General features: G+C 41.3%; 6 protein-coding genes, 1 long non-coding RNA gene and 1 other non-coding gene across 20 annotated transcripts; 4 read left to right on the top strand and 4 right to left on the bottom strand.

Moving 5' to 3' along the window:
* The first annotated feature begins 17,705 nt into the window (after positions 1 to 17,705).
* On the top strand, positions 17,706 to 17,778 carry TRNAT-UGU (transfer RNA threonine (anticodon UGU)). The gene has a single exon. It is a non-coding gene; the product is annotated as a tRNA-Thr (tRNA).
* A 1,101-nt stretch (positions 17,779 to 18,879) lies between these two features.
* HHIPL2 (HHIP like 2) lies at positions 18,880 to 32,683 on the bottom strand. Its single transcript, XM_085053962.1, is given in 8 exon segments — positions 18,880 to 19,491; positions 20,280 to 20,362; positions 22,750 to 22,831; positions 24,307 to 24,452; positions 24,796 to 24,922; positions 25,875 to 26,206; positions 27,178 to 27,830; positions 30,826 to 32,683. Coding segments are annotated over 8 exon segments (2,154 nt in total). The 5' UTR covers positions 31,216 to 32,683; the 3' UTR covers positions 18,880 to 19,150.
* Positions 32,684 to 33,225: 542 nt separating this feature from the next.
* TAF1A (TATA-box binding protein associated factor, RNA polymerase I subunit A) lies at positions 33,226 to 44,645 on the bottom strand. Its single transcript, XM_085054735.1, has 10 exons — positions 44,400 to 44,645; positions 42,740 to 42,909; positions 41,777 to 41,890; positions 40,586 to 40,784; positions 39,736 to 39,866; positions 38,716 to 38,874; positions 37,566 to 37,632; positions 35,968 to 36,088; positions 34,731 to 34,891; positions 33,226 to 33,564 (listed from the first exon to the last, which is right to left on the bottom strand). Exons 1-10 carry the CDS (start codon positions 44,536 to 44,538, stop codon positions 33,422 to 33,424), a joined length of 1,404 nt encoding a protein of 467 aa, XP_084910861.1. The 5' UTR covers positions 44,539 to 44,645; the 3' UTR covers positions 33,226 to 33,421.
* A 2,612-nt stretch (positions 44,646 to 47,257) lies between these two features.
* Positions 47,258 to 75,850, top strand: MIA3 (MIA SH3 domain ER export factor 3). 5 transcript variants are annotated; one of them, XM_085054734.1, is made up of 29 exons: positions 47,258 to 47,386; positions 48,890 to 49,023; positions 54,204 to 54,290; positions 55,897 to 58,831; positions 59,745 to 60,038; positions 61,698 to 61,759; positions 62,989 to 63,120; positions 64,334 to 64,355; positions 66,386 to 66,474; positions 66,625 to 66,702; positions 66,797 to 66,907; positions 67,767 to 67,838; positions 68,040 to 68,144; positions 68,906 to 69,028; positions 69,132 to 69,249; positions 69,944 to 69,999; positions 70,081 to 70,171; positions 70,282 to 70,420; positions 72,016 to 72,117; positions 72,216 to 72,276; positions 72,400 to 72,435; positions 72,527 to 72,594; positions 72,845 to 72,942; positions 73,051 to 73,182; positions 73,385 to 73,453; positions 73,580 to 73,656; positions 73,801 to 73,872; positions 74,490 to 74,646; positions 74,998 to 75,850. In XM_085054734.1, exons 2-29 carry the CDS (start codon positions 48,895 to 48,897, stop codon positions 75,255 to 75,257), a joined length of 5,775 nt encoding a protein of 1,924 aa, XP_084910860.1. In that variant the 5' UTR covers positions 47,258 to 47,386; positions 48,890 to 48,894; the 3' UTR covers positions 75,258 to 75,850. The 5 variants fall into 5 exon arrangements, with proteins under 5 accessions (XP_084910860.1, XP_084910856.1, XP_084910859.1 ...); XM_085054730.1 differs by lacking the exon at positions 47,258 to 47,386 and adding an exon at positions 48,014 to 48,209; XM_085054733.1 differs by lacking the exons at positions 47,258 to 47,386; positions 62,989 to 63,120 and adding an exon at positions 48,014 to 48,209.
* Positions 75,851 to 76,520: 670 nt separating this feature from the next.
* Positions 76,521 to 106,640, bottom strand: AIDA (axin interactor, dorsalization associated). Of its 3 annotated transcripts, XM_085054739.1 has the most exons (12): positions 106,403 to 106,640; positions 102,654 to 102,723; positions 95,600 to 95,653; positions 93,455 to 93,509; positions 88,720 to 88,782; positions 87,956 to 88,019; positions 87,399 to 87,505; positions 85,688 to 85,699; positions 82,880 to 83,002; positions 80,601 to 80,723; positions 80,028 to 80,145; positions 76,521 to 79,135 (listed from the first exon to the last, which is right to left on the bottom strand). In XM_085054739.1, the coding sequence occupies exons 1-12, from the start codon at positions 106,510 to 106,512 to the stop codon at positions 79,039 to 79,041; spliced, it is 996 nt and encodes a 331-aa protein (XP_084910865.1). In that variant the 5' UTR covers positions 106,513 to 106,640; the 3' UTR covers positions 76,521 to 79,038. The 3 variants fall into 3 exon arrangements, with proteins under 3 accessions (XP_084910865.1, XP_084910866.1, XP_084910867.1); XM_085054740.1 differs by lacking the exon at positions 88,720 to 88,782 and having other exon boundaries at positions 106,403 to 106,636; XM_085054741.1 differs by lacking the exons at positions 85,688 to 85,699; positions 88,720 to 88,782 and having other exon boundaries at positions 106,403 to 106,634.
* Positions 106,641 to 106,761: 121 nt separating this feature from the next.
* BROX (BRO1 domain and CAAX motif containing) lies at positions 106,762 to 124,442 on the top strand. Of its 3 annotated transcripts, none has more exons than XM_085054736.1 (13): positions 106,762 to 106,856; positions 108,833 to 108,963; positions 109,624 to 109,730; positions 111,266 to 111,362; positions 112,671 to 112,766; positions 113,415 to 113,487; positions 113,809 to 113,914; positions 114,484 to 114,573; positions 115,320 to 115,405; positions 116,742 to 116,823; positions 117,856 to 118,006; positions 119,434 to 119,593; positions 120,046 to 124,442. In XM_085054736.1, the coding sequence occupies exons 2-13, from the start codon at positions 108,863 to 108,865 to the stop codon at positions 120,130 to 120,132; spliced, it is 1,236 nt and encodes a 411-aa protein (XP_084910862.1). In that variant the 5' UTR covers positions 106,762 to 106,856; positions 108,833 to 108,862; the 3' UTR covers positions 120,133 to 124,442. The 3 variants fall into 3 exon arrangements, with proteins under 3 accessions (XP_084910862.1, XP_084910864.1, XP_084910863.1); XM_085054738.1 differs by lacking the exon at positions 106,762 to 106,856 and adding an exon at positions 107,265 to 107,543; XM_085054737.1 differs by lacking the exon at positions 106,762 to 106,856 and adding an exon at positions 107,266 to 107,449.
* A 6,900-nt stretch (positions 124,443 to 131,342) lies between these two features.
* On the bottom strand, positions 131,343 to 134,887 carry LOC146439186 (uncharacterized). Its single transcript, XR_014850695.1, has 2 exons — positions 134,804 to 134,887; positions 131,343 to 133,492 (listed from the first exon to the last, which is right to left on the bottom strand). It is a non-coding gene; the product is annotated as an uncharacterized LOC146439186 (long non-coding RNA).
* Positions 134,888 to 135,296: 409 nt separating this feature from the next.
* On the top strand, positions 135,297 to 221,836 carry DISP1 (dispatched RND transporter family member 1). 5 transcript variants are annotated; one of them, XM_085054725.1, is made up of 8 exons: positions 135,297 to 135,454; positions 189,497 to 190,033; positions 206,006 to 206,035; positions 209,564 to 209,687; positions 210,733 to 210,860; positions 211,273 to 211,370; positions 213,386 to 213,483; positions 218,181 to 221,836. In XM_085054725.1, the coding sequence occupies exons 1-8, from the start codon at positions 135,333 to 135,335 to the stop codon at positions 221,823 to 221,825; spliced, it is 4,782 nt and encodes a 1,593-aa protein (XP_084910851.1). In that variant the 5' UTR covers positions 135,297 to 135,332; the 3' UTR covers positions 221,826 to 221,836. The 5 variants fall into 5 exon arrangements, with proteins under 5 accessions (XP_084910851.1, XP_084910852.1, XP_084910853.1 ...); XM_085054726.1 differs by lacking the exon at positions 135,297 to 135,454 and adding an exon at positions 136,111 to 138,240; XM_085054727.1 differs by lacking the exon at positions 135,297 to 135,454 and adding an exon at positions 164,362 to 164,554.
* The last annotated feature ends 13,316 nt before the right edge of the window (positions 221,837 to 235,152 follow it).

The following is a 235,152-nucleotide window of genomic DNA, read 5'->3' as shown; positions in this document are numbered from 1 at the left end:
AATGAGAAGTTTTCAGCCTTCTAGCCCAGCAATAAGTCTATCTGCTAACTGTATTTATGCAACAAAATTATATTAAAAAAAAACTTAAAATGGAGAGACAGAGTAGCACAGTCCCTGCTGGAAAAACTGTTCCAAGCAGCACATAACCTGTATGCTATAGTGTTTATCTTGGAAAAGCAGTTTCACTGTGGAGAAGGCATGAACAATATGCAGCAGGAGAGACTTTTGGCCCACTGGGGAAGGTCTCTGCTAATTACCTGGGACAAAGGGAGGCACATCTTCATCATGATTGGGAAGGGGAAATCACATTTGGGTATGGACAACACACACCTCACTGAAGCAGTGAGGTTACTAAAATTAAAAATAAAAAAGTCCGGAGCATCAGCTCAGCTTGCAAGTTGCTCTCACAATCCATCAGGAAATCTAGGGAAACTTTGAGGAGCCTCTTCATGACACCCCTCAGCTGTGGGACTGCGAGAAATCAATTTTCACTCCCTTGTGCCTATGACACACAGCAGACAACCAGGCCTATGAAATGAGAGGGGTTCAGTGTTCTGCTGAACCAGGTTAGTGCTGATACTTCATGTTCAGGCAGGATGTTTTACTCAGAGACTCACATCACACCACATGAATATTAAATTCAAAACCCCTTTACATGCCTCTGTAATGGAAAATTCCTTTTATTGCACAGGCTTGGATGAAGGCAAGCCCAGTTATCAATAATTCACCCAAATAATGAAGCAATCTTAAGACCTGGAAGGAATGGTTCATGTGCCATTTTTCCATAAAAAATTGTCTCTTTTTGTGTTTCTCTGCAATTCAGAATGTTGGGGCTTTTTTAAGCAATGCCTGTTTTCTGTCAAAATACCCCATAAAATTATTGAATGCCAATTTTGTCAGCCAACCAAAATGCTAATTTTTTTTTAAGGAATTGGTCCATATAAACACAATCTTTGGCTGACTTTCCTGAAAACCTTTGAAGAGCCCACTTTGCTCTCCAGCTCATCCACTTGAAGAATGAGGTGGGAAGCTCAGCAGTGTATCCATTGCTTCTATCTCCAGCTTCCTACCACCGGTATTGCTACACTGGGATACACAGCAAGGTCTAAGTTATATGCTGGGCTAGACAAACTCATAAGAATTCATGTATAGTTGGAATTCCTCCACCCTGATTTTTGCCTCTATGGGACACAAACGAAACCTGCCCCCAACATATTAAAGTTTGGGTTCTGTAACACCAAAGCTTATAGACTCCAACCCTTGCAACACCCTAAAGAAATAATACAAACATTTCAGAGCACAGAGACACATTTTAGCCTTCAGACACTGTTCCTGCAATACAGCAGCAGCTACGGAGCATCACAGAGCCTGTATTTGTACAGTGCCACCATCTCTGTCCTTGGCACAGGGGCAAAGTCAGGGATAGGGGTGTGACTGAGGCATTCTGTGCTCCAGAAAGAAGAGCAGCTGGGTACAGCGTCTGCAAGAGCACCCACGGGGGCTGCTCTAATTTAAACTGGCCCCTGAGCAGCTTAGAAGCTGAGGAACAGAAGCAGAGATGCCTCAAGCCACTGTTGTACTCTCTTCCTGAGCTGCATCTTCTGAAGCGCAGCAGAAAATAACAGCAGATTGTAAGAGGGCCAGGAATGAAGCTGGGCAGAACAAAGCCTCCTCAGCTAACAGTGTCTTTTACCCAGATACCAAAAACCCTAAAATTGCACCCTGCTGCAAATCAGCTTTGCTGCTGCATCACCTAAGAGGAAGTGGGAACTGTCTCAGCTTCTGATCATGTTTATCCCAGCTCTGTAACACTGAGATCTGATCAGCTCCAGTACTGACTAACGTCATTTCACTTCCACAGCACTGCTTTGGAATTACCCACTGGAAACCAGGAGCAGTCAGCTCCTCTTAGCACACAGAGTTGATCAAAAATTGAGTTTTAATCTTGGAATCATCCCAGATAGAGCAATCCCTTCGAGGCTTTTCCTAATCAGAAGAAGAGGGTTGAACAGGTAACAAGCAAAGCACTCTGCTGTGTCATACAAGTAATGAATCTTACTCAAGCACAGAGCACTGATAGCAGACTGTGTCTGATGGATTACACTGTCTGTCAAAGAAACTGCTCTTCCCTAATTGTATATGCTCTCAGTAGGGACAGTTGAGAATGGGGGAAAGGGGAAGGAGAGGGGAGCAAAGGGGAGTTTAAAAAGCAATTCAACATTTGTCCCACAACATGATGAACACAGAAGCTGAAACAGAAAGCTGGGAAGTCTCTCATGATCCACATAAGCTATAAGGCAATCTCCTGGATGTTCAGTCCTGCTGGTGAAAGGCTTAGGCAAACCCAGAGAGGACAAAACTATTCTCTTCTGCCACTGCTGACTGCTTATATCTGATGGTAGGGCATAAGTTCTAGCTGAGCAGAGTTAATGTCTCATCTGGACTCACTCACTTTTTATCTGGAATTGGAAGGAATGGGATGGCCTCCAGATATGTTTCCAGACACAATTCAGGTTTGAGTCCATGGAATGTTCAGGGTTTTATTTCAAACCAAATCAGCTTCTCCTGTAAATTTAAAAGTGATTCTCTGGAGATACAGGTTTTCAGAGCCTTGTGTGATCCACAGCATTTCGGGGAAATACCAGATATTCTTGGACCTAATTACTGACAGATTCAAGTGCACAAATAGATCTCTGGCCTCCAAATCATTTTAAACAGAGAATCTTTGTTTATTGGCCAAAATCATCTCACAAACTAAGTCTGCAGTGGCTACAGTATGCAAATGAAAGCATTTCTCTAACCACTCTTGCCCTGCAGTAGGGACCACCCTGCTTCTCCTTGCCAGCTACAAAAGAGAATGAAAACCTAGTGCTGAGTTTTCACATGTGGAAAAGCAGCATCCTCAAAGCCCCTGAGCTGGCCAGCACAGGGCACACTGGCCACACAATGAGAGGGCATTAATAAGCTCCCCATTAAAAGAGGAGCTTCCCTGAGCCCACCATACTCCATGCATGCACACTTGGCCTGGGATACTCATCTCCTCTCAGGAATTCCTTAGCAAGTTATTTACAGGGTTTCCTCTCCTTCAGGGAAAGGGAGTGAGCACACAGGAGCCAGAAGGTGTGAAATCAGCACTAAAGGGGTTTTCGTGCAGCGGGCATAGTCCTCAGGAAAAGGCAGCTTCTCCTACATGACCTTATTTCTGTGTGGGTCCTTCCATTGCTGCTCTCAGAGTAACATATACCCTACCTCATGTGGGTGTTACAAGTGCATCAAAGTCTTCTAAGTGCTGTGTAATCAAGTAAACTAGTAAAAAACAACAAGAATTTGTTTTGAAACCAGACTGATTTCTGTATTTATAATAACAAATACAAAGAAACTAAAATAGCAATGCCAATTTTTATGATTTGGATTGTAGGGTAACTAGTCATTTTGCAAAGACAAGAAAGGCAAGAAAGCTGTATTTTAGCCTAATTAATCAAAATTAATGAGCCCCTAAAACCTGGCTTCTCTCAATCAGCACACTATCAGCAGTGACACTATAGTAGTCTTTCCTCCATCAAAGAGCAGCCCAGGGGCCAACTAATGACACTCCAATGTGAGTGTCTCCGAGTTTTTCCATAAAGTAAAGCTTGCCTAAATTTCCAGATCAGATGGTTGAACTGTGAGACAAACTGTCAGATGGCTCCAAAGTGTTTAATACAATTAAGGATATGCAATCTGGAAACGCCCTGGGCTCAGATAATTTGTCCAGATTTCTGTAAAGCTTTCAGAAACAAATCCACACAGAATCCTTCTGAAAAAGCATAATGATTTTTCAGCCAACAGCAAGGGAATCAGGGATTACAGGAAGCACACAGAAACCTTTGCTAATTGGTGCCTTCTCGTCCCTGTAATGGGCAGGACAGCAAAGGAGCAGAACATCATCTTGGGAATAACTTCACTGAAAGAGTTTTTAAGCATTTGAATGGGTTGCCAAGGGAAGTGGTGAAGTCACCATCCCTGGAGGTGTTCAAGAAACAACTGGATATGGCACTTAGTGCTGTAATCTAATTGACAAGGTGATGATTGGTCAAAGGTTGGACTTGATGATCTCAGAGGTCTTTTCCAACCTAAATGATTCTCTGATCAACAGTTGACAAACATCATGAAATAGAATCAGTTTCTCAATAGCAAACATTTTGTGCTCACAGTGCTTTTCATCAAAGCAAAGGAAACATTAATTCTCTCTATGTTCCTCAAAGACTGGCAATTTCACCACCTGCACAGATAGGGAAACTGAGGCATGTTGCTCCACAGCTCATCCCCATCCAGACAACCAGTGGGAGAACAGCACCTGCTTTGCCTTTTTACTCACCCTATTCTTCCTTTCTTTGGTTTCCATCTGCACCAGCATCAGCCTAAGGAAGCAGCTCCCAAACCCCTAATATTTTCACAAGCTCAGGAAGACAGCTTGCCTTTGACACCAGGAGAGACAGAGGACTCCCAGCTGAACAGGAAAAGTCCACATCTCCTGCTTCAGAGCAGCAGAGCTGAGTGGAGAGTGACTGTGAGCAGAATCACAGCAATACATGGCCCCAACTACCCTCTGTCAATCATTTTACCAACACATGTACTCCAGTAGCAAACATCCCACATGTGATAATTCTCACTTAAATATTTTGTCTACTGTGGAGTAAAGGGAGGGAGCTGCTGCCTAAAACATACACTCACTGGTGGAGGAAGAAAGGAAAAGGATGGTGGAGAGGCTGAGCTGTTGTAGCAGAAAGCTAAAAACAAGTACCCACAGGAGAATTCAAGATCTCCTGCTTCCAAGTGTGCTTTGCGATCTGTTAAAGGGCAATATGAAAATGACCACAACACCACAGTGGGTGGTGTAAATCCCAGAATCACAGAATTGCTAGTGCTGGAAGGCACCTCTGGAGATCATCTCAATCCAACACCCCTGCCAAAACAGGGTCACCTCACATCAAATCCACTCTAGGCAGGAATTCATCCTCTTTGATCTCCAAACAGAAATACATTAAGAGCTTGAGAGTGCTTAAAATAACTTGAGGTGCACCATATATAAGGCATATTACCTGTGTTTCCAAAACAAGCAGTGAAAACCCAAGACATTCAATTTAAAGAAACCTATGTTAGATCTGGAAAAAACCCCACATGTAATTGCATGGCTAGAACTAAAACCTGCAAGTGCCCAGAGTCGTGAGCTCTGATTCCATGACTACTTTAAGCCAACATAATCACCAGCTGTTTCCAAAAAAACAACTTTCCCACTTCACACTCCTGTCACCCCTTTCCATTCACACCAGCAACTGGGCTATGCATCAAGCTGTATTGGTTTATGAATGCCAGCAGCACTGAAGAAGCAGAAGTGGGAGTAAAATTCTGGAAGTAATTGTGGCATTGTCATCCCAAATTAAATTCATCTGCCTTTAAAAGACACATGTGACTTCTTTTCCTACCCCTCACACCAACCTTGCAGCCCACACATCTTACTCGTCCTGCCAAAATAGTGCATGCCTTCTCTCTAGGCTGAGCTTCACAGCCCATAACATTTCCTTTGGACCCTGCAGCTTGTGGAAGAGGAGGCTGTGTGGCCACACAAGTTCAATACTACTGCTAGTTCAATTCCTACTGCTCAGCAGCCAAATGGAAAAACACGTCACTGCACACATGAGAATTGAATTGAGACCTATTTATTGCACATGCCCAGATGAACAAATTAAGGCCTTACACATTATCTCCAGCTCCTGCTCCACCAACTCCTGGGTGTTTGTTTTCACATATTTCTTTTCTGCTTCAGGTATTCAGGTGTGATGTATCTATGCATACAGGGAATATTCTTTTCCACTGTGCAAGATTCCTTATGTAATTATTCCTGGTTAAATGGCCACACACTGCACTTGACAGCACACCTAAAAAAGCCAGTGCAAACCTGCTACTACATATTTGAGTATGTATAATAAAAGGAAACTGTGCCTGTAAAAACAGAGCAGGGAATCTGATGCTAGGGTACAATCAAAGAGCAAACAGGCTGCAAGAAGGTATTTCAGGGTGAAAGACCCCATCTACCTAACTTCCCAGAAGATCAGAATTTGGTCAATAAGTGTACCTTTAATGAAATAGGATCTCCAAAGCCTGCAAATGCTAGTCAAAGGCACCTTACAACCTTTAAAACCAGGGCTTTGGGGCATATCAAAACTAGAAAGATCACAAGCATTCCTGCCTTAAATATCTGGGTTTATCTGTCTCTCAGAAAGCTGGGAGGATAATAACACAACTTGGAGTGTTTGGGATGTTAGACTTGCTGCTGAATGGAGCAATTACCCTCCCTGCTGCACATGAGCCCAATCAATCAGTCACCAGTTGGAAACCCCTCCTGCTCAACACAAGTTACAAGCTGCCTCGTCCAAAGACTGGGGAGACTATGAGCTCCCTGCCACTTCCTAGAGCTCAAATTCACCACATCACTCAAGCTGGCAGATGCAGCACCAGACACAAGAACTGCAGGAGCCATATCAATTCAAAGCATTGCCATTCCCAGAAGACTTTTCTGTGCTTCTCCTTGAATCACTGATGCACTCAGCTGACAGGTTTAAGGGGGTGAGAAGTGACCTGCTATAACCTTATGCATGAGCAAGTGACTCCATACTTTAGAGCTGTCATGCAGTGTTAAATTCACAGCTTTCATGCAGATTATTTGTAAATTAGTTCTGTAGTTTCTGGAACTTTGTTTAGAGTTAGAAGGACAGTTGCACACAGCTTGGCAGGGTTTGAGACACAATTCTCTAATTTCTCCACTACATACTTGTAATCTTCTCACAAGACCTGTCTCACACATTGCTCATGAGCTCCCTGTGCTCCACATGTCAATATCTCACCCTGCATGTGATGTCTGACATAAAACCCAGTGCACAGCTCCAGGTTCACTCTCAACCTGATATATTCCCTCTCTCTGCAAGCTCATGAAAAACACTTTCCCTAGGCAGTTTCTTCAAATAAATTACTGTCTACAGATGCTTTGATAAACAGCCTGTATTATCAGAAGGATGTTATCTTTGAGGAAGCATAACTGGTAATTTTGAGATCTGGTCTCCTGGTACACTTCCATAATGTCTTCCTACTGCTATTATCCAGCTGAACTACTGATGAAAGTCAGATGACAAAGATGAATCGTAAAAGGCAAATAAAGTCTTCATGTATTATGCCATGGTTTTTTTTTCCAGACAGCAAAAAGCTGAGCTTCAATCTGTATGTGACCCAGTGGGTCAGTGATGGTGTACATTGTCAGCTGCCTGGCCCTGGCACAGAAAGGCAGGTGGGATTACACAGGGAAGAGACTGACTTGGGCTCTGGATGTATGGCATAGTGTGGGGCTTGGCAAACCACTTCATCCTGCCCTGAATCTGCAAGGTGTGACATTTTGGCTGACAAAGACATCTCCCTCATTTTGTTTTTTGAAAACAACTTTGGACAAATTATCAAATATGCAGTTTTATGTATGCCAAATCTGACAGTTTCAGATGATGTCTTTTCCTGCACAAAGACAATTTCAACCTCAGTGTGTAATTCAAATCTCATCATTTCATTGGACAGTTGCAGATTAGAGCCCTGAAAAGGTTTCACTTTCCTCCCACCACTTCTGAGGTGAAAATGAAAACCAGAGGGGAGCACTTGATGAAGATTTTGCTGATGGGATCACCTATAGCTTTCTCTGTTGGTACTGATCACAGCTTATAAATTCAGACATAAAGAATTATTTTCATTAAATAGCATCCCACAAACTAAATTATTTTTCCATCCAGCAGCAGCTATGACAGACAAAATGGATGTTAAGCATAAGCACTGTAGTTTGAAATGTAAGTACCTCAAAAGAATGTCCAGTTCTGAATTACATGGCTCAAATTGTCATTTGAAATCATTGGCTTAGATTGTCATAGGCTCAGACTGTCATCTAGCACAGATCAGAACAGCAGGGTATAAGGCAGGATCTGGGCTTTACAGGGCTTTACATGTCTACATGGGTACACAACTTGCTCCTAGAAGTAAGAAACTCCGTGTCCTTCACTTCTACTCTGACCTGCTATGCAACTCATGTAAATTGCTCATTCTCCATGAAGTACATCAACTGCATGTACCACAGCTCTGTCTCTAACACAGCGGAAGTCACAATCAGCCAGAAGAACTTTGTGATGTTGCCAAGAGGACAAAGTAGCTCCACCTGTGCCTGTCACAGGCACCCAGAAGGTAGGGTACACCCCAGGGACCTGCACAGCAGCCACTTGCACACAAGGAGATCATCCAAAGTCTGACAGCTACATGCAAGCATGACAAAGCAGTTAAGGAAGAAGCTTCCTCAAGGACAATGCATTGTTGCCTTCCATTGGTGAGCACTGATAACCATGAATCCAGGACTCCACACACCTGGAAGTGCCTATCAAGCACAAGCAAAACTGAAGAGGTGGGTGGGGAACACAAATGCTTGAAAACACTGCTCCCACCTCTGAGACTCTATTTGGGTACCCTATACCAGAAAAAACATCTACACGTTATTCCAGCCTGGCTGGGCCACAACACACTGATCCACAGGATGAATATCAGTCTCACTCCTGCTCCTTTACCAAGCTACACTTCAAAAGAACACAAGCTTCGATCTTCCTCCAGTTGCACCACTAGAGGGATGATAAAATAGGAACTGGGAAAATGAGGCTGGAGAAGGCATTGAGAGGAATAACCCTAGGTCAGAAGTATGAGATAAAGGTTTTCAGGCTCTGCCAAATATCTAAACAGTGCTGTGGTCAGGGCCCAAGGGCTCTGACATTTTCATCTACATAATCTTCAATTTTATTAGGCTGACGAGCTCTCAATTGTTTTTTCTCTTGGCAAAGGTGCATTTGTAAAAGAAGTAGCATTACAACTAAGCTGCAAAAAGCAGTTCCTCCCTGTTTTCCCCAAATATGCACAAAGGACATTCAATGCACACGGCAGCAGCCAACAGCTGCTGATGTTATCAATATTTTCTAATCTGTCTCCCAGCAGGTCAGGTGGAAAGAAGAGGTCTCTCTGGGGTTTCTTCAGCTGAAGTTTGATTGATCAGCTCTAGCTGAACCAAATTGTTCTTGTAAGTGCTTCTGTAAACAAACTAATTAGAAACCCCTACTGGACTGTATTTAGTTTATGCATTTAGCAGTGAAATCTGCACTAGCTAAATCAGGCTGGAACAAGAAAACCTACCTCTGGCACAGTATCTAGTGGAGAAGGCATGTTAGACTTCTTTTTGTTCACAGGTTTTTCTCTTTTCTCCCTAGCCCAGTGACCCCTTGTGACAAAGATTTATAGAACTAGCAGTCTAACGGGGGTCATTGCAGGGCAAGCAAGCGTAAAATGAAAATGGAAGAGGCAACTGGAGATTAGCTTAAACTGAGATTCATGTTGTGCAATTATCACAGTAAATTCAGGAGTTCAGAGGAGACAGCACTGTGCTATTACTTCTCACTAAGCACGTCAGAGTGATTTAGAAGTGACCACTGGTTCTGCTACAAACAACAGCTTAGTCTTAAAATTACCTTGACTTGCTACTTGCTGCTTTAAACATGAGCTGCAACGATGCACCTTTTGCTCTGCAAGTCTCAATTCTCATGAGGAAACACAGCAAGATATTTGTAAAAACATCCCTTTGCTGGGACTGCTGAGAAACATTCACTGGGGAAATAAAAAAGAGAAATGAACACCAAAGAACAGAAAGTCTCTTTGTATTGATTTACTCTCCAGTTCACGTTCTTAGGCACTGAATTAACCATCTTCCACATAAAATGATGTATTTATTACTATCTATTTTCCAGACATCCCACAACATATACTTAGAATTTTTTACAGAGAACTCTCAGCCCAAGGACATGTCTAAGGGGCTGGGTACCAGCAAAGCCACACTTCTTTGCCTTTCCTTCTCTAATTTGTGCACTAAAAATAATGTGAGTCTCTCAACTCTTATTTTGTAGATGTGTCCAAGGACTCCAAATGTTAAACATGTTTGTGAAGCATAGGAATGGTTTAAGACTGACTAGATGCATTCCACACTAGTGCAAAAGTATCTGGTGGACTGGAGATTAAACCAACGCTTCTGCATTGCTGCTGCTTCTTTTTCTATTCTCCAGAGGACTTCAGAAGTGTATGTATTTATTCTGGGGAGAATCCAAACAAGTTTCATTCACTTGTTCTATGAAACTTCAATAGCTGAGTCAGTCTTTAAAAACACATATTTTTTTGGTGTTTTTCTTTCATATGTACTTATTCATTTACCATAAATAGGAATGGATCACTTTCTGTTTACTTGAAGATGTGAACATTTCTTTTTTCCACAACTGTCTGAAAGAGAAATTTCTCACTCACAATCTCCTGGAGCATATTAATGGGCACTAGTGGCTTCAACCTTGAAGCAACTCTGCTTTAACTGTAAAACTAAATGCAAAGTGAATTAGTTGGGTTTTTTATAGAAAAGCAACAATCCACCACTGGCCTGATTTACTCCACTGCTGGAATTGCTTCCACCAAAAGAACATCCACAACTAAGCAGAAGGTAAGCGCAATTTTCAGTAAGTTTTTGCCCAGGGTTGCACCAGTAGAAAGGTCACCAGAGTTGGGTCCTCTGTGGGTAAGAATACTCGCATAATAGCAAAGTAGATCAGGATTAATTACCTAAATGAATTAAGGTGCTTAAGCTCCCTTCTTTACCCTATGGCAGGTTGAAGCATCCTTCAATGAAAGTTTAGTTAGGAGAAGGATTTTCAGGCATGTATAAGCTGTGAAAGAGACCTGTCATGTATGAAGAGCTGCTGATATTGATGCCCTACAGAGAGGCTCCCTTGGAGTTTGATTACAGCAGTCCAACGTTCCAATTTTGTGAATTAAACTCAAGAACAATTTATCCCCCCATGCAGATGGGATCTAATCACATCAGTCTCCTCCAAGATTCCCAGTGGTGCTTTTAACACTTTTAGACACATTAGATCATGGAGTCAGCTTGACAATTCTCCTTGAGGGGATTTGTCAAAGCCATCAGAGTGCAGACTGGATGCCAGTGTCAGAAGGATGTAGTATCACCTGCCTGAGTCTGCACTGCTTAGCCCAGAACTCAGTGATAGTTAGAAGTGACCTATGATGTAGTGAGCTAATTGAACAGAGGCAAACCTCTAACCAACATCACAAAGCTTAATCCAAATCCTCGAGATTCAAAACATTTTTAGTCATTCTCTTCCCATTCATTTTCAGTGCTGCATGATGTGTTACATTTGGGAAAGCCAAAGAAAACAGACAGTACCCTCAGGAAGGCTGCACCCTCAGAATTTCCAAACCAATGAAAACCAGGAAAAATGGCAAAAGAGACACAAACCCAATCACAAAGCTGAACTGTGGGTCCAAAGTTACCCAGAAGAAAGGATGTTGAAGGGTCTGCAGCCAGATTGGTCCTTCAGAAGCCAAGAAAGAACTTGGAAAAACTCAGTTACCACTTCGAAAACCTGTCAATACTTTGCCAGTCAGAGCAAACTCTGAAACAGTAACACTGCCTAAAGCTCAAGGAGCTGAGATCTTCCATGCTCAGTGGGCTGGCTAATGTGTCAGAAGAGGTGCTGATCACTTAAAAGCTGCCCTTCAAAACCTTTCTAAATGTGGCTCAGAAAAGCTTCACAGCAATGCATCTCATCCACAGAATCACTGACAGGCCTGTATGGAGATATGGCCTCCAAGTTCATCCATCTTAACCCTAAACACAGAAAAGGGAAGCTGTAAATTGCCATTCCCCTTTAGTGTCCAGGGGCCACCAGCCCTACCAGGGGGATTAAACACCTGGGCTCAGTCATTGCTCTGGCTGCCCATCCCAGGGTGGTGAGGGCAGCTCTCTGAATGCTAGCATGGCTCTTCCCAGGCACTTGAGGATATTCTGAACTAACTGCACAGGAGAATAACACACAGACACCTGTGTGACTCTAACCCACAAACTACTGTCTCCAGCAACAAACATATGGCAAAATCAGAAACAGAGCTGGGAACAAACCCATATTTTTAGCTCATTTTCTTTTTCCAGGAGTCAAAAATACAAATCACCCAGCTCCAGTGATCATGTCCAGCACTTAAGCAACAGTTGGCTTTTCACAGTTTATGTTTTATCTATTGTACATGCATCTCTCCTCCATCTACCTTAAGAGAGCTCCAGAATAAAAACCAGTTTGTTCCTTGATTAGCATAGGGATTGTCTGCCTTTGGGACTCAGATGTGTTTCACAGGAAAGGGAATGTGAACACTTGAGAAAGGTGCCTAATCGTTGTGACAGGTCTTTTATTTTGCCTTTCCCGGTAACTGAAACCCAAGCAGACCCACACATTTGTGTCTTGCTTGGGTGGCTGCATCCTCAGTGGAGCCAAGTATTCAAACCCTTGCAAACAGGCCATGGCTGAGACAACAGCTTCCCATCCACAGCAGTGCTGACCATGCTGGGAGACATTCCCATTTCCCTACCGCCCACTGAGCTGCAAAAGGAACTTAGTACCTATAGCTTTACAGCTCCTTGGAAAAAACCATCACAAAAAGGATTTTTTTGAGCCATCCTGTTGCTACATTTTTATCACATTACAGCCCACTTGAAATATCCCAAGTCTGTTTTAACACTGATATTAATAAAACTTTGCATTTATGCTACCAAAGAACATGTTACTATCCCTTTGGGAAGCTGTGAGGGAAGTGCTGAGCACCTATGGGAGCAGGGCACAGAGTTAAGTAGCAGAATCCATACTGGAGTAAGGATGGAGACACTGGATCTCCTGGTTCCTCTGCCTCACACATTCCTGAATCATCTGTTTTCAAAAAAAATTTTAAATCTTCCTTGGAAAATGTGATCAGTATGTTTTGAGCCTGGTTTTCTTTGGAAAGGGCATTCGTGTAACCACACTGGTTGCCAATCTCTCTCCCAAGTAACCTTCTAATCTGCTAACTGGCTTTAGACAAATCTGAGAGGATTTACAGCCTCAGAGATGGTCCTTACATTCCTGCACTTTTTGGAAACCAACAGTTGAGCAGAGACCCTCAGGCTGTCATCTCCAGAGAGAGAGAACACTGTTCTACACTTTGCCCAAGAGCACAAACATGTTTACATGTGTACATATATACACAGATATAAACACGTGTTTAGTGATAGACTGACCAGCACATGCACAGCTCTGGGTCAGCTACTTTCTGCTGACTTTTTTCCCCCCTTTAAATCTAAAAATGATGCATGTTTCTATTTTAAATACAGGAATTTTCTTTTTCTAGAACAAGAATAAAATATACTTTGCTTTTTCACTACTTGGCTGACTTATTTACATTTTTTTTTCTTTTATTTGATGAAAAGCTCCTTCCTATCAAACTTTCCAGATGCTTTTGCCTGTAATAGAGGCTTTGTCACCTCCACCACTGGGTGCAGTGTGGGAGCTCAGTACCAGTGGATATGGTGTGTGAAGCTGCTATAAAAAATAGCTTCAAATCTGGTTTGGATCAGAGAAATAACCCTAAAGCAAAGAAAATTTGATTACTCCTTTCTAGCTTCATGAAGAGCAAACCATAAAGCATTTGAAGACAATATCTCTTCTGCTTGGATCCCTTCCATTAAGAAAAAACATAACAGGGGAGAACAGTGAGGCAGAGACAAAACTGTTACTCTGGAATAAGACTTAGGAATTGTGATGCTTCTCCACAGAAAACCACTGATACTCAAATATGAGCAACAGACACCAGAACACCCATTACATGAGAAAATAGACATGCATGGATTCTGACTGTCTTTACATTTCCCCTGTGTGCTCTGTCACCTTTCCAAGGAACAAAAAGAACTGAATTTTCACAGAAACATCTCCTCTTCAAAACTGCACAAAAAATGTTGTTAAAAAGGCAGTATTTTTTTGCATGTAATAATGGATGTTTGTCCAAAAGAAGAGTATTGGGGCTACCAAACTAACTTTGAAAGGGCACCTACCTGTTGCATGTTTGAACTTCTTTCCCATGGAAAGCAGAGTTTCAGGAAGAGGAAGGGTGCAGACCAGGATCTCACATGCTACTTTGGAGTAGGGATGCAAGCAGTGCACAAGCTAAAACCTGGAAAGAGCCTTCACAGCAACTTCCCCAGCTTCTGTTGCAAATGATAATTATTAGTGGAAATATCACAGCAAGTTATTTCTTCTAATTTTTTAAGCTAGTTCTAGCTCATGTTTTGTATTCAGTGTTTCAAAGACAAGTGCATCATTCTGTGGAATGTGAAGAGCAATGATTTTCACAAGGACTGATTGGGTCAAAACTGCAAAAGCACTGGACATTTCCTGAGGTACATCTTAGTCAGGCAGGACTTGGAAAGCTCCATATTCAGAAGAGAAGGCAAGCCTCAACGGATTGTTGAGATCATTACATGCCTAAAATACACCAAGGACTGCCTCCAAAAGCCACCCAAAATCAGCAGGATGTATTCCCCCAATTATGATAACATTTTATTCAGAAAAAATCCTTGCATTTGCACAAGACAAAGTAATTCACCAGCACTTGCCAATTAAAATGAATTGCATTAAACTCAGACACCTTTAGGTTCCTACAGGTTCTTTAATGAAGAAAACCAACAGTGCTGCACCTATCAAACAACTAAAACCCACAGAAGGTCCCATTTCACACAAAGACTGAAGCTGTGCTGCAATTCCTCTCTCCCAGAGGTTAACAAGGAAAGGCAAGTGTGCCAGTTTTGCTGATCTGCACCACTGCTGAGACAATCCCAGGTGCACCAAGCTTCCCCTGGGACACAAGAGAGTCAGATGTGCAGAGGACAAAGGTGGGAAAGCTTGAAAATCTGTTAGGAGACACACCAGGTGTGCAGAGGAAACACTGGCTGCTATTTATTTCATACTATTGCAGCCCAAAGCTGCCTTGTGCAACAAAGAACCAAACCCTGTGAAACACCAGTGAAACTGAATCCAGCAGGGAACTGGGTGGCAAGCCAGGCAAAGGAGTTTGGAAAAGAGAATACAGTAGTCTAAGAGAATTTCCACGGATAATTCATTCTCCTGTTAGCATCTGAATGCAAGATATGGCAATAAGATCATGGAATATGCATGACATTAGCTCACTGTGCTTAATGAGATGGATATAAAATCACAGCAGCACAGATTATATCTGTGGGCTGACACCAGCTTTACACGTGGTTAAACACAAACTTGTCCTGGGAGGCTGTTTGGAACAGTCAGGGAGCTAATCACAAATAAATAAATTGGTTTTTAATGACAGCTTTGGTCTAGACTGAGCAAGACTACACCTTTTCTTACACTAACCACCCTATTTCCTAGGGTGATGCTCAGTCTTGGCCTAGAAAAGAAATTTTAGAGAGCCTAAACATGCATCTTTAGATGTCTAGCACACCTTTAAAGGTCAATTGTCCTACAGATCTTTCTTAAAAACCTGCGTGGTAAAAAGTCACTCTTTTCAGCATTTGAAGTGTGTTAAAAGTATTTCCCCAATCTTTTGATGCAGTCCTTAGGTTCCACCTAGTGGCTTTCAACAGCCATTGAACAGCAGACTAGGCAAGCATTTAATTGCCTAAATCCTTAATTTTCACATCTGTGTGGGTCTAGCTGCAGAAAGAATCATAGTCTGAAGAGGACGTGGCTCTGCAGTTTTGACCCAATCAACCCTTGTAAAAATCATTGTTTTTCACGTTACACAGGAATGATCTACTTGTCTTTGAACACTGGAAACAAAACATGAGCTAGAACTAGATAAAATAATCAGAAGAAATCCCTGCTGTGATATTTCCACTAACAATTACCATTTGTAACAGAAGCTGGGGAAGTTGCTGTGAAGGCTGCATTGACTCCCTTCATAGCCAGCTGAGGAACAGGCACCTCTAGACTATGACCCCACAGCCTTTTTGTAGAGGTTTGCCTTCAGGTGAGATGAATTACATCCCAGAAGTGTCTCATTTCCTCATTTTCACTACAAAGAGAAATCAGGGGGCTCACTGATAGCGTGGTACCACCATCACACCTCCTGAATCCCACCCAGGCTGTCTGACTGAGAAACACTCCATGACACAGCCCTTGAAGTGCAGCCCACCTTGCAGGGAGCTCTCAGCAGGCAGCAAAAGGCATCTGGAAGCAGGGCAATCACAACAGTTACAGATTTGCACCTCAGTTTAAAAGCCCAATAGTGGCAGGTAGCCATGTTATCACAGAAAACTTACTTCAATTCTGTTCTGTTCTCAGAATACATCTTACCCTGCTGCTCAGCTGTGTTAGACTGATGAAGGTAGGCTTGTCTTATAGCATGAAAAGTGTAAGGCAATTCTGCTCCTGACTACTTGAAGGTTATAAAACAAGCTATGCTTATACTTCAATTCCCTGAGCCATTAGCACAACACTCACCAGACATTTTAGCCCTCTTTGGAAGAGCTATACTCACTCTAAAGGGTCACTATCTTCAAAGGAAAGGGAAAAAAATGCATCCAAAGAAATGTGAAACTTTATGAATTTATCAGCTGCCACATTAGAGGTCAAAAGCAGATATTTCAAAGTAATTTTAGTATCTTACATAAACAACAAGACAGAGTTCACCAGAACTGATCTAGTTTGTCCACAGAGATCATATCCATTTAAAGAGAAAGTGAAAAAAACTAAAGGGGAAAAAAAAAAAAGAGGAAGTTGACCTAGTTCATGATTTGTGGAGTGCAGGATGGATGAAAGGTCTTTAGCTCCCTAATGCAGCTTTTTCTGTCTATTCTCATTTCAAGGAGCTTTACTTTTGGTCACATGCAGCTTGAGGCTTGCACCCAGCAAATCATGTCTGCTTTTCTAGAAGGCGATTCTGGCGTACAGCAGAGCTGCTCGGATTTATTACTGCACAGCGCTGTCTCTCCACTTCCTCCGCACAGCTCACCTTCTCACCTTCACCTCAGCTTTCATGGAGCATGTGACAGGCTGCTTCTTTCATGCCAAGAAAAGGAGAAAATCCTCAAATGCCTTCAAACTTCCTTGCTCAGTAAAAACCGAGAGAGAAATGAAGGCTCCACACTGCCTGCCTTCCTGTTGGGTTCATTCTCCAGTCAAACGAGACGTGTGGTTTATCTGCGAGAGTTAAACCAAGTTTTGTGCTACAGCGATTTCACAAAACCCGGGAAGAATTACAACACTGAGCTGATCATCATCAACTTAAATTTTCTCCCCACTCTGCGCTAAACCAGGTGTTGTGCAGCCTTACCTCCCAAAACCTGGACTGAGGCAGTGCTGCTCCTCCCTCACCGCCTGGTGGGGCACTGCTGGGAGGCCGGGAGAGCCGGGAATCACTGCTGGCAGCAAGCTCCCGCTCTGCCCCCCAAACTTTTCCCCACCAGGCAATCCCACGCTCACCGCGCGGCAGGTGCGGCCGGCCCCTCATGAGGGCGGGCAGGGCCGCCCGGCCCCTCCGGCACCGCCGCGGGTTGGCCGGGAGCTGCATTCCCTGCCTCGCCAAGGGCAGCTGTTCCCGTGGAGGACGCGGGGAGCTGCAGAGGCCCGGCTCAGCCCCGGGGAGCCGCAGGCGCTGTGCCCATAGACGGCTGAAGGTGCTGCCATGGGCACAGCCGCGGGAGCAGCGCCGGGACGCGGCGGGCAGCAGGCTCCGGAGAGGGCCAGGAGCCGTCGGCAGGGCTGGAACTGATAGGTGGCTCCATAGCTCAGTGGTTAGAGCACTGGTCTTGTAAACCAGGGGTCGCGAGTTCGATCCTCGCTGGGGCCTTCCGATTTTTTCCTGCTTTTTTCATTATTGTTTCTTCCCCCGACCAAGTTTCGGGGAGAGGGGGCAGCGGGGGTCGCTGCCTTTTGCATCACGGCACGGCGCCTCCAGAGGGCGGCGGTGGCAGACAAACGCAGCGTTAGAACTGCCAAATGACGTCTTGCGCTCAGCCGCAAGAGCAGCCTCGGCTCCGCTTCCCAAAGAAATAATTTCCCTGGATCTGAACATGCTGAGCGGTGTTTCGGCCCCGCTTCCACCGCGGGATGTGGAGCCACAGGATGGCTCCAGCCCCTGGCTCAGCTCTGACAGGGTGTTCTGGGGGAGGTGGCTTTGCTTCTGGTGCTTTGATTTTGTGTTTCAGATTTGCTGAACATTTCCAGCCCTTACTGGATCCTGTGGAACTTGCAGGTGATCCATACCTTGAAAAAATATTCATAGAATAAAGTGGGCTGGAAGGGACTTTAAGATCATCACATTCCAGCCCTGTGCTGTGGGCAGGGACACCTTCCACTATCCAGGTTGCTCAGAGCCTCATCCAACCTGCCCTTCAACCCTTCCAGGGAAGGGGCATCCACAGCTTCTCTGGGCAGCCTGTGCCAGAGCCTCACCGCCCTTACAGTGAAGAATTTCTTCCTCATATTTAATCTAAACCTCCCATGTGTCAGTTTGAAGCTATTCCCCCTTGTTCTGTCACTGCCTGACCTTGTTAGAGCTCCTTCTCCAGCTTTCCTGTGGGCCTCCTTCAGGGACTAGAAGGCTGCTGTAAGGTCTCCCTGGGGCCTTTTCCAGTCAGAACAACCCCAGTTGTCTCAGTCAGTCTTCAGAGAGATGCTTTAGCCTTCTGAGCATCTTAGTGGCCCTCCTTTAAAAATAGCTAGCTTCATTGACTGAAAAACAACTACCCTTGAAATACACTTCTCATTGCATTTCAGCTAAAGGACAAAAAAAAAAATAAAAACCCCAAAACAAACAAACAAACAAAAAAAAAAAACCAAAACCAAAAAAAACCCCAGGTGAGGTAATTGACATGTCTATTCCATATTCTTCAATAGAAGTCCTGAAATTTAGAGGCACTTGAATTTATTAGACAGTCATACACAGCTAAATCTTACCAGTCAATGTCCATCAGAGACTCTCACGAAGACTTATGTCAGAAAAGGACATCACAGCAGGATTTGCAAAGTCAATATTAGGAGGCTGATGCTGTTAAGGTTTAATAGAACATATGTAGAGACTGCTAATGCTGCCATTAATGAGCACACACCTGGAGCACTCCATAGCAAGTTAGCCAAATGCTCTTTTATTTGGTCAGTATTCCACACTTTTGTTTCACCATCTTATACATGACTTGCATTTTCTGGGACATCACTGAGCTTCAAAATCTGCTTCTCTCCAGTTTTCCCTTAGTCAGTGCTGCTTTCTTTGGAAGAACTTTCTTGGTTCTGGCTAGGTGGCAGCTCTTCTTTCTTGGCAGAGGTGGTGCTGGTGTTGTTCTGGTGTTATGTGCAACCTTCTTTCCCTTGTGAGGTTTAGCCTTTGCTTTGATTCTCTGTCTCCCTTTACCAGATGAAGCTGGTTTTGCTGTTGATAATTTTATTTTGGTAGATGGGGTCTTTTTTGCTCTCTTAGAAGAAACTCTTGGGGTGGCTGCAGTGAGGATAGATTTTTTTGGAGGTTTGGTTGTTGAAGGTTCATTTAGCAGCTCAAGGACAGTCTCTGAGGAAGGTAATTAACATAAAGCAGGGATGCTGAACTAAGGCAAAAGGCTAATTCAGAGATATGACTGATAGAAACCTTTATTAGAGCTACAGTCAAGAAAAAACAGCTGAAATTATGAAAGAAGAAATGCACACTATAAACCTCTCTTCTTCCATCAAAAGTCCCTTGGTTTTCTTGGAAATAAAATTATTAATTTTAGAAATTATGAATGTGTATTTAAGGAAAATTACCTCCAGACCTTTCCCACTTCTCTGGCAGACTTAACAATATGAATTTTTCGTAATACACTAATATCTGGAAATCCCAGACAAGATAACCTCAACTTGCCAAGCACCATTTCTACTCAAGATGTAACTCCTGCCCTAGCTGCATGGGACTTGAAGACAGAAGACAGCTAGGAAAAAGGGAGATTGACTCCACCCAGATGTACAGAGAAAGGATTATTTCATTCAAGGAGCTTGTCTCAGAGCCAGGGACAGGCCCTCAGAATTTCCCAGACCTCCTCCAATGCCTGCATTAAAGTCATCAGTTCCCTTGTGATGCCTATTTACACCGTTATTTGGCAAAACTTGGGAAAAAAAAATCTGAGACTGGGGTTAAGCAAAGGCATGGCATCAAGTAGACAGCAGAAGCACATATTAAATGTGATAACCAAACTTCAGGATTGCTCCTGCTCAGTGCTTTAGTTTTTAAGATTCCTAAAGATTTCAATCACAGGAAAGCTTAAGCCTGTAAGTTTATGTATATATTTTACTTTTCATTAAAATCAAAGCCTGGCAACTTACTTGCACGTGGAACAAATGGTATCTGCTTGCTCTTTGTTTTCACTGGAACAGGCTCGTGTTTACACTTCCCTGGTGGAGCTCTCCTTGGAAAACAGAAAGCCATATGCAGACGTCTGAGAGATTGTTAGGGAAGTTTATTTATTCCAAAGGCACACATAAATCCCCTGCTGTCATTTGCCTCTGGTGGAAGAGGCATGAAAGCACTTTAGACACCTGGAGTGCAACACAGGTGGAATTCAAAAGCCTGACACAGGGCTGGCAAGCCATAAAATCCCTGTCCCAACAACAGCTGGTGAATGTGACCTTCACTGGGATTTGCTTTGGGTACAACATAGTGCTGCAGCAAGAAGGGTGAGAAAGGAAAGGAACAGGCAAAGAGGGAGGGAGGCACAGCTGCAAAGCAATGTGTCTGTGTTCCTCTCCTGCTGTTCTCTGACAGCTTCCCACAAGACAAAAGCACCAAAAAAAACCCCAAACCCAAATACATTTTCCCTGAGGTAAAGATGTTGCACATTAAATGACAGGAAGAGAGGTACAAAGCAGCACAACATGCCTGTGTTTTCTGTTACCCACCGAGGGAACTGCTGTAGGATAAATAAGAACAGGTTCTTCCAATTTGGCGTGCTTGACAGCACCAAGCAAAGCAAAGCCTGGGCTTAAGGCATCACATTTTCTTGTGATTAGCATTCTCCTTCAGACAGTGGCAAGAGCCAAGTGCTTTCTCCATTCCATTTCAATTAAAAAAAAAAAAGGTTACTAAAACAGGGTTGTTGGTATATTTCTTGTGGGGATTTTTGGTGGGTTTCTGTGGGATTGTTTTCCCTCCATCTCTCTCTTACCGAATTTTAAAATTACATTCTAACTCGTTTTCTCTCTGCTCAGGACAGAAGGAATTTGGTGCCACCGTGCTGTCTCCAAGAGTACTGCTAGAGAGGCAAGCTGAAGTGGGGACAAAGCTGCCATCAGCTTTCCTGGCTGGCAGGTTCCTCAGGAGGTTTGAGTTGCCATCAGGCACATGGCAGTGGCCCTGGCAATGTTCTGAAAGCAGGAGTTTGTGTGGCCAGCTGTCCATGCCAGCGGGCAGGAGGCAGGGAATGCTGGATGGATTCGCTGGGACTGTGCCTGGCAGAGAAGCCAGATATCCCAGAGAGACAGAAAAGGAAGAATCCTATGAACAGCAGTAAAATGCAAAGGAGGAAGGTTCAGGGGGAGACCAGCATCACCCCCAGAACTGGAGGTCCAGGACTGTGCCCCCGAGCCTGCTCAGGCTCCAGAGGAGCTCTGCACACTCTGGGCACTCCTGCAAAGTGCAAACATATGAGGGCAGAGCTGGCACTGCCCCATCCGGGCTAAGGCAAACAAGGGCAACCGGAAAATGCAGGAATACATTCCTAAGAGCCGAGGGAATAAGTGCCTGGTCCTGCTCTAGAGCTGAGAGACACGAAGCTTCAAAAGCATACAGTCTTTGTGGCGCATTAAGGAGTGGCATAGAGACTGCAGAGATATTCTTTGAGAAATAGACTATGTTCAAGTTCTTGATGTTTATGCAAGCTCACAAATATATATATATATATATATATATTTTAGTTGAAATTACTACATTTTGATCAGCCACAGCTAATGTTCTTCCTGGCAGATGATAAGCTGTTAAAGGCAGAAGTCTCCTCAAGCAGTAAAATACAGAAGTTCTATTCCCATCACCCTGGTAGAGAGCTGGAGGTGACTATCTAGCTTTGGATTTAACTCCTCAAGAAAACAGAACTTGTTTTCTTCATTTTGCTAGTGTCCAAGGTCTCTGCAACAGCACAGACACATTTTTTACTGTATCTATTTTACAGTAATTTGAAACTCATTTAATGCTTTTTAGCAAGATCCGAAAGCTTGGGAGGGGAGAAAATTGCATAAGTGTGCTTGTTATTGTAAAAACAGACTTTAGCAGGGATAACTGCTTAATGGGGAAAAACATTTTGCTTGGAAAAACTCAGGTTCAGGCTGCAGTTATTATTTGAATACTGCATGAACCATCAGGTTTCACTCATCTTCGTTAAGAAAACTTAAACTCTGTAGTGCTATTTATTTATTTATATTGAAGTGCATCATAGATATTTGATGTAATGACTGTGAAGGATATGGATTGTCATTTTTAAAACATCACTGTGCTATACTTCATATATGTAAAGACAGAGACATTCTTTTAATCCTTAACTCTCCAAGATCTTCAAGGTATTTGAATTTTATTTCCTGTTTCTGTGTGCACAGATATGATGAGTGAGGAATAAATTCCCTCAAACTGATTACAGTTGCACCAGATGTACAGTGGGTGAATAAAACCCAAGGACTGGATGCAGATGTCAGTGATATTGTTTATCAGCAGTACTTGGCATTCTTTTACTGTGATAACTGGAGAGTGTATGGTGATTGTAGAAGAATTTGGCATGGAAATCCATCTTTAATTACAAACCTTAATTACAAAGAAGGGTCAATGAGCTTGTAGAGTGATCCATGTGGTGCATAGGCACTGGGATAAGAAGTAGATATAAAATACAGCTCACCTAAATGGAAGTGGAGAAAGAAAAGTGGTCTTAGATTCAAGTGCCCAAGCTGGATCCCAGTTTTCCATTTCCCTCTCTTTCCTGGCTCTTCACTAATTCATGGGGTCAGAAAATAAAACCCAATCAGTTGCCCCCTCAGCCATGCCTTATGGCCAGGAAATGGCTTTGTTCTCCCCCTGCTCTGTGCAGGTGAGCTCCCAGAGACACCAAGTGACCTCCTGGCTGCAGCAGGGTTCCACACAGAACCAGCAGCTCTCAGTCAGGCAGCGTGCTTCAGCAGCACCTTCATTACCTCACCTCTGGCTCTCCAAAAGGTTACTATCCTCTGTATAAATATGTCTTTTTAAAAATTTGTTTCTACCAAAGAAGCAGCCAGAAACTACAAATAGAGGGGAAGACCACACAAGAAATACATTTGGTGTCTTATAGTCGTACCAAAAAGAAAATAAATTCAACAAGAGTGACATTGGCTAATCCATGGGAGACAGAAGCTACTTATTTCTGTCCGGTAGCTGTGAAAGACAACTGCTCTCTGTGCCTTCCTTTCATCACCCACTAGAAAAATATCCAGGGAAATTAGAGTATCTTGCAAGAGGCAAAACTGTTGTTGTCTTTCAAAGTACATAACATCACCACATTGGCTTCTAAAAAGACCACCAGGAGAAGAGACATTTAACATTCACTCACTCTACATGTTGTTAGAACAGTTAAAAATTGTAAATATTTCACAACAAAGCCTAAATCTTCATGCAGCATTGACAGAATATGCTAGGCAGATGATTTAGGATTTTTTTCATGGCTAACAAATCTCTTTTCTGCTGAATGGTGAAGCATCAGAGCTCACTAAAGCAGACTCGTGTTCTCCAAAACTTGCAGCTGCTTTTTGTATTACATAGCTCTGTGTCAGGAGGCTGTAGAAAAGTGAACAGAGTGTGCATTGGTACTTCCACCCTGGTGAGAGATCTGGTCATTGTGACCTTAGTAGCATCCCACGTGCTGAGTCCTTTACACTACATTTTAAAATGAGTGGCTTTCCTGATCCCCAGATAAAGCCTTGGTCTATAATGCACAGTGTGAAGTGCTGTTGTTGTGAATAAGACTGAGGAATTCATACTAAGGAAGCAGAGAAATTCAGCTAAGCTCTAAGAACTGAAGCGAGGATGAGCTGGTATAATGAAAAACTGCATTGTTATGGCCTTTTGATTAATGAAACACCACAAAGAACCAAAACCAAAAGGAATGTTTCACATGTCTTCTGAGCTCTCCATCAAGCTGGTCTGTAATAGTCTCATAGGGCAGGAGACCTCCCAGAGCCACAGACCAACCCTACCTACTGTGCTGAGCCAGCCACAAACCTCTCTGCACTGCCTGCTCTCCAGGCACACCTCAGGAGCCACAGAATTTCCCACATTTTCCCTGCAGTAGAGAACTGACAGTACAGTTTTCAATGAGGATAAGGCCAGCATGATACCTACCTGCTTCATCCTCAGCAAATGAGATGATGAATTTGCTGTAGGAAGTGATCATTTCAGGGAAAGCACAAGCTGTTGTGCTGCCAATGCAGATATCCTGCTTCTTCCACTTATTTGTCTTCTCATCTTCCTGTAAAGCCATAAGTCAACTAGATGAAAAATAAAATGCTGTGTTTTATGTCTCCAGAATCAAAATTAGTTCCTGTCAAAATCATGTATTACTGAAACAAAAAAAAGTAGTGAAGACTGTGACTGTTGGCTGGCTTTTGGAGAAATAGACCTGAACAAAGGAAAACTAAGGATTCTGAAATGAAGGAAGTTTAGATTACAACAAAAATGTTGTTGTAATTGTCAAACACAGAACTTAGTCTATATCCAAGATTCTCATTTACTCCAGCCCAAAAGGTTTTGGAATGCTCTGATATATTTATTTACCCAGACAAGGCAAATGTGGGTACAAATTGGAGCTGCAGAGGAAACAATCAGTCTCACCCATTCATGAAATCACCAAAAATATAAAGGCCATTCAAGTTGGGTGATTCACATCCCCTGTAGACAAAACCTCCAGTGACTGACTTCCCAACACTGCAGCCATATGCAAATATTGGCAGAATGTCATCTGTTAAACACAGAGAAATAAAAAGTCAGAAAGTTTACTTCCAGAGAGCATCAAAAAGCAATTGCTCAATGATACTGACAGGTACAAAAATTACTAGAAGGACCAATACAGTTTAATAAAGTGCTTAGCAAAATTTCAGTGGTAATTCTGCAATTTACTCTAGGACAGAACAGACCCAGGGGCTTTAAGTGTCTCTCTGTGTAGTTGCTTATCAAGGCTTGGTTGTGATGAACCTCTGTAACACAGAGAACCAGGATGCTCTGCATCAAGGAAGCAATGAAGAGAGGTATCAGCCTGCAGGAAGTGTTATTTGATTTGTTTGTGAATGCACCAATCATTTTAACAGGGATCATCTTTACCAATTCCAGTACTTTTAGAGAAGGGAATAAGGTCAGAATTGCAAGTTAGCTCAACATCTTCATAGGCTCACTGACACAGCACAGAACATGAATGTGTGTGCTATCTCTGTTTTATATCATGAGACTTTTAAAATACAGACTGCCTCTGGCAGTGTTAAAATTGAATTCAGCCCTTTCTTATGTTGAATTATCAGATTCCACAGAATTTTATTATTGTCTTCACTTTTTCCCCTACATTAATATCAATAACACATACTCTGCACTTGTCTGCTCATCCAAGTGTTCCAGGAACATCTGCATGACCTTGAGATCAGGTGTCTTTGCCCAACAGCTTAAGAAGCATTATAATAATACTCAGTTCTTCTACCATGCTTTGCCAAGAGCTTTATAAAAACCACCAATTTCTCTTTTTTAAAGGCAGCAAGTGAGTTTTGTCCATCAAACACACAGTCAGACCCAGAGTACAGCTTTTAGGCATTCTGCTGCAGCTCCTTGTTCACTGGGAGATTTAGCTTCACTGGAAAAACAGTGCTATAGTCCACTAAATATACACACATGATAAAGCAATCTTCCATAAGAAAGTTCTTCCTTACCCAAGGAGGAATTGTGGCAAAGCTTTGTGTCGTAGCATTCAAATCCCTCCTTCGCTCTCCAGCCATAGTTCCCTCCTTTAACAATGAGGTCGATTTCCTCAAACCTGTTCTGTCCCACATCCCCACAGAATATCCTCCCTCTTCCCTTTTTTGTGACAGGGTCCCCTCTGTCCACTGCACAGCGCCACATATTCCTGACCCCATAGGCATAGACCTCTGGGCAGTCTTTGGGATCAGACACAAATGGATTATCAGGAGGGATGCAGTAAGGCTTTCCATCAGGGCTTCTGCCATCCATATCAATCCTCAACACTTTCCCCAACAAAGTACTCCTAAAGAGAAGGCAGAAAAAGAAACCTCAGCATGAGAGCCAGCTGAAAACACAAAAATTCTCTTCTCCTTCCCTGTTTTTAAAGGAAAAATTATCTGTCTAAAAGAAACATCTTTTTTTTGTTTTTTTTGTTTGGTGGTGTTTTGTTTTTTGTTTGGTTTTTTGGGTTGTTTTTTGTGTGTTGTGGGTGTTTGTTTGGTGGTTTGTGGGTTTTGTTGTGTGTTTTTTTTTTTGGGGGGGGGGTGTGGTTGTGTTGTTTTGTTTGTGGTGTTTTTTGTGGGGGTAGGGACATCTTCCACTAGACCAGACTGTGCAACACCCCATCTAAACTGCCCTTCATTACTGCCAGGGATGGGGCATCCACAGTGTCTCTGGGCAATCTGTGCCAGTGTCTCACCACTCTCTTCATAAGATCTAATCTAAACCATTTTCCCTTGTCCTGTCACTACATGCTCTTGGTTAATGGTCTCTATCTTTCTTGTAGGCTCCCTTCAAGTACTGGAAGGCTGCAGTTAGGTCACCCCAAAGCCTTCCCTTTTCCAGGCTGAATAATCCCACATCTCTCAGCCTTCCCTCACAGGAGAGGTTCTCCACCCCTCTGATTATCTTGGTGGCCTCCTCTGGACTCACTGCAATGGATCCATGTCTTTCCTGTGCTGAAGACCCCAGAGCTGGATGCAGCACTCCAGGTGGGATCTCCTGAAAGTGGAACAGAGGGGCAGAATCCCCTCCCTTCACCTGCTAGGCACAATTCTTTGGATACAGCCCAGGACATGTTTGGCTTTCTCAGCTGCAAGCACACATTGCTGGGTCATGTTCAGCCTCCCAGCCACCAGCAGCCCCAAAGTCTCTCTTGGCAGGGCTGCTCCCAATTGTTCGTCCCCCAGCCTGTGTTGATACTGGGGGTGGGACAAGCACAGAGCAAAATTATTTCTCATCATGGCACACAATAGCATTCAATATGAACTCTACCTTTCAGAACGTGGATCAGCTTTGTTGGCATCAGATGCCAAAACCTTCAATTCACTGATCCTGATCTTTTCCACTCGATTCTTATCCATGTATGAGTAATAGATATAAAACTTCCTGTTGTCCTTGTGCTTGGGGTGGAAAGCCATCCCCAGGAAGCCCCTCTCATCCCCCAGCCAGGGGGTAGCCAGCACTGTACTTTGAATATCCAGGAAGGGCTCCTCGAGCCGGCTGCCATCGGCTAGGAACACCCAGACGAGGCTGAGCTGCTCGGCTATGGAGGTGCAGTGCGTGTGGTCAGCAGCATGGACCATCAGCACCGGGTTCCTCAGGCCATTGGCAACCTCAGCCAGGCACAGCTGCATGCAGCCCCCGTGCTCCTCCAGCACAGAGCCCAGGCTGCTGCTCAGGGCTGAGTTCTGCAGCACCTTGGGGAAGCAGTAATCCTCATCCTGGAGCTGCAGGAGGTGGCAGAAGTGGGTCCTGTTCGTCTCACAGCACTCCTGGATGTGCTTGTCGCTGGTCAGCAGGTGGATGGCAGAGTAGCAGTGGAGGTGAAATTTGGAACAGGAGTCAAAACAAAGTCCTGGGAGGCTTCTTAGAGGGGTCTGAGGGTTTTCTGCATCACAGAGGTGTGCAGCATATGGAGAACATTCCTAGAAAGTAAAGGAAACAAAAGATGTGGCTGTGGACACTCATCCAGGAGAAGCCTAGACACCTTCAGGGCAGCAAATTGGTTAATAAAATAAAAAATTAGCAATGCAGAAAACATAAACAGTCAACTATGAAATGGAGCAGTAGAAAGCCACTCAGAATATGACCGAAATGGACTTAGAGATCAGTAGTAGTTTCTTTATCAAAGCACCATCAGCTGCACCTAAATTCTTCCCAACAGAAGTGCAAGAGTGGAGGCTGTGGATTCTCCACTCAGAAAGGTGGGATTGAGCAGTCTTGGAGGGAGGTGATCAGAGCAGGGTAACAGCCTGACAGAGCTCTGTCAATATCACAAGTGTCTATCCTTGAGAGGATAGACAAGGCTCATTTTCTCCCAGAGAAAAGATGAGGGTGTATGAGATAAAGGCAACAGGAGCCAGGTTTAAAAAAGGAGGTGAAACTCTGCTCTAAGAAACTGTAGGGGCTAAAGATGTACATTGGTTAAATATACAGGCTAAATTAATCTTTGGTCTGATACTGTGCAGCTCCAATCATGTTCCTGCACACACAATAATATTACTGAAGCAGGCTGTAGGTGAGATTTAAAATTGATCCAAATAAGTAAATACCATCTCATGCAATTCCTGTTGGTATCATTGACTCTATCTGTGATCATCAAGAAAAAAACTACTGCAGTAGTTGCATTTTCAAGTGTTACATATTGAAAACTATGTTCCTTCAAGTACCGTTAAGTTTTAGCTGTGTAAAATATAGGGTAAATTCTGAAAATCAAGCATTGTGTTTGAATTTGTACCTAAATTTAAACTCCTCATCTTGTGAACATTCTGGGCCAGAACTTCAATAAAAGGTTTCCATTAAAATCCCACTTCTATTTAAGGAGCACAAAGTTGCAGAAGTTAAAACAGAAGATTTACATTCTACAGAATCTACATTATACAGAAATAGTGTTTTACTGGTTTTCATGCCAGCAGCCCGAAACAATCTATCCAGACCTTTTATTGGGCACAGATGGAAGAAGGTAAGTACATACACAGTCCAGGAAAGAAGTACTACATTAGTAACTTTTCTGCCTCATTAAACAAGTTCACTTCATTAAACTGAATTAATTTTAAAAAATCTGGGCAGTTATACAAGGATTGAATTTTTTTTTTTTTTTTGGTGCAAGCAGCAGCCTTCCTAGAGTATTTAATTGAGGACTACAGACCCTGATTCCAAACTTCACAAGCAAGTTGTTCCCTTTGCTCACAGCAGGACCTGGGGACTTTTGGCCTACTAAGAGCAGGTATGACTTGAAAATAGTAAAGCCCTTTCAGCTTTTGGATGGTGTAGGAAGATTCTCACTTTTCATTGCTGCCATTTAGTTGCCAGAAAGGAGCATAGAATGACCTGGTTTCTGTTGCTTCCACATCACATCTCTAAGAAACCTCTCCCTCTTCCCAAATCAAAAGTCTCCAGCCTTACAAAGGGGAGCCAAGTCCCCAGGCCTGTCCTTGAAGTCTGATCCCAGTCCCGGTTGACAAAACCACACCTTTCTTTCCATGTTTAAGGTCTTCTCAGAATGAGGAAGGGCACCACCAGGCCCTGAGTGCCAACCACAAAAGTCAAAGCTTCAGCTGAGTGTCCTTGTCTTTTTGTTCCTTCAGTCCTCTTCTGAAGTGATTACTTCATTAACCCCTTTGAAAATATTTTTAATTTCTCTCACATAAGTAGGAACAGAGTCCAGCTCCTGGACCAACAGCCTGACATGGGCAAAAGAGAAAACCAACTCCCTCCAAAACAAGACATATTCTCACTGCCTCTGAGGTTCCTCAGTTCTGTTCTGCTAACAAGGTCTACATAAACTCCCAGGATTAGGTGGCCTTGCAGTCACTGTTGGTTGTCTGCTTTCACTTCACTCAAGCATGCAGGGAAATTAATCTCATCACTTTATAAAACCAACAAAGCAGAAATTGCTAAGATCACATTGATATTTCTGTTTTGTTAGTTTCTCTTAAGAGTGTGCATTCAGCAACCAAATCAGGCCTGGATTAAAACTGGTTTTAAAAGTATGATGCTTACCCTGCACTAGATCCCATCCTATGGCTTTCAATCAGCTTGTCAAAGAGCTCTGATGCTACTTTTTTCAGCCCTGGTAACCCACCCCAAGGAGAAGCCAGAATCTTGCCAGCATCCAAAAAAAGCATTTTGGTACACAGAAAACATTTTAGAGCTAAGGAAATATTAACTATGAGAGTTTTGTGTGTTTTTAGAAAGATTATGTGTGTCTTTTGGCTGCTTTGTGTTTTGGATGCAGTGAGCGCAGCTTGGCGTGACTAACAGTTACTAAAAAGGCAGGTGGGTTCTGCCCTCTAATTCCAGGGATTGCAGGAGAGTTCAGGCAGAAAAGAGCCTTTGGTCTTTCCTCCCTGCACACTTTCCACAAGCCAGGTGGGCAGTGGGAGACAGCACTGATGAAAACAGTGACTGCAGCCTCGGGACCTTGCAGCAGCTGTGTGAAACCACTGCCTGTGAAATTCTGTTCTACTTAGACAAGCACACCCTTTGGAGCATCCTCAGCAGGAACACAATCAAAACACATCCTCCATGCAGTCCAGAGATCCCTACACCCTGCCTGTAATTCCCATATCATTTGATTCTGCAGAATTTGTAATCCAGAACCTTGTAGCTGCAAGCAGAGGGTAAATACTGATCTGCAGTTCTCTCCTTCATTATGAAAAAATCATCACCCTCACTGGGCAACACTTTCATAAACCCTTATTGCTAGCAAATGTCACTATGTATTGCCGGATTCCAGTGATGCACCTCACACAAAGCACTTTGCAAAATGCCTGCTGAGGATTAGCTGCCATTTCCCTGTCAGCCCACCTTTCCCCTGCTCCCACACCTCCCTTCACAGCAGCACAGAGCTATCAGAACCACAACTGACCCCCAAACCAGCCCAGAGTGTAGGACACAGATATTATTTTTCTTCCCTACCTGACACAGGATATCTTTGATATATGTTCCACACAGTTTATGCCCCTGGGAATCAAGGTAATCCACGATGTCCCAGTATTTTGCTGCAATGCTGTTGTCTCTCTCCTGGTCACAGCAGCCAAAATTTCCATAGGCAGAGCAGAACTGCAAGCGCAAAGGGGGCTGGAAAGGTGGCCCATAATCCAGACACTGAGGATGTCCCAGCAGACTGCCTGTTAGGCACAGCAAGCAGAGGCAAAGACAGACATGTGGACAAGAAAAAGTAATTCCAGAGCTGCTGCTGCTGTTGCTCTTTCCAGCATGTGGCCAAGCATTCACTTCCTTCAATGTGGGTTTCCTGAGGTCAGATGTATAGAAGTCCTGGACTTCTTCGTAGCATGGTTCATTCATCTCTGTTTTATTAATTGCCAGCCCCAGAGCTCAGCATTCCCTGAGGTTTGCTTACATTCCCTCTTCCTTTCTCTCTCAAATTTACTACTAGGCAGCAGAGACATCCTCCAGGCTGCCTCTTCAATATTTCACACGTCACACAGCTGAACCCTCCCCTCTAGACATTTCTCATGCCCCTAGAAGCACTCACAAATCTAATCCCTACATCTTAGGTTAAATTGGCTGAGAAATCCATCACCCAGAAATATGAATAACAAAAACATGAGACGTGATACATATGCACAGAACTTGATAATGTCTCCCCTTTTACAAGGCACAAGTGAACCCTTTTCAATTGCTAACTACCATTTTTCTCAGCTTTTAAAATGCACCAAACTTGGGTCTAGTTTCATAAAGACTGAACAGTGGTCATAAAATACAACCAAGTTAAGGCAGCAATTAACCATAGGAAGAAGCAATTTCAGGACTATAAGTTTTACAGATACTGCTGTTACCCACAAATCCAGGTATACATTGAGGTTAAAATGAGGAGAAATTTAGAAAGAGTGAAGGAAAAAGGTTTGTTTAAAGGCACCAGGCACAACCACAAGTCAACTGATATTCTGTGGTAACCTTGTACTTAAAGCAATTGATTTTTGTGGGCTTGATCCCACTTGGCATAAAACTGATTTAGAATTAACGAGACCTTTGCCTATTTTCCCCTCAAGCAAATAATGCAGGAGCAAGCCCTTCACATCAGCTGGGGATGCAGGTGTTTGTACACATTGTACTCAGCCTGTGTTGGAGGATGACACTTCTCTAACTTCACTCTTCCATAAGCAGAACAAGATCACAGCCAAGTGGAAATGGAGCTATTTCTTTCATGTGTGATTAAAAAAAAAATCCTCTCAGAAGCTTTGCCCATAGAATGGGGAGGACAACTGAGAGGATACCAAACCTAGAACACAGAATTCAAAGCCAAAAACCATTCCAACACACTTTCAAAGTACCACACAGACTTGAAGACACAGTATGCTCTGAGTAATTTGCACAGAAATTTCACTCAGAACTTGTGATCTGCAGGTTTGTCTCAGGTGCAAGGACTGTGGTGTCAGCAAGTTTCTTGCAGGACATGCAAGGGCAAGGCTTGAGATAGTTACCCAAAACCTGTGACTGTGCTGTTCTTCTTGCTGACTGCAGCATGGTAGTTCCAGCACCTGGAGAGGACATGATCCACCACAGCAGTCCTGCTTCCAGAGGTCACAGGAGAAAGCTGGAAGCACAATGGATTAACAGATTTTTCAGACATCAAGTTTCTCACTCTCCTTACCTCCACCCCAATCTCTGATGCTTTATTTCACGTTTCTTCCTCAATGGAGGGTCTCAGCTGCTGCAAGGCACATGCATGTCCCACAGGAAGCTGAGGGGACAAAGGGAAATTGCATGGGAGCTCTCACCCAGTACCAGGGCATCCAACATTCAGCTTTTATACTACAAAGGATGCCAGGGTTGGGAATGATGAGTAATTACCTCTAACAAAACATAGTTACAGCACATATTTCACCTAATGTTCAAGACACATTGTCTTAAGGCACTTCTCACAAACCCATATGAACCCAGACCAAAATCCCAGATAAACACTGAGTTTTTAAAAGCATAGCTGTACTTATCCATAAGCTACTCTGCTACTAAAGACATCTTTATTTCAATCCCAGAAGGAGGTTCAAGCAGCTCATCCTCTAGAATTCTACAGATCTGGCACTGAAACAGAAGTAGTATTTGGAAACCATTTTGTTGTTGTTTGCAAGCAAACTGGGATTCTAGTTTGTAATAACACAACAACATTTGCTTTCCAAACACAGCAAAACTGCACATTTCAACTCATGGGCATGACTGCAAAAAAAAGTCTCTTCCAGGAGGAAGAGAAGTTCTCAGTATTTCTGTGCCTCTCCTCTTTCAAGATGTATTTCAAATCAACACTGTTTGCACTTCACACAAATATGAGAGTTACATTACAGAAATTCTTCAACATTATTAGTTGATTTATATTCATTTTATTATAAAAAAAAATACAAACCACAGCATTTTTACATAAATACACTAAAAAAAAAAAAAAGTCTAATACTGAGTCAATAGGGTGTGCCTAGAAGTTCTGGAGCAGCACCAACACAGAAGTCAGTTTACAAAGAGGAAAAAGTACACCAAGAACCTTAAGGACACTTTCTAATCAAGGTTGAACAGAGGAATCTGGAAGACCAGATATTCTCAGGTAGACAGGATTGTGCCTGTTCACAAACTTCTTCAGCATCCGAAACCTTTTCAGCTGAGCTTTGCAGCCTTGGTGTGATACATGTTTAAAGTACTTGCAGTCTAAGGAAAGAAAAAGAAACAGCACTAAGTTATACCATGACACAAACAAAACCAAAATGCTTTCATTGTTTAAATAATATGCAAATATCTAAGAAATTTTTCAGTAATTAAAGGTATTAAAATCCAAGACATGCACATTAGAGACGTAACTGCAGCATTCAACCATCTATACTAATTTAACACAGAAAACATTTTCCATGTATATAAATGTATGTTATCCTGCAAAATATTTCTCTTTGATTTCTGTTCTGCAAATAGATCAGAAAAAAAAATCATGAGTATGAAGAAGCATTGATATCATACATTTAACTTATTATGCTGGATAAGGAAAATAGAAGCTCACATTGACCCCAACAAGCACTGAAACTTCATTCAAGAAAATTAGAACTGGAATGATTTTATTAGCCATCTGGAAATAAAAGCTGGGAGATATCTAATCCTACTAAAAGGAAAAAAAAGAATTCCAAACAGCTTGCAATATGAGAAATTGTTATATGCAGTGCAGAAGATAAAGTTATAGAAAAGCTGACAATGAACAAGTTTTCTATCTACCTAAAGTCCAAACCAGTGTCTGAGCCATTGTCTCCATACCATATTCCCATTCTCAGTTTAGCAGCTGATTCTTGGCCTGATCCTCCACTTGGTTTTGGCAGCATTTCAAATAATGCTACTAAAGAGGTAATGATCTTCACCTTCTTACCAAACTGCTGATGGTTTTCATTCAAGACCCTCCCTCCTGCTTCCTGCATTACAACATCCCCATGGTCCTTAGTGACCAGCTGATCCCCAGTATTTGTTGAGACACTGCCTAGGCTGGCATCCAGCAAGCAAACTCCCTGCAGTCCTCACAGTATTCCCTCAGTGTTGTGCAGTTTTGAAGTTATGGTTTGAAGGTCAAACAAGACAAATAGTATTATGGCTGCTCAACAAGGCCAGATAAAACTGAATTTTAAAGCAGGATGAGACGAGTTATGCAAAATATGCCTCACTCTAAAATATCAAACCAATTTATCACCTTTCATGTTCAGCTCCAAAGACAAGAATCTTTTCTAGAAGAAAGAAACTGCATTTCTTCCAGGCAGCAGATCAGCTGCATTCCATGTCCTTAGGACTACAACTAGACATTATTTCTGTTCTATGTAGTGAAAAGAAAAAAGCATTTATACCCTTTCCCAGTAGGATTCCAGCCACCAGAGCTTTTTCATATGAAAGGCTTTTATTTTCCTGCCAATTCCTTTTTGCCAAGTAACGGCTAAAATGGAAGGCTGGCCACCAGTCCTTCCTGGAGTCCCACTCTTGCTTGATCCAGTCAAGATGCTTCTCAGAGCTGGAAAAAAAGTTAAACAAGTTACAGAAAAGGTTAAATTGTGATGGAAAGATTATTAGGAGACAGTAAATGTTATAATCAAGCTTGCTACAAGTCTCCTAAATTGCCAACATAGACACACTGACTTTATACCAAAACTAAAACACTAATATAAACGCTTCTATATAAAACTAATCATGTTTTTGAATCCCTGGCAACACTTGTGAAGCTGGAGGTGAACTCTAGCAGTCTTACTTAGCCTTGGCTATAACACAGCTCATGGTGTGAAATGAAGCAAGCCTTTGACTTGTGTGCCAGTTTGTCAATAGTAACATGGAAGTTTCTCCAAGTTTGTCAACAAATGAGTGGTATGAAGGGGTTGGTTTATCCTTAGGACATGTTTGTGTTACTCCAGGCATACTCAAAGACTAACTTATCCCAAACAGCTATTACTGTTATGCAATAGCAGCCTTAAACCAAGCATTTCAGAAACACAAACTCCTTCCAGTCCCTCAAGGGAACCTACAAGAAAGCTGGAGAGGGAGTTTTTAAAAGGGCAGGTAGAGAGAGGACAAGGAGGAACGGCATTAAACTGACAAAGGACAGGTTTAGATTAGATACTGGGAAGAAATTCTTCACTCTGATGGTGAGGCCCTGGGTCTGTTTTGCCCATGATGGTGTTTGGTGAGTTGTCTCTCCCTGTCCTCTCAACCCATGAAGCCTTTGTTATATTTTCTCTCCCCATCCAGTTTCAGAGGGGAGTGACAGATCAGCTTTGGTGGGTGCCTGGCATCCAGCTAGGGTCAGCCCACTACACTAGTCCAGTGGGAGGTGTCCCTGCCCACAGCAGGGGGAGTGGAACAAGACAGTCTTCAAGGTCACTTCCAACCCAAACTCTTCTAGGCTTCTATAAAATAACAGGGAAGTGAAACTCCCAAACAATGACCAAAATGCTGAGTATATTTCAAGAAACTCTGAAGTTGTGCATGAAAGGCAAAACTGAAGGTAGAGTTAGAATACAGAGGGTGAATTTGTCAATTGCCCAAAGGTGGAGACTTGACACATTTATTTCAGCACATTGCATCAGAGCTACTTACATTACAATTCGTTTCACCTGTCTTGCCAAACAGCTCCATGCTTTTGCATTTTCTTTCCAGCCAGCATAATCCAAGGCTGCAAAAATAACTTCTAGGCCCAGTCGACGTTTTTTCCTTTTCTCTGGAAAAAGATGAGGCTGATTAATGAATTACACAGATCAGGATGAACTCATTAGTAAGGCAAAAGTGAAATACAGTTCTCCATCCTGCCTCCCCAATGCTGCTACTGTCCCTATAACTGAGGGTGCCCCCAATGCCTTCTGCTGCTTCCAAGAGATAAAGTTAAGGAATACTTCCTGGCTCGAGAGGACAACTCACACCAGAATCACTCTGTCCCTAGTCAAACACTGCTGACTCAAGAGGCCCACACAGGACCACCCATTTATCTCACACTGCTGTGCTTACAATAGTTGCTGTTTCCAATGCTCACTAATCAGTGCTCTTCCCATGGGAAGGGAACAGGGCCTTTGGAACATTTCAAATTTAAAAAAAAAAAAATCACACCTGAGACTGAAATTACTAAAGCAGACATTTCACATCATTAGTTATGTATCACCAGAATTCTTAAAACACTTGACTTATGACAGCAGGTAAACAAAGGAAAAGTGACATTTTTTGGTATAAATTTCTTTCAAAACTCAGATTGTTCTGATTAGTTATGAAAAGTTGGCAAATGTGTCACACATGAACAGAAGAAGGGAGGTTTCACACAAAAGGTCTATTTTTCCCCCTCCCAAAGAAGAATCATAGAATGGTTTGAGTTGGAGAAGACTTTAAAGATCATCAAGTCCTAACTCCATGGGCAGGGACTCCTTTCCACTAGACCAGCTTGCTCAAAACCCCATCCAACCTGGCCTTGAACACTTCCAAGGATGGAGCATCCACAGCTTCTCTGGGCAACCTGTGCCAGGGCCTCACCACCCTGACAGTCAAGAATTTCTTCCCAAAATCTCTTCTAAACCTCCCCCTGTCAGTTTAAAGCCATTAACCCTCATCATATCAGAAGAGAGAACAATTTTTATTCATGGACATTCACCAATTGGTTGACCTGCTGGGACATTCCAAGCCACAAGAACACAGACAGCTTGGAATCCAATTGATCAGCATGGGAAAAAAAACAGTCTTCAAACTGGAAGACTTTTCTACCAGCTTGAAGATAATGCTCCCTTGAAGAGAAGGAAAACTGTGTTGTTTGATCAATAACAATAAATTAAAGAATACCCAAGTCCTCTAGCAACAAAAGAATAAATAAAACAGAGATCCCAAATATAGAATTAAGATCCTGGAATTCAGCGTAGAGTGCCTAAAAGAAAAAATTAAGTTATTTTTGAGATCCTGCTTGTGCCTTACAGGTTTGCTTTGACCAGCCTTTAAAATAAGAAAGGCATTTGTTCACACAAGTTTGTAAATGACTGCTCATACATTCAACTAAGAGGTTATGGTAATTGGAAAGTTGTAATTTGGGTTGGGTTTTGGGATTATTTCTTAAATAACAAAACTACTTTAAAAAGCAAAAAAAAGCAAAAAAAGGCTATAGGATAATCTAGAGTAATTTTCTGAAATTAGTATAAATGAAAAGAACAAAGGTAAAGACTTACTTGATTTTTGAAGCATAGTATTAAAATTGATCATTAGCTCATGAGAAGGAACAATATCATGCAAGATCTGAAAAATAATAGACAAAACTCAGATAGGTTATTTTAATATGAAAGCTTTTGAAGACTTCTATGTGACCAAGAAAAGCACAGGCTTCAGAGCTCTGGGTGCTTTTAGTTCAGAAAATTAAGCTATCTGGTACTTTGGTGCCTCGGTATCTCTAGGTCCATTTTTCCCATCTGTGACACCATGGATTAAATACCTTGATGGCTGCTGACAACCACTGCATGTGGCACATACAACCTTCTGAAGGAGCAGTCTAAATTCATATCCAGTGTCCCTTTTTTTGAAGGCAACATCATTTTCTCCCTAGGACAGTTCTAGCTCCCCTGTCCACTGCTCTGTGCATTGGATCAGTTTCTGGACTTATCAAACCACTTCTGTGATTTATCTCTGTCTTGTAAGAGACTCATGTCTGAAGCCACTGCTAAAATGCACTGAGGAGAATTTCATACAAACCTGCTACAGTTTCAAAGTCTAAATTTTACAAAGCTGTTTTAAAGCAGCACACACCTGCACTAACAAAAGCACATTAGTGCCATCAAGTGGCAAAAGACACTGCAAAACATGGTTTGCAAGCAGTACCAAGATCAGCTTCAGAGGGGGCAAGGAAAGCAGGAATTTAAAAGTTTAACCCAGCAAGGTCTTGTCTGCCAACAACCAGCAGACATTAACTTTTATTTTAGCTTTAATGCACAGCTCACTGAAAACAAGCAAATAAACTAATTGCTATACAGGATCAATATGTGAAAAGGCAGACATTTGATAATTTGTACTGTATTGTAAAGATCAAACTGCAAGAGCAATCAATACATGCTACATACAAGACTGCTGATACTGACTCCTGGAACCACGTAAATATGTTTTCTGAGCTTGCTTACTGACTCTAAGTGATATGATGTACCATTGTAAAGCAAAACAAGAACCGGAATTCAAGAACAGTAAAGGATTCTGCTGCCTCTCACTAGCCTCCCTCTAACCCTCTACTTCCCACGAAGAATACAATAGGATAGATAATACAGAGTTCAACCAAGCTGTCAGACCACCAGGCAACAAGAATGATACAGACTGTATATCCTAAGGGATACACACCTTCAGTGCAGATATGAGGGATTTCTTTGATTCCCCTTGCCTCTTGAGGAACTGATAGAGGTAGACATGAGCATTGGGGTTAGCAGGAAACTTGGAGTTGTAGGCATATTCATTTAACACTTGGCGGGCTTCATTGTGGTCTCCATAGAACTCCAACAACTGGAAGTTAAATCTCATTAGTTTGTCAGATAGAGGCAATCAAATTTACCACTAATTTTAGACTGCCACAGAGCCATCCAATAGCACAGTCTGTACCTAAGACTGCACTGTATTAGATAATGCTAATACCTGCCTATCTTCATTTTGCTGGCTATTCTCATCACAGAGACACAAAATTCACAGAGTGATGCTACTCTGGGAGAAAATGCCTTAACACTTACTTAATTGTCAAAGAATTACCAGCACTTGTTCACTAGAAAGAGATGCTGAAGGAGCCTTCTTTGTCATTAAAGACAGAACTTGGCAGATGCCAGCACCAAGGAAAATTCCCTAAGATGTGCTAAGAGAAATCAGAGCTTATCAGCATTTACAAAAAGCAAAAATCTTTAAAAACTCTTTAAAATTATTACTTCTTAATTACAAATCCTAAGCAGATATTTAAAAAACCCAAACCAAAACACAGAGGGCCTGCTTGTTTGGGATCTCTAACATTCAGTGTATCCAGAAAAAAACACTGCTCTGCCAAAAATCAGGGAAACTGTTTTTCAGCAAATTAAACTAAAGCAGCTATGCTCCAATTTCTGCAGCACAAAGCAAACAAAACATGTAAGCTGTTTGTCTGTTTCTTTTTCTTGACAATGCACAGATAAAAGTTCATTTTGTACTCTGTGCAGGCTCTGCAGCTCTACCAGGGGTACACTGTGCTCTATATCAAAGCCAGAGACACTCACATACAAATATGTTGCTTTTGAAATACTTGGTTTTCACTCACACACACAGAAAATAAGCTGCATATAGGCATCTTAATGAAAATTAGACAGGGAAACACAAAAGGAAGCCATCTGTAAAACATGCCCTTACATCCACATAGCATTTCACAAAGACATCCCAGACTCCAGGTATTTTAATGATCTCCTTCAAGTTCACTGCTGCCTTCCGAAAGTACCCGTGCATTTCCTGCTCAACAGCCAAGTCTGAAAATCCATCCTCACCTATCAAAACACAAAAGAAGGTCACAAAGTTATTAACTCTGCCAAGCAAAGGGATCTTGAAGTGCTGTACCTAAGGGATGATCACATTTTGCAAACCAAGGACTCCTGTCAAACGGCTTTTAAGAAAAGAGTCCTCAGTACTGAAACAAGAAATTTTCACTGCTCCTCATTCCAATTTATAATCAAACAATTTCAACTCATGGAGCACAATGAGTAGGGCTGCAAGGCGAGATGCTACCAGCATAAGGTCCATAATCCAAATTCAACACTTGGTTTTCACAGAAACAAGTAGAGATCCAGTGTAACTGATAACACACAGCCAGCAGGTATATATAGAACCAGCTGAGACACACACAGCAACTTACACATCTGTAAGGAAACTGAAATTCAAACACAAGTGTTGAGGGCTCTGCTATAACTCAAAATTCCAGCAGCAATCAAGCACTTGCACACCTAAATAAGCCACTGCTTTAAAGGAGTATATTCCTTTGATCTTTATTTTAGGTGATGCTGGCTGGGCATGGGGAGAAAGAGTTTCAGCATTGTATTTCAGGGCACTTCAGAAAGTGCTGTTTTGGCACCACCATCACACAATACAGAATTCTGTACCAGCCACACCATCAAATACTGCAGTCTAGTAAGGGAAAAGGTGTCATTGCAAACCATGGTGTCTGCACAAGCAACTTGAAGTCTACAGCTCAATTCAAAAAAACACTTACCATGCTCTAACAGGATGTTCTTCTGCTTAGACCAGCTATAGTAGTCCAAGAGTCCCCTGTAAGCCTGAATCAGTTTCATTTCTTTATCCTGAATGGCTGTTTGTTCTCCAAACCTCCAGCTTTCTGCCAGGGACAGGTTCTGGTAAGCCTCATCTATTTGTCCATTACAGAGGAGATGAAAGACATGCTCCAGGCAGACCTGCAACCCAAACATCGACCACAGCGTTTCACACTCAAATGGAGAGATTCTCAGCAACACAGCAAAGTTCTACTCACATGTGCAGAGAAAGAGGAGACTTACTGTCATGCATAAAAATATTGCAAGCCCATTTAGTGAAATATTTTAATTATTTGAGTTGTCTCAAAAATCTGCTTGTTTTTAACAAGTGCTGTACCTATTTCAGAAGATCTAGAAATGACCTGAGGAAACCCAACTGGACTGCATTTGCTGATTTTTCCTTTGGCTACCCAACTGCAGAGCACCTGAAGGAGAAATGTCACTATCATCCTACCATGTTAATTAAGCACTGGATAAAAGCCTAATCCTTCAGTTAGCTCCAGTAAACTCTTGTATGGAACTTCTTTTGAAGACCTTTAATAACAGAACAAAAGACAGAAGCACCATCCCAAGTAAGAAACAGCCAAGGAAGCCAAAACAGTATAGGTTTGAATGAGCCACCACAGGAAAAAAACCCCTACAACTGGGTGACACAGGTGTCAACAGCATACTGTTTTATAATCAGATTAGCTACTCAAAACGTGAGATAGTAACCAGACAAAATTTAAGTATAAATGCTTAGTTAGGAGCACAGTGATCAAATTAAAGACTGGAAATAAACCTTGGCAGGTAACTACCTGTATTAACATGTCATTGGGACATGCATGAAAATGAATTTGACTGTTTCAAATTAAAATTAAAAGCTTAATTAAAAAATGAATTAAAAAAGCAAATTAAAGGGCGTAAGCACTTCTAAAGACTGAGAACATGCATCTGTGATCAAATATACAGACTAAACGAGATAAGGTTAGGTACAACATAACCTTAAAGTACACGCAATTGGTAAGTCAAAGGTTGGGGGGGTTGACATTAATATCAGTGATATGTTTCAAAAGCGATATTCAGAAACTAATATTCAAGTAAGTGTTCAGGCAAATGTGAAAAATCATCAAGACTGCTTTAAGTACACTCACCTTCAAGTACCTTTTTACTCCTAAAGTTTTCATCTGTTCCATGAAATAATTGAACTCTTTCATGCTGCTATGGGAATGGTGCCACAAAATTTCTGTTCCTATTCTCCAAATCATCTATTAACAGGGAGAAAGAACATCAAAACCAACCTTAGTACAAAGATGGCAACAATCACCATGTATACTGTGTTACCAAACTTATAGTTACTATAGCACATGAAAAATGTACATTTGAATTGCAAATAAAAAAATACTATGAAATATTATCTGCTGCTATAGTAACCTACCTACTCATCTAGCAGGACTTTTAGTGTCATTCACTGGGTGGTTCAGAATTGCTCATTATAAATGCAGCACTCCAGAAATGTTTATGAAAACTGCACGCCGGAAGGTTCCTCTCCACTTCACTGAAAAATTATGCTCTCCTTTGATAAAACCCCACTAAGACACAAGGTATGCATAATTCTTTGAACTTAATAGCAAAGATTATTTCCAATTAGATGTAGCTCCCCATCTACATGCACTTGTTTTCAAGGTCTGCAACCTAGCCATGTTTAAGTACTCCATTTATTTAAAGGCTCTGATCCTTTTCCTTCCACCTGCTTCCCTCTCAACACCTGCAAGGAGTTTTGCGACTACTGGAAGAGCTGGCAACGACCTAAATAAGCCACTAACTTTCAAACAGGTTCTGACTGATGGCATGCCAGAACCAAACACATTTACTGCTTTTCCATTTTAGAAGACTACTTTGACTTTCTATAGATACACTGCTGATGGACTGAACTTTTACCAAGCCAAGTTTTCAAGTTTTCAACTGTTGTGTCAAGGATATATTTAAAAAAAAAAAAAAAAAAATCAAACCTTTGATTAGCTAGTTAAGACCGATGTTGGTCCTGAAGTATATAGATGCTGCTTGGAAGTATTTTATCAATTGCAAAAGAACCCAGACAAGGAACATGAGCTTACCTCTGAGGGACCAATGTGTTCTCTGGAATAGTCCTTCTCTAGTGACTCAACATAGCAGCTCAGGAACTCTGCAGCCCTTTTCCACTGCTTTTGTAGCAAGGCATCCTGAATGTAACTTAAACATGCTTCTTTGCTCTTCTTGAAGTTTAATTTGTGTTCATTGGAAGATGCTAAATAAATAAACAAAAAAAATAAAAACAAGTGAGCCCACAGCTGTCACAGCCCTTATTCAGATGGCAACATGCCCTCCATTTCAGTGTCTTTCTCATATAATATTTCTTGGACACTGCAGAAAGTGATTTTAAGCTCTGTGGTTTTGAAGATAAGCACACCTGTTAGTCCATAGGGAAGCAAGACTACGGAAAAAGCTGGAAATATGATATGAAATGGCATTTTCCACAAGCAGCACACAGCTGTGCTTGAAATTCTCATTCACTTGAAACAGTGAATAGCCAATTACTTCACACTACTGCCCTACTAGAATCAGGGAGCCATAGTGCTTTGATAATTTCACAGTACATTTTGTCACATTTTGGAGACCACTCTCTTCACTTACTAGTCATCATTGAAGTTTGTGACCCCACAGTGCTGCAGATTTGCATACACACAAACAAATGAGCCATTCCTGTATGAAAGGCTAAGCAATTCCCACAAATATAAACGCAGAGAATTATTCTCTTCTGAGTACAAGACTAGAAAGAAGCCACTTAGCCTTTTTACATCAATAGTGGTTCAACTTATATTGAAACCAGCACAAAACTGAAACTTCATTTCCATGAAGTCTGTTTAAAGCTCACAGCTGTATGACCCTACAATAGTGCTCATCCATAAAGAGCCTTCTAGAAGGCACATGAAGAGCTCACCAAGACATCCTCCACCTGGATACTGCAGGCAAAGGAAAAATTCCAACAATGGCTAAATTAGGTAATCACAGAATTGTTACAGTTGCAAGGGACCTCTGGAGATCATCCAGTCCAACCCCCTGCCAAGGCAGGGTCACCTGGAGCAGGTGACACAGAAACATGTCCAGGTGGGGTTTGAATGTCTCCAGAGAGGGACACTCCACAATCTCCCTGGGCAGCCTGTGCTAGTGCCCTGCCACCCTCAGTGTGAGGAAGGTCTACCTCACACTGAGGTGAAACTCTTGTGCTTTACTTTATGGCCATTGTGCCACTGAAAAGTCTGGCACCATCCCCTGGGCACCCACCTGTGAGATATTTGTATGCATTAATGAGATTCCCTCCCAATGTTTTCCCGACTAAACAGGTCCGGCTCCCTCAGCCTCTCCTCATAAGAGATGCTGCAGTCCCCAAATCATCCCTGGTGCCCTCGCTGGACTCTTTCCAGGGGCTCCATGTCTCTCTAATGCTGAGGAGCCCAGAACTGGGCGCAGCACTCCAGATGTGCCTCACCAGGACAGAATGGAGGGGGAGGATCACCTCCTCCGACCTGCTGCCAAAGCTCTTCCCGCTGATGCCATCGGCCTTCCTGCCCCAAAGGGCACACTGCCGGCTCATACAATAACTACGCTTATTTTTGAACGTCCTTCCCGGCGCTAGGAGACAACCTGGCGAATGGAAGCTGAAACTTTATGCCACCATTCCCAAAGCAGCAGGAAGGAGCTCACGAAGAGCACTCCCACTCGCGGCTCCGCCCTTACCCGGCAGCGGCGACAGGAAGGGCAGGTGCAGGGGCGGCTGCAGGGCTGCCTGAGCGGCGGGGCTCCTCCTCCTCCTCCTCTTCCCTACCACCGCCGCCACCGGCGCCTCCTCATCCTCCTCCTCCAGGAAGCTGTCCATGGCGCCGCGGGCAGCCGGGCTCCGAGCTCCCCTTGCACTGCGGGGGCTCAGCCGGGCAGCTGCCCCACCGTCCCCTCAGGCCGGCGCTTCCCGGCAGGAAGCGGAGGAGATCCCGGCAGGCGCCGCGCCCCGAGCAACGCCGGGCGGGACCGGCCGCTGCGCGTGCGCCGTGAGGGGAGAGAGAGCGCCGCGCTTCCCCGTGTCCCTCTGCTCCCTCTGTGGCAGTGGGGAGAGGAGGGGTGCCGGCCAGGGCTGAAGGGAGGGTGGCTGCCTGTGTGCAGCGCTCTGGGAGAGAACTGTTTCTTTCTCGATGTGGACTAATGCACTGGGTACTCTAAAAGTGAGTTAGTAAGGTCCTCTTGTCACCCTTCCGCATTAGCTGTATTGCTGCTTTTCTGTTCCTTTGTAACACATAATGTTCTGCAGAAGGAAAGGACACCGGATCAAAATCCTGTGCATCGCAGAGCAATAGTGTTGCCTGTACTCCTGCAGAGTGCATGGATTCTGGGAATCCCTCTGCCTCAGCCACAGCCTATGGTTTGTACAAATTTCTGCTGGGGCTTGTGTCTTTAAACCACTTTCGGCAATGAGTTTGCCCTGGACTGTTATGTGTGTAAAGTCCAGTTTTACGAGTAAGATTTCACAGAGTTTTTTTTAAGAAGTGCCCTGGCGTGGGAGGGTGAGTAAATAATAACATGGCTCAGATTAAAGGTTCGTGTGATGCACTGTCCTGTTTCAGCAGTGATCAGTAACAAGTGTCAGGGGAATAGTGCAAGGCAGAACAGTTGCTTGCGGTATCTAAACACTTAACCTCAGTATCATACCTTCATAGGACATTTAATAATTCTATGTGGGGAGAACAGAAGTCTCCCTTTTCATTTATTTATTTATTTGCTATTTATTCTTCCAATATATGACCAGCATTTCAGTTCATAAGTATTTTTTGTTATTAATGGATAATTAACTGACTTGACTGATGACAATAAACTGTTACATAGCACCACATCTTTAACAGTGCCATCTTCTTTGACTCCTTTATGATTTGTACCTTGTACGAGTACCTCATTGATTACTGGTGTTCCCCAAGTTTGAAGTCACTTCCTACAACACTTCTGATCTTCTGTTAGCTCAGTACTCTAATTTCAGAATCCAGTTTACCCCACTTTATTTGCAGAAGTTCTCATGTTTGCATAGAAGGACGTTTACTTTTGGCTTGTTATTTTTATTTTCCTATGTCAGACATAAGTGAGTGTTTCCTGATCCTTAGGTAAACTTAGCCAACTGATCTTGTTAATGGGTATCAGCTACTTTAGTAGATATTTTAGTGCAGAAGAGATAGGAGAGCTGCTTTCTAAGAGTAGATCTCTCATGTACAGCAGAACTTCACTCATAGATTAATACATGTTTCCAAGATTGGGGTTGAAGACTGGAAGGAAATTTTGCCTGAGAGACCTAAATAGAACTAAGTGAAATATTTTTTGTCACACACTGAAGAAAGCTGGGTATGGTAATAAGTGGGTACATTGTTACTCTGCAATACTTGAAATTGTAAGAAATGCTGGACCATTGCAGTGGTAAATTTATGTATATTTATCAACTGCAAGCTACTTGTTATTGCACAATAAAGGCAGTGATTTATACAAGAAGTATGTGATCTTGTTTTTTTCACATCTCCCTTTCTTGCCCTTGTCTTTACAACCACAGACACTATTACCTTTTATTTTGGTCTTTTAGTAAAGATAAGCCTGATAATTTTTCCTGATGGGAAGTAACCAAACAGCTCCTTCTTCATAAGAGATTTGATTTAATAATCTGGGCATTACACAACAGGAAATATTAATGTTGAGGGAAGAATGCTTATCTTTCACTTGTGCAGTTATCATAAAATGTGACTTGAATGTATTTACTTGCATATTGCAAATTATGACAAACTTCCAGATTTTCTGAGTTAGGCTTTCTTGGAGCTTTTTATCTGCCAATATCAGCGATGGCAAATAGGTATCACTTCATTTTTTAGGATGTGAAACACAAAAATATCAACAAAGTGGCAGGAGAGCTACAGCCACAATACTGCAAGTGGGCCTGAAGAACATATGTGGGCACTGGGTGAATGAATAATTGCATTCCTGTCGCACGTGGATGCTCAGGATGGACAGCACTGTAAGAAATGCCAGGGTATCCACGGTATGCTGTGCAAAGAGGTTGTTCCTACCTTGACTCTTTTTCATAGTGGGATTAAAACATTAAACTGCTCTAGGTGGGGGTTGAAAATGAAACACATATTTTTCAGAGATCATACAGCAATAACTAAGCCTGGATCTCAGGCCTTGTACAATGAGGCTGTGGAAATTGAGAGTCTGGAACAAAAATCAATAGGCATGAGGATGTAATAACACATGCAATTAGCAATAGTGATTGCTAACTCTTGAGATGTAGCATTTAAAAGGGCTCTTAAAAAGCTCTTTAAAAAACCCTTAGCTGCCTGGAGTTGTCCTTTGACAAGCACAAAAAAACCCAGAAAAGCAGAATCATTTGCCTTGACTATCAGTTTTGTGAGTGCCTATTCATTTTGGGAGCAGCTTCAGAATTGCTTTGGAAAGTGGAAAATACAAAAAAAATAGTAATTTGATTTACCAGCAAGAGGATTCTCTTATGTCACCTGTCCTTTCTTGGCTGTGTCTTTTGTTCTCTTCGTCCACTCAGGGTACTGTGTTGAACAAATAACATGGGTCTGAAACAGGGAAAAGAGAAGAAGTTTTTTTCATCTGCATTATGACTTCTGCTGCAACTTTGCCATTTTAGATCTCTAAGGCAATATAAAGGGGATGGATGTGAAGAAAAGGGAATGGTAAGTGCAGGCACACTGCAAAGTATGCCTGCTTCTTTCGGCTTGCAAATATTCAACAGCTAAAATGCACCAGCAGCAAGTGGAAGCTGCAGCTGCAGAAGGGCAAGGTTAGGCCTGTTGAGGAATCCTGCGCTTGGGGCTGCTCGGTGTGAAACCGAGAACTTTCCCCGGTGGGACCACGGGTGAGTGAACTCTTCCGCCCGCTGCACCGCAGGTGTAACCTCAGACTCTCGGCGGTCACCGGGGAAGTGGTGGCTGCTGCTCTCCAGCGGAGGCGAGAACTGCTCGGCGGGGCAGGAGGCAGAGCAGTTCGGATCTGTCGTGTCCTTACAGGGCTGCACCGACACCCTTTCTGCATGTGCTCTCGTTACTCCAGCGAGCCTCAGCTAGAGAAGGCCGCACAAATTAGGAGCAGGACCTTCCTTCTTTTCTGGCCTGCGGAGAAAGCAGCCGCACTCGTGCCCGGCGCACCGGCCGGAGGTGCCGCCCGCTCGGGACCGGGATCCCGCCGGCAGGCAGGGAGGGAGGGTCCGTTTGCTGCCCTCCTCCCGCCGCGGCGGCGGGGCCTGGCTCGTCCCTCCCCCGCCACATCGCCCTCCCGCCGGCGCTGCTGACGTGTCTGCTCCCTCCTTCCCCGCCCGGCTCCCTCCCTCGCCGGCGCCCGCCGACATGGCCGCAGCCGCGCCGCCGGACCCCCGGCTGCTGCTCGCCCTGCTGCTGCTGCTGCCGCCGCCGCCGCCGGGCCTGCGCTGCGCCGCCGCCGCACCCGACCTGGGCCGCCGCTTCGCCGAGCGCAAGCGCTGCGCCGACCTCGAGTGCAGCAGTGAGTGGGGGCGGCGGGCATGGCCCCGGCCAGGGGTTTGTGGGCGAAGATGCCTCCCTGAAGCGCTTCCCAAAGCCCCGTCCTTCCGCAGGCATTGGCACGGAAACTGGGGAGAATCGGGAAAACGGGAACGCGGCGCCCACGCGCGCCGCCCCTCTCTCCTCGGCCAAGTTTTCAGATCCCCGCAGCTCCGTGTTTGGTGGTTCTTTTTTTCACCCTGCGAAGCCCTCGTGTGACAAACCCGCTCTCTGGGTGTTCTCTGTGCGTGGGATAATTTCAGGGCCGATTCGCTGGGACACAGATGTCAACTTTGTGATTTAACATTAATAATTAGCTTCATAGCTCACCTCTGAAGTATAATTCTTCAGTGTTTTGTCAAACGCTTGTCTTGGTTGCTTGCTTTTTTTTTTCTTTTTTTGTTTTAGCTATAACCTGCTATTTATTTTATCTATTACTTGTTTTTTTGGGTTTTTTTTTAGCTATAACTTGCCTTTTTGTTTGTTTCATTATATCTGGAAGTCTCTTAGTTATACTTTCAGTTAAGTTCTTATCTCTTGACCCAGCCTGGAAAATAGCAAAGCGGTGCATGTGAGGAGGTCTTGTTTACTGCCAGTTAGCAAAGACACTTTCCATATAAATTATTTTTGAGTAATACTCTACTCTTTGTTTTCTTTGCACAGTGTTAATGTGCCGAGGGAAGGCCATGCGGGATTTTAAAGGCCCGGATTGTCGCTTTGTAAATTTTAAGAAGGGAGAAGCGGTGTACGTGTATTATAAACTAATAGGAGAATCAACTGAGCTTTGGGCTGGAAGTGTAAGTACTGTAAATCATTTCTTCTGCTTGCTCTTCCTGGCAATCTATTTTCCTTCCTTTTGCCTTGTAAGAGAATGCTTGGAGTTTTGAACATGGCTAAATGACATCGTGAATGCCATTTTGTCTTGAGGCCGGTGGGAAATGGGCTACAGTTTGATCCAGCCTGTGATCCTGCTTTTGATCCTGCTGTGAAAAATGGGCAACACTAATGTGTTGCTAAAAACTGTTAGAAAACTGCCTTTGTGTTGGAAACCTCCCATTGCAGCACTGTCAGCGTTGGTGGCCATGGGCCTGCTTGGAAGCTGAGCCTCCCTTCTCTCTTAGGGAGGCTTAAGCCTGTGCTTGTGTCTTCCCATGACGTGGTCTCATCCTTCACTCTGTAATCCTGCTAAAGATTGTTTCATGTGCATGTTTTAATTGCGTCTTTCTTCCTAAAATTCACCTGCCTTCTTCTTCTTTTTGTTTAAGCTGCATGCAGAGTTGAAGGAAAAACAAGTAGTAAAACTAGAAAGGATTAAGGTAGATTTGATTTCTAAAAGGTCTGTCTCTCTCAGCTGCACTGTAGCAACTTGCAGAGTAGTGGCCTTGTCTGAGTCAGCGTCCTTGGATGATCTGAGAGGCTTCTGGTAAAGGGGAAAGAACATCCCCAAAATTGCAGTTACTTTCTCGACTCTTATAAGTACCTTCTTTGCCTGACAGAGGCAGAACAGAGATACCGTGGAGGAAGAGCAGTTTTTGTGGGCTTCCCTTGAAAATGTTGGTAGTCCGAAGGTTGCTTAGACCTAGTCCATGTTGCTTCCTCCCCATGTTTCCCCTACATTCTTTCTAGTGTCCAAATCGTTTACTTCAACCTCCTTTCTTACTCTGTGGTCTTCTACAAAGGGTAGACAATTTTGACAGTGGTATAGGGTGCTTGAAGCCACACCTGGGTGTTGACTGTGGGACCGGTGGTTTAGTGAAAATCAGGGATGTATCGCTTTCTGTAACCACTTCAGGCTGGGCGTGGACAGCCAAGCTCTCAGTGGGAGCTGAATCCAATTAGAGCGATACAGAAGTAAGTAGAAAAACTGCAGCACGTGGTTAGAGAAGAGTTAATAATTGTATCATGCTGGTAATTCCCTTCTGACATGTACTGTACCATAAATAATCCGGGTAATTAGTTGGTACAGGTTTCCAGGGCTGCCAGTTCTCGAGATGCAGAGTAGCAGCGTGGGGCCAATTTTGCATCTTCTAACGAGGTATAATGTAGGCTGCAAGATCAGACAGCAGGTTAAGGTAATTGCTGAGTTAATATTCAGTTTAATTATTCACTGATAGGCAGCTCACGCAACAGTTAGGTGTGTCTCCAAGTTAAAAGGATGTTTGCTTTGAATATAACAAGTAAAAGCTGCAGTTGGCAGGTCTGAAAGAATTGCAAAGCTCCGTTTTATTTGTTGTTATTTTTCAACTGTGGTGCATGATTTTCAGTGCTGCCAGACTGATTCCCTTTGGTTGGTGGCTATAACCATTATTTCTTTTATCCCCAGTTTGATTGACTGCTGCTGCATTAATCATAACACTGCAACAACCAGTGTGGAAGCACTGGAGCAGGGTCAAAGGTGCCTGCCCTTGTATTTTGAGTAGGGCACTGGCACTGGCTCCTGGCCCTGACTCACAGATAGCACTGGGGTCTCTCTCCTGCAGCATGACTTCCCGTGTTAGATTTGGCTGGACAGCATGATTTCCCATGCCAGGTTTGGCTGGGCAGCTTGATTTATGCAGACCAGCCATGCCTGCTGTGTGAAGTCTTGGAGCAAGGGGGAAGCTGCTGCTTGCTAATTAAAATCAGGCTACCCAGTGAGGTTTGCCATCAAACGAATTCCAATGGAAGGCATGTTACCTTCTGCCACAGCCCTTTTGGGATCTCCTCTCATGACTTCATGTTCTTCATGGGCTTTGCATGCATAATTTGGTCCCATCCATCTACCCTACTGCTTTTTTCATTCCCCAAAGTCTTTTTTTTTGGAAAGGATTTATTAGGGCAGAATAGAAACTATGAAATCAAGAGCTAGCTGGAATTCTGATTGTCAGGTGTGGGCAGAGGTCAGGGGAATGTGTGTATGAGAAGCTTCAACCAATGCAACCTGGGGCTTATTTCAAACAAGTTGTAAATACAGATTCTAATTGCAGGATCAGTTTGGAGGAGCCATGACAAATACAATAGTATTTCTGACCTGAAGGGAGATGATCTGTTAGGAAAAGGAGCCTCTCACCAGGGCTGAAAAATTAGTAGCAGTTTGGTCTGGGCTGTATTTGCCTTTGCTTTTCTAATTCGCTCCACCCTTTTCAAGCTATTGTTGGTTGTTTTTTTTCTCTTTCACCCTGTGCCAGCAAACATGTTGTATTTTGACAAAATAGGTCCTTTATTATGTGATGCCAGTCTTGTATACTAAATTGCTTTCAGAGCACACACTATTCTCACTGGGTATTTTGCATGTGAAAAAATTCTGGAACCCAGCTGTGATATATGTTCTATACATTACATGGCCTGTAGTTTTTAGCAGAGCTGTCTAACCCTCAATAAAAAAGCAAAGCCAAATGCTTGGAAAATTCTCTATGACCATTATTTAATAGTCATTTTATGTTATGAATTTCTTGAATGCATCAGTTCCAGGAAAATGCTTGTGGGATTTTTTCACTCTCCTCCTATGCATTTCTCCTGCACTCTGCCCTCACTTTAGCAGGGTCCAGAACTCCAAAAGTACTTCAGATAATTCCAAGTAAAACCTGCTGCTTTTTCAGAAAACATTTTGTCAGAGACTCTTGAAGATGGTTATTTTATTTTTTGGCAAAGGGATGAGCTTAATATCTTTGTTTCAAGGTTGAGAAAACCGTTTATGGCCTCACATTAAAGAATTGGACTCAACTGCAGATTGTGGCTCTTTTGTGTGGTTATTTCGTTTTGTTTTCAAACCTTGTACATAGGTTAGTAAAAAGGAAGAAAGGATAGGTAAAATTCAGGGAAGACATAGTATTTCTGGAGGACCCAGAGGGTCAGGGCAGTACTGCGTTTTCTTAACACTGCCAGTATTCAGCAGGTGCAGACCAAACCAGCTCTTCTTTGCCCAGCGTTCTGCAGTTTTAGGTACCTGTGATGCCTGTGCTTTAGGAATGTGGGCTTTAGGATTTAAAGGATTTGAACATCCTCTTCCCCAGCTGTCTGTTTTCTGTTAGATGGTGTGAGGGTCTGGCTGCTGGGTCAGTGAATCTGCTGCAACTGCCTGTCACAGGTGGGCACCAGGGGTGCCACATGCTGTACACACAGCCACGTGTTTTGTCCATGCACAACATTTTAGCTGGGAAGAGAGCGGACAAGAAGGATGCACTTTTTTCTCCCTTATACACTTGGCATAGATAGTGCCTTTTCTCTGTCATGTCTGTAGAGAATGAATGTTTCCTTTATTTGCACAATGAGGCATTTTTTCCCCTTACAAGAGAGGACTTGTAAGGAGAGAAGCAGATGAAATTTTGGGCAGGCAGATCCCATATGGCTTATAAACCACGGAAGTGGCAAACTGGGTCACTGCAGAGGACTTGTATGGTCAGCAGCTTGGATGCAATAAAGGAGTTTGAACTTGTGATGCCTGATTATAATGATAATCACAGAGATTAGTCTGTAAGGAGACTACTTTGAAGCTTCATCTTTTGTTTTCAGAAAGATCATTAAAACTGGAGTAGAAGTTTGGAGAGAGAAACAAGCCAATTTACAATTAAACTGTAGTGTACCACACAAAGACAAGCTTTTGATTTGACTTGTCTCAATATTAAATTTCCCATTCCCATGGGAATTGGTAATTCCCAATAATAAACCTGCATACATGATCTGTTTTCAGTAAGAGAGCAAATGTGTTTACAGAAGTTGGGGTGGGAACAGTTTGGGGCTTTTTAATCTATATATGAGTAACTTCAGAGCTATCAACTATGGAAGGCAAGATTTGAATGAGAAATAGTTTAAAAAGGAAGTCCTGTAATGTATCAGTGCTTACTTCACTTGCATATAAAAGAAACACCCCAAAAATTATTAGTACATATTATTTACTAGATACTAATTTCCTTTATTTCTTTTTTTCTATAGCATTGTAAATCCAGAAAATGTCAGGCGAGGTTAACCCATTTCAGTGCTGTCAGTGTAACAATATATTTCTGTGTCTCTAATATCCCATAACTAGTTTCTTTTTTAATTTGAACTTTAGCTGAGTACTCTCCCCACACAAACTCTTCAAGAAAATTGGCAATTGTCATCTTCTTCCTGTAACAAATGATTGAGGAAATGACCAACGTGATTTTTTCCCCCCAGATATTTTGGTTGTCTAGGAACTACCTTTCTAGGTGTGTCCACCAGGCTCTAATTACCTGAATTATCTAATCAGTATAGTGATTGCATGCTATTAATATTGGCTTCTTGACAGCTGTTGTCAGAACTCTCAAGTGAGAGCATTACTCTGTGTAGATCTTATCTGGTGAGTGATAAAAGAGATTCTTGTCTTCCACTGTTTGCCTTGCCTTAGCACATTGAGAATCACCGTTCTGTGAGTGATTTTTGCTTGTGTCAGGCACTGAAGAGCAACAGTACATTTGCAGAGGGGGGGTATATTTTCCACACAGCTTTTAAAACTATTAGTACTTCGGGTACAATTTCGCATTTCCCTACAATCAGCTTAAAGAATTATTTTTTTTCATAAGTTACAAAGTGAGCGTATTTTGGACTATAATATTGTTCATGGATGTAAATCTTACTAGTTAAAGATCCTGTTCTGCCTGCTACTTGGGAAAATCCCTGAGGAGCATGTGGTGCCTCTGGTGCCTGCACAACAGCAGTTTAAGCACATGTGCCAGAAGGCTTGGCCTTCATTCCCAGCTCTCCTAATAATTTGTTACAAGTCAAGTTTTAAAACATGAACACTAAAACTTAAACCAACTTCACAAGGCTGTTGTGAAATGTAAGTATAAAACCTTAGTGAAAACTCTTGCATAAGCAAGGCATCACTGGTCTTCTTCCTTTATTCACTGTGTTAAACTACATTTAGAATACTTGAGGATCAGTTCAACGTATTTGCTGCTGGTGTCTGCAATTTTTGACATAGTCATATGATTTCGAAACCTTCTTTACTGCTTTTTGTCTGTTTGTGGTTTTTTTGCAGGTTGGAAGTGATTTTGGATATTTTCCAAAGGATTTACTTGAAATAAATCATAATTATTCCAATGAGGAGCTAGAATTACCAACAGATGTAAGTTTTACTTGTTGTTGTTATTTTGTTTTTTTTTTTTTTAATTGGGCTTCTCACTGCTTCTTCCCTCAGCATTCTGTAAAAGTCCTAAGGAGGAAAATATGAATATTAATGATTTTTAGTACCTTTTTGTTAGTAATCACATTTGTGCAGTGGTGCTCAAGTATGTGGGCAGGCAGGGTGAAATGTTTGTGCACCTCTGTATGTGGATGGTTGTGGAAGCATAGCCCAAAATATGGGCATTGACCTTTCTTTTCTTGAATGTTATGGTTTTCTTCTAATGAAATCTGTTTGGACTGAGCTCTGTAAGTCCTGCTAGCTGGCTTGTGCATAGGCCATTTGGTGTGTATTCAAAATGGCTTATTTTCCCAAACTTTCCAAGGTTAAAGTACTACCAGAAACAAACAAAACTGGGTACACTCAGCTCTTTGATTGTAGAATTGGTCCAGCAGCCCTTTCACACATGAATGGCTTTCCTGCACTAATAGCAGCAACCCCAGAGTTGTGTCAGCAAGGCCTCTTTGAGGCTGCAGCTTTAGGCGTGCTTGCAGCCCAGAAAGCTGAGTGAATCCTGGGCTGCATCCAAAGCAGTGTGGCCAGCAGAGCGAGGGAGGGGACTCTGTCCCTCTGCTCTGCTCTGGTGACACCCCACCTGCAGTGCTGTGGCCAGCTCTGCAGTTCCCAGCACAGGAAGGACATTAATCTCTTGGAATGAGTCCAGAGGAGGCCACCGTGGTGGTTTGAGGGATGGAGCACCTTTCACACAAGGAACAGCTGAGAGATGTGGGATTGTTTAGCCTAGGAAGGAGAAGGCTCCAAGAGAGACCTAATTGCAGCCTTCCAGTACCTGAAAGGAGCCTACAAGCAAGATGGAGAGGGAGTTTTTACAAGAACATGTAGTGACAGGACAAGGGGGAGCAGCTTCAAACTGAAAGAAAACAGATTTGGATTAGATACTAGGAAGAAATTCTTTGGAGGCACTGAAAAAGGTTGCCCAGAGAAGCTGTGGATGCCCCTTCCCTGGCAGTGTTGGAAGGGCAGGTTGGAATGGGCTTTGAGCAGCCTGGTCTAGTGGAAGTTGTCCCTGCCCATGGCAGTGGGTTGGAACGAGGTGCTCTTTAAATGCCCTTCAACCCAAGGCCATTCTGTGGTGCTATGAAATTGTGTTCAGTGTCTTGCACTGCTTCTATTTCTTTTTCAGAAATTGCATGACAGGAGCTCCTGCTTGGAGGACTTGGTCCTTTAAGGGGACACCAATTAATAGAGATTGTGACAAACAAGCTTAGCAACATTTGTTTTCTTCTCTTCAGTGGCATTCAGCAATAGACGTGTTATTCATTTAGGACATACAGTGATGAGTACAGTGTAATTCTGCCAGCTCCATTGCTGTCTTCCAGTTTGTTCCTTTTTATTTAGGTGTTTTATGAGTCCTTGGGCAAAACCTCCACCTGTTTCAAAGAGAGTTTTGGTTAAGGACTCAAGGGGTTAATTCTGCATGATTAACATAATTATTTGCTGGGGCATCTCTAAGTAAGCAAATGGATTTGGGCTCATCAATGTTACAAAGAAAATAATATTTTTTGACTGCATATTTCTTTCATTTCAGGAAACAGACTTCGTTTGCTTTGATGGAGGAAGGGATGACTTTGATAATTATAATGTGGATGAGCTTTTGAAGTCATTGCAAGAGACGATAGCAAATGAAGGGGAAACTGAATCGAATGATCCAGGGACAAAACCAGCTGAAGGAATTGAGAAGGGTGAGGAGGCTGAACTGGCTGATAGAGCAAAGTCCCTTGGTGCTTTGGAGACAGACAATCTTGAGCAAAGTGCTGAAGAAGAAAAAGAAAACCTTGTCTTGACAGACAAAGTAGACAGTTCTCTTACAGAAGGAACTGAAAATACTGGGGGAGACTCCAGTGCCAATAGTCACAAAGAAAACTCTCAGGGAGATCAAATTGCACATGAGCGCTTGAAAGGAATGCTACATGGGAAATTAAAAGGGCTAGAAAGTGAAAATACCAAAAACACTAGTATTCCTCAGGGTGAAACCAGCCAACTTGACCAAGAGAATGAAGAAGTCAATGCCTATACACTTTTAAACAGAGAGCTCTCTGTGAACTTAAAAACAAAATTTGGCTCAACTGCTGATGCTGTTGTATCAGATGATGAAGTGACTCGCCTTGTTACGTCACTGGAAGATGATTTAAATGAAGATTTGAGCCTTAATCCTCACGATGAAGAGGAGGAGCCAGACTTTGCAGATCAGTCTGCAGAAATCCCTTTGCTGTCTTTTACAGCAGAGGATGAAATTACATCCCCTGTGGATTTAGAAGGTGATGGAAACGATGACGTTGAGTCACAAAATCGTGAACCTGATGAAGATGCAAAGGGTGCTTCAAAGCTAAATAACCAAAGAGGCAATGAGGAGGAACCCAATTCAGATGCATTTATTCTTAAGGATGCCTTCAGTAAGAGCAAGAAGTCAGGTGACAGTGTAACTGTGGACAGGTCTGAATCTAAACAGACAAAAGAGAAACAGGATGAGGTGGTGCTAATTAGCAAAAGAGAAGCACCAGCAACAACTCAACCTGAGGATCTCTCCAAAGAACCCCTTAGAAAGGAACCTGTGGGTACAGGTGATTTTGGTTCAAAAGAAAAAGCAAACGAAACTGAAGAGTTGGAAGAGCAGCTCACTGATGGAACAGAGTCACGTGCTGGAGTGCTGAAAGGTGCAGCTGTGCCTGATCCTCACATTTTGCCTAGTCCAGGCAATGCTCTGGAGTCCAAATCATTTCTTAAAAATAAGGAAGATGCTTCAGAACCATCTGATGATGTTAACAACAAAAGTCCTGAAGGAGTGCCACTTGCTCCTGTAGAGAAAGGTGAGAAACAGTTTGAGGATGATACCTCAGAGGAGTTCCTGGAAAGTGATCTAAAGCACAAAAGACCATGGGAGAAATCCATGGAGAAGGGAAAAGCTGAGAACAAGCCTCCAGTTGATGTTCCAGCCAAATCAGTGGAAGAGGTAAAAAACGCATCTCAAGGTGACCTAGGACAGACTGACCTCTTGAGACAGAAAGTGGAGAGTGGAATGCCTGCTGTGGAGAAAGAACTTCTCAGACATGAAGAAGATTTAAAACAAGCAGGGAAAACTGACCATGAAAATAAAAATCCTGCCTCTCCTAACGAAGAACTGGAAATCAAAAAGAGAAGCGTAAAAGAAACCCCTGCAGAGGAGGGAGACCTAAGGTACAGTGGAGCTGTCGAGCAACCTAGGCCATGGGAAAATGAGACTGAGTATTCAGAGGCAGATGTGAATGAAGAACCTTCAAGAAATCCTGGCAAGATGCCAGCATTTGAAGAAAGCATTGAGAAAAGTTCTCCTGAAGAAAAATCAAAAAGCACCACACAGAACACTAATACAGAGAATTTTAATCAGCAAGGAACTACTGATCCTGAGGATGTAGGTTCAGACAGAAATCTTGGCAAAGATTTGACTAAAGAAACAACACAAAGACCAGAACTACAATCTGAAGAGCCAGGTGCTGAAGATGACCCAGACCTGAAACAAGCAGATGATGAGCTGCTGGAAGATGAGAATGCAGCAAGTGCAAAGCTGTCACAAGCAAGGGCCTCAAATGTCCAGGGTGATATGCTAAATGGTGAAAACACAAATCCTGAAGTGGAAGGACTAAGTGAAGCTGTTTCAGGTATGCCAAATCCTACTTACAAAACAGGAGAGGAAACAAACTCATTTCCTAAGGAGGATAAAACAATCAGCATGCAAAATGCAAGCGAGACTGGGAGCAAAGAAGTTAATGTACCAGTGGGAAAAGATGCTAAATTGGATGAAATGCAACATGTCATGGAAGCTGATGAGGACTCTTCTGAACTTGAGGAGCCATCAGCCGTGGAAGAACATAATTTTCAGTCTCATGATGCAGAAGACTTTGACCAAATGAATTATCATCTCCTAGAGGGCATTTCACAGAAAGACTCAAAAGAGGTACAAAATTTAGAGCATACGAGAAATGACCACCAGCAATCTGCGTATTTCCCCAGCCCTGCTGACAGCTCAGGAGCCACCAATGACACTGTCACAGACTTCAGTGAGTCTGTGAAGCGGCTCACAATAATCAGAGATTTCCTTGATGAAAAGCGTGTGATGCGCCTGCAGAAGTACCTTGGGCTCCAGCACGTGGTTAGGGTTGAAGCCATGTTCCACGACATGAAGGTGGAGATGGAGCTTGCTCAGAAGGCAAGCCAGAATAATGAAGATGTAGAAAAAGCTCTGGACCAGATACTGGAGTTTTCAGAGTCAAGCATTATGGACATTGTAGGAAAAGTTCTGGATTCTAGGGTGGCAGAAAATAAGGAGGAGGTGGTGAAAGAGATGGATTTGTATGATGAGGAGAGTGCACTGATGGATGATATTCAAGAATTAATATATTCATTAAGGAGTAAATATTCATCTGCTGGTGAGAGCGTCCCGCTTGTGTCTCCTCCAGAACAGGAAGATGACCAGCTGAACATTCAAGGTAGGATGTTAAACCAGTTAATAAATAGATGAAATGGAAGTGAAACCCTGTCCCAACACTAACCCAGAGAAGCTTTAGGAAGAGGGGGAGGGAGTTGAATTGAAAAAAGCCTTGTGAAATAACCTGGGATTTTGCTTATTTTTAATGCATGTTTTCAGCATTGTGATGAGTGGCTCAGGGACAAATCCTAAGAGAAAATACTGAGTTCAGCATGTATGTTCTTATGGATCAAGTTCTGTGTAAGATAAGTGAAATCCATGCATGGATATGGCTGGAAGGAGCCACTCAGGATGTGTCTGTACCTCTGTAAGAAACAGGAATTCTCATATACTAATGTGCTGAATTTTCTGGAGGGTTTAGAGCAATCTTTTTTTCTGAACTAATTATCACCTGATTGAGAGATCCGGTGATTAATGCAAAGTTCAGGTACTAAATCTAGGCACCTAAAATCTCTGGTGTCTCTATAATCATATTTTTGCCCATGTTTACAAAAGAGCATGTAAGTAGAAATACTGAGCAAAAATCTTTTGATTGGACAAGAACCAGTCTTTTGCAGACTGGCTGGTTTTTCTAATTAGCGTGCAAGATGTTAAGATATACTTTTAGCCAGGCTCCTCCTCTTACAGTAGTACATGTTAACTATGTGATTTCTGATAAGGTCACGAATGATGCAAATATTTCACCTTGCAATGTTTCACTGCAAGGTCAGTGGTTGATATCTTGCATGAATTTCATACAGACATTTAATCAGGTGTTACTGAAAGTTGATTGAAAATATACTGGAAGCACTACACAACCTGAAATATTTGAGAAGTGTCAGGAAAGCTTTGTCAAATGCAGCATGTCACTGAAGGCATCTGTGAGTAAGAAATACACATTAGCTGAGTGCTCAGTTCATGTCTCTTTGTCACAGATGGTGCAAAAGAGCCTGAATATGACACAGTTTCCACCAGAAACCTGAATACCATTGATGAGGCCAGTCAAGAATTTCAGCAGCTCATTGGAGATAAGAAGCCAGAGCAGCCTATTGAGGAGGAGGAGGAGGAGGAGAGGGCTGTTAATGTTCCAGCTGCGCATGAAGAGGCCAACTTCTCAGATAATGGAGAAGTGGAAGAAGGGTATGATAGTGAAAGAGGACCACTCCTGGAAGATACTTCCTTTGGGTCAGTTGATTCAGGAGAGAGTGCCAGCGGACACATTGCTGAAGGTAACCATTTGGAATTGGCTTATTTTGTTCTTTCGCTCCTGAAGAGGTGTGTGGTTTAACGTATTTTTAGGGAAATAGAAGGGGTTTTCACTGATACTTTAATTTTATGTTGCTGTAATCCTCATGGCTTTCCCTCACCCATGACAGTCCCTCTAGTGGCAGTACTGTGTGGCTGACTCAGCATAGCAGTTTTTCTATTATCATTTTGCAATGTAGGAATAAGGAAAGTGCTCCTGTGAGTGTCAGAGTTAAAGCTTTGTGCTCGGGCTTGTGGACTGTGTCTCAGGACGGTAGTGGGCAAAGAGCAGAAGTCCCTGGAAGTATACCATCAGCCCAGGTTTCTGTGTCCTTGCAGGGACTTACAGGCTAAAGGTAGTGTGCTCTAGACAGTACAGCCTATGGAATCATGTGCCCTCTTCTCACTCTTTTTAGCCCATGTCTCTGGGCTGTATTACTTTCTGGGAAAGGTGATGTATAGCTTCCCCCTCAGAGAGTTCAATAATTTCTCTGTGTTGGAGCATGAGAAATGTTTGGCTCCCTTTGGCTGAGGCCTTATCCCTCTGGAGCTAGAGTGCCGACTCATCATTATGCCAAGGAGGGATCCTGTTACTGTTATCTTTCCCAGCTCTGTTTTGGCATGAAACTATCTTTGACTCTGTTCTTGGTGCTACGCTCAGCTTTGCTGTTCTGCCTTCACTTCTGATTAGGCTTAATAGTTCTGTCTCCACTGAGCGGAAAAATTCGGGGACATCTTCCTTAGCTTTTGTACACTGCTGAGATGCTGTACCATCCTCAGAGCCAAGCGCTTTTGAGCAGCTCCTAACATCTGAGGGAAGCTCCAGGTTGAATAACAAGACAAGTAATGAATTTTAAATGGCCAGCAGATAACTTACCGATTAAGCAGTCATAAAGTTCAGCTGTATTCCAGACCATCTTCCTTCATTGAAGGCTGTTAAATGCTGTTTGCCAGGAATTCCTAGGAGGAGTGGTAGAAGTGTTGTGAAGTAACAGGACAGATGATTGTAGGATGTCTGGTCACAGCAGCTGCTCTGCGGTGTGACAGCAGGCTGAGCAGGTGGCTGTGCAATCTGCTGGCCTGGACGTGTGGCAGCAGAAGCAGCGAGAGGAGAGGGCAGGATTCAGGTCAGGGTAGAGCTGGAGATTGTTTAAAGCTTTTGGCGTACTTACAAAGTACTGACGGAGTTCAGGAGTGTTTGACATGGTGTCATTCTTGGGGATGTCCTGTGCCGGGCCAGGAGTTGGACCTGTGGGATCCTTCCAACTTGGAATACTTGTGATTCTGTGAACAGTGCTGGGAACTAATGGGAGGGATTCTCGGTTAGGAATTGCAGAGTGCGTTCTGCTCTGACTGGCGACTGGAGGAGCTGGGTGTGCTCTGTTTGAGGCGGGCTCGGCACAGTGTCACCCCACAGCAGTGTCCCTCCCTGCGGCACTCTCCTAACGCCTCCTGTGCAATATCGGCAAAGCCCTTCCCCAGGGCTTCTGCCTCTTTCCTCGGTGCGCCGGGAGCTGTCCCCAGCCGGTGTGGCCGCGGCACGCCGCGGTGCGGTGGCACTTTCATCTATTTCCCACTCGCTGTGACCCGGCGGCCCCCGGGTCAGGGCGCTCGGTGAGGTGACGCTCCCCTGTCGCCCTCAGGTGCTGCGGCGGGCGCCGCCTGGCGGGAGGCCCTGGGCGCGGCGCGGGAGGAGCTGCGGCGGGTGAGTGGCGGCGGCGCGCGCCGCGTGACGCGGGCAGGGCGGGGCGGGGAGGCCGCGGTGGGCGGGGAGGCCGCGGTGGGCGGGGAGGCCGCGGTGGGCGGGGAGGCCGCGGTGGGCGGTGCGCGGCGGGCGGGACCCGATGGAGGGAGGGAAGGAGGGCAGGAGGGAGGGCTGACGTGTGCCTGGCGCTCCCGGGCCGCCATGGATCCCGCGGTCGCCAGCGGGTGGCCGGTGGAGGAGCCCTCGGCGCGGCGGCGGCTGCTGCAGGTGAGGGCGGGGAAACGGCGCCGGGCGAGCGGGCGGGCGGGCTGTGAGCAGCGGCCGAGGGGCTCCGGCGGCCCGAGCCGAGCCGAGCCGAGCGGTGACACACCTGCCCCAGCGAGGCCGGTCCCCGAGGGGTCACCCCGCGTGCCCCGCCGGGAGGGGCGATGGCGCTCCGCGCCCCCGGCCGCGGTGTGGGGCAATCCCGCGGGAGCGGAGGCGGCCGCTGGCGTCAGGGATCGCTGCCCGGCCTGCCCGGGTGGCGGGGAGAGCTCTGCCCTCGGCCGGGCTCCGCAGGGGCAGACGTGCGCCCTCCTTTCCGCCCCCCGCTCTGCCGGCTGTGGAGAAGGTGGGGAGAGAGGGTGAGTAGGAGGAAGGAAGGGAGAAGGCAGCGGCTCCCGTGTGGCTCAGTGTGTTCCCTGAACGCCATGTCATGTCACTATCAGCCCCTTAGCGTGTACCAGGCATTCGCACCTTCGCCAGGTGCTCTCTGGCCTCCAGGCAGAGGAAGAGACTCATGGCATATGACCCTCTGACCGGGGCAGCAGCTGGGAGAAGATTCGAGCCGTTTTCACTGGATTGCTACAGACATCCAGATGTAAAACTGTTTGGGGTTTTTTCTTATAGCTTTCCATCCTTTTAGCATTATTTGGAAACAGATCAAATAGCTACCGGTGCTGTGTAACACAAATTGTGTGCATCAGCTCATTTTGGGGTGGCTGTTCTTTGCCAGCAGATTGCCACTGTCAGGTGTCCTCCTGATACTCAGAGTTTTGCATTGAAATGAGAGCGCCGGGCTGCTCTGTGGTTTTCTTCATTTTCGGTTTTCAGCTTGCAGAAAAGCTGCAAGAAAGCTCTAGATTATTCTTTGGTTTTATGAGAGGAATGAAAGCACCTGTCAGACTGCTTGTTTTGCCTCGGTGTTTAGTGCAAACGTGCTCATAGCTGTCACTGCTGTCGGTTTGCAGTTGGTCGCCACCCTGCCTGAGGAAATGCGTCCTGGGCCTGATTTCCATGGACTTCCATGGGAGCCTGTTATTATAACTGCCTTAGTGGGAATTGTCACACTTGCTATATTTTTCTGGAGAACCTGCCTTTCAGTGAGTATACTTCATGCTTGCAAGCCTGCTGATGTTTCACTAACTGAGCGGTCCTTTGTATGGTTAAAACTGTTTCAGCATTACTGGGGTCAAAGCAATATGTAGTCTTCTGTTTTTACTTTTTCTGTTTAGAGCATTAATGGGAGCTAAATGCTGGGCTGAATAGCTGAAGTAAGCTGCAGTGCTAAGAAGCATTTTCTCTAAGCTGTTAATTGAAGATTGCTTAGTAAGAGGCAATTTTGAAAGCAAAATAGAGGAGTATGATGTAAATAAAGAAGGCTGAGGAAAGGGTCAGCATATCTTTGGAATGAGAAGCCTTCCATGTGCTTGAGCCTGTTGCTGGCTATATCCAAAACAAGCAGTTAATCCTCCCAACTTCATGTTGTCCAGCTGCCTGCAGGTACTGCATTTAGAAACCTAAAAGCCTCATATTAATTCTCATTGGAGACCCTCTTCAATTTGTCCTCATTCCTACATGGATAATTTTCTGTGCAACAAGAAGTCTATCACCAGCTCTCAACTATAGCAGTGCTTCTCCTTGAGAGCTGAGAATCAAATAGGCCAATTTCTTTTACAGCTGTCCAGTTTAGTCACAATATGCTCTGGAGATTTGTGAAATACTTTATATTTGCCTGTCAAAAATAAATTAAAAGTACATGTTTTCTGTAACAATATTGATAGGTTTTTTCCCTTGCCTAGTTGTGGTATTGAATACACTGTGTCAGTTTCAAATGCAAAACAGTGTTAATAGAAGAGTATAAAAAAGCTGCTGAATTTCTTATTTTATGGTGTTAATTTTGAAACTAGCACCTGTCATGTAAACATATTGCTTTAAAGGGCACAGAACTGGGCTGCAAGTTGGGGTTTTTTTCCCCTGTGTGTGTTTGCAAGTTTGTGGCTGTGGTTTGATACAAAATTACTGCATTTCGTGTGGAAATTGGCTGGGGGCAGTTACTGCTATCCCTTTAGTGAGTGAGTAAATATACGTTTACTAAGGCTCTCAGACAGGGCTTTAGCCTGGGAGCTTTTATTAGAAAACAGCTTAAGCTCGTTTGTAGTGTTACTCAACACTCATTGGCAGTGATAAATGTGTTTTCCATATGCTGCTTTAACCTGCATGTGAGTGATGACTTTTTCTATAGGGAATATTAATAACATTTTTCACTTGCTACTTCTGATGGCTAATCTCTTTGGTTTTTGTTCTCTTCTGTAGGTAAAGAGTAGAATATATCAAGGTAAGTTTCTTTCTGCTTTTCAGTGTAGTTGATGCTTAGGCATGTAAAAGTTGTGAAGATTTTATATTGTTTCAGAGGACCAAGTATTCATCCTCACTCCCTTTCAAGGAGGATGCACAGTCCAAGGTTGCAGTGTAAGCTTGGCCAGTAGAGGATATTTGGTTGAATCTGAGAGTTTAAATTTTGTCTTTGATAATGCTTTGATGAGGAGAAACAATGCAGCTTACAACTGTAAAATAAAGGTAAAAGGCTGTAAAAGAAAGCTCTACTTTGCTCAACATAAATAGGAACCATTGGTTCATGGGGCAGAGTTTGTTTTGGTTTTCTGACCAGCCATGGGTGTACTTTTGCTTGCTGTTTCTCTCAGAAAGCAGGAGCTGGTTCCCCTTGTTTTTTGGATTGAGGGGAGCCTGAAACGGACTGCTGTGCTGTTACAAAGAGACGCTCTAAATGTAGACTGGAATATGCAGATATTCCCATGGGCAGCACATCACCTTTTACAAAAGTATTTCTCCAGCTTCAGGTTTATAAAATAAAAGTGTACTGAATGGAAAAAAAAAAGAAAAACAGCCAAAAGAGGGTGTTTGCTGAAATTCATAATTGAATAAAAAATGAAAATATGGAAGAACTGTCTTCATAAGAACTCTCTGCCTTTTCCTCCCTCACAAATCATTCTACTTACCAGTCATTCCTCTCTAGTTTCATTGTGGTTATACTGCAGTTTCTTTCTGTACAGTTAATGCAGAATTAATGAGCTGAAAAAGTCCATCTTAGATGTCTAAGGTGATTTCTATACTGTAGGAAAAATACTGGTATTGGTGGTGCGGAAATTACTTAGCAGCCCACCCTAAAAAACTGAGGAACATGGATTTAATTCCACCACCCAAATATTCTTCTCTGTGATGCTGTATAGAAACTACTAAAGATCAGAACATACAGATTCTCTTCAAGTGTGATACAGGCCACATTGTTAAAACCTTTGTCCAAAATAGAGGAATATTAACAATGACAAAAATGCTTTAAAACATACATTACATTTGGAGTCCCAAGGATAAAATTTCTTATTCTCTCTTAGTGACAGTAGGAAAAGTAGGAGGCCAAGCTGATGCAGGGATTGCTGCTCTCCTTAAACTGCTGAGAGCTATCTTGAGCCTTGGCAGCCACTTGCTGTCTCTCCTGTGCCCAGAGTGGGAAAGGCTGGGGATGTCCCAGGAGCCCTTGTGTGGGAGGGAAAGGAAGAGTAGCAGTTGCCATTGCACTCTGTGGGATGCAGTTGGAACAACCAGTGCTCCTTGTGCTGCAGGATTTACTGTGAGGCAAATGGTGCTTGGGGCAGTCAGACCCAGATCAAGGTGGCTTAGGGTTTGAAAAAGAAGAACAATTGGGTGGTTTTGAAATAATTCACAATGAAGTAATTGAAGTATGTTAATGATTTTTGTTGAGTCCTAAGGGTTGGTTGGTGGCTTGTTTAGGGTGAGAAGCAAATTCATGCCTAAAGGCTGTTGCTTGGTCACAGCCCTTTTGAGTTCTAAGCAGAGAAGTTCCTTGAGACCTACTGATGCTGTCTCCCAGCTGACAGTCTCTGCTCTGTTCCCAGTAAATCTTTCAGAGCTTCTGTTCTCTTACCTTTGCTGGCCAAGCATTTGGCTCCAATAGAGCAGAAAGGTGGTTGTTAGGGAAGGTGTGGCATCTCCCTGAGTATCCGGCCAGCAGGCTGAGATCCTCACTGTCAACTCTTCCCTTGAAGACACCTCAGCTGTGTGTAGCCAGCACCCTCCTCTGCTCCAGGTTCTGTGACCCGCAGGAGCTTTGTCAGCATTCAATACTTTACTGTCTTGTTTTCAATTCTTACTTTAAGTGAAAGCTGAAGTGGAGATGCAGAAAGGGCTGACTGCCAAGGAATTAACTCCGTCCTGATTTATGCTTTAGTTATTACCTGAAAACGTTCCTTGAAGTGGTAGTAATGACAGCTAATTTTTTCCCCCCAGTCTATGAAGTACGGTTACTGTAAGCTTTCTTTTTCTTCCTAGTGACTGAAAAACAACTTGCTGAAAAGATTAAAAACCTTCTGCAAGAAAAAACAGAAATCTTAGAAAAGTTGTCAGAATACGATCAAAAGGTATTGTTCTAAGTTCTTGTCCTTTGCTTCATAATTTTCTGTTGCGTCTTCAATGACACAGTGCAATAGCTAATATATTTTTATTTTCTATTTGTACTGAATATTATGTTGACAATTTCCTCAGTTCTGTGTGGTTGTTTCTGTGCTTAGATAAAGGAAGCAAAGGAATCAGTGAAAGTGGCCCAAGAACAAAAAGACGTTCTCTCAGATGAAACTGCAGGTCTTAAGGTAAAAGAAAATTAACTGTCTCTGTACTGAAAGCAGAAATATATTTTGCTTTAGGTCTTTTACACCTTTTTTTTTTTTTTTCTTTTTTTTTTAGGACACTGTCAAAGAACTGGAAGAAGCAAATCAGCAGCTAGATAAAAAAGTGAAAAATCTGCACACCATGCTTGAAACAGAGAGAAAAAAGAATGAGAAGAAACAGAACAAGGTAAGAGCAACCACACTTGTGTCTTATGTTGTCCTTAGGTTGATGTGCCCTAAAAGCTGGTTGTGACCTGATGGGTTAGACAGAGGTAGAACAAACAAGGTGAGCCACTTGAAAAAAAGAGAAATTAAATGAAATTTTAGGTTTATCCCAAGATGAAAGGATTAGTCTGATTTATTTTGTTTGGGGTTTTTGTGGGGTTTTACAGGGTGTTTTGGGGTTTGGTTGTTTGGTGGTTTTTTTTGGGTTTTTTTTTTTTTTTTTTGGTAAGATCTTCATGGGCTTGTGTGGTTATGTTCTTTCACACACAAACAGGTGTATTCAAGTCATGGGCCAGTCTAATACTTCTAGCTGGAGCCAGAAAGTTTCTTGACAATATAGGCTGAAGGTTTCAGGGCGATAAGAGACATTTTCTTGCACTTAGAGCAGCATCTTGTTGTACATTAAGTGGGAAGATCTCTAAGCTGGCTCTCTTTTTGTTCAGAGGTGCTTGTTTTCTCTTTCTTATTCTTTCTGAAGCCTGATTTTTCTGTATCAACAAGCTCTTTGGCCTTGTTTTGGTCAAAGGTTGCTGCTAATGACAGCAGCACATGTTCCTTTCGTTGGGGACTGTGCAGGTGTACTGGGAACTTCCTGGCCACGGACAGGCGGAGTCAGGGTGGAAGTTGATTCAAATGTGCTGAATGTTTCTATTCCTTACCTTGCTGATAAGGCAGTGCTATGTTGCTGCCAGTCTAATGGAAGTTTGCTGGTGTTTTGACTTTTCCTTTTGTGCTTCCAGATGACAGAGGTAAAATAATTACTCAGGCTGAGGTATGTGCTAGGCTTACACTAAGTCACTGCTCGTCTTTTTCTTCTATAGCTCTCTGAAACCCAGAAGTCTTTGGAGAAGCTTCAGGAAGCTATCACTATGCATTCTGCAGAGCTTTCAGAGGTAAAGAAATTTGCATCCTCTCAACAATCACAAGTTTTTGTACCAGGAAAATTCATGTTTATGGAACAGAAAATGCTGGTCTGGCAGGTTTCAGGTTGTTTGTGCATGTGTACCTTTTTCTTTTCCACTTAAGTAGTTTTTTTGTAGCTGTTGCTCCACTGTAGTTTGACTTTGTCTTCTTCCTTTTTGTTTCACGTGTAGGTGCAGATAGCTCTTAATGAAGCTAAACTAAGTGAAGAAAAGGTGAAATCTGAGCTTCATCATGTGCAGGAAGAGAATGCTAGACTAAAAAAGAGCAAAGAGCAGGTAAGTTATGCCCAGGCCTGGCAACCTTGTCATTCAAACAAAATATCTGGCCTTTATTCCTAGTGTTCTTGAATGTAGCTTCAGCATGTCTGTGTTTTCTTAACATGGTAGCATTCCACGTTTTCTATTACCATAATAAAATTTAAATGCTTTGTGCCTGCTTGCACAGGCTGTTTGTGCAGCTGAGCCACATCTCTGGTATGAAGGCTTTGCCAGTTCCACTGATTCAGTTTCTGTCAACAAAGTCACAGAAAGTCTGTGCTGAGGTGGTAGTCAAGGCATGAGTGAGAGATTTGCCATTTGGGATCAGGGCTCAAGGAGGTGATGGGAAGAATTGCCAGAAAGTAATTCTGAAGCAAAGATAATTAGCCCTGAAATGTTGGGACAGTTCTTTTTCAAGTAATTGTAAATATCTGTTTTCTTTCTTCATATGTGAAGTATGTGACTTTTTAAAGAATGTGTTTTGATTACCTCTGAACTGAATTAATTACTGATATTTTGAAGTGTGAGAGTTTGATGTTGGGATGTTAGCTGAGAAAATGTCACATTTGTAGAGTCACCTAGTAATAAACTGCAGAAAGATTCCCAGCATCCAGTTCTGCCAGTGGAGCAGCAATGGGCCTGATAACTGAAGTTTACCCTTTATCTGTGACCCATGGTGATCAGTTATCACCGGAGCTGGCAGTAAAATAGACTTTAATTACATACACCATGCACTAAAAATAAAGCAAGTAATCATCTTACCTTGGTGCTTCATACAGCTGCTAAAAGAAGCTGAAGGTTGGAGTGAGAGGCACTCTGAGCTCCGTGAGCAGATCCAACTGTATCAGAAATCTCAGAAGGACATAGAAGAAACACTTGCCTACAAAGAAAATGAAATTGAAGTAGGTTCTCTATAACCATCTTGATTTCAATATTATGCGTCATAAAATATTCTGTCCTACTTCACAAAATGCAGAGCAATTGAACCTTTGATTTCTTTACTAGGTTTTAACTAACTGCATTATGCAGCTGAAGCAGCTGGACATGGATCCAGAGGCCAAGAGGGATGACAGAGGGTGTGAGTGGAGCGCAGGAGATGATCTGGCCAATGGAGAGTTGCCAGGTACAGTGATCCCACCTGGCAGCTGAGGCTTATGTGGTGGTGTGTTCCTGGCATATCAGAGAGGGAACAAGGGCTGTCCATGCATATAGAGCTGCCTGTGGGCTAAGAGGCTGCCAGCTGGAATCCTCAAACACAAAATATCCCTAATTGAAGGGAGGAACTGGCAACAAGGTCAATAATTGCTTTTAGATTACCTGTTAGGTAAACCACGAGTGTAATGACACAGTTGTAAAGACTGTGTATAAAGGTTGGTAAATAAGAGCATTCCAGAAGCTGGGAGTCTCAGCTTTGTTGTTCTGGTACATTTATTTCTGATATGAATTTTTAATGAGCTTTCTGCTTGCCTCCAGATAGATAACTAATTTAGGTAACCACATTTTTTAAATCTGAAAGACCAAAATAGATGTTTTGAAAACTACTCAGGCAGTTTGTCATTTGTGATGTTGCACATGTATTTGCTGCATCTCTGGTTTTGAAATCCTCTTTTTTTTTTTTTTCCCCTTATTTTCTACATATGGTGTATGTGGGCTGGAAATTCCCACTTTTTGATTTTTTTTTTAATTTGGGTTATTTTGACCATGTTAGGAAGGAGACCTACTCCAGATTAAAGTGTAAGGAGTGTTACTATTAACAGTTGTCCGTGGACCTTTCATGGTTAAAAAACAGGGAGAACAAATAGATTTTTCTCTTTTAGATCTTGAGACTGAGAAAATGAAGACTCAGATTAAGCAGATGATGGATGTCTCCAGGGTATGTTACACAACATATCTCATAAATGCAATCACATTATTGCTATGCCTATGATCATAAACTCTCTGCTCCTCTTTTCAGGTCAAAACTATGTTATCCATAGTTGAAGAAGACAGAAATCTGCTGCAATCCAAACTGAATGATGAAGTAACAGCAAGACATGAGCTGGAAGGTAAGTTTAGCAAAATAACTCCTTAGGATGAAGTGCTGTTGGTGGTTTAAAAAGAAACAGAGCGTGTAAGTGGCCATAATGGTTCTTAACTGCAACTGCTTCCCCAACAGAGAAGATAAAAACATTGGAACATGACTCCTCTTCGCTCCAGTCAGCCAAAACTCAACTGGAAAATGAATGCAAAACTCTTCAGCAGAAAGTGGAGATCCTTGGTGAACTGTACCAACAGAAGGAGATGGCACTCCAGAAGTAAGGCTTTCCTTACTCTGTCTGTTATATCATAGCCACTGTCCAAATGCTCTTTGCTCAGAAAGATCAAAGAATTTGGAAGTTGTGGTTGGAATGAGTGATGGCTGCCATTTCGGAGCAGTTGAAGCTGGTACCCTTTTTTCACTTTTTTCCACCATTCCAAGAGATTCTAAAAAGACTGTCAGTGTGCACACAGTATTGCCTTCTACTTTTAAACTTTTGGAGAGGGCACGTGGGTGGCTTGGTCTGCAAATTCTATGGTTGTTCTGTTACATTATCCAGAAGTCTCAAGGAGGACACAGGGCCCATTTGGTTTTGTTTCGGTTACTCTGACTTCAGTTCAATGAGTCTAATTCTCATAATGTAGAAACTTAGTATTTCAGCCTTGTGAGCTTCTTGCATCCTCAAAGGGCTAAATTAAGGCTGAGTTGGTGATGGCAGCTGAGAGGAATGAATTGTGAGCAGTGAGGTTCTGTTGTGTATCTATGTCCATTCCTCATTCATTTGTTTTCTTACTGTAATGTCTAATACCATCTCAGTTTTGTGAGGAAAATTTGAGAACAGGATTCAGGGACATTCTCAGCTAAATTCTGTTGGAAAGCTGAAATTATGATGTAGAACCAATTGAAATTTCTAGGGTTTGAGTGTGTAGGTTGGGGGAAGCAAAGGGTTGGAACTGAGGCTGTAGTGAAACTGCCTGCCCTTGTTAACGTCAGGTTCCATGTGTAGTAAACATGGAATGGAGAGGTGGAGGGTAGCCCACCCATCAGGGAAAACTTCCTCTTAACCTCTGTGAAGAATTTCTTTTCCTTCCAAAATTTACAGGAGATTACACTGCCTCTTCTTACTTCTTGATTAGAATGAAGAACTTCTTGCCAATTTTTTTCTGGAAAAGTGCTTTGACTTGTAGCCAAGGAAATGGATTATGTTGAACTGGCTGTTGGCAGTAGTTAGCTTGCTACTAGTTTAATGGTTTCAATTTTGTGGGATAGCTCTTGTAAGTTAGGAACACATTATTGACCTCTTAAATACTTCCAGAAAAATATAAAAAATCAAAAAAATAGTGAATCGTGGAGTTATGAAATTATAAAAAGACTGTGGAAATCAGTCATGTAGTAAATTGGTATGGAGAATACTTGGGAAAAACTTGCCACATTGTTAATAACTATTGGATGTGTTTGTCACCTGGGCCCTAAATTTCCCCCTTCTCACCACCACACATTCATTTCTTCATTTCCCCTGGTTAGTGTCAGTCCTGTGTATTTCCTTGTTTGTACCTTTGTAAATCTGAATTGCAGTCTATGCAATTGCTAGGAAAACTACAGGATCTAAAGGGATGAACTGTCTGCAGTTGATAGATTCTGACAGATCTTCAGAGGCTGACAACTTTCTAGTCAACTCCCTGTTGTTAATTTTGGGTTTTTATACACAAATAGTTTGTTGATATTTTTCCGAAAAAAATCTTTTTTCTCTCTGTGATCTCACTCTTTATTATAGATTCTGACATTGCTGTTGTTGGCAGGGGAATACCTTGATTTTGAGTTGTAATAGATGTAGAATGCTGGACTATATGGTGTATTTTTTCCCCTATGCAGAAAACTAACCCAGGAAGAGTATGAGCGTCAGGAGAAGGAGCAGAAATTGAGTGCTGCAGATGAAAAAGCTGTGCTGGCCATTGAGGAAGTGAAAGTTTACAAGTAAGTTGAATTTCTGAAGATTATGATTTTCCTTTTATTTCAGCTATTGAGGAAAATCCATTCAAAGTATCTCCTTCCCCTCTTTTCCTTTTGTACAGGCAAAGGATCCAAGATATGGAGGAAGAATTGCAAAAAACAGAGAGATCTTACAAGAACCAGGTAAACTTGTTGCTTGCTGCTAGTTTTTGTGTCATCTTTTACTTTATCATTCCAATGCTCTGTGGTGAGTTGTTGGAAATACTGGTAGTTGGATAAAAACGAAATAATTTCTTTTCTTCTCAGATTGCTGCTCATGAGAAGAAGGCACATGACAACTGGGTAAGAATATTCTTCTTCTTCTGATGCCAACAGTTTGTACTTCATTTCATATTGGTACCATTAATGCAGTTGACAACATTTTTCCTACCAGCTCATTGCCCGCTCAGCTGAGAGAGCTCTGGCTGAAGAGAAAAGAGAAGCAGCCAACCTGAGACAGAAGTAAGTACAGAACAGATCCTCTCTATTGCTCTTTGAACATGCTGGGAGTTCTTGGGGGAGAAGAAGCTCAGAATGTGCAGTGCATTTGTGAGTTAGTAATTTTAACTGTTGTTAATCTGTTTTGATGGTTAAAATAACATTTCTTAGTGAAAGCTGTAACATTTTACAATGTAGTTTGCCTTATTAACATTATAGTAGATACTACTCATATGTATTGCTTGAATAAGAAACCTTTATTTTTCAAAATCAGATTAATAGAAGTAAACCAAAAAATCATCATGCTTCAAAGACCAGTCATTGTAAAGCCAACTCCAGGCAGACCTGACCGCCAGATCCCACCGCGACGAGGTAAATGCTGCTGGTTCTCCCAAAACCTCGGTCTTGGAGTTGCTACATCATAAAAACACAGGGCTGTGATAAATGGTAGAAAAGTAAACCAAGTGGTTTTATACTTAGGGCCGTTAAGCAGAGATGGCTCTTCTGGCCCCTCGCCTGTGAGTGGAGGAAATCCATCCCCCACCCAGATGATTGACGTCCCTGCCCGGCCCCTCTCTGCTCCTCGGAGGGAAGGCGCAAGGGGGGAATTTGGTAAGCACTGAAGTTCCCCTTCTGTGACAGCTCCCTCTTATGCTACAAACCCAGGAACACTAAGGTCAGATCTTGGTTCTAATAATGGTATTGATACCTGCTTTATTAATGCATAAATAAGTGGTTGTTGGTGGGGTTTTTTTAATAGAAATAGCTCAGGCCCGTGTTATTTATGGTCTCTGGGGTTCTTGTTTCCCTTAAGGTACAATGGTAGATGGCCCCCCTGCCCCACGAAGGCCACCAGAGCTACCTGGAAGGATGTCTGTTCCTGGTAAGTTGTGTGGTCTGCAACCAACTGCAACTTACTCAGTTACTCTTTCCCTTCAAAATGGCAATTTCAGGCACACCTTCCCTACCTTAGGCATGGTAGGACACTTAGTCATGCTTCTCTTTTTAGATATTGGGCCTGCTGTGGCATCCCTGATCAGCAGTGAGCCAAGAACCTCCTCCCCTTCCACACCAATGGATGGAGTGGTGAGTTGAGAACACCCCAACCTTCAGGAAACCATTCTAATACATGATTCACTGTACTTCCCACTGCTTCTTTAACTGTATCATGTTTTGTCTTGTATATATCCTGTCACTCTCCCTATATGCTGTCCAAAAAAACCCCAAAAGCAACCCTCTCCTAAAGAGTGTGAAGCCCCCAGTGTAACTACAGATTCACCTTCCTCCACTGAACCAGCTGCAGTGAGTATTCAGAGGCTGGACATGGTGATGCTGCTTTGATGGAGAGGAATAACAGGCTTGGTGTTCTGAACTGCTGAATAACAACTGCTCTGTGGAACTAACCAAGGGCTTGTCCCTCTGTCTCAAAGGGCTTCTCTAATGATGAGCAGTTGCTCTCTGGTTTTTGTGGGATTGAGGAAATGAGATGTTTGTTGTTAAGGACTGTGGGCACTTTGGAGTGACTACAACAATAATCCTAAGCAGCTGACTTACCTGTGGTGTTTAAGCACAATTCCATGTGTAATTCAAAGTTCCAGGTCCTTTACCAAAGGGGTGTCACCAAGGACACCTCAACAGGGATAGAACTTTTCTTTAGTACAAGTTCATATAAACAAACTTGTCTCACTAACCACTCACTTGTGGGTAGTGCCAGCAGCGCTCTGGGAGAAGGGATGATGCTGGTGCTGTAACTGTCTCTGGTTTCTGCCTGGTTAATGTGGTTTGGAGTATGTTTGGTTTATTTTTCTTTCTCTCCCCCTTTGTACCTGTTTGCCTCTGGGTGAGCAGTCGGGTTGTTCAGCATTGTCAGTCCTTGTCTGCTACAGTAACTCACTGAAGTGTAACCTCATCTTGCCCAGGGTAATGTTGGTGCCAAAGGCCCTTCTCCTTTCCCTGGGACACCTCTGATGAGCTCCCCAGTGATGGGACCTCCGCTGCCGCCACCCGTTCGCTACGGACCGCCGCCACCTCCTCTGCGGGGACACTTCGGGCCTCGGCCTCTCCCTGGGCCCCCAGGTATGGCTGCAGTGTCCTGTGCTGACACTTCACTTCTTGGAGTCTGATCTGCTTTTCCTGAGCACATGGCTTCCTCGTGCTCAATGGGCTTTAGCTGCCTCAATAAGCTTGGATAGGGTGGGTTTTTTCAAGCCTCTTTCCTGCCAAGGTATTTTGCCTTGTTTACTCTAAAATGGAAACCAGCAGCCAAAAGTCCCTAGAATATAATTGATGGGCTTTGAAGACTTGCATGTGACAGTGATCCACTCCAGAGCTGCTCCAGAAAATGACAAACTGAGGAACTAATCAGGAGCTCCTCTGTTTAGGTTAAAACAAGATTTCATTTAATTCTGTGATTTCCTTTCCTTTTAGGCTGTGGTGCTCCCTTGCCACCTCCACCTGGAAGAGATTTCTTACCGAGTCCACGCTTAGGAATGAGAGATTTGCCTCCTGGCCCACTGCCGCCTCCCCCTGATCCCAGAGGCTACGTCCGCGGGCACCCTCCCTTCCGCCCTCTCGGCCCTCCTGGCCCCAGGGATTATCCTCCAGGCCCACGGCTACCCCCACAGGCTTCCAGGGACTATGCTCCTCCTCCCAACAGAGACTTGCCTCCGCCGGCACCCAGGGACTGAGGGCAGCCGGCCGCAAGGACTACGCACAGCCCCAGCGCAGGATCCCTGCCTGCGGCGCCCGGCCAGCTCCGCGGAATTGGCTCTGTGTGCTTCCCACGGGCACAGCTCTAGGAAATGGCTCTTGGTTTGAAGACATTGGTCCCATTTCAGTATATCTCAGCTTTTGCAGGATTAATTTTTATCCAGTTGCTACAGACATGTGCATTTATGATCACAAACTCATCCATCCACTTGGGCTGCAAGAACCTTTCTGTGATGGACTTGAACCTACTCTAAAAGTGCAATAGGAAGGAAGTACCTGTGTGGAGAGTTTTAATTCAATGTAGCCTTTGTAACCAGTTGGCGAATGAACTAATTTCGTTAAAAATGTAAATCAAATCATTTCCTGTGGAAATAATTTTTTAAGTAAAATGCTATCCAACCTGCCTTCTCCATCACATCATTGAGCTGCAGTTACTGTAGGCCAGGGGTTTACATGAGGACTCTGAGGTTCTGGGTTTTAAGATGTCTGGTCAGAGATCAGAAGCACAAATGACACTGTATTCAAAGGAAAGTTATAATAAAAAGCAAAATTCCTTTTGCTAAACCCCAAAGGCTTTGTTTCAGTGCCATTTCTTGGTCAGAAAGGACATTGGTTCAGTAATGTGACAGAAAATGCTACAGTTCTGAGTACAAGAATTGAATCAAGGCCAAATTAATGCTGCTGCAGGGTAATGACCATGTTACCCCCAGGCTCAATTACTCTGACACAATATGGACTTGCTGCATGTAATGAGAATCATGAAGGATAAAGCTTCCAGACCTGGAAACCTTGATGAAGTTGTGGAGCTGACCTGTGTTTCCACAGTGCCTCTCTGCTAGAGAAACTTAGAACTTCCCTAATTGCTTTCTGCTTTCAAGAGCACCTCGCAGCATCAAGCAAGGTTTGAGAGTTCAGTTTTCATCTTACTCAGGGTTGAGAGCAATTCAGCTTCTTTAACAGGAAGGCTGGATTGGCAGAGCCTTTGTACTTGCTTACATCAAAAAAAGAAAGTAGTTTTCTGTAAAGCCACATGGGGATATGTAAACCACGTAAACCTCTGCTGCAGCTACCATCACTGAATAACTTTGAAAACACACCCTACACTTCCAGCTGTTCAAGTGTTAGTGCAAGTATTTGGAATACCAGGCCTGTGCCTGTCTCAGTGAGTACGGTTTCTCACAAGTGCACAGTGCAAAAGTCAGCCTGAGGGAGGAAAAAAAGGAAAACAATGCAGAATAATAAAAAAACCCTACTGGGAGGCCATTACAGCTTTACTGCCAGAGTACAAGCAGCCATTAAAGTTGCCATCTAGGTGCTACATTCTTACAGTACAAGTGTAAAGCTTTAGATTTCAGATGAAAGACAAGCTGGAACATCACTGGAGCATGAAACCATCCTGAAGCCTGTGGTGTGTGCAGCAACAGTCCTGGCACTGAGACGGTTCACAGAAAAAAGTCAAGGGATAGAAGCAACTTTAAAAATGGTATTTCACACTCAACAGACATTAATTCACAATTAGTTAAATACAAAGCTCTACTTGTGTATTTAACAAAAATACTTCAAAGTTGACATTTCATATAACTGGCATTAATACAGACTTCTACAAGCTGGGGAAGGGTTCAGGTAAGCAGCAGAAACGATGGGTTTGTACTTCAAGGGACAGTATTTCAGTTTGCATGGTGGCTAATGACACACACATTGATGAAAACTGTGACTGGGAGTCAGGTTCTCCAATTTCAGGATCTTTCCTTCCCCATACAAGCCTTTGTGATGCTCAGTGTCTCCTCCCTTGCCCATCCCAGCTACCAGTAACAACTTAAAAGTTGGATGGAATCTCCCTCTGGATGCACCAGGAGTCACCCTGCACACACCCAGCTGCAGTGCTTACCCTGGATGGCAGAGCTGGACTGAACTCCAGAACCAGCCCTTCCACCTTCCAGGGACACTCAGTACCTGCAATTCCTCAGTCAGAAAATGTTCTGAGCCATCCAGGGACCACTAACAGGTAAATGGGCCTAGCTCAGATCTGTTTGCAGCCACAGACTAAGGCTTTGCTCTGTCCTTTACCAGAGTTCAGAGGAGATTTATATTTGTTTTTTATCTATGTAGGTATCCTCCTTTTGTGTGGTGTCCAGAATGCTGCATTCAGAGGTATTTCCATAACTCATAGGGATATTTTAATAGTCACCTATCAGCTTTAAAACCACCGGGGTATTGTAAAGACCCATAAACAGGACAATTCAACTGCCCTTTTTCCCCTCCAACCAGCAGTGGAATTTGAAAGTGTTGCTGACTTTTGCTGTAACACCTAAATAACATCATCCCTAGTTATATCAGAGCAAAGAAAGGCAAGAAGATTAGGACATTCAAAACCAGCTTTTTATCCTAATCACTATGGTAAAGCCAAAAATGCTGAACAGCTGAGTGGAGACAGACAAATAGCATGAGGAAAAGTAACATCCCTTCCCTTAACATATGATGTAACATCTTAGGGTGAGGTGACAGAAAAGAGGAATGGATGATACACCTGCATCCAGCCTATTTAAAATAATTGACACTATTCTGGAAGCTGGATCTTTAGTTAGCATAGCAGAGTATTCAGGCACTAGTTAGATATGCAAGAAGTTTATCAAACCATAAAGTATCATATTAAATATCCACGCAAATATATGAAAGATTTGACTGGGTTCTACTTCTGTCCCTTTTTCAGGTCAAAAGGTGAATGCAAGTGTGTCATAATAAGCCAATGTCCTGCAGCTTATTACACACCAAATCAAAAATATAGAAAATAAATGATAATTCTATCTACTTACATAAAAAGGTAATTTTTTGAGTAAGTTTCCAGACTTGCACAAAATATGCAGAAAACTGCATACAATCAGTTTCCATAAGAACAGCAGTTTCATGTAAAAGGTGGGTCAGCCTGCTAGCCAGATCTGCATTATACAGAGCTCTGGAAAATTGACACTTCGACACTGAGAGCCTGTCCTGCTGTCACTGAAATGACAAAATGCCCACTGCCACCAGGAGAAAGCCCTGGAGAAGGCCTCTATCCCCACCCACCTTTGCAAACCACTCTGTAACAAGAAAATAATAGCTCTACAAGGGAATAACAGGGATTGAAAGGATTGTAACATGTATCCAAAACTCAGGCAAGGCTGTTAAATCATAGTTCACTGTTCTCATCTGCAGTTCTCCTCCCGACCTGACCACGCAGATTCATGGCCACACACCTAACCTGAATCCTCCTCTCCCTCACTTCAAAGCACTTGCAGTACCTAAAGCTCCTTCCCAGCCTACCTCCTCCTTCTCCCAGTCTTCTGTCACTCTGCCCACTCCAGAGGACTCTGAAATGCAGATGAGAGGAACTACACTAGCACAGCAATGTAAACAGGTAGTAGGCCTGCCACATCTTTATTGCTGCAGGTTTGGCAAAGGGGCACTCTCCATCCTTGGGGGGAGCTTGAGGAAAAAGGAGAATAATGGTTAAAGATAAAAGTGATGAACAGCAAACTTAGGAAAAGCAGTCAACCTATTTCAGGGCTCCTGGAAAAACCTGTAGCTGGAAGTTACTGAAAAAAAAACCTTGCACTTGCATGGTGGGCTTGTTCCTGCCCCCGAAGTAGTGCTGTGCAGTGGGTGATGGTCCCGTGTGACCTACTGGCATGAACAGAGTCGTCTTCCTGCCCCTCGGAGCCTAAGGCTACTACACAGCTACCAGGACTTGTGGTTCAGTTCACAGAGGTCTCACAACTGGGGTCATTCCTTGTGCAATGTTTGATGGAGGTGAAGGTAAAGTGGTTTCTTGGTCAACAGTTGCAGTTTCTTCCTTTTAAAGTCAGTGGGTTTTTTGTACCTGTAACCACAAGAAAGTGCATTAATCCAAGCGCTAAATGGCTGTGCAGGAAGATGAAAGCAAACTAGAAAGCTTGTCCTGTACAGATCTTACTACCCTTATCTTTTAAATACATCTCACAAGGCTTGCTGGAAGCAACAATAATGAGTAGATTTACAAGAAAAAATGGTATTTTCTCTGAATGATTCTTTTCACAGCAAAAAAAAATCCAGTGTGTAAATAAATCCAATATTTTTGTAAGGAGATTCCCAACATAATAGTCTGGATTGTAGGAGACCCACTATCTGTTACTCAGTACGTCAGAAGTGCTCCAGTTAGCATCGACTAAGCAGTCTTCCAAGAGGTGCCCAGAACTGCAAGGTTCACCCTCTTCTTGAAAAAGAAACCCCAAACCCCAACCCTCAAACCCCTCTCCCAGACCTTCAGCCATTCAGCAAGAGGTGGATGCACACCACAACCACTCAATACTGCTTTGACATGTAGATAAAGTTAATTGCAAATCAGTTTCTCATGCCTCAAACCACATTTCCTCTAGAGAAGTTCTGTACTAAAAAATTGTGAGTTGATTATTTTTTTAAAATATAGCAGATCTGACACTCAAGCTAAGCTCCAAATTAAAATCTCCCCTACAGACTTTGTTAAATTCACACAAAATTAAGTTACAAGCACCAGCATTTTATTTGGAAACTGTCTAGTTTCTGCAAAGGGTCTCCAACCATCTTATTTGCCTAAAAGCATTTTATCTTCCCTTTGTTATGAAAAATAAAATATTCCTTATGGAAGGCAATCTAATGAGTCCAAGAAACCTTTCTTAATACCACAAGCCACACATTTTAACTGAAAGCTGATTCATTTCCTCTGTCATTGTCATCCATAATCGTGAGTCACTTACAGTTCTATAACAATTGCCCCAGGTTTAATTTCATCCATCTCCATGAAGGCAAAGCACTTGGTGCTAGTAAACCTTTTCTTAGGCTTGTAGTGTTTGAATTCAAAGAAAATAGCTGCACCTAGAGGGAAAATGGTTGAATAGAAAAGTTAGCAATTATGGCTAACAGTTATCTGAAAGCTTATCTGCCATCAAGTTGCTCTACTTAAATTGAAGGGAATTATCTCCAACACTTCTGTTGTTTACTCAAAAGCTACACCGTGTTCTTACAATGCTCATCACACTCTCAACAGCTTAAACTCTTCACTCCATTGCTCACACCCAGGTAACAATGACTAAGCAGGTGATAAAGCAGCTCAATACCTGTGTAGCAGAGCAGACTGCTCTGTTTTTATCTCTTTTCATTTCTCCCTTGCCTGCAAGCCATCCCAACAACCAATTTGAAAGGGACAGGATGCAAAGGTCTATTTTTATCCTTGTCTGGATCTTGAGCCCTGCAGCATCAGCTCAGGAGCAGCCCAGTGTTTGTGCTCCCAAAGTTCCTGGGCCCTGTTTCACGTCTCTGGTACCACATACCTTTTGTTAGTCTTTCAATGTGTTTCTGAATCTCGATGTCCACATTAAAATGGACATATGTGTCCTCCTTCCTCAAAGCCACAGGAGTATCTTGTACAGGAGTCAGATCAATCCCATTCAAATCTGCAGGAAAGAAACAGCATGAGAATGGCAGAAACTGCTCAGACTTTAAGGTTCAGCTTTAATAGATTTATGAGTCTCTCCTAATACTGCCACAAAAAGTTAAGGCACACCTGGATGTTTCCACTAAGCCTAAAAAAGGGGCAATCATACCCCTTCACAGTCAGGTAATTTTCTTTTTGATTGCAACATGAAAGCAGTTACAGTTCTGGCAATATTTCAGATAAAAATTTGGATTATCCCTCTTTTTTATTTGTAAGAGTGCATTTCTTCCTGCTGTCAGCAAAAGATTCCATTCCCTGTGCACATAGTACTCCAGCAGGGCTCCAGCCCAAGTGGGATACACACCAAAGGCTGCCCTCCACACAGGGCAGAGGTGGCACAGCTCACACATCCTGGGTATGCCCTGATTTGTGCATTATTCCTCTTTCTACAGAGGCATTGTGGGGCCACAGGTTGTGCTGCTCTGGCACAGCCAGTATTGTTTCTCACTAAGCCTCTGTTGTTTCCAGGGACACATTTGTCCTCTTACGGTCTCCTGTCATTCTTGGTCCCTTTCCCTCTGGCAGAGGAAGTTGCTAAATTCCTCTGTCCAAGATTGCAGGTATGGAGTGCACATGTCGTGCTTGGAGCACAGGTGAAGCTCTGGTGCACTAGAGATTCCCTTCATCCAGAGCATGGGCTGGGATTGCCAATGCTGCATCTGGAATGAAACTCTCTCCAAATCTGCAGAAGAGCAGCTTGCTTTAGAACGAAGGAAATCAGCTACTAAGTGTCTTCAGACTCCCAACAGTGACAAAATGAGTCCTCTGAGTTACTTTTCCTGACCAAAAATCTTGAGAAATAGAGGTATCAAAACCACTATTAGCAGACTCAGCCATACCCTGCCCACACACTCACTTTTTGATACTATTTTCTCCATCATTACTCGGCAGCCACCATTTACAGGTAAATGAGTTTGGAAACAGGGAGCCAAACTCATTTACCTGTAAGCCATGTTAACAGAGACTTTGGAAAGCAAGCCCAGCAATACAGTCTCCCTTAGCTCCAGAAGGGAAATGAGAGCAAGCACCTCTGGAGGCAATCAGCAGTTCTAACAACATCCAGTAAGACAAACACTTCAGTGGCAAGGAACAAGGAATGTTTGCTTTCCAAGCCCTGATAAAGTATTCAAGGGACATTTGATACTGTGATCCTTCCTGCTGCCAGAGGACATGTCTGGTGGAGGAAGCACTGACCACACATCTAACAAGTGTTTCATCCCTACATTTGGTATCCAGTAGCATATCTGAAGAGGACACGTACAAGGTCATTATCACAACTGTTAATAATGAGAGGATATTGGCTCAGCTACTAATTTTTACATGATAAATAAAAAAAATCATCTGCCTACAAAGACTGTAAAGAAAAGCAGAAGTAAAGCAGCACAAAGTAAGGGTAAGAAAGTTTGACTACAGGGGCTTACTGCTAAGAAATGCAAAATGGGGGACAGATACTCCTCCTAGAAAGAGTGTGAATACCAAAAATCTCAGCCTCAAAATATAGCAACTATGTTACCATCCGAAACAGAGAAATCCTAATGCTGCCTATCCTGGACTGACAGAGAGAGGTTCTTCCAGATTTATGGAGGCTCTCAGCCCTCCACGCTTTGGCTGAAACATTTCACTTCATATTTTTTATTTCACTTGCAAGCTTTGCTTCCCAGCTGCATAGCCATTCTTCTAAACCTCAAGCCCTAGTAAGATTATATCTGGATTACTAAAAAATCAGCTAAATGAGAGGGCAAGAATGGAGTCAGTGGTCATGGTTCCACATCTCCAGAAAGCCCAGAGACATGTATGTGTGGGGAGTACACCCAGTCCCAGCAGATCTGTACTTAGCTGCAGATGCCATGGTGGAGAAGTAGGGCAAAGTCATTCAGCTCCCCTGAGTGGACAAGGCACCCCTGAGTGCACAGAGAGGAGGACATCCTGCAGAGATTCACCTCCCAGTAGCTTTCAAATACAGAATATTTCCACCCTTAATTAAAGCAGAAGCCCTAAATCCACAATAGAAGCACCAACAAACATTTTTTTCTGGCAGGCTGAAAAATCAATAGAGCTTTCAGTAAATGCAGTCTCTCCAAAGCAGCACTGAGGAGGCAGAACAGAAATCATTACCCTTTACACTGACTGTGATGTAAGGATCAATACACTGCCCAGCATCTTTCAGACCAATTTTCTCTATGTTGATGGTGAGTAACGTCATCCCGGGTTCAGATGGCAATCTGGGCAATAAAGTACCTGGAAAGAGTAAAGCACATTATTAACCCTTGGTGTCATCTCACTGCAGAGGCCTTGCTTGGGTCATCTTCTCTCATGGAAGATGCTGTTCTTAGGGGGTTCAAAGTCCAAAGATTTATATCCCAATAGTACACAGCACTATGGGGATGTCTGTGTGCACAGACACACAGCACCATCTGACAGATTTCAATGCCCCTTCACAAAAAACCAGGACTACCTCAAGTCAAATCAATTGATAAAAAAACTAATGCAATAAGAATAGAGGGGGGCATTGTTATTTCTTGCTGTCATGCAGAGTAACCCATTCATAGAACCCACTTGATATAATTTTTGAGGATTAAATTTGGGAGGCTGGATTCAATCTGCAGTTGCAGGAGGTTCAGACACTTGATCAGGAGTCCCACCCCACTGAACATGACTTGGCTGCATGTTGAACATTTAGACTGGGAGATTAGGGAGGAAAATGGCATTGTTGCAAACCCCATAGCACATAAAGGAACCAGAAAATTGATTCTTAAATGAGTTCTACTGGCCTCAAAGAGGGAAAAAAAGAACAGTGTTTGCATCCTCCAAGCTCCCTTCTGCCATAAAGGAGTTTCCAGTGCTGCATCAAGAACATTTAACATCAAAACTTGGTGGTAAGCATAAATGAATCCTCACATGCTGAGGAAGACAGTCAAGCTGGCAAGAAATCCAGACTGTTCAAACTCACTAAAAATCATGATATTCTGTCATCAAAAATGGAGTAGGTTACTTCATGCTGAATTTAGCAAAAACTGGCAAACTCCAAGCACCTCTCCCCTATTAGATGAACAAGCACCAGGACAGAAAATGCTCAGGCTTGTGGGCAAGTTTGATTTAAAGTTTTCATTTTCTAATGAAAAAAAGAAGTTATCCCAAGGCTTGAGATCTAAACAAAGTAATAATTTCCTTTGACAAGTCGAATATAGGTTTTTTCTTGACACTTTTATCTGTCTGAGGAGCTGTAGAATCATAGAGCTTTTGTCCTATGAGAGACTGGCTTTGCAAGAAGGGACCCTGCATTCTGCTCTGAGAACTACAGCCACAGCTTCAGCAAGATTTCATGGGCGTTCCCCACATCCACTCCCCATCTCAGGATCACATGCAAGACTTGAATTCCCATCTCTGAAGCTGTGTTTCTGTATTTCCTGTCTTGAGGAACCTCATGGCCTCCAAAGCACTGTGTCTGCAGACACCTTCCAACACAGCACAGCAGACCTCAACCCAGTGTTCTGAGCAATGGGAGGCTTCTCACTACAGTGGGAGAAATGTTAAAAAGCAAATGTAGTAGAGAGCCTCATTTCTGCAAAGCAGCACATGCTCTAGTTAATCTTGCTGTCTTTCCTGAAGAGATGTTCAAAGACAGATCTTATTTCAATCTCAATGAAGGTAGAAGCAAGCCTGCCCTCTCTTTGGCACAAAATTTTGCTCTGCCATCTCTCAGTTGTCCCCTAAAAGCAGCACGGCCCCCAAGAGCCAGGAACAACTGCAGCCTTCAGTTTCTCTGTCCATCACTCAAAGGGGTGAAGTGATGTGATTCTTGATAGAAAATTCACTTGAAAAATGCCTCAGCCTGGTGTTTATTATAAAAACAGTGGCTTAAGAGAAATTATTTTGTTCTTGAAGAATGCTTTCCAGAATGTGTGAAATAGCAGAGTTGCAATGCACAGAAGAGTCAAGCTCACTTCCAGGAGACAGAAGAACAGTAGGACAGATAGAATCCAAGGAACACTGTTTCCTTCCCACCCCAGCAGGAGGAACAGCCAAGCCAGCAGTGGGCTAGAGCAGCTGACTGCAACCTGTCTCACTGAGCCACAGCCCCAGGCAGGCCTGCCCTGGAGCCTCTGCAGCCACTTTACACAGGAGCCACAGGAGGTGACAGTGCCCTCTCTGCGGTACAGCCTTCCTGGGCTGGGCACCACACCCCTATCTGCCAGCAGGCCTGGGCCCCTGAGCAGGCTCACACTGAGGCCTTTCAGGAGAAAACTGAGCCATGCAGACACAGCCACAGGGCATCTCTGCCAGAGGGGGATGGAAACACCTACAAATGGAAGAAGTATCCTTCTCCAAGTGTGTTTCAGAGACAGTGAGCCAGCCCAGCAGCTCAAAGCCACCAAGACACAGGCATTCGGGCTCTCCCCTCCCAAATCCCAATTCAGAGAAAGGGGGAAAAAAGTGACAAGTCTCCTGCTGGGCTCACAAAGTGGAATGGCTCACAGAAGAGCACAGCACTGGAATAAAGTCATATATAACCAGGAAAAAGGCAGGAAACCTTTGCTGTTAGAGGCAGTAAGCCATTGGTCAGTCCACCTCCACGCAGCACAGAAGTCTAACTACACAAATACTCTCTGTGCAAGATTTCCCATAAAATGTGTATTCCAGTAAATAAAATCTGGCTACACCTACCCTTGGCTACACCACAACCCAGAACCTCTTCATTAGTACAGCAGGACTTCTGGAGAGCTGTGTAAGGTGAGTCAACAAACATGACCTTCTCATTTCCTCATACTGAAGGCAAATGAAGACGTACACATAGGTGCCCAGTACTGTGATTGTTACCAAGAATTGTGTTGAGAGGATTGGCACTGAGAGCTAACTGAAGAGGACAACAGCTACATGAACATGAGCACAGAAATTACTGTACATACTAAAAGGTTCTCATACCTTTGTTGGCTCCTGGGTTAGATGAATGGGGCAATGTGATAACGATGAAGCCATGCATGGAGAAGACAAGACCATGGTCAGTTAGACAGTACAGTCACACACTATGGATTAAAGGCACATCAAAGCAAGGAGACAACTCTGTCAATTCAACAGGGAAAGTTCACTTTACTCATAAGGCTCACCCCAGAAGGCTGCAAACTGCTTTTGTTTAAGCCTCATCACCCAGGGGAAAACAGCAGACCAACCTCCAGCCAGGTAAGAAACACCACAGTATTTGCCTTCAGTGGGGAAACAGGTAGTACAAAACCACCTTAAGGGTTTAGATTATTGTAGCTATGGGGCCATTTACCTTAATGTGAAAAAAGTCATTTAGAAAAGTCACATACACAGTCTATTAAATAGATAGCAATGTAAAACAGCAGTCAGTCAGGACTTGCTCTCACCTCCTCTCAAAAGCATGATTTTACTGAGGAATAATTCTGTAAGAAAGTATATGTCCCAGCCTCTCCTCTTTCCAACTTGGCCACTCTCCTTTGAAAATGATTTAACTCTAAACTCAGCCTGTTTATCACCTACTTACACTCTGTCTAAAGCCCATACACAGCTTCTCTATCTCCTACATGCACACAGCTCTGATGGGTTGCAGAGGTAACTCCTGGCACTGTGGCAATGGTAACAGCATTGCTCATTCACCACTACACCAACAGCTACTCAAGGTCTCGCTGCTGCACTTGGGACAGACAGAAGGCATCTCCAGAAATGGATTTATCATGGTGAATAACAAGGATTGAGACAGCAAATGTCAGCAATCAAACATCACAATATATTGTAGCCTGTTTGGGAGCTTGGCATGAACAGGTGTAGACTGTGCATGTCCACATCAGGTCAGCCTGCAGGGAACATATTCAGCACTGTGCTTGAGCTCACATCTGAGGACACAGATATGTTTTCCCCAGACATAAGTAATGCAACACCCCAGCTCTTCTGACCATAATTCCACTACCGCTTTCCTTACTTGTTATCTCATTGCTGAAATACAAAATTTGCCAGCCGGCTCTGAAACTAAAAACTTGTTTCTTTTGCAAAGAAATTACACCAGGAGCCTAAAGATGTTCTGCTGGAACATCTAAATTGTCAAAACCTGAAGCTACAGGAAGATCTTTTCTAGAATCTATAAGTACACCCAGTTCTACAAGGGCTTTCTCATGGACAAGGACTTAACCTATCAAAATCAAAACCCCTCTTTCTCCTCTCAGAGCTTGGCTTCACTCCAAGCCACAGTCTAACCAAAAAATGCCACACAAAAATATCCAGCAGCAACTTACCACACCTCTAGGAGGATGTGCTGCTCCTTGCAGGAGAAACATTGCCACAATATACATTTGAACATATTTGAGACACTTGACATAGTTAAAAAAGTGCATGGGATGAAAATACAGAGTTTGAGTCAGGAATAAAGGCAAATTATTTGAGGTAGATGGTACCACCCTCACAAGTTCTCCATACAACTGTTTCACAGTAAGATATTGTTTGCTGAGAAAAAAAATTCACTGGCTACCCTTGCGGTTCTCCAATAAAACATCAGGTTTTGTTTACATTAGCCTGTAGCTCCCCACCCAAACTTTTGAAATCACAGGTGGAAAAAGAGGTTTCTCAGAGACAGAACTCAGAGGTGCTACAGAGGCTGGCATGGCAAGGCTAATGTCCCTACCTGGAACTCTAGCAGGAAAAGAGTCTGGAGACCCTGCTCCAGCTCCTCCTTCCTCATCATCCTCCTCAAACTCCAAGTGCTCCTCTTCTCCAGGTGCTAAAATCTTCCTGTAAAACACAAGAAAGAAGAATGAGACCAACACTCACTCATCATCTGGCTGTCAATTCACAGGCAGGATGTGAGGACAGAGCAGGGACAACTCTCTTTAATTTCTTTTAACTTAATGTCCTCCTTAACTTCTACCTCTGCCTGCAGACTTTGACACAATGCAGGAGCTCAGTCCAATAGAAAGCACAAAGTCTAAAACCAAGAGACAATAATGGCAATTTCAGAGAGATGGAGGGCTGTACCAAGTACCAATTTCACTAAAAGCATGCTCTTGCTTTTTAGTGGTACCTAGACAAACAGAATTTCAAAAGTTCTTTTATTAACTGGTTTACATAAATCAGTATGGCAAGCAGATATCTCTAGAAATGTGTTTCAGGTGCACACCAGGTCCAGGCCATGCTCCCTTTCAGGCACATATCTGTACATGAAGTGACCCAGTTCTCTCTTACCTGAGTGGAACAGGCTGAACATCAAAGGGGAACTCCTTATTGTAAGTGAGGATATTCTTTAAGACTGCAGAGAAGGGAAAAAAAAATAAAAATCCATACTCCAAAACCAGCATTAATTCTACTACTTTGCACAGCTATGTCCATTCTCATGGCATCTTCACACACAAGTAACAATAACTAAATTAAAAAATAATCAGATCATACAAAAAACACCCCTCTTCTCTGATATTTTAAACACCAGTACAGCTATGATCATGGTAACATTTAGACAGGTCAGCTGCAACTGCAGTACAAGATCACCACCACGCTCACACAGACAGGGAAGATAAATGTGGCAATAACCAAAATCTTCGTGAGAAAAAGCTACAAGCCCCAGGGTGATGGTAGCAATCTTTGGTGGCTATTGGGAGCAGGGTGGTGGTGTTACTGGCATCAGCTCTAAACAGACTGGAGTCTCCAGAGCTGACACACTTCAGCACACGTGGGTGTACATTCAGGCAGCCACCACGGGAGACCAAGTGTGCTGGTAACACAAAGCTTTGGTGAGATTTCCTACTTCTTCACCCATGTGTTTTGGGGGGTGTTTATTGGTGGTGGTGGTGGCTTTGTTTGTTTTTTTTCATCTGCCCTCAGATGTCTGGGCAGATTGGTGAAATGCAGGAGAGATAAAGTGCAATATCTGCGCACCAAACCCCAGAGACCCAGCTATACCTTCAGCATTCCACGGAGAATGGCTTTGCCATTTGTCTTGGAAACTTACTCACATTTTAGTAATCCCAGCTTTAGCTGCCATTTCCAAACACATCTACCAGTGAAAGAGAAACTTCCTAAAACATGTGAAAGAATTGAGCATTTCATGATGGCTGAAGGGCCTAAACATTTACAAGAGAACACCTGCAGGGAGAGGCACTCTCCTACCAGACAATGACTATCCCAGTCTGGTAGGGGGAGCAGAGAGAAAAAAACCCTGAGTCCCCTCACAGAGCTTCACTTTGCAATAAGCCCTCTCAGAGCACAGGAATTCTCCCCTTAGGACTAGTGAATGAGAACAAAACTCTTTTCAAACAATGTTCAGATTACACAAATACCAAGAGGTACTTAGACACCAGTTATGCCTAAGGAGCCATTGCAAGGCCCCTCTGCCTGAGCGAGCACACTACAACTCAGCCAGTGCAGGAGAGCTTCCCTGCCTGCCTCCACATTCCCATCACCCACCCTGGACTCCTCCATTAGCTTACCAGACACCATCTGAATGCTCTAAGAAAAAAGTATCCCTCTGGGAAACTATAAAGAAACCAAAAAGTCTTTCCAGTCTTTACTCACACTGATTTTTTTTTCTGATTTCTGTGCTATGACATGAGAGGTTAAGCACTGCCTGATTCCAGCCAGACACAATACATAAAAACACAGAAAGGTTTAAGGTGTCTTCAGTCAGAGCTGTGATGAGAGACAAAACTGATGCCATGTCTCTCTCTTTAAAAACTTCTGCTCTGAGGGACCAATCATGCAGATCTCAACATGAATCTTAAGAATCACAGCCACTTCCCACCAGAAAAGCAGCTGATGAACAGCAGTCACCTTCCGGTGCTGCTGAGGTTCAGGGAAAGAAGGGGATTTTTATCATTCTCAGAACTCCCCAGTTCTCAGAGAGCTACATCACATCAGAAACGGAAAGTGAAACTACCCCAGGCAGAAAAACCTCAGTGAAGTGAGATCTGTTACAGATCACAGGCACATTATGCAGAGGAGACAGTCACAGTAGCTCTCCTCCCATTTTCCAAAGGTTGGTAAGTGACAGATTCCTCTCTTCCTAGTAACCAGCTCCTCTCACGAGCAGCCCTCGAAAAAACCCTCCTGGTAATTCATTCCAGGCATCACTAGAGGGCCCAAAGTGCTCCACTGCCATGAGCACAGGCAAGAAGTAAACAGTTCTACAGCACCTAAAATTCTGCTGCTGACAGAGGCTGAACACCCCTCTCCTGCCAGGAATGAATGTGGTGCTAAATGTTCAGCTCAGAAGCAGAACCTCTCGTCTTTTGCTGCACAAAGCTGTGGCTCAAGTTTTTAAAAAGCTTTCAGTTTTTCAGTTCTTGTCTCATCACCGCTGGCAAATAATTTGGCAAAGTTGTAACACAGCAATTTAAGTGCTCCTTTAAAGATCAACAGGATAAGCAGCAGGTCCACCACACTCAGCCTGGTGAAATACTTATTCAAAACCACTAAGAAAAATTGCCAAGCAATAAAACTGAGGACAAGGAAAATCCTCTTTACATCTACCACAAGTGTGAGTTTCAGTTGATTCCAATAAATACAACCAGATCACAGGAAAAAAAATTAGGTTAATACAGACAGGAATCTCCCTTGTAATGCTGTGTAAGACATCCAAGCTTTAAAAGCTTTTTTGCTTTGGACTTTTTTGATCTCTCTTTCATTTTCAAAAACACAAATCCCCTCTGGGAGAAAGAGCCCTTCCCCTTCGTGTTGCTGCTTGAGGACGTGATTCACAGAACATTCTCCACGTGTGCAAATAATGGGTAGATCCCAGCATCATGGCCTCCATCTATGTTGCATTTCCAATAGAAATAATTTTAAAATACTGTTCTGGAAGCTCTTGTGCAGAAGCTGCCTTTTCTTTTGTGACACTGGTCAATGTCATTTTGATTTCCATAGAATCACAGAATCTCCTGAGTTGGAAGGGACCCACAGGGACCATCGAGTCCAACTCTGGCCCTGCACAGGACACTCCAAGAGTCACACCATGTGCCTGAGAGTGTTGTCCTAACACTTCTTGAGCTCTGTCAGGCTGGCGCTGTGACCACTACCCTGGGGAGCCTGTTCAGTGCCCAGCCACCCTCTGGGTGAAGAACCTTTTCCTGATTTCCAACCTAAACCTTCCCTCAGGCTATTCCCTCAGTCCTGTCACTGTCACCACACAGAAGAGATCAGTGCCTGCCCCTCTGCTTCCCCTCACAAGGAAGTTGTATCTACAGTGAGGTTTCCCCTCAGTCTCCTCCAGGCTAAACAGACCAAGTGACCTCAGCCACTCCTCATATGGCTTCCCCTCAAGGCCCTTCACCATCTTCAGAGCCTGACTTTATCAGAAGTTGGCTCTTTCTTTAAAGATTTCAAGACAAATTATCAACATGAGCCCTAAGACCAGGCCACATTAACTTGGTAAAGACCACTGTCCATTTAGATTTTCTGTGACTGTGATTTTTTGTGATACTTGTACTAATTTTTTTTGAAAAGACAAAATAATTCAGACACCAGGCTCTCCAGTACAACCCAGTATCCACTTGTCTAATAATTATCACCCAGGCACAAGGGATGCCCCAGCCCATCCATTTGTACTATAAATCCTAACACTGGCATAAGCTTCCACAAAGAAATGGATTTGTGAGATCCAGTGTGTTAACAATGACTTCACACAGTGCAGCCTCAAAAGAACTGTTTGTATGTATGGAACCTCCTGTAGCATTATTCCAGCACAAACTATTCAGTAACAAATCCTATAAACAAACAGAAGTACCCAACTGCTTCACTTTCCAAACAGCATGAAATGCAAACTTAAGTAGGAAAAGTTAGAGCTCGACAACACAAGATTAAGGGGAAAAAAAAAAAAGTAAATCTAAGGGCTCTGGTTGTTATAACAACACCAAAACCATTCTGACAGCTTCAGGCACAAAAGTAATTAAAACAAGCCAAATTGTGTGAATAGCTGTTTTGTGTGAATAGCTGTTTTTGTTCCACCCTAATGGAATGGCTTGATCTAACAAAGGAATCACTTATTTGCATTGCCAGCCCAGATTTTTTTAGCTTTTTCTGGTGGGATGCAAAAGAAAATCGACAACACACGAATTAAAACACTTCACGGTGCATTTTATGAAATGGCTGGTATTGGCCTGATTAAGATTTACTCTATTCAAGATACACTTAAAAACCACAAAACAAAGGCACAATTCAGAGAGAATGAGGCCAGAACCACCCAAGTAAGACAGCAGCATTAGGAACATCAATGTTCAATTGTTGTCACAGAAGCACCCGTTCTCCTCCAAGGAAAATAACTCGGAGTATTTGAAAACCGATGGCCACACACTCTTCCTCAGTTTTAATATAGTTGCTTGTTGTATGGGGTGTGGGCTGAATGCACTTCACACTGCTCAACAGTTTTTTTGACAGCTAAAAATCAATTCTCTGATAGAGGGCAAGCTAAGTAACAGGGCTGTTGCACCATAATTGAAATTTTGGACAGGATTCCTGTCCCTCTTCCATCATTCAATCACTCACGGGGCATTTGCACAATGGAGTCTAAAATCCGCAGTCATTCCGTGATTACAACATTTTTAAATACTTTGTAAACAGAGAGCAGCAGTATCTGTACAGGACAATCCCAAGTTAGAGGGTTAAGAGGCCAGACATGCAACATGTAGAGTGAGGAATTCCCAATATTCCAACACACACTTAAACCCTTTCCTGAGGTATGGTCTTCACAGACCCAACAGTTTTGTAACACATCTTCACTTTGCACTTTCAGGGAACCGTTTGAAAGCATTTGGACTCTATGTTTTGGTAGAGATATTAGGAAGCTCAGTTCAATTCCCCACTTCTTAACAAGTTTCCCTGTAGGATCCTGTGCAGAGAAGCTCAGCCTACTCATGAAGGGGAAACACTTGCCTGCCCATCCTATTTATCCTCAGCATGTCCCTCAATGTTACAATTCTGTCATAAGCAAAATAAAACCAACTTCTGTCAGCATGAAAGAAGCTCTTCCACAACTCCTGTTCCCTGAGAATTGCAGAAACATTAACATTCAGGATAATATTGCTTAGATGTGGAAGCTCTAATCATAAGGATGCTTTGAGAACAAAGCAACCAGTGTTACAGGAAGGAAAATGAAGCAGATAAATAGATACTTCCTACATGAAAAAGTTATTTCTGGATTGACACACCAAGACCTGACCCAGGATCAGTTGGGAAAAAACAACATCACACAAAACCCTTCAAAGACTGACTCACATCCTCACTTTGACTCTCAACTTCGTCAGGCTGGTAGCATTACAGTGGGAGGTGACAGGTGATTGGCTACCATGAGCACAAGTTAAATATTTTCAGAAGAAAAAATAAATTTCATGCTGCAAGAAGGAAGACCACGAAGTGTTGAAATGCAGTTCAAATAAGAAACATGCAGGTAAATTACATAATGTACTACTAATAGCTAAAAATACTATTTAATGCAAAAATTGGCAGAACCCAAATAGCTTATTTGAAAATCAAGATGAATATATTATCTGAAACATTTGGATTACTGTACTATTAAGTTACTCACATTACATTCCTTAATACACATCAGGTTTTGTCTGTGTGCTAACAGACATTTGGAAGAAGCACCTCAACCCAGCATCACTGTTGAACTATACCGTGGTCAGTCAGCATTCCTGCTGCTGTCATGTTTTCCACTGTCATGATAAATGGCACTCAAAATACAAAAACACCACTTACTTGGTTCCAACTTCTTCAGATCCTCGAGCTTAAACTCATCCTGCGACTGGGTGGACTAGGACAGTACAAAGAAAGAGTTAGATCTTAGGATGCATCTTCCTCTCAGACAGAGCTACCCTATTTGAGAGTAAGCATGCAAGGTGCTTCCTTTCTTCAAGCACACCAAGTTACTTCAAAGCTACATCTCCAAACAAAATGCCCCCAACAAAAGGCAGGTTCACAGGTGAGGCAGAAGGTATGTTACTTCTCATTTATTGGGAATAAACTTATCCCACATTTCAACCTCTAATGTAGATAAATATTTTTAAACCAAATTGCAACAAATAGTTGTAAATTCTGTACTTGCTGCACACAGGAACATTCACATTTCAAGACACATGCCCAGCATTGTGACACTGGCAGAAATTACAGTACACAGGATGAGCTGGGCAAAACTCAGCCAAGAATTCATTGAAAATAGAGGAGGAATTCCCATCTTTCTTTTCTCCAGCACTGATGATGGTTTTCTCCTCTGGTCTGCAGCACATACATGCACAGTTCTCAGTAAGCCTATCTGACTTACTAACTCAACAGAGAAGTTCCTCATTTTTTATTCTGAGGTAGTTCACCAACAGTTTGTTAAGATTACTTTATTATTATTTTAGAATACTTTATTGTTATTCTGAGACAGCAAGAGGCAAAGCTGGCATAAAAAGAAGTCTTGCAAACAAGAGGATTGACACTGGACATCCTCTTCTAGGTGGATGACCAGGTTTTACTTATTATGTCATTACACCCTTGGCATCTCTTAAGATTGCCCATTGTTTTCAACACTTAAGGTCCCATGAGATTTTTTTCTTGATTTTGTCCAAGAGTGAACAGGGACCTTCTGCAAGACTATGTAAGGACAGTAAAGCAGCTTTACCCTTACTGTTAGGAGAGTGGGAAAAGATGAGCACACTCACTAACAGTTTAAACTCTGCTAAGAAACCATAACCAAACTGCAGCAAGAAAACCCCTCCCCAAAGTGAAGTGGATGAGAAGTTCTCATACCCTCTCAAAAGGTTATAAAATCCTTGAGCTGCTGCTGGGGAATCAACAGCAAGAAAGGCTGTTCTTGCACAACATCATCTCTCCAGCTTGGCAGGTTATGACATGGCTGCACCTTCTGCAGCTGCTCTGAGATGTGACCTGACCCACAAGGCTGTTCCACAATGGAACATGTGGGCCCTCATCAAAATCACAGTGACTCAGAGCTAGTGCCACACTCTTCAAACACTCCAGGTTAGATCAAAATTGAATGACAGCTAGAGGTAACCAAATAATTCTTCAAATTCTACACAGCCTAGAGACTGGTCAGACCCCCACCTCATCAGTCCAGCATGCTGTATCCCAGCCTCTTGGGCAATTGAAGGCAGCACAGTGGAGCTGCTGCACCTTGTCCAGCAACATGAAGTACTTGGGAGTGCTGCTGTAAAGTAACTTGATGCAAAATTTGCCTGCCATCACTCTTTCTTGGCAAGGAGGCAAGCCAGTAACCCAAGATTTGATTCATCCCTTCCCCATCCATGGTCTTTTGGAAACTTCTCTCGCTTACTTTTTGTTTTGGAGATAAGCTTGTGCTGGGAAAAAAGATATTCACTCCCATGACATCTACTTTCAGACCAGAAAAAAGCCCATAGAGTAGTTTACAAATTATTGTTTTCCCACATTTTCCTAGAGCACTGCCAGTTTTCATGACTGCTAAAAAGTTACTTTTATTCTACACACATATTCTTCTTTGTGGTCTAGTATGATTTGTGAAGCAGCTGAATAAGTGCAAGGGTCATTCTGGGTATCTTTTTACCCTTGCACACAAGTTATGAAGAGAAACTAAACAGTTCTGAAGTATGAAAATGAGGCAAAGAACCAAAGACATAAAATGTATAAAATGTGCAGTTAAATTCCTGTACAAACCCTAAGAGATGCTCATATAAGAACTTACAGTCTTCTTTAAGGCAGCCACCTGGGGCATCATGATGATACTCTGGAAATTCCAAGTGCTCAAGGGTATGTTCACTCTGTTTTCAGAGGTTTGGGCACTTTTGAAGACAGTAAATGAGTTTTCAAAAGCCCTACAGTCACCTGCTGCTAAAGTATGAAGTCAGATAGGAAAAAGAACTATACCTGTAAAGCTGCACTCCTCAGTTCCAAGCATGTTGCAATTTTAGCTATGGTTTTCTGAAAGGAAAAAACCAATTAGAACTGAAACTGTATTTGTCCAGATCAACATTTTTAGACAATGTAAGTACAAACAGTTGCTTTTTCTTGCTAAGATTTCAGGTCTATTGTTCAGTACCAGAGCATTCAGCATCAGAAGCTTTTTTTATACACAAGCAGGATTTGCTGAAAGCACAATAGATGAAAGACATGTGGCACTTAACTCCCCTCCCACAGCCCAACTACACAGATGGGGGTCATTCACTCAGCAGAAACTGTAATAATGCCTATCACATCATAAACTGTTTATAAACTCAACTGCTCTCAGGTGATAGGAGACTGAAAAAAACCCCAAATCCAAGCCAAGCAGTATACTACCATCTGAGAATCTGAGTGGTTTGTTCTGGATTGCCCTTTTAAGAGCCAAGCCTACAGCTCCTCTACCAGGCTCCCAACCTCAGCAGACCAAGTCCACCCACATCAGACACTACAGCAGCCCAGTATCTCAGCACTGAAAAAACACAGCCCACTTCTGTGGGTTTTGGTGGGAGAGGAAGTCTAAAGGTGGATTATTTTTCTAACTTTCTATTTTTGTGATTTTAAGAGATTTAAACTCCAAGTGAATCATAGAATATATTCCTGAATTCAAACTCGTCAGCAATCTAAAATATCCATGAGCAGAACTGTGAAGTAATTTCTCATTTTCATTTAAAAATGTAGAAGAGAGGGAAGGGCTTCAGAATCAAAAGTCTTGCTTTGAAGACAGTTTTAAGCTCTTATGTCTCACAAAATAAGATGCTCCAGCAAGTCACATTTGTTTCTGTTACTACCAGGTGAAAGGAGGAGCTAAGACTTCAATAACTGACTTGAGGAGGACACAATCACCCAGTGTATTTTGCCTGACCATCACAAGTTTGTTCATTGACTAAAACCTTTCTGTGAAGAAAAACCTCAGATGATCTGCAGAAATAAGGGCCAGATATAAACTGAAAATACTCTGTGGAATATTAACAGGGCAAGAAAACCAGCAACAATGAAGCTACCAAAAAAAGCAGTTTACTTTGAAAGTAAGTTTCCCCCTAGAAGGAAGATTAAAGTTGAAATACACACCTGTAACTCATTCTCTCCTTTTAAATCAGGCAGTATAAAAACAGCTCTTCCACAAGCTGGATGCAAGCGGAGGAAAAGATTCCTAGAGCACAACTCTAGCATCAAAAAACTTCAAGAGTATGGGCACCTGGCAAGCTATGCAGTGTCAGACAAATCCAAAAGGAGGATTATATTTCTTGGACTCCAAGAAGATGGTAACAGCAGACAAAAACTAGCATGCTTTCACAGGTACCTCCATGATCCCCTCTGGCTCTCCTGCAAAGCGGTGTCACAAGTCCTTCTCAGTCAGCACCTAGGCCACCAGCAGTTTCAATAGGCTGGGCTAAAAGCTTAGTGACTCCAGTTACAGTTCACCTTAGGCCACTCTGAAAGCTGAAAGAGCTCAGGAGCTGAATCATAAGTAGATCACACATCAATACCTCAAGGGCAGAGCCAACAGCTGGAGTGTGCAAAAGCCTCAGGTATCTGATTTTCGTCAGCCACCACAGGCTCATCAAAACCTTTGACGCCATTTCTCCCCAGCTGGCATCTCCTTCCCCCTTAACATTCTGTTACTACATGGCACTGGGCAGACTTTACATCCTAATTTTTATTACTGTCTATTGTATGGAGGCCTTTCAAAAACTTTAGTTCTTCTGAGCACCTTCCCAGAAAGCAGCAAGCGATGCCTATTAACACAGGACACATTGCTCAGTAAACAAACTCCCCTCCTCCCCAAAATAAATTCTGCTACACAACAGAGACCCATGAGTGGATCTCCAGCATAGCTTGAAAAAAACACAGGTATTTTGAAATAGAGAAGAGCACATAGAGTCCTGGGTTCATTTTGAGACTTTCAGACCCACACTGCACATGTGGGTGTTGTGGATTTATTTACATGCACTGCCAGGCTGGGTGGGTGGACACAAGGTAGTACTGCAGAAGAAAATTCTCAGTCCCTAGAAGGACACTACATCCATCTGATCAGCTGCAGTATAACAAAAGGAATTCCTTTTTATATTTGAGAACATCTGGAAAAATATATTTGCAAAGGTAGAGTCTTAAAGAGGAAGGTGTGAAATAATGGGTAAAAGAAAGTAATCCAGAGGTTCCCTAGGGAAGGGAGGGGAATCTCTGAGGTTTGACTACAGCTCTAACATTTGCAAAAGCCCAGCTGTTTCAATGGTTTGGGTGTTGACTGCTGAGGAAACAGCATGCCCATTCTGTGAGAGATCAAAACTCCTTCAATTGCACAACAGAAAGAGGGCTATGAGTTTGCAGGGTACAAGCACAGCACACAGCCCCCATGCCCCACCACAGAATCAGAACATGTAAAAAGATTTTTACCAGGCTCTACTCTCCTGGTCTCTCATTAGGACCACACCATAAACAAGGTCTCAGAAGCACTGCTCAACCCCTATCTCCTTTGTTAACTCACCAGTAAGTTCAACAACTCCAGTATTTCCTATCCTGCAGATTCATAACTCTATGTTCTGAAAACTGCCCTAACCAGGAACCTCCTAACAGAACAAAGAGCAATACAAAATATGTGTCCTCTGGCTCCTGGGGGCTGAAGGGCAATAATGGCTCTAGAAACAGATTAATTGAAGAGAGTTTGGGAGTCTTAAAATAGTAAAGAATAGGTTTTATATGGAATCCATTGAAACATGGCAAGCTCCCAGCAGGCATTATTCATAACTATTTTTTTAAGGGACCACACCCAACCCAAAAGTTAAAAATGCAGCTAAACACTGCTATCATTTTCAGCTGCAACTATCCCATGCAAAGGCTCCTTGTTGCAGGAGGGAAAACATTCTGCATCTCATTTGAAAGACTGAAGCCATAATTAACTTTGCTAGTTTAAAATAGTTAAGATTCAGTTTTATGTAAACTTGTGATTAGAACGGGGAAAAGTCAGTTGATCTCATAGTTAAGGTTTCTTCAGAGCAGTTGTGTGAGTAATGACTGTGCTAACTGTAATGCAGGCAAAGATGTTTGCACAAACACAGAGCCAGAGCAGAGCTTGGCTTTAAGCAGGGTTTAGGCTGTTAGAAGACCAGTAGTTTAATGAATCATGCTAAGACTCTTCAACAGTGCTCGTATTTCAGCAAGTTATCATTGCTTCAATAGCAGGATTTTCTAGCACTGACGAGAACTCAGCCGAGCACAAAAACAGTTACACGAGAACAACAACTGTGGTTGGAAGAGGGCTTTAAAGGTCACATTTATTGCACAGAGAACTGGGTGAGAGTAACTCTAGCTGGAGGCAGGCTGACAGCCACAGCCAACCCTAACTGGAACAATTCCTATCGCAAAACACGGTGGTTGATCATGAATGAAGATGAGATTTTTAGAGAATGGAGGTAAAACAATGAACAGCAGTACTCAAAATGTTAAGACTGAGGTAAATTCACCAGTAGCTGTATGTGCTAGTGCTCCACACATGCTGCTTCTAGGTGATGAAATTGTTGCACAGCCTCTTTACAGCTGTTGAAGGGACACTAAACACAATGGTTTGCTGTTTACAGGATCTGCAGAGAAATTCTTCAATAAAATTCACAATCACTAATGAAGATTCCAGCACTGCCAATTACCCAAGGCAAGACAGAGCCTTCTGTAAGGACTAAAACTCCAGAATTATGTCCAGCAATAGTTTTAAGATGACAACCCATCAGAATTTGAAGATACAGGAATGAACAGCAAAATCTGGAGTCTGCTCTATAAAGGCAGGTAGCATACAGTGTTTCAAAGCTGACTCTTCAGGAGTAAAAAGGGGAGATATGACTATTTAAAAGCCTGAATTCTTACCATAAACAATACATGTATTATAAGATAAATGATAACTGGCTCACAGCACGACTAGGAAAGAAACTGGTGGTATCTGTCAAGTGTTCTTAGATTAACAGATTGTACAACTGCATTAGCAAGGAACACACCATCAATTTTGGTGTGGCCATATCTGCACTAATACCACCTGTGATGCATGAAATAAACCCAAATGTGATAAAAGTTCATACAGGCAGATAGGGATGAGGATTCGCACCTAGTCTTGTCCTTTCCCTGCAGCTGTAAAGCAGCAAGTAGCTTCCCCTCGGTACAGAGAATCACTGCTGAAATCCACCTTCCCCACAGAACAGGTCAAGTAAGAAACAACAGCCTTGCAACCATTCTCAGCAGTATGTATGGTCCTTTGGAAAACAGCTGACTGGAAAGCTACAAAAAAACTGGAACTGGAATGAGGGTAGATCAAGCAATTGGAAATCATAATTAGCTTCACGGCCTTTCAATCTATGAAATTCTGCACATAGCCTTGGCCAGTGATATCAGATAAGCAAACCCTGAAGGTTACAGAGTCTTCCACAATTAAAAAAAAAAAAAAAGAAAAAAAAAGAGGTGTCTCTTATGTAATATACAGAGCCTCAGAAAGTCAAGATATTAGGGAAAAAGATTTTTGGGAACCAGGAGGAAAGAGCATGCTGGTGGATGCACTGGCAGAAGAACAGCTGAGCAAAAGTTACTGATTTATAGCTGATTTTTGGAAGGGCAGCAGGAAAGAAGATACACTTCTGTTAAATCAAACTGCTTGCAAACCAAGCATACACTAAGCCCTACAGCCACATGCCATGTGAATGATATTAGTGATGATAGTAATTAGTCGTAATCACTAGATGAGATGATATACTGGCTGAGCTCCTGCAGCAATAGGGAAGAGCAGAACAGCAAGGAGCTTTACATCAGAGATTTTGCTGTACAGAGTTTTAAGTGCTTTTTTCTAAGCAATAGCAAAACCCTAGTCTCAAATTTTTTTGTGACTAGAATTCCTCAGGGTAGAGGAGATAAAGAGAGTGTTCTTTCATCAAAATGTTGGGGAATTGGGCTGTGCATGAAGCTAATGAAACAGGCACTGCAATTTGATAACTAGACTCAAAGATTCAGTGCATCAGCCACTCACTGATCTGCAAAAACCAGCAAGTGATAAAAGCTGTTAAAAATGCCATCCTCTTTTATAAATTACATCAGCTTTAGAAACGGGTATCACTCTACTAGGTTGCAAAACCACCACTCATTTTTTTCTTTTCAGAAGACTGTTGCCTTGAGAAATGATAGCACTTGTGCATCAAACATCTGAGGTCAGTTATCTCCACTTCCTGAGCCCCCCAGGCCTTCCCTCATGGCTGACCTCATTCACTTCCACAATCTGGTCCAAGGTCCTTTTCGTAAGTCTCAGAGAACATCTGGAGGCAAAGCCCTGTGTGGTTCTGGTTCCCATACTCACAGGAGATGATGTCTCCAGAAGTGAGATTAACAGCTTCATGAAGTAACTACATTTTCAAAAGTCTCCACAGAGGGGAAACACGCAGTAAAGATGACTCTAGCTGAGAATGATGGAGAAAGCTACCAGCAAGGGAGGGACAGAAGCATTCAAGGAATAAACAGCTGTCACACGTTAACAAGGCTTTCAAGGCTTACAGGGCAGGAGAAGTGGACCAAATCCTTCTCCAAAATTAAGGCTCTGTTTAAGGCAATCATGAGCGCTATCATCATCTTTTCAGAAGGTAAGCAAAACATGGAAGACCAGGTCTTTGCTTTTCTTATTGGTGCACATTGATGAAACAGCTAACAAACTTCTCTCAGAGTCTATGCAAAGGTGCATTTCTTTGTATGAGTTTCTTCACACACATCAAGTTCATCTCAAATTTCTGCAGCCAGGACCTGTTTTCAGGACAAACATTCCGAAGCACAGATCCCATTCGTGTAGTATCCTATTACCACTGGTGAGATTCTAAGCCATCAAATGCCAATTTTCAGATAACAGCATTGCTCTCACAAGTGATTTTATGACATGGATATCTGGACATACAGGTCTCTAGTTTGTTATTCCCAAGGCAAACACGCCTTTACAGAAGACAAGGAAAGTTAGTAGGGCCTCATATCTCAAAAGAATTTTATTTTGCAGTAAGTGCTTGAGTGCATGTGTGGGAGACAGGAAAATTCTTATAAAATAGGTAAGGGGTCTTTGCTCACTGATGGCTCATGAAAAGCACTTTGGGGAAAATACAGCTGACGTAGACAAGGACAAATTATGTAAACTTTGTGTGAACAGCACCTGATCCTGGTGCTAATTGGTCAGGGGAACATGTAAACAGCAACATGGCTATGGCAGTGTATATTTGTTTAGTTAACAAGAATCCTAACAAGAATATTTTTCACTAAAATATTTTTAGCACAGTATAAAGCCTTGCACAGAATATTTTTAGCATGGTAGAAAAGGTCTTGCACAGTTGTATAGTATAAAAGGCATTGTATGGCTGCAATAAATGATTCTCTTTGCTGAAATCAAGGGGGACTGTGTCCTCATTCGCTACATGCATGAGTCCACTTCAATCCCATCACAGAACTGCAGCAGTATGTTGCTGAGACAAGAAACAGCCTTTTCAACTGAGGGGCGAGAGGGAGGAGTAAAGTAACTTCAATATTTTGAAAGACTATAAACAAATAACATTCTAAGAGGCTGCTAGGGAGTATTCTGCCAGGACCCTTCCCTGTCAGGTGTTACATGTTAAGCTTTCATCCCACTCACACACTCTCAATGTCTGCAGTTCAAGATGTTTTGTATTCAGACCTCACGACATAGATTGCGCTAACGTTAAATAAGGAAGTTATCAAACATTACTCCAAAAAGAAGAAAAAAAGCCACCCAGGTTATGAAGGACTCTGGCCAGCATGCCTGACATTCAATATTGCACTTCAGAGCATCCCTCACATCTAATGACAGCAAAATGTTTCAGCCACACTGGGCTCTGTTTCTGTTTGCGTATATTGAGGCAGGAAAAAAGGTCTCATAAGGCTCTGGCCTGCGAGATAAAAAAAACATAACACACATCAACATCTATGAGTCAAGCTCCTTGCCTGAGCAAACAGCAGTACTCACCTTTTGATCTTCTGTGAATTCCGAGTTGTTGTGCTGAGACTGCGCCTCTTTTTGTAGGTGCCTTGCTAATCTGGATGGGGGAAAAGAAAATTGTAGAGTGGGAACACAACACAAACACACACACCCTGGCTCCAGAAAACGTGTCAGCCAAAAGGTTCACAGACTGCTGCTCCAAAGAAGTTTGGGTTGGTTTTGCTGTTGTGTATTTGGTTTGTTTTTTTCTTTTGAAACAAAGTTTTTTATATTCAGGGTAGTTCATACTTAAGAAAAAATCCCCAGAAGGTGGACAAAGTATGCAACTACATCAGGCAGGAAAGACTAATGCATCATGAGGGGAGAACAGGTCAGAGGATCCTTATAGCCAACAGTCCCTTTTACAAGCACTGACTTTTTCGTCTCACAATCCCCTTCTTTTATAAATAACAAACCATACTCCTGCGAAGACCCCCTGTGGTGCAATCCCATATGCATTTCCCAGGGAGAGGCTGAGGCAAGGGAGATGACTGGGGGGCTCGAGTGAGGGTACCCTGAGCCATGGCACACACTCTGCCAGCACTGGGAGCCAGGCACAGGGCGGCTTGGCCCAGGCTGTCGGGGTGGATCCGCTCACATTTGTGCCTGTCAGCATCACAGGCAGAGCACAAACCCCACCCCTTGTCATCACCAAGGCAGGAGTACCAAGGGGTTTGGAAAGTAACAGTAAGCAAACAGCTCGAGAAAGCGAAAGGAAGCTGGAGGGAAGCTATGGGAAGAGTTACAGTTTCCGTCCCGGGAGGAAGGAGAACATTAAACAAGCAAAACCTCTGGGCAATTGTTGCCATTCCCTGTAAATAATTTTTTTTACAAGCAGAGGGAGAGGGAGGACAGGGGTTGAGGGGAAACCCAGGCACATCACAACACGCTTCCTCCTGGAAGCTCACAAGTTTGCACTGTGAACAGGACTCTGCTTCTCTCCACCACTGCAGTGGGGATTAGCCTGGCTTTTGGAGGGGTTTAAAATACATACATCAAGATACATACAGCAGAACAGATTGTTGTCAAAGCCTGTGGCAGAAACTAAAATCAGAACTGAATTTCTTTGCTTCTCCTCAAAACAAGCACTCTTTAAGAAAAGTCCATACGGATTGAGGCCACTGTAGCTTTTAACTCCCACCAGGGAAAACACAACCAAACAGGATGAGGTAACTGCACAACTCAGTGGTGTTGTCCCCCTTCAAAAATGGAGAAAGACTGGGGCTGAGAACAGACAAAAAGCACAAACATGCATGAACCCTAAAGTACAACCCTTGCCTACTGCCTTGCCCTATGATAGATGGGACAAAGAGAAAGGGCTTTTAAAAGTAATGATTTTAGAAAACATATCACCATAGCAGCAATATGCCACCCACAACAGGCAGCATCACAGCATTAACATTTCTGCAAGTATCAGTAACACAACCTTCTTTCCATTTGTCACTAATACAAAAAAAAAAATCCACCCTAATCCAAATAAATGCATCTGGCATTCCATTAGAAGCTTGTTCAAAGATGGATGAGACCAAGTTCCACAGATGGGGACATTTAACAGGTAAGCCACTGCTGACAGCTCAAAGGGTTCCTGCATGAATAAGCACCTGAATGATTGAGGGCCAATCTTTGTACCAAGCTTCTTGTACTTCCAGGAGTAACATGAAGACCTGAGCAGATGGACACAGGAGATACATAACTGTGTTTTACATCAGCAGCCATCAGGATTTAAGATCTTTCCCAAACCCAAGCTTTCTCAGCATCAGCAAGCTCACTGTAAGCAGCTTCCCTGCAGGATCCTTAAGTGGATCAGAACAGACCGTGCCAGTGTTCACAGCACCTGGACAACAGCAGCACCACACTCGTTCATCCCATCTCTGGGTGCCTTCAAGAAGGCAACAGCATAAACCCACCCTGCACTGTCTCTCCAGAGCTACAGCTTGGTGTCTTCTTCTGTACTGCTTGTTTGCAACTTCTACCCTACAGCTTGATATGATTGTTTATTTATCTGCTAAAGATACACAACAAGACATACAGACAGAAAAGGTTTTGCTCCTCCCTAGGAAATATCTCCCTGTAATACCTTGATCTCTCTTCTTTCTACTCAATCCTCAGACCAGAGCTGATATACTGACAACTATTCAGTAGAAACTCACTGACAAGAGTAGCTTAAAATGCTGCTTCTACCCAAGAGGCACTTCCTTACAAAGATATCACACTGCTCCCAAGTCAGAACAGAGCCAGGGTGTGGAGATCACCTCAGCTCTTGTCTGACACAAGCAATAGAGTGAGCAAGGCAACAGCAATTGCACTTCAATTCTCAAAATGGACTGTCTGCAAATGTTTAGTGACCTCACTTCTCAATGAAAAGAGCTCAGATGGAGTGCCCAAAGACTTTTCATTCCAAAGAAACATCATTATAAGAAACTCACTGCTGAGACTACTAAAACAGTTTAAAGCATTAGGATTCCACTGGTCTCCTTGTAGACATCCACATAAGGGCAGTTAGTAAAAATATCTTCTTTTACTTTTTGATGATGCTTTTTTTCTGCCGAGATACAGATCTGGAAGAGAACTTCTTTTCATCTCTGTGCCAAGGTTTGTAGAATAACAGCTTGCCCTACTCTAAAGGCCATCAGCAAACTGCAAATCACTGAACTTGCATCATCCTGTCTAGTGAGTGAATGAAATGATGAGATTACAGCCTCTCCTGACCACGCTGTACATGGCCAGCATACCAGTTACTCTGAATGACAACTGAACTGGCAGTCAGTGTGGTTACAGCCCAACTTGACCAGTCCTGAACAGCACTACAAGATCCCTCTGTGAGCATCTCTTCAGCTGACTTTCGTTTGGGGAACAAGTGAAAACTCTCCTGACAACTGCCACAAGATTCACCATGAGAAGCATGACCTGGAATACTCAGATCACAAGGAAATAACTTTTATCATCAGGGTGAATGGAGCAGTAGGAGGGAATATCTGACTAAAGGTACCACGTGTGTTTCTAAGGGGTCCATCAGCAGTGCCCTACAGCCGATAGTCCTCTGCTGGCAAAGGATTCAAGGATGGTGCAGTCCCACCCCGTGCTGGCCAACCTGGCTGGGGCTGCCAGCTTCCCCACGCTCCCACCCTGGTACCATCAGGGACAAAACACGCAAGAGTGTGATAATCCCTTTCCATTCTGATGGGTTGGCTGGCGTTTTCTTTTTGGTTAAGGCTGACGCTTAGGCTGCCAGTTTGCCAGATCCCCCTTTCCCACGAGCATGGTGCCAGGGCAACAGGGCGATGGGATGGGGGTAATCTGGTCCAGCGGTGCCTGGGGGGCTGCACCAACCAACCACCCCGCAGACCACGCTCACAAAACCAGAACCCGTTTTGGGTTGGAAGGGAGATTAAAGATCACCTTGTTCCATCCACTGCCATGGGCAGGGACACGTTCCACCAGACCAGGTTGCTCCAAGCTCCACGCCGGCCGCTACCGCCCTGCCAGGAGAGCAGCATGGGCCGCTCCCGCCTCGCCCCCCGGCCGGGCACCCGCCCCAGCCCCCGGCCCGCGCCTCGGGAAGGGCCGGACCCGCCGGCGGGGCCCCCGGGCTGAGGGGGCCCCAGGGGTGAGGGGGTCGCGGCCTGGGCCCGGAGGGGCCCCTGCCCTGCCCTGCCCTGCCCCGCCCCGCCCCGGGGCCGCTCCCTCACCCCGGCGTCTCGCCCGGGACCCCGGAGCCGTGCCAGGCCCGCACTCACATCTGGTACTCGTCGATCGCCTCCACCAGCTGCCCCCAGGAGTCGAAGTCGGTGCCCTTCCTGAAGCTGGCGCCCCAGCGCTGCAGGAGGCTGCGGGCCGCCTCCGACATAGCCCCAGCGCTAGGGCACCATGCTCACCCCGCGCCGGGGCACCCACCGCGCCGGGCAGCCGCTCCCGCCAGCCCCGCGCCGCCGCCGCCGCCACCGCCCCGCCCGGCACAGCCCGGCCCGGCCCCGGGACACCCGAGCGCGGCGGCGCCTCCCGCCCGCACCGCCCAGCCGGGGAGGCGGGCCGGCCGCGCCCGCCCGCGCCATCGCTACCGAGGCGACAGCGCCGCTTCCGCCCCGGTACCTGTCATGGCGCCGGTCACGTGCGGCGGGCGGGGCCGCTCCGCCCCTCCCTCCGCCCCTCCCGCCGCTGCCGGCCGTGCCGCCGCCGCAGGCCCGCCCCCAGGTAAGCCCCGGCGCCCCCCTGCAGCACCGCGGGCGGCTGTCGTCCCTCCGGGACAGCCCGTGCCGCTGGTGGCGTGCCGGCCGTGCCCGCTGCCGCCGGCGTTGGTGGCGTTCGGGGGTCCCTCCGCGGGAGGGTCGGGGGCTCCTGCCGCGCCGCCGGCCGCCGTCCCGTGGGGAGGGCCCGCAGCCGCGGGTTGTTGGCGGCGGCGGCGGCCCGGGGAGCCCGGTGGGGAGGGGGCGAGCGGCGGGGTCGATGCGATCGGCCGCCATGGGGCGGTGCCATCGGCTCTCGGCTGGCGCTGCCTGCGGCGGCGGGCGCGTGACGCACCGGCGGGAGCGGCCGGGCCGGGGTGGGCTGGGCTGGGCTGAGCTGGGCTGGGGTCCCGCGGCCTCGGGAGCCTCTGGGGGACCTTGCCGGGATCCCCTGGGGGACCTTGCCGGGATCCCCTGAGGGACCTTGCCGGGAGCCTCTGAGGGACCTTGCCGGGATTCCCTGAGGGACCTTGCCGAGATCCCCTGGGGGACCTTGCCGGGATCCCCTGAGGGACCTTGCCGGCCGCGCCGCCGCACGGCCGGGACAGCAGCGCTGCGCAGGTGGGTGGGCATGGCGCGACACTCGCTGACCTGCTGTCGCTGGCCTGCTGAACGAGCCCTGAGAGGTGCTGGCACGATAAGCAAGTTGCCATAGGTGCCGACGCGATGAACAAGCCCCCTGTTCGGTCGGGAGGATCTGGACAGTGGCGAGGGATCGCTGGCAGATGTTCCTGGGTTTGGGGGCTTTTTTGTTTCAGCAAAGCTGCAGTGTTTTATAAGGATCCTGGGGGGTCTGCAGTCCAGCGTCGTGCTCAGAGGAGGGACAGGGCTTTGCCCAATGAGGTCTGGAAAGCTTTTCAGGATGGAGAACACACAACTTGTGCCTGTTTAGTTCTCATAGTGAAGGAGTTTCTCCCTTTATCCAGTAGAGCCTTCCCGTGTTCAGGATGTGCCCATTGTGTTCCATCACCATGCACTGCTGTTGGAAAGCTCGCTGCAGTGCTTGTGTTACTTTTGTTTGTTGAAATTGAAGTGAAAGAAAAGAGATAGTCGGGTTTATCTCTGCTCTCCCAGCCTTCCAGGTCTGATACACATATAGATCCCTATTTCCAGTCGGGATTTGTGGTTGCAGTTCATTTATACCAAAGGCGCCCAAATACAAGCTATTAATGGATTGACCAGACACAGTATAATGATCTCAGTGAATTGAGATTTAGACTGGAAAGGAGAAAAGAGGCTCAGGGGTGACCTTATCACCCCCTACAACTCCCTGAAAGGAGCTTGTGGCGAGTTAGGGATCGGCCTCCCAGTGACAGGGTGAGAGGAAATGGCCTCAAGCTGTGCCAAGGCAGGTTCAGGTTGGACATTAGGAGCAATTTCTGCAGAGAAGGGGTTGTTAAACATTGGAAAAGGCTGCCCAGGGAGGTGATGGGGTCACTGTCCCTGGAGATGTTTAGAGAAAGACTGGACATGTTACTCGGCACTGTGGTCTAGTTGACGAGGTGGTGTTTGATCAAAGGTTGGGCTCAGTGATCTTAGGGGACTTTTCCAACCTAATTGATTCTGTGATCCTGAGATATTTCTCATGTCATTTACAGGTGTGTTCAGCCTTATGCAGGAGGTAATAAATGTGGAGGTTTTTTTACTAGGAATAGTTGTGCTCACATAGAGCAAAGTAGGTGGTAGCTTTTGGCCTAACTTGAAATAGTTGCTTTAGAAAGCATCTGTATTTCAAGAGAGTGCAGTTCTCAAACTAAGCACATGGATGATGGAGACAAGGCATGTGGAAGCTTGGCATTTCAAATGGGAAGAAAAAGAAATTAATTTCAAATTAATTTCCTGCCTGGTTGTTTACATTTGGAATATCTTTTTGTGAGTGGAGGAGCATGACAGGTGCAGCACCTCAGTTGTTCCTGCAGCTCTTCTTTCCTTTCCACTCATTAGGTTTGGCATAAACAGCACTACAGGAAGAAAATGACCCACTGGTTCCATCGCAACCCTCTGAAGGCTACAGCTCCAGTTTCATTTAATTATTATGGGGTAGCCACCACTCCAGCTGCAACAAAGGTTTGCAAGTAAGTGTGCTTGGGACTGACTTCACTCTGCCTCCTACAGTTTGGGGGACATCCTTAAAAGTAATGGTTGCTCTTCATTTTTTGAGCTGAAGATGACCAGGGACGTAGGCAGGGAGGCAGTAAGACACTGCTAACATTGAACATTTGCTTACAGAGAATGAATTCTCCAGTTTTCAAGTCTCTGAGTGCATAGCAAGGCCAGTTATAACACTGCAGAGGCAAAAGACGAAACACTTCATTGTCTTTCTGATGACAGTGCATTCCTCTGCGAAGGATTGCTTAATTTCCATAAGTGGATAAGGCCTGACTGTTTTGTTGTGGATAGGAATGTAATGAAAAGGGATCTCAGCTATTTTGAAGATCTATTCTTATCTCTTCATCTCATCATCCCATTCTAATATTGAAGAATGTTCCTGCTTGTTACTTCCCTTCCTTCTCTCTGCACTCAACCTCTTGGTAGGTAAATGCATAGTTATTTTAGCTTGTGTTAGAACAATAGATTGAGTACTGATTATCCACTGCTGTGTGTCCAGAATGGATTGTACTAAAGAGTCAATCATATGTATCCAGAGGAGAAAGGAAGATTTCTCTGTACTAGTACATTTCTGAGTAGAATTTCTGAGGGTTTTTTTCCTTTTTTTTTTGTCTCCTTTCATCTAGTGACTTGAGGTTATCTCGAACACGGCTGTTGGAGCTGTTTACAGACTCAAGTTGTAATCCAGAAATGCTGAAGAATGCAGCAGACTTGTACTTCTCACTCCTGCAAGGTAGGAAGATTTTATTAGCAGTGCTAATTCATCAAGACAAGTATCAGTTGAATTTTAATGGCACTTCTCTGAACGTGTATTGTGCTGATCTCCTGTAAAGGAGCTTAGCACTTCTCAGGAAGGAGGGTGTCTTCATGGGTTCTGTGCTTGATATCAGTGGTGGGCTACTCACCAGGCCTTTTCTCCAAGTTTCAGTGTCCTTTGTGACCCTGCCAGCACTGAGTGTTGGTAGTCCTCTCCTCCTGCTTTTAACCTCATTCTGTTTCCTGCTGGAGGAGGAAATGTGTATTTGTCTCTTAGGTGGTGGTGAGTTGCTCCTTAAGTATAAATTGAGTCTATTGATTAGTTGATATCATTTACTCTTCAGTGTAAACTTCTCGTTTGTCTAATATTAGATCATAGACTTGTTGCAACTCTACCTTCTGCTGCTGGTCTCAGGTGTGTATATGTATCTATATACATAGGTGCTCATTAGCATGGTATCTACATTTTCAGTAGACAGTTCACCGGTAGTTCACATATTCATCCACTTGAAACCTTCATTCTGCTAATATTTTGATAACTCGCTCTTAGCAGTCAGGTGCTCAGCCAGGTTTCTTAGGACTGAGTTTTCAAGAATCAGCTGATTCGTGGATTGTGGGATCTTTCAGTCTGTGGGAAGTAAATGTTGGTTTAGTGAGCCCCTGAGAGGGCTCATGGGTAGGCTAATGCCACATCTAGATAAAGGTAGGATGAGAATCCATGTTGCTACAGCCAAGATTTGGAGAGCTTCTTTAGGAAAATATCATGCTTGGTCACTGAAATCTTCTGCATGTGACACACCTAAAGCTGTGTTTTTAAACATGTGACACACCTAAAGCTGTAGCTCCAGTTGCTGCTATGGCAAGCTCTTGACCTCTTAAAGTCTGTAAGACCTGATCAGACCAAGGCCCTTCTTCAGCCTCCCTAAAAAATTCCTGTGCCTCCATATATTAGGATTTGAACAACCCATAAGATGAGTTTCATCCCACTGAGTGCTGCTTTCTGGGCTGCCTGACATAAAGAACCAATTTCCCGTAGCCCAGGAGATAGATGATGACTAGGTAAGCCCATGCTTAGAAGCCCTTTTCCCTCTCCCTGTTGACCAGGCAGCTTTTCCTAGAATTTCCTGGCTGTCACTTTGGTGGCAGAGACAGCCACTCACTCACCTTGAACAACCTCAGCCACCCTGTACCTGGGTCAGTCCAGCTGCCAGCTTGTCACCATATGGGACACGCAGACATCTCCCAGGTTTTCCTTGAGCAGAAAGGATTCTCAGGGTTGAGTTGGTAACATGCTGGGCAAGCGGTTTCCTGTGGTAGCCAGTTGGTATTTTCCACATTTTTTTCTCAAGATCTTGAGGAAAAAAAGTCTCAGGAAGTTACATGGGGTTTTGAGTGGTTCAGCAAGAAACATTCCTTTATCTATATCTGTATTTTTATTGATCCCTCTGCTTCATTATTGGTTTCTGTTTCCTCCTTTGAGATTGCCTGTTGGTACGTTTTTTTATTCCATAGGTTTTATCCTTTCACTGGATGACTCTTCCCAAGAGTGCAAGCTGAGATACATCCAGAATTTCAAGTGGACAGACACGTTACAAGGACAAGTCCCGAGGTACATATGCCTTTCTGAGTGCAGGGTGTGCAGCTGCTCTCTGCTGCTGTGTTACACATGTGCACCTGTGCCAGCACAGGCCTGAAGGAAAACAGAAGTGTAGCAAAGTGTTGAACACAAAGTAGTTTCCAAAAGGGTGTTGCTGTGTATTTGCTAACTGCTGAACTGTGTTAGGTGTTCTGAAGTGTGTGTGGCCTTTATGTAAAGCTGTGAGAATGCACAATATTGGTAGAAGGATCCATTGGGTCTTAGTTGATCTACAATCTGAATCTGCAGTGCAAAGAAGAAGCCTTGAGGGTATTGGTTGAATACGATAGCAAAGCTCACTGCAGCTTAAAACTTCTTCATTTGGCACTATGCCCTGACCAGGAACTTCTTTGTGTTTTGAGGTTCCAGTGTTGCTGAAGATCTGATTTTTTCTTGTGCTCTGAACTCCTAGTACATTTACTCTTGTTTCAAGCAAACAAATCCTCTGTTTCTGGTAGTAATACAGATCTGTAACCTTCTGAATTATTCACTTGTCTCTTGCTTTTGGAGGGAATTGTGCTGTATAACCACGCCTACAAATTTGCCAAGCTTTAGCTAGAAGTGCTTGACCTCCTCAAAGCTTTTATTCCCCTTGGAAGAAAATCTGTTGATTAGGACTTTCTTCTAATTTTCTCACGGTCATACACGCTTGAACTTGTGCCAACATTACTCTTCCCACTGCCACATCTTTCTTTTTAAAAGGTTTGCTAGTTCCTAAGCTATACTGAGCTTGTGATTGCAAGTTCAGTCTTTTCTAAGACTCTGTTTTTAGCTTCTGAAACTTCCTGCTATTTGCACATGCTGTTTGTCTGCAGTTACATAAATACTTGCAATAACATTCATTTGAGAGAGTTGTAACAGACTCTGACTTATTAACTTAGCAGTGCAACTTTAAAGTAGACATTCCAGGGCAAGGCTTTCCACAAAATGTGCAATTGAAAAAAAAAAAAAAAAGAGATGGAAAAATGTCAGCCACACCCAAAGCTAAACAAATCTCAAGTTACAGTTTTAAAATAAAAGTTCCCAAAAGGGAAGGGTGGGCATCTGAATGTGGGAGATTCTAATTATGAGCTCTTAAAGGGAATAAGTAAAAAAATTCAAGTCTCTCTTAAGGCAGTTCAGCAAGTAGGAGGTTCTGAATTGGAAATTGTTGACATCTTAAAAATGCTTTATGGAGAGAAATGTTGACTTCTGCTATATGAACTATCAGCAGAGAGAGGTTGTCAGAACAAAACTGGATGCATTAAGTTTTTTGGGGGGGCTTTATTTGTCTTTCTTTAGTGCCCAGCAGGATGCAGTGTTTGAACTGGTTTCCATGGGATTTAATGTAGCTCTATGGTACACAAAATATGCATCAAGACTCGCTGGAAAAGAAGAGTAAGTGGTTTTCTTAATAATTCTACTGCAATATTCCACCAAAGATTTAGCAGATTCTGGGGTTTGCCTGCTGTAGGGCATGTCCAGCTCAGACAGAGGAGTTCAAGGAGGCAGTTAGCCTTTATACACAAGCACTTCAATCCCTTTTTGCCTCTGTAAACCAAGTGGATTAGAACCATGTGACTGTGATACAGAGAAAGTGTCAGTTGTGAATAAACCCTTCACCACCCTTCTCTAAATGTCCAGGTACAAAATTGAGATTCTCAAAATCACATCTCTGCTGAGTTTAGCCCTACAGACTTCCCAATTCTTGGCTTTTAACACTGAGGTTGCCTTTTACTTGAAAGTCATTGCAAGATCTTGTTTCTTTTTTTTGTTTGTTTTTTTCAAGCAATTTCTACTTGATTGTTTAATGATTGGACACAGTAAGAAACTCCTTTTCTCTGAGGGTAGCATAGCAGTGGAACAGGTCACTTAGGGAATTAGTGGTCTCTTGATTCTTGAAGGATTTAAGATTCATGGAGACAAAGCCATGACTGACCTGATATACTGTTGCCAGTTGTGGTGGCCCAAAGCAGGAGGTGGGATAAAATGACACCTAGAGACCCTTTCTTACTGTAATTTTACCAATCCGTTCTATTTTCTCAGTATTACAGAAGATGAAGCAAAAGATGTTCACCGCAGCCTGAAGATTGCAGCTGGGATTTTTAAACACCTGAAGGTAGAAGAACTTTCTTTGCTGTCCATTCTTCAAGGTGCCTCCAAACAAATGACTTTTTGCCTTAGAAAAGCCTTTGCTATCCATCTCAGACCACCTGAATGATACAGGAAAAAGAAGGGTATTAATATGTTATGGTGCTTCTCATTCCCAATGGCAGTGGAAGGGTGATTTGTTTGTCTGCCCATATCATGTGGAACAGTGCAGCCAGCTGTTATGGGACCTTCACTCAGTGTCCCATCCATTTGGGAAGGAGGCACTTGTTCTGCACTGGCAGCAGTGGTTTTAAGCCTAAACTAATTCTGAGACTTGCTTTGTGTTTAGGAAAGTCACATTCCAAAATTGATTACACCTGTAGAAAAGGGAAGAGATTTAGAAGCTCGACTTATAGACTCCTACATCATACAGTGTCAAGCTGAAGCTCAAGAAGGTATCTTCAAATATACATTGGTTGGGTGTGGGAAATGACTCTTTGTGGATCACTGATGTCTCATGAACTCTGCTCAGCAGCAAGGCCATGGTTCTTTTATTTTCCTGAAGTACTGTGGCTTAGTGGTGCAAGTTGCTTCTAAAGAAGCTTACGTTACAATTACAGAGGGAAAATGCCAAAAATCAGTCAGACACTACAAGTGTAATGAGGAATACCTTTCACTTTGGAAGAACCTGTGTGTGGCACTCCTCCCTTTTTCTTTTTCTTTCCCTTTCATGCAACCCTTTCACCACCATGGTTGCCTAACATAAATTCCCAGTTCCTTTACTTTAAAATATGTGCAGCTTCTGCTTATTAGCTAATCTTAAAGCTAGCATTCCTCCAGTTTTTCTATTAAATTGGAATAATTCTATCCAAGAAACAATCTGTCTTTATTCTGCTGCTTGCTTGACTGCACAACATCTATTTTCTGTTCATGCAGGGTTTTTAAAACCCTAAATGCCTCTGCTGATTTGATGTGATGGGACATTTCAATTAAACTTAAACCATGGTGTGGAACTTTTTTTCAGTGACAATTGCTCGGGCTATTGAGCTGAAACACAATCCAGGCCTAATAGCTGCTCTTGCTTATGAAACAGCCAACTTCTACCAAAAAGCTGGTGAGTGTCTTGTTTTGTATCCTTAGTGACTTGGTTTATGCATTCTTGCCAGCAGACACACTTCACCCACCCATAAATTGCAATATTAACACTGTTCTCTGTGGAAATGGAGTGTGTATTTAGCTTCTATTTAGCACATTTAAGGCTTCAGTTATTGGCATGTATTTTGATAAAGCCTTCTGTTTTTTGTGGGAAATCTTTTTCTGTAGCTAATGGTAGGAAATGTTAGTGAGGGAAGACAGACTAGCAGCAGACAGATGGCCTAATGTCAATAGAGTGTGTTCCAGTTGCCTTTAGGCAGCAGATCATGGTGCAGAGCATACAGAGTGTAGTGGGTTAATTATGTATCACCTTCCAGATGAGTAAGATGATCTCTGGGCTTACTGAGGCAAGTGGGAAATGTGTAAAATTACAGGAGTCAGGAGAACACTGTAACATACATCACATTATAGGTCACTACTGGAACTTAAACAAGGAAAAAACTTTGAAATGCTGCCTAAAAATACTTAGGAGAATTAGCCATCCAAACTTAGTGGACAACAGTTTCAGGGATTCTAGGGACAGCTGCATGCTAGTGGCATCTTTTTGGTTTTTTCTCATAGTTTCTCTGTGCCTTTGCCGGAGTGATTTTTGTCACTTGCTTCTGGATGCTTTATAGTAAATATCTACTGCAAACTTTAAGAATTCTGGTCTTTGGGGTTTTTCTTCCTGGAAATGTCTTAATAACTTTACATATGTGTTCGTAGATCAAACATTATCCAGTTTGGATCCAACCTATGCAGGTAAATGGAGGAAGTACTTAAACTTGAAGAGCTGTTTCTATATGGCCTATGTAAGTACTTTGGGTGGCAGCAGTCACAGCTTGTTGTTTGTCTGCTAAGGGCTGGATAGAGAATGGGTCCTAAGTAATGCCTTGGCTTTCTTTCCATGCTGTGAAGAGGGATTGTGCAGTGTCAGTGGCATTTGAAGTGTTATTGTGGAGCCAAATGAAATTGCAGCAGTGTGGAATTTATTGTGATCATGGCTCTAATTGAAGCCATTCAGGTTGAGCATAATGGTTGTCATCTGTTATCTACATCGCAGTCAGATCCTCAGCACAATTCAGGGCTGAGCATCTTTTAGAAGACCCTGAATAAACCTGCATCAAGTACCAGTAGGTACCACTCCAAGCACTGTCCCTATTTGCCTGATGGATCTCCTAGCAAGTGCAGTGGTGCTCTTGGGATCCTCAGCACAATTTGCTGCTTATTTCTTGTAGTCTGCCACAACCTGTAATCTTTTTGTTTTATACTGTAGAGAAGGCCCAAGCTACACAGCATAATTGTCTCTCTTAGTTTGAACCTGTAGCTAAAAGCTGCTTGCCTTATTAGCAGGTTTGAGAAGTGAGGGAGGGTCAGAGTTGTGGTACTTTTCCTTTCTTTAAATTTGTGTGATCTGGGCAATGGCAGATTTAGATAGAGTGGTTCTGTGAGAACAGACACTAAAGGAAGAGGGGCAAGGTAGGCATTAGTTGATGGGATTGTTCCTTCACCTATTGTATTTACTATTTAAACTCGACTCCTGATCATAGATAATAGGCAATTCAGTTCTCACTGGAATACAATACTATGCATCTTCAAGCATAGGTATGAAGGAATGGGACTTCTTGGGGTAGAAAAGTTATTTGGACTATGACAAAATATCTCAGACAGCAGAACACCTCATCTCTTCCACATTCAGTGATGTTTATTGCAGATGGAGTTTTTGAGTGTTCAGGTAGTTATAGTTTTCAGTCTTAGCTTTGTAAACTTGCCTGGGGTTCATTTTCTTTCTGCGTTGGAGCTTAATTCTGCGTGCTGCTTCAGTGAGAGCTTGAACTGGCCTGTGTGCCAGTGCTTTTGGTCAAACAGCTTTGCTCAGCCCAGTTACTCTTGGCAAGACTTGAGACAGCTTGGTTCATTCCAAGTGTTTATGGTTATGGTTCATAGCGTTCATGTTGAACTGCATTAATGGTTCAGTGAATGCTGCATTGTTCAGTGAATGCTGCATTGACTTGCATTCCCCAGTTGTCAATTATCTGCAGGGAATGGCAGCTTCAAAGAGCTGCAGCTAAAGTAAGGAGCAGGAGAGGGGAATTGGTGCAGGAATGACCCAATGGTGTTGATAATGGTTTTGTCCTCTCCTATCAGGCATACTGTTACCATGGCCAGACTCTGCTGGCAAGTGATAAATGTGGGGAAGCAATCAGATCTCTGCAGGAATCAGAAAAATGTAAGTGTGGCTGAGACTGGATTGCAGGGTCTGATGATGCCATGCCTCTGTTCTATTTTGCTGTCTCCTGTTAATTTGCTCTCCAATAAAGATTTTATCTGTCACCTGATGAAAATCCAGCACACCTTTGAATGGAGACAGTGTGTGCTTTTTTTTTATCTTACCAAAGGCTGTCTTTCGTAACAGTGCTGCAGAAAATTTCATCTTCACTTCTCAGCCTGGTTTTTTTTAAAGTCTGGCTTTAAACTGCTGGCAATATATGCTGTAAAAACAATGGTGGTCATCCTGTTTTCTGGTCTGTATGTTAGATCAGTGCAGCCATTTCTGCTTTGGAGGTTAAATAGTAAATCTAGGCCATGCTTCTTTATTTTTAAACAGGTTTCAGTAACTTATTTCCTTTCTACTCATTTGAAAGGCAAATTCAGGCAAATTTGCAGTAGTTCCAGGTCTTCTTCCCTGTCTTCTCTCTTCAAAGCTATTGTTGCCCCAGTGGCCTGCACTGCATAACTTTACTACAATGTATAAAAATGCTCAAGTTTTCAAATTGGAAACTTTAATATTACTTTTTAAAATAAATTTAAAAAATATTAAGACCAAACTAAGTTGGATTACTTGGAGTAAACCTAATACTCTTCTGCTATTAAGAGAAGAGTGCTTCTTCTCCCACTCCATATTGTTTATTGTTGTTTGGTTTGGGACTTGAGCTGTGCGTGGACACCTTCATACCCTCTGTTTTTCCCTACCATGTGGCACAGTTCTTGGGCTCACTGTTGCATTTTGCTCCACACATAACATGCTTTCCTGCATCTTCCCACCCAAAAAGCTATCCTTTTTTTTTCCTGTTCTTAGTCACTTGTTGGATGCAGTAAATCTTGGCCAAAAGTGCTGCCTTTAAACTAGTTTGGTTTTGTTTCTAAGAAGAAGGAGGCCTGAATAGATTCTGGTGTGTTCTAAAACTGAAGCACTGTAGAGCAGAACCATGATTTAAGAGGGTCATGTAAATAATTTTTACTTCCTTTCTTTCTTGCAAAGTTTTTGCCAAGGCTGAAGCATTGTGCAAAGAATATGGAGAAACCAAAGGGCCTGGGACTACTGCCAAACCTTCTGGACATCTTTTCTTTAGGAAATTAGGAAGTTTGATTAAGAACACACTAGAAAAATGCCAGAGAGAGAATGGATTTATGTAAGTAATTCATGGTTGGTGCAGAACTCTATATGAAGTGTTATTACCTCATTTGCCTTTATTTCAGGATCTGATGGTGAATTATACTCTACAATTATTACATTCCTTTAGGGCATGGCACGTAACTTAAAGATAAATTTGCAATTCTATGATTTTCTCTTGGCAGATTTGCAGTGGGTCTGTGCTGTCACACTCTCTATTCTGGGCCAGTTCAGCAGGGTGGGTTGGACTGACATCTGGAGAGATTGAGCAGTTTTCTTCCCTCATTGCTCAGCCACCTTCTTACTTTTCCTTCTGCACAGGAGAAAATCTGCAGAAGTTGCTGTGTTGCTCTAATGCTCTCTTCCTGGCTCCTGGGATCTAGTAGGCAAAACAGGACAGAGGGGGAAGTGGAGAAGCCCAGATTCTGCTTTGCAAGCAGGGAAGTCAAAACATAGTGCTCCCTTCAGTGAAGATCATGTTTAGGGTACTAGGAGCATTACCAGTCCAAGTATTATTAATGCTGTGAATAGGGCTTTCTGTTAGTTAACGTCCTTCCAAAAAGGGTTTGGAAATTTGAAAGTTTTTGTTTCAGTTGAAAATAGCAGGATTGGTTTGATTTCAGAGTTCTTGTGCTCATTTATTTCTCCCCTTCCCTTCTACTGTGATTTCATATTCCATAATATGTTTGTTATTTCAATTTTTATGATATTTAAAGACCTTCATAATAGGGTAACTGATTAAACAGAAAGGATTGTCAGGTACATCAAACTGAACTGCAGATAGCAAAAGAAATGCTGTGCTCTGCTTTGGTTCAAATACCCATTGTCAGAGCTTCCAGCAACAGCATACAGGAGATCTCAACAAATCCATGTCCCTCTAGAGCAAAACTTGGAAAGAGAAAGCAGTGCCTGTTCTGGGAGAGCTGTCTGCAGCACAGGAAGAGAGACAGAATGTGTCAGTGTGCCAGTCCAGCTCCTGCTGGTCTGCCAAGGGCACAGGTACCCCCTGAGTCAGCCTTTGCCCTGTAGCCAGTCTTTGGGGCTCTGCAGTGTTGTTGCCATTATCCACTGTGGCACATTAAGACTGACTTAGAAAAACTGTCCTTTTCATCTTTCTTGGGAAGCGTTTTTAATCCTCATTTGTATAGTGAAGGGGTTTTTTTAGACAAAAGATACTCTTCTCATTGAAGCACTGGGAATAATGGTTATCAGGAGAAAACCCACCTCACTATTAGGGAATGAACAATAATACTAAGAAGAAATTGCTTTTGTTCTTGTGAATTTTGCTGGCACAATGCATGCATATTAGACAGTGTCTTAATGAAATGAAAGAGAGCAGCAGTGATTGCCACTGTGGAAATCCTGATTGTTTTTCTTTAGAACTGCAAACAAGACTTTCAGAGATGGTGCATTGTATTTTAAATACATTTCTGTGTTCTGTTACAGCTATTTCCAGAAGGTGCCAGCAGAGGCTCCCCAGCTGGAACTGAAAGCAAACTATGGCTTAGTAGAGCCTATTCCCTTTGAATTTCCTGCCTTGAATGCACACTGGACTCCTGAAACGGTTACAGCATTTGATCTCACCAAGAGGCCAAAGGATGACTCTGTAAGATAATCTCATGTGTTGTTCTTTCCCCCTAGCTTTATTCTGTGTATCATACAGAGTTAGTTTGGCTCTTCTGTAACATCCCCCAGCTCAGTGTGGGAAGCAAACACAAGGCTACCACCTAAGCTCATACTTCAGCTGTGCCAGAGGCAAGTTAATTAACCTCTGCCACACTGCCAGCATCTGGAGATTCAGGTCATTTTTTACTAAGTCCTGTAATGTTACGGGAGTGAATGCTATAGAAAGCTTCTTTTTTAGAAAAGGATTCATTTAAGGATGCTGAAACAGAGAGCAGTTGGCTTTTCCCTCTTGCTTGACGCTTACTCAAAGTTTTCAACCTTGAAAAGACTATTAGATTATAGTATGTAAAGTTAGCTGTGCATAAATACCATGCAAACACAGTGGTTTGTACTTGTGGCATTTAGTTGGGGTTTTCTTCTTCTTGTTTGCAGGCTAAACCAAAACCAGATGAAGAAGTAAAACCTCTGAAGGAACCAGATATAAAGCCTCAAAAAGACAGTGGATGCCAGATTTCTTAAGTGCCATAAGTGCTTTGAATTCACTTTGAAACTCCTGTTCATACGACTCTGGGGCTTTAGTTCTGATCTCCCTTTTTTGATTCTCCTTTTTTTCATTTAGAAGACTAATTTAATTTACCTTTGTTAATATGTGTCTATCTTGCTTAAGAATGTGGTGGATTTCTAGGAGATTATTTATATCTGACTTATTTTTGGTTTTAGTGGGATATCATAGAATGAGTGGGTTTAAATGTTCCTATTGTGCCTCTAGGGAGTTTCTTTTTGTGGGTTTAGTTTTACCCACAAATAGCAAAGGAAGTATCATGATTGTAATGCTTGAGGATTTTTCCATTACCTTATATGCTATATCATGTCCAATTCTGCAAGCATAAGTTGGCATGAACAGTTATATTTATTCAAGTTTTGTCATTCAGGCTTAGCACCCTGTCGTGTTCCAATTCACCTAATTGTAGTGAGAGAAGAAAATCTGGGTTTGGTTTGTAACACTCCTATGGTATTTCACAGGACATTCACAGAACTTGGGAAACCTCAAGTTCTGCATAACTGGAGCACAATTTATGTTCTGAAACTATTACTGTCTGTTCTTTCATCTATAAATTAGGGGTTTTGTATCAGAATTTGTAGTAAGGTACCTTAGCTTGTCTGTCCTTTAATCAAAATCCTTTAATATCAAAGTGTATCTGAAAGTGATGCAGGGTGTAATATGGAAGTGCTTAAAAGCAGGGCATCACTGTGTCACTCACAGAGTTTTTGAATCTTCAAAGCTTTGTTAAGTTTGAAGGCTGCAGACAGCTCAAATCTCCTGGCACTGGAATTCCTGAAGTTGTCATGGTAAGGTAATGGATTTTTAAGTTGCTGCGTTTCCATCTGGGTGGTGTCTATAAGAAGCTGTCAGGAGAACAGGGAGGAAAGACAAGCTGAAGAGCTGATGGCACAACTGGGAAGCCAAGCTTCAGATTTCCTTTATGCCCTGTGTAATCAGTGCTGCTTTCTCAGCTTTTGCAGTATTGCACTGAAATCAGCTTTTTCTGAAGAAAACTTGCCAAAAGCCAAGCCCAGTCAAAGCTGAGAAAGAAAGGATTTTGTAGAACTTGCTGCTTCCATTTCTGCCTGCTGTGGAAAGTGTGACAGCATTCTTTAGTGCTGAGCACTGCAAAACACCCATGACAACAAAAACATCTTTCTGATTTACTGCAAATGCAAAGGAATACAATGCATGTGTTGAAATGAGGGCCTTGCAATCCCTGGGTACCAGTTGCTGCACTTCTCTTTGTCTGAGAAAGAAACTGAGCAGCCTGACAGTGTTCATCCTTTCAGCAAACACGATGGCATATGCACTTACTGTGATGTAAACTGTAAACACATTCCTCACTTTGTACTCTTTGTTCTCCTTCCACTGTGCTGTAATTCAGTGCTTCTAAAATCTTTCATGAGGCTTGGAGTCACTTAGCTTAGAGAGCAGGTGTGTAGCTCCTTGAAGGCCTGTGGAACAAAAGCTGTTGAGGAGGTTAATAGGAAACTCAGGACTCTTCTTGAGATACTGGACCAAACTACAAAATGAGTTGCTACAAAAGGCAAAGAGGGTATTAATGCTGGCAGTAGTGGGTTTATCAAATGCAGACCTCCTTGCTTGCTGTAATGGATTTTTCTTTCTGTCAGTTCTGCACATAAAAATCAGTGTAAAGTGAGCTGAATTTCTTTGGAAGAAGTTTCTGTTCTGCAGGGACCTAGAGGATAATGAGTATCAAGAATATATATCTAAAATTGGTCCATTTCTTCTGGTGCTGTACAGGGACAGTATGTTTCATGAAGAGTTACTCAATCTGTTCATAACTTGTTCATCTTACTCATTAGACTTCTTGCTGTTAAAAGATCAGCTTAGGTTTTGCCAGAATAGAGTGTGGAGTTAGTTTTCTTATATAGATTTTAATTCTAAAAATGTATTTCAGCTGTAGTCATCAACATTTGCTCAGCCTGCCCCCTTAAAGGATCTAGATACAGTTAACTCAGTTTCATAATCGCGATTTTTTTAGTTGCTCATTGTTTTTCAGAATTCTTTGTCATTATGTACACATCTCAACTGAATTAGTTTTCTTTTTGTGCAGACTAGATCCTGTTTTCCTCCTCCCCTCGTTTTCCCTTCCATCTGCTATGAACTGTGGCACAGACTTACCCTTGTTAGCTAATGCATGTGTAGGTCTTGGAGCTCATTGCCAATGCAGCTTTTACCCGTGGGTGGATTCCAGTAGAGGAATATCTTAAAATCAAATTAACAAATCATGACTAAATCGTTCCCAAACAACTTGGTAGGAAAGATTGTTTTATGGACTTGGAATTCTTTGGACACTTTCTCAAACCGAGTGGTTTGTCTGAATCAAGTTCACTGTAAATAGTTTGGGGCATAACCAAGTGAATTGTGTCAGATGATGACATTACTTAAGCCTAGCTGTGTAACCTCTTATGCCATAGCTGTTTCAGTAAATATGATGTAGTAGTTTAAAAATAGACTAATGGAACAAATTAATTCACTTAACATGTGTTGCTTTTCAAGACAAACTTTGTTTACTTGTAGTTAAAATCCTGTGGCAAACATTGGATGGTTTTGCCAAAAAATAAGCTGGAGACTGTTCAGTTTGCAAAGTAGAGAGAGCTGTGAGGCAATGAGCAGCTTTCTCTTCTGGTTTTGTTGGATAGTAGCAGGAATTATTGTAAATAGGATATAGATTAACTGTCCAATATGCTTAAGAATATGGGTGGATGAACTGGGAGTTTCAGTTAATCTGGAAACCCAGCTGCCATGTTCCTTCTCTTATAGTTCCCTTTAGTAATTTTTAAGAGTGAGGTATTTTGAACGGTGACTTTTTAATATTCTAATGCTGCTACAGCCTGTTTTTGTGGCCTCTCTCTGGTTTTAGAGGCTCTCATGGCTAAGCCTGCACATCTTGTTGGTGTAAATAGTCTTTAAAAATTTGTGCCCCATCTGAAGCAGGACAGAACTGCAGCTGAATAAAATACAGAGTGCTGGGCCCTCTGTTTTGTGCTTTAAGAAAAGCAGCGATTGTCTTTAATCTACTATAAACCAAACCATTAAGCTCTTTGTAGGATTTCTATTTAAGTACCTTCCTCCATGTATTTAAATACACTTCCTCCATGTTTCGTGTTCCTGGGTTTACAGTAGTTATTCTCCATCCAGCATGTGACACACCTACAGCTGAGGGACTAAACCTGGCCCTTGGGTGCTGATGTCTGCCTCCCACTGGATTTGGTAGAGGAGTTTTGCCTGTCAGCCTAGGGATGGTGTTTGGTCACTTGGATGTTCAGCATGGATATGTGGTGTGTCTGTAATGATGGTAGTGGTTTGTACAATGAGCAGGAAAATGGATCCCTGTGTCTGTGTAGAATAGAGACAACTTTGCACTTTAGAATTTTCTTGTCTTGCAAATTTGGTACAATACAATATGGTTGTAAATACTCCTTGCTGTCATTTTGTTGCACTGATTTCAGTACTGTGCTATGGGTAAGGTTTTAATGGGAAACATTACTAAAATGTATTTTTACTTGTCTGTGTATAAAACAAACTCGTGAAGCATATCTCTGCCTTTAGTACTGGGGGACATGAGAGAAGGCAGTAGTTCATCTGTCTTCCATGGGAATTCCAAGAAGTGAAAACTTTCTGTCTGTTGGCTGCAGGGTAAAACATGTCATCCCATCCCTGTGTCTGGTATCTAAACTGAAGTTTCAGCATTAACATAAATCCTGTTCATGCCTATTAATTATCCCTAAAAAAATTCTGTCTCTAAAGATCACTGTTAAATTACTATAGTAGCATATGCTGCATTTTTTTTCTTTTTCTGTATTTTTTTCCTGTCACTGGCCCAGCTGAGTTAGGCATAAAGCACAGTGAGTAAGAGTGGCATGGAAAAGCCCCTGCAGTGTGTACCTGTCTCCAGATTGTGAGTGCAGTGTAAAGGCCTTTCCACAGTGACCACTAGTTTCACTCAGACCTTTCCCCGCTGGTGATGCTCTCAAAATCAGTAAAGGTCCCACAGCGACCAAGGGGACTCTTGATTAGTGTTTTATGTAGGAAGGCCTCCCTCCTTTGGTGTTGGTGCCTTCATGGATTACAACCTTCCTGAAAGCCATCCTGTACTCTGAGTAATCACACTTCAATGGAATCAGCTCTGAGAACATCAATCGAGCAGCCTTACTGTGTGAAGACAGTCACCATGCAATCTTAAGCTTCATAGTTGGAAAATTTGTATATAACCACAAGTTTCAGAATACCGTTTAAAATAAACAATCTTAAAGTATCATGCTTTGTTTCTTTCTCTAAAATTTTACGTATAGTAGCAGGAAAAAGGCATACAGAGAATGCTTAATCCTTGCTTATAGGAGGACTTGAATAAGGAAGATGCTCATGTGAAGTGGGTGTGTATGGAAGTAGTAGCTACAACGAAGCATGTAAAGTTATGGGGCAGGAAGAGAGGAGATGGACTTCCCAAACTCCTGTTTAGAAAAAGGAAATTAGACAGGATTTCCTATGGCTATACAAAATCCCAGTACTTGCCAAAGTCTGTGACATTGTAGGATATTCTGTCTGTGACATTGTAGGTATACTGTGTGAAGGGGGTTATTTGGGAATAATTTACCTAATATTGTAGATGAAGCCTCACTAGTACAGTGTGTTCAGTCTTCCCGATCTGAACCAGGTATGCATCTACTGCTGTCACCAAGAGTCCCATCTGCCTCTCAGAGCCATGTGGTGGTCTTTATTAACTTTGCTTTATGCCTCCAATCTTTCTGTCTGGCTTTCCCAAAGAAGGACTTGCCTTCAGTGTGCGATGTCCGCGTTGATGGCCCCTGGATGTAAGGCTGCCTTTGCTTTGTTGAATTGCTGTCACGTCTGTGTGTCAGCTACCTTGTCCTCTGTGACACCTGGACCCTCTTCTCTGCTGGCTGTGCTTCCCCAGTTTCTGCCAGCACAACTTAGGCAATACCTTCTCTCCAAAAATCGTCAAACACAATGCATAACTAGCAGCATCATCAGCACCAGCAGAGCCCTTTTGAATGTATCAAAAAAATCCCACAGGACTCTGCTGGAGTGATGGCCACCAAGGGGCAGCAGAGCTCGTGTTTTCCTGCAGTTTTTCACACAGCTGTTCAGCACAGGCTGGTGTGCACCCAGGAACAGCACACCAGCTTTAAAATGGGAAGAGGTGGGAGTGGGCCAGGGGTGCACAGGAGGCTCTGAGGGGACACAGCAGGGACAGCAGACCCCCAGTGACCAGAGGGACATCCCACAGCATGTGATGCCATGCTCAGCAATCAAACCAGAGAAATTGAAGTTGGTAGGGACTCCCCTTGCTCAGAAACTGGCTGGGCATCAGTTTGTTGTTTTTCTTGGGTTCTTCCCCCTAATTTTCTTTTTTCCCTGTCTTTATTTAAAAAAAAAAATTATTAAATTTAGTTAACTGCCTTTATCTCAACCCACCAGTGTTTAACCCTTCCAGTTCTCTCCCCCAGGGTTAGGAAGTGACTGAGTGGCTCTGTGGTGCTGAGCTGCCAGCCAGGGTTAAATCATGGCAGTATTCTGTAAAACCATAACAGCAGTGCCCTGTGCACACAACATCTGAATGATGGAACTCAATCAGCTTCTGCAGATCAGGATTGCAGCAGGGAACAGGAGGTTTAGCAAAGGATGTGTATAAAAAAATAACGAGAAATCTCCACACAGCAAAACATCAGTATTAAAAATGGAGAAAGTCAGAAATACAGAAAGTGTGGTATTTGCAAAGACCACTGAGTAAGTCTTCCAATAGCCACATTAAATATGACACAACTGAGGTTAATGTGAACCTGGAGAGCTCCCTCATGGAGTTATGAATCTGTGGGATAAAACAGGCAACTTTGCCCTTTTTGTCTTGTTTGGTCTGACAAACTGGCAAATAGGATAAAGGTGATGTGTCTCCAAGAGTTGGTTCTTTCCAAATTCAGATCTCTATGTGGCTGTTACATACCCTATTCTATGAAACTCTGCTACTCATGGGATTATTTAAAGCAAATAATATATTAGCTGAATCTGGCCAGTGTGAGGAGATAATTAAAAGAGGCTACAGGCTTTCTTCTTTGCTAAGTGGCAGATCATATTGGAAGCTGAATTGTAAAGAACTGTGTTTGATGCAGCTTCGCAGATTAACTTGGTTTTATGTTCAAAATTAAAGCTTTCTTCTAGCTTCCTTAGTTCACAGTGTCCTTGGAGGCTGTATCTCTGTTTTGGGGCAGTTTGAATTGCAACCACTTAATTCCTTAGCAAATTAAATTTTTTTCTTTTTTAAAATTTATTTTTATTTTAATATGATTTATTAACTTACTTTAAGGATGAATTAACTGTAATGCAATCATGACTCAAGCAACAAAGCTGGCACTTTGCTATTTTTTCTCCTTTTAACACTTACTGGTGTTGTCTCAAGGGATTATCACGATTTAAAACCCCGGATGATTTTTTAAAATTAGCTATTTTCTTTTGGTCAAATGATATAAGCGCTATCAATACAATTCAGACTGCACTGCTTGTTATCAGCCCATCAGCTTTTTCCAAAGGGTACATTTTACAATGCCCATAAAGGATATCTTGCATACCCAGATGCAGTCTTAGTGGATAAAAAGAGTAGAAAACCATATTTATCACACAGGTAGACAATCAGTGTGTGGTATGTTGGGTATGGTATGAATTTTGTGCAAACTTCACAGTTTGGCAGAAAGCACTTGTACAAAAATCAGAATAGGATGATTCTAATTAAGGGTGGACCAAGAGAGATCAAGTAATTCTTGACAGGTTTGTTAAATTGGAGCCATGCATCACTAGGTTTAGTCAGCTTCACTAAAGACTTTCTTGCTCCTGTATTTAAAACTGCAGAAACTTTCAAGTAGTAATGAATTGACCAGAAAAAGAATCCACATAAAGCTTAAAATCAGATTATGTGAATTCCTGTGAAAAGTACTGTAATACATGGTAGATCCTTAGGAATATAAGAGGAAATTAATGAACAGAGAAAGGGGAAAATGTTGAACTCAAAGCCACATTAAAATTCAAACCATTTGCTTTTGGCAACACAGCTTCAAAAACCCCCATACTGTAACTATTAATGGAAAAGCCTTTCTACTGGCAAGGCAGATACAAAGTCTCTCTGCAGCTTCCACAATGTCTTCTGTCTCCTGCTGAAAGAAAAAAAATCTCCTCAGTAAGAAAACATCTTGTGGACAGAATTTCAGGAAAATATGACAGAGTTGTTGTGTGACATGTCTGAAATGAGCCACCAAGGTCTGTCGCTGGGTTTCACCTCTTTCTCTCCACCAGCTCAGAGAACATCCTGACCAACTGCCCAGGACAGCACACCTGTGGAGGTGGACAAGGGCACCCACCTACTGCAGGAAGTCAGAGCCAGAAATAATTGTTTGTATATAGTAAACTTATAAATATATAATTGTTTGTTATAGTAAACTTCAGACTGCTCCTCACTGCCACACAGAGTTGGAATATATGTGCAGGCAGGTTTCAAGGAAAAATAGTGGATTAGATTAAAACCTGCACTGGAGCTGCAGTTTTAAATGGTACTAAGGGAGGAAACCTTCCCTAGGATTTCATATGTCCATCTTTTCTTTTAGATAAGGTAAATAATCCATAGTCAGGGTACAGGGCAACTGATTTTGAAAATTGTTAATAAATAAATACTAATAAAATGTGGTAAGTTTAACAGACTCTCAAATGCTAATGAAAAGTTGTTTTTAGCCCAGTGCTGGGTTGCAGAGAACTGCTGAGCAACTGGCCTGAAACAGCTCCCCCTGAATATTGCAAAAACCAGCCTTAGCCACGACTGATTTTAATCCAAATGAGTTGGTATACATGAAGCAGATCTTTTTCTTTTCTCTTCCCTCATATTTTTTCTCATTTACAGTTAGTCCAGAATTCAGGTCTAGAAGAGCATGAAAAATATACCACTGAATGAAAAAAAAATGGTTTAAATGGAACATTTGATTCTTCCTGGCCTGATTACAGGAATACAAATACAAAACAATTCCATGGAAATCAATGTGGCTGTAGGAATGTAATCTCAGTATAACCATGAAAATCTATCAACCTGCGAGATACAAGATTGCCCTAAATAAATGTTGTCTATTCCACTTGTTTCCACTTTCCGTGAACAAGACTAGAATGTGAAGTTAAACTTGGTGTGTTCTAACCTTGCATTGCAAATAAAGCCTTCCTGGGGTCCCTGGATGCTTTCCTGTCACAGGCATCTACCCAAGTGTGTGTTGGGGGAGAGAGGCACAAAGCCACAAGGTTTCCCAGCAGGATGGTGTCCAGTGAGAGGCAGGGGTGCCTTTCCTCAGCAACAGCCATGCCAAGTAACTGGATGTGATGTGTAGAGAAAGCTAATGAGGACAACCACACTGGCTGTGCAGAGAAGAGCACTTAAGGGTCCTTGGACATATTGAAAAGCTGTTCTCTCCAGGGGCAAAAACAATCAACCCAGCAGCTTTTATGATCTTATGTCAGGCTACCCTTTCAACATGAAACAGAAAATAGTTGAGCCTTTATGAGCATCTTTGCAATAGGCAATATCCCAAATTCAGCCTGACTAGGTGAGGGTTTTTTGATAGGTCACTAACTGCACAGCACTGTACAGGATTAACTTTGTCTAACCATAGAGGCCATTTGGGAATTCAGGTGATACAAAACTCTTCCCAAAACCTGAATTCTAAACCCTTTTTCCATCACCAGTTCCCTGAAAGTCTTCCTGAAAGAGTGTTCTGTTGTAACGCTCCTGGTTCTATTAGCAGTGTTTGCTGTTGGGCAATCCAGCTGGATAATGTAAGGTAACTCCAATTATCCTAATTCCTGCCAGTAAGAAAATAACCTGCCCTGCTTTGTTATGCTGTGAGACTGGTTATTGATGGCTGCAACAATGGTGGCTGTACAGGATATTTAGCTGATCTAAGGTAAGCCCTGGAGCCTCTGGAGGAAACACTGCATGGATGATCAACTGGGTGAAATTTTGTCACTAAGGATGCATGAAATGTGTGGTGAAGTGGAGTTTTTCTAGCAATAAAATTCTACAGAAGAAAAAGGGATTTTTTAAAAAAACCCATGAAGATAACAGATTATGGACTTTGTAATTTTCAATTCAATTTTCATCGCCTATCAATGAAGCAGTTCCAAAAGTTGTTGAAACTTGAAAATGTCTGAGTCTGTATTTGAAGTTCTGGTGAGCCAGTTTAACTTTAGAAAAGAATCACACATGGGCTCTTGCAATTTAGTTGCAGCACAACTTCCCTGAAAGCCTGAAGTGTCAGCTTGTGCCAGTTTATGCTTTAAAGTGAATGTCTACTTTGGAAAAGTGAAATCTGGAACTGGTAATGTAGTTTTCCAAGTTTTAGGTGTGATGCAACTGAATTTTGAAACAGGACCTCAGCTCTGGCTGCATATTTTGAGATCTCTCACTTGAGCTTGTTTCTTGTTTGTCAAATGTGCTTATTTCCCTTTAACAGACTTAAATTTGAACCTCTGATACTTAAACCTGTTTAACAGCATTTCGTCAGGCTTCCTTAGTAGAGGGAGTAACTTGAGAGGAAAAGGATAGCACAAGAGTTGGGATTCTTGAAACATGAGCCAGAGGTGAATGCAGCTCACCCTCCCTGCTCTAACAACGACTTTTTGCAGCTTTTTGCTGCTAAAGCAAAACAAGTTCAATTCTAAAATGTAACAGCAGATTTGCTGATGGTTATTTCCACGTTGTTGCTTTTCAAGATTTATTTTAACTGTGTTTTGTGGCTTCTGATACTACAAATGTCTTGTCAATATTCACCATGTAAGCTACAGCCATAAATCAGCCTTATGTGATGGAGTCTCAGTGCAAGGTCAGTTGGGACAGTTATCATATTTTAAGTGTTCCTGACAGAAGATACCTACATTAGTTGCCTTTTATGTAATGAATTTTCTACTGTTTTATCTTCAGGAAGATGGAGATGGTAGGGAGAGCTCTGAGAGAAATGACATGGACTTTTTTGAGTGAAAAAAGACACCTTGGAGTACAGGGTGTTGAAGATCAATTAAGGATGCAGTGGATTTCTCACAAAATGCTTTTGCAAATATTAATGTAGTTTCAGAATGGGCCCCAGAAAGTGTTGCAACAAGTAAATGCTGATTGTTGCTGTTCCAATATATCTCTGATTAAAGTAACTTACACAAGTGAATTGTTACCAGCTTGTGGCATAACACAACTCCTCCCTTTGCTCAGCCAGCAACATTTTAATGTGCAGTAAAGAAAAAAAAAAACCCAATATGATCATGGAAGAGTAAAGGGAGTTTTGTGAGGAAGAACATGGCCTCAGTGACATCTACTGCTCTGTTTAAGCTAAAGAGATAGCTGGAGCATGTAATCTGATTCCCATTAACTGAAGTTCTTATTTTCTGATGCATGGGTCTTGGACTTGCCATTAGCTGATGACTTCTGAACATGGAAAACTTACTGCTTGGGGCATAACAAAGGAATTCAATATGCTGATGTACCTAAATCAACCGGCAGAATCTTCTTTTCTTCGGGGCAAATGCAGATTTTTTTTTCCTTATTCATCAAAACCAAATTAAAAAAAAAAAGAACTTTGGCTGATTGGAAACGTGAAATTTACCTATATTCACCAAAGCAAGTATTTGAACATTAATAATAATGATTTTCTTAATTCTTGCTCTCCAGATTCCATATTTTTGTTGCAAATTAAAGTATTGGGAAGTATTCACAAAGAAGGTAGATTTGCTTCATAGATCAACTAATCTAATAAAAAAATACTTTTATCCTAGTTGATATGCTACTACAGTAATTTCCTATGAGATATTGAATATTGTCCTAAGACACTCTTTGTTGCACTTTTTTGGTTACTGGTATGCCTGAAGAAAGTGAGGGGAACCGCTGGAAGAGTGGGTTATGTAAAGTACCATGCAAGACAAGTTTTCTGGACAACGCTTTTGAAGGGATGTGTAAATTATGCTTTTCTCTGATATTTTCATGGTAGTCAAGAAAAAGCATGTCCAAAATTTGGGGTTACACTGGCCTGTGTGGTTTCTGGCTAGCTAAACAGAATAAACTAAATCTTCCAGCCACTGTGCTGTCCATTGAAAATGCAAATCAGTATTACACTGTTGCATCCCCTAACTTTTTCTTTTCTCTCTCTCTCTCTTTTTTTTTTTTATTTTTTATTTTTAGGGTTTTTTTAAGGTCAGTCTGAGTGCAGTGGTTTAGAGCATGGGATATTTACCATACATCCCCCAAAAGCTGTTTTCTTTCTCACCTAGAGAAAACCAAGACAGAAATACAATCACTGAAAGCAGACATTTCATTCATCCACATGCAAATCAGCACCATAAGCCATGCTTGAGTCTCACGGGAAAGATTGGAAATGACACAACCTCCAAAGCAGAACTGGGAGCTCAGTCTATTTCTGCACAACACGTGCTGTGAGTGATTGAAAGTTGTGAATTTTTCATCTCTCTCTCACCAGCTGCTGAGTGTCTCATTTCCTTGGCGTTTCTGGTTTTTCCTAATTTCAGAATTGGAGAGTTGAATTTGTCACTTTCAGCTCCTGCTGTATAAACCAGTGGTCAGACTCAATAAGTGCTCCAGCTAAGATGGCACACTCCACAGGTCTGTCTGCACTGCTGCATGAAATATTGAAACTGAAATTATTTTCATTACACAGAACCATTGTCTTATGATAATTCTGTGGCATATTAAGTCTCAGGATTTGAGAAAGTAATTCTGTGGTTAAAGCAGTGGAATTTATTCCAATTAGTTATTCTCCCTGTTTTCTCTGGTGTTTTGTTTTGTTTTTTGACTTCTCTTCAGAATCATACACCCACTGGAGACAGCTATGCTGTTCCTTGTTCATGTTCTGAATTACATCTTTCAGTGAGGGCTCTGATATTTTTGTTTCAGCTAAGGCTGATAGCACTGATCAGGGGAGACTACTGTCCTGGCTGTAGCACGATAAACCTTGGGAAGGAATAACTATTTCCCTCATTAGTTTTGATGTTCCACTGCAAGGCAGAAAATGCCCACACTGTCCCTTTGTTTGCAGAGCTGTGCTTGTTCTCCTGATTTCATAAGTAAGCAAAGCATAACAGAGGAGGCCTGTGGTCAGCCACTTCTGCCTGGGTCATATCCATAGGAGGCTTCATTTCCACCCTACCCAGCTTTTGGCAGACTTGGGCAGTCTTTGCAGCTTAAGGATTGACCGGTTGTCTCTAGCTACTGCTGAAAGGCAGATATTTTCTAGTCGTTGACAAAAAAAGAAAGAAAAAGAAATTCTGGATTCCAGGTTATTTCCTTGTTAACCATTTAGAATGCTTTTTCTGGAGAACACCCAGTGCTCTTTCATCAAACCTGCAACGAGGGGCTCTACCGTGGCATTCCAACAAGTCTGCGCTAAATGCTTTGACAAAAAACACGCACGCTCTGAAATGAAATCTTATTTACTGTGGTGTTATTACAGTGCTAAATAAACAGACAAACTCAGAAGGGCTGGTAGGATGTGGGCGGGTGAATAAATAAGCTTTGATGCTGATGTCAGTCAATGCTAATTTCTATCCTTTGAAGAAAGTGTGATAAACACAGCTGTCAGAATTGTGATCTGAAATTGCTCTAATTAAATTAGATTTTTACTAGCATGGGAGCAGCTGAGCACCTTGTTTTGTTTCCTCTTTAGCTGGACTAGTTCAGAGAATAGTGACTTTCCAGTTTTTTCATGGCCAGGTAGGGAAGGTAAGATCTGTTAAATATAAACAAGGATCTGGATATGCATAAGACTATTTGTAATTTATTGTATTATTTGTAATTTATTTGTAATAAATTCTGCACTCATATTCCTTTTGTTGTATTTGCTACTCAGGATTTGCATCTTAATTTATAATCTGAGATCTTCATGGGGTAATTATCTGCACTGGCCATTAAATGCATTCTTAGCAGTAATATGGGGAGATGATGTAACTCCCTCATGTGCATCTCTCAAGTTTATGTGTTACAGTAAAAGACAAGGGTGTTTGAAGGTTAAGAACTATTTAATTGCTGATGAGAATAATAACTAGCAATCTCTGTAAGGAAAGGCATGAAGGCATAAAAGGTCACAACCTGAAGTCAGATGATCTCTGGATAACCCTTCATTTTTTGTCTCTTCCTTGTTTCAAAAAACATCTTATTCCTTTTCGTAGGTGGATAGAAAGACCTGTTACTCCAAGCCTTGCAGTTTTACTTTGCAAATGAAATTGTGATTGGGCTCTGATCTGCATGGCCACTCCATTTCAGTAGAGCTGAAAATGAAGAAAGGTGATATATTATTTCAGGGTTTGTTTTTTTTTTTTTTTCTGAGACCACTATTTTCCAAAGCAATCTAATTGGTTACAGAGAACAGCCTAGCCAACAGTAAATTACTGATATATATATATGTTTGATTTGTGAGTGTTATTCATTTTAATTTAATTAATGTAAAAGAGATCTGTGTCAGAATTTAGTGCCATAAAATAAAAATACGAATTTGTACATTGCTAGATTTATATGGAGAAATATTGTATTAATATACGTTCTACCTGTGCCATCTATCAATTTCCAAAATGTATTAATTATGGCAAATCGATCTGATGGGGAAAAATTCGATTAGCTACAGTATGTCTTCCATGCGTGGGCACTAGATGGCACTGAAAGACAGGAGCTAGGGTGTGGAAAACAGGTATTTTACGTTTCTTGATGTTAGTGTACTTCAGTGGAGGATCACTGCAGCATAAATGATATCCTGTAATCTATTCTGTGTGGTGGCAAAAAAAATGGGAATGAGAAAAGCTTTATTGCATGACTCAGTTGTTACTTGAGTCTATGGAAAAAATTGGTACAGTTAGAAACAAAGTGGCAGAACATGATATTAAGTGACCAGGGCTGGCAGCAAAGTCCCTTTGCAGATGCAGGGTATGGAGCTTTCCCTGTTTCACTTGCTGATGTTTCTTCACAGAAAAATCTCCTCCAGAATTCATATGCTCCCTCCCAGTCACCGCAATGTTCCTCGAGTGCAGTTCAAGTCCCAAACTTGACAGCGTTAGAAACATCAACTTCCACAGCATTTTACGCTCTGATTCTGCCCCGCCTGACCAAAGGCAAACCTTTGGGCTGAGGCAGGAGACGCTGACATTCAGGAGGAGGTTTGAGTCACAACTAGAGATTACAATTGTTTGAGCTCCCAATAAAAGCCACGTCAAGCAAACCCCAGAGGGAGAATGAGGAGAGAAGGAGGGGATTTGAGTGTGACTCGAGCTGCAAGCTGTGGTTCTCAAGCCATGGACAGGCTGAGCTGGGTGTTTCACACACTTCAGAGAGGTTTTTAGCGAGCCAATTACCCCTGCGATGGGATGAAAGTGAAACAGCTCATCATGTGCAAGGGATAATCACTGCAGATTATCCCATGTGTAATTCTGGTTGGAAAAATCACAACGATGTACTTTTATTCCAACTGCAAAAGGAAGTGCTTGAAGGAGACTCCCCATCTGTATTTCAGCCTATTCCATGCACTAAACAGGACAGACGCCTTTGGGATGCAAAGGTACACAATCATGTAATTAAAAATTGAGGCCTACACAAAAGCTGGCACAATTGCAGCTGGAGCGAGATTTTCCTAGGAATTGAGCATGGGATTTACCTGTACAGATAATACTGTTTCCCGTACATTGTGTGTGTGAAATTTTATATGCAATATTGACCCGTTTTACAGATGAAGGGTGGTCCATTGCATGGACTTTGATCTGCGTCACAGCCTGGGATGAAACTCTCCTGGGGCCACCGTGGCCTTCGCGGTGTAATCTCCATAGACTAAACGGGAATCCTTTCAACCCCAGACAGGACTTTCCCACAGTTTCGATACATTTTTAAAGTGTGTGCATTAGACTGCGGCTCTTCGGGGAGCTCCGCACACGCTCCGCTCCTCGCCGCTCCCCCAGCAGCCGGGCGGGGCGCTCAGCCCTCAGCAGAACCCCGCGCCACGCTCAACATGGCGGCGGGCGGGAGCCGCGCCGGGTGACACGCTCAAGATGGCGGCGCCGGCCGCCCCGCCTTCCCCCGCCCCGCCGGCGGTGACTTCCGGAGGGAGCGGGAGAGGGCGTCCGTCCCATGGTAACTGCGCCACGGTGGGGACGCCGCGGCCGCCGCTCGCTTCCTGCCGCCGCCCGGCCCGCGACGACGGGCAGCCGCCGCCTCCGGGGCCGCGCCGCCGGCAGCCGCCAGGTCGCGAGGTGAGAGGAGCCCGGCGGGCCGGGCGGGGCGGTCTCTCCGCGCCGCCGAGGTAGCAGGTCGGGCCGGCGGCGCCGGGGAGGAGGCGGCAGTGGCCGCGCCGAGCTCGTGTAGCGGGGGAGGAACCCCCGGCCCGGGCAGCGCCCCGGGGAGCCGCGGGACAGTGGCGGCACTCCGCGGGGAGAGCCCTGTGGGGGCGGAGGTGCCCTTGTGTGTGTGAGCCGTACCTTCAAATATCCTGTAAAAATGAATTAATTCCTCACCTTCACTTCTGAATCTTTTGTGTTTCTTTTACTGGGACCTGGGGCCTTTTTTTTTTTTTTTTCCGTTATTTAAAGGTGTTGAAGCACCTAACTTTTTCCGCTCGTCAGGGACTAAGATGTAATGAGCCTTCCGTGTGCTCCTGCCCTTTGTTCAGACATACGCTGCTTGTCGTTCCCTATTTCATTTGTTAGCAGCAAAGACTCCTCAAGAACAGAAGGTCTACAGGCAGTGGTTTGGAAAGGGAGCTCATATGGCACCCTTTGTCTTGGGAAATAAGGATACGGGAATTCCCGACTTGTGTCTGCACAGCCGATGTTGTGATAAGGTTGCTTAAGCATTGCTTCCAGTGGTGGTGGAAAATACAGGAGGGGTGTTGGAGAGACCCTCAAGGCAGAGAGGTCTGTCCCGAGGGGTGTGGAAGCCTCTTTGGTTTCTGGATTCAGTGCTAGCAGCCAGTTCCCACGTTATCTGTGGAGCTGGCACCTGCAGCCAGTGCAGGAGCTCTCCCTGCACCCCACTTTGGGAATGGGTTAGTTCCTGCAGCAGGGACAGTTCACCTGCTGGGCTCTCCACATCCTTGTCCTAGTAGAGGTTGAGAAGATAGTAGAAGTTGAATGGAAAACTTTTCTGTGAGGAAGGCAATAGGACACTCCATCTCTTTTTCTCAGCCTCTGGAGATGGAAAAATACATTTTTGCAGAATGGTTGATGTTTCGCTTTGTATGGATGTAAATGAGAGCCAGCTCTTCTGGAGAGGGATGAAGAGCTGTAGTTACTCAAAGTGTGTCTGTAGTATGTGTGTGATTTAAATGAGCAAAAGCTCTCTGATCAGAATTGCAAGTAGCTTGTTATAGAATATCTGGCTTGGACAAACCTGTGAAATAGTAAGAAACGTTTAGGACAAGGCATCTGAATTGCCAGTGGGTTTATAAAAGTTCTCAGCTTTAACAGTGTTGACTGATGAAACTACAGGCAAGAAAGGTGCAAGGAAGCAGATGGGATGAATTGAAACTGGAAGGAATGAGGGATTTCTTAACTGAGCAAAGGTGTAAGAGCCTGAAGCAAGCAGCCTGCAGGGATGGAAGTGGAAGAGATCTAGTGTGAAACAGCCAAGGTGGGGCCAGGGAAAGGTATATTAGAGAAATACTTCAAATGTTGGCATGGCACTAAGGCTGCCAGAGCTCAAGAGGTGTTTGGACAAAGCACTCAGGCACATGATGTGATTCTTGGGGCTGTCCTGTGCACGAGCTGGACTGAATGATGCTTGTGGTTGTGTTCCAACTCGGGAGATTCTGCGATTTATGTGATTTGTAGTCTCTCATGTAGTCTCTCATAATGAAACCTTCGCACTATATTACAATGTATATAACCTTTAGAGATTGTATTTATTTTATATATACTTATGATTTACTCTGAATGTAAAATAAATTACTTGTGCTTCTTTAGATTTTTAATAGCTCCCAGAAACTCTAACTAGTACTGGGAGGCTGCTGTGCTGATTGCTTGAATGGCCATGTAAATTGAAGTATAAATTAAAGGAGCAAACAAACATCCAGGTGGGGGCTTTTTTCCTTAAGTAATTACCTTTAACTGTTGAAGTAAGAAAACAAAACTGCCTTTGACATTCATGTTCTGTTTCAGAGTAGAATGGTTGAACTGTACCGTGGCTGTAGTGTAGGATATTTTGGCGGTCATTAAATAAAAGGAAAAATCAGATTCCACAGTAAGATTTGTTTTCTCCTTTGGAGTGAGGGGAATAATATCCTGTAGTAATATCACAGCCTAGTTTGAGGACACAGTTATTTTGAGATTAGAAGCTTAAATGTGTATGCTGGTTGAAAGCAGATGGAGGATGAAGTTGGGACTTTACACTGGAGTGATACAAAGAATGGAAATTTGCCTTAGGATTTGAAACTTTATAGCCTGATTCAGGTGGGTTTTTTTCCTCTTTTGAGGGACTCAGTATATATGTAGGGAATAAAATGCAGTGGTCGGGGTTTCCATGTTTTTAGCCTGCTTTTGAACTCATTGTAGCAAAGTTAATGTTGTTTGCAGGTTATATGAAGTGACAAATAAGGCCACAGCGACGTCTGTTTGCCTTCAAGGCACCTGGGAGAGGGCAGTGTCAGTGGCTGGGCTTTGCTGTCTGTACAGCAATACTTTTGCTTCAGTGGATTTGCCTTCTGTTACTCAGGTAGAGCGCTGGAGACGTGACTTCAGGATGAAGCTTCCTTAGCATACAGAGTCACGACATTGCTGAGAATATGTTTTTTTTTCTCTTCACATAATTTTTTTTCACTCCTTTCCAAATCCACTACCATCGTGGATTCCTGGCTCTGTTGGAGAATGCCATGTGAAGCTATTTTTGACTGCTCAGAAAATTACTGTAGCAGGAGCAAAGGACAGTGATGGGGAAGAAGCAGTCCCAAGGGGCCTTGAGAAGAAAGAGATGGAATTCAGATTAGTAGCCTCCAAAAAAATCTTGCCGTACAAGAGGTGAAAAATAAGACTTTTAAAGAACAAAGGTAAAAACAACATGTGAAAACACTTAGTTCTCATAATGTTACCCTTTCCCATGAGGAGGCTTTTTGAATGGCTTTCATAGTAATGCTTCTCATATGTTGGCCATAGATTTATTTGGGCAGTAAGCTTGACTTTTTCTCTAAGCCTTTAACAGAGATGATTGATTTACTGGCTTTGATAGAGGGATAGAATTACTTTCAAACTTTGAAATACATAATAAGCACCTCAGGTAATTAGCAGGCCTACAACTATCTCTCTTAAAAGTGATCAATGGTGTTAATTTGGTTTGGTAACCATAGCTATTTTCTCGTCCAGCAGCCATATGGTATTTCTGAGTTTAGTGTGATTTCCTGTAGGTGGTTTTTACAAAGTCAGTTGGGTTTTGGTGTGAAGTGCAGCAAAAATGAAATACTATGGGAAGGTGTGAAAATGTTCTTATATTAAAAGAGGAAAAAAAAAAGCAGGTTGCTTTAACTTTGGTGTAAGAGTAGATTGTAGCCTCTAAATCACACAATCAGGGGAGACTAATGCTAAAGCAGTAAAAATTTGTGACTGCTGCTTGTTTGACACTGAAATTTTTAATGCAAATAATGATCAACAGATCTGTTTTGTTGTAAACAAAATACTTCTTAGCTTTACTGTAAAAAGGAGACCCCTCTTTCAGTATCATACCCTTTCGAGGGGTTTTCCTCTTGAGGTGTGATACGTTAATGCTGTTGTTAAATGTGTCATGACATTAATAGAAGAGCCACAGGAAATTTCTGTCTGAATTCTGATTTTTTTGAGGCCTGCAGTAACCAAAAAAGTGTGAATTTTACCTGTCACTTGAGGAGTGGCTGAGGGAACTGGGGTTGTTTAGTCTGGAGAAAAGGAGGCTCAGGGGGACTTTAGTGCTTTTTATGGCCACCTGAAAGGAGGTTGTAGACAGGTGGGAGTTGGTCTTTTCTCCCAGGGACCAAGCAATAGGACAAGAAGAAACAGCCTCAGGTTGCTCCAGAGGAGGTCTAGATTGGATATTAGGAAAAGTACCTTCATTAAAAGGGTGGTCAAGCATTGTAACTGGCTGCCTATGGAAGTGATGGAGTCACCATCCCTAGAAGCATTTAAAAAAAGTGTAGATGTGGTGCTTACAGATGTGGTTTAGTGGTGGACTTCACAGTGTTTGGTTAATGGTTGGACTCGATCTCAGAGGACTTTTCCAACCTTAATGATTCTAAGATTTGAAATCAAGAGCTTCTGAGAAACATTCTGGTCATCAGGGAGCACAGTCCAGCTGAGTTGGTGAAAGCTAGGATAACAGAGAGGAGTCTTTGGTTGGGAATCTCTCAGCTGTATGCGAAGCAGTTTTATTAAGGTGAAAAATGCTGGGTTTTTTTAAGCTGACCTCTACTCTTTGCTTATAAATAGCAGCTTAAATTTCTCTGTGGGAGATTCTCCAGCAGGCAATATTAACAGAAATAAATCTGTCTGGGAGACTTGTGGGAAGGAGAACAGTGTCAGATGGTGATCTGGAAGCGAAAGCAATCAACCCAGGTGAGTGGGGCAAAGGAAAGCAACAAAAGAGGTGTTGGGAAATGGAATGGGGTAAAGCCAGTGACCACAGAAGACTAAAGGTTGCTGGTGGTGATGGTAGGGTATTGTAGACCTTGCAAGTATAAAGTTTCCTGGTTACTAAAGGTGGCATTGAGGAGAGACAGAGGAAAAATCCGTTTGATATATAGGCAGGAAAGTGCCATTTAAAATTAAGTAGAAATACCTCTGAAAGGCACCAGAAAAAGAACTATTCACTGTATTGGTGTGTGTTCTTGGAGTGTGTGGAAGTAAATGAGAATAGGGGTGTGTGGAGCCCATTCCTGTGAGATGAAAACCTGAGTGCTCAGGTGAGGACCCAGAGGTCTTGTGGTACAGAGACAGCTTATGACATGGAGCCCAAAATGAGAGAAACTGTATGGTAACCTCAAGAGGGACATGTTAGTGTGCCATTCTGGATGTCTTCAGTGGTGCAGAGCCCAGAGTGTTGGTCACAGTGTGCACAGTTTACAGAAGCTGTGAAGGAAACATTCTTTCTGCCCTCCCTGTTCTCATATTCCTGCTCCTCTCTTTATCCTCTATGGGAGGCATAAAATGCTTGCTTTCTGGTGGGTTGGTACAGTCAACATATGACTGGAAATAATACCAGCTTTCTGCATTCAAGTCTCTGAAGAAAGGTCTTGCTGTGTATCTTTATGTATAGCATTGTTGTTTTTGTAGAAACAGACAAACACAGCATGATAAAAACATTCTTGTGCTGTCTGTAGTACAACATAACTCTTGTGCTATGTAACACAAATTATTAAAAATGACTGAATTAAGCCATAACTATTAGCAGATGGATACTGTGGTTTAGTCTTGTATAGTTTCTCCTTGTTAATGAACTTCACATGCAGATAAAATGGGAGGGAGATAGGCTTTAATAAGGGAAAATGTTTGCCTTGTCATCTGAAAACACTTATGTTCCTGGGTGAAGCCTACATGCTCAGCAGTACTCCTTGTGCAGAGCCAGAGTGTTCAGAAATTAAACTGTTGTTATTCCTGGGTTGACAAGAATATCTCCCCCTCCTAGAACTTTAATTCTTATCTTTCCTCTTTATGTAACCAAGGTTGGTCAGGGGCTGTAAACAGCCTTGTTTTAGACTTCCTGGTATTTCCCTATGCCATTGCCATCCTTGCATGTGATAAGTCATGCCTGCTGCAGCTGAACCAGGGAGTCTCAAAGGCAGGAGGGTTTGTTGCCACAGCTAATACTGGGCTTGTGCTATGCTTTTCAAAAGTACCTAGTTTTCTGAATGTTTGGAGAGAGTCTTGAGAGTTGTTTCACATTCAAAGTTTAGGTACAGCATCATCTTCCTGAGACTTGCACATGTCTGATCAATGAATATGTTCAAAAAATATTTTAGATGTAAAGCGACTGACTTAAGAAATTGTTTCTTTCAATGTATATCTCTTTCAGGCTTCTTTTCCAATACCATATTTAATTGTATGTTCAACATAAGAATTTTTCTGTTTTAACTTAGAGAAGATGTATTTGCCAGTGATGTGTCTTTGAGCTGCCTTTCATGAAGTGTTTGTGATTAAGTATTTATAGACAGGATGGAGCATCAGTAGTGAGATTTGAGAAGACACATTTTGTAAACACAAAATCCATTCTACCTGGAATGTGAGTGGAATGGTACAGCTCAGATTACACTTGTGCTTCAGGGTAGTGTTGGAATTAAAGCTGGGGGTTTTGGAGTTTGTTTGTTGGTTGGTTTTTTTTGGAAAGGCTCAATTGTGGTCTTCCGAGTTTTGCACTTTCCTATTAATTGTTGTAAGACTTAGAGGGTGCTTGATACTTTCAGGCTTAGACTGAAAATGCTTTTAGACTTGATGTGAACTTAAAAGACTTTCTTAGGAATTTTCTCTCTGTTGTGTTTACTGAAAGTAGTTGCTGTGCTCAGCAATAAAGCTGATAGGATCCATTTCTAATGGTAAAAGTATTTAATATTGAAACACCCCTCTTGGGCAGCAGTTCTTGAAGTTGTATCAAAACTTGGTGATGTGGAGATATCTTTAGGTGGGAGGAAGGAAGACGGGGATTTTGAGAACTAAGTAATTAAAAGTTGCTGTGGTTATGATGTTTTGGGCTTAGAAAATCACACAGTTCTATGCCACATACTTTGAATATGCAAGTAAGTTAAAATATTTTCTTTAATACGTATGCTGTTCTAAATAATTATATAAAGCTGAAGGGAATTTTTGCCTCTTGGAATAAACTTTACCCTAGCTAGTCTTAAACATATGTTCTCACTTATTGTTGATAGCTTCTTTTATACTATAAAAAACTACAGCAGGTATTGCAAGAATTCAGTAACTTAATCTTAACCCTTTGAAGTTAAGTCATGTGAAATGTATGTCATGCTGATAGCTTTATAAAAACATAATGGAATTAAAACCAAAATCCATTATTAAAACTAAACATAAGATCATTAATATAGTTTAGAACTCACTTCAGTGACAGTGAAGTCTAAGATCCTCAGTGGTCCTAAACACTTTTTGGACCTGAATTAGTCATCGTGTATTTTCTATGGCATTGAAACTTTGTGAACTAAAAAAGCAAGGTTTGCATTAAGGCTTTTGGAAATGTCATTGTGTAATAGTGTTTATACACCAAGACAGCTGAAGAACGTAGTTGTGGTCGACTGTGAACTGGAGCTGGCTTTTTATATGTATTACTGCTTAACTGTTGCATCAGTAAACCACTTTTCTCTGCTTTTCTTTGCTGTCAAGCAAAGCCAGTTTGATCTGCTGCAAACTGAGTACTTTGGCAACTTGTTCTCTGTTAAAAAATGGTAGAGATGGTATTAGCCGGAAAACAATTACTTGCTTTGTAAGTAGTGCAGTTGAGTTATGACTAAGTATATTGATTTGCCTGGCCAACACAAACTCCAGACAGATTTCCTTTTTTTTTTCTGTGGCCTTTCCATAAGAGGGCTTGGTATTATTGCCCTGTATATGATTGATTTCTACAAAGCAAACTGCTTTCTGGGGAAATTGAAAGGGGTTTTATTTTTTTTTTTTTAAAAAAGATTTTGATCACTGATATGTGATGTTGAATCAGTTGGAGAAGACTTGCCCCTCTCTTAGCTTTTGTTACTTTGCAAAGCTCTTTAACATCTTTTTTATGGCTTTACTAATTGCATACACAGTAAAGAAGTCACTGAGTTTGAAAAATAAATTATTTTCTAATTTTTTTTTTACTACCTAGGCAGGAGAAACTGCATCTGTTTGCTTGTGCCAATATGATTTTGTATTTTCTTAAATTGGCATCGTATCCTCTTACCCCCAAAGGTGGTTTGAATATGCTGTTCAGAGTTCCTTGCTGATTTGAGAATTCAGGGTGCTAAATCTGTAGAACCTACAAATTTCTTCTCTACCCTACTTCTTGTCATTGCCCTCTCAGGTTCAGGGAAGGCTCTGGTGCTCAGTGCCTCAGTGTCTAAGGTATTAAGTTAAAATTTAGTCATCTGATACTAATGGGTCTGAATGATAGCCCAAAACAGTTGTACTGCTTTACTCTTCAAGACTTAATACCAGTTCTGCTGTCAACCCTGTTAAGAGGATGTTCTGTGGTATCTTGTTTGTCTCTTCTGGAAATTTGTGTTCATATTTGTGTTATGAATTTTCCCCATTGTGTTACAGCTTTGAGCAGAATGACTGGAGCAGAGTAGAAAACAGAAATTCAGCAAGTGAAAAGTTTGCATAAAGTAAATATTTTGATAGTTCTTAATTGCATGTAGTTATCTCTTCTGCAAGCTGCTTCTGGGTAGCCTTCCATGGTGTGCTGTGTAGTGTAATAAACCATGGGCTGAAACAAGCACTTGTGGCTATTCCATGGAGAAGGGCAGGTGTTTTGTTCCACTGCTTAAATTCTTCTTTCTCACAGTTACCTCCTTCCAGTGAGTTTAGACATGTACAGACAGCTTCCTGAGAGGCTGTCTATAATTAACAGTATCAGGTAGTTTTAGGTGTAGATGTGGCTGCTGTGTGCAGCAGCTGAGCTCCATAACGTGGTCATACTTTGTTCTTGTAAGGTCCTGGCAGGACACTACATGGAAGGAGCTCAAGGCATGGTGGGATGTGCTCAAGGCATGGTTGGTACAGCTCAACCAGGACAGGAGACAAGAGACCTCATTTAGCCCTGAGGAGGTGTTTGGTGGTCAGTGAGATTATTTACATCTGCAACATAAGACTTTGTTTTCCCATTTTACCAGACTGGACTGCTGTTAACTAGAATGTGAGATGCTGCTGGGTGTTTATTAAATTGGGGTGCAGACAACTAATAAAAGACCTGTGTGGTGAAAATATTCTAAAAAATCAATTGGTTGCAACCATTTTGGAAAAGGTTTGAATGAACTTTCTTCCCAGAAAAACGTAAAAATTTTGAACAGTATGTTTAGTACAATTGTTGCTTTAGATATATCTTTATTCTAGGATAAGCTGTAGTTATACCTGACACCAGAAACAGGAGCACAGGAATTTTTCTTATATAAGGAAGATTATGAAAAGCACTTACAAAAGGGCTAATTTGGAAAGCAGGTGAAATTTAAAGAAGGATAATTTGGTTCACCTGCTTCCTGGTCCCAGAAACATTATCAGTTTCCATGTAGACAGATAAAGTTCTTTAAAGAGGGAGAGAAGCCAAGCCCAGCACCTGTATCTAAGTGTGTCAGGTGGAAAAGAAGCATGAGAGATCTGGAGTCCACTTGCAAAAACATTGCAACAAATGTGGAGTGTTTGATAAGTTTTTCAAGTAATAAGTACAAAAAGTGTTAGATAAACATAAATGTGAATTTTCTCAAACCAAAATTGACAACCAGTCAAAGCTCCTTTTATGGCATGGTATCCAGTCTTTTTTGGGGCAAACAAATATGTTTTTAGTTTAGTTAGTTATTCTAATGGCTTTTTCTCTATTAGAAGCAAGGATGTTTCTCTAAATACCATAAAGTTGGTGAAAAGCCTTAAATAGTTTCATGGATCACTGTCAGACCAGAGGATGTGGAGACTGAATGGTCTCTGCAGGGTTCTGTCACTAATTTTGACTTAAGTGAAACATTAAGACTGTGCAGTATTAGCAGCAGATGGTATCAAGCCTGGAATTGCTGTGAGTGTGTTGGAAAACGTGGATAGGGTTCAGAGTGACTCGAGGAAAATGAAGAAGCAGTGTGGGAAGGAGGAAACCATGCCTTTTGGATGGGGATAAGATTTAAGATCCTCCATTTATCATCTCTGTGCAAGAAGACTGTGGAGGAGTAGAATGAGTTTTGTGCAAAGAGTTGTGGGGATGTTGCAGTTGAGAAGCCAGACATGATTCTGTTAACACAGCTGCTGGAAATTACTTGGATGTACTGTGATATGTAAGCAGGATGAGTTTGTACATATCATGTTAGTCCTTCATGGTAGGCTTAAGCATTTCACCCCAGGAAAAGCTAGATTGCAAGACAGTATAGAGGAAAGTAAAGAATGAAGTCTTGAAAATGTAATCATTTTATTCATAGAAAGATTAGAAGTGTTTCCCTTAAAGAATGGAGGACTACAGAGGAAAGGAAGAGTTTTCTTCAGGTGAGATATAAACAAGGAGAGCATTTTTCGGTCTGGTCACTCTGACAACAGAACCACTGGTAATGTGCTTAAACTGCAACAGAGAGAGTGTAAATGGACACTAGAAAAGAACTGTGGCCCACAGAAACAGATTGCCTGGGAGGACTGTGATATTTCCATTTTTAGAGTGCCTCATAAGGCACAGATTAACTATGTCTAGACCATGTTTTTCTCCTCCAGTCCTGAGAGGCAGGGTTAGCTGATTTATTGAGCTCCTTTCTAACCATTAGAGTATTAGAAAATCCTAGAAGGGTTTCTAGAAAGCAGGGACATTCGAATTAAAAAGGTATCAAAGTGGTTAATAGCACTGGGCCCATGTTAATCACCTTCTCATTTTGTGATAATGGATCTTGCTATCAAAATTGCACATCTGTACTCCCTCATTTCCACTCCCTGCTCTTCAAAGAAAGTAATATTGCACTGGGGGAGAGGGGGAAATACTTTTATAAATCTTCTGGCTCACTTCCATTTCATGTCTGTAAATATCTTCCAGTTGATACACTAAGTGTGTACTGATGGCTACAAACTTCCAGAATCATCTTTCTTCCCCAGCTGTACGTAAAATTGCTTTGGGGATGAGGGAGAAATTAGGCTCTTCAAACCCCATGGTAAGTTTGATATCAGATTCTGAGATTTCAGTCCGCTTAGCTCATTCCTCCGAGTCAGAATTAAGATATAAAATAAACCATTCCCTCATTAGCAGATAGCAGCCTTTATCTTGCAAGCCTTTTTTTTCTAAACCTGGCAATTAAAATGCATGAATAAGACACAGTGTGCTCTGGTAGCAGGAACTTGGGCCTGGGAGACAGAACTGTCAGCATCTTAATCTTAGACATGTTGTTGAATTATGATTTGCTGAAGGGCATGTTTAATTCCTGGCCCTGTTTTCCACACACAGAATGTAATGCTGTAAGGATTAATTTTTGTCTGTAGCTACAGAATTAAAACTCTCAGACTTGTCTTTCAGCATTAAAAGTTAGTACGTAAGCCCAAGGTTTTCATTCATGAATTCCTAGGTTGTGTTTGAATTCTTCTGCTAGAGTATCCTCAGGTTAAAAAACAATAATTTAAAATTCTGATCAGTTAAAAATATCTAACCCTGTGGTATTTTCCTTAGCCTTTATATATGGAAAATGCAAACTCTTGTTTTCTTCCTTTGCTTTTTTTCCCTTCACTGCTGTTGTTGAAGACAACGTTGCTTTCTCAGCGACTTCAGGTGTATAGTGTAGTTTGACTTTCTTCATGATTTATAAGGGTACAGAAAGATTGCAGAATTTAGATTTTATTGGAATCCCAGTTCTGTTATTTTCTAGTTAAGGAGGCTGCATTGGCATAAACTGGTTTGTCTCGGTGCAGTGTTAAAGCAATACAGTCAAAGGATTTATTTTTTAAGTTCCTTGAGAGGCTGACAGTGATGCTGTATGATGTCATTTGGGTTTAACAGACCAGCAGTGTTGAAGAGTAAGAGGGCATGTGGAGTCTTCAGGGCAATGAAATACCTTTTTGAAAACTGGTACATCAGGCTGAAATCCCTGCAGGCTTCTTCCTGCAGGTGCTTGTTTAAGTTAGACCTGCACAGACATTTAAATTTATTATTACAGTATCACCCTACAGGTTTTATAGTTCTCTCAGTGAATTCTTTGTAAAAGAACTGGCATAGTTTTTTTAAAGGTTGTGTTGAATTCTTGTTTCCACAGCACAAGTTGCCATGGATATGTCAGGTTCTTAATGTTTGTTTACAGAGGAATGAGGTAGAGTAGGTTTATGGTAGCTATTTTCAAGTGTTGCTTTTCTCATTGGAGTTAACTGGCCAGTGAATGTAAATTCTGCTGTTTGCTTTGAGAATGGATTACGTTCACTCTGAAATGAGTTAATGCAGAGATGTTCATGTGTATATCCTTACTTTGCGCTTGCTTGTCAGTTGTTCAGGGTGCTTTATTCCTTCTGCCATGAAATGACCCTGCTGATTTTGTGTGTCCGGCATAGTGTGTTGGAGTCCTGTCAGTCAGCATTGAAATAGGGAGGCAATGCACACACCCAGAGCCAAGGAACTGCTGCTGCTGAATGTGCTGCATCTCATGCACCTGCAGGAAGCAAAGAGGTCCTAGACTTGTGATTGGGAAGATTGGGTGAATTTTTTCTAAGAACTGGCATAACAAGGAAATTAAGCCATAAGACTCCTGCATGTGTAGATGAAATGCCTGTGAGAGAGCATTTTGTTGTATTACTTAATACAACACTTGAAGTGTGTTTCTGGTCTGTTCTCTGCCTTCCAAGTCATCTGCTTTGCTCCTTCCTAGCTGCTTATATGCTTTTCTCCCCTTCCAAAATAAAGACCACAAAGATAAATGTGCTTATGTAACCTCTCAAATCTCAATTCAGAAATACAGACTGCTGACTTTGGAGCCCATGCAAGCAACCTGCACAGCACCAGAGTCTGCTGTCAATAACCATTAGAAAAAGTACACCATTAAACCAGAAATCAAACATTAACTTGTTCCTTTCCCAGGTCACTCTGCAAGAGGAATGGGCAGGCACGTTTGAAAGCTGAGGAAAACAAACCCTGTCTTTGTCATAGTGAAGGTACTACGTGCTGCTCATGTCTCACTGTAAACTGTGCAGTCCTTAAGGACAAGACAAACAACTGCTGCAGGACACTTGGTTAATTTTTGGGTCAAATAAGCCAGAAGAGTGGAAAAAAAGTCAAGAGGCAACACAGTAGAAAAGAATGAAAAGGTGAATGTCCTGTTGTGGAAAGTGAAAGATAAGAGAAACACCTGTTAAAGTAGCAGCTGTTAGAAATGGATGACCACTCTCAGTGGAGTAAAAGAATTAGCAGCAATTTTCTTGGTAAAATTGATCCTTGTGTACATTCTGTGATGGACTTAATTGTGAAACTCCGCAGCCACAATGACTCTATGCCTTTCCACTTCATAATCAAAGGTGGTTTCTTCAGTGAGGGAGAAGCCTGGGCATGATCAGTCTGTAGCAGTCAGTTCCCATATGAGCTCTACTGTCAACCTTTTAAAGTTACCTCACATGTAAAGTTTATTGAAAGTATTTTGAGAAAAGTGTGGTAGTCTTACACCTTGTGTGTTCCAAACCCCTGAAATATCTCTACAAAGAAGTGTCTTGTGTGTTTTAAGAAGTGTAAATGAAATACCCTCAGTGTGCTAATTTTAGTGTAGTAGGTCTGAGTTTCCAGATGAAGGTGACAAGATGTTCTCTGGGTTTAGTACCCATAGCAATAGCCAGAGGTGCCTTTGTGAAGTGATAGGTACAGAGATAGCTGTGGTTTAAACTATTTGTGTTTAATAGAAGAGCTCTTTCATTGCTGTTATAGCTGTAGTGCAAAATATCTTGAGTGATTTGTGCAAGCTAAATACCACCCCCGTTAAACATCTGCATTTTCCCTTCAGAATGAGAAATGTGGCGTCTGTACTTCCTGCACCTCTTTGGAGATGCAGTTTAATTGGGTCCTTCCTTGTGGCCAAACATCAGTCAGGAGTGTGTGCCAGGGAGGGAACCCTTGCAGAGCAGTGAGACAAGCTGTAGTCTGGCTTTCTTTGGGAATAAAGCAGGCATGGATTTTAAGATGTGTCCAGGACTAAATTAAGTTGTGCGAATCTTTACTGGAATCACCGAGAAACTAATTTCTGGCTTCAGGTTGTGAGGCCTGATGTGGTATTGGCTCCACATGCTGCTCTAATATAGCCCATATCCCCCAAAAGTACAAACTCAGCAGGATGTTATAGCATGGGGATGCTTGGGGATGAATGCCTTTTGCAGTCCATACTTATTTCATTTTATTAGATGTTGTCTTAACAATACCAATCTGTGTCTTCTGCTGATAATCACCAGTGACCAAGTGCTCTTGGGTTGGAATGCTTTTATAGCAGTTCAAGCCTAATTTCCAAGTAGATTTCTAGGCAAAAAGCCACCATGTTTTTGTTTAGTGTGTTGGGTTTTTTTTCAATCATCCCATATGTTTATTTCCCATACCTGGAAATTGTGCTGTACACAGAAAGGCCACTTGGCCTTAGTGACAGGGAAGCAAACCCAAAGTGCTGTGTACATCTGTTCAATTACCTCATTTTCCATCAATCCTCTTGGCCTGACCCAACAGCCATCTTCCAGAGCTGACACTACCAGCCATCAAGATCCTAAATATTCACAGAGTAACCTGTATTAAATACTTTCTGGTTAATCCTTAGTACGCAGTGAGAAAATGTCCCAGATTCAGAATGTCAGGATGGAAAAAAAAGATACTCAGAATTTTGTTCTCTTATCCCAAAAGGGGTGACTGCTCCTATGAGTGTGTCAGTGTGAAGGACCTGAAACTTGTTCTCTGAGCCACAAAAATCAATCTTAATATTCTGAATTTATGAGACTTAATTCTTCAGTATTACGGTTGCTCTGTAATCTGCTTCTGGTGTAGTTATTTTCCTTTGAGAGAGGCATAAATGTGTATTACTGTTTAAAAGAGGCAAATTTGAAAAGTTTGTCCCAAACCATAGGTTAGGTTTAAAACTTAAAATTCCCTTTGTATGCAGATGGGATGTGGGAGTCTCCTGAGAGTTCGTGATTTGCACTTCTATGCTGCTTTGTGCAAACAGTACTTGATAGCAGGAACTTACCCCCAACTGTGTTCTTGCAGAAGTTTGTTATTCTTGATCTCGGGGGGTATTGCTTGTTTGATCCACATGCTCCTTATTAATCTTCTGTGCTGAATGCCTGAGAGAAATTGTGATAGGCAGGTATGCTCAGTTTAATAAATAAAGGCATTGTATCTACTTGAAACTTCACAAGAGGACCTCTTTGCTGGCTGGAGCTGTGGCTGTTCTGTAAGGCTGCCAGAGTTTGAGAAAATTCATACTGAGAAATGATATTTTTGAAGTTTCTGGAAGGGTGTGGTTGAATTCATACTTATCCACGTAAGAGAAATAACTGTATAAACAGTATGTCTTTCTCAAAGTAGTAAAGAGCAGGTATGTGGATTGACAATATAAAGAAATAAGAAATTCTTCTCAGCTATTTTTTCCATTCTCATTTAAATAGCTGGACTATTTGATCTTCTTACCTGTTGCTTTTAGTGAGAATTTGGCTGAAACTTCAAGAAGGGATTTTTTGCATGTGGTGCTCTTGATGTGATGTCCATCATCTATAAAGTCGTGACGAGGTCAGAGACTTAAGACCTTGGAAGTCTTTTATGTTGCATTGGGTTTTTTTGTGAAACATGAGTGTATTAATTTTGAGTATGCCTTTTTTCCTGTATTATTCTTTTCTCCTCCTTTTAGGATTAACAGAAAAGCAGTTATTAGCTTCTTAGTACCAGAATTCTGTATTCTAATTTCTGGAAAAGAACCTCTTATAGAGAAATCAATTGAATTACTGTTAGCATGTGATTTTTTGTGAAACTCTGAATTAAGCATACAAAAATTTACTCTTTTCAATGTCTTGCTGTGCTAGAAAGAAGGATTTTTACAGAGGGAGAGTTCTACATACTTTTGAAAGCATGGCAAGAATGCCAGTGTTCATAAGTAAACTGCTCTTCCAAATCAAGTAGCAATGCACTTTAAGTGGATGTTCTAAAGTCTACTTACTGGCTGATAGTTATCTATAGCTTTTACTTCCTTGCTATGTATAAGTTTTCACACATTCTAGGGAATAAAAAATTGATGATATGATATTCATTCATTTAAAATGTTTTTCTGGGTTGGCATCTGTGCATGTGGTGTGACCTCTTGAGCAGGCTGTTTGCTCTGTTTTCTGTGTTTCTGGCTAAATAGGATGGATGTGCATGTTAGGGATGTGTACTGGGAAGTCTGTGCTAGGGATTTCTTAGGTCTGTAAAACTGTAGAAGTGCACAGGCAGCCTGCTCACCCTCCTGTCCTAGAAATAGTTGTTGCGCACAGGCGCCAGCATTCCTGCAGACAGAAACCCTTAACTTCTGAGTTATAATGGTGGTGAAGGAAGTCTGTGAAGTGCAAATACACATTATTGGAGTATTGTATGTGTTATAATGACTCATATTTAGCAAAAGAACGTGGCTTTCTTCAGTCCTGCATGGCTGCTGTTAAACTTTTATTTGTTTTCCCTGATATTTTAGACTTTTTAGCAGCTGTCATTAATCGTGCGGTCGAACAGTTTGAGAGCTAGTTGGAAACAGGTGGTGCATTCTCCAAATATCTTGAGATACAAATGATGGTCACCAGTGTTTGTTTCTGAAAATGTAGATATTTGTGTCAGCTTGTGTTGATTTTGTTTTAGCAGACCTTCTGTGTTCTTTGCTATGGAGAAGTATGTACAAAGTGTTCAAAAATTAATTTAGGGATAAAATGTTGCTGAAACATCAATTTGTTTTGAATTGCTAAGGCTGTACAAAACCAGCATAGAATTTGCTGGCTTAATTGTAGAGGGTATGGATTAAAGCAGCAGCAGAATGTCATGACTCTCAGCTGAAAGACAGCTTTGTATGGAGCATTTCATTTAACATGCTGAAATTCCCACCCAGAATATTCCCATGTCCACTGAATGTGCTGTGTGTATAACTGAGAGATACACTTGCATAACACAGTGATATCTTTCACTTTGGGAAAGCTCAAACTTCAGGCAGGATCTGGTATTTTGTACCTTATTTGGATAGCAAAAACATGGTTTGCAATAGCCTATCCTGTAGCACAGCATTAGTTTTGGATCTTAAATCTTTTTGCAAATTGAACCTTGTAAAGTTGCAGCTCAAAGTGCATAGTTTTGAGCGTGCTGTAATTGAAGACTTCAGAGAAGAAGAAAATTGAGGTGATTAATTGGGCCTCCTTAATTGAATGTGTGCCTGAAAGACTCTTATTAAATCTTTTAAAAATATTATCCGTATCTTTGTACAGTGTTGTTTTGCTAATCTGTTCAGTCAAGTAAATGAGGGTTGATTCAGAGCTTTCTTTTAAGCAAAGTCTCTAGACCATTAAGCTGGCTAAAATAAATGTAGACATTTGGTTTTCATTAGCGTTGTAACTGAAACAAAAACATTTTAATGACTGATCCCAGAGTGTTTTGAAGTTTGTGCAACTTTGCTAGGAAGGTATTTAAACTGTAGTATCAGTTGCAAGTTGGCCATAAGCCAGGGTTTCAAAGCTGTTTCAAAGCAAGATGTTGGGTTTCCAGAGTGTTATGAAACAGAAAAACTTTGAGAGGGGAGAGGTAGTGGAAGGTAGTTACAATAAAATTTGCACTGGTGAAATGAAATTATCTGCTAAAGGAGACAGTGACAATGCTCATGCTGCGCTACAGTTTGCTGCTTTGTTAAAGAGATGTTTCAGTTATTTGAAAGGAAACATAATTTGGAGCTGTAATACTTAAGAGTAACAAAGAATTAACTATGCAAGAAATCAGTGTGCTTTTTTAGGTGGGTTTTGGTATCTTAAACTTGCACAGAATGAGATCCTGCTTCTAAGGAAAAGAACTTAATATATTGCTTACAAGATCTAATTAAAAAATACTTTTGGGGAAAATACTTAGGTTGGTCTTGATAGATGATGGCAGTGAAATCTCATGAAAATTAGCGTGTGGACTTGGTCTTGGACAAGTAAAGTATTTATAGCTTTACATTTGTGGGAGAAGCTGGATATTGTTGCTGTAAGATGAAGTTTGCTTATTCTGTATCACGCTGTAGTCACAATCATGTCTCGTGGCAAACCTGCAGAAATTGTTGAAATATTCTGGGTGATGAGGGGTCAGTCGGGGAGGCAAGGACTGGATATCAAGAGCTTCATCGTGTCCAGACTGCATTCTTGTGGTTGCTGCTTGGCTTGGGTACCAAAAGGGCTGTTTACCAGGATAATCTTAGGTTTTGGTGTCTCTGTTTTGTGTCCTTACGGCTGGTTTGGGTCTAAGTGGCAATTAGAAAATGACCAGATGACTTCATTTAGGCTATTAGCAACTGGTAGTTATTTGGGCTAGGGAAATCCAGCACTTCCAGCAAAAAAACCCAGAACTTCTCACATGGAATTGCAAAACTGTCCATCTGAACGTGTTTGAATTTTGATGGGTTTGTTTGTATAGTTATAACCTTAGTGAAGTGATTTATCTGTAGTTGACAAAAACCAAGTGTTCTTACGAAAATCGCTCTGTCATAAACAAAAAGCAGTGATCTGAGAGTTTCATCCAGTTTTGCAGTTGGTATGTTTATATTCGATTTTATATATTCATTTTTTAGGAGCAGCGTTCTCATGTAGAGATTTTGCATATCATGAAGGTTTTATTTGAATGCCTGAATTAAAGGTTTTTACAAATGTTAAATAATGAAAAGTTGCTGCCCTTCTGGGATGGGTCTGAAAGGCAATTTGCCTTTCCCTTCCTCCCATATTCTGTCTCGGGCATATTTGGTTTTGGTTTCACTGTTGGAATGTTCTAGCTGAATTGTTCTGTCTCCTGAAGCTTGTGGAGAACATGGTGTACTTACACCTTCATGTTCTGCAAGTGGAAATAATGGAACAGATGCAGATGAATGTTTACTTTGGTACTTTTAGCCACAGGTTAGAAATATATTCACATTGAAGTTGGTTTTGCTAGGCCATGCAATAGTCATCTGACCACAAGATCATAATGGAGATAAAAATTTTTGCTGAAGATACCTTGCCTCAGCTGAAGATTTTTGGTAGTACCAGTTTTGTGTTGTTCCACACCTAAGAAACAATTTGTCATAATTCGGTGTAAGAAAGATAATTTCATTTTGTGATCATAAAATGCTAGAAGCTAATATACAATTACACTGCTTTGAAACCACTTCAGTCAGTTTTCCTTTTTTTTATATCTTCCCCCATTCTAATGTTCATTAGAGGTTTTTTTAAAATGCTACTTTCAAGTCTAATTTTAGAACTTAATTTCTTGAGAATGTTTAGTTGAGATTTATTACTATTTGGTAGCACCAAAATCTTGATAGTGAAAGGAAACAGTAACTTGGTGCTAGTGCTAACATGAAGAGAAACATCCGATCTAGCCTTAGGCATTAAAAACCTTATTAGAAGAGGGGAAAGCTGTTCAGTACCCTTTTACTGTACCATTTATTCACTGCTTTCTTTTAATATTGTGGTAGTTTGAGAAGAGATGAGATAGAGATGGCAGAGGACTGAATAGCTGTGAGCAGGCTGAAAGAAGCCATGTCCTTGCTTGGGCAAGGCCTGTCAGAGTCCTGGGCATGTGTAAGAGTAGCAATGCTTCTGCAAGTATTGAGGAGCAGAATAAGCAGGAAGAAAGAGAGGGCACCATTATTTAGCTGGAGAAAAGGCAAGTTTAGGAAGAACATGGAATCTCACCGTAAGGAATCCTGCTATCTCAGTGTGAAGTTATTTGTTATGGTTTGAGCCAGAGACATGAAAAGCTTAACATCTTAAACAGCAGATATTCACATCTCTTCCCGTAGTCTTACTGTTGGCATTAATAGTATGAGCAGCTAAAAGTTCCTGACAGCCATAAAAATTTGCAGTGTACTAAACTTCGCTGTATTCCATGGTTAGCATCATGTGGCAGGGAATTCTAAAGGCTGATTGATTTCAAAGACATTAAGGTGCCAAATTTAGATTTTTATTGAATGTTCCCTTGTCAGAAGCAGACAACTTGCTTTGCTTCTGTTGTATTTCTCTCCACTGTTAGGCTGCAACTGGGAGCAATATTCTTTCTAATGAGACTCCTGAGCATGGAGCTGCACTAAGAGCAGCAACATCTGTCTGTAATAAGGCTTTGCTCTTTCTCCTGCTTTGTTATTTCCATATGCAAAATGCCTGGTGGCTTCATGCAGCTGAATCCTGCTCAAAGCATGTGAGGTGTGGGGAGGAAAAGGAAGGTGCTGTGTGCAAACCCATGAGATGCAGGCAGCTGAGTGGGAAACAATGTAAATTGGGAATATAAATTGCATGGTCAGGAATCTGTGAGGCTCCTTAAGTCTTTGAGACTATGGGGACAGAGTTACCCTGTTCTGATTAACTTCTCTGTGTGGTTATTCTCCATATAACTTTTACTACAATGCACTGCTTTTCTTTGCAAGAGAAATAACTTCTGTAAATTCAGTGTCTCTTGGTATGGATGGGCTTATTTTTTCCCCCTTGCCTTCTGGGAAAGTGTTATAGTCAGAATGGCAAGAGTGTTGGCTTACCAGGGAGAGTTAGGATGGAGGGTAGATGGAAATTCTGAGATTGGGAATTGGTTTCTTGATGGTGATAGAGAAGAAGAAAAGCAGAGACTTAGGGAAAGATGCTGCAGTAGTGACAAGAATTTCACTTTGAGGCAAGGGCCTGAGGAGTCAATCAACAACAACAATGAAGAGGTCTTGGGTGGCAGTTGCATTAAAGTTAAATTTTACAAGTACAGTAATTGACTCTTAAATAAGAGCTGATGAATTGAGCCATTATTATCTCTAAAGAACTGGCAGTAGCAAAGTTGAATGTATAAGATTTAAAAGGCAATTAAGTAATTGAGGATTCTTTCTACTGAATCTTTTTGTTATTTTCATTGTTCTGCTTGTAATTATTGTTATATCTGATTTGACTCTGCTAAAAAACAGGTAGAACAATTAAATGATTTAAAATACAGTGCAAACATAAGTGCACCCTGCTGCAGAAGTTCAAACTTACTAATGGATGTGCTTGGGTGGGATGAAAGTTGGGCACAGGCTGTGGAGGGTGAGGTCCTGCAGCAGGGGAGGGTGTGCCATTAAAATGACATCAGTGCTTAACTTAAACATTGATCCTGTCACTGGAAGCAAAACAATTTCTGTGTGATTCATGGAATTGTTGATTTGTTGGGGTTTTTTTCTTCTGTTTGCTTCATTGCTTGGTTAAGTAATAAAGTCTGGAGGTGACTGTAGGAACATTCACTTGTAGTTTGGAATTAACCCTTTTCCATTTGATGAAAGGAAAAGTACAGCTGTCTGGGTGGAGATACTGGCAGTTTCTCTGTAGAAATGGAAAATTTATGGAGTTTTTAGATGACAGAATGGGGAGTGAAACTTGCAAATAAAACTTGCAGGTGTGTGCTTTCCTGTCCCCATGTTCACATTACCCACTCAACATCTCTGAAGGGCCAGTGGTGAGAAATATTTACCTTCTACATTTCCAAACAGAACTGCACCTATATAATAATACCTGAATATTGGAGATACTGTGTGTTCTTTGTGTAAGCCTTGGCAGTTTTAATGATTTAATTGCAAAGTAGTTCCACAGTGGAAAACAGCATCCAGCATTAACTACTTCTACAAATTTATTTGCTTTGTAGAAATGCAAAAATTGCAGTTCTTTGTTTATAAGAGGTATAGTTCGTTTGGAGATCAGACAATTTGGCTACATGGTGCAGAACTGATGATGTAGAGATGGGGCCCCTGCCATATGTGGAACCTACCTTAAAAATGTCATAGGCTGCAAATGTGAAACATTTTTCAAACATTCAAAAAAAAAGTCATAGTTACAAACTTATGGCTCAAGTAGCTTCTAGGGAAAACATTCCCTATAGAGTTGTTCATTTTGTGGTAGTCAAACTTTTCTTTGAAGAATCAGATATTTTGTTGGTTTTGAGGCTTGAGACATTCTTGTCTTGTGGATTGATTCAGCACAGTCATTCTAATATTTCAATCACATAAATAACTGTAAATATCTGCAGTTGCATAGGCTGCAATGTGTAGTATTATAGCTGCTTCCTACAAGAGAAATTATTTCATGAGCTGCAGAAAGCAGGAATACCTTTTCCAGTCTATAAATACATATGCTTCAGTACCATTGCTAATGGTTTCTCCTAACTTGATAAATATTGGAGAGAACTGTGTTATTTCTGTATTGATTTACAGGTAATTTCTCCTGCTAAAGGTGCATGCCTGTCCACAAACATGTAAATGAAACTAACCTGTATCTAAAATCCTCAATAAAAGGAATTTGTGGCTCATTTTCCTCCAGCAAGGAGATTCTTAGTTTTCTTATTGAATGTTCACTTCCAGTGGCCCACTACTGCCATTGATGACATTAAAGATTCCAGAAGAAAAGTTTTAACATGATTAGCCTGAGATTAAATTAAGCAGAGATTAAATTAGAATTTCTTAAGCATTCTTGGTTCATGGAAAGTAGAGCAGCAGACTGTGAAATAGCAACTGGTCTGCCTTGAAGTTTTAAGCTGGGAGTGGGAGTGCTGGAATGCCAAATTTCTGCCTCCTCCCTGACTTTTACTTTTTGAGAATTTGCACTGCACTTTTTCAAAGAAAGGTCATGAGTAGGAGCATAGTCCTCTGCTATTCCTGAGTGCTCAGTGTCTTCTACGAGAGAAGAGTGAGTGGGGTGATAAACTGCTTTCCCTCTTTCCATTACCTCATCCTTCCACCTCCTTGTTTTTTTCAGTATAAGCCAGTGTTGCAGACACTACTTTTTTCATCCCCTTACAGTGACCTGATGGGCAAATTGCATGTTCTAGTGGTTTGGTGCAAGAAGCCTAATTCTTGGTTGTGCTGTGCTGTAAAATAAAAGTGTGCACTTTCTGTCTGTCTGCTTAGCTTAGCAATTACAGGAGGAAGTGGTATTTGTGTTTGTCTTTTAATTTCTCAAAGCTGGATGAGTATGTGTTCCTAGCTCATTTCAGGAGATGAGGGGAAAATGACAAACCACCTCATTACTTGCATTTACTTTCTATCCCATTCAGCTCTGCTGCAGTCCATTACAGCATGTCCTGCCTGGGGAATGGAGCAGAGTTTCTCGAATGCATTTTAGCTCTGAGTTGTTTAGTGGCAACAGCTGCTTCCATCTGTGTCCATGAGCAGGAAGAGATGTTCAGCTGAGCAGGCAGCTCAGCTTGCCTTTTTATTGTGGTGTGCATGATGCTCACATATGGTCTCAGTTTGCAAGGCTGCAGAATATGGCAGATTTTTTTTCTAAAGCTCATTGAGCAAAATATGACTGTAAAGGAGCATGTATGTTTGTATTTTAAAAATAAACAAACAGCTCCAAAAAACAGCCCTGAATCTCATTATGGTAATTTGAAGGCATGACCTGTTTAGTCATCTATCAAATAACTTTCTGTTGTAAAAGGCAGGTTCATTATTTTTTCTTCGTGTATTCCATCCTAAAAGTGAAATACTTTCAGTGAAAAAAGTGAAATTCTGTCTAGATCTCTAGAGAGGGAGCCAGGAATTTTGGCCTGTATTCCCAGTTCTGACAGTGCACCTTTGCAACTGGCTGATGTTATGGCAGGCAAAGTTTTAGTTCACTGAGTCTGTTCACCTCAGTCTGCAAAATATATTGTTGGTGCAAATATATCTGTTTGGGCATTGGGATATATATTAATTGCAGTTTTAATTTTTAAAAAACCACCAAACCAGCGGACGGAAAAGTAGTTCTATTTTAGGATAAAGACAAGTGAATTTTCACTTTTCCTTCTAAAAAATCTGGATATTGTGTAACACATGTAAGTCTTTTTTTGCTAAAATAGTGGCTAGGTGCACAACTTGTGTTAGCTATTGTTTTGCAACATGAACTAACTTGGAGGCCAGCAGCCAATTCTTTTCTCAGATACTGTGATTAAACACTTGTTTCACTTGTGCTTGCAGCCAGAGGGGAAGGAATGGCCTAAGTCCCTCTTCTGCACCAGACAATTAGTATAATAGCAACTTAGCTTTTGTGAAGAGGAGCTTTGACTTTGAAATCTTCTGAAGGAGTCAGTGAGCAGAGAGGAAGAGTTTATTAGAAACAATAAATGTTCCAGGCAATCTCAGCAATGTATAATACAGTGACACACAATGTGTTTTCCCTTGATTGTCACAAAAGCTTGGAGTTTGAAAGCAGAAAATGGGCAGGCAGAAGAAAGAAGCTGAGATGTTGGCATACATCATGTGTCAGCAAAGGTAATACTGTGTGTGATGTGGAGGGACATTGGGCACACACTTGTGAGTTCCAACAGGACAAGTTGACCTGTGATGCTGTCTAAGATCAGCAAGAGGGAAGACAAACTAGATCTGCAGTACCCTGCAGTCTGCACAGAAGGGTTAGGAAGTATACCAGAACTAACGTTTAAAACCACTCTAATTATATTAAGGTATTTGGAGCCAGCAGCTAAGTTCTGGTGCTTCCAAAGAAACTTCTGATATGGGCATAAATAATGTTAGCTGAAAAAAATGAAAAGCAGATCTGCTCAGATATTCTCTGTCTGTTCCTATGTTTCTTGTATAGATTTTTTTAAAAATCCATGTTTTATTCAGATGGTGTTGGAAGTACTGGCTCCCCTTCTGCAATACTGTGTGTTTCAGTGATCAGTATAGACATGTCCCACTTTGAAGTGGTCTATACCTAATTACCTTGTTGAAATTCCAAGCAGAGCTCCACTTAAAAATTTGCACTGAGATTCTCTCATGAGGCTGATTGGTTCAGGCTGTTTATTTTCAATCCAGGTACAACTGCTTTTTAACTCTCTTCTAAACTCTAAAACAAATTGGATTTCTTAGAAAAACTATGTAGAAAGTGTGAAGTGGCATGGTATTCTAGTAATGAGAAAATTTGTTCTGATCCTTTTCACAAGTATCCTTTGCAGAGATATGATTTTCCTAAATGAGCACAAATACTTTGTACTGGTTTATTTTCCACCTCAAATAAAGAATAGACACATGAGATCATATTCTTGATGTAAATCAGGTGTTAAAAGTATTAGAAATCTGCTGTCAGTTGCACATAAATATTTACCTTTGGATTATTTGAGTTTCAGAGATTTGATTACATTTTGAGTATTGAGTAAGGTACTTTATATTAATGTAGTAGGCAAGATCAGTGAGATGCTTACAATTCTTTGGAATACTAAATCATGTAGCTTACCACACCCAGCACAAACTGCATCATAGAAGCCTTGACTGGAATATCCTTGGGAGTCTTCTGCCCTGGTGGTAATCCCTGAGAGATGCTGAAATAATGTCAGGCCATTTTTGAAGGCAAGTCTGTTCCCTTACCATCACTCCTGAGGTTTCTACTGAGTAAAGCTTTTTTTCTGTGGAGATACTATTTTTTTTTCTATTTTATTAAAAAAAAAAATCATCTTGGTAGTTTACTGCAGTGGTAACTGGCAACTCTGTGCTTAGAAATGCTTGACTCCTTGAGGCTGTTGTTTCTGAAATAAATTAATCCATTCAATTTGCATGAGCAGTCAAAAAGTGGATACTGCCTGAAGCTGGGTATGAACTAGCATGTTAGAGATCTTCCTCTCCTACTGCTGATATCTAAGCTATGTAGTTATTTTCTGAACCATTTCACATACATATATTTAGTGGTTTGGTATCTTTATAAATTCTCTTGTTTTCAGGCTAAACCGTTGAAAGTTTTCTTTGGTTTTGATACTCAGCTTTATAAATTTTTAAAGAGCCACTTGTAGATAATTTTGTTTTGTTGGTAATGTCTAAACTTCAATATGAAGTGTTGATGTTGTCTTCTTTCACTGTGTTGTTTCAGATTTGAAAGTTTTTGCTTGAAGATACTGTAGATGAAACAATAAATTCATACTAGCTGTTTTTTGGAGAGAATGGGATTGTGATGATAATTTCTGTTAATGTAGTTGTGCAAAAATTACATTTTGGTCTAAAAGTCCCAAGTTAAACACAGTTCTGACAAGAAGTCATCCAGAAAATGTAGAAATTAGATTTTAATTGTATCAGACAAACCAAAAGAAGGGGTTACTGGTGAAGCAGCATGGAAGGGGGAAAAAAATCAGTGTTAACCTTTTGGATAGAGTGATCTGCAGGGCAAATTTTAGGGAATTTTACAGATGTTGGTCTAGTAGTCATTGGACTCCATGTGTAATGCCAGAATGAAGTTATGCCTGTTGGCAAAACCATGGTTGGCTCAAAAAAAAATCTACAAATAAAAGTGTAAGAAAGCTAATGGATGTCTCTAGCTACCATCCACAAGGCTTTTGGGAAAAGAAAATGTTCATTTCTACCTTACATTTTTGTGATGCCAGTCCCAGTAGTTCCAAGACAGACACCTGTTTTTCAGAGCGTAAAACTTTATTTTTTCAATACTGATAGGTGAGGAAATTGGTGTGACTGTTATTTTCAGCTAGTGGAAATTATCCTCACATCTTATCACTTTAGGTGACTTCTCCGAGACAGTGGTTTTCTTTGATAACCTCCATGATTTACAACCATTCACTTGTCTGCTGCATCCCTATTGCCATGGATGTCACCATCCAGTGTACATCTGTCCCATCTGTTGGGTGCTCCAGCTGGCACTGTGCTGCTTGAACTTACCAAGCATCATGCAGATAGAAGAATGGCTGTACTGAGCTACCTTCAACTTCTGGCAACTGCTGAAGGCCCAAGACAGGCAAGCTGCTGTTGCCCACCTGTTGAGATGGCAAATTTGGTTCATGTTCTGCTGATAGAATATGGTACAAATAAAAGAGTGGGGCCAAGAGCTGCTGTTGGGATTTGGCTGAAATCAGTGGGTCCAAGGCAGGACATGCAGCTCTCTGAGCTGGTGGTTTAGCAGGGGAGGCAGCAGACATCCTGTGTTCCATGTTTTTTGGAGCAAAATGTGTAAGTAACTGGTAGCTCGATGTATTAAAACTATACATACCTGTGTTTCTCTATTCTGAGAGTTTATTCATAGCTTTGTTTCTCTTGTTTGCTCTTCCTTCCTCCCTGCTCCCTGACATGGGTTGTATGAGGAGAAGGGAGAATCTGCCTTGACAAAGGAATTTCTAAATCTCATCTTAAGCTTATTCTGTCAAGAGTGGGCAAAAGTTCCTGTCAGTACAAACAAGATGCTGAATTTGGATGCAGAACATTGCATGTGACAACAATCTTTGCAGCATGTGAATGCAAACAGTGAATCAACAGTGCCCAGATAGCTGACAAAGTGGTGTCAGGGGATTTCTTAAAACTGCATGTCATGCAATAGGGTTTATGACTTAAAATATCTCAGACAGTGCACTAAGATTGTTTGTAATGTACAAAAACCATGCCCAGGTTTGCATGTTCAAGTGATCAATAAGTTCTCAATGTTAACCCTTCTCAGGACAGTGGACTTCCAAGTGCAGCAGTTGAGACATGCCACCTCACTCCATATTCTAATTTAACTTTCTGTTCTGGAAACTAAGAACAGTGTCTGTGGATGTATGTTTGTGCTTCCTCTGTCTTGTAATGTGTTGGATTTCTGCTGCTTATAACTTTTCAAGTAAAACTGATGTGACTGGCTAAAGACCCTTAATTTTTTTGCCTGCTTGGAATCTGTTTTGGGTTGTCTGGGATGTAGGAGGGGAAGTCAGCTATTGCAAAACATTTTTTTAAGCTGTGGCAGTCAATGCTTGATAATCTTAAGTCTCCAGTGAGTGTACTGAATGAACCAGCAAAATCCTTCCACAAATACTGGTTTCTCTCAAATTGATAAAAAAGTTAACTCAGCTTCTTACCTATGGCAGGCTGTATAGGTAGAGAAGTAAGTTTTGGGGGTTTTATTATTCCCTTGGGTTCCAACCTGATGATGACATACTTTCAGTCTCTGCCCTTTTGTAAATTACTCTGTAAATTACAGACTGATTCACTCTCTTCAAGTCCTTTCATTTTCTTCTCAAAACGTTTGTCCAAAAAGCCAAAAGAAAGGATTTTCAGATGTGTAGCACTTCCAGATGCACACTTCCAGCAATGCTAGGTGTTTGACCAAGCCCTGCACATTAAGGGCAAGCGGAAATCTTGCTTTGCCATGAGTATTGTCATTTTTATTTGTCTCATCTCTACCTGATTCCACTTCTTCTTGTGTCATTGAAAGGCTGTCCTGTAGTGGCCATACCAGTTTGGGTTGTTCTCCTGCTGACCTCCCATCACACATTCACAGTGAATGTCTGAGGTTCTGGCTGGCGAGCTGTATTTTTGATATCCACCTTGGTGTCTCTTTGGTGGGGAACTTCATTGAACCAGGTGCTCAGAATATGAGGTACTTGTCCACAAATAGTGGCTTGGGCTAAAATCTTCAAAGCACCTAAACATGGTATAGGGAAGACTTCACTACACCATGTAATGCCTTTAGCTGAAATCTTACAGTTCTTTCCTTGACAAGAATCTGTTGGAATCATATCCACCATTTAGTTCTACTGATATTTAGGATTTTCTGTGTGTCAAAACAGCAGTGCTCAATGCAACTATGAACTCTCATTGTTCAGATTGTTTCTACCTGCCTGAGACTTATTACAGAGCCACAGAATTGATAGGGTTGGGAGGGATGTCTGGAGATGATCTTACAACCCCCCTGTGAAGACAGGGTCACCTGGAGCAGGTGACACAGGAATGTGTCCTGGTGGGGTTTGGGGTTTGAATGTCTCTAGAGAGGGAGACTCCATGACCTCCCTGAGCAGCATGTTCCAGTGCTATTGCTTTAAAAAGTATTTTACTCCCTATGGCACTTTAAAGCAATGATCTGTTTGATTGTGCACTGAATAATCAAGAGAACTTGCTTGTATTGTCATAATTAATACCAGTGTATAAGTTTTGATATTTATTTTTTTCACTGGGAAATACACTTTAAAAAGCTATTTCAGAATCACGTAGTGGAAAACTGCTGAAGACCTACCTGTTTAGAGGTTTTTTTGTAACTTTGCTATTGGAAACACAAAACACGTAGGTAGCCAAATTGCATTCCAGCACGACCTGCTAGCAGGCAAGAGGATTTCTGCTTCAGTGCTGCAGTTCATTAAAGAGTTGTAAGCAGAAATGCTGGAAAAGTTTGCTGTGGGCATGTGACGGGAGATTTCTGATAACCTCAAGGCTGCTTTCCAAATGATCTTATTAATTCTGTGAGTAATCCGGGGAAAACCAGTAGGGTTTCTTTGACTTTTGCCCTCCAAGGTTGCAGTTTTTACAGCTCAGAGCAGCTATTAGTAACAATAGCTCTTGAAGTGTAATTTAAAAAGCCCCAGGAAGCGTGTTTCTGTTTTTCTTTCTGGTGCAGTTACAACTGACAACTCCTCTTCCTTTAGCCCCTAATTCAGTGTGCTGCTGTTCCTGGAAACCTGTTTGGAATGTTCTAATGAAGTTTTTCACTTGCCTGAAGTACATCAAATGTAACACATGAGCTTAGTTTCCAGCAGAGACTTCCTTCTGCGTGCAGTCAGCTGCTTCTCAAGAGTCATACTCGTGGCTGGTAAGGAAGGATGGGGTTACTTTGTGCAGGCTCTGGGAAGTTCGTGATTTTAATTCTGCTGTATTGGGAAGGTGCTGTTACAGTTATCAGCTCACTTGTGTTCAAGGTAACTAATCCAGAACCAGAAATTGACATCTTTTCTAGTGAGGAACATCAATGAAAATTTAGATTGTAGGACATATGGACACAGAATGCCATGATTGGCAATGGTGTTTGGAAGAAAGGCCAATAAGTGTTTGCATCTCTTCTTGTGAACATGTTCTCTTTTCTACATAGCTTGAAGTTGGATTTTTTTTTTCAGTTTCCCTTTCAGAATTGTTTTCGTTGTCATTAAAGTCTTGTATTGAAGAGTAACAAATTATTCTTCTCCTTATGCAGCAGGTTCAGGATGTTATCATCCCACCTAAAACTGGGCTACTTCTTTCCAGGTACCTTTTCTCCTCCTGTTCCTTTTTGCCTTTGCTCTCCAGAGTAACATCATCCATTCTGCATTGGAGAGGGCAAGATTCCTGAGAATTGCAGACACTAACTGTTTGGAAAGGCTTGTATCTGTGGCCTGTTGTTTGGAGGTTACTTATTATATATACAGAGCTGTTAACTCTCTCTAAACAATACTCTTTTTAAGGCTGTTTCTTACTATGCAAATTCACCTTGGCTGCTCTTGAAAACTTGTTTCCAGCTGAAGGTAGGAATCTTACCTTGCTACTCAGAGTTAGCAATGTATTTCTTTGCTGCATATCCACGTAAGTTTGATGCTATAGCAGTTTTCCAGTTCAGCTAGCTTCCTTATCTCTCTGCTTGTGATTCGGATTTGGGGAAAGTGTACCCTTTAAATGAGATAAATGGCAAAGGTAGAACAAAGAATATTTAAAATTTTGGTCCAGTCCTTGGGAGTATTTAACCTTTGGTTACGGCAGTTAGGAGATTATGAAAAGTTTAGCTTTTTTTTCAGCTTTAAGTTTTCTTGTAATTACTACTTTTGAAGCCAGCAGCTGTGTTAGTTGATGCACCAAACCCTAACTGTTCAGCTATGAGTTTTAAATGGTAGAGGTAAAGAATTGTTGTTTTATTTTTTTCTTACAACTTCTAAAGCAACTGTTATACCTGTTAAAAACAAAAGAAAAATAAATGCCTACAATTTGTCAATATCCACTGTGATTTTCTAAAGTTCTATTTTCAAGGGTTTAAAGCTCTAGCACTGGTTTTCAATATTTTCTAAAGATAGGGCCTTCTGTGATAAATAGCTATTTTTTGTTTAGTGGTCTTTTGACAGTTTAAAGTTGCTGTCTGACTTGATCTGAAATTGGTGAAATGTGACTGTATTGTAACTTACCAGTTATGTTAAGTAGGTTAAGTAAGAATCATTTAGAAAGGATTTTCTTAGATATTTTCTTGAAGTCAGTCTGTAAAAACAAAGTCTTTAATGAAGCCTTTGAATATTACCGTTTTCTTGCTTCTCATCAACTAAATTTCAGATTTTGTTTTCCAGCTCTTTCTCTCAGGGGTTAAATAGCTTGGAAATAATCTTACCCTAAGTTGGAGAGCTCAAGGAATGCCTCATGAATGAGCATTATGGTGACTGGCACTTGAGTGTTGTGTGAGGTGCAAGTGCAGTGCAGGTCACTGCAATGAATAAAAGGTGAAACTGGTTAATGGAGTCTGTAGAGCCTTTGTGCCCACAGCAGCTCCTTGGTTATATATTCAAGCTGTCCTGCTCATCTAAACTCCTTGCAGTGATAAGTGCTGTTTATGCAGACAGGTATTCTACACAGCGAGACTGCCTAAAGGACAGAGGCTGAGATTTCCCCTTCCCTATCTAGACTGCTGCTTCTAGAAATCATTCTTCCAAGTTTGTGATTCTGCTGATTTAGAAGATTTTGTAATTAGGAAAATGCAGGATGAGAGAAGATAAAATAGAAGCAGGAGATGAGAAAGAAGCAAAGGTCTGTATAAAGTAAGGAGAAATGGTGTAGTACCAGGAGTATAAGGAGAGATTACTGTTGATAGACTGGCAGAACTGTGTGAAATGGGTTTGGTGCTAACAGCCATTCCTTTGAAATATTTTTGTCCTGGTTTTATAAAAATTGTGACTTGATTTTTCTGCCTTTGACTGAAAAGCAGATTGGGACAGCCTCTGTTTTTTCCTTCTTTTTTGATTTACCCTGAGATAAAGGGTAAATAGTTCTGAGTTCAATAATGAGAAACTCCCCACTGTGCAGAAAAACAGTTTTATTTTAAGTTTCTTTATATTCCTCTGTCAATTACTATGCACTTGTACGGATTCTGATGGAATTCTCTAGTATGTAGGAACGATAATCTCATTTAGACTCTTAGCCTCCAAGTTTTCAGCATCCATAAGGGGGCAAAATCCGACTTCATCAGATGGAATTGACATACAAAGAAATGTTTGCTTTGATAACAAAAGAGGCTCAGTGCTCACAAAGATTTTCTTCAAGGATTTTCTTCAGTTAGAGTGCATAATTTGACAACTGCAAAATAAAGTATACTATAATATATTGATACCTTTTTTCACAGTTTCAGCTAAAATTATGTAATCAATGGCTTTAGCAAGTTTTAAATAGCCTTCTGTCTATCCTTAGTAACAGATTCCTGTTGAGAAGGAGGATATAACTCGGTGTGTGCTTACAAAAATAGGAAAACTGCTTTTGTCTCAGATGACTCTGTATTATCTTACATGTATACGTCTCCTTTAGATTTATTGTAGCATGACTTTTTAGATTATGGGTTTGATTTAATAAATAAACAGTATATGGAACATTTTTCTTGTAGGTCACTTTGCTGACTGTGTGATGCCAGCAAAGACCAAGCTGACTTCCCTCTTTGATACCAGTGGCTAAGTTGCTTCTGTGGTGACTCCAAAAGATTCAGTAGGCATAAAAATGCAGTTTTCTTCTTCATGCTGTTTATGCCTGCATTTTGTTAGTATTGCCTTCAGATTTTTGATTAAGCTTTCACTTAATCCTTATCTATAATGACAGTTTAATTTTTCAGAAGATAAATTGAAATGAAATATATAGAAAAGTAACTTTTAGCTTAGTGCTAAACATTTCCAGGTTTAGCTGCAGTTTAATCACATCTACACTTTATGAAAAATGTAAATCTGCAATTCTCTAAGGAATGTCTCCTAATACCTTTAATGTTTATCATTGTACATAAGGAAGATATACATAATCCCTCTTGTGTTAGAAAGACCCTTCAATTTAAATTTATTAAAGATTACTTTACCCTGTTAGGAGCAAAGTGTACCCTAAATCCAGTTCCTTCCCATGAAAGCGTGAGAATTTCTCCACTGCTTGGGGTCTGTGCAAATCATCTGCACTACAAAAGAGCCCCGGCTTCTTCCATTTTAGGAATCTGGGAAGGGTAAATATTTAGAAGTGCTGGCATTACAATAGCAGAAGTAGAAGGAAATTAAAGTTTGGGATCCAGTGCTGAGACACATTTGGCTTAAACCTTGGGTGAAAAAGTAGAAGGTTTTTGGTAAATTCGTGAAATGTTACAATTTTCGGTTTTGGAGTACAGAATAAGCAGAACTGAACTGTTCTATGTAAAATAAACCACCCAGTTTTGAAAATGCATCTCTTTTTGTTACTGTTCAGGATTTTACCTTTTTTTTTTTTTTTTTTTTTGGTCAAACCAGAGTATGTTGTTGTTCAGTTCCTTTCTGACAGGTTGCAGGAACTAATATTTCACTGAGCAAATACTTGCACTGTTAAGGGAACAAGGCTCTTTATGGAAGACAACTGCTGGTGTGAGAACTTTTTGAATATAAAGCTCAGGGTCTGTAGGTTGAATGAATATATGAAGTAAACTGAAATTAAAACCATGGCATAGAAATTGATTTCCTTATAGGAACTCTGGTGTTTAGGCGCCAAAGTAATTTGCTCTATAAAAGATGATTTTGTAGAATCTCTTAGAGAATTTGCAGCATCTGTTGTTTTCAACAGCTGTTCGATATTGAGCAGAAAGATTCATCTGTCCTCTGAATAGCAAGAAAAATGTATTCTTTATCTTGATAAATTCAGTTGAGCTTGAGTAACTCTTCGGATATTAAAACCAGTTTTCCTGGTGTGCTTCACTTATCTCTGGGAGATTTTTGGCACTATGTTCAAATACCTAAACGTGTCTAAAGACTGAAGTCTGTTTCTGCCAGAATTTGCTGTGTGACTTATGAGCCTATATAAAGACCATTATAGTAACTTAAGCTGATACTTGGCTTGTGTTTGTGCAAGACAACTCCAAATAATCCTTTAACTCAATTTTGAGCAGTGCTATGTTTTTCAGAAAGAGACCGTATAGAGTTGGCTGGATAAAGAGAACTGTACTTTTGGAGAGAGCTTCAGTGTTTCAAAATTAGATTTATATTCTTGATCCAATTTAAAAACTAAAACAAAAAAAATTCTGCATTTCATTGTAGAAGGAAATAAAGTTTAATCTGCACAGGTAGGAGACCCTCCTTGGGGAGCCTTATCTGATGCCTCAGGGTTCTTACCTCTCTCTCAGCTTGCTTTAAGTTGTATGAATCTTCAGAAAAGGCAGGTTTCCAGTTCTGTTGGAAAGTTGTCAAGCTTTACCATCACCATTGTGTTTTAATAGTATTTTTTTCACGTCCCTTCCTATAATTTTGATTTTTACAGTTTCCAGATGGTAGATAATTCAGCGCAGCCCCTGACAGAGTTTGTTGAATTTCAGATCACCTAATGTCTTTAAGGCTAGCGCAAGTTGCTCTGCAAGAGGAGCTAGACCCCTGAAATACAATAGAATAGTATTTGGAGATCATTTAGACCACTCCAAGACTTCAATGCCTCAGTTTCTTTGCAAATTTCTCAGCATTTTGGTTACCTACTTAGATAACTATTTGTTATCTCTAAGTTTCATTTGCAGGATGAGAAACACTTCAGTATTTAAATGCCTGTCCTTTCTTGGCTTAGTCTTACTGAGAGTATTCTGCAAATTCTGAATTGGACCAATTCAAAGAAATTCTTATTTCAATGAGGTTATTTGCTCAACCTAGACACCTAAAGAGTGTGATCATTTTTTTCAATCTAGACACCTAGTGCAAGGAGGAAGTTGAATAATATGGCCTTACTCTCTACCACAAAGACACAGAGACTAGCACAACACAGAGCATGTTTGCCTTCCTGTTTTAGAATCAGCTGTCCTATGCAAAAGATACTGAGTCTTACAACTGATTAATCAAGCACTTTCCCCAGCTTTTTGCATCATTATCTGTTATGCATATGTCTAGTTATTGCATGAGATACATTAGTTATTAAAACAAAACCCCTTACAATATTAAGCTGAAAAAAGAATATACAAACTGAACTGAATTTATAGTAAACTGAATTAAAGGGAACTGAATTTATAGTAAACTGAATTTAGACCAAGAAACCTGCATTCTGTGGTGGGTTAGTCTCTTAATTGCAAATTAGTATCAGTCTACTTCAGATTCAGGGTCTCTGGCAATTAGAATTTTGGTAGTAGTTCTGAGGACCTCATGATGAGGGTCAATGGTATTCTGTGATCTTTATGCAATAGTGTTCAACTGGTGGAAGAAATCATAACAGAGCCCGTTTTAAATCTATTTAAGGCTTGTGAGACTATGAGAACTTTACTAGGTTCCTGTTCAATACTTACAAACATGGCTCAGTTGTGACAGGTGACCTGCATTTTAGTGTAAGATTTACCATGACCATTTCATGGGGTGTTCCATTTCTTCCCTAGTAATTCAGTTATAGCACCATTTTACCTGTCAATTCCTTATGAACCATCAGAATTAAAGGTGTTTATTTTTACACTCTGTGAAAATAGGCATTTCAAAATGGTTTTGGCTAGTATGGAATGGCATTACTTCTGGGAGTTCTTGAAGTAACCTCTGACAAAGTAGATCAAAAGTTGGGAGGGGCAGCAGGGGTGAAGGTTCTCATTGTGTGTGGGAGCAATGGGCAAAGCAAATTAACATCCACTCCCCTTGTGGTCCCAGCAGTGAGGCCAACTGGTGTGCTGGGGAGCAGAGCTGTGCCAATTCCCCAGTGTCCAAGTGCCACTGCAGCAGCACCACACCAGTGTCTCCACATGCCCTGCAAAGCTTGGATATAAAGCCAGGCAACCATATGATAACCCCAAGAAAAGGAAGACTTGGATTTAATGCTGAAATCCAGCTGAAGGATTTCAAGCTGAGGTTTCTCATCAAGCAGTGGACTCTTAACTACTCAGCTGTTTATTGGAGTGGGATCAAGGGCATCCTTTGTACTACTAGGAATGCAAAATTTACAGGACCAGGGTGAGGGAGAGCACCAGTAAGAGAAACAGGACTTTATAATCTGGTGGTGAGGTCACTTCCTTGGAAGAGGAAAACACAGGCTGGACTTTGAGGACTCTGTATGTACTTTACATGAAGCAGTGCACAGTTTATGAACTGTCTTGGAAGATTAAGCAGAACTAAGCGTAGCCTGTAAAGTAGTGGGTTGAACAATTTCTGTCTAAGGTCAATAATTGAGCAAAACTTCAAAATGGCAGTACTAAACATAGAATAAAAATAAGATTTTTGTACATGTGGTTTCTTTTTTTTTCTTCATATTCTTGATATTGCAAAATTGATTCATTTCATAACAGAATTTTACGTGGTGAAAGCTTTTGTTTAATCCTATTTTAAGCCTCTGTTTAATCTTACTTTAAATGTGCTAATCAAGCTATGGTTTGTGTACTTGCCAGAAAAATTATTCTTGATTTGTGTTTTAGTTCAAAGAGAAATGAGCATATTTTAAATCAATAGAAATTCTACATCCACATCTGTGGATATAAAAGGTTGATGTAATAGTGGAGCATGCCAAAACTCTTGTGTTTCTCAGTTTATAACTTCAAAGTGAAAAAATGAAAATGTATTGTACTACAGTACATGACTAAACTAGGGTATTAAAGCAGGATCTTTATTATGTTTACCTCTAATTTAGGTGGTTTTAAAAACTCAATTGTTATTAGTTAAATTTACAGTGGCAGTTTTAGGTTTCTAGGAAGCTCCAATGACCTCTGTAAAGAGGTAATTCAGTGAACCTGTCACTAATAATTTCATTCTGTAGCTAATAGTAATAGGCTTAATCCAGGAATTATGGACTGGGCCCCCCTTCCCTGAGGGAAATATTTCTTTGCACCTTTAGGTATAAGGAGGAGTGAGCATAGTAAATTTAACAGAACCTGGCTGTTCTTTTATTTTTGAAGTCATGAGGCTTTTGTGAAGTACAGTGCAGAATCCAGTAATGCACAGCACAGTTTTCCTTGAATTACCTCCCTCTGAAGATTTCACCCCTGCCATTTTAATGGAATACAGCTCTGTCTGCTATCACTCACACGTTTAACTACAAACTAGCTCCCGATGGCTGGAATCTTTTGGATGTGTTCTGTGCACAAGAAGCCTGACTGTTCTCGGTCATGCTCTGACTGATAATCTGAAGAACATCCATGCTCCTGCTCAGTGTTTACAGTAGCCATGCAAGTAGCTCAGTAATGCAGCACTTGTGAACAAAGTCATAGCAGATAATGATGTCGTTGAACTGTTGACTTGTTTTCCCTGAAAGAAAAAAGTGCAGTCATTCAACAAGAAACCTGGGAAAATGCCTGTCAGTGCCTTTACCAATTGTACCCCACTATGTTTTAGTATTGAATTAGAATGCTAATCACTGACTTGTTTTCCATCTTTTCCTAATGAAAGAATGTCCTGTATGTAGGGGACTGGAATTTCAGTTTGTAAGCATTTTGAACACAGCTCTTTGTTTCTGCTTTCTTATTTTGTGAGAATTCAAAACTAGTTCAGCAATAACTTGTTTTACAGAAAATTTACAGCCAGAGATTGTGCATCATGCTTATCCCTGTGATATGCATTTCTGCCTTTTAGTTACATTCTGTGTACTGCATGCTTTTTCTTAGGCACTTCTTAAAAGTTTCTCTTCAGTCCTGTAAAGCCTATTGCTTTTGCAGTTTGTACTCTAATATACACATTAGATGCACATGTTCTTCTAAGTGAACCTAAATCGCCAGTGCCACTGAAAGAAATGCATCTCCCCCATCTGGTTATCCTTGCCTGCTATAGTCACCATCCTTATGCCAGCAAACAAGCTTGTGCAAGTATGTGGGGAGTTGAATTTAGAAAAAACTTTCTGAGATTAAAACTAATCTCTGAAGAGGAAGTGTGTGGGTGAGTGTGATGAGCAGATGTTCGCGTGATAGGCACTTGCCTCTTAAAATTACTGCCTAGCTCTGAAATTCTGTGTCCTCCAACCCTGGGCCAAGCATTTTGGGTTCCTTTCTCTCCCCTCTTCCCAGCTCTCTTCCCCTTGATACGTGTGAGCAGCTTGCTCTCACCCCTGGTTTATAATGTGCCAATAACCAAAGAGCTCATGGTCGCCTGTTCCCACTGGCCGAGCACAAAGTGTTGGTCCTGCCTGGCAGCTCAGTCAGTTGTACTGGAAGTGTGGAAAGGACACTGGCTGATATTACAGTCTCTTCTAATGCCTAGCAATAACTGTGTGTGCCTTTGAGTACTGTGACCAGGTCCATGTGATACTTTTTTCTCGTTCACTGTGAGGAAAAACATGGATGTGTCAGACAAGTATGAAGAACAAGTCATGCAAAATTCATTGGAATGGTTCCCTCAAGGTTAGATTATTTTTGGCTTTGTTTCTAAAGCAAATTCTTTGGGAAAGATTTTTTTGCTGGTAGATTTATACTAAAGTTGTTTTGGAAAGGGCATAGGGAAAGATTAATATCTTCTGACAAACAGAGCAATCTTACTGAGGCCAGTCTTTTTTTTTAATAGCTGATTGGGCTGTGAGTTCTTGCTGGGAAGGTCAGTATCTTTTGCATGCATTGCTCTTTAAAATGATATCTGCTGGTGACTGTTAAATCTGTAGACTAAACAAGGCTGTTCTGTGAAATAAGATTTAAAATTATAAAAAGAATATTCAGGTTTTAATATCTGAACACTTGCTATAAAGGTTCAATGACTTGGTAATAAAGGAATTTCTCAGCTTCATTAAAATTAGCAGTGCCCATGCCCTGGAACAGGTACATGGCCCAATTAAGGGAGCTGGAAGGGAAGGGAGGGAATTGCAGAGGGACCAAACTTGCCTTGGAGCCATGGAATGGCTGTGCAGCTGCTGCTGCCTGGGGCTGCCAGGAGTCTTCCACAGCTGCTGTTTCCTTGTCTCCGTGTCTGATATGGAGGTGCTTTGCTGGTGTTAACTTTGTGCAGCTGTGGTGCTGCTGGCATATACCCAGGCACTCCTCTTTGCCAGGATATAAAAAAACCCCAAACTCCACAGTTGTAGTCTCTAATGACCAAAAGTGACTTGTGTTCTCTCAATTCCCATACCCTGGTTTCTTGTGTAGGCTGCTATCAGTCTTGCTGCTTCAGTGTCTTGATCCTCAGATCCTGGATATGGGAAGATACTGTACTCCTAAATACATTTCATCAGTTCTTCTTCTTTAGATTCCATAATTCTTGTGCGAAGAGAGTTGATATGATACTAGATAGTTCATGTAACCAGTAAAGAACCAAATTCTGTTTCAATGAATCTCCTAGAAACTGAGCATGTGTAGCCTGTATTGTAATTAGATAAAAATGGAAAAAACCAATATTGTCCAACTGAATTTCAACATACATCAAAGAATGTATAAACTAATCTAGACAAAATCTGTTCTTGAATTCCATCTTTAGGTATGTATCCAACTGTATTTATTGAATGTAAATTTCAAGAGGTACTGTTAGGTTTGAAAAGCACTCAAGTACATCACCTTAGACATTTTAGTCAATACTGGGTCATCTTCAGCATAAAAATCTGGTTTGATAAATGGAGCTCATGCAGAGAAGTGATATATCTGGGTTCATATTACAGCTATAATACAGTGTTTGTGTACCTTGTGCTTTTCTAAAGGATTTCTTGATTTGAGCATTGATCAGGAAGGTACAATTACAATTTTGTACTGACCAGACAAGTTTTGTTCTGCACAGTCAGAACTGTGTGGCTTCAGGGAACCTGCACAGTAGAAAATGTCAGATCAGTTTTTTGAGAAGACACGCCTCACTACCCCTGGGCATAATACAAAAGGAATAGAGATAGCATTGAAAAAAACATAGGGGAATGTTATGTAGGTGCTCCATAGTTTAGACTTCTCTCGAGGTTTTTCCCGTAGGATAGCAGGTGAAACAGAAATGTATCAAACTTGGTGGGCAGCTTTGGAAATTGCGTGACTTGCATATGATAGGCAATAACTGTACTTTAGTCTAAGTAGCGTGAACTCAGAGGCTCATGGAGAAATCAGACATCTTCCAAAGCTGTGGAGGTTGGGGCTCTGAAAGGTCTGGTTCTTGATTTATCTGAATGTATGAGGAATTCCCAGGCTCACATCTGTTTGCTAAGAGACAGCCAGAAAAGATTGACTTCACATTGCAGGGGCTATGTTTGGGTAAGCCTGTGGCAGGCAAGCAGCCTGGTGAGCAAACATTGAGGTTGTGCTCAAATACCATTTTCTCTTGCCATGTCTGTCAGGCCTTCGTTAGTATGTCAGTAAAGCTCACTTCAAATGAAAGGTCCTCTATGGGCTCTAGCAATGCTTGTTTACTCCAGACACTTAGATCTTTATTTTTTCTGGGAAAAAAAAAATAGCTCTGGTGCTTATTCCACTTTCCTAATGAATAAAGGTGAAGGTGTGATGCTGGTTGAGCACAAAAGGAGGGGGAACTCTTTCATGTATTGTTTGAAGGTTTAGCCAGTTAATTTTGAAAATCTTTTGTTTAAAAAATGAACAACTAAGAAACTTGTAGGGATTTCCTCTCCTGTTAGTTTTACTAAGCCAAGGGGGAGCTAGACTAGGCTGAAGGTTGAACATGCAGTAGGTAGAAGAAATGTTTCAGAAGTACCATTGTTACCTAATTGACTCCTTAAATGAACAGCAAGAACCTTCTACTTAGCTGTGTAAGTGAATGAAATGAAAAATGAATAGCTTTCTGATATCTGCAATATAAAAGTTTATTTTCCACGCATCTGTTTATATTGCATAAGCATTGTATGGCAATACTTACGCAGTTGCACTAAGTATACATGTTACATTTTTAGTTTCCCTAAATCAAATTCAGAACGGTGCTCCCCATCTTAAAAATAATTGATAACTTCTGCAAGAATCCCATACATTGCAAGACTTTGCTGTTTCCTGAACTAAGAATACGAGTGTGAAAAAAGTGACTTTTGCTTTGCTTCCCTAGCTGAAATGGAAATAGTGGTATTTGTGGTTTCTGGACAGTTGCTCTATGAATTTCTCCAAGTGATGGGAGAAATGCAGTTCTTTGTTATTTCTTTGATTATAGACAAGTTAATGTGGTGGTTACTAAAACAGTATTAGTAAAATACATTTCTCCCGTTGTGGAAAAAAAAATTACACTGCAATGGTCCCTTTCACTGCCATCAGGCTGGTGGTTGTAATTTAAGTGCTGGTGTTGTACAAGTGGTAGAATTACTGCTTTTTATGTCACTTGTTTATTTTATGTTCAGATAAAGCATTCTGTTAGTTTTTCCCCCTGGTCAGTCTGGACTATTTTACAAGTGACATTTTACATGTGTGCACTTACATAAGATACACTTAAGTTTAGTTACTTCATAGTGGAAAAGGTCCACCTGTGAGAAAGGAATGTGAATGAGAAAATGTAACTGTGTGTAAACATGTTTATGCAGCTGCATTTTAATGTAACTTATTATTGGAGCACTCTGTTTAGAAAATGAAACTTTTACAGCTGAAGACAAGCTATTAAAAATTCCTTCAAAACATTGTAAGGCTGTAGATAAATCAGAAGTATAGATATTCAATTCTGCTTTCATATTTATTTGTTTTTTTAACAAGTTTTCTTCATATTAGTATCTGAAAACTATTTGAGATGCTAATAAAACTGTCTTATAAACTTTCCATATTAAAGCTTTTTTGCGGAGTATTAAATCTAATGTTTTCTTCTGCTTTTCATGATTAATACACAACTTTGGGGTTTATTTTAGTAATGTAAATAATTTCATCCGGTGTGGGGAATTTTAAAACTTAATAGCTTTTCAAGGCTTTTGTGTGATGTGGGACTTGAGTTACTGAGGAGCCTCAGATACGCATTTCAATTCAGAGTACATGTGGTTTGGAAACATGGAAAATAAAAGGTTTATGTCTGTTAGATCTCCACCAAAAAGAAGTCATTAAATTTATGTTAGTATTTCTGTTCTGTAAGTAGATAAAACAAGACAGTCTTATATGTCATAAAGCTCAGCCTTCACGTGATCTGATTTAAAATCTCAGGATCTCAATGAAAGAAGTTAGAGAAATGCTGCCAGTGTCTTGTTTCAGTTGGGGGAGGAGGCATGGCTGTAAAATGTCATTATCATACTTGAAGAGCTTTTTAAAAAAATCAATAAAGGACAAAAAAATCAATAAAGGAAATAGTTTAGAGTCAGGCTGTATTTGTTTGCAAATTTATACTGAACTGACTCTTTCATTACACTGGGGACTGAGAGGACATTGTTCTAGGCACTTCATGGACAATGAAAGACCCTCATTGCCCCCTGAAATTTATTTCTGTGCTTTGACTTACAATGTTACTTAAGCTGATGTGACCTTAAATGTCCAGCTTCCAGAATATTAAAAAGAATGTGTTGGTATCTGGTTTATTGAATGTAGTGTGTGGAGTTTAAATTTTCCAAATCCAAGCCAGATGTCCTTTGCATATCTTAAACCCAAACAAACAAACAAAAGCCCAAAAAAACAATCACAATGAGCATGGGCAGTGAGCATCTCTTAACTTTTCTCCTGTCACTAGTGCTGGAGAAAGACTGCTTCTCAAGGCTTCAAAATTTTTCAGCCTGTAAACGTACTTAATTCTCAGTTTTTCTCCAGGTTATCAATTATGAAAGATTTTGTGATAAAGTCTGGATGAGTGGAAGCTGGAGGAGGACAGTCAATTTACTTCATGTCCTCTATTGATCAGACAGTATTTTATCTTTGTGGAGGCAGCAGTCTGAAAGTGGAGGACTCTACTTAAGGCTTCTGCCATAGGTATATGATGATATTGAATCAGTTCTGTTTATATTGCAACCTGTATTTATAAGAAGGTCTGTCTTCTGTACTTCAAGGGAAAGAAAAAAGTGTATAGAAGAATACCAGTGTAAGAGGATGCAAATTTTTACATCTAATACCTTGAATTTCAATCATTTCCTTTTCTTCATCTTGTATCTAAAATAAATAAACCAGCAGATGGAAACGCCAGGTTTTCACTGCTGGGTGCTTTTGTTTTTATATTTTACAATATTTTCTTTCATCTCTGGATGGGTAACCCAGGTTGTGAATTAACTCCAATGTTCAGAGGCTTTCAAATTCCAATTTTGAGTGTTTCCAACTCCATTTCCTTATGGACACAGCCATTCTCTTTGCAGGTTCAGTTTATGCTTAGGAGCAGACAGCTCACGTTTGCATGGCTGCCATCTGTGATAAGTCAGTTTGTGTCTTTGCCTCCTATTTCTGGACCTAAGAGCACTTGGGAACACCATGTAGGCACTTGGATCTCTCTGCAGGCTGTCAGGTGTGAGGATCAGTGGCCGTCTAGACCTTGTAATTTCTGATGGATCAAGCTGACTCAACCCAATTAACTTTCTCAATACACTGCTGGCATGTCCCATGAACTGCTAGAAGCTGGAAGTTTCTGGTCTGTGCCCTGTGTGGCTCTGAATAATTAAAGTAGATGTTGCTATCTTAGTATTACCTCAAGTGTTGCACAAAAATACACTTTATGAAAAGTAGTAAAGGAGTGGTTGGTTCCTACCATATTTTTCCTGCTACGTTGTTTATTTTAAAAGGCATTTGGTAAATTGCCTACTGCAAGTACTGTGCTATGGCATCTAAAAGGCAACAGAGAATTTTGCGTCCAAGAAAAAAAAAAACACCAGCCAGGAAATTCTGTAGGTGGATAGGAATTGTAATAAAAATGCAATGTAGCTGTAATAAAATATGTGCAGAGTACATGTGCCACGTGCAGAACTCATTTTGTCATTTTAACCTCTAATGGGCTCTTTTATTCCATATTCCCTTATTCTCTCCAGTTCATTAGCAATTCACCAGGATTTCTACAGCACCTTTAGTGTCTTCTATCTGGCTTACAAGGATTTTGGAAGCCTCTGCAGTTTTTTTCCTGAGCACTTGCTTAGTCCTTCACCATCCATTCATCCCCAGAACACCCAAGACTGCCACCAACTCTCTTATTAACATTCAATGCTCAAAGTCTTTCAGCTTCTTCTGAATCTCTCTTTAAGAGAGTGACAAGAAGACAAGAGTGACAAGTGACTGTGACTTGAAGAACCTGTGATTAATGTCGTACTAAGCTCAGAGAGGCAGGTCAAGGCATCCAGCCAGGAAAAGGTACAAGGTGTAGCTGCACCTACTGTGGTTGGCAGCCTGGTCACAGCTCTTGAACGTGGGCAGCCAGTGGTCAGAGAAGTGGTTGGCACTTGATGGCATTGCCCAGTCTTCAGCTTAGGAGAGACCATGAAAGTGTCATGGCCAAGTATTGCAGCTCTTTGTATCTTGTTTGAGGAGAGAGAATGGTCAAACTTCATACAGTACAACATTCTGTCAGCCCTACTTTGTAAATACAAGCTTCAGTGTTTTAGGCTCATTTTCCTTCACAGACTACAGCTCATTTGAATCTCTAATATGGTTCTCTTCATAACAGTATTTACCTTTTTCTGAAGCATTGTATACAGAAATCTGGGAACTGTATTTGTCTTTTTACTATTACTTGATTTTATTCATTAAGTGAACTGTTAAAAATGTTACTTTAAAATCCTAGCAAAAAAAAGTGCCATTTATGATAGAAAAATGGACAAAACATCTGTTCTGATAATTAAGTTAAAGAATTTTTCTTTGATCAGAACATGCAAAGTACTTGTAAAATGTATTGGTAGATCCATAGGTAGACAGAACTTCCTGATGCCTGGAGGATCCTATTGACTTTAACCAAGACTGATTTAGTAGTGCAGATGTCCTCCAGATTCCCTGCATAGATGCATTACCAGGCAGTGAACAAAGCAGAGTGTTACTCATTTATCCTCCTGAGGCTTCCACAGATCAAATCTGGCATTCCTGGTCTGCCTTGAATCGCTCTAAATTCTTCCATCCTTTTTCACCTTCCCCTGGTTTTCCTGTACCTGCATTCCATGTACTGTAGGGCTCAGTTGTATTTTCTAAACAAACATTCTAAATATTTCTAAATATTTTCTTGCAAATAAATTAGTGAGCATTTGTTGGACGTTAATAGTGGGATAAGTAGCAACATTAGAGGTGATGCAGCAGGGGATGTTAAAGAGTGTATGATGGAAATGTCCATACTTGGGATATGCTGGGGGGATCCTGGGCAACCAAGGCTGTGCAGGGCTTGAGAGTAGCATAGGGAAAAGGTTTTCAGCACTCAGTATTGAGTCTGGTTTTCAGATGCTGTAAAGGCAATAATCTACTACAAGTCTGTAATTCAAAAATGTGGTGCACTATTTAAATCCCATTTGGACAAATACTTTTATTAAGCATAACTATGAACACACATTATACATTCATTTTACTGTCGTCCTTGGGAATAAAGTATCTGCATTCAATTTATGTGCTAAGAAACTAACACTATTTTTTGCAGTACATATAATCTAAGAGTTTTAATAGAAAGTAATCCTTTAGATTTTTATAGTCCTTTTACTCCTAGATATAAAACCAGTGAGCAAATAGTATGTGCCTCTTGTCGCTTCTTTGAGGTGGTTAGCAAATACAAGGGATACAGTATCTGCAGTGAACTGATAAACAGTAATATTTACACATTTAAGAAATACTTTTATTAGTAGATACATTTTTCAAAAATACATGGAGTTGTGACACTTTGGAAAAGTAACTTTGAGATTATTCTTCTGGTGCTTCCAGGTTATATTGTGTGTTTCAGATATTCAGAAAGTGAATACTGTATTGCAGTCCTACTTTAATTTTGAATTATGGTTGAAAGTTACCTGTTTTGTAGTAGGGCTGTTTTGCTCAATAAATACATTTAAGTTTCTTGTAAAAGAACTGTCCTGGATCATTAATGCTGAATGGTTCTACCTTGGATGGGTATCAAGTTTTCTGTTAGAGTAGCCATTAATGTTAGAAAAATGGTGTCTTTCGATGCTGATGGTGTGAGGAAGGTGGAGATGGCAGCTGATGCCAGTGAAATTCCCCAGTTGAAGCTCAGTGAGAAAGTCAAGGAAAACAGTTTTTTAAAAAAGTTTCCCCTTGGAAGTGGGGAAGCAGCAGAGTTTCTCATCACCTGTTAAAGATGAGATCCAGTGATTAGGAAGAGCTGCCTTGTGTAAAAATGTGGACCACAATTGGAATGCATAATTTTAAGGTCACAGTAAGGGAAATTGAGCCTCAGTGTTTCCTTTGGTTAGTTTTTTTGCTTTACAAAGAGTAAAGATGCTTAGATAGATGAGAAATTCGTTTTGCTCCAACCAGTTCAGCTTGACCCTGAAATCAGAGCTCCTATATTTCACTAGAGAGTAAGGAGAGCACTTCTACAAGGCAGTCAGTCTGCCATGGATTGTGATCTGCTTTGGATTTACAGGAGACTGATTCACAGGATCTGCCCCAGGAAGATGCCAGTTCTGAGGTTTGTATCTGAGATACCCAGAACTGAGGAAAAACCAGGAGTTAGCTCCCAAAACACAGGGCTTGTGAGCACATGAGCTTTAGCAGTTAGTTTGAACATAATATCCTGGTACACCACAGATTGAGACCCGTTCATAGCACTTTCTCTGGTACAGTTTTAAGCTCCTCATACAACAGCTCTGCTAAGATAGCAAGTACCATGTTCCCCACATTAATACCTAGAACTGAGGGTTTAAATATCCCCAGACTGTGCTAATCTCTATTTTTGTTTTTCATTTTTGAGTTGTGAACCATGAAATTTTCAGGTTTTTTGCATTAATAATCTGTAATAATTACGTTTGTATTTATGAAGTCTTATAAAAAAACGTTCTCTGAGAAGTATGTGGAGATGAACCACCAAATTCTCAAGTACTCATGTGTCGAATAAGCTCTTTTAGGTACAAATATCATAAAATCTCGTGTGGTAAAAGCCTTTAAATCGCAGTCGGTTTTTTGTTGCTGGAGACCTGTTAGAGATTTGTAGCCACACCGCAATATTTTGTAAGAAATGCCTGACGACCAAAGGATGAAGTAAGAGGTTGGTGCTGGGGGACAAGCCCTTGCCAGGAACTAATGAGGGCTGAAGTGAGTTTGAAAAGCACTCCAAATGACCCCTGGTGCTGTTTTCAGTCTCGCTCCGTGCTCGGTTCTTTCCCTTTCCAAAACTCGGTGCCAAGGCGATGCCAGTGGTGTTCTCCACGTGGGAAGGCTGGCGCGGAGCCCGCGGGGTGCGGTGGGCGCGGGCAGGTGAAGTGCCCGAACCCCATCGCGGGGCTGGCAGCGCGGCGGGCAGCGGAGCGGAGCGGCCCGGGGCTCCCGCGGCGGCAGCAGGAGCAGGGAGGAGCCGGCGGGCGCTGCCACAGCCCGGACCTGCCGCGGGGAGGGGACGGGAGGGGAGGGCAGGGCAGGGGAGGGGCGGCCCGGGCTGCCGGCGCTCCCCGCTCGGGGCCAGTGCTGGGGCGAGCGGAGCAGCGGCTCGGGCGGCGGGAGAGCGGGCGCGGAGCCGGGCGATACCTGGAGCCAGACGGGGGATACCTGCCGCCTCCTCCTGCCCATCTGTCCCGGCTTGCGGCTGGTGAGTGCCGAGAGCTGCACGGAGCCGGCCGTGCGTTCAGAGAGCGTTCGGATGGAGGTTTAACTTAGCGTGTTTATTTACACCGCAGTTCTGCTTTGTAATGCAAGCGGGCTCCTGGGCTTGGGAGAGACTTCTCGGCTGGGTAGAAATGCCGGAGAGCTTAGCACGGGACCCTGCCAGCGCTGAAGAGCCTGGTGAGAAAGCAAAACGCTCCCCGAGCCGAGATGCGGCTCTTTGAACAGATGCGCTGTGATAAAAGTGCTCTAGGAGGTTTATCGTTTGACCTTCAGAGCGCGGCTCAGCAAATAGGAGACTTTAAACACACTCACGCTTGGGAAGTGAAGCGGCAAAAAAAAAAAAAAAATCGGTTCTACCATGTTTAGCTTTCGAAGAAAATTATTGCGGGACTGATAGTGTCAAACTGCTTTGCTGTGTTTTCTGTAGCCAGATACGAAGAATGCTCTGTGTTTAGCAAATAGGTGTGACTGCTAATGTGTACCTGCCTGACGTTCTCACTGAGCCTTTTCCTTCTTTAATGTACTGTAGTGGTACCATTATATTCGTTCTTCTATTAAAGTAGGAAGAGAAATGCTATTATTAGTAACAATTCTTGTTACTATGTTACTATGTTCAAACATAGCTTTTAAATTTGGACAGAAAACAAAAAATCTGATTCTAAGCAGATGGTGGAGAGGTTTCTTAAGCTCTTACGTAACGCTAATATAGCCAGGGTGATGGTAGGTGTAGCTGGGGGCTATGTCTTAAAGAGTGTTGCTTTTGTGTCCCTTTACAGCTGTAATAATTTCAATGTTAATCCCACAGCATGATGAAGTAAAAACCTGTGAACTTCCAATGCAGGTAACTCTTCTTACAGGCAGAAAGAAACATATTTTGGTTTCTCCCCCCTCTGTGTAAGCAGGATTAGAGTTATTTTGGATCAGAATATTTGCAATTGCAAAAACTTTGAAGTCTTTCATATGGTAATGGAAAGCCAGTAAGTTGTGTAAATAAGATTTAGGGCGATGACAGTGTGGCAGTTGTAAGCAATGTTTGGGGGTTTTTTTAACAGCTTTCTGGGCTCTTAAACTGTGCTGAGGTATACCTGCTTTCCAGAACTATGCACCTTTTTTCTTGAAGTAGTACAGTTCCAATAATTTATGCTTGTAGCTGTATCTCATTCTAAAACTCAGAGTATTTGAAGCTTTTTCAGACTTTCTTAATACATTTTTTCCCATCTTCCCTATACAGATATGCCACTTTTTTTTTTCCTTTAGTTAAACTTTAGACTCATACAGAACTTCTGGAAGAGAATTCAGAGCTCCTTGCTGTTTCTATCTATGGTATAATTATAATTATTGCAAATTTGGACTTAAAAAATACTTCGTAGTTAAAGCACAGCAATCAATTTCTGTAGTTGAAGCCCTGCAAGTGATTTCTGGAAATAGTCTGCTGTTGTTTTGCTGTCTGTGGCAGGAAAAGTAACTTTAGCTCAAAAGCAAAACAAAATCTGTTTCTGAGGGTCTGAAGAATCCTGGTTTACCCACCCTTTGAGTCTTTCCCAGATCCCTCACCCTACAGCTGTCGCTGTTGGGTCAGTTCTTGTGCCAGCTTGGCAGCACTGGTTTGCCAGTGCCATCTGTACGTGAGCTGTGGTGCTGGCATGGTGACATCTGGAAACTCCCTGTCACAGGAATTGCAGTTGCCAAGCCAGCCTGCGACACAGGAAATGAACTCATGGAGTCTCAGGTTCAGGACAGGACAGCTTCACAACCTCGCAGGCTGTGGGCAGGCATGGCAGGGACAGCTGGCTCTCAAAACACTTGGAGGAGGGGAAATTTCCCTTCTACAAACCCCTTCTGCATCATAATTGTCTTCTAACTACTGCCTCATAGAACAAGTACTTAGACTGCTGAAAGTCTTCTTGTTAATAGGGTGACATTAGTTGAGAAAATGGGTATTTATAGACTGTGCAGAAAAGAAACTGACCATAGTGGCATTTCTCAAAAATAAGAGCTGTGTTGTACCAATCCTCAAAATGAAACGGCTGCATTAATAAATATATCAGGTGAACTTGTTTGTTGATGAAATAAGAATTCAAGACTACCTGAAGCTGGAATGCATGTATTTAATATACTTAAAGTACCAGGGTGGGGGGGAAGGAAAGCACATGGATGGCTTATTTGGGAAATGCCTGTATTTTTGTATTTTGTACAGAGAGAGCTTTCAGGGAAGATCTAGGGGTTAACAGCTGAAATGGAAAAGCAAGAATCAAGGTATTGAGAGAAACCAAGCACTGCATGTGATAGCATTGGAGTAAGAGCTGGAGAATTTGAAAAATGTCTAGCTGAAAGCCAAAATGGAGATCAACAACCATAAAACATTAAAAAGCAGTTTGACTTGCTAAAGACCATTGCAGTGATAACTAAGTAGACATCTCCCATGAAACCCATTATCAAACACCAGGCACCACCTGTCACTCCTCTGAGCACTGAGAAAGCTAAGATACAAGGAATTCTGGTAATGTGAAGGAGGAGAAACCCCTCCTTAAGAGTGGGCTGTGTACTGGCTGGCACAGCAAGCAAAGCCTGGAGAGGATTGAACTGAGTTTACACACTGTAAGGTGGTGTAACTGATTGGCCACATTGGAAAGCTTCAGCCTCTTAAAGGACTGCAAGGCTATTATGGTATTTCATCTGGAAGGAGCCTTCACAGATAGCACTCGGATTGTCAAATGTTGCTTGTTTCAGAAATGCACTGCTTCTAGAATCCAGCCGGTGTAGATGAATTTTAACATGAAATTGTGTATTTGTTACTTTGGACATTGTGTTTCTCTCAGAACCAGGATGCTTTGGAGCTGACAGTTCTGCGAAGTCCATGAAGCCTGGGCAGGCTCAGCTGGCTGAGTGGTGCAATGCTGACTACAGCTGAAAAGCTTTAGATAACTTTGAAATTAAATTTGAGTTTTGTCCTATCTTAAATGAAAAATCTAAAGTCTTTCAGCAGTTTAATTTTGGTTTTGTGCAAGTTACAGATTTTGGGATTTTTTTTCTTACATGGTTGAAACAACCCTCAACACTTGGCTGTTCTCTGTTGTCTTCCAGAGATCTATAAATTATCTGTACTAATATACTAGGTTGTACTAAATTTCCACTACGTCATTCCCTCTTGGATTTGCACTTCTATCATCCCCAATTGCAGACATTATGAGTCCAGATGGGATTTGTTGAACCAGTGTTTTTTTAAGTCTGGTTGGGGGTTTTTTTGTTGTTTTTGGGGTTTTTTTTTTTTAAGAAACTTAAAGAAAAATTCTTTCAGTTGCAGCCAAAGGAACAGGTGAACTTAATCCAAGTTTTAAAAGAACATGCTAGTTGGGGAGCACCAAATCCTACATAGTTTCAGTGTGTTGGAGCATTACTTTATTTCCTGAAGGGCTTGCAGTGCAGATGGCAGATGTCTGCTGGGTGAGCTGTCTTCATTGTTAGCTCCACAAATAATAGGTGGATTACTCCACAAAAGTGTCACGAAGGAACATCACCACTGCACACCATGGTTCTTTCTAGATATGACACTCTTCCAAGACTTGTTTTGAACTGCGCGGTTACTGCTATCAAGAGTGCAGTGATCAAAGATCCAGCAGTCCAGCTAGCATAATTTCTAAAAATATCATGTTTAAACTACCTTGTGTCCAGCTAGAGATGTGGGTACCTAAGTGGGATGTATTAAACATGTAGGTTAACAGTTTTTCTAACTGTATTTGATCTTCTATTAAGGAGGGCTTAATAGAAGGGCTGCCTGCATTAAAACTTGTATTTTCTAAATACTTGCAGTGTAAATTGTCGTAAGTCTGAAACCCCACTATCAAATCCTAAATCAGTCTGAGAAATGCAGCAAAAATAAACCTAAACATTGAAAGAATTCCGAATTCTCAAAGACTAAATTTTCAAAGATTCTAATTTTTAGATTTTTTTTCATGATGAGCATGTTCTTAGATTTACCATGCCCATGTCATATTTAAAATCTTACTATGCTTTTACATGTCACATTTTAATTGGCTTATTTATTCATCCTCTAGAGAAAAAATTTTCAGTTAACTGTTTCATTGGGCCATTGTTACATCTCTTCAGAAATTCCCAGTCATTGCAATAATGGCAGAGAATACAAAATGAGGTGGAGAAATGAGAATGTAATCTAAGAATATATATTTTGTGACAGCTGCAGGTAAGGTTCTGCTGTCAGTGGATTTACAGTCACTTCTGCAGAGCAGGACACAAATGAATACACAGAATTTTTAATACCTTCAAATATGAGTGAAACAAAATACAGATGACATTAGCCTTGTCAAATTGCATAACTGTCTTACATTTGTTTATAAAAAATAGAAAAGCTACCAAACCAAATGAAAATTTACAGCCCTGCTCATATTCTAGGTAATTGGTTTGAGTCCCAGTTCTTCTTAGCTGTGACTGAATAAAATATTTAATCAGATGACTACCTTAGCATGCAAAGTAGTCTTACTTTAATATGTCATGGAAAGAACTTCAAGGCAAGCAAGTGCTTCCATTGCCTCTCTCAAAGACTGCGTAAAAATGGACAGAAATCAAGGGTTCCTCAAGGCTTAGGAAAAAAGAATCAGCTCAATCTGTTAAAATTTTGATAGTTTGAAATGGTTCATGAATAGCTTGTTCAGAAGGAGAATAAAGGCAGAATTATATGCTGCAGTACTGCTGATGATTTTTCCTTTGAATTTAGTAGTTTTAAAAAGTTTCTGAACAATAAGTACGCAGGTAGATATTACATCTGTGGAAAATAAAGCATTTTATCTTTGATCATATTAAATGGAGACTGCTGAGCTGTCTGGACAAAAGTTACAATTCCCATGTCAGTGTTCCCAAGGGGCACAGATACACCTAAGGACCAAGCCAATGTGTCTGTGCTGGGATTGCTCAGCTGCTCTGGGCATGAGTTTGAGCATCTGTGTTTGGCACAGAGATGTGTGGTTTCCTTTAAAAAGGGATTGAAAACAGCTACTAACAATCATGTTGCAAGTGTCCTGCGTTTAAAGCAAAAGGATGGTGTGTTTGCCTCCTTGAAATGCTGGATATTTGCAGTCTCTTTGTCCCTTCTTTTCAGTTACTATGGTAGACAGTAACTTTGATCAGTGTACAGCAGTTTCAGGTGATGATACAAATGGGTCAAACTAACTTAGAAACAAATGTAACAGCATCACCATCCAGCCTATCTCTTACGTGAGTGAATGTGAAAATAAACAGCCAGAAATTCCTAAAATGCAGCCAGACACCTGGAGAGGAGCTTTCTCTGCCTTGATGTCCAGCTCGCGCTGTGTCCACTGAGGTTTGACGTTGCCTGCAGTGCGAGAGAAAACCAGACTGCTCAAACCCAGTGGAATTTCACATAACTAATATGTCTCTTCAGACCAAACTGAGGTTTACCAGCCACTTGAATTTGCTCTCTGTGCTCAGCAGAGAGTCCTTCTTGGGTTTGACTTGCCTGGGCCAGGGCAGGGGGTACTCGGCAGGAATGCGTGGAATTGAAGGCTGGAAAAATTTGCTTGTCAAGCAGCATATTCTCTGTTCTGAGGAGTTATCTAAATGAAAGTGATTTCCCAGGGCATCTGGCTCTGCACATGATCTAGAACAAATAGCAGAGGATTAATTTTCGTTTTCAGAAGTGGAGGATTTAGCTCTGTCTCAGGGAGATGCTGTGCGGGGGGCTGCCAGGGGGAGCATTCCAGTCGGCAAAGCACTTTCTGCTCAGAATTAGCATTCAGGCAATTAAATAGCACAGCTGGCTGGGCAGGCTTAGCTCTCTGAGCACTCAGCAAAGGTATCAGAGAAGAAAATGAGTTAGAAACTTCCTTGCTTATCTGCCTTAATCTGTATGTTGTGTCTTTCTGCAAAGTTTAGGCTCTGTAATGCAAGCCTTGCAATTTGGACTTGCAATGCTGTTAATTAAATTCGGTATTAAAAAGTCAAAGCAGTTGTAATTAACTGATTCTGTTTTTTCAGCAAGTGTTGATTTATTCTTCTAAGTAGTACGTAATTAGTGCTTTTCCTCCTCTTTCTCCTCCTCCCTCCCCCCTGCCCGTGTAAATTGGGTGTTTGACCTTTCATGTTATTTATCAAAATAATGATCTCCAACTTACTTTTATATCTTATTAAAACAAGGTTATAGTTAAGATGGAAGAAATTGGCTGCTGTTAGTACCTCACACAAGTTTTGATCTTGAGCTGTGGTCACTTCTACAATGTTAATAGTTCTCATTTGCCTACATATTGCTTGAAAAACTTCAGAAGAAAATCTTTTAATATCCCTTATTTACAGCACAGTACATTATGTACTGCCTTTAGAATAGGTGTCACTGAGAAGCAAGAGCTTCTCAATCAGCAGTAATTCAGTCCTGGAATTATTTTTTTGTCAACTTTGGAAAAACATGTAGTTGTATTCTATCTTTTTAGTATTCCCAGCCGTTCATTTTGAGCTTCTGTTTAAGACCTAGTCTACTATTCAGAAAATTTGATATGTCTGTTGTAGTGGCTTGATTTATTCAAATAAGGCATTTCAGAAGAATTTATTTTGAAATATGAATATGCCTTGTTTTCAATAGAAATTGGAAAGGAGGTTACTGAAACCAGCACATAAATGATTATTAAACAATCTCTACTGTGTGGACCTGTCTTCTGCAGGTTTTCAAAGCACCCAGGTAAATTGCAGTGCAAGGTGTTGATGGTTACATTGTTCATACCCAAATCTGTTTTTATAAATATTGGCTATAACTTAGTCTTGTGCACAATGATCTTGTTTTGTGCATCTCAGCCACTACTTGTTAGCAGACAGACACTGTCAAATCTTTATTCATTTGACTTATACTTTGGTTTAATCACTGAGAATTTACATAACTTCACTCTTCACATTTTGCTGAACAAATTTAAGTACTTTAAAACATTCCTGGCAGTGTGCGTGTGACTCCTTTCTGTTCCCCTGTGTGTGAAAGGTGAAGCTCAGAGTGGAGCTCTACTCACTTTAATCTAAACTTATTTTTGAATGTCTGGGAACAGTGCAGCTCTGTAAGCTTTGCTTTGTTTGTTTCTGTAGGAACATCACGTGTCCACTGAGAACTTGGAGCATGGCAATGAGCAACGTCAGTGACTCTGTGGTCCTGAGCAATGGCAGCATCTTGTCAAATGCTGCTGGCCCAGGGGTTGTTGCAGCTAATGATGGAGACATCACTGTCCAACAGCTCCCATCCAAGGAAACACCAAGAACAAAACCAAGTCCAAATGGCTGCCTGCAACTAAATGGTACAATCAAACCATCCTTTCTGCCTTTAGACAACCAAAGAACTCAGCAGATGTTGTCGCAATGCTGCCACCCTTGCCCATACCATCATTCTTTGAGTAGCCATAATAGCAAGCAAGAATGTCATTCAGTGGTTGGCAGCTCAGCACCATCTCCTATGACCTCGTGCTGCATGCAGCCACACACTGAGTACTCAGCATCTATTTGCCAAAAACACACCCCTGTCTATCAGCCTGCCTGCTGTCTTCAGCCCTCCCCATCCTTCTGCCTTCACCATCAGTGGCCTGACCATTTCCAGCATCAGCCTGTGCAGCAACACATAGCCAGGATAAGGTAAGTGGGTTGCATTATCTCTTAGCTCTCAGGATGGGTAATCTTTTCCAGAACTATTTTTTTCCTTGCAAAATTAGAAGATCTAAAAGGAAGATAAACCAGTTTTTTCCCCCAGTGATTTCCCAGGTCAATCTTTGCTGCATTAACAAGTTACTGTTTCCAGAAGAAAACAAAGGCAGGAGATTAGTTTTGCTGGGCTGCATGAATGTTCCTGATGTGTATTCTTTCTTGGGGGAAAGTAAAAAGATTGGTTTTTACTTCTTCTTGGGGATTGTTTGGAGGCTTGTTAGCACTTTCACAAGACACAGTGTACACCTCTATTGTGTAAAACAAACCAATACAAAGATGACTAAGAATACGCTGAAAGAACTGGTATGTCTGCATAGTCCAATCAAAACACACATTTTCTTAAAAAGATGCATTGAAAAATGCTTTCAGCAATTCTGTTCTCAAGTGTACAAGTTGTTTTCTCTTTGTCAGGTCAGCTGGTTCAGTGGGTTGTCCTCATGTCTCTTCAGTGTAGGTTATCTGCTAAACTTCCAAGTTGTGCTTGGATTGAGAAGTTCTGGATTGTTCCAGGTTTTAGTCCTTTCTGTTCTCCACTTCATTTGAACCTGCCTCTTTGTTAGCTTTGGAATTCCAGTAACAGTAATCCCATCTTCAAGGAGCAACAAACACAAGAAAAATCTTCTACAGCCTCCTGGTCCTGGGCAAAATCTGTCAATCCAAGAGGCAGTTTCTAAAAACCAAATTCCCCATTGAAGGAAGACACTTAAAAACTTTTAAGCAAGGTTATGTTTTTTCTGAGTTGCAACTGGGCCAAAAGGGGTGGATTTTCATTGGAGCATTAAAAACTACCCTTCTCCCTGTTCTCCAACATCTCCATCCTTGTTCCAGAACTTGGAGCTACAAGTATTTCTCAGTCAGTTATAATGATTTTGTCTTGATGGAATATATGAACTAATTTTAAAATCCTAAAAATATCAGAGGGGGAAAAATATGTAATGTGGAAAAACTCAAAGTGAATAAAGCTTTTTTCCCCTAAGGTAAAAGCAGATGAAAATAGGGATGATCATACAAAAGTGCAAACCATCTTTCTCCTGCCAGTTATTCCACTTACAAATGGAAAAAGTCTTCATTGTCAGAACTGCTTACAATCAGAGATGTTTTTTCCACCCCATACTTGTTTAAATGTCAAGCAAAGATGTATAATTTTGTATGCAAAGGTATGCAGGAAGTTGAACTATTGTAGGATCAGTCACACTTTTCAGACTGTCAGAATGGTTTCACTGACTTCACTGTTTTTCTCCCTGTGCAGCAGGGCTGTTAAACTTCATCTGTATTCCATAGTCTTGAGGAAAGGAACAAATGCCATCCATAGTCTGGGTTTCTGGTTTTAGTCTAGAAATAAAAAGAGTGAAAATTACCTCTGGCTATGGTAAAATAATGTTTTCTGTCACACTTTACAAATACAAAAATTGTTTGAACTACTCTGGTTGGGCATTTGAACCAAGATGCTGGCTTTTCATCTTGTACTTTCTTGCCATGGCATACACTTCTACAAAAATGCATAGAAATTATAAATAATGGTTTATGATAAATGGTTTGTCTTACTGTTAGCAGTCAAAATGAACATGCAATCTGATCTTTAAAGCACCTCTACTTATTCAAGCTCTATGTGTTAGCAAATGCTGGACATCCCTATGAAATGATTACTGGACTCTTCCATGCCTTTTCACTCCTTAAACTGCCCATGGCTGCATTAATGGACAGTGCATACTTCTGACTACCACTTAGCATGGAACCAAAGGCTCCTTTTCTCTCTCCATACTCGACAAGGTATGTCTAAATACAGTAGTCTCGCATTGCATTGTGAAGTTACCACACAGAGAGGCTGCTGTCAATGAAGGCATGTTGGGAGATGGTGAAAACCAGGAGCAACTGGATGCAGCATTGCAGGTGGATGGATATGCACTCAGGAAGAAGCAGTCTGCCTCATTTGTACTTAGTTGGCAGTACTAAAAAGGATTGGTGATTAATGTGTATTCATTTTTTACATGCTCGGGTAACTTCCTGTAAACAGAAGAGTAACACTTAGGTGTGTGATATTTTAATGTGATCTTTGTTCCACACTCTAATTTTATTGCAGTTTGAGCTTATAATCTGCACAGCAGCTTCTTCTCCAGGTATTTTATTACAAGGTTCATTGGAAATCATCCAGCTTTATAAAATGTGCATGTTTTAACAGGGCTATTTCAAATGCAGGTTCTCATACAATACATTAATTAAATTCAGTATGTAGTCAAACTACATTAAATTTTGCTTCTATTTAAAAAAAATACATTCAAATATTGTTATAATTTTAAGAAGGGGAAAAAGATGTGATTAGATAGAGGAGGGTAAAGACTTTGCAAACTGTATCACTGATGCTTTCAGCTCTGGGCAGGTAACCAATTGTTTCAGCACAACAGGTTTTGTCAGGTTTTGAGGCCCAAGGCTTAACATTTGTCAGTGACCTAATATTAAAGGAATGTGGCTCTGGTATATCATTGCAGATTGGAGTGTGTAAAGACAGATTGAAATAATGCCACACTTGTCCTATCCTCTTAAAGCTGGCTGGCTGGATGTGGAATTTCGTAGTGATTCAGCTTTGAAGTTTAACAAAATTACATGGAAACGTCATCTATCCACCGTATCTTGAGAGTCTGGACAACTGTTAATTGTTTTAGGTTGAGGAAAACGTCATGTAGCGTAAAAGAAAATATTTTAGTGGTTGGTCTTTTGCAGCATGATTATGGTAAAAATACTATTGTAAAAGTAGGTAAAATAGTTCAACTATTGGTCGTAATGATTCTGATGATTTTTAGATATTTTTCTGAAGTTGGAAGATCTTGAGTAAAGTTTCTTGTGTTACTGTGTGCACGTATTTAAAAAGTAGTTCATGCAGCCATGTTCATATGTTCAGTGGTGATGGTATCTTGAGCACACAAACACTCCCTGGGACATTCTAGCCATCTTTCCATATCAGAATGCAGTTGTGTAGGGGTTTCTAACCATTTCTAAATTCACCTGTGTGGAACATGGCATGTTTAATTCTCTTCAGTACTGTCATTTTTCCCCGTGCTCTGTCCCTCTGAAGGACTCACGCTGAAGTAACCCTTTTTGTTGGGAGACACTTAGGTATCTCAAGAAACTGGGGGCTCAGAGCCACTGGAAGATGGGTGGCTATTGCCCCTTCTTTGCTGCCAGCTGCTTCTGTAGTCATCAGCAGCCTTTACCAGGGTAGAGTAGAAATAGGGAAAACCAACCAAGTAAGGCTGTGAAAGAAGCATGAAGATTGATCCATTATGACTGGAAGCAACAAGTTAGGAGTCACAGGGAAAAGTAAAACTGTGCAGCCTATCAGTGTGTTTAGTGGGATGAAAGGAGGAGAAAATAAATAATGAAATAAATAATAGTTGCATAGTTCTCTAGGAGAACTAAACACTACAATAGAAAAAAAAGTTAAGCCAGAGAACTCTTACAATCTTTCCTGGTATATTTCAAAACCTATTCATCATATAGGAACGTATGCATGTAAATGGGAGTGGAAGAGGAAGGATGTGCAGAGATCATTCAGGAAGTTGTCTCAGAATTGTGAAAGGCATGGAATAACAGTGGCGTTGTCTCCAATACCAAATTGGATTGCTTCCCTCACACTTGTAAGGGAAGTTTTTAATGGGAAAACACCAGTTAAAAACGACCTGTATGCTTGTTAATCTTGATGCCGACTGCTGGAAACTCTCTTTGGTGATAAAATTTAGAAAACTTTGGTCTGTGGACTTGAAGAAAAAAAGGTAGTGCAGAAGAGGTGAGGGAGCTGTGAAAGAACTGCTAGTGCTGCTGCTAAGGAAAATGCTCCAGACTGTTAGAGTCTGTAGTGCTTGCACTTTTGCAGTATCAAACAATAATTTAAAACAAGCACTTTTGGCTTGGGGTGAACCTGCTTTATGTCACCTACTGTTATTTACATTTTAAGACCATAATGTTAATGCTTTTGCTAAAGCAAACAAGTAAAGAAGACTCTTCTGAAAAGCCTGTCTGAGTTATCTGTGGTAAAACAGACAGGCTGAAAGGATATGTGGGATGATCTCTCCACAATCATGCAGTTATCTCAAGCTGGAATGGAAAAATAAAATCTGTTTAAAGCCTCACAGAATTGTTACTTTGGCTACAATTTAAGACTTCGGGATATATGTAAATTGTTCCTCATCCCCCATCAGCCCAGTTTGGATGTTTTAGCTTCCAAGCTTAGTTAGTTTAAATATCTGGATTCAAAGTTTTTGCTTGCTAGACCAATTTATATTCTAAAGAAGGCAAAAAACAGTCAGGAAACTGGTAAAGAGTCCAGACTTATTGTACATCTTCCTTTCAGTTAGATTTAAAACTTCTTTTGATGTGTTTTGGCGTTGCAGATTTATGTGGTGGTTCTGGGATTCTGGGTTCTGCTGTGTCTCAGAGTTCTGTGCCACACACTGTTTAAACAATACTGCAGATATACTTGAATACTTACACTTTATTTAATACTTTAAAAAGAAGCTCTATAAAAATGAAAAAGCTGTGAAGTGATGATAGAACAATACAGCTACCTCTTTCCCATTTTATATTTTTCTTTCTAGTTACTTGGCATAAAGATTAGAACCAGAAAAAAATAAAAATCTCCTGCTTTTTCAAAAAGCAAGGGAATGTTTGCCAAATACCAATCTTAATAACAAGACTTTGTTATGAAACAGTTCCCTGCTTGATTCCAGGAAAAGGATAATTGTTATCTAGTACATTCTGCGTGGCTTACAGAGCTGATTATGTGTATACATGTGTATAAAATATTTTCAAATATTTCAACAACATGAACTGTTCACAAAAATTCCTACAATGGACTTCTTTCAACAGGCTATCCTATTTTGATAGTTGTTAGCTTCTGCTTCGTTTGATGCATTAAAAGAGATTTTTGTTTTCACTTTTTATATGATTGTGTGCTAATGTCTTTTGAACAAAATACATATACATATAATGACTTAAAAATTAATAAAGGAGCCTTTCTGCTTTCCCCTAGGAAGATTAAAAATAGGAATCTTTAAGAAGAAGTCTTTAGGTCGGATTTCTGGAGGTGGAACTTCTGAAATGTTTTATCAACATTTAGCCACTAAAAGGCAAAAGTTGTTACCATCATTTCATTTGGTGTTCAGGTTGTTGCAAATTTCTTGGTTTCTGCCGTAGATCAGGAGTTCTGAAACAGTACTAATTCTAGCTCTAACTTTGGCTCTATTCTCATTTAAGCCATTTATTCTATGCCAAAATAGAAGTCCTCCTCTTCCTTTTATGAAGCATTAACAACCCAATGACTTGTTTGGGGGTTTTGATGTAGTTCAGAAAACGGGAGGGAAGGGAATGTGAAGCCATCTCATGCATCCATCTGAGTCCAAATGTGGAATTCTCTGTTGTGCATGTGTGGAGAAAAAAGATTTCTCTGCGACCAAATGAACTGGTTGTTTTTCTTTCTCTGAAATAATTTTTCAAGTCAGTCTAATTTGAGCTATGCTTCCTCATTTTCACATATTTTTATTTTAGTAGTGTATTATCTCATAGTGTGATAACTTTAAGAGTTTTTTTCTGGTTTTATTAATTCATTTACTCTTCCCATGATAAATAATGTGCATTGTTGGCTGTGCAAACAACTTGCTGCATTTTCTAGAGCTGAGAGCAAAGGGCTGACACACAGAGACCAGAATACAAACAAGAATGCCATTTATAATTCAGTGGCTGACCAAATTAAAAATAACATGGCTAGGAAAGTATGAAGTGCACTTAAAACCCCACTGTCATTCTGGGTTTTCCAAGGGATTTTTGCAGCCTTTTAATTGTACTAATTAAACATTAGTGTTTGTCTAGACTTCAGGTTGTTTGGCATGAAGCATTTTTGCCATAGGATTGAAAGGTTCCTGCTTTGGTCTGACTGCAGTGAGCACCAGCCTGGCTGTATTTTGCCCTGCAGGTTCTGCTCCTTAGAGAGTTCAGGTTCCATGTGTGCTTGAAGATGAATTTCCTGTGCCCTGTATCCCTCACCTTTCCCTGAACAACAGAAGAGCTCACACATAACTGGCAATCTGCTGTGCCTTTGAACTGCTGTCTTCAGAAGATGTAAAGCTGATAATGTGAGGGAAACCATAAAAAACATGGCTCCTTTCTTTTGTACTAAATTGACTGGAAAACCAGCATCAGCTGTGCTCATTCATGGAAAGGACTAATTGGTGTGGGGTTTGAGATGACTTTTAAAACTGAGCATTTATGTACACTTAGTTAGAAAAAAACACAACATCCAAAATGTTGTCATTTTGTTGGAATGTTTTGACAATATATGTAGTATAGTTGTTTTCATGTACTTTAATTTAATAGGTGGTTGCAGTAAGGTTCAAATGTGAATAAAGATAACACCAGACAACAAAGAACAACAATCTGAACTCTGCATGGCCAATGACCTGATTTTCAGCACTCTTAAAGAAATGGGCAATGAAAGATTTGGATATTTCTACTCAAAAGTTTTGAGTCTTCCTTATGATGGAGGAAATGGGAGAACGATGAGCATCGCCTTTAGAAAGCTCTTCATGAGTTACCATAATTGTCTCTAACTCCTTCTAAAATCAATTGTCATCCTCTCTGATATTTCAATGTTGTCTTCATCTCCTAGTGAATAATAATTGATGTGCATGCTTTTAATTAGTCAGTGGTGCTTGAAAAGCAAAACAAAACAAAAACCCAAACACAGTGCATGACAGAAATACAGAGGGTGCCTGAGCAATTTAGCGTTGATTGTGCTACACTAAAATTGCAGTGAGATTCTACTGAATAAAGAAATCTCTTAAAGCAGGTAAGGGAAGTTACCCTTACCAATACCTGATGATATTTCAGAGAGCCTAGCCCCACTATTTGCAAATTAGGGTGTGTTTTGATTCGTTTCTACTCAAATCATAAGTAGATTAATGTACTGGACTAGAAAGCTTACTTGCATCACTTCTCCCATATTTTCTGGCATGTTAATGGGATACCTTGCCTCAAAATTCTTGTGTTACATTTGGAGTTTGTAGGATGTTTTGTTTGCTCTGTCAAAAGGATAAATTTTGGAAACTTTTTGCTGAACAGCTTTGATTACATTAAATCTGTTTTATAGTCTGTTCAGTCTTGCAGTGCTTTCTTGGGGTTTTAGCTCCCATACTGGAAACCTTCAGTGTTCAGTAAATATTTACTCTTTTTGTTTGCTCCTTACTGAGCATACAAAACAAATTTCATGTCAGGAGATACTGAAGATAATGTTGCATTATATATGTACGTGTTTTCATTAGCACCAGCAAAAGCTAAAGAGCCTTCTTTGTGTAATTAAATATTAAATCCTTTAAAATATATTAATTGTGTTGAATATGCATTTGTTTTATATCACTTAAAAGTTATGATATTCTAAGTGACTAAATTTGCAGACATTGGAACAGCAGTTCAATCCCAAAATATGTGTTTGAAGTGAAATACTTGACTAAATTTAGTACAAAGATCTTAAGTAGCAGTATTTTCATTTGCTGCAAGAGATTAAATATGCAGAAAGTGAAAAACTATTGTTTGTCCCCATAGTGGGGTAAATAATTTGGAGAAATTGTAAGTGCTTTTAGTCTATCTTCGGAAGAGCTCTCTGGTCAAAGGAGGTTTTCTTAGAGCAAAACTGAACCCCCTGGTGAATTACAATCACAGATTCTTACATCTGCACAGGAAGGACAACTGAAACATGTACCAGTTGAGGTGTGATTTATGATCATCCAAGTCTCCCTACTCCAGAGCCAAACTTCCATGTGCCTAATGTCAGTCATTAATGCCTATTAGAACGTGCCTTTCAGCCTGTGTGGAGAGATACCATGATAAAAATAGGCACTCCTGGAAATCTTTTTCATTTTCCTTGGTATCATGGGATGGGGTTTTTCTTCTGTGTATGTTGTGATTTCTTGGGTCATGTTAATTTCCTGTCTGTCAGAGAAATACAAGACGTGGCCATGACCTTGCGTTGCTCCATTCAACTGGGAAGTGTAATAAAAACAGCTTTGAAATAAAATATTTCTAAGGAAGGGACTTTTTGCCAGTAAAAATGCTGAAAACTACTCTAGTCATAATTTAAATCCCAGAACATATCTATTAATTTCACTGTAATTACCAAGAAAAGAGAAAAGACTAATGGTTTTAGACTTGTGAAGGATCTTGAAATAATATTAGTCTGCTCCAAATTAGCTGTTGGCTTGTTTTCAAATAATGATTCATGGTGGTATTTTACTAAGCTTTTTTTTTTTTTTTAATTGTCTTAAATAGTTCAGAACTTTTGTTTAATTTGCCAGGCAGTGCTCTATGTGGTCTTGCCTTCAGTGCTTCAAAAGTTAAAGGAATACATACAGCCTCAATTAACCTTTTGAAGAAGTACATACTTTAAAGTGTGTATAAACTTTGCCATGTAAAGCTGGGAGAAACCACCTTAAATATGTTTGATGGCAATTTTTTTACTGACAGTTTTGGAGCAGTGAGTAAAAGTGGCTACACTCATTGGAGGAAAGTTTGGGGAAAGAATACAAGAAAAGTGTTTGGAAGACTACAAGAAAAGTGCCTGTATGACTTGGCTCCTTCATATACTGTCAGATTTTCCTACAGAGAAGATGATTTAATTCCTTTTCAAGACAAGTGAACCAAGTAGATGCTATAAAGGAAAAAAGCCAGCTTTCCTAGTGGTTGGTAATATTTAGTCAGTTGTTGAAGATGAAAGAGGACAGACATTAGAAGTCAGGATTGCAAAAATGCGTTCCTAAGGAGCCTTGAACTGAAGAATTGGGTGAGTAAATCCTGGGCTTTTATATGGATATCATCCATATGGGGCAGTAAGGAAAAGGGTGGAGGGGGGAAGCCAACAATCCCCCCAGCCTTGGAGATGATTATATTTGGATCATTTCCATTTCAAATCACCTGTATGTCTTAAATTTATAGAAGCTTAAATTTTGGCATATGAGTTATACAGGGATAGAAAGAATAGACTCTATCAGCTGGAAGAGACCTGCAAGGATCACCTAACCCATCTGCCTGACCCATTCAGGGCTGACCCAGTTAAAGCATCTTGGGAAGGGCATTGTCCACATGCCTCTTGAACATTGACAGGACTGGGACATTGACCACCTCCCTGGGGAGTCTTGACCAGTGTTGACCACCTTCCAGGTAACAAAATGTCCAGTCTAAACCTCCCTGGCTCAGATTTGAACCATTCCCACACATCTCATCACTGGATCCAAGGGAGAAGAGTTCACCTCTCCACTTCCCCTCCTCAAGAAGCTATAGTGAGCAATGAGGTGGCTCAGCTTCTTCTTCTCCAAACTAGCCAAGCCCAAAGTTCTCAACTGCTCTTCTAGGACATTCCTCCCAGTGCTGTTATTAAATTTCCAAATGAAAATGCACATATATAGGATGTGCAAATACACACATATAGGATTGCATTGACTTTTCCCCCATCTCTGGTGCCTTCATGGAAACATATTTCCTTGTTGTACTCTGGCATGAGCCAGAAGTTTGTCCATGGGAGATGTCAAAACTACCTGTTACTTTTGCAGAATAGGTCAATAAAGTTTAATATTGATTTCATAGCAGAAAGGAAGTTAAATGCAGGCTTAGTTAAGTATCTAGGGTTTGCCCCACTCTATAGGGTTTTACCCAGTAGGCATGGTGTAGGTCAGTAAAGCTTACCCTTTTATGGTAAATTTAAATCAGACAGAGCAAGAATCACTCAGTGATTTTATAGTTTTAAACATCTTCCTTACGACTGCTTTCCTTACAGAAAGGCAATGTTATTTTCTCATATTTGCTGTGAAAATAGAGCAGATGCTCAGCTGGAATTGAAGAGGTAGGTAAGAACACAGGAAAGGCAGACAAGAACATTTATAAAGCTTCATGTCTCAACTATAAAAATATGAATTGACATCTGTAATACAGTTGCCAAATAGTGTATTGATTTTTGGTCTGCAGAGTTGCATTTTGCTTAAATTTATGCAAAAGAATAGTCATGTGTACAACATTAAGCAAAGCTGCAACATCGACATTTCACACATTTTAATGGGGTGAAATAGCAATTAGTTTCAGATAATTTCAACCTGATAATCTTAAGATTAAAACAAAATCTTTTGGATTATTCCATGATATTTTATGTGGGGAAAAAATGCATGAAAATTAGTTGCATTCTTCTTGCTTATAATAAAACCTTAAAAATGCAACGTATCAGAAAACTGAATTCTCTATCTCCTTTACAACATCATTTTGCTGTGGGTTGTCCTATTCCTTAGAGATATAAACAAGTAAAGCTAAATGCAGACAAATAAAATGAACACTGCATGTTTTTAAAACATCGAGATAGAGATCATGATTAGAATAATGGAAAAATTGTGATTGTTAAATTCATAAAGCACATAGGTGTTATATCTGATATAACAGCAAAAGCTATTATAGCTTAATATTTAAGAGCAATTCAGATGGTTGTCTTGGGTCAATGACATTCTGAAAACATGAGGATTTTCTTTCTCTGCAGGGATTTAGTTTGTATTGTATGTTCTGATGGAGAATGTACAATATGATGCATATCTCATTCTATCCTTCAGGGATTTAGCTTATCCAGGAGTCTGATAATGACAAAAAGCTATGTTTTATCACTTCTGGTAACCAGATCTACCAACAAAGGGAATAGTTTCCCTCTGGCAAAGTAAAGCATTGAGGTTAAACACCTCATAATCCTTGGACAGGAGAGTCTTTATATTTTTTTTAGTTGTTTTTTTCAGTAAATACAGTTATTTATTGCAACTTACCATTTTTTACTCCAGCGAATCTTTAAGTGCAAAGCAAAGTGCAAAATGAATCTGTTGTCCTGTGCAGGGCCAGGAGTTGGACTTCAGTGATCCTAATGCATTCCTTCCAACTCAGGATATTCCATGATTCTATATTATGTAAGTCCTTTATGATAAATATCAGTAAGGTATACATTTATGTTCAGTTTTTTGTGCAGCTCAGCACCAAAATGAAGGAGACCAGCCACCTGGCCAGCTTTCCCTGGATGGTTCTTTGGAAAATTAGGGTTTTCCTAATCTGTAGTTTCTGTCAGTGACCATTTCCATGTTACCCTTGTGCCTGAGTTTGAGCCCTGAAATTATGGTTGGCTGACACTATTCAAGTGTCGTTGAGCATGGATCTCAGCAGGATTTGCTAAGGGATGACATTTATCCAGCAGTCAGTACTTCTTTTCTGAAAATGGTTCCTGCAATTAAATAGGAAAAATGCTTCAAAGGCTTTGCACCTTGCAAAGGTGTACTTCTTTTTGAGATGCTTCTAGTGCAGTCAGCTGGGGGTTCCTAATAAACTGCTTCAGGGCAGGCAGTGGTGTGAAGAAGAGCAGTGCTTCCCAATTAGTGCTGGTTCCAGCTGGGAGGTGGTCCCAGTGCTGGCTCAGCTGCAGCAAAGCACCAGAATCAGCTGGATGTCACTGCTGGGAGAGCAGCTTCTGCTTCCCTTAGCTCCTGTCTCCCAGGAATGAAGCAGAGGAGAAGCACCCACCCTGACAGTTTCAGATTTATCCAATGCTGTTTGTTGTTTCCTTACACCTCAGAATAATGCACAACAATCCCAGGCAGTGTGTTTGTGCTGCCCTGTGTCAGGGTGATAGGCATTAATTTCAGCTTAAAGTCTAACTGGCTTGTTGTTCCTCCAAGGAAAAGAGGAAGAGCCCTTCTATATCTGAGTTCTACTAGTCTCTACATCTGCACACTGTGAAATAGAAATTAATTGCAGCTAAGTGACATGAAATAAGTCAGAAATAAAATGTTTAGCCAGGGAAATATCCAAAATTGTAATAGGCATTTTAGGAAGGTATTGTTTGGATAAGTTAGTACAAAGATATGATTTGGAATGTGTTGATGTTTTTTAACTGACTCAGAAAAACCCCCAACCAACATTACTGTCAGTGTAAGCAGGAATGTTCCTATTTAAAATAATATTAATTCTCTTTCAGCCTTTTAGGTAATAGCTGCTTTTTAAATACTTTTTTGAAATGAGTGTTGCTTCACAACAGCTAAAAAACTCTTCAAAGTATGCTTCAAAACACAGCCTGTTTTCCTGATTTTCTATTTCATGGCTACATTCTGCAGGGTTACTTGTACCCACTAAGGGAGCAGCAAACATTGACTCCTTGTGGTGTGAGGCCAAGAGGTTGCTTAAATCGATACTTTCTCGCAAGCGAGGTTTGTAAAGAAAGCATGGAAAAGAATGTCTTGGAATATCCAGATACTTTTATTGTCCTCTGACATGTTCAGGTTTGTATTTCCCTGAAAGGCATTAGATTAATGAAACACACTGCATATGCAGTAAACCATAGTGTTATTACCAAGTGTTCAATTAATTTGCAACAGTCCCATGCTGAGGAACATGTTTGTGAAACATTGTTTTGTGCTGTGTAATGTCCAGGTGACATGAAGGTTATAAACTGGATTTAATAATACATAGGATTTCCAAAATATTGTTTTCCATTGTGATTCTTGAAATTAGGACCAAACTCCCCTTTCTGATATACCCTATTAACTTCCATGGGAAAACTCATTCCGTGCTGTAATCAAAAGGAGACTCTGGCTTCACTGGGAACCTGAAGTTGGGATGTTGCCATGTGGTGCAGCATGTTCCCCTCCAGGAAGCTCAAGCACTGGTCATGGTCAAATTGAAAAATTTGTAAAGCAATCATATTTTTTATACTTGTGAACTGCCCCTATTCATGTAGGTTTGTACACAAAGGAGCAAATGTTTTGTGTTACCTCACTGCTCAAAATATCAATAGAAGCACTGACGTTAAGTGCTTATTTAGGCTGGAAAGGTGAATAATTAGAGCTGTACTATTGCAGTCCAGACCTGATCAATCCTCCTGATACTCTGTTATTTTCTAGAGTAAACTTGCTGATGTTACAGCAGTCCTTTTAAAAGACACCTCCTCCTTTTCACCATGTTACACAGAAGGACACTGGTCATCCAAAATACATTTCATATTGAGAAACATCTGGGGGTTTCAACCAATCTATTTATCTTTTTTCTTACGTATTTCTTAATTGTATGATGTTCAGACAAAACTTGCCATTAGGGAAGGACAGGATGAAGCAAAGCATCTGTTGAGCAGGGGCTGACACTTGCAGTAAATGGTGGTAGAACAGAGACTGTCCTTTTCTTTCTCTTTCCCTTTTCCCCTCTTGGTGCTAAGTGTTGATTAGATTTTAATCAGTGACTGCAGTTTATGTAGTAACTTGGTTGTGCTGGTCTCATCACAAAAACTGTGATTGTCACTTTCTGCTATCAGGCTTGTGAGAACTGAGTACAAAGGTAATTTAATACACAGATCAACTTGGCTTTTGTCCCAGCAAAAGAATGGAATTTACCATTTTTTTCTCATGAAAACTGATGAGGACTTTTTTGTCTACACATTTTTTTGGAGGCTGGTGCTGTTATTTAAACTGGCTCAATGAAAGTATAATACTTCAAAAATTAGATACAGCAACATTAATTAAGTGGGAAAGATCTGTTTTTGCCATGCATTTCTGGATTTTAGAGCATAACTAAAGAATTTGTATAATAGAGTCATCACAACAGCTGCAAGGGATTGGTTACACTGCTGGAATTCACCCGGGTGTACACAGGTTTTTTCAATGCATGCTTTTCGAAACAAAACAGTTTGATAGCAGGTGTGACCTTTAACCCTCTCTAACTTTGAAGAACTTAATCATCATCATTTGTTCAGCACTGAATATATTTTGCAGGTGGAGGAAACAGAGGGAAATGTAGTTTGGTTTTCATGGGAAAAGGGGAGGATGAGGAATGATTGTGTTGGCATTTTTACCCACTTTGTGTAAACCAAATTAGGAAAATTTAATTTTAAAGTAGCCACCATACAGGAGAAAACAATTTTATCTGCTTATATAAACTGGAATTGTCATAGAAACCTTTATACAAGTCAGCATAAATACAAAGCCTGTAGTAAATCATTGTCCTTGGATGGCTGTTACTTGGGCCAAAACGTTGCCTGATATTATTGCTCATGGCAGATCCCATTATAACACGGACAAAACCAAGTGACTGTATATATAGGGAAATTCAGATCTTCACAAATGAAAGCTAGAAATTCATGTTTGAATCACCATACTAACGGTCAATATGTCCGTTTATATTTGTCTGTCATCTGTAAGCCCAGAAGTCTATGCTGCAGTTAAAAAAATTGTTATTTCAAACACTGTGGCTTTGCCTCCTTTTCCATACAGTCGTGAAGGCACATTCAGTGTGTGCTCTGCATTGGTGCAAGTCCATGAAAGGGACTCTTCATCCAGAGTCCTGTTACTGCTAACTTCAGATTCAAGTTGAATTCTGACTTCAGTAACTGGTTTCTTATCCTCTAGTCTAGCCTGAGGTGGGAAAGGTTGGTTTTGCGGTTGAGGCTGTAGATGAGACAACAAGCAGTCCCCCAAGCCTGTCACAACTTCTTTTCAGCCTCAGGTAATTTGCTGTTCAAAGTCATTTCAGAACTCAGTTTAGTTGGGTTTCTCTACATTCTGGCTGCTGGTGAGTCTGTTGTTCTTGTAGTGGTATCAGAAGTTTTTGGCATCTGTTGGGAAATTTGGTATATTCTTTACCTCTGAAAGTCAGATTTGTGCATCTTGTCCGAAGGTTGGTGACACGTCATAAATTCAGTCTTGATTTTTGTGGCTGAATTTAACAGAGAATCATTAGAATCAAAGGTCTGTACTTTTCCTTAATCCTTGAGTCACTGCAACTGCAGATTGGTTATTCTGCTTTTCTCCAACTTCCTCATGGCTATAAGGAGCAAATCTTACTACTATGTAGTAGTAAAAAACTCTTACTACTTTGAAGAACAGCAAATTTCATTTCTGTGTACTGGATTAAGTTTTTCTGCAAATCTTAGAGGAGTCTGAATTTTGAGCTGTGTATCTGTGGTGTGAAAGCATAGAAATCTATGCTTTTGGCAACATCAGTGTAAAAGTTCTACATTATCTATTAATGCATGTACCTGCTTCTTAATTAAGTGCTTTCTGTACTTTTTTAAAGGTATATTAAGGGACATATAAAATATGTCCTTGGTAGTAAAACAAATCCGTAACTTAACTGAAGCCATAGTGTGGTTACAACTTGGGAGTGATTGTATGTCACATTCTTGAAAGGACTTGCAGAATCGTCATGAGGTCTTTGTAAGTGAAATTTATGTGAAACTTACTGATCCAGTAGCTAATGAAGTGCTCACTGAACAGTGTCAGATAAGAATAATTTTCACTTGGGTTTGCTATCTCCTCCTCAAAATAATATAGTTTATATTAGATTTTAAAGAAATAACAAAAAACTTGCATAAAAGACAGTGGTACTCTATGCCATTCTATTTCTTGTATTATGGCAGGACAGAATTTATTGCCAAAATATTTTTTCTAATGGGATTACAAAGGACAATTAAGTTTCGTGGATTATAGTCAGAATATGGTGTCGTGGTTGTCTCTTCCCATCATATGCAAACTTTGTCATTATTTTCAATAGTGTTGAATTTATATCATGTTAGTGTATTTGGTCTCTTGTTGAAAAGTGGAAAAGCCTCTGGAATAGTAATCCCAAAAATCAGCTGCATAAAATTTCACTTTTGAAAACCCAGCTGTCTGTAGCTGTAATTATTCTCTGAACTAGTTGTTTGCAAAGACTCAATTGAATATGATTGTGGGCCTTTCAAAAGAATTCATATTCTAAAATATCTGATTTTTATAATTTATTTGCTTATCCATGTATGAGAATAATTAAACAAATTGGTGTATGCATACATCTTTCATGCATTCTCAATTACTCTCTTTTTCCTCCTTCCAGGCCAGCCAGACCATTCAAGTTACCAAAAAGGTAAGGTCCAGTGCTGTCACAGCACTGGTTTGTGGAATTGTAAAGGTGGTAGATGAGGTGATGGCAAGGCTGGCAAGGCTGTTATTCCCCATATAAAGCAAGAATAAGGTATATTCAAAGAAAATAATAAGTATTCAAATTAAATCAGATTTTAAAAGTATTTCTTCAGGCAGTGGGTAGTAAACTTCTGCAACTGCAATGGGTCCCTAAATACTGAAACAAGGAGCCAGGGACAAGTAATTTAACATCCCTAATACACATCTGTGAATTCTGGGGGAGCAGGAATGGGAATGGGATGGAACACAAAAGGCAGCCAAACTCAGGCTCTGTTTACAGACAGAAAAGCAGTCTCCTCTTTAATACTAGGCCATAATTTAAAAACCTATGCAGATTTCAATGCTTCTTGTTTTCAGCTATTTTAGGGCATTTTTGTTACAATCTGTGCCATTCTCTTTGTGTCTGTATGGTCACCACCTACACAAGCATGGAAATTCACTACCTTTTTGCTGAAGGGTTGCTCTGGGAAGTGGCTTGGTCATATCATCAATAGTGATAAACAAACCTGACAGACAAGTTCAAAAAATTTCATCATAGTAGTTTTTAATTCTTCCTAAAACCAGAAGCCCCATGCAATCCAGACCACTATATGGGCTCTGTAGAATATAATTTAATTTATAACAGAAAATAACAGAGCATTGTATCTAAAGCTGTCAGTGCATCAGTAACAGCAACAAGAAACCATCTCAAGTGAAAATATATTAAAAACAAAATCCGTCTTTAGGATTTGCTTTCAATAAAGAGGAGGCCTGTTTGTTAAGTATCTGTTTTGAGTTACATAAATCTGTGTGTTGGTATGATTTGAGTCACACAAAAATCTGTTGCTCATAGTGACCTTTCTACAGAAACTGTATGTGGTACATTTCTGTCTCTGTATGAGCCTGGGTGTGGTTGAACCTGAGGATCTGTATATAGGGGCTGAATTGAAAAGCTTAGCTTTAGCCACACATTATACTGTAGCTTAAAATGGTAAGAAAAACTAAACACTCTATTTTTCACCTTCTGCTTTTGAAGAAAACATCAGAGGTCTTGGATCACTTTTGGACAAATTACTTGAAAACAGTGGTTCTTTTAGTGGTGCTAAATATAGATTGAATTACTGTATCTCCTAAGCATTTTTGATTACTTAAAAAATGAAGAAAAAAACCAAAACCAAACCAAACCTTTTTTAGATGTGTGAAAAACATCAGGAGGAAATAAATTAATGAAAGCTTTGTGCATTTTAATGGTATGTAGCTAGCTAAAAGCAGTAGTACCTTTCTAACTGACTGAAAGCAGGGAGCAAAATGGCATGAAAATGTTCCTTCTGTCAGTGTCAAACTTATGTGAGTTCATCATTCAGTGCTTGAATAGTTTGGATGAAAAACACAAAAAACTCCAGTGTGGCTGTAGTGACCAGTCCAGGTCATTGCACAACCAAAAAATAGTTTTAATTTAGATATCCAAAAGTGGGAGGTTCTACCCTGATTTAGAAAAGTACTGAAGATTGTGCTTAGCACTAAGGGTATCTTTTCTGAGTATGATACCTCCCCTGAGGAATTAATTTAAGCTTTTTCTCTTAGACTCAGGCATTTTCAGGCAAGTGGTCATTTATGGCCAATCTGTCAGGGCAGTGGCTTACCCTCCATAGAGAAAAGAAAAAGTGACTGAACTTGTGTGATGGCTTTTTAATGGGTAAAAAATAAAAAACCTGTCATTTCTTTAGCCATGTACAGTGGGGTTGGGGTTAAGGCTGGTTTTAGGCAACTTGGTTGCAGCCAGAGCCCTCAGCAGTACTAAATAGTGCTCGGACAGTGGTCAGTCCTTTTTGTCAGCCCAGATCAGCTTGGCTGATCTGAATTTCAGTATGTGGTACAAGAAACAGGACAAATTTGCAGGTGTAAACAACTACTTACTGTTTTCTGTATGTGGTTTATTATTAAGTTAAATACTTAGGACACAGTTTCTTTTACAGCGGAAAGAATTGACCCAGTTTAAGAGTGGTCAGCTGAGAATGGAAGTGTAGAGACAACATGTCAAAGTGGTAAATCTGGCACTAGTGATGAATAGGAAAATAAATCTTTTGGGTATAACTTTTATGACTTCAGAGCAAATGTCTGTAATGGCTAGTCAGTCTAGCTTGGTGTTTATAAAAACATTTAGTCCTATAAATAGGAAAATTCTATTAGGTCATTTACTTCCCTTTGCTTCTACTTTGTACAATTGCTCATTTGGCAAGCTGCCCCTTTGTGATTGACTTTAATAAAAACTTAGACTTCAGATTGCTTTTCAAGCTTTTGCTAATTAACCTCTTGTGTGAGCATGTCAAAATTATTCCATGTTTACCTAGTGGGAAATGGAGAAACACCCAATGCTTTGGATTTCCTTGCTCCTTAAAGCTCTGCTTAGACCCCTAGAGGTGCTTATTGCCACATGCTGTGGAAAACCAAGAATAAACTTGCTTATTGCCATTGATTTTGCAGTCAGAATGCTGGAAAACCATTGCTGGTGTGGGGTGATAGACAATCTCTCCCTTCTTAGTAGCAGGGCAGAAAATTTCTGTGGAACTGATAATTGTATTGTGATTAATTAGCAAGTTGCTCTTAAAACTGGAAAAGAGCCATAATCTTTTAAGACAGTAGAAATAAATAGAGGAGCTCTGCTATAAACTTTCATGTTATTCTTCTTGTAAGTTGAGTAGGAAATAAGAGTGTAGATCTTCTTGATCAATTTTTAGTGTGTACAGAGACCATTCAAATTGAAGGATTCAGAGCCTATAATTACTTTTCTAATGCCTTTATGGGATTTCCTATACTCTCTTTGCTCCCAGTATTAAACAATGTTGCTTTTGAAACATAAACTCTATGAGTTCAAGTCTTTGCTGTAAGAAAAATTATTTGGAAATTAAGATTTCTTGGTTTTGTTTAATTTTCTGATACTTTCCTGTCAAATTAACAAAAAAAAAATATTTTACAAGAATAATGAAAACTAGGTTTGCATATAAAAGTTCTTCTACTCTTAAAAATTAGAATGAACTATGTGTTAAAATCCAAGGATGGATGTTATGCTGGAAGACTAGACAATTAATGCTGATAAGTTTATGTATCATGTTGTCAATCCCTTGCCTCTTTGACTGTACAAAAGAGTTCATGGATCATAAGTATGTAGGGTTTGAATATTTTTTTAATGACTGTTTTAAAAATAATGGAAATGTTTTCTTTGGGTTCTACTTTAAAATTGATCTTTTTTTTTCCTTTGATTTTTTTCTTTGAAATACTGAAGTTTAAAAAAAACGTAGTGATGTTTTCTCTCATTAAATTTTTAACAAAGCATCTGTTTTCTAGTAGTCTGCAATCATGGATAAGCTAGCATTTTTGTCAGATTCCTTGGGAAAAAGAATAGTCTAATATGCAAAGGCTTTTAGAGAAGTGTGGATTGGTTTTGTGTGCAGCTTTCCTTGCTGTAGCACCTCTCCCTGCTCCTCTCCCGTAGCTACGCCGCGCTCATCGCCGACTGGCCCGTGGTGGTCCTGGGCATGTGCACTGTGCTCATAGTGGTGTGTGCACTCGTGGGAATATTAGTTCCAGATCTTCCAGATTTCTCTGACCCACTGCTGGTAAGTCAATACTAATCAGTTGCACTATCAAATAGGTATTTTTTGTTTGCCTTTTTTTCCGTGGAACCACTAAACAGCAAGTGCAAGTACAGCAATTGACACAGTACTGACAGTTGACCAGTCTTGACATCGGAGCAGCAAATGATGGTGCAAAGCTCAAGTTGCCATCTGAGAATGTTATCCAGCAGTTTAAATTCCCTCTGCATTTTGCTAAGGTCATATGTCCTTCAGCAGAACTGCTTTAGATTGAATAATGTAAATTCATCCCAGTTTTAGATGTACAGCACAGACCATACGTTCTAAATCAGGTTTCAAAGAGTGAATGCCAGGATCTGTTAAAGGAGAGGGGATTCTAAGTGCCTTCTGGGGATGAAATTATATCCATATTGAAAGACTAAAAGTAATTTTTATCAGATTCTGTTAAATACTGAACTCATTTCATGAATTGTCTTAAGCATGAGTAGCTTTCAGGACTTTTTAGTGAAAATATGGCATTTAATTATTATTCTCAAATAAAAATAAACTGTTCCTGTAAGTTATTGGTATTTGCAGTATAGTATGTATATCTGCACGTATCCATATGAAATGGATATTTCTTGAAAACAGCCAAGTTGTTAAAATTGTTTCAAAGTCACTTTCAAAATTATTTAAAGATTTGCCTTATTCTTGGAGAAATAGAGAAGGTATACCGGATAGTTTTTACATCATATTTAATCAATAAAGAGTGATAATTGAGATACAGAAGAGGACTTTATAGAATGCCCTTTCCCTGAAAACCAAGTGCTGAACATTTGATGGAGTAAATCATCATCTCTTCTTGGGGAGAGCAGTAAGACGTGCAAGAATTCTTAATCCCTCATCACTCTCAACAGTCGGTCATTATTTTGTCTGACCTGTCATAAACCATTTTACCTCTAAAAGTAGATGCCTGGAGTAATTATGCTTCATAATGAAAACTATCCATCACTTTGATCATGTTTCTGCTCTCCAGTTTGAGCTGAAGAATGAAAAGCATTAATGGAATTTTGTGCTTCCCTCCCCTTAGGGTTTTGAGCCAAGAGGGACAGCCATAGGACAGAGATTGGTGACATGGAACAACATGGTGAAAAACACAGGGTACAAAGCAACACTTGCAAACTATCCTTTCAAATATGCAGATGAGCAAGCTAAAAGGTAAGAATTTATATTAAAAATGCATTTGATTTTATTGGTGGTTTTTCTGTGTACCAGTACCCTCTGAAGTTCATATATGTAGTGCCACTGGAATCTGGTCATCTAAAATTCTCAAGGCCTTTCACATCAGAGTAGATATTTCTCATTGCAAGCTCTTTTAAAAAAATGTATAATTATAGCTTTCTCTATGAATATTTTATTTATGGATGTTTTCAGTATTGAACTCAGTGTCCTTTCATTTGAAGTCTCTTAAAGAAAAAATTATGTTTCAGTTTTTATATACCAAAGTCACATCAGTAAAAGTATGTTTTCTCATGTGTAAGAGCTGGTAAGATGTGTGGCTTGTTTGGGTGGTCCTTCTTTTAATAATTTCTTTGCTAAGGTAAAAGTAAAACTCTTTCTTCTGGTTTAGTCATCAAGATGACAGATGGTCAGATGATCACTATGAAAGAGAGAAGAGGCAAGCAGACTGGAACTTCCACAAGGATACCTTTTTCTGTGATATTCCGAGTAAGTGGAGAAATGATGGAAGGCTAAAAATTTCTTCTAGTTCAGTGTTTTCTGAACTCTTCTGTATATTGCATGCTGTATTAGGAAGATATTTTTTATTTAATATATATACACACAATAAGCATCTTCTTTCTGTGTGCAGAAACCTTGGGAAAATTGGGCTGAAATGTGTTCTGTTGGTTCTTTGTCAGAATAAACTGTATTTACATAAAGTGCTTCCTTTAAGTGTTTCCATTTCCTGTAAAGAATTTTATTAGTTCTTGGTAGTGCTGAGCATTGTAAAATCCGTGGTTTTTGCGTGACTGTAGAGGTAGTGCTTAATTTATGCTAGGTAAGAAGTTTTGTTTTGTCTGCTATTAACTTAATATTAAAAAAAACTAAATCAAAATACTTTTCCTGTATATGTCCTAAAAGACATCCACAAGTCATACCTTATACAGAATTCAGGGTATTGTTTAGGGGAAAAAAAATACACAAAACCCAACAAAGAAAACATCCCCCTCAAAGAAACAAAATGAAAATAAAAAATCCTCACCTTAAAACACTGTAGGCTTATGAAGCTGACTAAATTAAACTAGAGGACAAAAAAGACAAAGTCTTTTGACTTTTTACAAGGCACACTGCAGAACTTTGATAAGTCCTGTTCTGGCAGAGAGATTTGGATCTTGCCTCTATTCATAGAACGACCTGAGCTCTTTTGTGGCAACTTCCACATGTGAGGACTGATAACAGAGCACAAAAACACAATTGTGAAATTATTTGTTTAGATTACTTGATCTGAGAGAGCAATGACCAGGGAAAACCGGGGTGAAGAACAGATTTTTATTCTGTTTTTTCAATTACAGTATGGTCCTAAACCTAAGTGAGAGGATGGGAGCAAGGTCATAACTTCTGCTCCTGTGAACAGAACCAAATCAGACAGAGCATATCTGAGTAAGGAAGAGGAAATGTGCTTGGAACTCTGCTGAGCATTAACTTGAAGCAGAATTAACTCCTCTTATCCAGGCTGCTGTTTCTGCACAGTCTCACTCTCCTTTACTGTTTCTGCATAGTCTCAGTAGTGACAGTCAGGAAGGAATTGTGCTTCTATGGGAAAATTTGCCAGCCCGTTATGTAAAGAAAACAGTTGATTTCCTCTTGACCCACTTTTGTCATTCCTGGTATCTTTCTTTTTCTGCTCCAGGATCTGTAGATTTCAGTTCCCTTGATCCTAAAGCATGGTAGGAGATCTTTTCATTGCAGTCTTGTGAAAGGCAAAATTCTGCAGCTTCACAGCAGTGGGAAAAATTCAACCTTTTGGGTTTTTGGAATATTTTAATTAATGTGATAATGTTTCTTAACCCAAAGTGCCATGCTGTGTTAGGCAGTACTATGTATTTGTGTTTGTATATTTGTTTCCCTTGTGAGCTCTGCAGACAGATCTCACTGCCGCTAAGTAATTATTTCCTTTCCTAAATCCGTCTTCTGATAAATGCGATTTAATTTGTAATTTAAGCTCCATATGGAGCTAAACTGTGGAATTCTTGAAAATGGCCTCAAGGATATCACAACAATTTCCACTGCAGTCATTTGCTTCTAAAGCAAAAACATTCTTGTAGAAACAGCTTTATAATTATTATTTATATTCCCAAATGACTTACTAAATCAGCCTTTGATTACTATTATCAGTGTACTGCCATTATGCTGTGCCAAGAATTTCATAGTTTGCTGATTAGATCTTTTGATTTTTATTTGTTTGTCATATTTCAGAAGATAGTTTGCTTGAATAGAAGTCTGTAGAGCTTCTGAGTGGTATATAGTATTGAAGATGCCATATTTACTGTAAGCACTTTAAGGAAATGGAAACTTTCATGTGGAATGAGTCTTAGAGATAAACAGCTCATCTTGAAAAGGAGGTGAATTCCCATGACTGGACAAAGATTTCATGTGTGTCATTTCAATGGTGGGATTTTGCCTCAGCCTTTGATGCCAGGCCCACCCAAAAAATCAGTGAAAACCCCTTTCTGTAATTTCAGGTGATCGCTATTCACGAGTGGTGTTTACATCAACAGAAGGAGAGAATTTATGGAATCTGAATGCAATTAAGTCAATGTGCAATGTAGACAACTTGAGGGTAAGTAAATATGGCATTTATTTAACCTGCAGATACAGAGCATGTATTTGAAACTTTGTTTTGTTGCCCACTGCCATCCAGCAGCATATGAGAGGAATTTACATGGTTTATCTCCTGTCAAATGGTCAGTCAGCATGCATGTGAAGTTAAAAAACAACTTTCAATTTGTAAATCAGGTTATGTATTGGGGGATATATTTGGGTTTTCTACTAATAGCATACAAAATGGGGTAGAAGAGGATTGCTTCAGGAAAGGACTGTCTTAACTTTTACTGTGTGTTTACTCATAGAATATTATTCCATGGAGTTTTGTTCTTGTTTCCCAGCCAATAATTTCTTTTTCTTGCTTTTTCATCTTCAGGTGAGCTAGCTATAATCTCATAGTATATGTAGTTTTCTCTGACACCCGGTGGGTCGCTCAAATTTTTTTTGTTAGTTTAGAATAGGTTGGCAAATGGACAACAAAGAAACATAGGTACAATAGCTAGAAATACAACCCAGTTAATTAGATGTGGATAATGGTGCTTAAAGAGTAATACTAATTCTATCTTTACACTTTATTTGTAAAATATAAACTTGTCACATGCTGGAGGGAACTCCTTTGAACCTCTGAGTAACCATGAACTTTTGGTTCACATACTGATGACTTTGCGTGGAAATGAAGCAATATGTTTTTCTTCTGTTAATATAGAGCAATTTATTTCCATTTTGGTCTCCTCCAAAACAAAAATAATCATAAACAGTTTAATTCGTATTATACCTAATTTATTTAATGAGAAATATTTTCACTATTAGATTGATCATTGCCTATTAGACAACTGTATTAATTTGGCAAATTCCCAAACTGTTTTCTCTACAACAGCCATCGTTTGCTTGCTTAAAATGTTGAGCTGTAGTGGGACATTGTATAATGAATCTCCCTTGGCAGTCTGCTGACAGGCATTTTGTCCTGGTTGGCCTCCCTTGGTGGAAGTGGGTTTTGTCCTCACATGCTCATGAAATGTTCCTTATTTCCCCTTCAGAGATTATTGCAGTGACAGGATGGCTCATGTGGTTATCCCTTATCTCTTGCAATCAGAACGAGCAAAGTACAATATCTAACCTAGCCTAGCTCAGTTTTGAATGAGCTGAGCTAGAGAGTCATCCTATCACCAGTTCAGTCAGGAGATCCAGGGGAGAATAACCTTTAACAAGGGTGAAAATTGATGCTAATCTATGCAGTTTACTGCAGAAGTTTAGTCACATAGGCAGCTGATGCAGGTAAATCCCAGGCAGTGTAGGTTATTACAAAGCAACGCAGTCTGAATTAGAAAACATCATTCAATTCAACAGAGGACATTTAATTACCTCTGAAGAATATCTCTGTAATGATTGCATTACTCCTGAGGAGTTTTTCTTTTGTTCCTCCCCATCTGCTCACCTTGATAATAATGTATGATTTCAAATACTGCTTTACTTTCTGAGGGAAGGATGAAGTGAAACAACTTCAAAAAAAAAAACAAAAAACAAGCACCACACATCTTGTATCCATAAAACCAGCTCTTCCTTTGAAATAACACTTCAGAAAATGAAATGTTGGCTGCATCATCTACACCCACAATTGTGTAGATATTTATAGAGGATATTGTTGTAAATAATGTTTTTGTTGATCTTTATTTGTAATTTACTTAAGAGTAAATTAATTGAACACCTCAGCTGGGCAGAATAACAGTGCATCATGGTAGCAGCATTGATTTTTAGCTTGTTAGTTTAGAAAACAAATGAATATGGTTAGGTTTTGCAATTATTGCTGGTCTGTGTATGTAAATTTATTATAAAAATTAGATATTCAGGGCTCAGAAAGGAATGAAGTTTTTTCATGGTTTCTTTTTAAAATACTTGTTACTTACAATTAACATTTCTAATTATTTTAATACTTTATAGCAGTTTTTAAGCACTTCTAACATTTTTTGGAATTCACAAAGTGGTGTGCTATACCCCACATTGGAATGCTAAGTTCTGGTAGCAGCCAGTCCCTAGGGAGGGGGAGGATGCTGACTTGCACTGCAGCCATCACAAGAAATCAATGACTCGGTGACCTTCTTGTCTTACAAACTCTTCTGGCTGTAGTTATTTTTGTTGTTGAGTTCATGCTTGTTTAGGGCCACAGTTTTGTTGAAATAAGTGGTAAAGCTTTCTGTATCCAAAGACAGGAAAATCAGTCACTGCTTTTTGGAAATACAAACCTTAGAATTTATGTGTTTTTCTGATGATAAGCAGGATATCAGCACCAACTCATATTTGTTCTAGTATGGAACTAATAGCATATCCTCTATGTATTAATTGTATTTCCATCTGCTTGTAACTACTTTAACTATGGGTTTTACTGACACTTAGGGGCTCTATCATGCAGCTGCTCAGCATATGTTAGTCCCATAATCTTCATGGAAACTTTATATACAAAATAGTAATAGGAGGTGTTCTAATTTTTTACTACTTGGATAAGAAGAGCTTTTTTTGTTTTCACCTGTTAATTGCAGAATGTTTTCCCTATAAACTCTAAACAGCTATTTTATAAACTTCAAAGACTGTATATTATGTCTTCGGACTGCTTCCCCAAAGCAGTGGATTTGTGATTCTCTGTCACTGCAGAAACCCACTTGGGCAGATCTGCCCACAGATGCATGCAGGTCACACAGTTTAGTTTCCTTAGTTGTTCCAAAATAAATTAAAATGTTGCCAGTGGCAGACCAGGTCTGCAAACACCAGAATGACCTTTCCAGTTCCTTTGGATCACCAACAAAGCCCAATGCTACAATCTATTAACATTTTACATAGTATTTTAATAGCTATCAGGAGCTAAGTTTTGTATTATACTTTCTAATTTCCAGCTGCCAGCTCATGTTACTTTATCTTTGGCAGCAGTTACTTTGCCAGTTAATGTTTATGGCCTGCAGCAAGTGTTGAAGAACAGTATATAAACCTCATTGTCCTATCTTGAACCTGAATACATAGAGAAGACAATACAATCCTTTCCTCCCAGTTTGCCTATTATATCCTCATAGGACTAACCTGGAGATGTGCCATGAAAAACACAGATATGCTATTCCAGTGCTTCCTTTTATTTAGTAGGTTGTACAGTTTTTCCTGAGTTTGCATGTGTGAGTGTTTTTATCTGGAAACAATCAAATGTGAATTATCCTGTTTTTTTGGAATGCCAGTTTGTTATTGTTCAGAAGGTGGTTGACAAAGTTTGGTCCATATTAAAGCTTTTATAACCACTGAGAGAATCCCCAAATGTATTTTTTTGTCTGCATTATGAAGGATTGCTAACAGTAAACCTGTGCAATTTTGCTGAAGAAAGGAAAAAAGAGGCTAAGTAGTTTCTTTCAGATCACCTAAATTTAAAGCATACGTGGACAACTGTTTCAGGGCCCACTCCTATAAAATCTGAAGCCCATAGCTATATTAATGTGACTGTATTAATATATGTTCATTCTGTGTAACTTGATTAAAACAGCATTTTTACATATGTCTGTTTGAAGGACTAATAGCACTTTGTCACGGATAAAAGGCCAGAAGTTCTGGTTTTTAAGAGTTATATTCTTTGTGCTCTACAAAGGTTGAGTTTCCTGAACTTGAGAAATTTTCCCTGATCTGACCTTGTTACTTAAGAGTTTCACTTCTGGTTTGTAGTTACTTTCAACTTGCATAGAAGTGTCTTATGGTGATTTAGCTAAGTTGTGCTCTTATTGTCTTCAGCTATATCTGGAATATTCTTGAAGTGAAAGAAAAATATCCCCATAAGGGATTAAGGCTCATTTAGTTCAGGAGAATGTTTAACGAGAATGTTAAAATTGCTGTAATTTTATAAAGTTCCTGGGCTTTGGGCAGTCGCTTGCAACGACAACAGCAGTGCTCCCCCATGTCCCAGCTCTGTCCCCTCTCTGTGCTTGCCACTGTTGCCTGCTCATCCCTGTGACTTCTCTGGCCTTGCTGCTGCTGCAAGTCCTCCACTCAACTCCTGAGTCAACTCTTGTGACTTTGTCCCACCGTGGGTGCAGTGTTCAGAGGCATGACTTGTTATTTTGGGGTGCTTCATAACAGTGGAATTACCTTGTGCTCTGGAAATCCTGCATGATTTAGGGATGGTCAGTGTCTGGGTGGCAGGCAGAGCTGTTTGGGGACAGTGCCTGTCAGCTGTGCAAGAGCAAAAAGAGACTCATGAAATCAAGGTTGTAGAAGAGTGGTGAGGTGATGGAAGGCATTGTAAAGCTGTCACATCCTTCCTTTCTAGACGGTAGGTCCCTGCCTCTCCTAGGAACTTCAGGATATGATTCCAAGCAGAATGAAAGTTCATTCATGTATGGCTGATTGTTTATTCTCAGGAGTATAGCATGAGATAATAGAAGAGAGTTAACAGTCCTCAGTCTGGAAAGAAACAAAACATCTCAGTGGATCTTCAAATAATACACTTAACACTTGTGCCACGTCCATATAATGAGTCATTTAGTCTGCTGCATGTACGAGGATACTTGTAGGTGATTAAAAGCAGTGTGTGTGGAAATAAGAATTTAAAATGTTAACACAAAAGGACTGTAAACTGAATTTTCATAATTTTAAGTTGGTTTTTGGGTTGTTGGGTTTTTTTATTTTGTGACTGAATGTTTCAGATTGTTACTTTAAATTGGATTTTTCTCCCTACTTGTCTTTATACAGATCAGATCCCATTCCCAGTTTGGTGATCTCTGCCAGAGAGCCACTGCTGCTTCATGCTGTCCCAGCTGGACACTGGGCAACTATATTGCCATTCTGAACAACAGGTCATCATGTCAGAAAATTGTTGAACGAGATGTCTCTCACACCCTAAAGCTGCTTCGCACTTGTGCCAAATACTACTACAACGGGACCCTGGGGCCAGACTGCTGGGATATGAATGCCAAAAGGAAGGACCAACTCAAGTGTACAAATGTGCCTCGCAAATGTACCAAGTACAATGCTGTTTACCAGATCCTTCACTACCTAGTGGACAAGGATTTCCTAAGCCCAAAGACAGCTGACTATGTCTTACCAGCTTTAAAATACAGCATGCTCTTCTCTCCAACTGAGAAAGGGGAAAGCATGATGAGTATTTACTTAGATAACTTTGAGAACTGGAACGCTTCTGATGGTGTAACAACCGTCACAGGGATTGAGTTTGGAATAAAACATAGGTTGTTTCAAGATTACCTGTTGATGGATACTGTGTATCCTGCCATAGCCATTGTAATTGTTCTGTTAGTTATGTGTGTGTACACCAAGTCCATGTTTATCACGCTGATGACTATGTTTGCAATAATTAGTTCCTTGATTATTTCTTATTTTCTCTATCGGGTAGTATTTAATTTTGAGTTCTTTCCATTCATGAATCTCACAGCATTGATTATCCTTGTTGGGATTGGAGCAGATGATGCTTTTGTCTTATGTGATGTTTGGAACTACACAAAATTTGATAAACCTCATGCTGGAACCTCTGAGACAGTGAGCATCACATTGCAACACGCTGCTCTTTCCATGTTTGTCACGAGTTTTACGACCGCTGCTGCCTTCTATGCTAATTATGTCAGCAATATCACAGCAATCAGGTGTTTTGGTGTTTATGCTGGCACTGCCATTCTGGTGAATTATGTTTTGATGGTTACATGGCTGCCTGCTGTAGTTGTATTACATGAACGATATCTTCTCAATATTTTCAGTTGCTTTAAGAAACCTCAGCAGAGGGTATACAACAACAAAAACTGCTGGACAGTGTTGTGCCAAATGTTCCACAAGATTATTTTTGCAGTCTCAGAAGCATCCAGGATATTTTTTGAGAAAGTTTTGCCATGCATTGTTATCAAATTTCGGTATATTTGGCTTTTCTGGTTCCTTGCCTTAACAATTGGTGGAGCATATATTGTGTGTGTAAATCCAAAGATGAAACTGCCATCATTGGAGCTCTCTGAGTTTCAGGTATTTAGGTCTTCTCACCCATTTGAACGATACGATGCAGAATACAAAAAACTTTTTATGTTTGAACGTGTCCACCATGGAGAAGAGCTCCACATGCCAATTACAGTAATCTGGGGTGTCACACCTGAGGATAATGGTGACCCTTTAAACCCTAAAAGCAAAGGAAAGCTGCAGCTGGATACCAGTTTTAATATCGCTAGCCCAGCCTCACAGGTTTGGATTTTACGTTTCTGTCAGAAGTTAAGGAATCAGACCTTTTTTTATCAGACTGAAGAACAAGACTTCACAAGCTGCTTCATTGAAACGTTTAAGCAGTGGATGGAAAATCAAGACTGTGATGAGCCATCTCTTTATCCCTGCTGCAGCCACTGGAGCTTTCCGTACAAACAAGAAGTTTTTGAATTATGTATCAAGAGAGCTATAATGGAGCTAGAAAGAAGCACAGGGTATCATTTAGACAGCAAAACCCCAGGGCCTCGCTTTGACCTTAATGACACCATCAGGGCTGTGGTGTTGGAGTTCCAAAGCACCTACCTCTTCACACTGGCTTATGAGAAAATGCATCAGTTCTACAAAGAGGTGGACTCATGGATTTCAAGTGAGCTTAGTTCTGCTCCTGAAGGTCTTAGCAATGGTTGGTTTGTGAGTAACCTTGAATTTTATGATCTTCAGGACAGTCTTTCTGATGGTACTCTGATTGCCATGGGCCTTTCAGTTGCTGTTGCATTTAGCGTAATGCTTCTTACAACTTGGAACATAATCATAAGCCTTTATGCAATAGTTTCAATAGCTGGAACTATTTTTGTCACTGTAGGTTCTCTGGTTCTTCTTGGGTGGGAGTTGAATGTTTTGGAATCTGTCACAATCTCAGTGGCTGTTGGCTTGTCAGTGGACTTTGCTGTTCATTACGGAGTGGCTTATCGCTTAGCCCCTGACCCTGACCGAGAGGGGAAGGTCATTTTTTCTTTAAGCCGTATGGGTTCTGCCATTGCAATGGCTGCCTTGACTACATTTGTGGCTGGAGCAATGATGATGCCCTCGACAGTGTTGGCATACACACAGCTTGGCACTTTCATGATGCTTATAATGTGCATTAGTTGGGCTTTCGCTACGTTCTTCTTCCAGTGCATGTGCCGGTGCCTTGGACCCCAGGGTACTTGCGGCCAGATCCCACTACCAAAAAAACTGCGGTGTAATGCCTTCTCTCAGACCTTTTCAGGAGCCCAGGGGAGCAGAAGTCAAAATAAATCACATCCTGTTAGCAAGTATCAGCTGGACTCCAGAAGTCAAAAACCAGAAATGGAGCATGAGCACTATGAGCTTGAGCCTCTGGCATCACAAACTGGTATCTGTAACCCTGCAGAGAAAGTGACATATGAAGAAACTCATATCTGCTCAGAGCTCTTCAGCAGCAGGCCCCAAAACTCGTGTGTGCCTATGCATCCAGCCTATAATAGTGAAGTGAGCAAAAGCATCAAAAATGTTGCTAGTTCAGCTGTGCTGCAGACATCTATTGACCAACACACCATATGCCCGATTTTCTCTCAGAACAGGCAGTGTAGCTGTCCTGATGCATATAAGCAAGTGGCAGTGAAGTGGAGTCCACACTCCTGTCAGCAGTTAAGTGACACCTTCTGCTACCAGTGTTCTCCTTCTGCAGGGACCTTGCAGATCCAAAGCTCTGTAGCTCCTCTAAATGCTTTACAGCAAGCTGCCGAGGGTTATGTGCATCCAGTCCAGCACGTCCTCCATTGCAGCTGCCTTCAAGGAAGGCTCAAAAGAACCATGACACAAAACTCTCTGCCTAAAAATTTTTTCCTCCAGTCTGTGCAACAGTTTCAGGCACATCAAAGAATAAACAGGACAGATACACATGCTCATCAAAACCCAGAGGAAAATGTAAGAACTGTTCCAAAGGTGATGGGCTCCTCACAGTTCCTCTGCCGAAACGCAGCACCTCTAATAGTGCGTTGCTCTGAATGTGAGAACAGCGTCTCAAGTAACCAAAAGGGATTCTGTCAGCAGACAGACAAGTGTGATGAAAAGGGTGGAACAGAAGCGAATGGGGTTGAAAGCAAGAAAGCCTCTCTGTCAAAGCAGAAAAAGAAAGCTGAAAGCAAGATAGATCAGCGTTCTTTGCAGAATGACCGAGTTTTGAAGGCTGACCAAAATGATAAAAAGCACCTGCTGACCAGGTCAGGGAGAGAGGCTTGCTCCGAGGCTTGCCATGAAAGTTCACGCTGTTGTGGCAAGGCTATCGCAGTGAAGTGCAATTCTGTTGACTGTCAAATGCCAAACATCGAAGCCAATGTGCCTCCTATGTTAATGCGCCCAGAACTTTCCAATGAAAGTTTGTTAATAAAAACACTATAATAAACCTTTAATTTGGCAATCCTGCGTCTTTCTTTTAAAAGTAAGTTTAAAGCACTAGAAAGGAAAGTCCTGAATAAATATGAATTATAATTTGCCTTTTGGAATGAAAAATGTATTTTATAGAACAATAACATTTATACATTTCATAAAGCCATTACATGTAGTAAAACCTGATGTTGTCCAGAATGTTTTTTTGCTATAACTCACAAGATGGATTATACTTCATTTAGGTTTTGTTCTGGGGCATTAGCGTTTGATTTCTCCTTATAAACCATCTCAAGAAATAAAGCATTACAAAGAAACTCTCCCTGTTCTGAAGCCAGGGCTTGTGAGATTGGTAACGTTTGGGGCAGACTCAGATTTTCACATTTCCTGGGTACATCATTTACCTTTATTCTGCTGCCTTGGCAGGCTTCTGCACACCTTGAAACAGCAGCAGGACTGTAACTGTGTTCTTTCAGGATTGTTTGACAGACCAGCCCTGCAGGGTAGCCTGTTTGGGGAACATTTTTAACTATTTATCCTAAAAATATCTAAAGAAAAGCTCCTGGAGGTCTACAGCATTTACACTGCCCTTGTTGCATTTCTGTGTATATAGTGCAGTAAAACATTTTAAACTGTCTTTCTAGCAGTTACTGTAGGGACTTCACCATTAAATACCAGAGAGTACAGGTGGAACAATAGTCAGTGAACATTATTTACTTCTCAGTGATGACAGCAAAAATACAGTTTACATGGCTGACAGATGCATGTATATATAAAATCAGGAGTTATAAAAATTGGCATGAAGTGCCTTGCAATACTGAACTTTTTCCCACAGAGTTAAACTACTGTGGAGAAAGGCGTAGTTAATGACAGGTTCTAGACTTACTGCCAACAGTATCAGATTAAGTCAATTCAAAAAGCTTAGAGACATAAATTAAAATATTGTGTTCTGACTGTTCCTATCTGGAGAGGTTCCAAGATGAAGTTACAAATGCTGAACCACACCATGTAACCGAGACATTGGATTTCAGACCTGGTATCTGTGTAAGTACAGGGTTTAGTCACATGATAGCTGTGGGTAGTCCTGGGAATACTTGCTGGTCTTATCATTCAGGGAGGGTGGATTTGAGAGCTGAACTGTGTAGCATGTCATAATTGCTATGTTCTTTAATGACAAATCTTTCTTCATTTCATTGCTTGGTTATGCTGATGATGTTGATTTATGAGACACAGAAGATAGATTTCATGGGCTGATGTGATACCAGGTACTTGGTGTGTAATGAATCACTGGAGGAAAAGCCTGGCTAATTCTGTCCTAGCGCTCATGTTGAAGGCAGCCAGAAGGTTCATATCATACAACAAACCACTTTGGCTGGGAGTAGTGATGTTAGTGCTTGTATGTCCCAGGGACTGGAAGAGGTTGAAATCTACAGAAAAAGCTAAAACAGTTTTACATGGTTTAAGAAGAGTATAATTCTTTTTTAGTTACAAAATAAAATACGGTTTTAGTTACCTTGGAACTTGTCACTCAATTTAGAGCCTGATTCTTTCTTAGGTTTGTAAATGAGAGCAATTCAAGGCTTTTCTGTGCACTGCAGAGGCCATTAATTATAAGCTAAGACTTGCAGTGCTAGCAATCTGAAGAAATTTAAGGGAATTAAAAATAAACTGGGCTGTTACTGTTGTCCAACCTCTTTTCTGTCAACATCTCTTAGAGTGCAGTTTGTCAGACCTTGTCAAAGCAGCATGTAATGCTTACATAGTGCCTGTCACATGAGCTGTCATTCACAGCTTTGAGACATGGGCCTTTGGGGAGGTCTCCAGCCAGTGCATCTACTGAACAGAGCACTTTGGCAGCTGATGAGCTCAAAATGAGATGTTTTCCTAAGCCAGCTTTCTATCCTGCATTCTGGGTAAGGAAACCACCTTCAACTGCTTATATTAATAACTGGTTTTGTAATGGTGATGTAAGCAACAGAGATCAATGTTATGTTCCCATTATGATTTATATGTTCTTGAAGGCTGATACAGTGAGAAGAATGGGGCAGATAAGGAGTTGTGATGTAATGTGCTCTTAGGAAAGGTTAAAATGAACTAATGTGCTTGGCTAGAGAGGAGGATCCTTGCTGTATTTGCCTTTTGTGACTTTGCCATTTCCTCCCTGCAAATCAGTTAGCTGGGCAAGGAGCAATCATTGACTTAGATAAGGTTGATACTTACAGATGTAGCAGTGTGTGTGTGTGTGTGTGTGTGTGTGTGTGTGTGTGTGTGTGTGTGTGCTGCACCTGTGCCAATTCACGTGTAGACTCTAAAATCCAAGCCAGTGCAACTCCTGGAGAGTGGAAGAGAGTAGGAGTTGGTCCCAGTGACAGATGAAGGCTGATGAGGCTATGCATTACTCTATCCCCAGAAAATTCTGGAGAGAAATAAATACCAATAATTAAGTTTTTACAGGCTACTGGGAGGAAGCAAAGGTAGGTGGATAGGTGGAATTCTGTTCCGCTCCAGGAAATCTTAACAAGAACCATTACACCCTACTGAGGCATCTCTCAAAGACTTGCCAATGACGGCCAACTCCCAAGGGAAGCTGATGAGCCTAAAATACTCGAATTTTCCATTAACTAATTTGCTCTCACTGGGGTCCTCCCTTGCTTTGGGGTTGCATGGGGGATGTGGATGTGGATGTGTGCACAGCACACAGTGAGGCTCAGTGAGGTGCTTCTCCTGCAGGCTGCCCAGGTGGGGTGAGGTGCCTTCCACTGGCATTGGCTTGCACTTCCTCCAGGAAGTAACATGGTCCTGGATTCAGAAGATGTAGAGTTTTATTTCTGTGGATAATCCATGCTGGGGATTTTGGGAATTGTTCTGCCAGTGATGACACATGTAGCTTGAGACATGACAGGTGAGCTTTCTGCCTTTCCAAAGTCTAGGGAAGACTTGACAATAACTTGTATGTGTAGAGAGTCTTTAAAGTGACATCTCTTTGATTATTCAGGAAAGGAAAGGGACTTTATGTGAGTAGACAGTGGTCTCTTTGTGGCTCTTAAGTTGCTGGAATGCTTTCTTCAGGGACAAAGGCTACAAACCAGAATCTTCTGTGAGTGGGGTTTTTATCTGAGATCAACTCACTCAAATTCACTTCACCCAGAGGAAAATTCTATTTAACATAATAGATACCTTAGTTATCTGTATTGTCCTTAGGGCCTGTGTTTTTCAGGTCATAATCACATTTATAGTGTGGGTAATACATTGATTAGTTTAACAACAAAGATAGAAAAATTTACAGTAAGTCCTTTAAAATATTAAAGCAGGCTCAATATCTAATCACTGGGAATGCAGCTACCTCATACAAAGGATTGTTGGGTGGGTAGGCAGCTGACAGAGTAACATAAAGGGGTTTTAAATTACTGTTTTGTTGTTTGTATTCTTAAAGAAAATTAAAATCCATCTTTTTACAATCACCCTTAATCACTTTAATTTGAACTTTTTGAACTGATGTGGGAGAATTGCTTTGAAATGCTTTGAATTAGGAGCACCCCTCATTCTGCCAGATGGAGTCCTGGCTGTCAGTCCAAGAGAGCTCTAAAAATACAGGTTGACAAATGACAAAATTTTTAGCACTGTAAGAAATGTCAAACGTGATAAAAATTGAATATATTTTATTTATATAAAGAATGTTATACTACTTAATATAGGTAGCAGATGGGTGATTCAGGCCAGAATTACACTGACTTCATTGAATTGGACCTTGAATTTTTTCCACATGCTGGCAAGGTGTATTAAATTTTACTTCTGCCAGTAACATCTGAAGTGCCTATACTTGCAGCATTTGATTTATGATGGTGAGCTGGGACACCAACCTGCTAAGTGTTGCATATTTCCCCAGTGCAAAACAAGGCTTGCCTTTGCAACAAAAAGCTCAGCCTGTGGAAGTTACAGTCTGGAAGAAAAGCAAGAGCTTCTCTGAGTCTGTAAGAGATCTCTGCAGACTCATGAATTTGGAACTGGTGTCACCATTGCAGAACTACCCTCACTTTAATGGTGTTATCTTTTGACTATTTATTCACTCACTTTATCAGAAAAAGGTCTCTGGGGTGTGGAGAGTCAGTGACATAGATCATGCACAGCTTAGAGAGGCTGCATGTTTCAGGTACTACTGTCTGAATACTAAGTAGTCTGACACACCAAGGACTCTTAACTCTGCTGTTTCTCTTTACTTGGCAGCCTGTATTCTGAGAGTTTTTCCTAATATCCCTGCTTCAGAAAGCTGCATGGAGTCAGGTGTTTCCTGGAGACACGTAATTTGGGGTGTTCTGGTACACCTGAAATATATTAAAGGTAATATGTCCAGCTTGGGTTTGGATTCTGTTATTTTAGGTTTTGATCAATGTCACTTCACCTGCAAATGGATAGCTGTATTCCAGAGGAGCAGCTGCTTGTTGCTTGCATTTACATTCTGTTAGTTAGAAATGTATGTTGAGTCTAGTTCCCAAGCTTTTAATTTAAAACTGATGCCCATCTGTCTTCTTAAAAGCAGCAGGATAACACTTGCTCTCTTGCTGAGGGCTGGCCACAATGGTGGCAGTGTTCAAAGTTGAACCCTTCCAGCAGTGAGTCTTTAGAGCAGACAGATGGCTTTGCTTTGAGGCCTAAACAAACTTTCTTAAACCCTTGTAAAGCCTTAACCAAAATTGTCTGTAGATCAATCTTAATGGCAATTCTAGCACGTTTCTCCGTGGCTTAGGAAAGGAGCAGATCATTCATGGCTGACTAGTTAGTAATGCTGGCTTTATTACAGTGCCCTGATCCTTGGAAAACAGTGTGGCTAAAATACACACTCAGGAATGGCAGGCCCTTAAAAATTTGACCTAAGCCATGTTTTCTGCATACAATAATATTTTTACAATATTATTCAGTAATAGGAAATGTTGTAGTTTAAATCGTAAGATGGATGATGTACTGAAATTATTACTGAGTTTATGCCTATTTGAAGTAATTTTCAGGAGAAGTGAAGGAAAGGTGAGGACAGCTTGTCTGACGAGGTGGCACTCTGTTGGTTTGCCCTCACTCAACCCTGGGAGCACCTGAGATCAGCTGGCTGTGGTGGCAGTGTTCAGGAGCTGCCAGAGGAGCAGTCAGGTACCTGCAGTGTGGTGAGGAGCAGAGGGGCAGCAACTGCATCAGCTGCCTCTTCTCCCCTCGCTGGGAAAGTTCTCTGTTTGGTAATAAAAACCCCTTCAGTGTGTTTTGTGCTGGAGCAATAACTCACCTCCTGCTTTAGTGGTATAAATCAGAAGTGAGTTAATTGGAGTTATTTGAGCTGTGTTAGTGTAAGAAACAGAGGTATCACAACTGCTGAGTTATTGGCTCTCGTAAAAATTCCAAAGTGTTTGGCCCAAAATCCACTTTTGAGGAGAGATGTTTATGTGCAAAAGCAGAACCCATGGATGTTCTTACAGTCCAGGTAAAAATGAACAGAAATTGGCAACTGAAGGCATGTGAACTCAGTCCTGAAAAGATCTGACAGCACAGAAATGCAGGTTTAACATTGCTGTGAGTGGAGAGATCTGTGGAGCCATCCTGCAGTACAAAATTAGATACTCCTTCACTTTGTCTTACAAAAATAGTGTGTTTCAATATATATCTTTAAATCTATGTTTTTAAAATTTATGTTTTAAATATCTCTGTTATAGTACATGATAGTATAGTCCCAAAATTTTCCAAGTGGCCTGATATGTTGAACATCAGACCTTTTCCCTAAAAAGTGCTCTTTTCAATCTGATGGAACTTGAACTCATGGCTGTCACAGCTGCCAAGTTGTGCAAGTCTATTCACCTTTTCTTCTATTCTGTGTTCTTAGTTAGGGTTCTGTCTCATCTAACCTTAAAATTTTGGGCCTTTCTCAGATGCCCTAACAGCTTGATTTGTTTCCTGACATTAGTACCGAATCTGTTAAGAGCCAAATGTAGCTCATTCTGACATTAGTATACACTAAAGGTAACCAATTTTCCCTATATTCCATGCATTCCTAAAATGCATGTAGCAGGCCTTCTCTCCTTTTGTTGATTCCTTTTGTCTCAAGCTCCTGAAATACAGCTTCTGGAGTGGTGCAGCATAATCTCTTTGAGCCTTTCTTATTAGAGAAGCTTTATTTACATTTGGGGAGTATAATATGTCAGCTTTTTAAGACTTCACAGCAGTATTGCACTACAAAATCAGGCAGAAATAGAGAGGGCTGTGTTACACTGACACTGGTTTGCATACTTGGAGCAGTAGGTAGTTACATTACATGGAGGTGTTTTATTTGGCATAGCACTGAAAGAATATAATCCTCACAAAGACAGGCATTATGAGTCTTGTAACATAAATGACAGATAATAACTTACTCTCACCTTCTTTTGTGTAGCATAACCTTCACACAAAGAAACTTAAAAGAAGTAATTCAGGAAGTATTAAGTAAAACAACATAAAATTGAAAAGTGCTTGGATTACAGTGGTTTGCCAGGAGGTAAGCTCTGCTGCTTTCTGAATTCTATGAGGACTTTTTAAACCACCTTGCTTAATATGTCCCAGGTGAGCAACATGCTGCTGTTGAATGAGAATTCAAGAAACTTTCCTCTGGTATCTCTAGACAGTATCACCTTCCAGAGGAGTTTGAGTATGTGAAATAAAAGGACTGGGGAAAGATACCTTACCAAAATAAAGTGCTGTAATGAAACTATCATTCAAGTGTTAATCTGGCTTTTTCATCATTTGCAGCTGAGAAGTATGATGGGACTGGAACTAATACATTTTGTCTGCAAGGTACTCAATCCTCTATGCCAGAATTTGAGACAACTCAGTAGGTGCATTGGGTAACTTGGATATATAACCTTCAACTAGCTTAATTAGAGCAGGAGAGAGATAATCCCAAATCTCTATTTGTATTGAAATACTCTTGTACACTACACAGAGGGACTAGATGTCTTGAAAATATATGTGTAAACCACAATACTTGAGATGACAATAACTCTTATGATCTCAGAGTAATAAACACGAAACAGAGTTACAGACAATAGCATATATAATGTGATTGATGTTTAATTAGGGAACGGTAAACTTCTGTGCATTTGAAAACACCAGTATTTGAAAAAGGAGCATTCTGTGAACCTGCCACAAACCATAGGATCGTTTAGGTTGGAAAAGACCTTTATGATCATTGAGTCCAACCATTAACCCAGCACTGCCAAGCCACTACTAAACCATGGCCCCAAGTGCCACATCGACACATCTTTAAAATACCTCCAGGGATGGTGGCTCAACCACTTCCCCAGGCAGCCTGTTCCAGCACTTAACAACCTTTTCTGTGGAAAAAATTTTCCTAATGTCCAATCTAAACCTCCTGTGGTGCAACTTGAGGCCATTTCCTCCTGTCCTAATACTCGTTACCTGGGAGAAGAGACTGTCCCCCCCAGCTACACCCTCCTTTCAGGGAGTTGTAGAGAGCGATAAGGTCTCCCCTGAGCTTCCTTTTCTCCAGGCTAAACACTCCCAGCCCCCTCAGCAGCTCCTCAGAGAACTTGTGCTCCAACCCTTTCCCCAGCTCCATTGCCCTTCTCTGGACTCACTCCAGCTCCTCAGTATACTCCCTGTAATGAAGGCCCAGAACTGGACATAGCATTTGAGGACTCACTCCCCTTATCCTGAACACTGATAAAGACATTAAACAGGGCTGGCCTCCAATGCAGAGCCCTGAGGAACCCCTAGACACTGGATGTGACTCCACCAGCTGGATGTGACTCTGGTCAGCACCACTCTCTGGGCTAGGCCATCCAGCCAGGTTTTTCCTGGTGAACAGTGCACCCAATCCAAGCCATGAGCAGGTGGTTTCTCCAGGAGAATGCTGTGGGAAATGATGGCAAAGGCTTTACTGAAGTCCTGGTTAGTACATCCCTGCCTTTCCCCCATCCACTAAGTGGGTCACCTCGTCACAGAAGGAGATCGGGTTGGTCAAGCAGGACCTGCCTTTCATCAGCCCATGCTGGCTGGGCCTGATCCTCTGGTTGTCCTGCATGTGCCATGTGATGGCAGCCCAGCTGATCTGCTCCATGATTTCCCTGGCACTGAGGTCACACTGAAGGCCTGTGGTTCCCTGGAGACTCCTTCAGCCCTTCTTGTCAGTGGGCTTAGTCGCATTTGCCAACTTCCAGAAAACCGAGAGTTAGCCCAGTTTAGCCAGGCCTCAGTTAGCCAGAATTGCTGGTAAACTTGTTCAGGTATATCCGAATTGGTTTTAGTGCTCTAACTTTGATATACTCCACCTGGCATCTGTTAAACAGGTTCACAGGTGCATCAGTGCAGTGAATTTGGCTGTCACTGGATGGGGACTCATGTGGCTCCTGAATGAGCTCCTCAAAACTGAGACCACCTCTGAAAGCAGAATGTGAGTATGCTTGTTTGGCTTGTGACAGATACTGGGTTGTTGTGGGCAGTGGAGAAGGGAGGTTGAAGTCTGTACTTCTGTTTGTTCCCTAAATACAGAAGCTGATAACTTTGCCCAGCATAGATGTTTCAAAACTCAAAAGGTGAATGAAATCCTCTTGGTGCTGTGTACATGTAGCTGAAACTGTGAGTATGTGCTTGGATTCTTTGGCTGTTCTAAACATGTACTTGGATTTTTGTAGCTAAGTTACTGACCTTCAGACTTACTAATTTTTCATTTCACCCTGGCTAAGTGTAAAAGGTGGCCTGATCTATTTCTGTTTTGGTGCTCTCAAAAAAACACCATGCACTTACGTTTAAATTCATATTTATTTTAAATATATAAAAGCTAGAATAATATGCCTGTCTTAAACTCCTGTGATTATAACTGATGTTTAATGTTATTATTACTTGTTTTTATAAATGGGCAAGCACAGTAAAGACATATAAGCTCTGATTTAATTTAACAGTTTTAGTACTTTATGATTGTATTTCATGAGGCCTTTAAAATAATAAATTCAAAATGCTAGGCCTGGATGCATAGATGATTCAAAGTACCTGAACTTGCATCCTAAAGGACAAGAGCTGGTTATGATACTGCAAGGGGCCAACCAATTCCAAGGGGTTGCACTTACTCTGGTGTGTGCCTGTTTTTTGAGTGTGTTCCCAGACACAGAGCTTGAATGAGACCTGCTATTATATCTCTCCTGGTGCTTTGTGCAGAGGGAGGGATTGATCTCAAGCACCAGAGCAGGTGTTGCAGCCTGTGCAGCAGGGGGGCACAGGGCCATGCAGTCCCTGAGGATTAGAACTCTCAGCAATTTATCTGGCTGATGCTAGATCTGAATTTGCCTTTTGTCCATTGCCATTGTGTTACTCTGCAAATTATTCCCCTTCCTTTGGGCAACTGAGAGCAGCTCCCTCCCAGTGCTCACGTTCCTCAAATCCTCCCAGTTGCTGCTGCCTGCAAAGAGGCCCTGCTGAGGAAGAATCCCTGCTGCTCTCAGCATTGTGTGCAGCCTTGCTGGAGCCCCTGGGTAAGTGGAGGAGAGCTGTGGCATTCATTTATTTAAGTGGCCTTGCCCCAAAGGTAGCTGTTGTTTGTCACCTCCTCTGCCACCTGGGGTCTGGGAACAGAGCAGGGGTGGTGTGAGCTCCTGAGGTGGACTGGGAAATGTAAGGGCTGTGGATTTAAACTTCTTGTGTCTTCTGATCTGAGAAATTGTCCTGACATCTTACATTTGCTGTCCTGCTCCTGGTTTTTGATACACTTTAACCTGAAAAGCCTGATTGGTGTGAAACCCTGCTGGAGTCTTCAGCTTCTGCACTTGCTCTGGTTTCACATTTTCTTTTAAGATCAGGAGAGGAAAGATCCATGTCAGATGTTGTTGCTGCTGCTGTCTTCCCACTTCCCTCCACCCAAGCCCAAGCTATCTGGAAGTGGGTCCACCCTTCCTTAGGAAACCCAGACAGTGAGGAAGCCACAGCCTCTTCATGTTTTTACACTTAGGTGTGCCTGTCTGAATATAGATTTCCTTAATGCTATCACAGCTGGTTTGTTTTTACTTCAGAGGGTTTGAAGTCATATTTCAGTGTATTGAATTAGATGCAACTCTTGTTTGTAACCTTTCCTACAGCAGGAGGGGAGATGGGAAAGACAGAAACTGTGCCAGAAGACTCAGTCCTTCCATCCCTTCCCTGTAGAACAGTGGCTGATCTGTAGCTGATGGTCTGAACTGAGAATTTGACTCCCAGCTACCAAATTTTGCCATATACCAAATTAGTAAAGGGAGATCTTGGAGCTCCAGCCTGTCTGAGGGTGGATGCAGCAACTAGAGCTGACTGCTGACATAAGGAAAGGGATGTGCATCCTGGGCTGTGCTGTCCTGCCTGAAATCCCTCTGTTCTCACTGCAAAAAACTCCAAATTAAATGTGGGACAGGAAGTTACTGACTATGGAATGGTAATTTGAGATGTACCCACATTGTCTTCTGCAGGCAGCCAATCCAGGTGCAGCCAGGAAGCACATGTGTCTTCCCAGTGACTGTCCAGAGAGACCAAGTTCCTAATTCAGGACTAGCAGATCATACCTAACTTGGAACATCACCCTCTGAAGGTTTTCAGAGGTTGCAATGTCTTTTTTTTTTTTTTTTTTGCTAGCATTGCAGCATAGGTTCTTTCCTGTTAATTCACATACAAGCAGATTGAGACCTGAAACTGGAATAACATGGGAAAGTTGGAAAAGCACAGGAACAAGTGACATACTTCTTCCCTCTTTGAGGTAGCAACAGTGGCAAAGGAGCTTCCATAAATCTCTGTGTTTGACCAGGTAAAGGAAAAGGTGAACAGCCTTACCTGAGATATGTGCTCTGCTCCCCTTAGGTACCAAAGGAATCCAGCTGGGACAACACAAACTCTGGTCTGGTTTATTTATCTGCCTTCAGTACTCAGCTCCCACAGGTATCTCTGTGCTGTGCAAATTAAACCAGGAGCCAATGGTGGCTTCTGTGGGAAGTCATCCTATGCAGTGCTCTTTAGGAGTTGCCTTTTAGAGACAGATCACCTCCTTTCCAGGGTAACTGGTAACCTGGGTCATGATAGGGTGAATCTGTGGTTTTGGTAGTCCCTGGGCCCAGTGCTCTGAGCCAGGCTTTTGCCTCTTGCCTCTTGCCTCTTGCCTCTTGCCTCTTGCCTCTTGCCTCTTGCCTCTTGTCTCTTGTCTTCCCCATGGCAATGCTTCAAATCTATTTCATCTTCCTCCCAACAGTCAGTCCTCAGCCATGTGCTGCCTTGGGAAAGCTTTATTCAGTTGACCAAGCTATTGTAACCATTTGTTTGTGTGTAGTTTTTAATAGGAAAAGGCGTGGGGTTTATCCATGGCATCAGACAACACTCACCCAGGACAGCTGCTAATACTGCTCTGTGTGCAATGTGCATATTAATAAAGACTTTATAAACCTTATGTGCTCTTTGTAAACTGAATCACTGAATTTTCAGTTCAGAATCTTCCAGTGTACAAATACAGATGTTGGGAATTACAGGTGATCTACTCTTGTACTTAAGGATCAGGTTTTTTCTTGCACACCTCTGTAGTTATGTGTCAGAGCCATCATTTGATTTGGACTTTGAGCAAAACCTCTCTGACTCTGGGATTTACAGTCATGTTTTCCTGTGAGGAGAAATTAAATAGGAAACAGTTTTTCTAGTAAAGTTCTGTCATTATGTACACATATAAGTGTGTGTATAAAAATAAAAACTAAATAAGCAGGCAAAGCCCCAGATTTCTTTAAATGTTAGCTATGGTCATAAAAGTTAAGAATGTAAAAAAAAAAAAAACAAGTTAAAAAATCTTGTTCTTATAGTGTTTATTTACAGTGTTTAGGCCAGCTGAAGCTTTGAGACACATCAGCATACTTCACTTGAGGAAGCTCAGGTTTACATTAGGTTCTAAAAATGCAATCTTTCACTTCCAACTTTCTAAGAAAAAAGCACTACATGGTGTCTGCTTCATTTCTGCAATATTACAGATAGGGCAACACTAAAAAGAATGTCAGAATAAGGCGGGTAGTTTTGTTGTCCAGCATTTTTAGTTCTGTATTGCTTCTGCTGCCTTTTGTGGATGTTCCAGGATTTAAAGATAAAGTCAGCTCTGGAAGGAAAGGATATAACCAGAGAGAAACAGAGGAAAGATTTAGGGAGAGATGGGTAACTAATATTAGCTACTCCTGATTCAGAACTTGCAGAGCTCCAGGAGAAGGCACCATATCACGAATTACGTCTCCACTGTGATTGCAGGATTATTCATATTAAAAACAATGTATACATTAAAAAGACAAGCCTAATTCTCAGACAATGGGTTAAATCTATAGCACTGGCAGCCAGATAAATCCTTCTTCTGCCTGGTAAATAAAGCAGAGACAGAAGTGGCTGCTCAGAGGAGTATTTAATATTGACTGAAGGAATAAAAGGGGCATGTGTAGAGACAGAGGAGGAGAGCCTGAGTTGTAGATTTGCCTCTGAGACTGTGTATTGCTGTCCTGTTGGGTAGGGGCCTTTAATGTGTTGAGCTAGGAAGAACTGCCAGAGTTTAGGAAAGCAGCCTGACCTTGCAGGAGCAGTGATTGGAACAACTGGAGTTCAGCAGTGTGTGCAGACTGTGGCATGGGGCCCTGGTGGATGTGCAAACAATATGCTGCAGAGTGTCTGCAGTGCCTTCACAGACACCCATTAATGTGTTGGCATGAATTGCAGCAAGCAACCATCTGTGGCTCATCTGCCAGCATGTCAAGTGGAAAGCCCAAATTCCTTCATTATCTTGTTCTGGATTGCTACTCTGCCTGGATTTGGCACTGCTATAGGTACTGAAGAGGTGAGTGAGTTGTCTGGTCAAGATTTTTCTTGACACTGCTCCCAGCTGTGGTTGTTTCAAGAAAGGTGTTAAGTGCTCCTTGTGTTCCTGGTGTAATCACATTGAAGTATTCCATGGGTGAGGCTGGGGAAGCTAATTTTTTGTGACCAGTTTATCCCCTTGAACCATGACAGTCGATATCTTTGGCCATTTTTCTTTGGCCAGTAGAATATTAGACACTATTCTTATTGCTACCAATGTCTAATGCAGCTGTTGTTCCTTGAGATGGCTCTGCCAGAGGAAATCTGAGCAGAAAGGAGAAGAACAAGGAAGACAGTGTACTGGTGTGGTTTGACTGTTTTTACTGGGAATGCACAACAGTAATTGCAGTGTTTTCCTGCCCCATTTTCCTCTTCCTGTTGGTATTGAAGTTAGCAAGGATTTGAAATAATTCTTCAATATTGTGCTTGCATAATAATTATTGATATTGTGAACAATGAAGGCAACAGATTGATGTGCCTTGAGGAAATCCTA

The sequence above is a fragment of the Lichenostomus cassidix genome, chromosome 3 (genome assembly GCF_008360975.1).
Source record: "Lichenostomus cassidix isolate B80296 chromosome 3, HeHo_3.0, whole genome shotgun sequence".
NCBI lineage: Eukaryota > Metazoa > Chordata > Aves > Passeriformes > Meliphagidae > Lichenostomus > Lichenostomus cassidix.
This window is presented reverse-complemented; position numbering and strand designations above follow the sequence as displayed.

Bases quoted from the DNA above. Each gene is read 5' to 3' on its own strand.
- BROX (XM_085054736.1), top strand. From the start codon at position 108,863: ATGACCCACTGGTTCCATCGCAACCCTCTGAAGGCTACAGCTCCAGTT. The intron at 111,363-112,670 runs GTACATATGCCT...GTCTTTCTTTAG, and splicing joins TTACAAGGACAAGTCCCGAG to TGCCCAGCAGGATGCAGTGT. The intron at 118,007-119,433 runs GTAAGTAATTCA...GTTCTGTTACAG, and splicing joins CAGAGAGAGAATGGATTTAT to CTATTTCCAGAAGGTGCCAG.
- AIDA (XM_085054739.1), bottom strand. From the start codon at position 106,512: ATGTCGGAGGCGGCCCGCAGCCTCCTGCAGCGCTGGGGCGCCAGCTTC. The intron at 95,654-102,653 runs GTGAGTACTGCT...TTTTCCTTTCAG, and splicing joins AATTCACAGAAGATCAAAAG to AAAACCATAGCTAAAATTGC. The intron at 88,020-88,719 runs GTGAGTAAGTTT...CCTTCTCTGCAG, and splicing joins AAAGCTGGGATTACTAAAAT to TCTTAAAGAATATCCTCACT.
- TAF1A (XM_085054735.1), bottom strand. From the start codon at position 44,538: ATGGACAGCTTCCTGGAGGAGGAGGATGAGGAGGCGCCGGTGGCGGCG. The intron at 41,891-42,739 runs GTAAGCTCATGT...CCCTGTTAATAG, and splicing joins AACACATTGGTCCCTCAGAG to ATGATTTGGAGAATAGGAAC. The intron at 37,633-38,715 runs GTGTGTATCCCT...ATTATTTTTCAG, and splicing joins CCCTCATATCTGCACTGAAG to ATCTTGCATGATATTGTTCC.
- DISP1 (XM_085054725.1), top strand. From the start codon at position 135,333: ATGGTAACTGCGCCACGGTGGGGACGCCGCGGCCGCCGCTCGCTTCCT. The intron at 206,036-209,563 runs GTAAGGTCCAGT...CCTCTCCCGTAG, and splicing joins CCATTCAAGTTACCAAAAAG to CTACGCCGCGCTCATCGCCG. The intron at 213,484-218,180 runs GTAAGTAAATAT...GTCTTTATACAG, and splicing joins GCAATGTAGACAACTTGAGG to ATCAGATCCCATTCCCAGTT.
- MIA3 (XM_085054730.1), top strand. From the start codon at position 48,056: ATGGCCGCAGCCGCGCCGCCGGACCCCCGGCTGCTGCTCGCCCTGCTG. The intron at 49,024-54,203 runs GTAAGTACTGTA...GTTTTTTTGCAG, and splicing joins CTGAGCTTTGGGCTGGAAGT to GTTGGAAGTGATTTTGGATA. The intron at 73,873-74,489 runs GTGAGTATTCAG...CATCTTGCCCAG, and splicing joins CCTCCACTGAACCAGCTGCA to GGTAATGTTGGTGCCAAAGG.